Source organism: Oryzias latipes, chromosome 10 (assembly GCF_053564925.1).
Source record: "Oryzias latipes strain Hd-rR chromosome 10, Olatipes_Hd-rR_3.1".
In the NCBI taxonomy this organism is placed as follows: Eukaryota; Metazoa; Chordata; class Actinopteri; order Beloniformes; family Adrianichthyidae; genus Oryzias; species Oryzias latipes.
In genome coordinates, this window is record NC_136246.1 from 30,442,364 (window position 1) to 30,672,933 (window position 230,570).

Below are 230,570 nucleotides of genomic sequence, written 5' to 3' on the forward strand. Positions count from 1 at the left end.
TCAGACGAGCTCTCCGCCTGCACGTCCTCCTCGAGGATGAGGGGAGGAGGAGGAAGAGGAGGACAGAGTGATCTGATCCACGGAACGAACAGAATGTCACTGAACATCACCAAAACAAACCTCCTCTTCCTCAGAGAGGAGAACCGCAGCTTCAGCAAACGATGCCAGAATGTCCTTTCATATGTATATTTATATAAATACATATCCTATATAATGGACTGGATTAGTAAAGATGCTGCATTACTCATGATCTATGTTTGTTCCATATTTGATGCATTGTTTCGGTCCAACATGTACTTTTTACGCTCAGTCGACCTAAACGTTTCATCAGGAAAAGTTCAATTCCATACATCAAAAACATTTTTGAGCCACTAAAACTTTAGAATAAAGAAGAATTTACTTTTTAATCTTTAATTGTCAAACCAAATATTTAATGATTTGCCAAAACACATCAAGAGAGAATAGAAACAGCAACAAAAGGTTAAGTTAAAACTAAAAAGACTCAATTTTTAGCCCAAACACATCCATTTAAAACAAATTTTACACTTAAAAATAAAATAAAATAACATTGTTTTATAAAATTACACGTTTATCCACAGTTTTCCCCCCAAAATACATCCAATCCACCATGTTTAGGAAATCTAAATTAAGAAATAATTGAACTCCTTAGACTCAATAAGGATGACAAATAATTAACACATTTATCGAGGATAAAGCAATTAAAGGCAAATTAAACATCACCATTCTCTGCTTTAAACTAAGTTTAGACACTAAACAGGAAAAAATTCACAATGAGATGTACTTTCTTTTAAATATGAGTGAGGAAAAAGGGAAGAAATGGTGAATTTTTCACCTGTTTTTGGCAAAATCTCAACATTTGACCAAAATAAACACCTGAAGGCAGATCACATTTCATCCAGACCTTCAGCTGAACTACAGAGAAAGAAGAAAGTTCAAACCAGGAAAAACAGCAGAGGAAGAAGTTTACAAATATACCAACACATTAAAGATCGACCTCATAATGAAACGTTGTGTCTTATAGATAGATCGGACTCAAACGTCTGACACAATTCACAGAAATTGATCATGACCAGAACAACAGCATCGTGATCAAAGCTCGCCTTCATCAGATTAGGATTGGAAGATGAAAGGCGACCTCGTGGTTGCAGACGTGCCACGTTGAGGCTGTCAGGTGACTCCTGCAGGTCAGACCTGTTCCTCCGCGGCTCCACAACAGCATGTCGGAACGGTAACATGATCAGGTTTGTCTGAGAGCCAAAAGCAGGTGACCCAGGACAAAAATGCGTATGTTTCACTGCATCTCTCTGGTTGAACAGACTGACTGATGGATCCGTGTTGGACAGCCTGATGCTCTCATCTGGACATTTTCCTGGATTGAAGCGTCTGCTGAAGGCCGTCAGGTGTCATGCATGTACACGTCCTTTCAAATTGCTTTACATAAAAAAAAAAGATTAACTATAAGTAAATAAAACAGTAAAACCATGAAAGAAAATTTACGGTCAGTTAAATCCTTTCAGCCGTCACACACGAAGAGCCGTTTTTGGTCTGGACCAGTGACTGTATATGAGACCTGGACTGAGTGAGAGTGACGTCACCCACACAAAGCAAATCTCCAATCAAATGAAGTCGATTCAGTCGCCATTTTTTCCCCCCACAATATAGACGCCGCCATGTTAGAGCCAGACGACATCAGTGAGCAGCGATTGGTCCAAGTCAAAGTTTCTATGGCAACTACTCTCACCAATCAGAAGTGAGCTCGTCGGAAATCCAAACCCCCAACTTGAAAGCATGAGAGACCGCATGCTTTTATTGAGGCTTCCGATTGGTCAGTTTATGACTTGAATAACTTGCAGGAAAAAAAGAGGATTATCAAGAACATGTAAAAGAAAAAAGGTAGCAGAGTAAGAATGGATATTCTGACAAATAGAATGACCGAGTAAGAGCGTTTTACTTCTCTATAGAAGTCTATTGGATTTTGGCCTCTTAATGCCAGCCAGTACTTCCTGTTTGGAATACCTGGAGGGAGGGGTCACTCAGTCCAGTTCTCAAATACACATCGGGTCAGAGTGAAGGTTTGTCTATCATCACCAAGGTGACTTTTTCTGGTTTGAGCTGCATGAAGCTGAGGAGATGCTCCTCCATGTTTGTGCCTCTGGCCATCAGCAGGTCTGTTCCTGAGCTTCAGTCTGAGCTGCTTCACGTGGACCTGGTGCTAAAAACGTGGACAGACTTAATCACAAACAGCACAGACATGCTTTGTTTTTTTTATAGAAATGAAAGTCTAATCCGTGAGCGACAGGAAGGCCGTGCACAGACCTGAAGGCCGGTCTGATGTGGTCTCACTTCCTGCTTTCAGTCAGGTGTTCTGGAGGATCGGCAGCTGCTTTACAGCACCTTTACTGAATGTTCCAGTCATCTAATCTGGTGGAGATGTGCAGGCGAATAATCTCTCTGGGTTTAACAGAATCCCAGCAACCAGATTAACAGCTTGAAACTGAATCATCTGCATCAACAGAAATAAAACAAAATAACATTAAAAAAAAGAAACTTGCAAAAATATTCCACCTTTTCCAAGAATTCAAAACTACAGAATCACTTCACACTGTGATTCCCCTCTAGCTTCTGTGAAATCACACATCCTGCTTGGTGGCAACCAGCAGCTCGTCTGTGATTGGCTGTCGGCTGTGACGTCACAGTCAGGAGATTTCTCAGGTGAGTGACTCAGGTGTCTCCTGAGCAGTTCAGGATCCGCTTATACACAATGGCGTTAGGACAAACATGTATTTGTGGGACCTGTGTTCTACTCAACTATTATTATCATAAATCCTTAATATCAACAATAATGTTCCAAACTTCTGGACCAGAGATTTGGAACTCCAGAACTTTCAAGGTTTCAATGAAATATAACACATTTTCATGTCTTTTTATCATCTGAAATCAAACATTTAACTGTTTTTTTTTGCTGTTTCTTTTGACATTTTAACAGCTGAGACGGTTTTTGTTCTTCATTCTGTTGCAGAAATGTCCAGAAACACAAACTGTACTGATCTCCTCATGTTGCTTCTAGGTTAGACGTTTAGTTTTGATTTTGAATCCCCGACGGTCCCTGAACATCTCAGGGTTTTCCCTCATGAAGCTGAAGGATGGTACGGAAGAGAACACCACACTTCTCTCTGTACAAGTCACAAACTCCACAGATTGTAGAACCATAATACTTCCTCCTCCGTGCCTGACAAAGAAACGCATTTTTATTTTTAGACAAACACATCTTTTTTTATTTAGTTTAGAGAAACCTTGACTATATCAAAAGTTGAACTCCATCAAATTCATCCCAGATGGAAAAAAAACTTTAAGTTAAATAAAATCAAAGGTAAAAAAGAAAAAGGTATTAAAGGAGTTCATCAGTCATGGAGCGGCTCCTGATAACATAATTAACCGTGACGCATCTCTGAGTATGAAGCAATACTTAGGAGGGGAAAAGATATTCCCCTGAAATTCCTGCAGGTGTGTTTGTGCCCCAACACTGAGTAAAGCAGGATTCACGCTGAAGCCACAAGCTCCAAGGAAACGCATCAAATCAAATATGAAAGTCCCTGCAGCCACAAAACTGAAAGGAACCTTTCACTGGTACAGTTCCTACGTCCTCGTCTTCCATGAATTTGTTTCTACAGATGATAATCCATCATATTCTTCTTTTTTTTTCATCTACATCCGAGCTTCTTGCAGATTAATGATTGACTTTAAAAAAAAAAAAAAAGCTTTCCAGACAGACAGTCATTTCTATTCAGTTGAGCACACATGACCTGCAGTGAGTCATAACCAGGTATATTTACATCTTCTACTCAGACGCGTTACTTTGGTTTCAAGTTTGTGACACAACAAAAAAAAAAAAAAAAGTTACTTAACCTAAACGATATATTTAAAATGTAATACAAACAGTTATGGTAAAAAGATGACAGAAATGTATTTGTTATAAGTGTTATAGATGAGTAAAAGGTGTACAGCATCCATTAAAAAAACATGACTGATCAAAACAACAGAGATGGAATTTTCCACCAACTGAAGCAGTTTAACATCAGAACAGCATCAAAGACAGTTTTGTAATAAGTGCCTTATTATTATGAACCATTGATTTATGTCTCTATATACACATGTATATGCAAATATAATTTAAAATGATTAAATGAGGAAATTCTGACTTTTCAGAGTTGAAAAAAATACCAGAAAACTGGAGGAGTCTAAATACAAATATCAATGTCTTTAAACTCTAAACCCTCAAATCTTAAAATGAATCCCGTCACGCTATGTGTCACTAATTATACAATTTAATCCAGGACTCCAATTAATTTAGTATCATCTTGAATGGATAAAACACTGAGGAATATTTTCTATATATTGCCATGAAGGGGTTTTGACAATTAATACAAAAAGATGCCAGAATATCTCAGAACAAACAAAAAGTCGCAATAATAAAAGTCAAATTTCTGAAAAACTGTTTTGAATTTAAGAGCTAAAGATAGGATTTTGAAGAATAAAGTTTAGAAATATTTTTGAAATCTGGACACAAAGTATAAAGTTTGGGATTAGAGTCAGAATTTTAAGTTTAAAGGTATAAATCTATTTAATAAAAGGTTTTGAGATTAAAGTTCAAATTCTAGGAAAACTATAAATATAAAAAGAGAGAGAATCTATAGTCATTGAAGGCCTGACAATTTGGGAAAAAACAAAAACAAATTTAGGTTTAAAATGATGCTGAATATATTACATGGAGAATTACCACTGTTTTAAAATTATTTGTGTAAATTATAATTTAATAGTCTATTACTGCTTTTTCATTTTAAAACAACCTACATTTTCATGTTAAAGTTGTCCGTTTATTGATTTCCTTTGTATTAAGAGCTGTTTTCCACAGAATCTGATCATACGTGACAAAACTCTTGTCCTGCAATTTGCCGGAGCGTTGCGTGATCCACAAAACAGGAAGTTTCTGGATTCCACTGGCCACGCCCCCACAGCTGACGCAACGTGCCGGTATAAAGAGCCGTCCGCCGCGGCGCTGCGGCCACTCTGCTCGCTCGCTACATGGAGGAATCACGGACAGCGTACGCGGAGGAGACGCCGGAGAGAAACAAACCGGATTCAGGATGGTCTATAGCGCCGCTCTGCCTTTGGGGAACGCAGTGCCCGTTCTGTCAGAAGAAGTCATGATCGGGAAATATTTCCCCCAGCTCGCCTCCCCTGGCCAAAGGTTAAACCCGAGCCGGCGGGGGAGCGTCGAGAGCTGCGACGAGCGAGACACCACCACCCCCGGTAAGTTTCTGGGTTGGCTTACCCCCCCCTATAGAAACTTAACCTCAAGTGTGTGTGGATGAAGTGAGTGAACTGCTGCTCTCATGTTTTAAAATGAATTTAAATTGTATCAGTTACATTTAAACGAAATAAATACGGATCTATTTAATTTGGCGGATTAAGAAAGAGAAGCCTGATGCAACTAGTTGAGGGTTTGGATCAGCTGATTCCCAGCAGACCTGAAGTCACGTGATTTAACACGTGATACATGTCATAATGGAACAAAAGCATCCTGGAACATCTCCATTTTAACCACTTTTTTTTCTTTTCCTTTACAGTTCCTAACCTGGAAGACGGCCTTGAGGACGAGCTGCGTCTTGTCCACCACGACGTGACCCGGCAGATGGAGCGCTGCTTGACTGAGGCCAAAGCCTCCGTCCTCAACTGTCAGGTTCTGCTTCTACCTCGTCACATGATCCCCAGAGTGACCAACGACGTGCTGCGGAGCTCCGTCGACGAGCCCTGCGGGCTCCGGGGGGCCTCCATCCAGCTCTACGTGGAAGGCAAAGACGGCCTGAAGTCGGCGGGGAGCATCTTCCCGGATCCCTCTGTCACCCCAACCTTCGAGCTGTCAGTGGTCTTCAGATTGGACAAAGGCGACGGCTGGCCGCCGCTCAGGCACTTCTTTGACTCCAAGGTGCTGAAGCTGAGGCCGGAGTACAGACTGGTGAAGAGGAAGCTGTACTCGTCTGCCAGTCCTGTAGTTCATGACTTCAGCTAGTGTAGGCGGGACGCTACACGTCTGACCTCTGTCATCCACTGGAGTTTCTGTTCTGAACCCTTTTTGTACTTAGTCTCTGACTTTGAGCAGGTCCTCAAACATTTTCAAAGGCTGCAAAACTTGTTCCAGTATTGAGCAGGTCTCCTTAAAGAAGCACTTTGTTTTTTTAATTTATTGAAATGTTGAAATAAAAGTGACGTCTTCATAACGCCGTGTTGAGTCGTGTTCTTTTGGAGTTTGCATTAGAAAAAGATGTGCAGTATTCTGTAAGATCAGATTTTATTTAACAAAATGTACATGTGGAGTTCTCCAAACAGGTGTGAGGGTAACAAACGGTCGACTATTGCTAACATGTTTCCTAAGCTCCACAACTGAGGGAAAAGATCTCCAAGTCTTTCACTGGAGAAATGGTCGGCTGGCGTTTTCAAAGCCTCGTTCTTTCGAATTTAAACTGTCAGCTTTCCTTTGATCCAGACCATACTTCCTCTTTTCTCCAGAGACTTTTGGAACAGGTGGTGCTGGATCTGTCCCGAAGGTTTAAAGAAAAACTGCATCCACCTGCGCCTGAATCCAGGTGCAGCCAGACCGCACCCAGGTCTGCTGAAAACATCCTACAACAAAGACACTATTTCTTCATTTTGAGGTCTGCCTCCATGGCGCTTCGGCGCCCCCTGGTGCCTCCATCCTGCAAGCAGAGGGAGAGCATTGACAGTGAGAACCCGGAGCAGGTTCCTCGTGAGATCGCCGAGAAAACTGAACGAAGGGCGTTCTTCCAAAAATGAGAGAAGCAAGAGAAAAAGATGATCAAAAGAAATTTAGAACATGCAGCGGGAAGAGAGGAAAACCTTCAGCGGGTCATGAAGAACTGAAAGGCAACAGAAAGTGAGGAGGATGAAGGTCACTGCTGCTGTTGGAGCAACGCAGGACTGAAAGTTGATGAGGGACGAAACAGACGTTCATGAGAGACGGACCGCTCTGTGGAAACATGTTCCTACAATTCCTGAGTTCTGGACCGGCTGAGACGATAAAAAAGGAAAAAAAATCTTCCAACTTTAGTTCAATTATTTTCCCTTGAGGATCCGTCCACCCTGATGCAAATGGTGTTAACGTGTTTTTGTGGATGATATCAATAAAATTAAGCTGAGAATTGCATTTCTGCATATTTCTTTAATCAAATCGTAAATCGGTAAAAAAAAGATGCTTAGACATTTAAACGATTAGATCCGTGTACGTTTTCCTCGCCTGAGCTGGCATCCGGCTCCTAACTGTACGGCTGGACAGCTGCAAAATAGCGCCCGCTGGCGGGGTTTGTTTACACCAACGATCCCACCCACAACTCAGAGAGGAATTTCTGATAAAGTCCTGCCGCTCTGCAGAAACTACTTCCTAGAAAACCACACATTTAAAAAAAAAAATGTTGACTCAAAACGACACAATCCTAATTTAAAAAAAATCAAAAGATGACTTTAAAAATCCCAGATGTTCTGGGAGGTTCTAGAAAAGTCCGGGGCCGTGTGAGCGGTGTGGGTTAAAAAAATTTGGGGGGCCCAGTTCTGGTGAGATCTGAGGGAGAACCTGCATACTTACAAAGAGAGAAAGAAGGAAAGCAGGAGAGGCCATTGGGACACTGTCCTGTAGGAGGACAAAGACGGGAGAAGAGAAGAAACACAGGAGCGTGTAAACAAAGGCCAGCTTCACGTCAGGTTAGAGGTCAAACAAAGAAAGAACAGGAGCGGAGGGAGGGGGCACGCCGCCGCGGAGACGGACTCAAACAGACCCATCTGTGGGGACGCATGACAACATCCTTTCAAAATAAGAGGCTTTCAACAGACAACATTTCAAGCTTTTTTAGTTTTGTGAACATTTACAGAAACTCGCGCTTCATTTTAGCTGTAAAAAAAAACAAAAAAGAGAAAAAATGACAAATCAGATTCATAAACTCATTCCTTTAAATGATCAGTTTTACAGTCATTAGTAAAAGTTGTTGCAATTGCTTTAGATTAAAAAACAAGTTATGAATATTAACCGTATTTTGTTTAATTTAGCATCTTTGTAGTTTTATTATTGATTCAAAGACATCAAGAACATGTTTTTTATTAGTCTGTGATTTTGATGCCTGTTACCAATTGAGCTGGGATTAAAAATATGAATAGTATATTCTTAAAAATCATTTGTAAATCAATCTTTACCTAAAAGTTGAAATATTGATTCATCCATGGTATGGAATTGGTATTACTTATTGAGACATTTTCAGGTTAAAACTGTTTTCAGTTAGTTTTTAAATGTAATTATTCATCATTATATTAATTAGAAATCTACCTTTGTTTAGTTTAAATGACTAGTTATGTGAGAAATATAACCAAAACAAAAAAGCAACAATATTTGATCAGAACACAAAACATTTTTGGTGATGTCAGCTTATGATCTGCTGCAAGGACTTTAAAAACTTTCAAAAAACCTGTGGGACACAATCAGACAAAAAAACGGGCAGACAAAGAAACAGGCAGGCAGACGAAAAACAGGCAGGCAGACAAAAAAACGGGCAGTCAGACAAAAAGACAGGCAGGCAGACAAAAAACAGGCAGGCAGACGAAAAACAGGCAGGCAGACAAAAAAACGGGCAGTCAGACAAAAAGACAGGCAGGCAGACAAAAAAACGGGCAAACAAAGAAACAGGCAGGCAGACGAAAAACAGGCAGGCAGACGAAAAACGGGCAGGCAGACAAAAAAACGGGCAGGCAGACGAAAAACAGGCAGGCAGACAAAGAAACAGGCATGCAGACAAAAAGACGGGCATGCAGACAAAAAACAGGCAGGCAGACAAAAAGACAGGCAGGCAGACAGAGAAACAGGCAGACAAAGAAGCAGGTAGACGGGTGGGAAAGTTGCTCCGTTAGCACACAGAGACACTTTAGCAAACCGATGAGCAGGGAGGCGAACACCTCCCCACGATGCCTCTGACAGCACACAGACGGCACGACGTCCTGTTTACATAACATTGTAAACGTGTCTGAGTGTCACCGAGTTTTTCACTACAGGTACAACAAACACCATCAGCTGCAAGCGGCCCGCAGGCTGACAGAGCAGGTTTCTGCTTACCGAGCTTTGATCCAGTTCACAACACACAGGCAGACACGTGTTTGTGATCAGGTCAACTAAACAATTACAAACCATTCAAAGAAACATAAAAGCATAAAGCTGTTTAATTTATCCAACTCAATAAGGTCTGATAGCTTAAAACAATGTGTTTAAATAAAGACTCGTGTTGGTTCCACTTTCTTATGAAAGGAAAACCCCACAGTGACCACTAAAATAAAAATAAACTGACAACATTAAACAATAAATACATGAAACCAGGAAAAATCAGAGATTTCTTCTGAACTGATGGTCAACAGAATCCCATTAAAAAACAGATTCATCCAACAGTTCTGTGGAAAAACCAAGGTCCTTGTGGTAAGTATCTTTAAAACCCAAATCAGTAGGTCGTCTTAGAGGATAAAGAACCTTTTAATGGGTATTGAGTTGCGCTGCTTAGGTGCTACACTGTTCAGGGATCCAGTCTGGATTTTAGTGCGAAAAATAAATAATCCCAAAGAGGTGACGATCTACAGGATGAAGCTTTAGGGAGCAAACATGGCGGTAAACTGAGCGTTCATCGGTCAAAGCAGAACTACGTCATCAAGATCATTGGTAGAATTATTCAGATTGGCTCAAACGTGAGACTTTTACATGTAAACAATCTGCGGTTACGCCTAGAGACAAAGACCAGGGAAACCTCGGAGCTGTATGTTCTGCTGAAGCCGGAGTCAGGCCTCACATGGAACCGTCTCCACTCACCTTCTCGGCCGGCTCTCCGGGTTTTCGGTTTCCCTCCCTGCCGCGGAGGCTCTTGGCGGAGATGGCGCTCTCCGACGTTTGCATGATGAGCTGCGTGGCCAGGAACTGCTGGACGTGCTCCAGGACATCGCGCTGCATCTCCAGCGCCATGTGGTACACGTCGTGGTCCGAGGAGTTGTACATGATGGCGTTTTGAAACATGAGCATGATGTCGCGCTGGAACTCGGCCGTGGTCCGGATCACCCCGGACTCGATGTTCTTCTTTATGGCCGACAGGTCCATCGGTCTGGAACATCAAGGACGTCAAACTGTAGCGTTTGTTTGGTTTTTTGATGTGCGGCTCTCTTTCATCCTTTTGAGTGACGGCTTCAAAGCCGCGACGGCGTTGGCTCACCTGTGCACAATGCTGTGATAACCTGGGGCGATGTCATCAGACACAGGCTGTAGGAAGACGCTGGCATACCTGAGAGACACAAAACCCCTTATTTCACATCAATCTGCACCTGTCCCTTCAAACCGAAGGTTCTTTCCAGAGCTGCATCCTCCCCCCTTCCACCACAAAGCAAAGCAAAAATAAAAATCCACCTGTGATTGGCTGCAGCTCTCCACACCAGCATGATGGCCTTCTTCCAGATCTTCTGCGCCTGCACGGCCTCCTGGTCCTCTCCACACGTGGATCTGAAGCCGAACAGACTTAGCATTTGGATCAAAGTAACGGAAATCTGATGCTACCAAGAGACTCCAGGCTACCAACACAACTCCTCGTCTCTGCTTTTATCAGAGGAGAACAAGCACATCCACGTGTGGACACCTACAGCTGGGAGGACGAGGCGGGGCTGCTGGCCAGAGAATCGGCGGTGTAGCGCTGAGAGGGCGGCCCATAGCCGTCCTCGCTCTCGCTGGCTGCGGGCTCCACCTCAGACAGGTACGGACCCTCCCCTTCTCCGCAGTCTTCCTTCATCTCCATCTCTTCCTCCGGGTCTCCCTCACTCCCTGCGTCCTCCTCCTCCTTGACTTCCTGAATTTAGCAGCAAAAAGTAGAAAAAAAAACATCATTTCATTTTTTTTCTCTTCTGTTTTTGGATCCAATTGTTACCGTGTTGATTATGAACGTTACCTTAGACTCTTTCCCCGACACACAGCTGTCCTCAGAGTCTACAGAAAGTTGAGATAAAAAGTTTTGGGGAAAATATTTACTCTGTGAGACATTTCTTTTTTTTTTCCTGCCTCAAAATGTGGATCAGAAATCAAAAAAGACACAAAAAAACAGATCCAAGACAGGTGGACTATTGAGAATAAAGGAAAAAAAAGAGGATTATCAAGCGCATGTTTAAAAAGGTATCAGAGGAAGAAAGGTTCATCAGACAAATATAGTGACTGAGTAACAGCTGTTTATTTCTTTATAGAAGTCTATGGGATTTTGGCGTCTTGGAACCAGCGGGTACTTCCTGTATAAAACGCCAGGGGGGGGGTCCCTCTGTCCAGTTCTCATGTTTAGGCAATATCCGAATTCCCTCCCTAATACCTACTAAAACACTAAATAGTGCGGGACTATGCAGAGCCCTGGATTTTTTTACTGCGTAGTTATGACGTCATCGATTTCTGGAAGTGAAATGTAATTGATATGAGCGTTTTGTGACAATTATTTATGAGTCCACGGTGTTCTGAAGATGAAAATGTTGATGTTTTCTTTTAAAAAAACATTTAAATACATTTTTTCACAAAAATTGTTCAAACACAATGCATTGTGGTCTATATTGGCCAATCCAGTGAGCATCGATGCCCACTGGTTCTTCATAGAGACTCCTGGGAAATTCATTGGTTGGACATTAAACCTAAAGACAGTTCAGATAAATGAAGTCTCTGCTTCCTTTTTTTTTATAAAAGGTGTTGATCTGTTACCAAATAAAAAAAAAGTCATTTAAAAATTCCTAGAAGACTAATCTAACGTGAAACAAGCTGTTCTTCTGCGGTTTGTCTGTCAGCCTGAGAAGCAGAACTCACGGGAGTGAAAATCATTACACTCAACTTGAAAGCAGCGCTAGGAAGTCAACAGTGAGAAGGTGGACACCTCATAAAGGCTGTGACGATAACCACATCACCGCGGTGATGAAAAATCCCACACCGTCACAGCTCTACACCTCAAACCAAGATCTTTCTGCTTTTCACTGTCACCAAACATCTTCTAGAACACCCGCCAAAAGCTCTGCTTACCGACAGACGACACCTGGCTTAAACGTGGCGAAAACAGGCCGACGGAATTGACGCCACTTTTTTAGAGCTGGAAGTAAATGGTTTTCTATGGATGACGTCACAATCGCCCAGTCCAGTTCTCTGTGCCAGACTTTAGTGACATCATTCCCTGCCACGACTAAGACGGAGACTTCAAATACTATTTGTTGGATCATGTGACCACATCTTCTGTTCACATTGGACGTCCAGCAGAAGACATGAGGTGGATAAAAGATGAAATGAATTCTGAGGTTCTGCCGGTTCCAGAAACATGGAGGGATTTCTACTGGAACCGGGTCACTTGGGTTAGCGCTCTGTTTTGAAACGATTAGGATCATAAGCCGCAAAACGTAATTTTGGTGTCGTTAAAACATAAAAACACAGAATAAAGCCTAAAAAAGGATTCATTTTGACATCTGTCTTGTGTCTGCGTGCGTGTGATCAAATGTGCTTCCTTTACCTAAACAGGGTGGGTTGGGTTCAGGCTGGCTCCAGTCCTCTCCATCACTCTTCACCGCTGCCTCCGTGGCCTCTTTCACCGCCGCGGCTTCCTCTGTGACCTCACTTCCTGCAGCTCCGCCGTCAGAGACGACGGCCACTCCAGTGACCTCCGACCCCTCGCCGTTTCCCGTGAACGGTTCCTCTTTTTTTACGTCGGGCTGACCGTGCGTCTCCTCCCCCCCAGGGGAGGGGGCCGTCATGGAGACCGGGTCCTGGGGCTCCTGCGCGGAGACGGCGTCCTGGACTGCGAGCTGGGGTTCAGAGGGCTTCAGTTCTTGGGTCTCCCAGGGCCCGGGGAGGGAGTGACCCTCCGAAACAGCTTCTTCACAGAGCGAAAGAGCGGCTTCTACAGCCGCTGCATCTAAAGCCTCCACAGAGTCGTCCACCTGAGAGACACAGAAGACTTAGCAGATATCTGCCCAAGCCACGCTGGATTCATTAATAACATAAGAACCCTCAAACTTTGTGGTCATTTTTGGGGTCAAAAGAGAAAACCTGAGGGAGACGGTTTCGTACCTTCTCCTCTATGATTGCGATGATGTCTCCAACAGTCTCCAGGTCCAGCTCATCCCCCATGTAGGACACGGCTACAAGGTCTTCTTCCACCAACCCCGTCTCCTCGGTCAGATCCTCCTTCCCTGCAGCGTCGGCTTCTCCTTCTGCAAACATTTTACAAGTCTGAAATAATTTCTTTATTGGTGACAAACCAGAGATAAATATATTAGATTGAATAGAAACTAAAGACTTTTTTTATTCATAATCCTCCCTCGCTTATGTCAGGAGTTACGATCTAAAGATAAGTCCGTCACGTTGCCTTTAATGTTTCTGGAAATAATTTCTTTTCCTTTATATTTGAAGCACCATTCAGGCTCCAGAACCGTTTAAAAGTACTGGAGAAGCTACATTTAGCAATGTTTAAAATAAACAGAACTTTATTTCCTTCGTCATATTTTTAGAAACTTGTTGGTTAGGAAACATTCATTCTTTTTTTTTTTCTTACACTGACAAATCAGACAATGTTGACTGTTCCCTTTCTATATTTTAAGTTACCAAAATAAAAGCACCATCAACTTGCTTGGGTGAAAACAATTTGTATATCAGATGCAGTTGCAGTGATTCACATCGTCATCAGTGAATGAAATTTACCATTTTATTACAATGAAAGATGGATTCATTTTTAGGCAGACTTTTTTTCGAAGCCATACTCTTAAAAACAAAAACAAAAGTGTTCCGGTTCAATATTGCAATATGTATCGTATCGCTGGAGGCGGATATTGTATCGTTAAAAAGTGATACTGCATCGCCAGACTCTTGCCAATACACTCCAGTAAAATCTATGAACACCAGGAGATCTTTGTTTTCATTTTATAACATTGGACTTATTTTTATACAAACTTTTGAACTTTGAGAGTTTAAATGAAAGAAAATGATAAAAATGTTCCTGTCTGAAGTGTATAAAGTGTGTAGTGAGGAGTCTTACAGCCTTAAAATGTCTATAACTGTTGAGAGAAGTTACATGAAAACTACTGCTGGACTGGAAAACAACGGTAGACGTTTCAGTCTGATCAAGCAGAGCGAGTGGAGCCGTCACCGATGCTCACCTGTGAGGACCTGATGACCTGGAGCTAGGGCGGGGCTTGCTGTGGCCGCCTGCACGCCGTTGGCTAAACTTCCAGTGGAGTCTCCTTCTGCCACCTGACAAGGAAACACCATTAGAATCGTTTAAAAAAAAAAGAAAAAAATCAGCCTCTTTGAAATCCTGGAGTTTCTCACCAGGCGGGGGCTGGCGGAGATCAGGTTTCCCTTTTTCAGCAGCTCTGATAACAGAGGTGAAGGCGGCGGGGTGGCTTTCTGGGTCAGGAGTCTTTTCTGTGGAGAGTCATCGACGAGAGCAGCAAGGCCTCCGTCTTTGGGCCCAGACCCTGGGGGGTCCGCTGCTGGCAGGAAAACCCCGATACCCTGAGCCTGTCGAAGGAAATGGTGAGGTCAGAAGATTGGAGTCCATCTTCATCGAACACCGTCATCCTCATACTGACACAAAAACAGTTTTGACTAAAAAAATAATCTATGTTTCCTTCAGCAACAGGGGGCGGAGTTGTTCTGGTCGGCCCCCTCTCTCCCCTTTTCGCTTAATCTGGAAGGAAAATAAAAGGGTGTATTTACAACGGAGCGGGTGTTGGTGTCATCGGAGGGGATGCCTCCCGTCTCCATGGACGGTGTGGACAGCGAAGAATCACTCTGAGAGTCCATAGCTGAGGGGCTGGCCCCCAGCGGAGAGCGGACAGTGACACTGGGCAGACGTTTGGGGGTGTTTTTAACTGCCTGACGGGCTGCAAAAAAAACAAAAAACAAGGACACCTGATTAGAGGACGGAGGAATTGATTTGAAAAACACAAAAACTGGGGTTTTACTATTCAGTGGATTCGTCTCATGAACTGCAGGCGTGAAAAAGGTTTTTATAGAGAAAATTAATGCCCGACAAGGTGTCCATTATCAGAAATTAATGGACGAGATCTTAAAAAAATCCAGAAAAAAAAACCTACCTTGATAAGCCATTTCTGTGGCTTTCCTCTTCTGCTCAGCTTCCTCTTCATCCTGTTTCTTCTTTCTGGTAAATAAATAAGCATGTTTTATCTGATAAAGAAGAGAAAACTGTTCTGTCCTCACTGTAGACGACCAAATGTGGTCCTTTGCATCCTAAATATAAAGAGAAAACTTGGCCGACTTTGTGTCTGTGTACATCCTCAGGTTGTGCTTTCACTGCTTCAAAGCTAACTGGACTTAATGCCGTTTTTTGAGCAGCTTTCTTGATTCTGATGAGATTAGTCACTAAATTGACCTGCTCATTTCTGTGACTGGAAATACTCATGAGTTTGTTATATAAGTGGTCAAGGAACACTTGTAAAAGTGTTCTGAGCGTGTTTGTGTGCACATTTTATTTTGTTAACTTCATCAGACTTTTTCAGGAGGAAGAAACCATCAGATGAAGTTTAATCCACATGTTAACACCTGTTATTCTCAGTTTAGTCTGAAAATATAATCATCTCATGCCTAGGGCTGTGACGATAACCGTATCACCGCACCTTTTTTTTAAGAAGTTCTGCATACTATAATAAAATATAATATGAACTATAATAAACACATTCATCTTTGCTGCTAATTGAATTTTTCTGCTAGTCCTGTGTTCAGACTTCACGGGTTTCTGGGGGAAACCTTTTATCACTCTTCTCCTTCACTCCCCGCACCCGCCTGCGCTGCGCGCGGCTGTCACTGCCTCTACGCTGCACGCGCTCCCTCTTCTCACACACACTCTTGTGCGGTTTCAGAAGCACACATTCATCCTCATTCTACAATAGAAGTTTCTTTCTTGCGAGGAGATACGACAAATTTATTGCGTTCTAATTATTAATTTCCATTGTATTCATTTCCATTACAAGCTGCGTTCTTTTTGTGTTGGGGGGGATTATTACTGTTCTCCTTCACTCTGTAACACCAAACATGAACGTGCACTGTTAGATTTCCATGAATATCACTACATGTTTTGTCTGTGAACTATTTTGTGCAGCGCAAAGTTACGTGTCTGTATAAATAAAGGCGGAGCCTCCTGCCCCGCCTTCTTCATGGGTGTCAGGCTTCATGGCTACCGGAAAGGTGACAAAGTGTCTGCAGTCTGTTTATTACTGGGCAATATATAATATTCTATGAAGGCGTCTGTACCAGAGAGCACGGGTGAAATTGTGTGCAGCTAGAAAGCGGTCCGCTGCAGAAGAATCAACACGCACCCCCAACATACGTGTGTGCTCCTTCCTCCTAGTCCTACACACGACGCAGCGCGCTCACACACACATAGTCAATCTACAACACCTATATAGTTAGTTCATTTGTTAGATAGGTAGTAGTTAGTTGTTACTGTTATTTGTTAATAAGGAATACTACATTATAATTGTATTTATTTCTGATGCGGCCGCCGGGGGATTTTGTGTTTTGTTTTTGTTTTTTTTGGCTGCGGTTAACCGCGACACCGCGGCCCCTGCTGGTTTACCACTGCGGTGATCAAAAATCCCACACCGTCACAGCTCTTCTCACAACATAAAGGAGGTGGTTTTGTCTGAACTGAGTTTTCTTGTAAATATAAGCTTCCTCTCAGGTTCAGGTATTAACCTACATGCAGACTTACAGCGTGATGTCCGACCACAGCTCCTTCAGCTGGGAGTCCATGTGACCTGCATGTATCAGCTCCATTTCTTTCTTCAGTTTCCTGTGAAGTCATGAAAAAAACAACAAACAAACAAAATCATTTGGAGTTAAACATAATTATTTTTACCAAACATCTCCTTTTGAAAAATGAAATTACATTTTGCACAGAAAGAGTTTTTTTTTCATTTCAGAGATGTTTGATTCTTTAACAAACTTATTCAAGATCGTTGGAAAAAAAAACAAAAGACAGATTTCACAGTTAAATAATAAAAAAAAAGAAACAATAAAAGTTTTCATTTTAATGTCTGTTTTTATACGTTTTACTCAAACGTTTTAATGTATGTTGTTGTTAGTTTTTGGTAGCTAGAACGTATGGGGTCAACAATTATGACAATTTGTATAAATAAAGGACTTTTCCCCAAATTCTTGGCTTAGTGTGTGACTAATTAGTACAAATGACAATTTTTGACTTTTTTTAATCCCACAAAAATATTCTCAGAAGTTCATTTTTTGCTCAGCATCTAATCAGAGTCTGACAAATTTCACAGATTTACCTTATAAATATAATAATAAAACTGTCTAATAAACTGTTAAAGTGATTAATCTCTAATTATATCACTCGACTTGTTCCAAAAATTGATTTGTGATTTTTTGTAATGAATAATAATTTGCACATATTTTTAACTTTTGATACTTGACCTGCATAAGCTATGATGATGTCTGAAATAGTCTTATGTCTATTTTTTCTGATCGAGTGTTATTTCTAATCATAGTCAGGATTTTTCTAATGAAAATAATCTGCACTTATTTTAGATAACTGATCTGCATGTGCTCTGTTGAGTTCTAAAATAGAGTTATGTCCATTTTTATATAATTATTAAGTAATTCATCTTTGTCATGTGATTTATTGATACTGAAGGATTCTTAATTCTGTCTGATAGAAGTTAATAACCGGAAAATGATAAATCATGTAAGGAAAATGGTACAGTAGAAACTTCCTTCCACTCCCTTTCAAGCAATCATTGATTTAATGTCTAATGATCCTAAGTTTGATACGTCTTTGTATGAATGTATAACTGCTGATTGTATCATTTTGTGCATTATGTAAGGGTTAATGGCTGACGAATTGTGCGTTTATATTACTTTTTAACGCACGCCGTGGAAGCCTGAACCGCATCGGACGGTTGCTTCTGCGAAGTGCGTTAAAAAGTAATAAACGCAATCTTCGAAGGCCATTAACCCGCTTATACCATGGTCAGTTACAAAAGCAATAAATACTAACCAGGTTTTAGTCCTCCATTCATGCTTTTTTTTTTTTCGATTTGGATCGCTTTTCTCACAAAAAGCGGACTATATGTTACGTGATGCGGCGCATCGCAGCACCACCGCTGCAGTCAAGATTCGGCGATATATATATGCTGATCGCCCCGATGAGTTGAATAAAGCATCTGTTCAGAGAGAAAGTTCATCTCTTACCGCTTGATTTTGTCCAGATGATGAAGCAAAAGGTTGTTTTAAAGAAGCCGGCGCAGTGATACAAAACATTTAAGCTAGGTGACCGGAACTTCTTTTTTCACCGTGCGGTTATCAGGTTTTAATGCACACCCAGCAACCAATCAGAATCGAGTATTCAACCGGACCATGGTATAATCTTGCTTTGATTGCTTAAAATAAACAATTTAAAATCAAATTACATTATAAAAAAACCACTGGAGTTGACCAATCAGAGTAATCTGAGGGATGGCTGCTGTCCCCAAAGCAACAGTGTCAGCAGGAAAAGCATCCAGGAGGCTTTTTAGCAGGACTTCATATAAATCAGGACATATTTTGTCAATTTTGCCCCAAAGTTTCAATCAGAGAAAATGAAATCTGCCTTCAATGGGACTGAATAGATAATTGTTGATAAGTTCTCACTGTGCACATGTACCTGTACTGCTCCTGTGTGTCTCGCAGTAGTTTTTTCAGCTCTTCTATCCTCTCTGTAGTTAGCCTACGAACGATGACGTCTTCAATGGTCTCCACCACCTCACCCTTCTCTCCACGCTTCCGCCTGGAAAAGGATAACATAAATGTTTACAATGAACACCGTGGTGTTCCACACGTCTGGAAAAGTCCGTTGGGGTGTGAGGTTCTGGATATAAATGTGTTTTCAAACTGACTTTGGTGCTTCTGTGGCTTCAAGCAGTTCCGAATACTGTGAGGCACAGTGCTGATGAGTGGAGAAGAAAAGGATTTTAATCTTTAGCAGACAAAAAAATAAATTTGAGATAGAGACTGTAAATAGAGAGCAACAAACTTGTGAAACAGATGTGAACTAATTTAGAAACATCTGGATTGGTTTGGTGGTTCTCACCTTTTGAGAAAACCAATCAGGTGGACGCCCAGATTCTGCAAAAGGCTTGATGGCTCTGCTTACAGATACCCTAAAGACAAAAACAAAGAAACATCAAGAAAAAAACAACAACTGTATGTTAAAAATAAGATTTATCCAAAAGTGTGTTGTAGTTTTGGTAAAAGCATTATTTCCAATCACATATGTATGCAGAAACATGTAAAATATGACGATCAAAAAAATGATTTAACCGCTCCAAAGTTGCTTAATGTTGAATTGGTGACACCACTAAGACATTTGCAAAGACTGCTTTGCAAACACCAAACTAATGTCATCGACTCTTATGAAGTGAGTGTGTTAGATAATTGAAATTTGAGTTTACACAAAAAATAAAAATAAAACCCCTCCTGGCAATTTGAAATCTTTTTCTATTTAATAAATAGGAAATGCAATTTTGCTTTTGGGAAGACCCCCACGCATCAACAACTGCTTGGTTCCTCCTGGATGCTGGAAATTCTGTACATTCTCCGCTCTGCTGTACATCCCAAGTGTGCCCGTTTCTGTCAAACTCTTCCCCATTCAAAAATTAATAAACAGCCCTTCAAAAGGATAGTAGATGTATTGCCATGAAACATTGTTGGTGCGAATAGATATTGTGTCACAAACTTGCTGAACCAAGTGCTGTTGAGCTTTAGAGAACATTTACACACATAGCCTTTGCAAAAGTTACCAGTTTTGGTCTCCGCTCCTCATAACCGACGATGCCAGACACAGCTTCTCTCTAACCGACCATGGTTCTGTCGGTCCGACAGTCAGCATCTTGTGTTCTATGTGAGAAAAGGCATAAAAAACACAAAACTTTTGTTCCTCCTCCTAACATAAACAATAACAGTAAGCTCACACACTTGATCTGGGCAATCCAATGAATTACACATTTTAGTCACATGCCTACTTAAGTGGGCAAAAAAAATATTTATTTACGAATAAAAACGGAAAGTTTTCATAGCAAATGCATTAATGGATTTTTAGAATTATTCTTTTTATATTTAGACTAGTAGGTTTTCCTTGCGGTGTGAATTGCTAACGTTAGCATTGTGTTAGCTTGTTTCGTTGTAAAACTGTCTATTTAAGAATACAAACAATGCATTTTGCTTCGGAAATGTATGATAATATTTAGTAGAATTTGTAAACACAAAATAATTTAAAAATACATTGCAAATAACTACCTTGTTAAAAGCAAAATTTACAAAAGCTTTTACTGTTATTGCTATTTATGTTAGCCTCGGTGTTTTCATAGGGGGACAAATTCGCGAGACACACACTTTTTACCAACACAGAAACGCTTTTTAGGCCAAAAAGAAAATGTTTTCTGTCTTTATTTTTTTAAAGAAAATAGAATATAAAGATTTTAAATAATTGCATGTTTTAAATACATTATAAAATGCAAATAAAAGCTAAGGTTTACTCACTGCCGATACCGCTCGCCATAGTTTTTGTGACTGGCCACCGGACCGATTTCAATGGTGCACAGGGCACGGTACACGCCCACAAACGGCACGGACAGAGCGGAACTAAAGTTAATAGATTCTTTTGTATTAAATGTTAATGTTAATATTTGAACTTTATTACTATATAAAAGATCGATTTCATAAAAAAAAATCTGATTTCCATTCATCATTCTACAAAAATTATAATACTATATTGTAAAACAACTAAACAGTATTATCAGGTCTTAACACCTGCAAAAGTTTTCCTGGACCTTTAAATGGTCCTAAAAGTCTAGATGAATAGCTAAAAAATCACGGTGAAGACTTTTGTCTTAACAAATGTCCATTAGATAGTCAACACTTTTCACAAGGAGGGGAAGCCCCAATATCCCTGCTAAACAAGCTGGAAGTTCAAAGAATGCTTACAGAAAATTAAGCGAATGATGAAAGAGGGATGCCGTGCGACAGACTGGATCAGCTGAACTGCAGGCTTTCTGCTGCCTTCATGTAGGTCCACAGCTCTGCCAAAGTTACCAGTTTGTAAAAACAAACACTCACCAGGAACATCCAGCCTCCTCCTTTCTTAACATCCCTTCCACTATCAACATGTGAGCTCAAATACTTTCCCTTCTCTAGTCTAACCTCATTCACTATGGGGCCACATCAGAACTCAAAGGTCCAGATGAGAAGTTTTTTTCTTTTTATTATTTTATCTAATACATCAATGTGAATTCTTACAATAACACCCACGTTTCATGTCTTGCAGTGTGACTGACTGCACAGCTCATTGTTTTCATTCACACAGGTCAATAAAATCATCACAAACAGGCTGCAATCATCGGAAAACAGCAGTTTGCAGTCTTCACTGTGATTATGTGACCGGTACTGTTAGACCGAGACCGTTAGACCATTCCAAAAGGTAAAACAAACCTTTGCAGGGGTTTGGAGTTACTGATTAAATAAGCCCAAAGAGCCTCCAATACTCAACTTTTTTCCACAGTATTCAAATTTTTAAAGAATTTTACCAATTCTTCTATTCCATCTCCTCCAAGTCATAAAATTTGCCGTTTAGAGAAATAAACACTTTAATCTTTGTGTCTTTTTTTCCCTCCAAATGATCAACTTCCTGTTGGTTTTCAAATTAAAAGGCCTCTGTATTCGTTCCATGCAACAGCTGGAGGGAGCAGTCTGCATAGACGAGCTCTGGATGCTGCAGGCTTCATTCAATGACAGCGTTTTGGCCATGATCAACACCAAAATAAAGTTTAGGTAGATGACTGTCAAAACACATCAGTCTGAGGGGCTTATAAACCAGGATCATGCAAACGTAAGCCTTTATTAGTTTTGTGATTATTTATGTTCACATTTTTTTTCCATTTTCAGGTGACATGAACCCAAAAGAAGCAAAAATAAACAAACAGACTCAGTCATTTAAATATTGGCAGTCTTTATTTCCACAAGACTAAGAAATGATGTTTAATATACATTTTTTTCTTACAATTTAACATCTATCTTGTGTGTTTTTTGATAACATTTAGGAGATACTCTGACATGTAAAAATCTGGTGTACTGTTAAGGCCTCTTTTAGAGACATCTAAACCCGGCTGCTCTGTATTTACACTTCTTTCACTCCTTTTCAGTCATTCGTTTCTTCAGAGCGAGTCCTTTTCTGTTCTCGAGGGGCCAAAGGCAAAGCTTCCAACACCTGCCGAACCTAACCTAACTTTTAAGTCACATGACCGTCCAGCAGCTCCTGCCAGCCGGGTTCGCTCGCCGCCCCGGGGCCTGCAAGCGCCGACATTCAACCATCGCCACCCAAAACCAATAAACCTAACATCCCCCCCTTCACCCACCCCAGCTCTGAGATTGCTTCTTCGGAGCTCCAACACACGTGCACAAGCCCATGCAGAAATGTTTACGGGTTACAAAAACAGAGTTCCCGTCTGAAGTGGAAGCGCTGCTTTTCGTTTAAGGCTTCAGGGCTTTTAATGCATAGATGTTTTCTTCAAATCCTTCAAACTCTGAACCTTAATAAAAACGGGAGGTGTCTTTAAAACCTAACGGCGCTCGCTTCAAACCAAAGAGGTTTGATTCGAGTTTACACTTGAACAGGATTTCTTTTCCTCATGTGAGCGTCTAATAAATTACTCAGAGAGCCAAGTGTTCCTTTTCCAGCTGTACGCATGCTATAGCGCTGTATTTGGGTGGGAAAACATGTTGCAATGACATTCAAATACAGACATAAGTTACTGTACAAAAGCTACAGGAGGCAGCATCGGTTTAGGGTAGAAACGGTCGACTCACAGACCTGATTATCAAACTGGAGGATGCTGAACTTTCAGGGAATCTGTGCAGACTAAATCCTTAAAAAAGCGGGACAAAACACTCAACCGAACGGGAGGAACGCAACTGTGACGGAACCTCAAGATTCCACCTTAAAGGGTGAGAACACATTCCTGCCTGTTTGTACTACTTAGGCTATTTCAGAGGCAAGACAAGGAGGGGAGGGTAAAACTGTGCACTCTGTCCTCTTCCATCCTCTCAGACAAGCAGTACAGTCTGCCTGTAGTACCAAATATATATCTTCATACCAAAAATAGACAAACAATCACATCTCCTCAACATAGAACCCTGTATCAAAATAGACTTTGATCTCTCAAACAAAACACTTTGTTTTTCTCCTCTGGTTTCGTACGTGAAATGCTCTGGACATCCATCTTCTCTCCACAGTCTACGCCGTGCAGTCTGTGCTGAACGCAGCCATTCAGCGGCGGCGAGGGGCGTCTGAGACCCAACGATGACGCCTTCTTCTTCCAGGGGGAGCCACGCATCCAACTATCAGACACCTTCAACTCAGAGTTCGCATCGAATCCAAGAACGAGGTATTGTTTCACTACTGAAGACGTTAAAAGGTTAGGTGGTTGTTACGGTCGTAGCGGGTGCAAGAACCAAAAAGGAAAGATCTTTGGGTCAGACAAAACCTCAGCTCTTCAATTCCACCTTTAAAAAAAGCTAAGACAGCCAAAGCGAACACAGTAGGTGTTACAGATTTGGACTGTTTTTTTTTTTAAAGGTCTACAGGGATTCATCCACTGAAAATGTTGCATCATTGCCTAAAATATCCTCAGGAATATGACGACCAGCACACCCCGTTCCACCAGACATCTTTCCGAACGCGTCATCAAGCGCTGAGCTCTGAAGAAGGCACAAAATGTATCGGGAGATTCAACTGCAAGAATAGGAAGGTCATTTTAGGTCGGAAATGCTGCAAAGTGAAACTAAAGGGAGCTAAATGATCCGATGATTCTTGGGAAGAAAACTGTGCTGCTGTACACCAATGTCCTTAAAAACATACAAATAGTTAATAGTGAAGTTATTGTAATATCAAGACGAATCCCACCCCCCCAAACAGCGGACAGTCTGAGGTCCTGAAGGCAGTCTTTGTTAAAGTCTCTGACAGTTTTCCCCTTCGCTTTTTCTTTTCCTTTTCCAGCGTTCCGTTTTTTCTCTCGCCCGGCTCACTTTTTTATCTCAACCGCGGCGCGAGCAGAGCGGCGATGAGCCCGCAGAGCGCCAGCGTCACACCTGCCCGGATGGGAACCCCAGCGGAATTATTGCTGTGCACCAGATTGACCCGCGGCCCTTTGGGGATGGGCGTGGTGGTGGTGAAGAAGTAAATGTCCGGTTCGCAGGATGCGGAGTCGCAGCCGCTGCCGCTTTCCCCGCTGCTGTCGTCGTCTGCAAACGGAAGAGAACGGCGGCGGATCAGGTAGGAACTTCAAAGATCTTCAAATGGAAGAACTGGCAGGTGCAAAGCTCTCACCTATGCTTTCAATGATCTCGTTGCCGCTGTGTGCCGTTTTTAACCAGATGGTCATTTCCTTCAGAGCTGCGATCTGACTGCGAATCACGGTGTGCGGTTTGGTTATGTCCACCTCCACGTCCGGGTTGGTGCCCTGGTTGGCCAATCCGTTTCCGATGACGTGAAGCTCGTACCTGTGTGAGAGCGAGTCCGCCGTGAACGATCCCCGCCAGGCTCCAAGCCCCGAATGCATGCAGACCCGAGCCGGCCTTACCTGCTCTTTGCTGTACCGTTCCAGCACTCGTCGCCGGGGGCGATCCTCTCATCTGCACACACCGTCTCGGGCAACGTGGACCAGAATTTCTTAGCGTGTTTCAGCTTTTTCTTCACTTCACTCGTCTGCACAGAAAAAAGAAGGAAACTGGTGAGACGGAGCAAAAACAAAAAGAGCAGGGTTAGACCAAAGCAGCAGCAGGTTTTTTCTCCTCACCAGTCGGTCTAAGCTCGTTCCAGCGGCCGTCGTGGGCCGGGCCTCCGGTGTGTAGGGACGGAACCGACCCGTGAAGCCCGTTTCTTTCAGAGAACGTTTGCTGCGGAAGCTCTGGCTCAACTTTGGCGTCCCACATCCTTGGAAAACCTGAGGGAGGTTCAGCAAAAGTTTACCAACTAGTGTGATCTCATCTTGTTCAATTTATCAAACAAAGAAGGGCTGTAATTAGTATCAAAATACTCGAATATCTGCGATCTGTCCCTGAAAATACGAGTTTGAATATTTGCGATGACATCTGCGATTTGCAATCTTCATAAATCTCATGAAGTTCAGTTTAAATACAATTCAGGCAATGTATTTATCGCTACAAAATGCAGAAATATGTTGTATTTTAAGTAGATAAACTTATAACCGTATGCGTTACTGTGGCCGGAAGTGAATAGACCTTCAAAGTAAAGTGTCGGTAACGCATTTCAAAGTAAAGTGATTGAGTTTTTTTTGGTAGAAAAAAAAAAAAAGACTAACGATTATTTTGCTGAAATAAGTTCTGGAAAACAAAAACAAATTTGTTTTATATATATTAAACAGTAATAAATGTATTAGAATAATAAATAGAATAAAAAACACGATGAATATGAATTTAGGAATATTATGAAAATCTCTTGAAAAAGTCAGTTTTTTATAAATAAGATGAAATGATTAGAGTTTTTATTCTTTTCTATTGCATTGTCTTCATTGATTTACTGGAACTGCCGTCTGCTAAAAAACCTGAAGAAACATTTTCAGGATTTTGTCGTTTATGTTTTGTTTCCTGCTGAAGTTAAACAGGAAGTTGACAGAAAAACGTTTAAATGTGACAACTATCATTTCTTTCTTTTACAATCTTTTTTTTTTGGTCGAGTTCTAAATAAAGAAATAAAAAATGGTGATTACTATTCAATTTTCACTCATGTAAAAAGATAAATATAGCAACCATTCAAACATGTAGAAAAAGGAAGAATTTTGATTGGATCCACTGGCTTGAAAAAAAAAAGTCCTTACTTTTTGAGAGACTTGCATGCTGTTCTCCTGCATGTTCATGATGGCCTCAGAAATCTTGACGTCGATGGGATCCATCACTGACTCAAAGTTAAACGGGCCTTCGAGCCTGTCTGCCAGATTCAGCATGGCGTCTGAAAACCCAAGGAGGAGTGTTATTCCCGAAAGCCACCACTAGGTGGAAGAAGCCTCTGCAGATCAGTGAACGGTCAGATGAGAGCCCATCCGATCAGTGTTGGCATGAAACTTGTGTCGGTTGGTGTTTACACAAGTGTTCACTCACTTTGTGGCACACAAAACATGTGGCCCCTCCCTGTCCTTTACAGTTTCATCACTTAAGAAGGAGACTTGTCTCAACACGACTTTCAACAATAAAGTTTTTAAGCTTTAAAGCTTTTAGACCGCCACTAACCAACAACAGTCATCTACTGATTATTAGAGCGTTTAGTTCTATGACTGGTAATTTTATGATAAAAACTGGTGAATTATTTGCCCCAAAGTGGTGAGAGATTAAACAAATAGAAGCCAAACACAACACAAAGCTGCGGTGGTTAAGAGGGCGGGGCGGTGTTCAGCTGAAAGCACCCGGATGCTGGAGGCGCCGCCGTTCGCATCGGCTCACCTAGGAAGTTGTTCCACTCCGTGTCCAAGTCCGCTTGGTTGGCCAGGCAGCCTCGCATCACGTTCAGGCAGTAGTTCTGGCAGGGCTTCAGCGCCACCTGGCCCGAGCAGTACGGACAGTACAGCATCTTGGTGGCGGCTCGCACGCAGCTGGGGGTCGCACTGACCTGGAGGAGGCGGAGAGCGGTTAGATGGTTTGCACCCAAACACTCTCAACATGTGGAGCATGAATCAATGCACAAAAGGTTCAACTAACTTTGTGGCGATATGGCAAAGTCCAATAATCTTGCCTAAAAGGATACAATCTACATTTATACACACCTGACATTTAAAACTATAAAGGAAAACGCTTTTGAACGGAGAAACTTTTTCTTATTTTACTGGCACTTTTTATTTCAAGAAACAATTCAATTTGATTGAATTTGATTTTACAGCCCAATATTTAGTTAGTAATATCTTATTTACAGTCAATGCACGGAGGACACGGATGATGTAGAGGTCAGGTATTTTGAAGGGCTCTACAAACACATCAGTGACCGTGTCTCCACGTCTGTGTGCATGAGATCCTTCACAGACTCTGCTGCAGGAGCTGCGTCTGAATGACGGCCGCTCTCAGCGCTGCTTCCGTCTCTCTGTGACCCAGTTTGACCACTTGCTGTTAGTCCAGGGCAGGCAAGCTCAAATTCACAGCAGTGAAGATAAGTCACGGGCCAAACTCAATATTTATTTTAAAAAAAAAGACCTGCAACTGACATGTAATGTTTGACCGTTCCATATGGAAACAAAGTTTAGTTTTACTTAAAAACACAGAATACCGACGGACCAAATTTTTCAAAGCCGACAACAAAAGAACCAAAAATAATAATGCCATTCAATAAAAATCCCACATTTCAGCTATGAACAGACCATGACTTGCAGTAGAAAAACTGCAGAAGAAACAGATATTCAAGCTCAGTTTGCTACTCTCTGATTTAATCTGCACATTGGTCTAAGCCGGATACCTGGCATCTTTTCTTAAATGCAAGTTCACCAAAGTCTGGGGTCGGGCTCTGAGCCGGGGAAAACCTGGTATTTTAGCAGGCCTGTCTTGAAAGCTCCTGTTGTCAGTCTTTCGTTTAGCTATCTTTGTGGAGGGTGAAATGAATTTGTCTGATGAGACGGGAGCATGGCTGTCAGTGTCAACAGAAAAAGAGCGCTTGCTGGTTTTGACTGTGCGCCAACGTACTAGCAAAGCATTGTGGGATTTGTAGTGTTAGCGGTACAGTGTATACCAGCTCTAATGCACATTTGATATGATCTCGCAAGCCAATTATAATTACAATGCAGGCCAAATTTGGCCCCCGGGCCTGAGTTTGACACATGTCAGAGGGAAAAAATAAATAAAAGGAAAAAAATTAGATTTAGAATTAGAACTTTTGTCTTGATATAAAAAAGAAAAATACAACAAAGTTCAGGAGTAGAACAAATAGCAATGATCATGTTGGTGTTGGACCCCACCCGCTGATCACATCATCAACACATCGCTACCAAAGTCGAGTCCCTGAATGGTTGATGCAACGCATCGTCTTTGTCCAACGTTCAGATATTTAAACTTTGAAAACATTGCGCCTTGACGCCCAAAACGCGCTGCTGCCAGAATACCGCGCATGACGCTCAAAAGGTTTAGCAGGACCTCTGATCACATCTGTTCCTTGACTTTAGGACTGAAGCACCTGATTTATACCTTTTCAGCAACATAATCTTGTTCAGGTCTGTGGTTTTCAACCAATACTGCTGTTACTCTCAGTACTAGATCGATTTTTCAACACTTATCCCTTATCCTTTATGTCTATATCAAACACACAGGTAGTCTGACTGTTCATTTTTAAAAACCAGCTCAGCCTAACAGTGTATTCTATAAGTCAGTGAATCACTCACTGCTCTGGAAATATTCATCACAAAGGAGGGAAAGGAGCTTCTCAGACTTTTCCCAGACAAACCTCGAGTCAGACACTAAAGGGAAGGACGCACACGGAAACCTGTGTCTGAGGCCTTTTCGCTTAAGGACTTACCGTGGAGACTTTATTGAAAACCTCCGGCATGAGCTTCAGGCCGCGCACGAACGTGCGTGCAGCGATGAAGGCTCGCTTCAGTTGGATGCGGAGCTTGCGGGGCACGTCCCCGAAGGGCTGCAGCTCGTCCGTGTTCCGGCTCACGCACTCCATGTAGGCGTCGCTGAACTCGAACTGCACGTTGACCAGCCGGAACATCCGCTCCAGGAGGTCGGCCCAGAAGTCCGTCAGCATGGCGTCCAGGTCCACCTTGGCGCTCCCGTCTATGTAGTACCTTGTCAGGGACGCGAAGAAGTTCCCGAAGAGCTCCGAGTTCTGCTCGTACATCTTTCCGTACGTTCTTAAGAACATGTTGTGCAGCGAGGCCTCTGCGTTTTTCAACAGCTCACGGAAAAAGTCTGCGGAGAGAAGGAAAGAGGATTGCAGTCCAGAGATTTGATGCTCATTTTCCACTCATATTTAGGGCTGTAGCAGTATCCCAATACTGGGATATTTGCAATCTTTTTCAAAAAACAACGTGAAAATATTTAAGTCCAATTTAGTGGAGTTGGGATGTCCCGATCAGAATTTCTTTTAGCCCCAATCCGATTCAGTCATTTTCCTTTTAAATAACTCCAGATATCTGATACTTTTGTAGAACTTTTTTAAAAACCGTTTCTGTTAAAACTGCCTCGATTGTTGTTTGTGTTAAGACAAACCAACAGAGCCGCTTGCTGACAGTTTCAAATGTTTATGAAGAGTTTTTGAGCCAAATCTGTGTCTATTTCACTACATTTACTGAGCTGCTTCTGTGCGCCTCCAAGCTCAAACTGGTGGCGTATTCTGCTGCACAGTCAAATGTTGTCATCCGTTCATAATATGCACTTTTACCAAGATATTTATTCAAAGTAAGTTTGAAACATCAAGCGCAGATCAAAATAATAAAAATAAATATCTGCTCCCTGATCTGGACACATCTGATAGCAATTAAGTCTGAAACGACAGGATCGGTTTCTGACACCCCGTGTGAGAATCGAGGGTTGGATCTGTGAATCGCTGATCCTAATTTGTGAATCGGACCCCCACCTAAAGTGCAGATCCACAGCGTACGCTTTAGTACATTTTTACCACCTTAAAATCCAACTCATGGTGGGTTAGGAGTCCAGAACATGTGAGGGAGGGCGGTTTGAACGGTGGTGCTGCAGCATCTCTGCTCTCCCTGCCCGACTTGTCTCGTCACATCAGTCCGCCTTAAACTGACCACCATCAATGGCATTTTTCTGTTGTCACATCCCATTCGCTCTCCTTTCTCCCTGCTCCTCTTGGACTGTCCTTCAGAAGTATTTTCAATAGGATTAACGAATAATACGACCTCCCTTCCCGCATATGGACCTGCAGCCCCCCCCCCCCTCACTGCTTTCACTTCATCAGTTCCTTCTGAGAACTCTCTTCACTAGAGACAGGGAACAATGACCTACTTCATCCTTAGGAATGTCCATTTCTCCCCCCTTAACACCCCCTCCCACCTCCAATAATCCAGGCCTCTACTCCTGCGGACCCCCCCCCCCCCCCCCCCCAAACCCTGCAACTTTCTTAATCTGAGCAAAATGAGAATTCCTCAGAGTCTCTGAAAATGTTTCACCTTAAGTTTCACATGCACACTGGCATAAACGCACCCCCCCCCCACCTTGGTGACCTGTGTGGGACAACCCCCCCCCCCCCCTCCTCCTCCTCGTCCCGCATGGCTTTCATGGCTTTGAAATGTAAAGTTCCCATGCTCTCGCGGGGGGAGCCGCTAAACGCTTTCTACCACCGGGACGCGCGCACAGCCCCCCACCCCCACCCCGAGTAAGCGCCGTCACTTCCACTTCAGACTGACATGCTGAAAAAAGGAAAAAAAAGAAATTAGGGGGGGGGGGGGGTGAGGGCGTCTCGGGGAGGGTTAAGTTGAGGGCTTTCTTAACTCCAAATCCCCACTGTGTCGCCAAGGATACCGGAAACACCGCGGCCCCTCCATTTGCCTCCCCTGCCGCCGCTGCTGCTGCTGCGGCAGCTAGCCTCCGTCCCCTCCGACACAAACGCGCGCTCGCGCACAACTGGGGGGGAGAAGGGCACCGGGCGCCATGCTTCACTGATGGAGATTAAAAGGAAAGGGTCCACCCCCCACCACCACTGGAATGCTGGAGCTGCCACAAGTTGAAAGTCAGTGAAAGGAGACGGATGAGGTGAAGAGGAGAAGAAATAACGATGAAGGATGACGACAAACTCGCTATCTGCAGTTTTTGGGTTCTAATGCATTTACGGCAAACATAAGGAGTTCGGACACTGTCTGGCAGGCGTGGGGGGGGGTCAGAAGGGAAACTGCGCGTTGAGGTCGTCTGGCCTGGGCTGGAGGGTGTGAAGCATGAGCTGCATTATTGCAGGCATCTTGCATTGCTATTAAAACACAGTTTATGACATGCAGCAGTCTGCCAACAAAACAGGGAAACTCAACGTTCACCTTATGTTTTTCCATTTTAAACGGCGCCCGTCACTCAGCCAGCGGCGTGAGACTATCTGGGTGAAGGGTTACACGGAGGAAGATGAAGTGAAATCTAAAGACGGACCACAGCTCCTGGCCCGGAGCATCTGTGGACCGAGCTGCCTCTGTTTCAATATTTAGAAGAGAGAAGTCTATAGATGAATCTGGGATCCAATCCATCATGGGAACAGAAGGGCTGACCGATCTCCTCCCACTTCCTCCTGCACAGAGCCCCCCCATCCTCCTTGCACCTCCCGACGGCGTCCTTATAAACTCTACTCCTCCCAGTCCCAGCCCAGGCAGTAATTGCATCCTATTTGCACCAATTAGTCCTTGAGCTTCTTTCTTCCTTTTCTTTCGGGATGGGATTCTGTCCCTCCTGCTGTTGTAAATCACCACTTCAGATGGATGTCTCTTGTTATGTGTGTCTGCAGGCAGAGGGGGGGGGGCATAATCCAAGCACTTAATTCCCAGACATAGACTTGCTCTACGGTACGGGGTCACTGCAAGAGGACAGACGGGCTGAGGCCAGGACAAACACACAGTGATGAGACACAGAGAGGGGAGAACTATTTCTGGCCCAGTTCTTAATTAGCCATGACTCGTCGCTCCAGGCGCATGATGATAGCCGGCCTAATCATATACACCGCTTCCTGAGTTTGTTAGTGCGGGAGCGCATGTTGCAGCGTCCGTCTTCGTGTACAGTGGCAGCTGTGTTTATGCATACGGGCAGCCCACTCCCTGCGAGTGCTCAGACGATGTCATCGTCACTGTGCTTATTCCTGTAATAAACAGTGATAAACACTTCCTCTGTCAGTTTCAGCAAACTCTTCTTTTAGACGTTAATTTCAAGATAACTACATAATCCTGAGATATGTGTCAGAAAAAAAACACCTAACTGTTCACAATCAGCAGCAACTTGCATTGCTGAAGAGGAACAGGGATGAAGCAGGAATTATCAAAATCATTTACAATTTGGGTTTGCTTTCACACTGCTCCTCTGAAAGTGAACCCTCCTCAGTTAAAACTGCTTAACTGGTGGAAATGACCCGTTGCTGTCTTCTTTCACAGTACTCCCAGCTAAAAAATGATGTAAGTCAAATGATATACTGATAAATAACGAGCACCTCTGATTTGCTGGCCGTCTGGCCATACCTCCTTTTCAAACTACCTTTAGCTATGCGCTTTTTTTGCTTTCCTTTACATTTTTTAATTCAAACACGTAGTTTCCAAAGTAACAGCTTCTTTAGTTTAGTGTTAATTACTCCCATTTTCAGTTGCTTTTGGTTTACCGTGCAACCAGAAAAACCAATGTGCTTCAAGGTCAAAAGCTCGAAAAGTCAAAATAACTTCTATTTTGCTGTCCTCTGGTTTTATTGCATTAATATACCCAATAGTCCCTATCAGTTTTGTCAGAACTGCCCTCAAGGGTGGATGCATGCTTACTGTGGGTGAAAATTGGTGAACCACTATGAGGCACGCAGGTCATAGACCACTCAGTGAGCCCATAGAGTGAAAAGGTTTGTGCACATTTTTTCTACAGACAGTGGTAATTGACACCGATACAATACGTAAAGGCCCGTACACACCGGGACGAATATTCGCCAGGCGTTATTCGCCAGCGTTTTTCGCCACGTTTTTTGTGTTCACACCAAGGCGATTTTCGCTGACGATGAGCCGAGTGAACATGCAATTTCATTCCCTGACATTAGATAGCGCTTAATGTAAAACCGAAATACTCCTGTACACAAGGTGGCGCTGCGCAACTTTACGCTTCTTAAAGTCGTTTTTCACTCAGAAGAAGAGAGCAAGTATTTACGCGCTTTTCAGAATCATACAAAGAAAACATGAATATTTCAAGCACCAGTTGCTCCAACTGGTGCTTGGTTTGGGGATATTTTAGAATGTCCGTCATTATTTCTTCGCCGCAATGTAGACGCTACTTGGCGTATATCTTCTTCGCTGGTATGTGTGCTCAGAAAGGCAGTTTTGTGTTTGAGCGCCCCCAAGTTGTGTTATACTGTAACTTCAGAAGCTCCAGACACGTGTGCAAAAGCGCCGTTCTCATTGGTTGTATAGTTTTCGACGCGGCGCGTCAAACCAAAAAACCGAACCCGAGGCGTTTTTTAAAAAGTGACGCTTTGACGCGTGGCGTTTTTTCGCGTCGGTGTGCACACTCACATTGGCGCCCTTTGTTTAGTCACGAGGCGTTAAACGTCGGCGAATATCGCAGGCGAAATTCGTCCCGGTGTGTACGGGCCTTTAGGGTAGGTAAGGGTGAAGTAGGTGAGACGTAGATGTGTCAGACGTTTTCGTTTTTTTCAACCTCTCCCCAAATCTTGCGTACTGCGCAAAAAGGACCTATAAGTGCTGTTCATGTGGTAAGTGACATTGCATGCCCCCTACAGGTTTGCCCATTTTTTGCCTGCAGATAGCCCCTATCTAGCCGTAAGGGCAGTTGTGACAATGGCTTCACTAACGACTAGGCTTTGGAGTGAAGGCACAGTACGACAGCGTCACCCCTGTGTCTTAAATATGTGCAACTTAGGCTCAAACAGAATTTTTCCCTTACGGCTACCTATGGCTCCAATTGTAGGGGCATTCTGAGCTGTAGTGGTGTCTGAATTTGTTTTTGTTTTTTAAGGAGGAGCTTTAGGGACTCAGGGGTGCTAACCTTTACCGGTAGAGGTACAGGTACAGGTCTACCTCTGTACGTGAGACTATACCTTAGAGCAGTGTTTTTCAACCTTTTTTGAGCCACGGCACACTTTAACCTTGACAAAAATCCCGCGGCACACCAGCATCCAAAAAAAAAAAAAAAATAAGCAGAAATTCATGGTCTCTATCGATCGACAAGGCCCCCCCCCCCCCCCCCCCCCCCCCCCCCCCCCCGCAATCTCACGTGCATTTTGTGATAATTGTGGCCAAAAAAGCAGGAAGTTGCGGCTGTTTTTTCTAAGAGATGAAATAAAAGTTAAATTAGAAAATTTAGAAACTGTTTGTTTGTCCGTTGAGGTTTCTAGACATTTCCCGCGCACTCCATGTGCGCTGGGACACTGGCCCTTTAAGCAAATGCATCATGGGTGATGTAGTGTGAAAACTGCCGAAAAAGGGCAGAAAGACTCGCATCTGTGAGCTTCATTGTTTTGTTCACGGTCTGACACGGTCTGACACCGGTCTCTGTGGAAAGCTACACCGCTAAAGACGAGCTTTAGCTGGTATTTTTGTTGGAACTGAGAGACTTTATGAGCAGAATTAAGAACAAGGAAGTGAAGACTTTAACTACTTCTGATTGGTCAGACTGCTGACATGTGATTAAGCCTTCAACAATGATTGGCGGAGACAGGTAAAGGGGCGGGACTTTTCCGCAAACCGCTATAGCTGCAGGTAAATACCGTCATTCTTATCAAAATGTCTTTAATAGAATCAAATAAACACAAAGAAAAAGTAATTTTAAGATCTTTTATATTCCTCACTACTCAGTGTTTTATCAGGGCCTGTTTGGATGAACAAAGAGCTGATTTCCTGGAAATGGAAAATGTTTTTAGATCAGTGAATGATTAATGAGGGTAATTTCCCACGGCACACTTGACCATTTCCCACGGCACACTAGTGTGCCGCGGCACACTGGTTGAAAAACACTGCCTTAGAGTGCAGTCTTGATTTAAACAGTACATTTCAATCTGTACCCTTACCACCAATAATAGGCTTTCTTTCAAGTAAGTAGGCCAAAGAATAAGACTAGGATATAGCCTTTGTCTCTTTCCTCTACTTCCCATGTTCGCTCGGTCAGACGGTCCATCTACATTCATACTGTAGTAGATTTCAAAACGATTCACTTGCAGCTTAAACAAAACCCATTAATCTCACGTGGACCAGAATTTCACTAGAGTTCAGAGGAGCTTTCATATATGAAACCCAAAAAAAACGGTGCGTGTTGAGGATTTATGTTAAGAGCCCCTGAATGAAAACATCTTTAAAATCAAAGAAATTAGAATAAATTGGTCTATTCATTTGGTCAATAAGTATAAACACTACTTGGAGCCTTCATTAATTAACAAAGATCATGAACCAATGATTCACCAGATCGCTGTCATCTGAGATCCCATGAAGTGCCTTGACTAATGTGCACAGAGCGTTAAAGAAAATGGAGGACAGAAGTGGACAACATGCTGGAAACATGATGAGAAAAACGACGGCAGGGTTTTGGAAGTGAGGCATGAGATGAGGACAAAGGGCAGTGGGAGAAAAAAAAGAGGAGTGGGACGTCCTGGTCTGCCGCTACATTCCGACACGTCACATTCCTTTTAACATCTGGCTGCAATTCACAAGCTCCTCGTTACAAACCATCCTCACTGACTTTCACGGACACATATGATCTTAAGGTCTCTGAACCCAAAAATGCACAAAAACGCACATATTAGTGCTTCAAACCATCCATACAACTTCCCTCAGTAAACCTAACATTCTGTGTGAAAACCCAGCGTCTCCTTAACTTTCCACTAAGACTCGTCTCAGTCTTATCAAGCTTGTTTTCAGAGCTGCAGCGGGGGTACGGTTGGGTGGCCGAGGGTATTGGAAGCTGCCCTGCTTCCTCTGTGAGTCAGCACTGCTGCACGTTCCCATGCACTCCAGTCTTCAACAAGCAGTAACCTGATACCAATATTTACAGGCGTGGACACATGTGCGCACACACATGGAGGACCAGGAAGTACAGGGAAGACAAAATCTGAAGATGTGTGTGGTCCCGACTGGAAGCATGCACGCCTCTCTGGAGAAACGGGAAGCTTGTTCGGGGGGACTAAGCTGTGTAGGCAAGACTGTGATTCGACTGGGAAATGAAATGCAGGGAGACAGGTGGAGAGACCAACAGACGCAGACAGACTGTCTCTGTTTCGAGCAGAGCACTGGCAGGTGGGAGCGTCCGTCAAAAACTGAGCAACGCAAGAGCAGCAATGGAGAGAGTGGCACAATGTTGTCTGGAAAGTGGCTTTGTGTGTTTGTGCGAGCGTGTTTGCTTACTGTCAAAGTGGTTGTGCCTCTCTTTGAAGATGGTTTGTAGGTTGGTGCTAAGCCTGGACACAGGCGCTTTGATCTCCGTGTGGCTCTGTTGGCTGAGCTTCTCCTCCATCTCCACTGTGCAGCAGGAGAAACCTTGTGGGCACACTTTGAGAGAAGCTCCTGGGAGACAAGAGAGGCAGCACAATCCAGCATCATTTCCTGCTAGACTTTTATAAAAACATTTTAAAGTACATGCAAAAACACTTAATATCTAACAATTTCCTAATGTCTTAAATTATTTATACTTGACTTACAATCTGACCATTGATAAACTAAAAAAAATACGGCTACTAGAAATAATTCAGCCAGTATATCTATCATTTGAAAACTAGAAAATAAACACTTGATTAGCAGTGCTTCCCTCCACTAAATCTAATGCAACTTTTTCTGTTACAAGCACGTTTACTGCCCTGATTTGCAAAACTAAGCTTCATGCAGGCTTAAGGTGGCCACTTTACAAAGCAGAGGCCTTACCATAGTACGGTAGTTAAACATAAACTACTTGGATCACTTTTCAAGTGGAATACAAAAATAATGACTGCAGCCTCTAGCTGACTAATGCAGGTACGCATACACTATCCTTGTCTCTGCAGCCACAGAGGGGCAATTGTCATAGAGAACACCCTCTGTACGATGAAATGCAGAGTAAAAGTCTTTCTGGGCACCATTTTACAGGTTGGAATGATCAACACCTCTGAAATTTCACAATAAGAACACTTTTGGAATACTCTGTATTGGGTGTATGATGGGGGGGTGCTCCTGCTAACATTTCCAAGCTGATAATTATGCATCCAGACACGGCAAAGACATTAAACTAATAGAGCAGTCGGCTTTTACCTGTCTGATAAAACATACACAGTCAACCTTGTCAGATGTGAATCAAACATCCAATTAAAGGTGGGTTGAAGGGAGGACCCAATGCGAAGTCACAGCTGTAATAATGTTTTGTTTAAAACACGGCTGATATAATTTTAGAGAACACAGGGATCCTTTCATAACATCCCAGCACCAACAGTCTGTTTGGTTTTCCTCTCCAGCTTGTGCTCCCCGACTCGTGCACGAACACGTTCCTACTAGAGGTTTTGACACCATTTGGAAGGTTTCCCAGCATCTTTAAAAGACCCGATCACGATCCCAGACTCATTGCTCATTTAATTGCACACCTTGCAGAGACAAAACTGAGTTTGGTCTAGCATAACTGATACCAAATACTTAGTATTTTTTTATTAGAATCAGGATGGGACAGTAGAGGTGAAAATAAGCCTCATCTCCTAAATATGCAAGTCATATGCTGTCATTTTGGTTAAAAATATTCTTAACATATTCTTCTGTTAAGTTTTTTAAAATCTTTTTTGAACATATATTTTAAAAAGAGACATTGGATATTAATAAACATTAAAAACAAACATAGACTAACAGGATAATTTCCATCTACAGTCCCTTGGTAGGTTGATGTAAAAAGGGAACAAAAATTATTTTAAGAGGTAGTAACAACACATAAGAATGTAAAAAAAAAACAAGTATATAATAGTATAAAAAAAGAAATGCAGTATAATCTTAAACCAAATGACATTTTAAAATCAGTGTTTTGTCATTAAATGTTCTAACTTATGGTCATATGTGATTACACATTTGAGATTTCTGAATCCACAGTTTAATTTGTCCTTTAAAGATTACGAAACTTGTACTTTCTCTTATAGTAATGGTTATGGTATTCAAGAAAGTTGAGTCCTGGTAAGATTCAACGTTTTGTGAAAAGGACGTTCTTCTAAATGGGAGCTAACAGTCAACTCTCAACAGTGGCTCGGGTTACTGGAAAAGCCCTCTTGTTTAATCTAGCTTGAGAATGTCGTTTGTTAACTTCTTGATTTCTTTATCGCTGCTCACAATACCAACCACATTAGGATTGATGTTTTTGTGAGTTTTGTCTTAGTGCTCTTCCACACCAGAATAGCCTAGACCAGGGGTGTCAAACTCCAGGCCTCGAGGACCGACCTCCAGCTGGTTTCTCAGAAATCCTGCTTTATCTGCTGTTGATTACCTGGATCAGGTGTGTTTAGCCAATAAGGAGCTTCAATGGCAGGTTGGTTAGAAAATATGTAGGACACCAGCCCTCGAGACCTGGAGCTTGACACATGTGGCCTAGACTCTGTTTAAAAATTGAAATGTGTCAAACCTTTGTCTGGTCCGCTTTCACACTGGAATGGATGAGAGATGACCAAACTGCCAGAAACCATCTAACTGTTTGATTCTGTCCTCTTGACTGTCTCCATTACACCGTCAGTGAACTACACCTGCAGGTGAACCAAGACTCTTGTTTCCAAGAAGTCTGGTTGCTGCTTGGTCTGCTCTAGAGTTCACATAGGCCTTCAAATCTGCTTAAATGAAGTGGGTTCTACCAGCGAATAAAACTTAGACTAGGTAGACTAGGTTTGCCACGATTCACCCTTCCCATGATTTGGTTCAAAATTCAATTGTTGGGTCACGGTTTTGCTTTGGTTCGATATATGATGCGTGTATTACAAAACAACAAAAAACTAAAAATACTTAAGTAACAACGATGAAGAACCTTTCAGTTGGCTTATACTAAGCCTGGTGTAATATTCCACAACACGTGTTAGACACTTGACATAAACGCAAACTTGTGCAGTAGGGTAATGTAATGATTCACCGTCCCTATGATTTGGTTCAATGGTGTAACTTATGGTTCCATTTTAACCCAGGAATTGTGGAATCCCTAATGATGATGCATGTTTGTCAATCTGCAAAAATCAATGTAAATACATTTACAGCAAAGAAGAACTTTTTACTTACCCTAACCTAGAATATTATGTTCGAGTTTGTACATCAGCTATCTAGTGAAGCAAGCCTCTTCTATGATCTGTTCTCATAACAGACAAGTTAAGGTTGTTTTTCCAATTGAATCTATGGGTATGCAGGATTCTAGACTGTGGTAGGTTTAACATTTTTGCCACTAATGGGAAAATAAACCTAGATGCCTCAGACAGACCCTGTCTGTTTTAAAGGAGACATCATTTTAGAAACTTTTTGTAGCTCAACTGCATCACAGTGCAACCAACTGACAACAGGGAAAGATATTTTACGAAGTTCCCAGCATATCCAAAACGTTGAAAGTAAATTCATTTTATTTTAAACTGCAGTGTCAGAACTGACTTAGAGGAATACAATAATATGAACTTGGCATCGGGAGAAGAGGGATGTACCCTGGCGCCATAAAGTGGACCCCTCTGTCTGGGAAAAAGTCCAAAAAAACCTCAAGTCACTCCTCCTCTCTCAATCGTCTCTTCAAACTCATCTCTACTTCCAGCCATTGCCAGTCCTGCCGAACCCCTTCTGTACACATACGTGCACACACAGCCACTCGTGGCCAGGCACAGTTGGCAGCTCCAATGTAAACAAATTCACACATCACATCGTCGCTCCACACATGGCTCTTTGTACGAGCATGACTGGAGGTGTGGAGACTCACGAACATACAAGCTAAACTTTTTAGGTTAAACAGTCAACCACTCTCCTCTCGCTGGGCCTCCTGAAGAGGCCCACAGCACAAGCATACGATCAAAAGGGCTACATGTGGAAAATAACCCCGTTACCAAAGTACACAACACTGAAATGGTCAATATTTCACAGGATTTGTCTGCACAAACGTCATGTTGTTAGCCCAAAGGCTTAAGTCCCTGAAAACTTCAGATTGTCAGCTAATGCATACTTTGTAAAAACATCCTGGCAGCCAATTTCTCAAACCACCGGGAGGAATAAATGTCTGTGCTTGAGCATAACAAGTAAAATATTAACAACAGCTCCTGATGTTTCCACTTCGGCGTCTCAGAGAAAATCTTTCTCGGTTGATGCATCACTCAATTCTTAAGCAGCTGACATCAATAGGCTTGTGTGTTGGCTGAACCGCCTGTGGGTTAAAGAGTCTTTTTTTCTTCTTCTTCTTCTTTTTTTTTTTACAGGCCTCTCAACCCTCCAGTTTCTCAAGTAATTTGAGATGCAATAAGAAAGTGCCACAGCATTGTTTAAGTGTCACTTAGAAGAGGGAAACTGCCATTTATGGTGGTGGAAACAAGAGAGGAGCATCTTGTAAACAAACATGCGAGTGTGTGTCGTGGTATTCATCTGCCCCGCGCTGCAGCTCTGCCCTTCCTTTGTGGAAAGACCACCATCCCCTTTAAAAGGCTCATAAAATAAGTCACTTCCCTTTGACATTGTCCTGCCTCTCAAACTCGGTTCTCAGAGGAAAGATGGTGGTGGTGGTGGTGGAGGGGGTTTAAAACGCCTCACAGACACAAACCAGATTAGACACCTCACCGCCCCTTCTGCCTGCCACCATGTGCCCCTGAACCAGACAGACCTCAAAGCCCCCCATACCTCCGCCTCACCCACCACCACCACCCTGCAGGCTCAACCAGCAAGGTCAGGGGTTAACAGCAACTCCTCTGAGAGAGGTTGTGTCCTCTGACCCCCCTCCAGTCCGACTGCCAGCACATCCACTGCACGGTAATTCGTGCCCCCAGTCAACGCCCCAGCAAAGGTCCCCCGCACACCCAATGCACCGACACATGCAAATGGTATAAACACTCAACAGAAGTGCACTGCAATTTGAAGTCATAAAAGTCTGTCGTGGATTATTTCTGTATCTAAACCCCCCCCGGAAGGAGGCCTAGGGTAGCACATATCACAACCCATTCACCCTCATCTGTCACTAATTGGAGCCTAGTTGTCTGTGACTGTAGCTCAGAGTTTTCACACACTCCTGAACACCAGACAAAAACGTTGAAGATTCAGTCCTAGAGGGACGGAGGCAACTTTAAAACAGGGGACATTGGAACAAATATGTTCCAAAGCCTGAATAAAAAGCTTTGAAAAAAAACCTAAAGGCCTTCACAGCAGCGTCAGGTGTCAATTACCCCACAAAAACAAAGACAGACTATATTAACATATTTTATACACTATAATGCGCAATTAAAAGCCTGACTTTTTATTCAAGAACGACAGTGCACCTTCTAATCCAGAGCATCGTATATATAGATGAATTAATTTATATGGTTGAGTGTGACTTGGCTAACATGTAGCAATGTCGGACTATGTTTTTATTACGTGTTAAAAACAAGGAAGGGAGTTTCCGAAAATACGCCAACGCAGCAAACGTTTATAACGTGGCTAACCGGAAAAATGCCACAAGAACGTGCTAAAAACACAAAAGACGATTGTCATTGGAGTTGGTCTTTAAACTGCATCAAGCTGCATTGGTCTTAGACTCAGAAGTGCTGCTAGTCTTCAGAGCAATCACACAGACTGGTGTAAATTTGCACGCCCTGCAGCCATAACATTCTGGTGCTGCTCCTCTCCTATGTCTAGGATGTAATTATACTAAGGGGTTAAAGAATTTGTGCCATTTGTTAGACAACTCTTACTTTTTTCTTCCCCCAACATCACATCAGGCACACCAAGTCAAGGCACTGATGAAGTTGTTGCTTTTTCTAAATGACGTATTTTCAGACTCTCACAGACGTAGACACATTCAAAGGGTTTCTTTTTGGTTAAGTAAAAAGGCACGAGGTGACGCCACACCTGGAAAGAAAAAATAAAACAAGAAACAGCTGGGTAATTCATTCCCAGAAATCACGCCAATGCCTTTTCTGAGTCTTTCACTTGTTAAATTTTTTCCTGTTAGAGCAAGTTGTCAAATCAACCATGCCCCCCCTCCCCTTTTCACCTGTAATAACTGCACTTGTGGTTTCTATCTGGTATTTGTAAAACTTGGTTCAGACATTACTCACTCAGAGGTACAGTTTATCCAAATAAAAACCAAGAAGAAAAAACAAACTGAATGGAGTTTGTTTAACTTTTAAGCAGTTTGGACTCATGAGTGACTTTCTCATTTAGAAAAATGCAAACAAAACCTCTACAAAGTGTACAGAAATACAGAGCTCCACCAAAAAAGCAGGAGAAATAAAGACTTCACAATGAACACAAAGGAGTTAGAATCAAAATTATGTCAGTTCAGTTCAGTATTTCATTTTTATTCATAAAAAAACAAAAAACAAAAAGCTAGTCTCTTTAAAATAAAGGTGACAAGCAAAACAACCAGGGCAGTATCTGATATACTAGGATATTTGTGATTTGTTCCCGAAAATTTGAGCATGAATATTTGGGATGTCTGAGATTGCTGAATCGCAATCTTCATAATTACAGTAAAGCATAGAAAAGCACATCTCAGGCAATATAATCATTGCTCCAAAATTGCATATTAGTGTTGGAATTTAAGTACTAAAGTAAACAAACCAAATGCGCTACTGTTACTGAAAGTAAAGAAATCTTTAAAGTGAAGTGTCGGTGAAGATTCTCATTTTCAAAATAAAAGTATCAAGTGTTTTTAAAAATGGAAAAAAAGTAACAGATCTTTTGATTTTTATATAGTCCAGGATTTGAAAAATAAATATAATTAACATTTGAGTGCTAGCATGGTGAAGAACATGTCTGTAAAATGTTCATTGCTTTCTTTGTTCATCTGTGTTTGTTTGTTTTCAAGATCTTTGTGTTTTTATTTGTTATATTTAGTGAATCTGCATATCCTGCTCTAAATAAAAGTTCTATTTGATAGTTATTAAAGGAGCCAGTAAATAACTTTTGATAAAATGAGAGTATTTCGAATTTATTTGTTGCTTAACATTGTCTTGGACACTTTTAAAGAACTTGAAGTTAGGATTCATAATTTTTGTTTACAGTAAGTAAAAAGACATGGATAAAGCAACAATTCAATAATAAATATATATATATATTTTTACTCGTCGTTTGATATGGGAATTGTGGGCTACACAGTGGCGCAGTGGCCTCACAGCAAGAAGGTCCCTGGTTCAAGTACTGGCTGGGGGACCTTTCTGTGTGGAGTTTGCATGTTCAGAATAACATGCAAACAAAAACAGCGTGGGTTCTCTCCAGGGTCTCCGACTTCCTCCCACTTTCCAAAAACATGCTTCATAGGTTAATTGGTTAAATCTAAATTGTCCATAGGTGTGAATGGGTGTGTGATTGTGGCCCTGCGACAGATCTGCGAATGTTCCCTGCCTTTGCCCACAAGTGGCCCAGTGACCCCGAAAGCGATAAAACGGCAGAAGATGAATGATATGTGAATTGTTGATCTTGGTTCGTGGATCCAAGTAACTATCCAAAGCTCTAACAACAACAATGACAGCAGCAGGGAAACAGCTCGTCACTCAGTTATAGCATTTGTCACCAGTTCATCACTTTGTTTATTGCCCTAATAGCAGATGGAAACAAGATGTTCTTGAGCCTTCATCAGTCTGAAGAAGTGATGGACTGGAAAAAAGAGCCGGGCAGAGATGTTTTGTTGTGTGAAGTATTCTATTGTTTGATGGTTTTACAGTATTTATCCATGGCGTAATGTAGTATTTGAGTAAACGCCAGTCCAGATTACCATTCCAAATTATCTCAGAGGCTGGAAGCCTTGCATCTAGCTTTATAAACTTAAATTTAAATGTATGAAGTCATAGATATTCTGTTCAGTGGATATATATCTGTGGGTTTAACAACCATTCCTACCACAAATAGCATATTCTTCAAATTAGTATCCTTTCACATTAAACCATTACTCTGTAGGTTTCTCATTGAGCTTGTTAGAGAATTTTCCATATGGAGGGGTACCTGCAGGGGTTGTAAACATTCACAGTCTGTCATTTGATACAACCGCAGACTCATACAGAAACCCATCAAGACTATTATTGCCTTTACCTAAATTTGTCTTGTTTCATCTCTTAGGAGTCAATTTTTTAAGGAACTTCTTGAACCATCAACTTTGTGTTGTAACATGCTTCCCCTGTCCAAGATGAATTTAAACCAATGAGAATGTTAGCCCACATGTGTGTGCTTTATTTGTTACCCTCTGGAGAACATAGGACTGAGCTAAGTTAGAGTCCTACCTTAGAATAAAAGGGGGACAATTTAAGATGTTGCTAAACTTTATTGGAGTCAAAGTTGTTCATGAGAAGAAAATCAGGGTGATTTGATGAAGTTCACAGCGTCTTCAGCATACAATAAAATGCCATTCAGACCAACAGATCAACAATGCTGCATGTGCTGGGGGTAGTACTAAAACTTACTGAAGCACAATAAGCCAATGGTAGAAGAGTCAAGGCTCCAATACTTTTTGTACAGGTAAGTATTGCACTTAGTGGCTATTCAGTGTAACCAGGCTGTGTTTATCCTTTAACACTGGATCTGAAGCTGGCAGCAGGAATTAACATGAATCACCGCAACTCCCTGTTTACGCATTTAACGTAATTCCAATGGATTTTGATGCAAATAAAAGCAGCTTTATGCACAAATATGCCACAATTTACGTTATTGAAGTGCAGAGCTGCTTTTCTCCTCGTCAGAATCTGCTGATTTATTTTTATTTCTTTAAAACTTTACAACCATAAAGTGTTGCATATCAGCACAAACCTGCTTTTCTACAGGGATTACGGTAATTGCATAAATGGTTGAAGAGTTACAGTGATTCAAGACTGTCAACACAGCAGTTAAAGCTCTGTGTGTTAAAAGGAGTAAAAGGAAAAGTCCCTTATTTTTAAAGAAGGTTGTAGTTTTATTTGTGTCTTACACAAAAGAGAAAGAAGAAGAAAAAAAAATCAGAAAAAAAGTAAACGTTTGGAAAAGTCAATTTTTTACACACAAAGTCATTTTTAAACTAATCTCTCTAAAAAATGCATATAGCTTAAAAAACTTTTCTCCTGCAATTAGGACATTTTATGAAACAATGTTACTGTATACTCATAGGGACAAACAAAACACCTGAAATATCTACATGTAATTATTCAAAGATTGAAGAAATTCACACAAATTTTTTTAAATGTATTTTTTTAATAAGCTTCTATTAAAGTGGCAAACATTTTTAATATATGACACTAACCAGGAGGCTTTTTAATCCATATTGAGCTAAATATATGTTCTGATAAATATCTTCGCCAGAACAGATTTAGGAACATTAATTAAACACATCATTTTAATTAACAAAAAATAGAATGGATTACTGTATAAGAAATAGTACTGAAGAGTCCTGTTGAACAGAATTGGACATTTAAAAAGAATTGCATCCACTTTCGTAAGTGTTTTACAGGAAAATCCTCTAAAGATGATTTATAAACCCCATTATATCTGCTCTGAATTTGCTCTTTCTATGCCGTCAGTATGGATACAATTCATCACAGTTGGGTAAACTACTGCATTAGAAAATATTCAGCGTTAAAACTGAAGAATGCATTAAAAATGTCATTTTAAAAATACCTGCATACCACCTCCATCTACACTAAATCTATCTCCAGCTACACTTTTTACAAGTCCCTGTAAAAGTTGACCGACATAAATCTGATTCCATTACACACAGACAGCTGACCACCTGTAATGACATACACGACAGGCATTTGTTATGAAACCTTAGCAGCTTGGTTTGTCACTCTGCATGCAGTCAGCTGAAAGGCAGCAGCGATACTTCATGAGATCTGGCACAGTCACCCCAACTTTAGTTAAGTCAAATTCAAGCTAAAAAACAATGAGAAATCGCACGGACCATCGGTAAAAGCTATTAAAAATGTGATGGATCTATAAAACAAAAGAACTCCTTATGGCGAGAGATTTATTTCAGCTAGAACAATGCTCATAATCCCTTTATGGAGCAGAAAGTTTTAACTCCAAGCTGCCATAAAGCTAAAGATAATATATGCATATGATGACATTTTCCAAAAAACAACAAAGAATTAAAATTTTGTTCCACATTGCAGCTGTTAAAACACATTATGTCCTTGTAAAATGGCATGAAGAGACAGAGAGCACGCCTGCAGACAGCAGAACAAAGCAACTGAAATGTGTAAATACAGACCTCTTTTTTTTTAACTACACAAAAGCGCTGCAAAGTTAAAAGTGCAAAGTGCCGCATTAAAAAGTTTAGCTGTACTTCATTTTCCACAACATGTGAACTCCATTGGAAACAGCAGTTAATTTAGCAAACAATACACCCTGGGATCCATAAATCTGAGCCCTGTGCCACCACAGTCCACCTCTGATTACTAAACCAGTTAGGGCCTCAGGCCAATTAAAACTCTCCATTTGTGAAATTCCAAAACGCCGTCATCCATGAACATTTACCCAGGAGCCTCTGGGGAGATTCCACAACACTGCCCTGGCCTCTCGCTCCGTCTGTTTCCCCACTCCTGTCCCTGACCAGCATCTCCGGCTTTGTCTCCACATAATAGCTCCCTGCCAACACTACTTCCCAGGTCACTGCATTGTCAGGGTTTTTAACTCGCTTCTGCACTTCCACACACTGAAATGTCAAAAACCAAATTCCAATCTCTGCGTAATGGTTACTCATTAGATACACCTGCTAAACAACCGGTTTGTGCTCTTATGCAGCCTAAAGAGATTTCAAATCTTCACTTTTCTGCGGTTCAGACAAATTAGTACATGTAGGGCAGTACAAAACTTTTACAGTCCTCCAAACGGTAAGGCCGCTAGAAAAAGTGGAAATATTGTAAAATTCCATTCGGTTCAGATTTAATTACATGTTTATTCGAACAAACTGCTTGAAAAACTTTGCACAGTAACAACATTCACTCTGTGGATATTTTTCCCTCATTTTAAAACCCTCATTTTCAGATGGACCAGATTCGCTCCTTTGGTCATTCAGGAGCGTTTTGAGACTTGAAACTGCGTATACAAACTATAGACCGATAACCCAGTGTAGCAAAATACAAAAGTTAACAAGAGCGGTAAAGTCTGATTGGTGTCAAGACATATAGATGAACTAGAACAACAAAAAAGAAAGATTAGCTTGAGTTCAGTAAAGACGTTAACATGGTTTTGGGGAAATTGTGTGAGGAAAGTGGTTGATTTCCTGCGCCTGTCACAGCAACACTTCACAAAAAAAAAGCTGTAAATTGTTATACTTCCTTTTTGGTTAATCAACTGAGTAGGACCCAACTTGTCACAGATCTGCCACCATTCTCACATCTTTCTTCTTTAAAGTTGTGAACAGTGTGAAGTTGTTGGTTTCAGGGCAGGTTTTACCTTGATGCTGGTGTCTGTGTGTGCATTAGAGAACAAAAAACTGTCATATTTTTCATATATATATCTTCAGGGATGAGCAAAGATTTTGCAAACAGAAAGAACAAGTTACAGCACAGCATCATCAGGAAAAAAAAAAGACACACAAAAGGCCTTGCTGGCTGGTCCCCCGACAGCAGCTCCCCCTCCATCTTTTCACTGACTCATAACACACAAATGAAAACAGACTTTAAATGAGGAGATAAAAAACACTCTTTACATAAAGGCCATAAGCTCCTCCGTGGTACTCGGCAAACATGCTGTGCTGCTGGTGAAATGGACTACTGTTGAGCACAAATAGGTGCTTTACGGGCTCCTCAAGAGCCACGCACAAGAAAATAAAAACACCTGCTTGAGGTCTGGGCATTTTGCAGTCTTCCTTACATATTTTAGGAACTCTATGAATTTTTGACAAATAATTTCCTGACTTTAAGAGGGCTTAACCTGCTAAAAGTGTGCGATACCACATAAAAACCTTCAAACCACGCCGTAGGACAGACAGCTCTTTGACGATGTTTATCGACGACATCCAAAGGCTGTTGAAGTCTACCAGATGTTGAAGCAGGACAAGGCCTGGCAAAGCCACCCCAGGCAGAATGAGGTCAGAAACATGATCGGATTTCTACAAGCTTTAAGCTACAAAAGGGCAACAAGGACTCCAATCTACCTGTTGGGCCTTACGAAACTGGACACCCGCAGAGGTGGTGGGAAGAGATCCACTCATCGCCGGTTGTCAAAGGGACTAGAAAGTCTAAACCTTACGCTACAATGGTTTACTGGGCCTCAGTCTCTGATGACATGTATTCAGTGTACAAAAAATATAAATCAGTAAAAATAAATCCGCTTGCCATTCCAACAATTCAAAACATCCCGGTCCTGCGTTTCCTCAGAACTTATTTTACTGCTTACAAAAAAAACCAAGCTGATCTAATAGTTTGCAGCTTTGGGGCCATCTCTGAACAAAACATTCAATCCTTTCATGTGCTTTTTTCTGCCCACTGGCCCTTAGCCAGCAGGCTGTCTTATGTTTCTTCATTGGCATTTTGAAAATTCAAGTTTGGATTACCTGTTTTTAACATTTGACATCAAATTCCCAAAGCTATACAAAGCGGCCAAGGCATATTTCACTACGCTATTTTGAAAGACGGCTGACGTTTTGATTTCAAACAATTCAAGTGAAAATAAATCCAAGAGCGAGCGGCTTACAGAGGGATCTTGAAAATGTTATGAAACTTATAAAGCTGAGAGTGGCTGGCTAGCTAGCAGAAGTATATATGTTTGCCTTGGGAGTAATTAGCAGAGACTGCAGCTCCACTGGCCTGAACCCAGCACTGAGGTTCCAGCCCAAACACCCAGGCGAGCCCCTGGCTTCACTCGATCACTGATCTCCCCAACTACACAGCCTCCGATGTGTCACACCTATCCTAATGATGATCTTAACCATGAACATCCAGCCTCATCTGAGAGCATTACACCTACATCATAACCACACAAACCAACTGGAGGCGAAGTTGTGAAATGACTTCAGTGGGTTCGAGGATCATTGTCAAGCAAGGGAGTTCACACTCCACCCCTGCAGCCTGGGATCAGAGCCAACATCTCTTCGCCACGCTCCTCACAGCTGGCTTACTGACACCAGTATCAAGGTAATCCACACAAAGCAGACCAGCAGTTCAGATTCAGGAGGATAAAGAAGGATGCTCGGGTGTGAGTGGAGGCACTGATCCATTTGAACTTAAGGAGTCTAACTAGACACAAACACCTTTAAGCCTTGGTCACATACACCCATATGGGGGTGTAAAGGGGATGCCCTATATGGGTGCTGTAGATTTTTTGTGTTGTCTGGACCCGTGGGGGGTCGTAGAGAGAAGTGGCTGTCCCTTGAGAGGAACATAGGCGTGTCTTGCACTTAAGGCTTGAAAATGGATTGTCGTGCATGTGGTAAGTTTAAGAATAATGTGTGTAAGAATAATGTAAGCTGCAAACACCTATGACATACGGGTGATACTGTTGTACTTTGCCCTTATGCAACATTTTAATCAGTATCCAGGTGCTTGTAGTGGGTCCTCACTGACTGCACAAATGCTCCATGGATGAGGTGAGCACGTGATAAGCAAGTGCCTTTAGGACATCTGTAGGATGTCCACACAAACTATTCAAATTCCTCATTTCTCACAGTCTAGCTGTCCGAAAGGAGCCCATACTTATGTGAACAGAAGTAACCGGCTTCTTGCACACTGTAGAGGATTTAAGTTGTTTTTGTGTGTGTCTCATCCAACTAACCATTACTTACACTTGCATGTTGTACAAGCGTTTGCTACGACCTGTTGCCTGCAGAAAGCCTGAAGATAAAAATGTACATGGACATTTTTTGTTACACGGGCTCATCAAATGGTCTACAGCCTTTTTTTGTGCCCACCTGTGTGCCCAGTATGGGTTTGCCCATTTTTTGCCTGCAGTCAGCCCGTATTCCCCCGCAAGGGCAGTTGTGACTAGGGCCTCAAAGACTTTCTTCAGCAGGTTTGGTCCTCAAGGCAGCATCGCCTGAACTTGCAAAACTCATAACGTTGCCCTTCCTCTAAAGCACGTGTCAAAGTCAAGGCCCATGGGCCACACCCGGCCCACAGTGTAATTATATCGGACCTGCAAGATCATTTCATATTATTGTCATTAGCAGCCCGGCAAAATTTAACACAACTACAGATCCCATAATGCAGTGCTTTAGCTGCCCTCCGTTAGCCCTCACAATGCCGAAAAGAAAAGGTTGTTTCTGAAAACAGTCTTTAAAAACCGATTGGAGGCAGAATGAATGATGTGGAAAGTCCACACTTTGTACTTTGCCTTCACACTGCAGGACTGCACAGTTTATTCCCTCCATTCCTGCAGAATTGCCCCAGCTCTGTCTACATGCAACTCCAACTTTGTGCATGTTTGGTCGCACATTTCTGTGTGATGTAGATTCTTCTTATAAGTGCTGAAGACCAATTAAACAGCAGACAGGTGTCGTTTCACTGATGAGCACCTGCACTCCATCCTGAGAATCTCCACAACACAGGAACTCACAACAAACACAAACCAACAAGTGTCCAGCTCTGATAAAGTGACACAAGAGCAAAGAAAACAGCATTTGATTTATTATTGCTGAAAAGCATACATTGCATTCATATTTCCCGGTTTTGTTTGTTATATTATGCAGCATATTCCTATTTTGAATTAGTCTAATAACAGGATATATTTTAATGGAGTGTTAAATATATATAGTTATTTAAGGTTTAAATTGATTTATTCCAGAATAATTTTGTCTATTGTTATGGTTTATCCTGTTCGGCCTGCGACCTTCGGGCACTTTTGGATTTTGGCCCCCTAAGCAACTGAATTTGACACCTCTGCTATAAAGTGATAAAAAATATACTCTGTTAAACTTTTAAAAGCTTCTTACTGGTGCTAATCCAAATTAAATAGAGATGGAAGCTCACTAGAGACTTTGTTGTTTTTGCTGGAAGATCATCACAAGGATTTCTAAAAACAGAAAACTGCCAAGCCTTAAAAAGCAAAGGTTGAATAGATGAAGCAGTAAATCACTTGCTGATGAAGAGAACTAACAGAAGAAAACTTCTCGATGGTGAGTGAAGGAAATAAACAGAAACCGATACATACGGTTCAAAGCGTTAAGAACATTTCATGTAGACAAAGAGCTTTTTTTTAAGTTTCTCCTGTCAGATAAAAAGTACAGAAGAAACCACACAGCCTGATGAGGATTCCTAAAAGTTTGCCTCAGCAAAGACTATGGCTACAAGAAGGAGTCGAGTCCGGCTGTGGACTCGATGCCAAACATGCTCTTCGGGTTCACCTTTTCTCAATCTTTTTATTCACTGACATTTGTTCTCTCAAGGGGTCTGCAAAACCTGCAAGCATCAGTTCTCCACACAGTAACTTATGCTCCAGTCTAGCCTACACCATCGCTGGCTGGCCTGACCCACTTTTTCCCCTGCAGATTCGGCTTGACCTCACAACAAAACCTTTTTCCTGTCAGTCAGATCCTCTCTTTCTCTGCATGCCTCAGTCAGTCCTTCAGCCCTCTCTTTGTTGCCGTGTGTTCCCAGCTCCAGGACTCCTGTGTGCAGGTCTTGGTGGTCCAGTGAGGAATGTGATGAGGAGGGGTGGAGGCAGGCAAGCCCAGAAAAAGGGGGTGCTCAATTGTTCCCACACAGAGCATCCACCCCCCACTGATCTGTCGCTCACTTGTCTTTTTTTTTTTTCAAAGGAGGAGGGAGGGCAAAGAAACGGGTGTAAAGTGATGGGATAACGGACATTCAGCCGACACACACACACACCGCCATTGAATTGATGCTACACTCAGAGCGAACTGAATGAGCATAAAAGAGAAACTTAACATTCCACCGTTGCTGAGAAGCATTTCTCAAATCCTAAACGAGGTAAGGGGATGGCAAAATAATTTCCAAGAAGGAACAACCCGGTTGGTTTTGATGTCATGTGTCTACCATGCCCTGTTTACAGTCTTATTTCCTTAAATGCTGCGATAAGCAGGTTTGTTCTGGAGCAACGATAAAGCTGCAGCAGCAGCTGGCAGAGATGTAACAACTGCTCCTAATCTTGGAGCTGCCGCTCGGTGATAAAGGAAAACTGATAAGAGCAAGCAGGCATGTGTGAACACCCCCCCCCACCCCCCAGCCTTCCACCATTGACCTGTTGAAGCCACCCGATGCATTGGTTCATGAGGTGAAAACAATAAATACACGATTTAAGAACTTTTCAAAATGGGTTTGTACTACTAGATTTATCAAAGAGTCAACATAAAATACCTGTATCTAAGAGGTCGCACCTCCTTTAAAATATGAAATGAATCAAATAGAAACAACAGGACTGAACAAAGTCTTATTTGTGAGAAACTGAGAGACTTCATAAAACTTTAGAACAATTGCAAAGACTAGGGCTGTGGATCGTTACTTAAGTGGTAATCCAATTCCATTCCTAATTCAAGATCAATAATTGACAGAATAAACCACAATTCTTACTATTAAATATATTATGCTAGAATCGTTGATATAAGCATGTCTTTTTATTGGATGTATCAAAATTAAAATACAGTGGCCCCTTGCTGTATTGCAGTTCATCTTTCTTGCGTTTCTCAGATTTTTTGGGTGAAATATTGCACCTTTTTTTAAACAGCGCATTGTGTCTGCATCCTGTTTCGCTGTGTAGACCACCGCCAATCACCGTCTTCCGGCCGTCTCTCCAGTACAGAATGCGTTTAGCTTTCCAAATTCACAAAAATCTTCTATTGCGATCAGAACGTTGGTTTCAGTTTTATAAAAACGAACTTATTTTTCCAAAGCAAAAGTGTACTCCTTTTATGTAACATTAGTACTATCAGAATCAACTCTAGTGAGATATTATCCCACTTTAGCTAAATGGAGAACTGCTAATAGGAATACAATATTGCTGATGTGAGCAAACATAAGGTTAATCTCTGGAACCAAAACAATAACATATATACCTAATTATACTATGGTCATCTGAAACCAGTTCATGGTGAAGTTCTGCTCACAGCTAACAGTTCTGAACCTCCCAATTTCATTTCATTTAAAAGATGATTTTGTGTATTAAAATAACTTTTATGTGCAGGATTTGACTGCAAAAACACAACAGGACTACTGTAGTGGGTAAGACATGCCAACATGGAAGGGCATGTTAAAAAAATTGACTCAATTAAGAAAAATGTGAATATTTGCAGGGTAATTTAAAAAAAAGCATATACAACAAATGACTACAAAAGCAATAAACTCATTACAGGACACAAAAGCTGCTATTTAATGTCAATACTTCTGTTTCTACCAACGCTGGAATGGTAAATTAACAAAATCATTATTCCGTTCTTGGAAACAGTGGATAAACAAAAAGAAAGCATGCCAGAGAATTGAAGAATTGTTTCATGGCAAAGGATGAAAAGATTCCGTTTTTGCCTCAGAAATGTTGCCAGTGATTACTGCTCATTTCTTGGCTTTGCTGCTTTTAATATATCATGGTCACACGCCCTTTCTCCTGAGATTAATCATGAATACTTGTGTAACACATTTCCCAAAGAAAAGGCCAGTTTTGACTTGACGCACGTGTGGTGACCCACACTGAACGTCTAATGAATTCTGATCAATACACAGACACTATATTTATCCAACCAATTAGACGCCTCTCCAAGCATTTCTATGCATATAACTTAAAACTTCAGAATCAAAACATGAACAGATCTTCCAGGGATTATTTAGTTAAGTTAAATCTCCAGATATCTGGAGCGTGATCAGTTGATTTATGAAAACATACACCTTTGCGGCCCTTAAGAGGCTGTTTACTGAGAACAGTTACTCTGAATTGCTTTCTCATAAACAGTGATAGTGCTAATTAGCTACTGATAAAAAATAAGACAAATTTACATTTGTGTAAAGATAGCAGAAAAATACAACACCAAGGAAACTAACTTCCCGTTTTTGTTTTTCATATATGAGAATGACTTATGAACTTTTCACCGCACAGCTGCAACGATTGTTCTAACAGTTGACACTAATAATAATTTGCTGACAGTATTTTAGTGATAACATGTCGTCATATAAACTTTCCTAATCCCATTCGTGTTATTACTGGCACGAGTGCTGCAGGAGTTGAAATACTATAGAATTTTTTCTAATTGTAGTAAGGCTAAAAACCAGCAAAACAGACATTAAAAAAATTAAATTAAATTAAAGTACAAGGACAATTAAAGAGTAATTATATATATATATATATAACTCTTCAATTGTAATATATGTATGTATGTATGTATGTATGTATGTATGTATGTATGTATGTATGTGTGTGTGTGTTTGTATATATATATATATATATATATATACACACACACACACACACACATATACACATTGGACCATAAATATTTGGACAGAGACACATTCTTTCTAATTTTGTTTCTGTACATTACCACAATAATTTTAAAATAAAACACCTCAGATGCCATTGAAGTGCAGACTTTCAGCTTTTATTCCATGGGTTGAACAAAATGATTGCATACAAATGTGAAAAACTAAAGCATTTTTTAAACACGATCCCTTCATTTCATGGACTCGTAAGTAATTGGACAAATAAAATAACTGAAAACAAAATGGTCATTACTTATATTTGGTTGAAAACCCTTTGTTGGCAATGACAGCCTGAAGTCTTGAACTCATGGACATCACCAGATGCTGGGTTTTCTCCTTCTGAATGCTCTGCCAGGCCTTTACTGCAGCGGCTTTCAGTTGCTGTTTGTTTGTGGGCCTTTCTGTCGGAAGTTTAGTCTTCAACAAGTGAAATGCTGCTCAACTGAGTTAAGATCAGGTGACTGAATTGGCCATTATATTCCTTAATAATAATAATATTCCAATTCTTTGCTCTAATAAACTCCGGAGTTGCTTTGGCGGTGTGTTTCGGGTCGTTGTCCATCTGTATTATGAAACGCCGCCCAATCAGTTTAGCTGCATTCATCGGGATCTGCGCAGACAGTCTGTCTCTGAACACCTCAGAATTCATTAGGCTGCTTCTGTCCTGTGTCACGTCATCAATAAACACTAGTGTCCCAGTACCACTAGCAGCCATGCACACCCAGACCATCACACTGCCTCCACCGTGTTTTACTGATGATGTAGTGTGCTTTGGATCAGGAGCTTCTCCACACCTTCTCCATACTTTTCTCTTGCCATCATTCTGGTAGAGGTTGATTTTGGTTTCATCTGTCCAACGAATGTTTTTCCAGCTTTTTTAGATGCTTTTAAGCAAAGTCCAATCTAGCCTTCCTATTCTTGTGGCTTATGAGTGGCTTCCATCTTTACCGTCTGTCTCTACTTTCATGCAGTCTTCTTTTTATGGTAGACTTGGATATTGATACGCCTACCTCCTGGAGAGTGTTGTTCACTTGGTTGGCTGTTGTGAACGTGTTCCTCTTCGCCATGGAAATGATTCTACCATCATCCACCACTGTTGTCATCCGTCGACGTCCAGGTTTTTTTGCATAGCTGAGTTCACCAGTGCTTTCTTTTCTTTCTCAGGATGTACCACTGTTGATTTTGCCACTCCTAACACTGTAGCAATTTCTGGCATGTTTATTTCTGTTTTCTCAGCTTAATGATAGCTCCTTTGACCGCATGTTGTCTGTTCACAGCAAAATCTTCAAAATGCAAGCACGGGTCCTCTAATCAACTCCAGGCCTTTTATCTGCTTCACTCACAATGACATAACAAGGGAATTGCCCACACATGCCCATGCAATAGCATGGAAGTCAATTGTCCAATTACTTACGAGTCCTTAAAATGAAGAGATTGTTTCAAAATGCTTTAGTTTTTCACATTTTTATGCAATCATTTGGTTCAACCCATGGAATAAAAGCTGAAAGTCTGCACTTCAATGGCATCTGAGGTGTTTTATTTTAAATTCACTGTGGTAATGTACAGAAAAAAAATTAGAAAGAATGTGTCTCTGTCCAAATATTTATGGTCCTGACTGTGTCTGTAAATATATAATATAAGATTATTAAATCTGATGTTTTAGCTCACTTGAATGAATTAATAGGTTCATAATTTAAAAAATTAACTCAAAACCTCCAACAAAACATTAAAAAAAAATCATCTCAAAATGCCCAAACTAAAAGAAATTTCCATATTTAATAGGAATTCGGGTACAGAACACTAAAAATAAACTGTTGCTGTTACATTCATTAGGTTATCCAAAAAATGAATGAAAAAGGACTAAAAAGATAGGTTTTGCTGCTCCAACTGTTCTTTGAATCATCCCTGTTTAACAAAAAAAAAAGGCCAAAGCTGAAACAAATGCTGCCATAATAAAAGTGGCTAAATAACTACTCTTAAAAATACTTGGAAAAAGCATTAAAAAAAAAACACAAAATAATAGTTGCAGCCTTGGTTTACACACCCAAAGTCTTTTGTATTTACAAATAAGATGTGGAACAAAATGTGTTTCCAATAAAAAATATATGCATTATTGGAAAGGGAGGTCTGAATTTTAAGACAACTGACCTTAAAAGATAAAGAAAAGAAAAAAAGACACTTGGCAGATGGTAAAGCAGTTAATTATTGCAGGAGTCAAAACACGAGTGAACTGTTCAGAGAGCACGCCACACAAATATTGATCTTTGGAGCATAAAAACTTGCAGAGCATGACACCCTGCTCTTATCAATACAATGTCACCGAAGGAGCACAATCTGCCGTTTCTCGGGCCGTCATGATGCTGGGAATGCTGCCACTGATTAAGAGGGAAAGATCCCTCGCGCTGTGAGACTGCAGAATATCTCCAGCCCTATTTGGAGGCCAAAGTGCTGAGGTCATGCACGCCTCAAGTTGCAGTTATAATGCGCTGGTATGATTATGAACAGGGGGGGCTGTTCCACGCGCTGAAGGGAGGGAAACCGACACCCTTCTCTTTGATCTTCGATTGTCCGATTCCTGGAGCATGACATCGAGCCTGATTGCCAGAGTAAACCAGAGCCCATTTTACTTTCATTCTTCCTCTTAAGCGTGGCGTTCAAAGCCGCTCAGAGCAATAAATTCTGACCAGTCTGGTAAGAATTTATTGCTTCGCTTTCGGGCAGCTCCTAAAAAAGCTGGCACTTATTACAGATTTGCCGGCAGATACACTTAACATTCATCACAGCACCAAATACAACTGCTTGGAGAAGCACAAGGTATTAGTAGGGAGAATCAGGACAGGAAAGCCACCATTTACATTCTTTGCAATTACCAGAATTATTTGTGTGTCATCATTGAGAGATGTTAGTGTCATTTCTTCTCCCATTTATGTGAAGTATTTAACCACAGGACCCAAACAAATCATTCTCCACCAGACAAGAATCTTGGAAGCAATGTGCCGAACCACTTCCATGAAAGTGGTAAATGACTTATGCCATGGGATCAGGGGAGGAATTCTCCAGAAGAGCTTGCCGTTCCCGCCGATGTGTATCATTGCATCTATGTTCAAGTCATCAGGGTTTCCATTTTCCCCTTTTACTGCAATAAAACATCTTTATTGAATCTCAAGTCTGGCTTCACATGAGCCAGTGAGTAATCTCAATGGCAACAAACACACTTGTCTCCACACTGCCAACAACAATACAAGTTGTTTATGGTTATGAAACCTCGTTTTGGAATCCAATGGTTTTAATTTGGTTTTAAATGAACACTTAAAAGGAAGGTAGACATCTCCTCTTCCACATTTCAGTGTTTTGATTTATCACATTTAAATTTGATTTATTTTTATGCGTGGGGCATGAAAATCCCTTTCTATTATACATGTTTACATGAAAAGCGATATAAAAAAAGAGGAAATGGTTAATTTTGACATATCCTGCCAACAGCACGACACGTAAAAGCTCAGAAGTTGAGTCAAACTTGAAATCATTTCTCCCGGCAGCACAAAATATTTCAAGAATGTGAGGCTTTTGTTAGTGGGGACCCCCCCCAAACACTCATTAATGACAGTAGGCCAGGTTTTTATCCCTCTTTCAATGGATCAATTATCTCAGTATCTGCCCTACGACTACCAATGACAAAAACCTGCTCACTGGGGCAGCGCATGCCCAAATATGAAGTCTGCTGTAAGAAAAAGAAAGGTAAGGAAGTAAATATTATAGAGAGTGGTGCTTTGATGAGATTAGGCATGGCAAAAAGTCTTTTCAACTGGAACTTCAAGTTATTTTGTTGAGTTCAACTGATATATGGAGAAAAGGGCCTAAAGCTAGAAGCATGTGAATCTTTTTTTTTTTGGCACTATGCTTCTTTTATGCTTTGAAAATATTGAAGCAAGTTTTTGTCATGTCTGGGTTGAACCTATGAACCTCTATGTTCAATTTTGTTTTATGAAAAAAAAGATTTAAAAAAAAAAAGAGGGTTTAAATATGCAGGGCACTAAAGAATACAAAGACCCCTCCTGCTGCCACCCTCAAGCATTTACTGTAAGAGCCCCCCCCCCTTCCACACCATTATTTGCCTTTATCTGATTATTGGCTTCATCGATTTGCTCTCTCCCCCTTGTAATTACCCCATCATCCTTTTATGTGCTTTACCCCCAGTGAGACATGTGACTCATCACACAAACATACACTAGCTGCACACAAAAAAGCTAAGGAAATGTAGATGCTTTGAATTTTTACCAAATGACTGCACTTCAAAGCCACAGGAGTCTCTCCTGAGGAAGCTTGAAAATAAACAGGGGCCTGGGGACACGAGGCTGCGTGTTGATTATACCTCCTTATTGTTATGAATTACTGACAAGTATTTCCTAAATGAAGCCTTTGTTTACTCTTTGGGGCAGTGAAGTGTTGGCAGCAGTGCATATGGAAAGGCAGAAAAATGCATCCCCCCGTATGCTCTAATCCTGTTTACAGTAAAGTTTTCGTGCTGTTTCTGTCAATTTTAAAGGACCTTCAAAGGTAATATTATGGTAAGTGTCAATTTCTGGTGATATTATTACATGTCATTATTTTAAATAAATAAAATAATCAGTTTTAGGTCTGAAAGCCCTTTAGCCCCAAAAGAATAAAAAATATATAATCTTAAAATGTTTTTTGAAAAACAGTATTGGGCTTCTCTTTAACCACTTTGTTACCTCTGGAGGGTTGTTAATTACTCCCACTTTGACACCTTTGTGCTCTTTGAGGGTTAAATGTATATTAATATGTTCATTTAAAAAATGTTAAAAATATGTTTTACCGTATTCATGCTTAGCTTAAAATGTTTTTTTAAAAACTAACATTAGAACTTCTTATTAACCACTTTGTGACCCCTGGGGGGCGTTGTTAACCCCCCCCCCCCCCCCCCCTCCTGAAACCAAAGTGCTCTTAAAGGGTTAAATAGAAATTTAAAAAAAACTTTAATGTTTTATTTTTTCCTTTTATCCCTATTTGTGTTCCATTGCTAGCTTACAATGTTTTTAAGCTAGTATTAGAACTTTTTGTTAAACGCTTTATGCCCCCTGGGGGGTGGGGGGGTATTTCCCCCATTTGACCCCCCCAAGTGCTCTTTAAGGGTTAAAATTCACATTAAAAAAAGTATGTGTAAAAGTTTAATGGTTTTGTTTGCTTGCTTGCTTGCGTTTGTGCTAATATTTCCAGCTACAGACTTTTAAAAACTAGCATTGGGCTTCTCGTTGAACACTTGTGATCCCTGGAAGGGGATTGTTTCCCCCCTATTTTAGCCCAATTTTGCTTTTTATTGATTAAGTAGACTTTTTTTGTTAATAGAGTTTAAAAGTTTTTTTTTTATTTTTTTTATTCAAACTAAACACTGCTAACTTAAAAGGCCTTTTTCTTTTTTAAACTAGCATTTGAACTTTTCATTAACCACTTCGTGACCTCTGGAGGGGTGCTAATTTCCTCCACTTTGAACCCAAAGTGCTCTTCAAGTGTTAAATTGGTATTTCAAAAAGTAAAACTAAAAAAGTTTATTTGTTTTATTTAATTATTTAGCTTCGTGCTAACCTTGCTAGCTTAATTTTTTTTAAAACTAGCAGTGGAACTCCTTGCTAATCACTTTAATTATCTCTGGGGGGGTCAATTCCCTTTCACTTCGAGCCCAATATGCTTTTTATTAATTACATTTTGAAAAATTACATTTAAAACTTTGGTTTAGTTTTTATTCAAGCCAACATTGCTAGCTTAAGGTGTTTTTCTTCAAATTTAAACTAGCATGATGATAAATTTAAGTTAACCACTTCGTGACCCCGGATGGGTGTTAATTCTTCCACTTTGAACCCAAAGTAGTATTTGACATTTAAAAATGTACAATAAACATAAAAAAAGTTCAAGCGTTTTGTTTTTTATTTATTTATTTTGTCATTTGTGCTAACATAGTTAGCTTAAAATGTTGGTAAACTAGCATTAACTGCTGGTTAACCACTTCGTGACCCCTGGAGGGTGTTAATTCCCCCCACTTTGAGCCTAACATGCGTCTTAAGGATTAAAAATGGCCATTAAAAAGTAAAACTTGACTCACCGGAGATTCCTTTGTTGGGAACGTCGTTAATGTTGAAGCCTTTGGAGCTGAAAGCGGCACGAACTTCGTTACAGTTTTTCGACTTCTGCTCCGCGGTGCCCGAAACGCACAGCACGGCCAGCGGGCAAACGACACACAGCACCAACAGCGACTTCATTTCAGTGTGTGTGGTGGAAACAAATGGATCAAAACACAAAAAAGAAAAACAATTGGAAAGAGATTTGTGGTTGTTGGGCTGAGTATCCTGGTCTCCAACGTTGGGTTTCTTCAGAGACGCACAGATTTCTGACTTCAAGTCTTCACAGCAGCTCCGAGGCCAGCTCACCAAAAAAAAAAAAAAAAAAAAAAAAAAAACTCCGAGAAAAAAAACAGTCCGTTCACAACAAGTCGAGTACCAGACTCGACAGACAAAAGTTAGTTACTAAATGCGGGTACCTCTAAAGAAAATGAAAAAATAAACTTTTCTTCCTCCTCCTTCTTAAACTTCTCCTGGCGTCAATCTCAGTCACTCCACTGTTTCACGGTTCCGACGGGAGCAAAATCCACGAAGGAGAGTGGAGCTGCCGGAATGAACTTTACTTTGTTTTTGTGTGTCAAACTTCAGGACGCCGATGTTTTGTTTTATGTTTTTTTTTTTTTTTTCTTCCCTGCTGGCCTCGCTGAGATCCAGATGCGAGCAAAAGTCCAGATGGACACCCAGCCAGGAGTGACTGCGAGTTCCGGGGACAAAAGACCTGGAGATCAGGAACACCAGGCGTGGAGCGGATAGGAAGAACGTGGATCTCCTGCGTCCTGGCGCCGAAAATCAGGACTGGAGCTCAGAGGGTGGAGCTCCACGCGGAAAATGCGTGATCACTGTCCCGCACTGGGAGGAGGAGGAGGAGGAGGAGGAACATCTGAAAGTCCTCTTCATTGCAGACCAATGTCTGACCCGAGTCTAGCACGATTTCCTTATCTGCTTTTTATTGACAGAGTGGAGATAAGTCCAGATAAGACTCCTGAGACACAAACAGACTTTTCTCACGTTTCTTTGAAAATTCCTACTTAGAATAACTAAAGCAATTACTTAACCTAATTAGGATTTATTCAACTAATTACCCTCTGATTAAATCATTAAATTTGAAAAGAAAAATCTTTACGTTTTTAATGTCCAAAGAAGACAAAATTTAAAGCTGATCCCCCCTTAGCAAATAGTAGACCCACTCCAATAAAAAAAATGTGCTTTGAGTGTTTTTACATTGTTCTTGTGGTATTTCTCTCACCATTAATCACTTATATCAATACAATTAGGATTAAAATTGTGTTTCTGAGTATTTCTTTATTCATCTCATGGTGAATTAGAAGCAGTTTGACAAAAAAATTAATGTAGAAAAAGTTTTTGGTTGTTGCAAACAAACTACATTCTTCCGCCTGCAGACGACCACGTCCACCTCCCAGTTGGCATCTGGCTTCAATCTGGATAGCTCCAAGATTTGCTCGCCACTTATGTTGCACCTTCAATGTTGGGTTGGAGGTGTGAGGGGCTGTAAGCTAGCAGGAAGACAGTGTAAATACAGGAATGACGGGAAAGGAGCGCACACTTAGAGGCCCACCCAAAACTCATAGAGGAATTTCTAACAAACTCCTGCTGCACTGCAGAAACTATGTCATTAAAAATAGATCAAAAGATGATTTAGGTGGGTATTTAAATGTACTACAAGTATAGCTATGCTAAAAGTGAGGCAGTATACTTGAAGTTTATTTCTAACATACTATCTATATATTGTAAACTCAAAATATTCAAATTTAGTCTGAAGAAATACTCAGTCAGGATACATCTTGCACTATCCATACATGGTATACTTACCTATACTAAAGTATACTTAATAAAATAAAATTCAAGTGTACTACATTTTGCTAAAGGTTGAGCTTTTGCTCTTTAATATTGTAGTATTTTCACTCATAATTTAAACTCTTGCTTGGTTATCAATTTTCAATTTGATCATGCAACAATTGTAAGGATTCTGTGGTTTCGTTTGCTTTTGTTGTTCTTGGTCATGTTTTTGGTTTTTGTCCATCTCTCCAGTTCAATTTAATCATGGTTAGTGATTAATCAAGTTAGTTTACGCAAAATCCATTGCGTTTAAAGTTGTCGTGGTTTTCGGGGTCCATAAATGAAATAAAATAAAAAGATTTATCCAGCATTTTAAAAAGGCATCTTCCAATTTAGAATCTGAAGTCTTGTAAAGTCTTCTCAATGGACGGAAACAGACCAACAGCCTGGACTGGGACTCACAGACCCGTTCACACTGTTAGTTACAGGCACGCCACGCAACGAACCACCCGTTGAGGATTTTTTCCAGTAAATTCAAGAAGCAGCTTGTGGAAAAATCAAGCCTCATACTAAGCTTGGTGATGTTTCATGGACAAAAGCTCTGTTTGTGCAGGAAAAGTTTTGAAAAAGATCATGTGGACTATATCTAGACTAAGTCTAGACTTGTTTTTTACCCCATTGGCCTCTCTGAGACTAAGTTTAGACTTGACTTAGTCTTTTAACACTTTTACACAGACAGCAACATAACACGCACTTTGAACAATTGTAACCCTTTGACCTTTTATGCAATTAACAGAATCCCAAAAATGTGGCTTTGCTCATATGACTAACCGAGAATCAGCCGGTTTCCGTTGATTTCAAAGTGTTGGGTATCAGCTCTAGGCTGCTTTTCTCTGCTTCAGAGTCTGCTAAACGGAGATTCATTTGAACTTCTGTGTTAAGTTGGGGACGTTTCTTAAAAGACTTGTTTCTTGTTCCTGCAAAAAACAAACTGCATCCACTGCAGCCTACTGTAAACAACTTTTGGAGATGAGAAATGACTTTGCTGTCCTTCACAGCCAAGAACACTTCTTACACATCTTTTTAAGTCCTGGTAAAGCCTGACATTGCAGCACAGCAGCCGTAAGTACTACAGTCAATACGTAGCATTCACCCTTCGGCTGCTGTGCTGGACAGAGTGAGAGTGATGTCACACATAAACAACGGCTTACTTCCATGCCAACCGGGAAAAAAAAGAAATCCAGTCATTAGTTCTTTGCTACAAGGATGCAGCCATGTTGGAACCAGAGATTAAGCAGTGATTGGTTCAAATAAATCAACGTTTCTATCAGGAGTGAGCTTGTTGGAAGGCCACACCCCTACCGCTTGGAAGAAAACCTGTCAGTCCAACATTTTGAACCTTGGACGTGAGGGCAAGCAGACGCCACATACTTTTATTGAAGCATCTGATTGGTCAGTTTATGACTTTTTTAGTTTATAAAAAAAGCAATAACATGTTAAAAGACGGTAGTAGATCAAGAACGTTTATTCTGACAAATAAAATGACAGAGTAAAAGATGTTTGTTGCTCTATAGAAGTCTATGGGATTTTGGTTTCTTGGAGCCAACGGGTACTTCCTGTTTGGAACATGAAGGGGCGGGATGGTGGTGTCAATCAGTCCGGTTCTCACATACAGTCAATGATGCTAAGACAACAAAATGAGCGTGTCCCTGGACCTTGCTGCTGAAAGCCTTACAAAAAACATTGATTGATTGGTGTGGACAATAACACCAAGATGTTTTAAATATGAACACTTTCTGCTCAGAAATCCTGATGGTTCTTCAAAATCAACAATCTATTGAGTCACCATAAGCTGTCACCCAAATTCAGTCGCTGAAGGTTCATGATTTGACACAGTTTGGATTCCTTCATTTAAAAGTCTTTTTACCCGTGTCTGCCCTTGTGGGGTGCTTGTGTGTGTCCGTTAGCCTGGAGGTGGGCGAGTGTGTGTGGGGGTGTGGGGTGTGGGGGTAGAACTTGGTAAAATGACATTCCTCCCTTTGTGTCCGCATTCCTGAGGTAGCTCCATTCATTACGTGAGTGCCGCCGCCATCGCCGCCGCCGCCGCCGCTGCTGTAGCAGCAGGGGAAGCCAGAGGTTGCTGAGGAGCAGGAGGTGGATGCTGGAGCAGCGCGCATGGGAGAGCGTGGGCCTGGAGCTGCTCTCAATGGGCCAACAAAGGGAGAGAAAATGGTCTAGCGCCATGGTAATTAGATGTGAATGAGTTCTGAATGACATGACATGTTTTGGGCTCTCCCCCCCTTGTGGCACGGGAATTTCAACTCCAGCTTGGTTAAAAAAAATTGGACTGGACTGGAGAAGCCATTCAGACTCAAGCACCTGAATTACATGGTTATTTTAATACATATGGACTGCTTGACGACCCTTCCATATCCCATGGGGCAACATTTTTGAGTGACAATAAAAACACATATTCATAAGGGAGCAAAAAGGCAGATAAAAAAATGCAGGTTTATGGAGTCAGCGGTTCTAAATGCTCCTGCTGACTAACACCAAATTGACCTTTCCCTCTCATAATGTGGGCTTTTCTACCATTGCTTGAGTATTACCCTAAGAAAACATGCAAGCCCTGCATTTCAATGGGCCTGTTTGCCTGTTCTCCAGCACCGCATTTGCATTCAGAGTGTTATCTGCCTCCCTGGCTGCAGCCAGGGTTTGCTCATCTCCCTATAATCTGTCTTCCTTTCCATCTTTAAAGTTGGAGTCCGGCTTAAGAGAGAAAAGCACAGCTGGATGATGTTTTTATCTGGATCTGCTAAGCAGAGGGCGTTTGGGTGTGAAAAGTTGCAGCAGAGCACCGGGGGTACAGACGCAGGGGTTTGAAGCGTGTCCGCAGCGACAGGCATGCTGTGTGTGGAGCTGCGAGCAATTGACCCCGTTAAAGAAAACATACAGGCTTTCAAAAACGGAGACGAAACGCAAACAATTAGGACTAACGAGGCTTGGTTTATGAGCAGGGTGTGGAGGAGCGTCTGCCGCCCGTGAATCGAGATGAGAAACTTATCAGGCAAGAAGCAGAACGGAGAACTTGTGAGAACAGAAGTTCATCATCTGAGAGAAACACACACATCCATGCATGATTCTCTCTGATCCAAAGACAAGGCAGCCCAGAAAAGCATAAATTACACGATTCGTGAAGGACTTTGAAGTGGATTAGAGGGTGAAAGGAATGTAAAGTAACACATTTACTTGCATCGGTGTGCATCCCCTTCATGGTAACACTGCACCGTTTTCTCTTTTTCCCGCAAACTCCTAAAAACATCCACCGTTTGAGACACTGACCTTTGTTTTAATGCGGTGTAACCTCAGATAACGAGTTCGTTCAGAGAAGAACACTTGTGAAAAACCAGCATAACAAAAGCCAACTTTCTGCCACTTAATCCAGACAGCCTGACTCCCATTTTTCTCTCTGGGAGGGGTTGCTGGTATTGTTTCAGTTCAAACTAATCAGAAGAGACTGACTCTTGCTTCAATAGAAGGATTTTGAAGCAGTTCCTGGCTGCACTTGTTCTGTTATTTTTTTAATCACGTTGATTACTTGCATTACTGCTGTTATAACATTGATATTGATCGGCAGCTGTTTTCAACTTCACTCTGCAAAATGAAATCTCAAAAAAAGTTGTTTTTTTTAAAAAGTCCTATTTTAGAAAAAGTCTTAATAAGACAGCTTTTCAACAGGAAAGCAATCTTAGTTTAAGAAAATATGTCTTAGTTATTAGAATTGTTTACTTAAAATAAGAATTCTCGGATTTATTTTCTTTTGCTCATTTAAAGACAAATCTGTTGAATTTTAAAAATGTTTGGTTAATTTCAAGGAGGCCTGTTCTTGGCTTGAATAATCTCAAAAAATGACCTCCTTGTTTATAGCTTTGACCTACTTTCACAATGCACTCATGAGAGGGGACCAAATTGACAAGAAAATCCAGCAGTTATCTCATTTGAGACACGAAACAAACAGGAAGACGAAAACAAAAGTCAAAGAAGGACTAGCGGCTAGAGCTGCTAGCTTCCCGTCCTCAGACTGTTAGGCTCACTTATGAAACGTTTTATAGAGTCTTTACAGAGTCCGCACTTCTTTGGATTCATGCTGAGAGCAGTTTTTAGATATAAATTGCTGGCTCTCTGGAATTTGGGGGAACTTTCACATATATTAAATGGAGAGAACTTAACAAGGAACCACAGGTCAGAGTAAAAACGTACTAAAGTCTAACAGAAGGCCTGGAACTGACACCAAGACACTTCTGCATGTGAGACAATAGAGGTACAATACCTGTCTCTGTATTGTCTCCCATACAGAAAGGCACCATAGGGCGACCTTTCTGCTTACCTTTTGGCATTCTGTCTAAGATGAAGTCTTTGTTGCACCTTCAGTTCAAAAGAAAAGCCTACATTTTCCCCTCTTCCCCTGGGTGTCCTCCTCCTGGGCGGGGATGGCTGGCCCCTGCCTTGCTCTCTCCTGGACCAACCGTGGGCCGGGTGGGCGGCTGCCTGGAGTGCGGGGCAGGTCTCCCCTGGGGGGTCCTGGCTCGTACCTGGGGTTGGGGTGGGAGGATGCTCAGAAGTCTTGGGTGGTGGTGAGGTGCTCGTCTGGGGCTGTGGGCGCTCTTCTGGGGCAGGGTCCCGCGTTGGGCCCTCCCGGTGCGGTGGGGGGGCTGCTTTCTTGGTTGGGCTGGAGCTTGAACTCTCTGTCCCCCCCATGCCTCCCTGCTCTCTGTCTCTGGGGGCCCCCGTGGCGGTCCTGCTGGCCCTGGCCTGGGTGGCGGATGTGATCGCCCAGGGGGGCGGTTGTTCTCTATCTGCTGCCGTGCGGGTGTTGGGGGGGTTCTGTCTGCCGCTGCTGCTGCAGTGGGGGTCTTGGTGTGGGGATGGCTGGGGACTCTCCCTCCTTCTTTTCACATTCCATCATCCCTTTTAGAAGAACATAAACACTCACTTGAGCACAGGTGTTAGCTCACCTTTGCACTAATAGTTTGCAGGATTGAATGAAATATTTCACACTAGTTGGTTTGAATGCATAAGTATGCGTTTGTGAACATTATCTGCATTGTGTACATGTTGACATGTGAACACTTTTGGAGCCAACAGGTGTGTTTGTGGCATTTGGGTGTGTGTGTGGACAGGCCCCGCCCTTATAGACTTGTATTACATCTGAACTTCACTGTAATGATTAAAACCATCCAGCAACTTGTTGCTTTATGCTGCTTCATGGTTTTTACCCCCCCTCCCTTTCTATAATCACCCTCCCATCCCCCCCTCTTTAATGTCCATCCTTCCCTCCTTTCCTTTTCCGTCCGGTCCAATACAAGAGATTTTCAAATATGATTAAAATGAATAAAATTTGGCCTCGATTATAAAAGGGGTTTATTCAGACATACCTCTGGTTTGTCAGTAGATTCATAACCCCTGTTGTTAAAGTAAAATATGTCCAACACAAGAGGCCTTCAGCTCTCATCTGTCTGCCCAGCTGTTGGACAGGACAAGTTAAAAAAGACAAAATAAAAAAAAAGAAAAGCCTAAATTTTACAATGAAACTAAACATTATTACAATCTGGTGTCTGAACCCTCTTTTTCTCTGATGATAGGTCTGATATATAAGACAACCATGTTCAGAATGAACTTTTCTCAACTTAATACGTATTGAAAAATATATTTTTGGGAAAAATAGCCGTTTGATTTTTTAATGACTGTCAAATCTTGGGGTGTGGACCAGCCTGTCTGAGCAAGTTCCTACATCTGTCAGGCTTGTTTTTCTTTCTTTTTGCCTGGCTTTGGAAAAGGCCCGAGCTCTGCAAGATCATATTCAGCCTAGATGGCTATGACAGCTGAGATGAGAAAAAAGAAAAGGCTTCAAATCAGCCCAATACATGATCTGTTCATACATACACATTGTCTGTCAGAGGAAACATCTCACATTTTGGGAGAAAAATCAACAAGTAGAAGTAGCAGGAGGCCATAAAAACAGCCTCTGCTTGTCCTTACATGCAGACAAACATTACAGTTTAATATATTTACAGCAAAAACAAAACCACATTTTCCCACCTCAGCGCCACCATTGGTGGAGTCGGGTGGGAAATTCAGCATAATTTAAGGTCTAAATGATTAGACGTCAGTCCTCCAAGACAGATTAAGACACGCAGCGAGGTTTCTTTCACTGGAAAGGGTCTGAGGTGACGAATTTTCCTTTTGAAACCAGTTTTTCTCTGTTTGCTTTTGTGTTGAGTCACGCACTGTTACTTTCAACACCAAAGTTTCAAAACAACTTTGATTTATTTACCCATTGTTCTCCTTTCCCTAAAGTCGCTATCTGGGATTCATAAATATTTGTATCAGAGCAATGACAGGCGCGGAGCAACACAGCAAAGGTTTAGGTTTGCTGCCAACAGCTGAACAATGTGATCAGCTGACACAAACACACACAGAGTCAGGATGAAGCAGATCAAGCTTCAACTCCATTTATGCTTCTGGATTCCCGTCAAAGTACACAACAAATGGAATTTTAAATCCACCAATGATAGCTGGTCGTATTTTACTAAATCCATTTTCTTAATGACCCACTTCAATCACCTTTTGATCTTTTTTTAAAAGCGTTTTCAATTATCATTTACTCATGTCCTTTTTTGCCAAAAACGAAAACAACTCTAGTCTTCAAGGACATGGTTTCTGCAGAGCAGCAGGAGTTTGAAGCCCCTCACAACCCCAAAGTAACATCGGCGGTGCAACAACAATGGCGAACAATATTGGAGCTATCCAGCCGTGGAGTTTTGAGACAGCTTGGATAAGGAAAACCAAGACGTACACGGATCCAGTTGTCTATCAGTGGATGCATTGGAATGGAGCTGAGCGGGTAACTTGTAGCTTGACGTTGTAATTCTATGTCACAGCTGCAAGCTTTTTCAAACGGTATTTTTTGTCTGATGCGCAGTGTTTAGAAAAAATAGTCAGAAAGGCATTTTTAAGTTTAACTTTCTTTGCATATGTCCTCTGTCGTGAGAAAAAATGCCACTAGAACACGTTAAAAACACCAAATATCCAATCACATTTGTCATAAGAGTGGGTCTAAAGATTCTCTGAAAGAATGGCTAAAATACAGCACAGGAAGTTGGAAATGTGTAGGAGGACATAAAAACTACAGATCTCATAACTGTAACCCTTTTGAGAAAATAGATGTCAGGGAAGGGAATGAGATCCTCATCTTAAAGGATTCAACTCAGACGCACATGCTGGCTTTTTGTGTTTTACTGCTGGATGATGCACATGCCAGCTGGAGCCTCGCGGTATGAGGTGACATAATGGACGTTGACATAAATAAAACATGGGGATTGCAGAGCCTGTAAGAGAAACGGGGAAGACAAAAGGAAGGCCTGTTTTATGAATGCTCAGTTTTTTACTCTGCCTTGGTTTGTGAGCCTGTTTTTCTCACCAATCAGATCCGAGAAGCAGGTTCCTGACTTCCGAACTGAAGCTTGTTCAGCAACTAAAGCTCGGTGCTGTTCATCCAGTCACCACCAGGGGCTTTCCACTTCATTCTCTTTAGAAAAAATCAAAGTATAAAACAAAATAGCAACCCCAACCCTCTTTTTAACCCAACTTTTACATCAATTAAACAGTTTTAAGGTTACTTTTTAACTGCTCCGTTTTTAATTTCGGCCTCTTCTGCAGCATGCTCATGATGAGAACACACAATTTTCCCGTTTCTGTAAAAAAACAAAACGTTTTTTTTAAACCGCAAGAAACGTTTGAAGATGTTTTTCATTCATGTTTTCAAAGACTTCATAAAAAAAAAGACATACATAAATGATTGAAAAAAGAAAGTGCATGTAATAAATCTTTAATTCGCTGCTCCTGATTATGCCCTCAATAAATGGAAATATTCCAGGAGCGTTTTTTATTCAATTCAATTCAGTTTTATTTGTATAGCCCCAAAATCACAACAACAGTTGTCTCGATGGGATTTTATCTTCACATCCATCCTTTCATGTATCCTTTTGTGCTTTTCTATAGAATAATTATTAAATGGCTGTTTTATTCAACACATATTTCTGGATTTAAAAAAATAAAATAAATAAGTTGATAAAATTAAGGGTTACAGCTCAAAATGGAATGGCATAAGTGAAGTGGGGGGGGGGGGGGGGGTGTTAGCTGCCCCCAGAAAGCAATTTGCCCCCCCAATTTTTAAGTCAATCTTAGTATCATTCTTGACAAAGATTAAGAAATCATTAATAAAAGATTCTTTAAGCATGGCAAAAATTACAAAAGCAACATTTTTAAATGCTTTTTTAAATTGATCAGATGTACAGTTTTTTTTTAACTTATTCATTCTTTAAAGCTTTTTGAACTTTGTGTGAAAATCAACCATAAAAACTGACATGAAATAAAATGGATTGAATGTATGCAACGGAAGAAGGTAAGCTAGATGAAAATGTAAGTAAAACTGTTTTTTAATGTAGTTCAGATAGTATGGTGTTTTTAAAATGAAACACACAAAAACCCATTCGTTTTTTGGTGTCGGGATTTCTGATTCTCAACATGAACACTCTGTGACAAAATTCTGAAAGCAACCCACCTAGTTTTCTCTAAATCTGACGCATCAGACAGGCATTTTAAATAATATCCACACATGCTCCAAAGTAAACAACAAACGAGCTGGACTTTACTTTTACAAAAACCAAGTTTAATAAAAAAAAAAAAAAAATGTGGTTCAACTAGGACATTTAGACTCTTCAATCCAAGCTCAGATTTGAAAAATGTACGAGTCCAACGCAAACTAACATGACAAAGTTTATTTACGAATGCTTTATACATATTTATACTTTGTGTAACTGAATGGTTTATGAGTAGGGGTAAATGGAAAGCTAGAAATATGCATTTACTCATCACAGTAGTTTGTCAGTAGTTCAATTCACATGATAATTGCAAATACATTTTGTAAACGTGGCACCAACACAGAAAAAAATGTACATTTGAACGTTTGTCGTGTTGATGGTCGGCTTTTAAACATCTTAAAGACCCACTCTGATTATCTTTTGATCTATTTGAAAAGTCTTCCCAGTGTTCTTTTAATCATGCCGATTTCTAAAGCCAAAATCTACAAACCTGTGTTGTTTTCTTGGAAATAGATTCTGCAGAGCGGCAGGAGTTCATAGAAATTTGCCCTCATTTCTAATCATCCACCTGTTCACCGCTAGCTTACAGCCCCTCACAACCCCAATCTGACATTAGCAATGCCACAAAAAAGGGGAGCAATATTGGAGCCGGACAGATTTGAGCTCGAATGAGGAAAACAAAGACGTTCACGGATCTAATCTCCTACAAGTGGATGCATCGGCATGGAGCGGAGCAGGGAGCTTGTGGCTTGTTACTCCTAAAAGCTTTTTCAAACTGCATTTTCATTTTTGCTCCTGAATCACCACGATTTGAATAAAGAAATACACATGTCCTCCATCATGAGAAAAATGCCACGAAAACATGTTAAAAACACCCAAACCCTAATTTTTTTATTTTAAAATCAGAGTGGATCTTTAAGATATCAGGAATTCAGTCTCACATAAAGCGTCATGATCGAAGCTCTCACTAAAACTTTGCAGGTTTCACGCTGGTGGCCATCATTTACTGTCATGGGGGAAAGGGCCACATCTGCCTCGTCCTGCTTGCTCCTGCAGGGCCATAACTCAGTGTGGACGTAAAACACATCACCACGTGGAAGGCCCATCTCTAGATAGCTAAAAAAAAGAGGATCTGTTTTAAAGAGGAAGTCAGCAGGTGAGACAAGAAGACACAGTTAATTGAATTATTTACAAATTGAAACTCTTCGATCGAGACAGTTTTCATCCGCTAAATCTGAATCAAACGAGTTCTGTTTGAGACAAATCAGGAGAAACTAAATGCTTTCGTACGTCTTCTGATGAGCCACTCAGCTTCATACCAGGAGTTTTCCACATAGTTTGTGTCGTGGAAGGAGCTGTCGGATGGGTCAGTGGTGAGAAATCAGAAGCAGAGCCACCGTCACAAAGTGAACAGAGACCAGGCAGCTCCTCTGGAGCGAAGCCGCCGGCGAGGAGACGCCTCCGACTCCGCCGGTTGCAAGTCGAGGGGTCAACAGCTGCTCCTGGAAGGCAAAGTCGTCCATGGCCAGGTTATCTGAAAGGTCTGCGAGGAAGCCAGACAGAGCGGGAGATGACGTAGACGGATGGAAGACGGGGAGGCGAAGGAATGAAAAATATGAGAGGAGAGGAGGGGGAGAAAAGACGGATACAATTAGAACAAACATTCGGACAAAAGCTGAAAAACACATGTCTTGTTTTTGCCTGACATCTTCCACAGCTGTGCAAACAAGGCGAGATCAGGAAGACGGCAGAACCACTCTTATAACCAGATGCTGGCTTGTTATTGTTTTTACACTGAAATGCAGACACATATTTTACTCAGGGAGAGTGCTGATATGTGAATTTGTATGGAAAGTTGCACCAAAAATAAAAATAAAAACCACCTAGGCGGCATGAAGTCATGTCTCCAAATCCACAGCAACCCAAATCTCTGACTTCTGTTTGCCGTCTGGGTCTGGTTGGACAAGAAGGGGAGAGTTTGTTTTTTATGACATTCCACACAAGCTTTCACTGCTACCCTTTTGTGAAAGTGATGTTGCCAGTGTTTTGATAAAACTTGGGGAAAACCGCAAAAAACTTTGTCTTTTTTGGGGGGATTCTTGTGAATCCAAGGGATGTTTTATTCACTACAGAGAGGTTGTTCAAGAGTTATTGATAGATGGTGTTCAAAGCCAGAATGTTTGGAGATCTTCTGGCTTCACAAACTATGTAAACTATGATTCTGAGAGCTGAAATGTAACTAATCGCTTACATTGTAATATTGTTTAGACTTTTGCAAAAAACGGACATTCCAAAACTAAGAAATCTTATGTTTCTGTCTCTAAATGTACCTTCAATGAAAACAGAGGCACTTAACAGGAGGAGGTTATCACTACTTGAAAGTTATGACAAGCTTGCTAGCTAGTTTTGATATTGGCTAAATAGTTTTACAGACACATCAGAATACTTTTATTTAGAGTTTTAGATTAGTATTAAAACTTTTTTTTTTAAAATAATTGTTTTCTGCGTCTTTCCACTTTGCTGTGTTCACACCAAATGAAGTCGCTGCTGGACGCTTGTCCAAACACGGGTTTATGAACGCGATGCTCCAGATGCGTGTGGGAGGAGCTACTGTTGGGAGATCATTTTGAACATCTGTAATGGCGTCTCCATGTCTGGGTTCAGGACGTCATTCAGAGACTCTCCCGGTGCGGTGAGCTTCACCGTCTGCTGCAGGAGCTGCGTCTGAATGACGGCCGCTCTCAGCGGGACCTCCGTCTCTCTGTGACCCAGTTTGACGACCCGTTGTCCCCTTTCAGTCAGAGGAAGGAAAAAATAAACACAAGAATACAATTTGAATAAAACGCTGCTTTTTCATTTATTCTTGTCTTAATGAAAATAGGTGTGAATGTGAGAGTGAATGGCTGTGTGTTTGTGGACATTCTACCCTGCGACAGACTGGCGACCTGTCCAGGTTGTCCCCTGCCTCGCCCACAGGTGGCCGGGATAGGCTCCAGCAGCCCCGTGACCCCGAAAGGGACAAACGGTTAAGAAAATGACTGAATGAATGATGAATGAATTAATGAAAATAAGAGTTCAGGAGGAGAATGATCAGATTCCCTTCTATGTTTTGGACTCCACCCACTGATGACATCATCAACACGTCATGAGCTGATTGGTTGGAGTGATGCATCCTTTTTCTTTTCCATGCCCAGATTGCGCTGCAACGCCTTAAACGCACTGCTGGCAAGCCGGCGGGCCGCGCCTGACGCTCATATCCCCCCTTTGCATTGCTGGAAGTGGGAGGGTTTTTCTTAGACCCGACATTTTCCAAAAATATTGTTTGATAAACTTGAACAGTTATTGGCTCTTAATTATCTTTTTACATGTGCTGGTTTTGAAAAGCAGTATTTATGTTTTTGAGTATGAGCAGGAGAAAAGCAGTTAGCCCACCAAAGTAAATATTTTCTCTGCTTATTCAACTCAGTAGAATTACAAATAATCTTTATTAATTACTAAAGCAAGATCATACTATATCACACAAAGCAGAACAATGGAAGCTGGGAAATTACATTTTTAAAGCTAAGCTTTTTATAGAGAACTATAAACTTAAAAGGCTTCCAAGTCCCCCTTTAAGCCCTAGCTTTGCTGGTATTTTCACTTCTGCATTTTTTGCATCTATAAATACAGTTGCAAGGTGCAAGTCTTGTTGTGGAACCGTAATATGGGGACTGAATGACAAAAAAAAACCCTTACAGATGCTTTCCAAGCATCATATTGGTTGTCACCAACCATCATGAAATAGACAGTGGAGCAGAAGATGTCACCAAGCTTTAATGTTTAACGTAAGCAGGATATGGAAGTTATTCGACGCGACGGACGTAATATAACACCAATCAAAATCTGTGCCCATAAATAATTCAAGATTTCTGTAAAAAAATCAAAAACGTTGACCTTTTTCTGTTTGCAGATCTTTTGTAAAGATCACACTGCTAATCTGGCATCCCTGCATCAGGCCCTGGTTTTAAGGGCTTGAGCGGAGATAATTAGGCTTGTGGGATGCTTGTGTGCAAGCACTCAGTGAAAATAGAATTTAGGCTTTTATTTTGATGCATTTAAGCAAAGCCAGTATTACATTTGTTCAACAGGGGGGGTTCAATGATCCAAGTATGGAGAATCAAAAGGTTAAGGTTTTGTTCAGTAATGATCCGGCCGAAAGTGAACTGTTGTGGTCTTTTTTTCTTTTCCCGTCTCACTTCCTTCCTTTCCATCTGTTCTGTTTGCTGCAGAGACTTAATAGTCATCCGCCAGTCTGCTCTTAATTACTGCTTTCTCACCCTTCTTCTTCCAAAGCTGTTCCCACACGGATCTCCAGCAGAATTTCTCCCAGAAGTTTCAGTGTAAAACATACTTTGACAGTTAAATAAGCCGGGAGGAGATCTGCAGTGGAGCATCACGGCATGAGGAAGCCAAATATGAGCTGTGGAATCCCTGGACGAGTCAGATGCAGAGTAAACGCAATAGTTGGTGACCTTCTGAGAGACCTCCCTCTACACAATCTAAACAGTCTACACGGATACTTCTGTGCCCTCACACGCAAAACACACAGCCTTACATCTGACCTCCTAAAAATAACAGCTTGTTCCTGATTCGATTTGGAGCCTCATTTTTTCTGTGTAGTGTACTGGGACAGATAGAGTGGGAGCAAAAGGGCTGATCTGATACTACGACAGAGAAAAAAAAAAAAAATCTCTGATGAGCCTGACCTAAAACATGGAGAATGAGGCCCTTGCAGCATGTCTATTACCCTCAGGCCCACATGCTGCCAGGCACACTCTTAAAAAGAAGAATGAGGCAAATAAATGAAGCTCCAAAGCTCAACGGCATCACCCTATGAATTTCTTTACAGTTACGACATTGTTTGAACTCCAGCCAGCGGACAATTACCTTTTTTTTCCCCTCCTCCCGCGTGCTCGCGGCGATTGGGCAGAGACACTCTCCGGGGCTCTGAAAGAGCGATTTGTCACTGTTGACAGCGGCACACTGTACTGCTGAGCCAATTAAGCTCAAGGTGCAACTCGATATAGCTTTTATGCCTGCTGTGGATAAGAGGCAGGGCGCTGGAAAGGGGGTTTTGGAGGGGAAGCGTCCCATGTGTGCTTGATGGATTGATTGGGACGGGTGCAGAGTTCTGCACGAAGCAGAAAAAGATAGAAACCCTAAAAAAGGGAGGCCGTCTAGAGTTCTAGGACATTGTTTCTGCAGAGCGGAAGAAGGCCTGCACTCATTTCCCATCATGCATCTGTTTACGCTCTAGCTTACAGCCCCTCACAACCCAATGCTAACATTACCGCAGCAACAAATATGATGAGCAATGTCGGAGCCGTCCAGTTGTGATCCAGATTCCAGCTCAGACGAGGAAAACAAAGACGTTCGTGGATCTGTCTGTCTGCGGGTGGATCATCAGAATGGTGCGGAGCAGGGAGCTTGTGGCCTGCTGATTGTAGTTAAGATAAACAGCTAAAACAATTTTTTTTCTTTGTCAGATCCTGATTAACAACAATTTGAACAAAGAAATACTTAAAAATGTAATTTAGAGCTTAATTTTCTTCACATATGTCCTCCATCATTAGAAAAATACCACAAGAACATGTTAAAAAACACCCAAAACATGATTTTCTTTCGAGATGGTCTTTAGAAGTTGATACGTTTATGTTATATAAGCAAAAAAAAAAAAGAAATTGGCAATGGGATAAGAAACAGTCTCTTACTAAGAATTCTTACTTTAAGAAAGAAACTTCTAGTCCCAAAGGCCTGTTTTCTTAAACTAAGGTTATTTTCCTGTTGAAAAACTCTCTTGATAAGGTTTGTCTTGCAAGAGAGAGAGAAAAAAACAATTTTTTTTCTAGAATCAAGGGTCTTTTTACTTTCTTTTTGCAGCATTCTATTAGATGTAAAAACAACCTGACGGGTACAGAATACTATGTAAATTAAGAAGACCCCCCCCCCCAAACACACACACACGCACACACTCCTACGCCCGGCTGGAACTAATAATATCCTGGCATGTTTAAGGATGAGCACCTGTGCCTGCGCGTGTGGAACACAGTACAGACGGATGAGACGCAAACGCAGACAGAAGTAATCCAGGTTCTCCTTTTACTTTCAGAGCCTTTAATGGACGGGTGAAGACAGTGGACAGACAGGGACAATTAGGCAAATAAATGGAGAACTCCTGGCTATGAAAACGGACTACGGCACTGACTGTGATTAATGGGACAGCAACGGGCCCAGCAGGACAGACAGAACCTTCCTCCTCCTCCTCCTCCTCCTCCTGCTGCTGCTGGTCATTCATTTAACGGACTCATTTTAAGACTCAGCAAAGGATGCCACCTCTCCAGAGTGACCTTGCAGGCCTTGCTGCTCTAACGGGTTTGAGTTACGACCCAGGAGAAGGGCGGACAATCTGACCATTGAGTCGTCACACTAAAACGCTCAGGTCAATGAACGAGCAGACACGGGAACCAGCATGGCAGCACTCCAACCTTACGTTCATGCATTCTTTAATGGAGCACACCAAACCAGACATTTGTAGTTCTCAAAGCGGAGAAAAGGATGTTTGTTTGGATCATCTCGACAGGTCAAACGGGGGGCTGTTTTGGTCTGTCTGCACTGCGAGGGACAGAGGGGAGGAGGAACCAGACGGCATCTCTGCTTTGAGAAATGCTCTCCGCCTGAGGCTTGACCTTTTTTTTTTTTTTTTACTGCGTCCAGTTGTCTCAACAAGTACACAAAGTACTGAGAAACTCACACGCTGCATGACATGGAGGGAAAATATTCTCAAAATCTAAAGTTACAAGTATTAGAGAGACATTCTGAAGAGTGCAATTTCTCAGCGCCCCCCCCCCCCCCCCCCCCTTCCCATCTCCTAAATGTGATCCACTGTTCCATTTATTTGGAATGAAAAAAAAAGAAAAAAAAAACATACAGATATCTTCTCTGCATAACATAATGTTTGTGTCCGAATTGCGTCCCTACTCACTATACAGTGTGTTCGCCATTTTGTATTCCTGTCCGAACCAACAATTCAAAAATCCAGTGCCCTAGAAATTTCCCAGTGTGCATCGATGCTCATGAGATCAGAATATAGACCACAATACATTGCGTCTGAACAATTTAGCAAAAAGAAAATGTTTAAATGTATTTTTTTTTTAGTAAACCATCAGCGTTTTTATTCCCATAAGACAGTGAACTCATAAATAATCATCCCAAAACGCTCATATCAATTAGATTTTAACTTTGTGAATTTGATGACGTCATGTTGGCCGTTTAAAAAAAAAAAGTAGTGAGAATGGTGTTCAAAAGGCTTCAGGGCACTGCATAGTGCTGCACTATGTCGTCTTTTAGTGGTTAGGGGTTAGGGTGGGAATTTGGACACAACCCCTGTTTTCCAGGTTGAAGATCCAACATGCATCAGTAGCCAGTCCACGGCTACTGACGGCTTTAGCGAGTGCGCGTCCTTTATTCAGTACACGTGTGCTGCACAAAGTCCGTTTTTCCTCAGATAAGTCAGTGGAATGTTGAGTCTCCAAACACAGGTGCTTCCCATGAAACGGGAGAGATGGTTTGAATTTCTGCTGCATTGGCAGACTGTGGGCAGAACATCAGTAAGCTGGTCGTATCTGATTTTAGGCTTTTGAGATTCAGCATCTTAACAGATATTACGGTGCGTGAGATAAAGCAAACGCCCTGTCACGCGTTTCATGTCGGCAGTGCCTAAATTGATCTGGGACATATGAATCATTTAATGTAAAGAACAAAGCGCTGAGGGCGGGGGCGGTTGAGGGGAGTCCTTTGATTAGGAGCCATCTTTACAGCTGTGAAAAACATGCGAGTGAGGATCTGTAATGAAAGAACAACGACAACACAAATAGAAATGAATGAATGATTATCAAGTTTGACTTAAAAAAAAACATCCCTCTAAACCTGAATCCCTTTTTTGGGTCAAAGGGATATCCCAGCCACTGTTGGGCGAGGGCGGGGTACCCCATGGATGGTTCTCCATCTCCAGTCAATTAGGGATGATTAAAACCACATGAATATCATTTTGATATATCATTTTGTTTTAATGTTTGCACTTTTAAACTTTCTTTTAGGCTGAAACTGCAAGTTCACCAAAGTCATGCACTTTGTTTTTATTTAACAAATCCTAGACAAATGCCAAATGAAAAACGCATAAGTATGTGTGTAGATTTATACTTCTCTATATTTATTTAAGAAATATGAGAAGGTAGTAATTGTTTGCTAATTTGTGGTCATGTTCTGTTTTGAATTGTCCCTCAGTCACACCAGTTTCAGGTTCATCATGATTCACAGCTGTCTCCATTTCAGTTAATTACCCTGTTTAAGTGTCTGGATATCAGCATTTCTGTTCTGTTCGGTTCTGTTTGTCACCAGTTTGGTTTCTCTATAGTCATGTTTGAGTTTGTTCATTTGATGTTTAAGTTTCTGCCACCAAACCAGGTCTCCTGCACATTGGGTCCTACAACACCACCAGGACCTGGCAACTTTTCTGTTTTACAACTTACATTTTATTTCCTATGCTTTTGATTACCTCGTTGTACAAGAATGTTTTTCTTTTATATGGAAAAAGATTAAAATCAAATTAAAAAAATCAAGCTAAAAAGCATTCAAATATGGAGCCCGTGTCCTGACATTAAGATATAAAAATATATCTTGTTCCCACAGATTAATATCTTGTTCCCACAGATTATTATCTCGTTCGCACGAAATACTATTCCGTTCCCACAAGATACTATTCCGTTCCCACAAGATACTATTGCGTTCCCTCAAAATACTATTCCGTTCCCTCGAAAATGATTAACTCGTGCGAACGCAATAATTATGTCGTTCGAACGCAATAATTAATCCGTTCGAATGCAATAATTATTGATGTCATAAGTCATTCACGCGGATATGCTCTCTGTACGCCGGCAAAAGCCGCTTTCAGCGGTAACTTCCGTGTCTCTGTGACCCATATTCGTTCAAAAAGGAACATGAAAAACAAAAATGATCACTTTATTACCGTCTCAATGAACATAAGAAAAATATCAAAAGATTTATGATAACTAGGCTGTTTTGTCATACGATAGCTCCTGCTAGGCTACTACTAATAATCAGGACTTGTCTTTTATTAACTTTAAATCTATGACGTAAATTAATAACAGGATCAATGATCGGCTAGTCAGTTAGCATGTAGCCTAATAGCCTTCGAATGTAAAGCAACTGACTGCTAAAGTTAATAAAAGACAAGTCCTGAATATTATTATTCCTATTCGACCCTAAACTACAATATCAGCTGTCTGTCTGTCAACCGACCAGCCAGTTGCCCAAATGCCGGCATACATCAAAGAGCTCTGCGGCGGCGCTAGTAGTAGCCTAGCAGGAGCTATCGTATGACAAAGCAGCCTAGTTATCATAAATCTTTTGATATTTTTCTTATATTCATTGAGACAGTAATAAAGTGATCATTTTTGTTTTTCATGTTCCTTTTTGAATGAATATGGGTCACAGAGACACGGAAGTTACCGCTGAAAGCGGCTTTTGCCGGCGTACAGAGAGCATATCCGCGTGAATGACTTATGAAGTGAATAATTATTGCGTTCGAACGGATTAATTATTGCGTTCGAACGGATTAATTATTGCGTTCGCACGTGTTAATCATTTTCGAGGGAACGGAATAGTATTTTGAGGGAACGCAATAGTATCTTGTGGGAACGGAATAGTAACTTGTGGGAACGGAATAGTATTTCGTGCGAACGAGATAATAATCTGTGGGAACAAGATATTAATCTGTGGGAACAAGATATATTTTTATATCTTAATGTCAGGACACGGGCTCCGTATTCAAAGACTTATTAACATGTTATTGTGGCGTTTTTCTCACGACATATAAAGAAACTTTAAAGTAAATAACATTTCTGAGTATTTCTTCATTTAAATTGTTAAAAATAAGCTGCAGGCGGAGAAATGCTGTTGGAAAGAATTTGTAGTTGTGACGTAAATGCTACAACGGCAAGCCACAAGCTCCCTGCTCCGCTCCATTCTGATGCATCCACTTGTAGACGACTGGATCCGTGTACGTCTTTGTTTTTCTCATCTGTGCTGGAATCTGGATCTAAACTGTACGGCTGGATAGCGGTTACATTGCTCGCCATTTTTCATGCACCAGTAATGTTTGGTTGGGGGTGTGAGGGGCTGTGAGCTAGCAGGAGAGAACGTGTAAACACATGGATGATGGGGAAGGGGGAGTGATTACTGCTCACCAACAGTCCCTCCAATTTCTAATCAACTCCTGCCGCTCTGCAGAAACTAATAAAAACGACAGGTTTTTAGATATTGGCTAAAAATGGCATATTGATCATTAAATGACCTCTAGGAACGCTTTGAAAATAGATTAAAAGATGATTGGTGAGCGTATTTCACTGTTCTGGCAAAGTTCAACCCTATGTTAAAGACAAAATGGACCCTAATTTGGTCGCTTCACAATAAACCAGGACACATCCTCAGCACTATAACTGATATAATCTGTACCTTTTAAAACATTTTATGGTTCAATATCAAAAAATATTTTAACTTTGTCTCTAAATTAGCATGCTAAGCTTAGTCACGTACAAAAATGTCCCTATTTTCTGGAATTGTGCTTTATAATACACGACTGTTTGCCTTGGTTAAACTATTCAAATATCTTCTGCTCAACAAAACCCAGAAGACATGTTTGAGCTTTTTTTTCTTTTTTTAAATCAACAGTAAAATGCCTGTGTGTGATTCAAGCTGGAGAACTGCTCACGGTTTTTCCAGGAGGTCGACTGATAAACAGCAATGACTAGCTCGCTGGTGAAGTTGCGCCGTTGGGATTGTCGTGCAGAAATGTTTATTGACGGAACGGGGTGAGATGTCTCTATCCGAGGGCTGGAGGGCATGTGAGCGTCTGCCTCCACGCCCACAGGCTGACCACAGGGGCACTCTGAGAGGCTGGGAATGTTGAGCCAAGACAAACGGGACGCCCAGAGGAGGCCCTGCCCTGGCCTTTGCAACAGCGCCGTTCTCTGAGCTGCACTGGCCTCCTAACTTCCAAACACTCACTGTTATTCTAGGCTGAGGGGACCCTCCCACACAAGGGGGGCAAAAAGCAAGACAGTGAGGCCACAGAGGGCTTTAGATATAAAGAAATAATTGAGTTAGGCTTTTTTTAATGAATCCGAAAGGACAAAAAAATGTTTAGAAAATAGGGAAAACATTACTTGTTAGCCAAAATCTGACATTCTGGCTCATAATGCAGCCCATCACAGTGCAATAAATGCAGGTCGAGACCCATTTATTAACCGACCATTAAAGGGAGCTGTTCTCAGCGGTTGAGCGAAAAGCATGTTGGACTCATTGGCCTCTGCCTGCACCGCCTAAATTACATTTACTTCAATGTATTTATAGACTCTATTTCCAGCAAACAGATAATGTGATCATAGAAAGGAGGAGAAGAGGCCGCTGGAAGAATGACACCCAGAGCAAAACCAGCTCGTTCGCTGTAAATTCCTCCCCAAAGCAAAGCAGTGAAGCTGGAAAAAGTGTGCGAAAGAAGTTAAAAAAGAAAAAAAAAAACAAATCCCACATACAAAGAGTTGATTCTACGCTGAGGGGAAGGAGCTTGTTCAGGGTGGGCAGCTCTGCACAGAGACGGCCTCTCAGCGAGCTCAGGGGTCAGCGCCGAACAGGGGTCAGAGGTTGGCAGAGAGTGCCGCTTAAAGACCCACTGCGGTCATCTTTGGAGCTATTTTTTTACAGCATTCCCAGTTGTCTTTTAATAATGCAGTTTTTAGCCGAAACCTAGAAAAAAAACTGTCACTTTCTAGGAGTTTCTGCAGAACGGCGGTAGTTCATTAAAAATTCATCTCTGAGTTGTGCCGCTAAGCAACCCCACCCCACTTCCTGTCACCCATTTGTCTCCACTCACTATAGCTTACAGCCCCGCCCCTCACACGTCAACCTAACATGCCCGGCGAGCAATATTGGCGCCGTACATTTTTAAGCCAGATGCCAGCAAAGACATGGATGGATTTATTTATCTACAAGTTAATGCATCAGAAAGAAGCGGAGCAGGAAGCTTTTTATTTAACCTCTGCTCCGGATTCCCACATTTGAATAAAGAAATACTCAGAAATGCAATATTGAGCGTCATTTTCTTTTTATATTAGTAATAAAATGCCACATGCCTTCCTCATCCAAAGAACTTTCACAAACTCTGTTTAAAAAAAGCTCTAAAAAGGTTTCTTCTTAATAATTGTACTTCAACATTTGGCATGTCTCTTTTAGTAAGTATGTAAATGCATGAATTGAATATGTATTGATTTTACTTCATGGTATTGTTTAATAGGAGCTTATGGACTTATTATGGGGGTTGCCCCTTGTGGGTTTTTGGCAACCATCCATCACATCCAGCACTGTTGGATATTCTGTTTTAATTTACTTATTTTTTTGACAAGTGAAAAAAGAAAAAAAACAACACAATTTTCTTTGGAGTGATTATTTAAGTTCCTGAGAAGAGTGGACAGCGTTGGTCCTTATCAGAACTGGAGACATTCTTCAGATGCTGCACTTATCTCCTGTGGGCGAACCGCCCAACATAAGTGTTTCCATTCTCTCTCTGCTTCTGAAACTATCCCGGCTTTGAAGATATCTCGAGGTGGCAGGCTAAAACGCAGCTCTAACCGTGAACAGGAACATTTTCCCACACAGAGGGAAAAGTGAGACCGAAGCCGCATGTGACAATTTGGCTGCTCTGACAGTGCGCAGCGCGCTCCTGGCGTGTTGTTTTACTATCTCTGTGAGCCCTTTTTGTGGTCAGCCTGCGGTTTCCTCCAGCAGCTTGTAGTCTACTGACAGCACAGCTCCCGCGACGTTTCAGATCCGATTCATAATGTGTTGAAAACCAGAGAGAGAAAACAAAATTCAAGACAGAGGGAGAATTTAAGATGCAGGTGAGAGCAGAGGGTTAACATGCAAAATGCTCACACCCCCCCCAACCAAAGCTTTAAAACATTCCCACAAAATGGCTTCTGTGTGTGTCACCGTGGCAGTGAGCGGTTCTTGAGAATGGTCCCGCTGTGTGCAGAGTGTTTGTGGACTGCGGCGGGGCTGATGGACACGACCCAGGAACGGGCCTGGAATCAATTTAATGCGTCCAAAAAAGTGCCTGTGGATGTAAATAAAGCTCTTGAGCAAACAAACGCTTTTCCAAGAGGCGCACTCAGAAACACGGAAAAATGCGCGGGCTTACAAAACCAGCCGAATGCTGGTGGGCCCCTCGTGCAGACCATGAGAACTCAGTCAGCTCAGTGCGCTTGTATCCCTTGAAATGAAATGAAAAAAAAAAACCTGGCCTCTTCTTCCTGCCTTCTGGCTGATCTTAAGGGTCTTATCCCTGCACTGGTTTGAGAACGCTCCAGATTAGGGGACCATTAAGTGCCAACAAAAGGATAACTTTATCCCCCAGTTCCCTCTTTCCCATCTTCCACTGTGGACACTCAGGCCCAGAGCCGGGGACACACAGGGCCTGGCAGCATTCCTCAGTGAGAATGAGACTGATTTAATTTTTTTTAATGAAAACATCACCAGACTAGTAACAGAAAAAGGGTAAAATGATCTAAGTAAAATTGTTCATTAATTACCTCCAAAATTAAATTTTCATTTTGAATAAAGACATTAGCTGCAAAGAAAAGTTTTATGCTCCCAATAATTTTTCTGTTACTTATGTGGTCATTTTTGTCAACAAAACCGTCCATCCATTTTCTTCTAGTCATTGGGGTCGCAGGGGCAGCAGTCTAACCAAAGATGTCCAGACTCTTCAACGCCACTTCCTCCAGTTCCACCGGGGGAATCCAAAGGTGTTACCAGCCCAGTGGAGTTGTCCAGGTGGGAAATGCCTGAGACACCTTCCCAGGGAGGCGTCCAGGAGGCATCCGAGCAACATACCCAAGGCACCTCATCTGGCTCCTCTAGGTGTGGAGGAACAGAGGCTCTACTCCGGGTGATTGAGCTCATCAGACTGTCTCTGAGGAAGCCACCCTGCAGAGGAAGTTTCATCCGCTTGTTGGCTCTAATTTTTTCAGTAACGGTCCTCGTTGGCACCGCACAAATCCAACTGTCAATCTTACGCTCTGATCTTCCCCCATAATACCCACCTGGGAGCACTTCACCCACACTGAGAAGACAGACTACCTTTATTTGGCCTCAGCACTGAATCTCATTCCACCCTCAAACCATCCCAATGCATGCTGGAGGTCTTGGCTCGATGAAGCCAATAGGACAACATCATCTGCAAAGAGCAGAGAGGTACTCATGTGGTCCCGAAACCAGAACCACTCCAGCCCCTGACTAGAAATTCTGTCCATAAAGGTTATGAACACAAGTTCATAAGTTCACTAGTTTGTTGCAGGGCCACACACTTAAGTACACACACTCACGTGCGGACCTAGGGACCCATTAGAGACACCACGACACACGTTTTTTGGCTTGGGGGAGGAAACTGGAGTCCCAGAGGACCCAGCAAGCTACAGATGGAACGCACAGCAGGCAGTTGAGTTGGTCTTTCCAGCATTCAGCTGGTGAAATTTGTAAGTGCGTCTGGTGAACTGCCCAGTCATGTTAGGATGTAAGACCATGACATGTTAAGTTATTTTTAGGATTCTCAAAATCTTTGCTTTGGAGTTCTGCAGAGCCATTTTTTGACAGTGTTAGCAGTTTTTACAGAAATGCAGCTTTAAACGTTTTTATTTTTGGGGTCTGCTTCACTGAAGACAGCTTTCTGACCAAATGTCAGTAAACAGCTGCGTTTGCCACAAAGCTGCCTCTTAAATCAGAGTTTCAGTGGCCAGGAGTCTGCTGAAAAACTGCTGTTTGCCTGTGTGGTGTCTGCATCTGTGACCAACAGTGTAAGAATCCGTCTGTTCAGAATATTTCATTCTTTGCTCGACTTTGCACATCATGGTAATGCCGTTTTCGGTCTTGAAAACTGCAGAAGAGTCAGACTCAGATCCTCTCTTCCACACCAACACCTGCCATCCTTTCTTACACGGCTGCATCGTCTACTCCTGACTCACCTTAACCTGTGGCACGTAGACCCTATATCTGGCGAGCACATGTCAGGTGTTTTTCATCAGCAGAGATATTCATGAGCGCAACAGGTCCGTGAAACGACTCAGAGCTGAAGCAGAGGGTGGATTTGCCGCGTGTCCGCCGCTATCAGCAGTGTTTGGATTATAGGTGCTTTGATGAAGACATGTGGCAAACACAAGCCTGTAAGATGGGAGCCGTTTGATTCACCTATCAGGTGCGCAGGGTCAGGGGTGACACCTGCGTTTAATTAACATAGCAGGTTCTCATACTGGCTGCATGTATGGCTGTTAATCTGAGCCACATTCAAAGTAAAGAATGTTTAGGTTTCCCAGTGTATCAACCTTTGGAGTTATCAAAGGTGTTTTTGTCTCTTTCTGTTCTATCCAGACAGTCTTTCATCACCTTCCTCTTTTCTTTTGCTTCTTTGTTCCAGCCCAAAAAATCTGGAGTGGAACTGAAAGGTGAGCCCAGCCCAGCTTCTCATCAAAAGGCGCATGTTTCACATTACAAGAATATTTCCACTTTGGATTTTGCTAACCCCAAGAGACGATAAAATGCTCAGGAGGTCCAAGAAGAAGCTTTTCTTTAGGGTGCTCACAGTGACTGAATGTCTAAGCTCAGGAACACAACAAGAGGTCTGTTCTCCCGGCTCCTGCTGAGCACTACAGCGAAGGCCCATTGAGCTCCAGGAGAAAGAAGAGAACCTTTGGGTGGACATCAGCAGAGAACACCGGGGATTAGCTGTTAAAGCCAAACTTCTGTTTTGTAAACCAAATGTTGACAAATATATCAATTTGTCGGAAACTGACATAAACTTGCAGTTTTTTTGCACAAATATTCTCGCCACAATAAGAGCATCTCTTTGAATTCTATGCTGAAGCTTGATGGAAAAAACAAAGAAACAGTCAGTTTCTTTTTCTTACCTCCATTGGAGGCTCAAGGTCATGTGAAACGGTTCAATTTTACAAAAATAAATACTCAAAGTCTGATTTAGAATAATCTTTTCACTTTGTGTTGCTACATTCCCATCTTTGATTTACGAAGAATACGATAAGACCAGAAGGAACAGGAAAACAGTAAAGTTAACCAAAGCTGTATATGTACTCAAACAATAAAATCAAAGAACTGTTGGTGTAATTTACGTACTAGGAATGTGTGGTAGAACCGAACCAGACTTGGTACGAGCCGTCATGCCCTAACAGCTAAAGTAAGAGAGAAAAACATTAGCTTGATGGATATTTAGTTCTAAAACAACCCATGACTACTGTTGGGCTTATTTACACCACCTTTCTGAAATGGGTTTGGTGTTTAGCCAAAATGACAACTGCCATCAAGACAAAGCCATCTATCTGCCTCCAAAAAACCCCCAACATAAACCCATGACATCCCGTTCCAGGCAGGTGTAAAAATGAAACTAAATGAGTCATGTTTGTTCAATATATGACCATGAGGTGGTTTGTTACACAACTATCCATCCATCCATTCATCCATCCATCCATCCATCTACCCACCCATCCATCCATCCATCCATCTACCCACCCATCCATCCATCCATCCATCCATCCATCCATCCATCCACCCACCTATCCATCCATCCATCCATCCACCTATCCATCCATCCATCCATCCATCCATCCATCCATCCACCCACCCATCCACCCACCCACCCATCCATCCATCCATCCATCCATCCACCTATCCACCCATCCATCCACCCATCCATCCATCCATCCACCCATCCATCCAGCCACCTATCCATCCATCCATCCATCCATCCATCCATCCATCTACCCACCCATCCATCCATCCACCCATCCATCCATCCAGCCACCTATCCACCCATCCATCCATCCATCCACCCACCCATCCATCCATCCATCCACCCACCCGTCCATCCATCCATCCATCCATCCACCTATCCATCCATCCATCCATCCATCCACCCACCCATCCATCCTCCCGCCCATCCACCCTCCCGTCCATCCACCGACCCACCCGTCCATCCATCCATCCATCCATCCATCCATCCATCCATCCATCCACCTATCCATCCATCCATCCATCCACCCACCCATCCATCCTCCCGCCCATCCACCCTCCCGTCCATCCACCGACCCACCCATCCATCCATCCATCCATCCATTTTACTCTTTTGGGGTCACAAGGTTGCTGGTGCCTATCCCAGCTATTGTTTGGTGAAGGTGGAATTCACCCTGAACAGGTCTGGACTAAAAAAAAAAATCCCTATTATTGCACTCTAGTAGAACATGTTTTTTTGACCATTGAATCCTCAGCTAAAAAAGAGCCTTACTATATATGGGTTTATACTGCCTGGTCACTAAATTTAAGTAAGTCCAGGGTAAAAACAGATCAGTTAGATTGTTCATGACAACTGGACTGAGTGAGTGTGACGTCATCACTTCTGGCTCCAATCATATGGAGACAACCATGTTTTTGAGATATGGACACCGCCATGTTGGACGACATCAGCGAGCAGGGATTGGACTCGCTCGATCTTAGTCAACGTTTCTATGGCAACCACTCTCGCCAATCAGTAGTGACCTTGGTGGAAGCCCACACCCCCACCACTTCAAAGCAAGCTTCATGAATTGAATGTCGGACGCACGACCACATCATTTTATAGAGGCATCCGATTGTTTTTTTAACTTGAAGTACAGAAGAAAATAATCATGAAAAATAATTAAGATTAGCAAGAACCTGTTGAAAAAAAAGTTAGCAGAGCAAGAATGGTTATTCTGACAAATAGAATGACCAATAAATGTATATTTCTCAATAGAAGTCTATGGGATTTTAATTTTTTGGAGGCAGTGGGTACTTCCTGTTTGTAACGCCAGGGGGGAGGAGTCACATGACAACAACAGCAAACTCTTTTACAGTGGGAACAGTGTTGCCAGATTGGGCGGTTTTCCGCCCAATTGGGCGGTTTTGGTTCTAAATTTGCGGGTAAAAATGGCTTTGGGCGGGTATGCATATTTTGGGCGGTTTTAGGGTCGGTTCGGCGGGTTTTTCCCCTCATGAATATATAATAATGGACTACGTTAGGCTGTGTGCCTGTTGGAGTCTTATGTACTGAAGCTCCGTGTACGCACCAGGCAGAGACGATAATGGGCTCTGTCACTAGAACCTGTTGGGGGTGTGCAACGCCCCTCCTCTTAGAAAATTGTGTTCTTTAAAGGATGATACCATGGTCGCGTGTGGGCGGAGCTTAAGTTATGGTCTGATCGCTGCATGGAGCGATGTCTGTTTACATCAATGCATGGTAGACACAGAGAATGTGGAGAGATCAGGTTTATTATTTTGAAGAGTTCTATTTGGTAATCATGTTTCCATGTTTGAGTTCATAAAATCATCCCAGAGAAAGTCTCTGCTTCAACTTCTGCAGTGAAAGCTGCATCTAAATCTGACGCCGTGTTTCCATCTCTCTGACAGAGTCTGAAGCCAAAGCCCCTCCCCCGCCTCTCTACCTGTTCACCTGTTCACATCCTCTGCAGCTGAGAGTTGTTTTCCCCTGCGCTCCTCAGTGTGTCCTACACAGAGAGCGCAAAATACGGTCATCATAGCAGCAGGTTGACACGATAGTCGGGGCGCTCCAGCGCAGCACAAAGATGAAAACGCCGCACGCAGGTTATAGCGGGGATAGAGCGGGTTAAGAAAATTAATGGAAGAAGGCGGTCCACTGAAGAAATATTCAATACTTTACTCATTTTATTTATATATATATAGATATATATCTATATCTATATATATCTATATCTATATATATCTATATATATATATATATTGATATATATCTATATCGATCTCTCTCTCTCTCTCTCTCTCTCTCTCTCTCTCTCTCTCTCTCTCTCTCTCTCTCTCTCTCTCTCTCTCTCTCTCTCTCTCTCTCTCTCTCTCTCTCTCTCTCTCTCTCTCTCTCTCTCTCTCTCTCTCTCTCTCTCTCTCTCTCTCTCTCTCTAGATAGATAGATAGATAGATATATATCTATATCTATATATATACATATATCTATATATTTATTTATGTGTATATATATATATATATATGATACACACATATATATGATACACCCCCCCCCCACCCACCCCCCCACCCCCCGTTGGGCGGTTTTGGCTGAGTCTGGCGGTTTTCAGATGACTTTTGGGCTGGAAAACTGTGACTCTATCTGGCAACACTGAGTGGGAACGATGCTGCCTCCACTTGACTAATGGAAGAAAAAAATAGTGTGATGAAAATGTGGATTCATTTCAAATTGTATTAATTTTTCTGATGCAACAAGTGCATTGACGATATGAAAGATCTGCAGCCCTGATTTTGGAAAGACAATAGTGAATTTAAAAGGAGTGAAATGCACACGTGTGTAATTCAAGATGCGCCCATATTTTCCAGCTAACCTTAGCTGACTCATGCTAATGTTAGCTAATGAGACAGCTGACTTGATGAGTGATTGCTAAGGCTTACTTGAAACTGAGCAGCGGGCGACAAGACATTTAATCACCTGACCATCATCTGTATTTCTGTGTGTTTTTCTATTTTAAATCTGCATTGCACGGCTCACGATGGGATTAATTTAAGACAGGATGAAGGTGGTCTGGAAAGAGTTTCCAGCTAAAAGCTAACACTTCTTTCTTTAAACAAATTGATCCATTAATCTAGAGATGATGTAACTGGCATCGTCTCTCAGGCGTTCATTGCTTGGCTGTAGTCTGGGTGTTGAGAAGGGGGGGTCCTTGTCCTGGAATAGCTCTGCTGGCCTGGAATCCTTGGAAGAATGTGTAACACGGAGTTTGATTGGCCCGGACGGGAAGACGTGTGTGTCTGGGTGTGCTGTGGGGGAGTGGTATTAGTTATCAGCGGGTTCTGGAATCTGAGCGCACAGTGGGTGAGGAGGGATCAATCGTTACTCCCGTTTGGGAACATCCTCTGTGTTGTCAGCAGGTTGACAGCCAGACTGCGCAGAGGTCTCGGCTCTGTGCTGGCCCTGTCCGCACCTTGTTGCGAAATTCTGTCACCTTTTCCAGCTTGGGTGTGCGCCTGCGCCGCATCATCGATCCGCTCCGAGCTCCGTGAAACCGGATCTCCCCTCGTTTATCTCGGAGGAGCCCAGCACAGACAGGCAGACCATTAGGCCTCATGCTCTGCAGGGCGACCTTTGCACCCAGGCTCTCTGTTTGACCAAAAGGGGGCCGAGCAGAGGTGCTAGGTCAGCGCTTTGCTGGGTCCTCACAGGCTATCAGCAGCTATCTGTATTTGCCAATAAGCAAGAGCCCCTCAAGGTCTGCAAACAGGAGGAAAACGCCTGGTGGACAGGCGTGCACATGCACACTGAAAGAACACATTGGAGCTGACTGCAGATGATTCGACAGAGGGTAAGAAAGGGCATCAGACTCTCACGACTCAGCCTGCTAGAAGAAACAGCCCTGCTTGATTTCTGTGTGAACCCTGAATTCCTGCTCACGCTCCCTACCTGGCAAACCCAAATCCCCACCACAGCATCGGCAACCGGACTACTCCCAGTGCTCTGTTTGCTCAGCTGCGCCGGCTTTCTCTCGGCACGACCAACCCTCTTGTTCCTGCGGCATGGATGTTTTCTCCCTCCTCTTCTGTTTGGTTTCTTTGCTTCCAACCGTTTGTAGCTTTTTTTTGATCTGCGTTTGGCCTTTGAAGGCCCGTCTGACGTGTTGTATGAGTGACGCCAGGAGAGGTCACAAGGTTGAGGTGAGAGTCTACCTGCAGAGGTGTCACTGTGGAGTTACGGCGCACAAAAATCATGAAAGTCCCACTCCGATCATACTTTGATCTATTTTCAAAGCGTTCCCGGCAGGCTTTTATTTAGGATTATGCAGATTTTGGCATGAATAAAAAAAAATCTGTGTCGTTTTCTAGGACATAGTTTCTTCGGAGCAGCAGTAGTTCACTAGAAATTCACCTCTGACTTGTGGCCGTGGATTAAGTCCGCCCCTTCCCATCATCCGTCAGAGCTACAAGCTTTTCCAAACAGCGTTCTTTCGTCTGCTCCTAAATCACAACAACCTGAATGAAGAAATACTCAGGGAGACAATTTTAGGCTAAATTTTCTTCATACATGTTCTCCAACATGACAAAAAGACTCGAGAACATGATAAAAAATCCACAATTTCTATCGGAGTGGGTCTTTAAAGAACATGGAATTAACTACCTTTTTAGATGAAAAAACAGATAACTAAAAAAAACACTATTACTGATTAAAATATAATGTTTTATTATTTGTTTCTATCTTTTTTTTAAATTGTCATTGTAATATTTATTATGCTTTTGCATCAAGTTATTTGATGGTGCTATTTGGTTTTCAGGGCCACCGTAGTTGGGGATGTGAGCATGTAAACAGAGAGCTCAGTTCTGGGTGCCGGGAAGGGGAGGCGGGGTTGCTCTGGTCCAACAGTCACTCACAATTTCTAATGAACTCCTGCTGCTCTGGAGAAACTATGTCCTAGAAAACAACACATAATGTTTGATTTCGGCTAAAAAAAACAGCATCATCATAATTAAAAGACCTCTGGAAACACTTTGGAAAAGATGATTCGAGTGCGACTGTAAAGAAACGATGTTGTTCTTTGCTCACATCCTGTCTTTTCAGTGTGATATTTCTAATTCTCCGCACACAAGACCAAATGTATTCATTCACTTAGCAGCAGTCGAGTCAATGGCTCTAATTAGGTTATCAGGCTGAAAAGGTAAACAAAGTCAGAGAGCTTTTCTCAGCCACACTTAGAAATCCAATTCAAGGTAATTGGACTTTATCGGTGCTTAAGTTAATTTTGAGATTAAATGTTAAGAGGAGCCTGTTGGTCTAACCTGCAAAAATGCGTAACCTCTTGCGCCTGAGTGGCGGGCCCAGCCCCGACACCCCCACGCACTCGTCTTCATCGTCACAGTCTCCGCTCTGGAAGCCCTCCTCGTCCTCGACGCCCCAGCCGTCCGCTCCACCTCCACGTGACTGGGCTCGCCAGCGTTTCTCCGACACTGCCACCATCTGAAGCAGCTGTTGGGTAAACAGGAAGTGGTTAGCAGTGACTGGTTAAGCGGGGCAGGCTGCTGTCGGCCCGTCTGCTGTTCTTTCGCCTGGGACTTGAGTGTAATTTTCAAGGAACGACGAGAATTCCAGATAGAAACTCAGCAAAAATCCAACAGCGATGCTTGACTGAAGCTTCCAGGCCGGGAAGCAGTTTGGTTTTTGGTGCCAGTCTTGGTATTTTTTGCTCCAAACATGATCCATTCACAGCGCTGCGGCTTTCGCCCATGTAATTTACTGGTAGAAAAAGAAACTGTTGGGTAAGCAGACCGGTGCAGTTGTGTTGTTTCTGGCAAACATGATTGTCCTGAGAGGTTGACTCGGGGCAAAAACACCACATTACATGCTTGGCTTGTGTTTTGTTGCCCTGGAAAAAAAAGATCCTGGAATCTAAAATTAAAAAAGCTACAAGAAAAGCTGGGAAAACTAGCATTTGTGATATCTCTGGTGTCTATTTGATCACAGATGAAACCAGACAGAAAACACATTACCTCATAAAGGAAGGATTTTTACACTTTTCACCAATTTTCGCTCACAAAATACAATATTGGTTCGTCAAATCCGATAAATCTGTATTATTTTGAAGCAGTTTCTTAAAGCTTTAAAGCACGAATTCCTAATGCCAGTAATAAAAACTCGGTTTTCGGTTTAAATTAAGTCAAAAAAGTTCATTTGAGAGTGGGAATTGGAAAATATTAAATAAAATCAAAATTGTGAACTTATAATTTCAAATTTAATTTATTTAATAGTTTAATAGTTTAGCCTTAGTCTTTTGTAAATGCATTTGAGAAACAAAAAAGCTGAATTAAAAAATAAAATAAAAATCAACCCAACTTTTCCTCAGTTTGTTAAAGCTGCTGCTTAACATTGTTTTCTATAATGAAAACCTTATAATGTATGGTGCATCATAAACAGAAGTGTTTATTGGATACTGTGGCAAACTAATAATTAATTTTTAAAAAGCTAAAAAAAAACGGCAACGAGAACATTTCCTTCCTCGTTATAGAGAAATGACATACCTAGTATTAAAAGCGGGCTTTTATTTTGTTATTTTTGAACATGGCCACATTTGTAAGACCCTGTCCTGTAACCATGGATGGAAAGCAAAGCTCGGTGACAACACATAGCAACTCTCTGACCATCTTTCTGGCTCCACAACTCTGCAGATGATTAAGCGCTCTGCCAGAGCAACAGATGTGCTGCACTCCTGCCCTGCAAGCATCATTTCATCCCACCGCGCTGCCTCCTGCTTGTTTGTTTTTATTGATTTCCTTCCTATCTGCATACGTCAGCACGCATTTTTGGGTTGTCGCCTTTGGGAGAAAATTGAGTGCATGTGGGCTTTTTTTCCTTTTTCTGTTTTCCCTCTCAGGCAAGCTGCAACGTTTGTCTGGGCTCTAACTGTGTGCGCGAGAGACCATCCAGAGATAAAGACCGAATAACTCCAGTCGAACATTAGAAAAACGACTCGTTCTGTTTACCCGCAGAGTCAAGTCAGTCTTGGTTTAACCTGTTTTAGAGGTTTAGAGCTGGAACGCACATCGGTTTGCTCAAAAACCCAGATCAAACATTGACAGCGACATCCATCCATCCATCCATCCATCCATCCATCCATCCATCCATCCATCCATCCATCCATCCATCCATCCATCTTTGGAACCCACTGAATTCCTTTCAAGGTCATAGGGTTGCTGAGCAACTCAGCTACTGCTGTGTGAAGGCGCGATACATCCAGTCTGTTGCAGGGCCACACAACTATACATGCATATCTAGGGGCAATTCAGAATCACCTATTGACCTATGAAACGTGTTTTTAAACCATGGGAGAAAAACCAGAGAGAACCCACGCTTACACAGGAAGAACTTGCACACAGATTGGGATTTGAACCAGGGCCTTCGTAATAGGCCGCCTGGTGATGACGTCAACCTTTTTTAAAGACCCCCTCTCGAATCTTCTTGTGATCCACTGTAAAAGCGTTCCAAGAATTTTTTTTTTTTAAATTGTGATTATGCATTTGTAGCCAAAATCAACAGACCTGTGTCATTTTCTAGGACATAGTTTCTGCAGAGCAGCAGCAGCTTATTAGAACCTCCCCCCCCTTCTACAATCACCCTTCTATCCCCCCTCTCTAACATCCCTCTCTCTTCTTCCCTTCTTTCCTTTTCCGTCCGGTCCAACACAAAAGATTTTCAAACACGATCAAAGTGAATAAAGTTTGGCCTCAATTACAAAAGGGGTTTATTCAGACATACCTCTGGTTTGTCTGAATATTAATAACCCCTGTTGTTAAAGTAAAATATGTCCAACACAAGAGGCCCTCAGCTTTCATCTGTTTGCCCGGATGTTGGACAGGACAAGTTAAAAAAAAAAATAGAAATTTGCCTCTAAATTGAGGGCAGGAACATTGGATGCCCATTGCGGATCAGAGCGGAGCAGGAAGCTTGTAGCCCGCCCACAAATACCTTTATATTTTTTTTTCAAACAGCATTCTTTCGTCTGCTCCTGATTCACAACGCTTTAAATAAAAGAATACCCAGAAACACAATTTTGAGCTTGATTTTCTTCTTTTTGTCCTAAATCATCAGAAAAATGCCCCAAGAACATGTTAAAAAAATGCATTTTCATCGGGGTGAGTCTTTAGGTCCTCGTCATTTAAGCTAATCAGGACAAACTCCTGGATGAAGTCCACAGGAACTTGTTCACTCGTGTTTTTTTCTGAAAAAGCAAACTTTCTGCTGGAACTGAAGACCCCAATTGTCACACGAATGTGATCCAGAACTCTTCCAGAGATAAACAGGACTTGAATAAACCAAACCGCTGCGTTAAATGCTAAAAAGTTTTTATACGCATCTGCAAGATTATCCCAAAGATTAACAGAGGTCTTGAAATTCCTTCTCATGGTTTGTTTCTTGGCAACCCATTTGGAGTTTGGTTTGAGAGGGGAGGGGGCGGTGTGCGTGTGTGTGTGTTTTTTTTTTGGGGGGGGGGGGGGGCTACTTCACAAACCTTGTTAAAATGTTGGAGGGAAAGATTTGTCCCAGGATATTTTAGAACAAAACCAAAGGAGTGAGGGTAAAACCACTAACAACGACTGCAATGCCTCTCTTTTAGGAGTTCAGTGTGTGCACAACTGGCTGTTGGGACTAAGTGTTGCCTTAAGCTAAATCTTAACAACATTTATGAGAACTGAGAGGCTGTAAATCATGTGAAACATTCAATGGTTTTTAAACATGAGTCAGCAAAGCTCCAGCTCCGTAAGTCGAAACACAGCTAGTTTTTTATTTTTATTTTTTATTCTTACCACTAGGTTTGGAGGTTGTCATCATGAAAACATTCTTTGATTCGGTAAGTTAAGGTCAAATGCAGTTAACGCATCAAATTTTGTGCACCCCGCCTGTTTTGATGCATAGATGTGAAATGATTGTGGATATAAAAAGAGGTTCGGGAGCAGCACAAACACTAATGAAACAGAGATCTTGAAAAGTTGACACTATGAAGATTTTTCTCAAAGTTGAGATATTTAAAATCTGGAAATGATGTGAAACACCCTGTATGGCAAGCAAAAAGGACCATAAAACACCGGGATAAAACACTGCAGTGATTGTAGTAAAAACCGTTAAACCACAGTATTTAAGTTTGATTTGAAATGACCAGCCTTCCATCCTTTATCGTTGGGGTTACGTTTTATAAATGTCAGTAGGTAAATTCCACAAAGGAGGATTACAAGTGTTTTAATGCTGCAAACTCCTCACTTCACTCTTTATGGACCTTTTTCAGACATTTTCACTCTTTTCTCTCTTGTTTACACTCTCTCGGTCTTGGACCGTTCATTAAAGTTTTAATCCACGTCACATCCGCCTTATTTTTCTATTAGAGCCTCAAAATAAATATGATAGTCCCGCCAATCACATCACCCAGAAAGGTTACCCCCAAGGGTACCCCCAAGTGACAACCACCCCTGCCCCCCCCCCCAACACTGCTCGCTAACCGAGCCAGTGCGCAGAATTGCAAACCGTGCAGTTGTAAAATGCGGGCTCGCTCGGTTATCTTTGCGCTCGTTCAATTAATGGCAGCCATGAAACGCCATAAATGATGTCTGGGTCCAATCTTGTCTGCAGCCAGGCCCCCCTAAGTCTTTATAGTGATTAGATGTATTTTGATCCTTTTTGTTTGCCATAGTAATCTAATCAGAACATTGATTTGATTTTAAAAATAGATGTATGAATGTATTTGGTGTAAACACAGAACAGCCATTTTAAGCTGTTTAGGTCATTTTACAAACAAGTTGTAAGCTTGTCTTTGTTCTCAATAAATATTGAAAAATAAATATAAACATGAATTCTTTAAAGAAATGAACCTAAAGAAGATTTTTGCCACAGTTTGCTTTCGGGATTGTTGCTGGTGAAGCTACAGAGCTCATCACTCCGTTGAATTATGGGATTGGAGCGAGAAAAGGATACTATCAATTAGAAATCCTGTTTCTTGCTTTATTTATCCTTAACAAACAACTTCCTGCTGCATCCCCACTACGCTATCCTGCTCACGTTCGGTAATCAGTTAGTAAATTAATATGTTCACAATGTCTCTCTGATGTTAAGCGGATTTAAGACTAAATTTAATGCTAAGAGAAGCTAAAATAAAAGTAAAATCAGGAGGCATTTATAGATGGGCATTGCATTAAATGGAAATAGATTCAATTAACTCTCGGGCGCCCCCAGTGGCTGTTTTGTGAACTACACAGCCTTCAGTGTAAAAGCTGCAGGATTGAGCCTTAAATTGTGCATAAAAAAATTAAGCATATCTGCCAAACTATCAAAAAATATTGTTGGAGAAATTTAAAAAAAAATAACAATTTGCTGACTACACAGGGAGCAGAAAGCTGGACAAACCCCAGCATCTGAGAATTTACCAATGGGAGTAGAGTATGAACAGCACATTTCCATTATACATGCAAGCACATGTATACAGAATTAAAAAACAAAACAAAAAAAGAAGCTTTTCTACATCAGAAGAAAAACCGAGTGTCCAGATGAGCCGTGCCCTTTCTCCACATGGTGGTGGGGGTGATGTGGCCTCTGTCCATTGGCTGTCTGCCTCTGCTACAGCTGTGGTTGAAGGGCAGATTGCGATCGTTGTTTGTTTCAAGAGTGACGCTGCGTTTTTGGCACAGCTGAGCAACCGAGTGATCCAAGAGCCACAACTTTTACCACAAGAGGGAGAAACCTCAAGCAGCTCTGAACACCCTCTGCAATTAGGAAAAAAGCAAAACGGAGGGTCGACTGGACACAAAAAAGAATACTTCTTTTTTATTTTGCTTTTTTTTTTTTGGACGGAGAGACACTTCTGCAAATTCCGCTGTCATTCTCCCCCGCTCTGCCTTTCCAGGGCTTGGCAGCGGGCCGGCACAGATGGTCGGACACACAGAGTGCAAACTGTGCGACTGCAGTCGTCCCGCAGGCCGCAGGGTTTACCTCCCTTTAACACAAAAGCACAAGTAACACCGAGGTCTAAACATGTGGCAGACTGCTCAGCACAGTCCGGCCCAGACAGAGACACAGAAACCGCAGGTCTGTCTGTCGCTGCCTCCCCTACATGACACAAGCGTCCCACAGGGTTCAACACAACAGCTGCAGCCGAGGCTCAGAGCCACCGATGACCTGCGCTCACTACTGATCAGCTGTGGGGTCTGTACACGAGACTCTGATCTCGCTTTTTATGAGAAAACAGGTTAAAGCCGAAAATAGCGCTTTTAAACATGTTCTTGTGACATATTCTGATGATGGAGGACATAAATAAAGAAACATAAGCCCAAAATTCAATTTCTGAGGATAATTACTTTATTCTAATTGTTTGAAAAAGAGTTTACTCGTGATGCAGATAGCACACAGGCTCCCTGCTCCGCTCCATTCTGATGCATCCACTTGCAAATTAACCGATCAAAACCACAATTTTAAAGAAAAGCAGAAGAAAAAGTAAAAAAAACAACAGTTTATTTTATAAATTAAAGCCAAATGTTAGAAACCTAAAAAAAAAAAACTCAAATTGAATGAGATAAAAATGAAACGTTTTGGAAAACCAAACTAAATTCCAGAAATATTTGAAAACACAACAAGAACAGTAAAACCGCAGAGGCAGGTGCTATGGGACATCCCTGAGTGGATGATGAGGCTTGTTCATCGTTTCAACCAATGATACTGTGATACTCAAATACTCCGTCCTCATCCTAAAAAGTTTATTATGCAGACATTGAAGACGTGTTTGAAAAAAATCAAACGTAAAAAATCAGATGTCATCATCCAATCAGCAAAGTCCTAAAGTACTTTTTCTTCTTTTGCTTCGGTTTTCAACATTTTATAGAATTGATTTCTGGAAATTACTTCTGTTTTCCGAAAAGTTTCATTTTTATTTCGTTTCAACTTTGTTTTGATTTCTAAAAAATGTAATGTTATTTTACTATTTTTCGTTTTGAGTTGTCGTTGTGAACATTTATACGATTTTTGCTTCAATTCTTTACTTGGTGGGCTTTTCACTTCGGGGTCACCGTAATTGGATTGTGATGGGCTGTAAGCTAGTGGGAGAGCGTGTAAACAGAGTTCCCAGCAACGGGAAAAGTGGGTGGGCTTTTCTCTGTGGTCCCGCCCACAACTAGGAAAGGAGTTTCTGTTGAACAACTAAATGCTCTGCAGGAACTATGTCCTAAAGAACAACACGGATGACTAAATGTTGACCAAAAACATAATTAAAGAACCACTTGGAACGCTTTTAAAAGGGTTTAAAAGATGATCTGGCTGGAAGAAAGTCTCGGGTCCTTCCCTCCCTACGCAGGACTTGTCTGAACAAGTCCTGCATGACTCGGCACCGACGGAATCTGCTGCTCTGAATGTTTCCATCAGTGCCTCCACTCTCATTGTTTCCAAATCTAATCTGCCAAACCCCAGCTCCCAAACAGACAGCTCACCATGAGCTCGTCACAAAACAACGGTTTCGCCATCAGATGTGGATTGTTTGCCTCAGATGAAGGTTTAGAAAAAAATGCCCACAGCCATCATCTTCAGAGAACAGTGACAAAGAGCCGCCTTGTTTTGGAGCCTGTGAAGGACGCCACTTTACTCCCTTTGGAGCCTCTTTCAGAGGAGATCCTGCTGGACCTTCAGTTACACGACTCCCATCTCATGTTGGTTTGATTTCATTTGGAGAAGATAAACACACTTAAATGAATCTCTGTCTAAACAAAATGATTTACTCTAGAGTGCAGCTGTGAATAAACTTGGCAACCCACTGGAACTTTCCATGTTCGCTGATTTCAGCGAGCAGGCAACACAAATCCGGCCCAGAACGTGGAAGATTAATGCTAAACCTTCAAAATTGCTGAAATTGTCTTTCAAATATGGGTGTAAATGTATGATGTTTGAGATCGGAGCAGGAAATATAAACTGAGGTTGAAGTATTTATTACGTGGAGACTTCTGAACGACCCTAATGAAACGCTGAAATGCATCTTTGTAGAGAAGCAAACATTTTCAGGCTCATTTTTTTTTTTTTGTACAGTTTAGCTAACGGGAACAAGCCTATAAAATCATTGACTCCATGCTCCCTGGATTGGACTCAGAAGAAAACATTCAGGTTCTAAGGAATGAGACTGCAGCAGGAGTGAATAAAGGAATGAATAAGTACTGGATCTGGATCACTCTGGGAAATAATCAGAACCTAAACACATTCACTGGACCGCTTATCTCTGACATCATCCATAGACTTAGGAACATTACTTAAAAAAAAATAATTCAGTTTACTCACTACGTAATCCAAAAGGTAACTGAGTAATTAATGAATTAATCTTAAATAAAAGTGTCTAGCTGTCAGAAAAAGTAACTATTTTATAAAGGAAACGTTGCCGTTTGTCAAAATTGTGATTTTTAGGGTCAGTTTTATCAAGTCAAATGCGTATAATAGACATGTATGTGTAGAAAACCTTCTGACTCAGCTGGATGGCTCAGTTGGTTAGGTGGCACATGGGATGTCAGGGTTTGATGCCCAGAGGGGTGTGATGACCTTCATCCAGTGTGGGTCTTTGGGCAAGACCCTTCTCGCAACTGCCTAACTATATAGCCACAAGGTGGGCCCCAAGTCTGGGTCTCCCTGTGCCCGTCCCCAGCCTGGATAAAAACACACAGGGAGGTGTCAGGAAGGGCATCCAGCGTAAAACCACCAGTGTGACTCAGTGGAAGCCGATTCGCTGTAGCGACCCCGAAGGGACATGCCGAAAGGTGAATAACATCATAAAACCATATCTACAGAGCAAAAGGTGCTTCCAGCCCTTCAGCTGTTATCTTGGTGGAGAGGAAAGGATCATAAAGTGAGCTTAACAGGTGGCCAATATCCAAAAATCCTAAAATGTGCATCCTAAAATTGCTAAAATTCGTCTTTGAAAAGTAAGCATGGAATGCATAAGCAGTACTTAAACTACTTCAACATCAGCGAGGCAAATGCAGCTGAGCACTGTGGCAACGAGCAAATCCTCTTTACTCTGCTGTTTCGGGGTGTCCACCGGCTGCACCCACATTCACTCGCTGGGTCCAGATGACCTTGGTGTTGATAAACACAAGAAAGCGAGCCGTGAAAAGTATTTGTCTGGAAAAAAAATCCTTAACCCTGTCATTCGTGGAACCAAAACAGAGCCTGGTTGGAATTTTCAGAGACGCTGCAGACTGTTTCCTGTGCTGACAGTTCATGACTTGGTCTCAGTGATTTTTGATGACTTCCCCTTTTTATGCTTTTATTTACATTTAAGCCTTGAGTTTCTATTGTGGGAGTTAAGATAAATTGGGTTCAAGAATATCTAAAGAAAAAAGGGAGAGAAACTGTGCCCCTCCGAACACGAGCAACGCCCCTCCCAGCTAAACTCCTCTGGAGTTTAACTCTATTACCAAATAAATCAAACTCAAACAACCTGAAACAACTGAAAAAAGTAAACAACTTGAACTTCCAAGTATTTCTTCACAACAAAAGAAAACAATTAAACAACATTTAATTCTGCCGTCCAAATGAAATAAATCAAACTTAAAGTCTTGGACAACTGGTCTGGTAAACATCTGCACTTATTTTCTTCAAAAGTAAACAGTCAAACACTATAAAATGTTCCTGCAGTAACTGTAGCTAAATAAATACAACAAACTCTCACAGTCCGAGACACTTTTCTTACTACTAGTAGTATTTTTCTCTCCATTTTTCCTTGGGTTACTCTGAACTTGCCATCTGTTTGATGTTTTGTGTGATGCAGGTTTGTGTGATGCAGGATTGGCCGCCATGAAACATGATAGCGCCTGAGCTAATCATGATCGCTAGTAATGCTGTTAACCCGCCCAGTTTTCCCTTGCAGTTGAAAGACAATCCATGGCAGCTGGTGGAGCGCTTCGTTTTTACCTTTTATTGAATCAGGTCATAGTAACGCATTCCGCTTAACATTCAGTGATAGCGTTGTGACAACATAAACACTAATTATTTAGATTATTTCATTAAGCTGCGTTCACACCAGTACGTTCAAGCGACCACTTCCAATTTAAAGTCTATGTAAACGAGCGTATATGGATGTTTCAGGTTCCGTGCTTAAAAATCTTGAGTTCACGCGTCGCCAAGCAGACTTTTGAGTCTGTTTTCAGGCTCTACGCACAATATGTGTATGCATTACGCATTTAAAATGAAACCAGTTGAACTTTGACCAATCAGGGACTTGGTAGTGACGTATGACTGGTGTCCTTTTTCGAACACGGAAGTGCCAACCGTTTGAACATTGATTATGAAGGAGGGGTTTGTGCTCAGCCGGACTTATAAGGCATCAAGTCTTTCGTCAAAAGAAAAAGCCTGGAACAAGATTGGCGAGATTTGCAGCACTTTGACAATTCACACCAATTCCAGTGTTAACATCACATGCGTGTTCTAATATGCACGTTTAAGAACGTTAAGAACTCGCTTCACATGCCCGGTGTAAACATAGCAATAGGAAAAAAAACATGCATTTGAGTTACTTCAAACACTGGGATTCTAAAGGTGAAAATGAAAAACCCATCTTGAGTGAAGCTTACTCCACCTAAGACTGTTACTTAAAATAAAAATCTTCCTCCTAGGTGTCGTGAATAAAAATCCAAAGCGGTAATTGTAAAACACATTTTCGAGTCTGCACATAACTTCGTTTTAGGCCTCATTCAGTTTTTACGGACCTCGCCTGTGGAACAGCCTCCCAGGTCTGACTCTTTTGATAGGATCTGGGGGGTCCTGTGGCAGCGTTCTCCGTGAACTTGGATGGGGGGGTCACTGATGTGGACATGTCCCCAAAATATCGTTTCCCCACTCAGGAGGAAGCCAGGTGTCTACATTCCATTATTTTATCACTTTTTTTTTGGTGTGTGTCTGTCTGTTTGTTTGTTTTGTTTTTTTTTTTTTGTTTTTTTTTTTTTTGGGGGGGGGGGGGGGTTGTCGGCACTGTTTGACTTGTCATCTTGTTTTTAAATTTTATTGAATTTTATGCACAGCACTTTGAGTGAAATTTGTTGTTGTAAAAGTGCTATATAAATAAAGGTTGATTTGATTTTTAAACATGAAAGGTAAGCGAATTTCTCCCATTTTTAAATCAGCCTCAAGTGGTCAGTTGAGGAACTGCAACATTTCAAGGATGACTTCAAATTTGGAAAAAAAAAGTGAAGGTTTGCTAAGACACTTTATCACGTTTTTTTTACTCCTGTTGCACCACAGAAACAGCAGCAGTAGCTGCATCAGGCATGGACCGCTCTCAAAAGTGTAGTGTGAAAGCAAAGCAACCCACTTAAGGACATTCTCTTTTTCTCCAGCCAATCGAAGGACATTGCACCGCTGACTGCTGGAGCCTATCCCAGCCCCTCGTGGATGAAGGCAGGGGACATCCTGGACAGGTCGCCAGTTTATTGCAGGGCCACAAATCACACCCCCGTGCACACTCATATTCACATCTAGGGACAATTTAGAGTGACCGATTATGAAGCATGTTTTTGAGCGGTGGGAGGAAGCCCACGCCAGAGAAAATCCACGCATGCACGGGGAGAACATGCAAACTCCACACAGAAAGGTCCCCCTTTGGTGTTCTGGTTCAGGTCCTCCAGTCGGGCCTTCTTGCTGTGATGGAAAGAGCGCTAACCACTGCGCCACCATGCAGCCCCCAAAAAGTTGTTTCAAATTTGAAATGGATCTTTGTGCACTTTTCATTTCTGCCACCGTCTAAACCAAAAGTTTCTAAGTTCTGCTCAGATCAAGGTTTTTCTAGTTGGTTAACAATGTGGATGCAAATTCGCCCGTACACAAATAAATTCATGGAAAAGCTTGGACAACCAGCTGATCTGCAGGCTGTACAGCCCCCTTGTGGCAGCCTTTAGCTTTGGTGACAATACCTAGACAAGGGAAGCTAAGTGATCTAATGCAGAGCATCAAGAAACTGTGTCTCTGCTAGAGATTACCAAGCTCTGGTTTGTTTACAACACCATCGGGTCTGATCGGATGTTTTCTGATAAGACAACCGATCTTGTCTCCAGAACTTAGTTGTCAAAAAACATGGTAAACTAGTTAGGAAGTCGTGTTGCAGGAGGTGGTGGTGCATTGCGTTTGTTTTTATTGGATAACCTGCAAAAGCAAAAGCGTTCATGCTTTTTGATATAAGTGCTTGGCTCACCACGCTAAACACGTATGGCTTTTTAGCACAGAATGGGTTTTTTTCTGGAAGACTGAAGGAAATGGACTTTTCTTACATCTCATCCCAACCCGTCTTGCGAGCGGCTCTCTTCATACCACATCGGCAGATGTTCCCGCTCGGAGCTGGGAGCCGGGAGAAAAGAGGCATGTGGCTGGAAATGATGGAGGCTCATCAGACGGAGGAGCGACAGGGGGAACTTTCCACCCAGTGAGTCATGGAGAGCTCCTCAGTGGGCAGAGTGTGGGTCAGCGCAGCCTCTCCTCCACCCGTTACTCCACCTTTGTTTGATCCAAAGGCCAAGCGGACGAAGAGGAGCAGCGCCATCTTTTTTTCTCCCCCCCTCTTCTTTCTATCAGGTCAAATATGTCACGCTACGGGAGCCTGGGCTCAGACAGTTCAGGCAGACAAGATTCATTTCCTGACTTTCATTCCAGTTTGAATGAAAAGGCAAAACGAGCAGCTGCTTCTGCATTAAAACTGGGCGTGTGTCCCCCTCCACCTTCCTGTATGAGCCACAAGTCTATTTCCAGACTTCTCTGGCAGGATCCTATAAGATGGCAAAGAGCATGTAAGTTCTGTATGTAATTAATAAAGGCCAATGAAGCCTCTATGATTTACAAAAAGGTCGTCGTCCTCTTCCTGGAAAACAAACAGCCATGTATTTGAGTTCAGATCAAGGGTTAACTTGCATAATTTATCTGGTATGACAGCAATTTCCAATCTTTTTTTTTTTTTTTTTTGAGGCTAACCAAATGAAAATCTCGTCTTATGTTTGTGAATGTGGCTGATTGTCTGCTCGGGGTCTAATGGTTTAAGAAGTTCCCTTCCTGCTCAAGTCTCTGGTTGCTAAATCAGATTAGGTCCCTCAAACAATCCCTTTTTGTCTGCTGCTCGTCTGCTTTACACGTTATTGCTGTGGTTTCCAGAGCCACGTGCTGCAGAGAAACGCTCCATCTCGCCATCAGCAGACAGCCACCACGTGTCCCGTGATCACACCTAGCTCAGCTGGGTATGAGGGCAACGCTGGGTGGAGCCGCTCTGTGTTTGCGCAGGTTCAGCGGGGCCTTCGGCAGGAACCGGCGGCTACGCTGACGGCTGAGGATGCTGTGAAGGAGGGAGCCCAAAGACAGGAGAGACAGGCCTGTCTCAATTTACCAAAACACAAAGCGGGAGGGTGACAGGACGGAGAGGCTGGGAACATGTGCGGGAATAATACAAGGTGGGAAGCTCCTGTGCTGTGACAGCTCTGAAGAGCCAAACAAAAGGCAGAGCGAGAACAGAGGAGGTTCATGACCCTCGCGGGGAGACCCTCTCTTGACCTAGCAGAGGCAGGAAACAGGAAGCACGACCCCTTGACCTTTACAGGGGAGGGATCTTGTAATGTAGCAACATGATAACAAGCCCGGGATGTGGCGCTCAAACCAGAGCTTCAGCAGCAGAGAGCTAAAACAAGACTCGCTGGGACTTCTGGGGGAGTGAAGAAAGTTCCTGGCTTGTGCTGCAGAGTTTTTATTAAGCCGGCCGGAGGAGGTGGTGGGGTGGTGTGGGAGCAAGTGGGGGGAGTGGGCAGCAATGGAACAGCCCAGCTCGGCCCTCAGGATGGATGGTTGAGGGGAAACTGATGGTGGAGGAGTGGAGGGCAGAGTGATGGTTGGGGCTCATTAGCAAGCAGACTAAACGCGGGGGAAAGGGCCCTTCAACTGAGACACCCCCCCCCCCCCCTTCCCGCCCCCCAAGCCAAGAGGGGAGAAAGCAATGGATGAAGAAGTTGAACTTCCAAAGTCAAAGTAGCGTGACTCTCCACCGCTCCTCCAATCCTGAAGCTATCCTCAAGTCATGAGTTTTTTGGGAGGAGATAATGTTGCTCCAGCAGGAGTACCAGCGTGCCCTTGAGCCTTTCAGAGGTTTACACCGGGTGTCACACTTCATTACAGCGCTCTCGCGGCTCATTCCGGCTCGCAGATGCAGCGAAGCAGCTCCTCCACCCCGCCAGCTTCCAGAGCAGCCATACTTCACACATCAAAACGAGGAGGGCGAGAGGACAAGGCCTGCGGAGGGGGGATATTAAGCACCACTTGAAACCCCCCCTAGTAAATAACATCAAACACAGATGAGGCTCTTTGACTGAAGCAACCCTAATGACTGGGTTAGCAAGTTGAAGTTTACAAAACACAGCAGGTCTGCTCTGGCACCCAGTGGGACCAGTAGCCCATCCTGGAGGAAACGGCCCAAACATACAGCGGCTCCTTCGTGTTTCTGAGGACACGTGTATTTAATCCACCCGCGTTTGATTGAACGCTTTTTTTTAAAGGACATTTATGCGCCCATTTATCACTGCTGTATATGAGCTGCAGGATGAATCTGCTGCAGTATTCCTGCGTGTTCAAAAGATTGATTACTACAAAAAAAATTATTAAAAAAACCTGCAGCACCTCCAGTGAGCTAGATCTACATTTAGGAGTGTGTGTGTGTTTTCTGTGCACGCAGGAGGTGTGGGGCGCACGAGAGCAGCCCGGCTCGCAGGAAGTGAGACTGCGTGATGGAATTTGTGGCGCTTGGGATCTGGTTTATTTTCCAGCCCCGGATTCCTGTCCTACCTGCAGGATTTTCCCAGGTTCTGGCTTCAATTAGTCTGGGAAGCTGTGAGGAGAAAGAAGACTTGGGGGGATGAGGGGGGGGGCTGTAGGGTGTAGGTGAGGAAGGGAAGGGCGACCGACAGTGCTGGAGTCTGTCACACACAACTCAGCACAGCTGGGGAGATGGAGGGAGAGGCGTCAAACATGCAGAGAAAAACACGCCTCGCCTCCAGGAGACGTTTGTTTTTCCTAAAGTGACCGACCGAATTCATCAAAAATTCCCAACAAATATCCATGTGGCATTCCCCGCATAGCATTCCGAAGGCTGACATAAATTCAGGAGGAGACCATTGGAGTGAACCCAAACGGTCAGACCCTTCAAATTCATCTGAAACGCTCTAATCACTCGGCCAATCACATAATTGCGCTGTTTTGCCACCAGATCTACCCTCTCCTGCCAAGATTCGTCGCTCCGAGGAGAAACCCAATACCCTGGGAAGTTAAGCAGATGTTCAGGAAAACAAACTAATCCCATCAGAAAAAGAAGAAGACATCTTGAAAATAGTGAGCTCTGATTCCAGCTGATGGACAGGACCACGAGGCCTGGAACGATGCAGAGTCACGGTCATCCTTATCGGCTTTAACATTTTACGTACACAAATCACGACACACACACAGACGGGACCTCACACGGGAATTTTGTTACACAAATTCCTGCGGCCGTGTGGGCAAAAACACTGAGCTGCACACAGGCATCAGCGGCTCCTCGCCGTCCAGGACTGTTTGGAGATTTGAAAAGCTCGCTGCTTCTGCCTCTCCATGTGCTTGGCTGAGGCACAGCCATGACATCAGCCTGATCCAGGCGTGAGAAAACGTTGTCGAACACGCAGAGGCGACGGGCTTTTGAGCTGTTTTCCTCTGCAGCGGCGTCTGATGATCAGCTCTAAAAATGTGAGAACTGACGTTTCAGGAGGTCCTCAACAGGTTCAGGAAGATAAAATTACGTCAACATTAAAGCGAGTTTAGTCCAGATTTCTGGAGTTTGAGGCATAAAAGTGGGTCAGGAAATCTAGAAGTCTTTTTCATTGGGGGGCAAAAGGGGCTTTCAGGAGCTGAATTTGAGCGACCCAAGTCCTCATCTTACAGCTGAGAGCATATAAAGGCAGATAATCCCATTCAGCCGTGAGCCTGCTGCTCAAAACAACCACAAAACATGAACGAGGCAAAAACAGGGCGGAGCAAAGCCGTTATCCTGGGGCCGAGGCCTCGACCTCCCATCAGGTGATGAATTGGCTGGTTTGCTTTTAGCTACGCTTCATCCAGAGGTGGTCCTTCAGCTGGGAGGCGGGAGGAGTCCTCGTAAAGCTGCTTTAACTAAACAACATGACTTTCCCCGCTGCCCTCGGAGGATGTTTACAATAATGCAAGCTGTGAGCAGACAGGACCACGCGGACAGTCAATAAACACCTCGCAGGATTAGGCAGCGCGGCTCGCCGCTCTGGTGACAAATCAAAAAGATAAAGAAGCCCTAAGTGAGCCTTGGAATCGATTCGACTCGTCTGTAAGCCACATTTCCTCATAAAAGGGCATTTTCCTTTGTTAAAGTTTGACATTGAACCGCAGGTTAAAATTCAGATCCAGGAGTCCTTAAAGGACTTAAACAGAAAGAATTCCACTAAGAATTTATGTATTTGAAATATTTTTGTGTGTGTGTGTGTTTGACAGGTTCTTCCCTTCCTGTATTTGTGTGCAGATTGGAGCCCAAATTGTGCGGAGCAGCTGATTGGCTGAGGATGTCCAGCTCGGGTTTAAATGCTGCCACCTCATCTGTTGGACCCAATATACAGCACAGACCAAAAGTTTGGACACACCTTCTCATGCAAATGAATGAGAAGGTGTGTCCAAACCTTTAGTTACTAAAAAGATACTTTTATTTAGAGATTTAGCCAAAAAAAAAATTTGGACTCTAATTTCAATGGTTTTTCCTCCAACATGGGAATTTTGTATTCCTAAACTTCAAATATATATTTATGTAAGTCTACTTAAATTGCTTTTCACATGCATTCACATTATGTTTCCACATAAACTGAGTTGGTTTAGGAATTGCGGTACAGAAATGCAAAGTCATTTCGACTTGATCTAAACAGCAACAACTGAATTTGTTGAATGCAAACAGCAACTGAAATGGACACGTTCACGTCTTCGGTTTACTTCAACTGTATGTTAATTGGATTTATTGCAGTGCTGTTGCACGAGACTGAAAGGTGTTGACTGTTTCTAAAAAGACTTATCTGATTTCTGCGCCAATAATAGAGCGCAGCTAAAAGCTTTACTGCACATGAAATATGCACTCAAGTGCGGTCATTCTTTTTGCCAGATGTTAATCCGCCCAATAGGAGTTAGGACCTGCAGGGAGGTTGGAGTTGAGGCCGAATGGAGCTGCAGTGTCATCAGATATGAGACTAAAATCACCCACGGGAGCCGCCAAACTGCAGAAATATCAGGCTTTCGTGCAAACGCCATCAGAACCCCACAAACGGCCGCGGTTGTGTTGTGTCATTGGGAGCAGTGGGAGCCAATTACAAACCAGAATTAGGTTACCGAGAACATCTGATTGGAAGGAGTTCATGCTTCTAAAAGGGATTGCCTGAATGTCTGGGACACAATGAGCTCGGTCATTTCACCAAACTGCATTTTCTTGCTCATCAAAAAGCCAATCAGGGAACCTGATCCGCACCGTAAACAACGCAGACGGCAGCCGCTCTGCCTGCAATCCCACGGATGCAGAGGTTTGTGGCTTTAATGCAGCAAGTTTGGAACGTTATTGAATCAGACAATGACTCAGGGAGTGTGCGTATGTGTGTCCTTTTGTGGACCGAGGAAAATATCAGGTTAGGTCTTGATTTCTGTGAATATTTCTGGCATTTTATTTACCGTCAACAATCTTGTCAAAATGTATCAAAATAAGAAAATGAAAAGTTTTTTTGGTGGAGTGCACTTTTAGATAAAAAATAGTTAAAATAGTTTGGCTGAATACTCAAACTGGAGGTAAGTTTGTAACAAGAAGCAACCCTTAGACTTCTAGACTGAAGCAGGTTAAAAATCAGATGGAAATAGAGCAGGGTGCAATTCACAAAGTGTCCACTAGTAGGCCTATTAACTCTTAACACTGGAGCTCCAGAGTAGACACTTCTCAAATTATCATAACTCTTAGACTGTTTATGCAATTAACGCAATTCTAATAAATACTGAAGCTGAAAAAAGCAACTTTGCGCTGATCCGCAACACTTTGATGTAGTAAAATTTTAGTGCAATCAACGTAATCCCAACAGATTCTGAGGCTGAAGCTACTGCTAAGTTAATTGTTGCATATCAGCGCAAAGCTACTTTTCTCATCTTCAGATTCCGTTGAAATGATGTTGATCACATAAATGGTCAAAGAGTTACGGTAGTTCCAAAACCGAGTGTTTTGTTGGTGCTGCCAGCGACAGCTATGGTATTGACGGATTAAATAAGCGAGCCCACATTCACTTTAATTTAAATAGTGGTTTGACAGCAACGGAAATAAAAAATTATTTTCAAAGCTCTTTCTTGTCTGTGGTTGGATTCACCTTCCTGAATCCTTTAACCTCGGCACCTTAGCTCCAGTCTTGACAATCTTTCGACTCTTCAACCATTTACGCAATTAACCAAAGTCCATCAGATACTAAAGCGGTGAAAAAGCAGCTTTGCGCTGATATGCAACACTTTAGTGTAGTGAAGTGCAAATTAGCTGATCTTGTTATGAGTGACGTGTTGCTTAGCGTGCAAAGTCGATTTGAAAAACTGCTTTTCTCTGCGACAGAATCAGCCGATTCACGTTGATCGCATGAATGGAAGAAGAGTTACAGTATGTCAAAGAATGTGTTATTTAGGCGTCATCCAAGACATCTCAGGTGTTGAAAGGTTAAATTGCATATGGGGGGGAAATAGTTTTTTTTAAGTAATTCACATAATTTCTTAATTCCATGACAAGAATTTGTTAAAACCTGACCAAATAAACCATAGCTGAAGACACGCTTCTTCTTTTTTTTGGATTTAGTTCGCTTTTTCAATCCAAACTTACTCTTGTCCTTGGAGTTTGTGCATGCCCAGTTGCTTGTAAATTCAAAGAGGCTGAATTAAAGGTTTTTTCTAAATATTGAAAGTTTGAGCAAAAAAAAAAGTTAAAAAAAGAATGTTTAGGACTTCAGGCGTTTAATCTGCATAAAAACCTTCAGGGCCGCAGCTTGAACTTTTGTGTTCGGGGCCTTTTGAAGACAGCAGGGGGCATCTAACTCTTATGCATGAGGTGACGCAGCAAAGGTAAATGAGAAAAGGAGGGTGTCTCAACCTGCTGCTCTCTGGATGTTCCCCCCGAGGGGAGAAACATGGCTGTCAGAGGCCGACTGGAGGAAGGTCCACCAATAGCCCAGGTTGTTGTGTTTGTGTGCGTGTTGGGCATTGACTGCATATGAAAACTGGACTGAGTGACCCCTCCTCCTCACATTACAAACAGGAAGTACCCGCTGGCTCCAACAAGCCAAAAACCCACAGACTCCTTTATTTTAACACGTTCACGACGATGAAGACGACTATTTTTCATATTCCTTTAGTTATGAACTGGCCAATCAGATGCCTCAATTACAGTGGGTGGTGCCTGTTGGCCCTCACATCCAACATTCGAAATGTTTGACAGATTTTGTGCAGGCCGTTTGGAAGGCCACACCCCTACCACTTTGAAAGCGATCTGCGCGAAAGCCGTTTTCCATTGGGTGACGTGACAAGTCGCTCCACCCAGTTCTCCTATGCAGTCAGTGGTGTTTGGGTGGGGGAGTGAGGGTGGTCAGCAGCCGAGGTACATCAGGGGAAGCATCTTTGGAGATTCCTGGTTTCCATGGCAACAAAAGTTGGACAATAAATAAACACATAAATAAAGTTCTGAAATGTCGAAGGGGACCACAAACTGTTCAAACATCACCTTAGATGCAGGTGAGAAAAAGATGGAGCGCAGCACATTTCTATTTCTCAGAGGGGATGGGCCGGAGGCATTTATGTGAACCAAAGGGGCAGAATTGACAGGGAGGCAAATCCCAACACCCCTGGTGAGGTGACGGGTGACACACAAGTGTACAATACAGGCCATTCAAAGGTCTCAGTGAAGAAAAAAAAAAGAGGATTTTCCAGGCTGACGGAGAACCTGCAGACGCTGCAGCTCACCTGGTTGATGTGTTTGAGTTTGTCAATGATCTGGCTGATGATCGGCTCCAGGGGCTTGTTGCTTTTGGCCTCTGAGCTGGGGTGAAGGCGCTTCAGACCAGGACCAGAAAACCTGAGAGGAGAGAATTTGGATTTGAAACACTTCCTTCATAAAGCATCTGCTGCTCCATCAGTCCAAACGCATCATTTATCACCATCTAGTGTTGGAAAAAGTGAACAACAGCTCAAGGCCAAAAAATTTTTTTGTGATTAGACATTTAAAAATGAGGTGTAGAACAAAACATGTGGGGCATATTTCAGCTTTTCCACAATATAATTGTGTCTATAAATACAGATACATCCAGTCATTTACCCAGGAGGAGAAAGCATCGGCAAACTGGTGGTTGGTGATTCATTTCAAGCATATTAACCTTTCAAATAGGAACTTCTTCATCATGTCTGTTAATGAGGCTTCATTAGCAGAGCTGTGTTTGTGTCCCGCTGTGGCTTGGAGGGTATATTCAGGCACAAGCAGCCCACCGAGCGGCGATCATAAGTCTTGGTGCGGGGTTCGGAGAAAGCAGCTCTGCTGACACTTGTTTGTGTTATCAGTAGGGGGAGGAGCTGCTGTGTCTGGGAGGCAGATTCTTCGGCGCTCTTTCATGTTTGCGGATTCCTGCAGGTGGAAACAAATGCTTCCCAGCAGAACCACTGCAACCGCTGCAAGTATGAGGCTGTGTAGGGAGGCTGAGGCGGCACTTACCAAGCCTGAGCTATGCAAAGTTCAGAGAGCAAGATGAAAATGGAAACACAACTTTTTTAACACAAAGAACAATAAAAAATATGTGACTGTATGACAGCAAAAGTGTTAAACATGAGACACTTAAAAAAAAAAACCACTGATAAAACACTGATGGTGGCTCCACTGGCGCCAACCTATAACCACCAGGAGCGATGTGGGGTCATTGTCTTGCCCAAGGACACTTCGGCACATGGGCAGACAAGGTGGGAACCACACTAGTGATCTTCTGATCAGAGGTTGACTGCTGCACCCCATGCACCATGGCCGTAAGAAAAACGACTCAAAAGAAACACATAGATGTCATTTAAAAGGACAAAAGTGTAACCAGCACAACAGGACAAAAGGAAATACCAAGAAAAACGACACAGAGAAAGCAGAAAACTGAATATTTTCAAAAGACAATAGACAGCATTAAAAAACAACAAATCATCGAACTACAAGAAATGCTTTAAGTATTTAAAAAAAAAAAAAAAACCCTTTCATTGATAAACACACGTTTTCAAGAACACACTACCAACTCAGTGGCCTAGTGGGGGAGTGTCTGCCCTGAGGCTGCAAGAGCAAGGTGATCAAATGTCAAAATGACACCCAATGCCTCCCTGCATTGAGGAGTTAGACTGGGGGGTTAAACTATGGTGGTCCTGAAAAGACAAAAAACAAATAAGAAGAAGGCTCTTCTTTTCTAATTAAATCAAGAAGATTTTAGGGATGGAAAAATAAATATACCAACTGCACAGTATGTAGGATATAAAGGGAAAGAGGTGAACTTTATTTTTTCCCAAGCTGTGGAAAAATGTCCCATTTATACTTTTTATGGCGGGCCTGAAGTCCAAATCCCACCAACAAATCATTCTGCGCAAAAAAACACTTTAAAGATCCCAATGACAATGAAACAAGGCAAAATTGAATAAATAAACATTTGATGTCTGTGTATTTTCCAATGCATCATTAAATTTTGCATACTAATAAAAATTGTATAATAAGTACAGAGCATGTCCAGCGTCACAAGAAGAACAGGCCGACAGCCGGATCGAAAATGCAGCAGGTTTATTATATCAGCTAAATGTCCACAAAGCTAAATCAGGGTCAGACAGGTAGGAGTCAATAACAGGCATAAGATTATAATACTTATAGACAATACTTGGCACTGAGTGAAGCTCAGTGCAGTGCTTAAGTATGCTGTGGTTGATGAATTAATGAGTCAGGTGTGCTGCATCCAGGAAGTTTGCACTGGGGTTGCTGGGAACTGTAGTGCAGAAAGAAGTCTGGAGGCAGTTCCTGCTGGTGACCAGAGGGGGAGACAGAACTCTGACTTCTAACATTCAGTATCACTTCATGCCAAATAGCTTTTGGTTAAAATGATGAGCAAACGTCACATCCATTCTGCAATGTCCCACAGTACATACTTTCTCCGGTTTCCATAAAAAAAAAAAAAAGATTTTTGAAAACAAAAATAATTTCCAGTAATTTCTGCAAGTAATTTCTTCTTATGACTCTTTTTTTTTTAACATTACATTTTGATTTCTGAAAATGATTTTCCAAAACATTTCCTTTTGATTTAGTTCATTCTTTTTTGGAATTACGCTTTGGTTTCTGAAATCTAATGTTTTTTCTTATTACTTGAAAATCGCTGTGACCTTTAAAGTGTTTTTGCGTTGAATACATTTGTGATTTGCACTTCAGGCCCACCGTATTGAACCGCCAAATGGTTACTGAGCACAGCTTTGTCTGCGGCTCACTGCTTCGCCAAAAGGAAGGGTCAGTAATTTTTATTCAACCAGATGTTTTAACAGAACTTTTACATTGAAAAAGAAAAAACAGCAAAAGTTTTTGTCCTGGAAACAAAACCGTCAACACAACAACAAAAATAAGCACATTTCAAAACACACAAAAACTCTCTTCCTTAACATTTCTTTTGAGTTAAATATTTTTGGGTCTCATTTAAGTTTTTAAACTGTCCTGTTGTCCTGGCAGATTGAACCTCTGTGTCATCACGACCCCCCATCTGGGTTGTGACCGGCGCTGAGCTTGTTGGAAATGTCATGGTGATCTGAATGATGGAAAGATGAAGGAGCAGCAGGTTGGAAAGAGAGGAGAGGGCCTTAATGAAATCCATGCATGTGTGTGCGTGGGTGTGTGTATGTGTGTGTGTGAAGCAGCCGGCTAACACCTCTCAGCAGATATCTCCACTCATCAGTCTTTTCTTCTTCACAAAGTCGGACGTTTCATTAAACTCCAATTACATTTCCCCAGTTATTTATCCTTCTTATTAGCTATGATCTCATCCTCTCTCAGCTCCTAATTATCACATTAATAATGGAGAGATGTGTGATCAATTAGGGGGAGGAAGAAGAGGAAATGTGGGTCAAGGAGGGTGGATTTGGGGAAGGGAGATCGAATGAGATTACAGTTCCGAGGCAGGTTAGTGTTTCACAAGACAAACGCTCATTTTACCACAAGATGGCCTTGCAAGTATTGGAGCTTTTCCCTGCTGATAGCATCAGTTTGCTATTTAACCTTGTCCGTGTTATTGTTCGGCGCTGGTCAAGCAAATGAGAATGGTAAACTCTTGTGATAGCCTAATCTAATCAAACACCAATTAGCATGCCGTTAGGTCCAGTCAGATAGAGAGTTCTGCCTCCCCCAACCAGAATAAACAATGAAGACGGAGAGATGGAGCCCGGTTAATGGAGTCTGGAGTCATGGGCCAGCTATGCAGCCTGTGTGACGCATGTGTGCTGCTCAACTATTGTCTAACTGTGAGTATCCACACACACATCTGAGCTTTCCATATCCATTCTGGGACCTTTAAGGTCCAAATCTGAGCAGACAAGAAAATATGCAGTAAAACAAGACAAAAATAGGGACAAAAATAAAGATAAATCATTCTGTGTAACCTTGCAGTTAATAAATAAAAAAAAATCTGCTAATCTGCTGCCATGATACCTTGAAATGTATATGTATGTGATTACTTTTTAATCATCGGTTCTGAAGACAAGAGAGAGATGATTTTACCACATCTTCATAATTTTAAACCTTCTCAATGTGTGAGAAACTTGGGCGTACTTTTTGACTCTGAGCTAAATTTTATCCCACACATTAAAAATGTCGTTAAGACAGGATTTTATCATCTTAAAAACATTGCCAGAGTCCGCCCGTTCCTCCCTCTTGCCAGCACAGAGGTGCTGATGCATGCTTCTATTTTCAGTCATTTAGATTATTGTATTGCCCTGCTCTCTGGTCTACCCAAAAAGTCTATTTTAAATCTACAATTATTGCAGAACTCAGCGGCACGAGTTCTGACAAGGACCAGAGGGCGGGAATACATTACACCGGTTTTTAAATCGCTGCACTGGCTCCCTGTGCGTTTCAGGATTGATTTTAAAATTATTTCAATGGTTTATAAATGTTTATAATGGTTTATAAATGGGCATTCTTATTTAAATGCTGTTCTTATAAACTATGAGCCCTCGGGGACCCTGAGGTCCTCCGGTGCTGGCCTCTTAGTTGTTCCTAAGGTGAGGACCAAAACTTATGGTGAGGCTTCGTTCTGCCATTATGGTCCTCGCCTGTGGATTGGCCTGCCGGAGAACCTCAGGGCCGCAGAGACTGTAGAAGTTTTTAAGAAGAGGCTCAAGACCCACCTGTTTAATTTAGCTTTTAGTTGATTTTAACTGCTAATTTACCGGTAATTGCAACTCCACATCTGCCAACCAGAACATTTCCAACCTTTGGTGCTTTCTCAGTTTGCATCTTAAGTCATAGTCACAGGCATCCGTACGGGAGTTGACCCGTTAAGTGGGGGGGGGTCCGGGTTTGTGGAGGGTCGAGAGGACCTGCATGTTAAGTACAGTGCAGGTGCAGTTCCGTCAAGCCTGTTACAACCACCTCAAGGAATGTCATGAAACGCAACGTACTAATGTCGTGGGTGTGGTAAATGTATTGCGAAGCGTTTGAATAACGCAAGTTCTGATAAATGGGTGATGCTGTCGTACGGTGCCCTTATGCCCCCTTTTGGGGTCATGGGGTTGCTGGAGCCTATCCCAGCTACTGTTGGGCATCAGCAGGGTTCACCTTGAACAGGTTACCAGTATGTTGCAGGACTAGGGACAACTTAGAATCAGCTGGCCCTTCTTGTTTTATAATAATCTTTTGTCTTTTTTCGTGCTGCAAGTCCTCGATTGTTTTTACTGAACGTCATTTCTCCAAAAAAAAAACGAGTATTTTTAAGCTTTATTGAAGCGGAAGAGGGGAAATGTTTTTGTGTAGTTTCTTGTCGAGTGTGTTGCCATTGGGGATCAACGATCAGTTATGAATACAACTCAGAGTTGTTGACGTGTTTACTCTGGATCTGATCTGGTTCATCACAGCCCCCAGACTTTGCCGTCATTGGATCCGGTTTGGGGATTGGCGTGTTTGAGCTCATCGCCGCTTCTGCCTCGCAGTCAACAACGTGATGCCGCTCCTCTGATCTCTCTTCCAGGTGAGATGGCAAACACGCAAATCTCCTCATTTAGCTCCAAAGATCAGCGATCACGTATCAGGGACATCACCCCTCCAGAGCTCTCCCCCCTACACTCCTCACAAATTTATCAGCGTGAGACAATATGCTGAGCGGGTGAAAGGTTTGGCTGTGGAGAAGGACTTATCCAGGAAGATAACGGGAGACGATTTCGCTTGTGAATGTCCTCCCAGATGACACCAAGAATTGCTCGCCGCGAGATGTTGTAATCTCTCCATCATTTTGTCGTCTCTCCCGCCTCACTGCATCCTCCTGTCGCTCTGTTTGGTCCAGCTTGTAATCATCCCCTCAGGACAGCTTTGCCCTCTTGCCAGCTTCGCGTCTCCTTCTCAGATTAGGTCTTTTTTCTGTGACAAACTCTTTTTTTTAATCTCTTTGAGAAAAGTTTGATAAATCAATTGAAAATAAAAACTTTTCTTTAAATACCACAGGAATGAAAATATGGATTTAACAGCATCAAAAAAGTCCTCTTATGAGAAAACATTAATGAAAGATAGAATTTAAGTACACGAAAAAAATATCAAGGCTGTTCTTGAAAGGAAAAATTAATATATGCACCGACTGCACAATTTGTATAATTTACAGGCAAAGAGGTGAGATTTAGTTTTTTATTTGCTGTGGATCAACGTCCCATTTAAGCGTTTTTTTACAGTGGCCCTGAAGTCCAAATCACTCCAACAAATCAATCAATGCAAAAACATATTAAGGATCACAACGACGCTTAAAAAGGCAAAACAAATAATAATAAAAAAAAACATTTCATTTTAGAAATTGATTCTGAAGAAAATGAAACGAAATAAAAAAGAAACATTTAGGAAAACAAGAATCAAAATGTGATCTTTACTATGTTTTTGCATTCAGTGATTTGTTGGTGTGATTTGCACTTCAGGGCCGCCGTACTTTGTGGATTTTTCGATGTGACCCTCTTCTAGAAATCAGGATGGTTGGAATCAAAAGGACCACGTTTACCTGTCTGTCATTTCCTGCCCGTTCCAGCAGAGGGAGTGGTTTGCTGACGGGGGCTCTCGGCTGCATAACGCCTCCCCCAGACCGCTGTAGAAGGTGCTGAAGCCTTTCAGGCTGCTCATGAACTCCCTGAACGACAAAGAATACAACTTTTGTGTGACAATAAGCAGAAAAAAGCGAGAACTCAGCATCATATCAGCAAAAGAGAGATGATTAGATCCCCCTTTGAGGAGGGAAGATTAAAAGAGGCTGGAATAAATTGTGTTTCTGTTCCTAATTGACAATAATCCAACCATTGTGCTGCCAGTAGCACACCAGCCAGTAGCCCTGCTGGGAAATTATGACTTTGCTCATTAGGCCTCAAGAGGAGAAAGGATGAACCAGGAGGGGATCGGTGCACATTGTCAGGGGCAATATTCTGCCCCTGCAGTTCCCTGGAGATGAAGCCAGCGCCGCGCTGCTGATTTCCTCACCTGCGGAGGCCCGCCAAAGTCTCGTCAGAGTCTGAGGGCTGAGCGCCGCGGGCTGCTGTGGCGGCGGGGGGCTGATGAAGAGGAGGAGGGGGTTCGACGGAGCGCGCTGCCCTTTGAGGAGCGTTTCCACAAATCCCACTCACCTGCAGAGAGGAAAGAAGGACGCTCAATTACCACCTCCCATACAACATAGAGTCGAAGTCCCCTCAAAAAGCAAAAAAAAAAAAAAAAAATACAGTGACTCTGCACACCCTCATCCGTTCAGGTATTTGTTTTTGGATGAATGAAAGCTGGGGGGGGGGGGGGGGGGGGTAGCATAGCAAACACGCCATTGTATCTTCTGCCAGCTTTGTTCAACCAAAACAGTCCAGAAGCATCAGAGTGAGGCCTGTCCTGGTAAAAAAAAAAGCCACACAATCCCAGATGAGGAGTCCCGCTCTGCCTCTCAGAGATAATGTACCTGGCACATCCTTTCCAGGTGGCATAAAAATGCAAATGCGCGTTAATGTTTAGCTTCAGCTCTAACGATTTGTCTAATGTCCCTCGGGGAAGCTGGCCGAGGCTAAAATCTGTCATGTAACGTTAACAGCTAAATGTGGCCAGACCCTGTTTAAGCGAAAACGCCGGCATGACTGAGTATGGATGGGACCCGATGGAGCGGCACCAAACGTCTTCATCCACGGCACCAACACCCGAAAACAAATCAATCCTTCCCTTCATCCATCACTTGAGCAGAATGCACTCGAGCCCATTATTGTAGTGCACTCCTGCATCGGATATGTTGCGGGGACACACACACACACACACACACAATCGCTGACACACACAAATGCTGATCGGATGTAAAACAGAATCATCAAGGTTAATCGATATGGCGTCTTCATGCAGGGGGAAATGCAGCACAGGCTCCAAACACGCTAAAGGTCGGCACTTTTACCCTGCAAAGCCTAAAGACCAGCCTGCTGGTGTTAAAACAAAGTTATCGTCGTTAACCCTTTAAAACCGGAGATGTCACTGTGTTTTTAGGGTTTTATGAAGTCCCACTCCAGGTGGATGATGGGAAGGGGGCGGGCTTACTCCGCGTCAACGTTCCTGCCTACAACTCTGCAAATTTCTGTGGAACCCTGCCGCTCTGCAGAAACGACGTCCTAAAGAAACAACACCGATATTTATTTATTTTGCCTAAAAACAGCATAATAACAATTTGACATACCTTTACGGTAGATCAAAAGAAGATCTGAGTGGGTCTTTCATTGCATAAATGGTTGAGGACAATTATTGAGCGTCCTTCGGTTGTTGGACGACCTGCTCTACCGCCTGAGCTTAACTGCTGCGAGTTACAATAATTGAAAGAATGTCGTTGAGCTAAAACCATGATGTGTTCTGCTAACTTTACCTGACAACTATTCTTACCAGTGATGTTGAGCCTGAGCTTTAGTACCCTAAAGGCTGTAAATTTGCAGTTAGCACAACTGTTTAACCTTAAACCAGCATAAAACTTGATCTCAGACGTTGGTTTGTGTCTATAAAGTGGTGAATTCCAGCTGTTTGTGTGAAAAACACCTCACTACAAACTCTTTTCTCTGTCTGAGCCACCACATTGTTGATTCACCTCTTCCTCCCGTGATACTTTGGTCTCCATGCGCCTAAAGCGAGTGTCAGAGCTCCCGCAGGCTATGATGAATGTGATCGGAGCTGCTTCCGCGTTTATGTTTGTGCATTCCCAGGAAGCCGTGGGGAAGCTGCGGCACCGGGGACGAGTGTGATTCCTGCCGGTGCGTTCCAGCCCCACCAACTGTTCCCGGATTTTCTTAAGGACGGGGCTCATTAGCAGGTTATTGGCTTCACCCAGGGCTGGGCGAACATCAGTAAGAGGAGAGGCTGCAGACAAAGCCTGCAGCAGCGCAAGGGCTTGAAAGCAGGTACACACAGTTTTATCTGCTGCGAGCAGCCTGCCTCGCAGAGACAGAGGGAACTGCTGAAGGCCAGAAACATGCAGGCTTCATTTGATACCCTCCAAGCATGAAGGTAAACCTCAGACAAATCAATGGAAATGCATACGGTTCCTGCACAGATGGAACATTTGACATAAACTTTGATAAGGTACGTTTTCCTTAAATAAGGGAGCAGTTTCCGACAGAAGGATGATACAATCTCTCATGGGTTGGCAGGAAGCTTCAAACAGCTGTAAACCAACATATATTGTGTGTATATATATATATATATATATATATATATATATATATATATATATATATATATATATATATACAGATTCTCGTCACTTATCCTGTAGAGAAGATCACATGCAGTATTCACAGTCTGAATGTAAGAGAAATTCCAACTAACAGAAGATCAGTGGTAGATTTTCAGATCTTCTGTCTGCTTTGGAAATCTAAAGATTTGTGGAAGTTTGATATGCCAAAGGTTCTCTGGTTTCACATGCAGGTATAACCATGAATACATAGGCTGGTGTGGTAATGATTAATTGAACAAAGTTTTTGTTACGTAACAGGGAAGTCAACCTTAATACTGTTGGATTTAGTATAAACCACACGTGCTATTTGGAAAAATGTAAAAGTTTTGAATCTTTTTATCCAAAAACAATCAAAAATACCTATTTTCCACCAACGGTTTTCTGTTTTGGCTCAGAGATACTGCATGTTCTCATGGAAAAACCCAATATGACCTGATGCGACAATCAGGTAATAGTAAGCACTCAGAAGGTCCCTCTGGTCTGAACTGCTAAAATAACAATTTACCTGCTTTTGTCTGATGGAGTCATCTTTTAAAAATATGGATGCAGGTCAAAACAGTAAAAAGCCTTGATTTGATTGTTAGTCAGTTCAAATGTTTTATGTTTTCAAAGCTACAAGATTTAGTAGAAAAGGAGTAAAGTTTAACCCTCAAGCGTCAGGACAAAAATGCAGAATTCGTGCTTTTCAGTGTGTTTCAAGCTGCATGAAAGTCAGCGGTAAAACTAGGTCACTTCAAGGCTTTGTTCCCAAACTAAAAAATAAAAAAACTGTCCTCAAGCAAAACTATTATTATAAATACAACCCAATGTTAAATAGGTCTGCACAATAAATCGCAAATTTATCGTTATTGCGATATCAAGCTGTGGAATACCCATACCGCAAAAGTCGTCGAAAATTGCGATACATGGTTACCTTAAATTAGTTAAAATAATCTTTTGGTAGCTTGAAGTATTTAACGAATCAAATAAATCAACTATGCATTTGACTTTTTATAATTTATATAAATCCACCAATCATTTATAATGATTGGTGGATTTGGAGTATTTGGAGTACAATTTAAGGTATGTTGACTCTTATTTAATTTAAACTGTTGTATGTTTTTGGTTGTTCTGCTATTTGTTCATGTATTGCAATGATATCGTCATCTCAATATTGATCACTAATATCACGATTTTTCCTCATATCGTGTCGCCCTACTTTAAAACATGTTGAAAACAGTTTTACTCAGAGATTCTTGTGAGGGGGAGTGATAATAAGTTAGTTTGCTTTGCTGTCACTCCATGCAGATCAAACCTCCCAGAAGAACCCTGACGTTTCGACAGTCGCCCAGTTTGAGGGAAATATTTCCCAAAACCAGCTTTAATCAAGAATTGGTCAAAGAAGGAAAACCAGCTAATCGTATTGGTAATTCAACTATCCTACGGTGATGATCAACGTCGATTTCATCACAACACCACGTCAACTGAGAAGACACTTTCTAATCTTCTATTGCCTCACATTCCTTCTCTTTTCTCCTTGTAGGGTGTTTTTTCTCTCTCCTTGTATTGAAACTTAGATTTACTTTTAACGGTTTGGAGCGCCGGTTGGTCCACTTCATCTTTCTGCTGCTTCACTTAGACGTGCATTGTCATTTCAACCCCCTGTCACCGGCGGCATCTAAATGATCACGCTCTGTGGCAAACCGTCACTCTTTGACTGTCCACGCGATCGATGTGAATTGGCTGATTCTGACGAGGAGAAAAGTGGCTTTGCACTGTTACGCAATCCTTTAGGTAACGGGTTGGAGCTAGGGTTGGCATGACAACACAAAGCCACTTTTCTTCGCGCAGATGTAAAGTGTTTCATATCAGCACAAGACTGCCTTTTTCCTCCACTTCAGATTCCATTTGAATGATTTAAAAATGCAGAAACACTTGAAGAGTTACAGTAGTTGAAAGAACAATGCAGCTAAAGCTGCGGTGTTAAAAGGTTAAAGTTCACCTGTTTAGACCACACCAGAGCCCAGGTGTGTTTAGCTGCAACGCATGATTTTGTTCTCTTTTTCCACCTGTGCTTCTCACAATCCGACACTCTCATCAGCAAAATATTAATAATCAAGCCACAGAAATCTTTGAGGAAAATGCAAATCTACCAAAAACTGAAACTTTATCGATTTGTATAGCGCCTTTCAGTTCGACTGAAAACACATAGCGCTTTACATAAAAGCAAATAAAATAGCCATAAAGTTTGAAACTTATTTAAAACAGAAAACACAGGATCATCACACAAAATTGGCACCCCTCCCTCACCACATTCCTCTCTCTAGCCACCTAGTTCCCCCCATACAACCCTAAACAGAAATGAAGAACTGCAGCTTAAAGAAAAAGTCTGGCTTGGTTCTGCTGTGAGGAAACGCTGTAGTGGGGATCGATTTATTCCAAGGCCCCGCCCGACCACGAGGGTCATTGCCACAGCACCCGCCCAACACAGCAGCTCAGGGTCTACAGCTATTAGATCACAGAGCTGGACCCCAGTCGGCCCAATGAGAACGAGCACCGCAGCAACAGCACCCCCTACAGGCGAAGCTGGTAGTGCCCCAGAAAAATGGATCCCCAATCAACACAACATGGGCTAAGACAAGATCCAACAATGACAGCTACTAACAACACAGACACATTAACATCACCCTAGAAAAATACTTAGAAAACCCTGAGATACTTAGAATCCATATAAAAAAACGATTCGTATGTGTTCTCTTTTAACATCCCATCAGTCAGTTTGAGGTCTTTACTTTAACCAGATCACTGCACCTCAATGTCTCCTTAGCAATTCTGTAGAATTGGATGAGCTTCAGCTCTTCTACCCAACGCACTACTGTGCACAGAAGCATGAGTGATGTGGAATTTCATCGTAAGGCATTCTATGGCCTTTAAACAAGCCCAGACCATCACACTTCCATCCCCATGCATGATGGTAAACATTTACAGTTGTTTGCTGTGATTCGTCTCTTCAAGATGAGTGTTTTGAATCATCTGGTATTTTTTTTTGCACTAAACATAGTCTTTCAGTAGTCTTCACTTTCGCTGGGTATTCCGTGATCAGTTCCATTATCCTCAGAGACGTGAAATCCACTAAACCCCTTCAATTAGAAGTGTTTGTACCGTCCTGACTAACTGAGGCCTGTAGAATCTGAGATGTAGTGCTGAGTTTTAGGATTTCTCTTCGATCTAATATAGCTTGTAAACAATCTTACTAACGATAAAATGTGGCAACTCGCATAAGTTATCCAGACAAGTAAAATTTTTAAATAAGAAGATCATTTAGAAGCTAAGTTAGAGGCACACACTGGTTGCTAATCCTCTTATGGCAGTAAAATGACTGACACTCTTTGTGTCTTTGTTAAGAGATATATATATATATATATATATATATATAAAAATTTCTTTTTTTTTTTGGTGTGTGTGTGTGTGTAATGTAGTGTGACAGTGTATTATATTATGTGATGCAGTAAATCTTGCTTCCACCTAATTTAATGTTGGTTATTTTCTGCTTCTCTTTATTTTTTCTGTTTCTTTTTGCTGGACTGTAATTTTCCGTTGCACTTTTTTGTTACCTGAAAAAGTGTTCACTTACTGAGTCAAGATGTTCTTGCTATGTTGACATGTCACTTCTGGTGTGCATGCACGCACCTTTTACACAACACACGCCAACCTGACGACGCTTCCTTTTTTAAGGTGGGCAGATGGGCACCAGCATTACGACTTGAGAGCCGTCCAACAAATGTTTTCTATTTTTTCAGCTGCTGTACTTTAGTCCAAGAAAGAAATTAGGTTAAATCATCATAACTTGATTGAAAATATTCTTGAAAATGTTTTAATTTAAAAAAAAGTTACTTTGCAGCTGGATGGCTCCGTTGGTTAAGTGCAGGACTGGCACATTGGAAACAATGGGTATGTCCAAATTCCCACCCTAACCCCTATATAGTGCACTATATAGTGCGTTTGCCATTTTGTACTACTGTTTGAATCCACAATTCCAAAGTCCAGTGCACTGGAAACTTCCCAGAAGTCTCTGCAAAAAACCAGTGTGCATTGATGCTCACTAGATCGGCGAATATAGACCACAATGCATTGCGTAGGAACAATTTTTTTCCAAAAAAGTGTATTTAAATGTATTTTTTTGATAAACCATCAAAGTTTTTATCTTCAGAAGACAGTGGACTCATAAATAATCGTCGCAAAACGCTCATAGCAGTTAGATTTTAACTTTGTGAAATCGTTGACGTCATATCCGGCGTTTAAAAAAGAAAAAGAAAATGGAGAGTATGGCGCTTTTGAAATTCAGGGCACTAGATAGTGCACTATATTGCTTTTTAGTAGTTAGGGGTTGGGGTGGGAATTTGGACAGAGCGAAGGTTTTATTTGGAAATTTCACAAAATTCCATGCAAAAAGGCTAAAGTGGATAAATGCTTATTATATTGCACCACAATGCATTGTGTTTGAATGATATGTCCTTTTAAAAAAAATGTATGTAAATTGGTTTTTCAGAAATCATCACTTTTTTATCATCAGAACGGCAGATTTATAAAATATTCTTTATAAAATGTTTATTTGTATTGGAATTTATATTTCAACAAATGGGTAGCATCGTGTCTGCCGTTTAAAAAAAAAATTGCAAAAACTAATGAGGACGTTGTTCAAATCCAGGGCACTAGATAGTCCTGCACCACTCTATAGTGCAGAGACGGGAAACTCCAGACCTCAACGGCTGCATTCCTTCATGTTTTCCAACATACCCTGCTCTGGCATATTCTCATTGGCTGGACACACCTGAACCACGTAATCAGTCATAAGTACGGCGTGGATATCTGGAAATGAGACCTGGAGTTGCCCATCACTGGAACTGTTAGGGAGTATGGTTGGAATTCAGAGATGGCCCTTTCCTTCCCCTTTATATAAACTCAATGAGAGTATATTACGTTAGAAAAAAAACACATAAAGGGTATTAAAAATACACTTAGTAAAAAAGTTCAAAGTTAGCTGAACTACTTTTCCTGCATAGCCTTAGGTAGCTCTCATTGAACCCTGGGGGTACATGACTAAAACTTGCTGAGGCCCAATTAAAATATGAGTCAGTGACGTGAAAAAGTTTTTATAATGAATGCATTAAAAATGGTTTAAAAATAATGTGAGAACTTGACAGTAATTTTAGTCAAATCAGGGCTGCACTACATTTAGGAAAGGCTTTGAACTTAACCCTGAAAAACCCACAGTGTCAAATTTGACCATTTTTTTTTTCATTCATTTTTTCATGGTTTTTCATTTTTATTTATTTATTTATTTATTTATTTATTTATTTATTTATTTATTTATTTATTTATTTATTTATTTATTTATTTATTTATTTATTTATTTATTTATTTATTGTTTAATAGTAAAATAAAATTCAAATTAACTTTAAAAGCCCAGGAGAAATTTGTTCTTGGGTTCTCCTTGGGTTCTACATAAATAGCAAACTCTGAAATACAACCAGCAAAATAACTGTAAAAAACATGGACCGTAGTGAAACAAAACAAATATAAATGGGAAGTAGCTTTGGAAAACGAATAAGAAGAACAAAACTTGAATATAACTTTTTAAGTTGTTTCTGGGATGTATCAGCGGATCATAATCATCACATGCATAGAGGTGACATTTATTTTGTTTACATGTAAACATTTTTGACTCGTCAAAAGACGCTCATCACAATCATAATCGACATGGTAAATCAAAATCCCTGTTTGCATTTCCTCACATCTCGTTAAATAATTATTTTAAAAAATATGTTCATCTTCCTTTGTGGATTTGTTTAAATTTCATAAACTTCAAAGATATTTTATGGCCCTTTTAAAATCAATCGATATCTTTATGGTTGTTGGCTTGTTTTTTTTTTTTTGCTGGGTTTATAATGTCTATCATGTTTCGGTTGAGTTTTATTATAAATTAAATAAATAAAAGCATATTGATTTTTGTGGTCATGTTGCTTCGAAAGAAAAGATCTGAATGTGATTTGATCCGCCTGAGGTGTTTTACTACATTAAGACGGCTAATGAACGCATGCTTTGTCTAGGAATCTCACAAAGCCATTTGCTTTTGGATATTTGATATTACATTTATTGGACATCTCTGCCATTCGTCTCAAATAGGCAGTGTTTTCAGCCCCGGAGGGTCACAGGGTGATGAATGTCTCCTCTGCTGTCATTCCTTTGCTTTGAGCTCACTTTTACATTCACCTCATCTATTCTACTCTTCCTTTTCTTTGTCACTCTTCTCCCTTTTTCCCTCCTCAGAAACGGGTAAAAATAGAACTTCATAAATCATGCATCTTTTCTAGCAGCAGCAAGCAAGACAAAAGGAAAGGGAAAGAAATAAATGTGATGAAAGAGTGGGAGAGGGATGTTCAGGATGACAAACGGAGGTGCATGACATCAGACTCCAGGAGAGGAATGGAAAGTTGACAGGGGGAATAGATTGGAGCAGCAGGGCTCTTGGCTGCCCTCGCCGCCTCTTTTAGCATTGGATGATTCACTCCAGAGCTCGATTGGATGGAGAAAGTGAATGGGAACATGGCGGTAAGCGAGCCAGCGGACGAGGAGTGGTCATCGTGCCAGCAGAGTTACAAGTTTTAAGTCCTCAGAGAGGCGAGGAGATGTCTCTCTCTCACACCTCAAGGACACTTTTTCTCCAAGAGTCAATCCATCTGCCACCTTAAGTGGAACAGGTCGCATTCCCACTGGAGAGGAGGTCAAAAGAAAGATGGCAGCTACTGGGAAAACACCAGGAATTACTTGGAACAACAAAGCAAGATCAGGCCCAGATAAGACTTTTCCTCCAGTTAAATAAACTAGGATTGATTTTAGTACAATACATTTTACAACTCCAAGTATTTATTATTAATTTCTATGCAGTATTTTCAGTTTGTAGGCCTTTGCGTATCAATCACTAACTTCAAATCTCGTAAATTTACGAGATTTAAAGTTGTAAATTAACAGGGGGAAAAACAGTAAATATACGACTTTAAATACACAAGTTTTTTCTCGTAAATCTACAACTTTAAATCTCGCAGTTTTACTTTTTTTGTCTTTTGGTGTCCCTAAAAATCTGTTGTTCTTTATCCAAATCGTTGTGATTCAGCAGAAGAGGGAAAAATACTGTTGGATAAAATCTGTAGTAGTGATGTAGATGCTACAGTGAAAGAACCACTTCCTGCTCTGCTCCATTCTGATGAATCCACTAGATGTAAGTCTTTATGGTATCTGGCTCTAAACTGTACGGCTTGATAGAGCAAAGGAAGTCTCATTTAAACAAAGGATAGCTGTGGCTGGCTGTTGATGAAACTTGAACAACACTCGAACACATCTAAGCTTGATTATGATCTCTTGTCATAATTTGGTGTGGTGGAAACAAACCTGCAGGGCAGGTGCACACCTTACAGGTGTCACACATTGTGGCTTGTTGTATTTGATGTAAAACAAACATGGAGCTTTAAAGCATAACTCTGGAGGAAGCTGCAAGTCTTTGTGTAACTGGGTCCACCTACGTGAGCAAACTCCAGCTAAAATGATGAATGATAATAATAATAATAATGGGTTCGATTTATCTGCGCTTTTCCAGACGCTCAAAGCACTTACAATGTGACTTGATCATTTGGTGATGGTAACTACTGATGTAGCCGAAGCTGGGTTCACAGTGCACGCTTACTGACCACCAACGGGACATTCATGCATTCATACCCCAGTGGAGCAACCAGTGGAGGGTGAAGTGTCTTGACCAAGGACACGATGACGGTTGAGTGGAGGGAGCAAGAATCGTATCACTGATCATTGGACGACCTGCTCAACCGCCTGAGCCACTGCCGCCCATGATCTTGACTAAAGATCAAACCAGAGATCAAGCAACCAAAAAGACCCATGAAAGGCGTGTCCTTCTTCCAACAGCCATATTAGTTATTTATTTAAAAAATATATATATAAATATATATATTTGTTTAAAAAAGGACAATGTTCATCTGTCATTTTTGTCAAATTTAATTTGGGTATTAAATGAAAATTGTCATTAAAGCCAGTCCTTTAATCTCCTCTCCAATGTCCTATCTCAAAAGAAGGTTCACCTGAAGTCAGGTCTCAGTTAACATCTTTAATCAATTGGAACAAAACTTTCAATCTGATTTGGCTCACTATGTCCTAGTAAGCGAGCAGGAGAGTGTAAACAAAGATTTGGGCCTTGGGTCATACTTAGGTCTAACATGCAAATACTTAACTTGAGACCTCAGATACTTGAGACTCTTATTTTTTTAGCTTCAGGACATGACTGTCAGATCAAAAAAATAAGAGCTCTTTTTGCAAAGCTTGTGAAATCACCAACTGCCTGTTTTTTGGTTTTAAACTATTTTAATGAGGATTTGTGTCCATTCATTGAAACTACCTGTATATGTCGTAAGACTTGACAATTAGCTTAGAACACTTTTAGTGTTTTTGGGCATGCTTAGGTTAAAATGTACCGTAAAAAAATGCTTAAAAAAAACCCACACAGCTCAATGGCAAACAAGTATCAGAGGACACAAAGGAAACAAAATGAAAAGACGAGCTAAAGTACAAAGGAAAGGTGGCATGGGAAAGGGACACAGGCAAGGTGACAAACAAAGGAAGCCACAGAGCCTGCGCTATATATATATGAACACACACACATGTATATACACACACAAGGTGAGGAGACACGGTGGATTCACAACAAAACAATCAATCACAGGAGCAGCCACAGAAGGAAAAGCAGATATCCCATATGGCTGAAATCCTTCAAAGTACAACATGAAACAGGACTGACTAAACCCAAAGAACTGCAAGACAAACGTGGATGAACCAGATCTAATTCAAAAACAGAATGAGAAAATGACAGGTTGGCTTAACTTTACTTTAAAAATTAAACTCCACCTGCAGTTTCTGTAAAGAACAACAACAAATCAGTTGCAAAGTGGAGAAAGATGTGAGTGGATGAAGGAGGATGAGGAGCTTTTCTTGTTGCTGAAGATCAGGACCGGTGAAGGACAACGCACTGAACAGCCTGGCTTGAATCAAAGTGTGTACCGGATTTTCTGGCCATAATGCTTTCCTTAATGTCCTTTAATTTTCTCAAAAATTGACCCTAAAATCGGGTGCATGTAATGTGTGAATTCTGGTTGTGTTTACTGATCTGGAACCCATTCGTGGTGCGTCACAGCACTCAGAAATCTGCAAAATGTTTTAGCACATCTTTAGTAGACTAAGAAACTTTTAAACTTCTTGATGGATTGTTGGACCATTACAGGAGCCTGGCGAGGTAATAGTAGGGAACAATGAAAATAAGATTAACTACTAAAGTGAAAGTATTTGAAACAGAAAAATCAGAGTATTTTTACTCGGATTATTAAATCCTGATATTTTAATTACACGGCATGAGTATTGTAAATTTACATGTCAAAGGGCCTATATTTTGCTTTTCCTGAGCATTTTAAAGTAAACTATATCCATTTACATGATAATATTTTATACATGGCACACTAAATATTGTTTTTTTAAATGAAATATTATGGTTGCCGTATGGAGTGGGCCCCCCCTCTTTCGGTTTTATTTGCACCTTAGACATGTAGGGCCCTTGGTAGGGGGGGGGGGGGGGGGGGTGCTTGGACATCACTGCCAGCAAGCAGCAGATGTCCTCCCAGCACCCTACCTGCCAATTTTAACCGCACCTTAGACATTTAGGGCCCCTTGGTGGGGAGGGTGAGGGGACGTCACTGTGAGTAATCAGGAGATGTCCCCTCAGTGCCCTACCCGCCAATTTTAACTGCACCCCCCTTAGTACACACACCCCTGCCCCCTCAAAATATACATTCCAACATAAACACACACACATGCACACACAGACCCTCTCAAACACACATACACGCACACACATTTGCAAGGAAGGTGGGACCTAGGACCATCTGTCCCCAACCCCTTCCCTGGTGGGGGGTACGGGGTCCTTGGCGACGGCGGCCGTGTCCCCTGGGTGCCGGTTTCCTGGGCCCGGCGGTGCTCTCTCTGCGCGGGGGGGGGGGGGGGGGTGTCACATTACACCTGAGCCGGGGGTGTCCGTGTCCCTGGGGGATGGGTTCGGGTCCTTGCCCCAGGGTGCTGGGCCCCGCAAAGTCTCCAACTGTGGCCGAGCCTGGTTGGGCCAAGTTAACAACCCTTTCTCCCCGGGGCGCTCCCCTCCTGGGCGGGGGCGGCGGGCTGCCTGCGGCCTGCCTGCCTTGCTCCTCCCTGGACCAACCGTGGGCCGGGTGGGTGGCTGCCTGGAGTGTGGGGCGGGTCTCCCTTGGGGGGTCCTGGCTCATACCTGGGGTAGGGGCGGGGGGATGCCCGGAACTCCTGGGGGGTGGTGGGCTGCTCGTCTGGGGCTGTGGACGCCCTTCTCGGGTGGGGCCCTGCGTTGGGCTCTCCCGGCGCGGCGGGGGGCTGCCCTCCTGGTTGGGCTGGGGCGGCGCTCCCTTTCCCTCCGTGCCTCCCTGCTCTCTGGCTCTGGGGGCCTCGCGGCGGTCCTGCTGGCCCTGGCCTGGGTGGCGGGCTGGGTCGCCCGGGGGGCGGTTGTTCCCTGCCTGCTGTCGTGTGGCGTTGGGGGAATTCCGGCTGCCGCTGCTGATGCGGCGGGGGTGTGGGGATGGCTGGGCACTCTCCTTCCTTCTTTTCACATTCCCCCGTCCATTTTAATAATAATAATAATAATAATAATGGATTGGATTTATCTGCGCTTTTCAAGACACCCAAAGCGCTTACATTATGTCCATTATTCATTCACTCCTCATTCATACTTGGTGATGGTAAGCTACTGATGTAGCCACAGCTGCCCTGGGGCAGACTGACAGAGGCGTGGCTGCCATTTCGCGCCTACGGCCCCTCTGACCATCACCGGGATCATTCATACACATCCACACACCAGTGGAGCCACACTGGAGGCAAGGAGGGTGAAGTGTCTTGCCCAAGGACACAACGACATTTTGGCTGGTGGGAGCGGGGATCGAACCGCCAACCCTTCGATCATTGGACGACCCGCTCAACCACCTGAGCCACTGTCGCCTCTTTTAGAAGAACATAAACACTCAGCTGAGCACAGGTGTTAGCTCACCTTTGCACTAACAGTTTGCATGATTGAATGAATGAAATATTTCACATTAGTTGGTTTAAAGGCATAAGTGTGCGTGTGTGAACAATATCTTTGTTGACATGTGGACATTTTTGCAGCTAGCAGGTGTGTTGATAACATTTGAGTGTGTGTGTGGACAGGCCCCGCCCTTTTTGTACTACATTTGAACCCTACCGTAATGATAAACAACCAGTAAATTTGTTGCTTTATGCAGCTTCATGGTCTTATCCCCCCTCCCCTCCTACTATCACCCTCCTAACCCCCCCCCCTCTCTAACATCCCTCTCTCTTCTTCCCTTCTTTCCTTTTCCGTCCGGTCCAACACCAAAGATTTTCAAACATGATTGAAATTAATAAAATTTGGCCTCAATATTAAGGGGTTTATTCAGTCATGCCTTTGGTTTGTCTGAAGATTCATAACCCCTCTTGTTAAAGTAAAATATGTCCAACACAAGAGGCCGTCAGCTCTCATCTGCCTGCCCAGCTGTTGGACAGGACAAGTTAAAAAAAATAAATAAACGAAATATTAGTTATTTCTGTAGTTCATTTTCTAATCCAGTGTCAGAAAACGAATCAAACTGGAAGTTTTTTAAATGAGATTTGATCAGAGTGACACTAAATTCATGAGATCCTGACAGCCTGGTGCAACTCCACCACTAAAAAAAAGAAAAACACACCAGGAGAAACACATGTACATGATATGTCTTTAAACTTAAACAGAAAATGAAGATTAAAAAGCCAAGAATAATCAGTTTTAATCAGTTGAGAGCTAAAGAAGAAAAAAACATTTAAATGTCAAAGTGTGGCTGAATATGCCAAATTTACATGATTTTATCTGCATAAAGGTTTTGTAATAATTGCATCACTGAATAAAAGAAGGGAATATCAAACGATCAGATAATGACTCACACAGTTACGAAAGTTTGTCACAGTAAATGTTAACATAACACAATATGGCAGAGGACTTGATCAATCAAATAACAGGATTTATTCTGGATTAGATCTGATTTGACAGCAGTTTAGAGGTACAACTAGTTTGGATTTTCTGAGCATTTAATTTCAGATTGTTGAAAAAATTCGGTAAATTGAACCTCATACTGACTGTGGAATTTGTTTTTCTGTTTATTTACAGAGGGGCAGCTCTGCTCTATTTTATACTATACAACACTATACAATACTATTCCCTGTGTGGATCAGCACATGGAAAATATCCACTATGTTTTATCAGAATCTAAAAGCTGCTAGCAAGAGTTTACACCAGAATAATATCACAAAAAGGCAGATATTAAATAATTTGCATACACTAAAGGTGTTTTATACATTCAACATGTATTATTATACACATTTTGTGATGGATCTTACATTTTTTCCACAGTATAGTAAGAATTTCCTCACCTTCCTCTAGTAAATCATGACAGTTATTACAGGTGAGACGTAAAGTTGCACCATTTAAAATAAAACTCTCTAAAATAATTAATAGATCATATAACGTTTCTCTTCAGAGCTTTTTTTTCTTAAAGTAAAGGGATTTCCCTACTGGGCATGAGAGGAAATAAATATGCAAAGAGTATAACAATTTTTTTTAACTTGATTTAAGTACAAAACATTTACAACACAGATGCAGCTCTTCATGGCTTTCAAATTGAAACCTCACAATAAAATGCATTTAAAACTGTAAAAAGGCCAACTTATAAGGGAGTGAGTATTAATCTTGAAAATGAAAGTATGAAAGTATAGGTTTTAGTTGAAAAGAGTTTGCACCCTAAAAATCTGTCTTTAGAGAACACGTATGTGTTTGCAGAAAACAGTTGTGTGTCAACACATGAACAGTTGTGCGGCCGTCAGAAAATCCTGAGCTAGCACATTCAAACTGTCCAGTCACTTCAACTGGGACTGTATGGTTTATTAGGATACTTTTTGTTGGATTTTTAATGATCCCTAACCACTTAAAATTTTGAGAAACAACTAAGCACATCAGCGCCCCCTTTGGTGAACATTGGAGCTGCCATTTCATATTAAAAAGCCTCTGTTTGCAGCAGGGGTGTGTTTTTTTCCTGTCTTTTCTTATTTTCATATGAAATAAACCATTCTGTAGCAGACGTAGAACACATCAAAAAAGCACTTTACATTGCCTTACTACTAGAAAACTATAACTGCCTCATCTAGAAAGTCTTCTATGAGAGAAAATGGCTCAGCGACTTGGCAACACGAGTTCAAGCAGCCACTTCCAATGAAAACGCTTCAACCAATCAGGGACTCTGATTTAGAAGTGACCTATAAATGGCGTCATTTTTAATCCACAGAGGTGCCAACGATTGGAATACTGATCATGAAAGAGAAATTAATAATTGCAGTTTGTGTCTGGCTGGAATTTTATGACACTAAGTCTTTCATATTTCAGAATAGAGCTGTGAAAGGAAAAGATTTGTAAAGATTTGAGATTTCACAACAAGCCTTTTTCAACTGTCGGTGGCAGACATGCGCTAGGAAACAGTAGAAAAAGAAGAAGAGGAAGCCCCTCCCTTCTTGTCCAGTGTGAACACCATGGGATAAACGAACGTTCAAGAACCCAGGTTTAGCGCGTTCTTGTGTGCACGTCATGCTCCTGGTGCGATCGCAGTTTAAGAGTTGGACAAACTGAGTTCTTGTGACCCACAGGGATGCAAGGGCCCATTTTAAGCACATTTTACACCTGAAACAAGGAAAAAAAAAAGTACAAAATCAAAAAAGAGGGATGCCTGTCAGTGGCTGGAGCCCACCTAACAAGACTGATTCAATGATAAAGGGCGATGCCTTCATTTGAGCAATTTAATCTTAAATATAAAATGAATGGATGGGTGAAACTTATGAAAAAGAATCAACCTCACAATAGTCATCTTGGATATTAAAGTAAACAGACCAAAATGTTTTAGAAATAGAATGATTTTTTGTATTTTTGTTCTGAAATTTACATCGGAGTATAACCAGTATAACCAGTGGTTATGACTGACTTCCCTATTATTACTTCTATTTTTAAACCAGCGTCCACTGGAAGTAGATTTAGGCTTAACCTTCATTTTGAGGTCAACTTGTTTCCTTCCAAAAAAAAGGAGATGTAAAATTCTGCTGAAAACAGCATTGATAAATGTAAATATTCAATTTCATGTTCTTATTTCAAAGGGTCTAGTTTTCTTTTCTTTTCTTTTTATAAGTTTGTACTGAGTTCCTAATATACCTAACAGGATGTAACAAAATACTCTCAAAATATGCCCTAACTCTTGGCCTCTTCGGAGACCACTTACAGCACAAATACATTAGAAAATAAAAAAGGAAAAGGTGCAATTCAAGCCAAACTTGGGCGGCGAGTTGCAGAAGTAGCACAGGGAAGCATCAAAATCGATGATTAATCCCACAGTTTGCTCAGGCGGCTGCTGTGCTACATTTCCGCAGGGAAAGAGATCAGGTGTTGTCTAATTTTGGTTGATCCCTCATGACTCAGTGAGGCAAAAATGATCCTTTAGAGAAATGCCTTCAATGACGGCGCTGTGGAGGAGTGTCTGTGAAAGATTACATTCAAACCCGCTCACACGCTCGCGACCTTTCCGTTGAGCGGAACAATGTGCCGCCGCAGCAGCTTTAATCCCATGTACTGGAACCTGACGGTGGCAGAAGCACAATGTAAAGGGCTGCAGATAGTTCCACACAGGGCCTGTTTATTTTTAAATAAGGATCCGTTACGTACTTCTGCAGAGGAGTGAGACGGAGAGAGCTCTTCCCTTCCCTTTGCCAAGTCTGCATCTCACAGAGGCAGCCACTCCCCTCCTGCAGAAGAGTAAGCGAGGTCAACCTGCGTCTAAATAAATGATGGCTTCTGAGTGGAAACCTGGTCACTGCGGGGATTCAGGGTGTGAGAGTGAAAAGTTCAGCAGATCTACAGGAGCAGGAGCACATCCAGATTTGTAGCTGTGGCAGAAAAAAAAAAAAAAAACACACCTTCATATTTCATGAGCACTTTTCTCCGACTTCACATGTGGGCCAGGAGCAAACCTGACGGTTTTATTGCAGCACACATAACGGGTCACCGCTGCTGAGGAGCAGGAGAGCAGCTTTAACAAGACACGCTGGGACTTGGGGGGGTGGGGGGGTCTGTCTGACTGAACAAAGCAGGAAATAAAAAATGAAATCACATAATGGCTTTTCTTTCTTGTTTGCCTGATGGCTACTTTGGCATGAAGCACGGCGTCAGAGTGGAAATCTGTCATTCTAAACCGCCGCACTTTTAGGCTCACGTCTCTCATTGCCTCTGGTCTGATTGAGTGACAGGAGCTGCTGAGCTGGAGTTTGACATCAGAGCAGATCTTTATTTCAGTTTTTCCATCTATTATAAGCTGAATCCAAGCAGACTTTACACCTTCTTTTACCATCTGTTGCAACTTTAAAGACCCACTTCGATGAAAATGGTGTTTTTTTTTAGCATTTTTTCTGATGATGGAGAACATGTATTAAGAAAATTAAGCTTCAAAATGCAATTCTTCATTTAAATCGTTGTAAACCGGGAGCAGACGAAAAGATGAAAGAAAAACTGCATATTTGTGACGTCGAAAATACGCTGGGCGGGGCAAAGCTCCCTGCTCCGCTCCATTCTGATACATCCACTTGCAGACAAATAGATCCATGAATGTCTTTGTTTTCCTCGTCTGAGCTAGAATCTGGATCAAAACTGTATGGTAAATTAACTTAAAACAATAATTGATCTCATCCACCTCCATGAATTTAAATGACTTATCGCGTTAGTTGGTTTGTGTATATTTGCATATTTAACTGTGTCATTGCAAAATTGTGTTTTTCACGTTTTGTGCATGTCTACTGGAAACACAGGTAATGTGCCATCTTCTCTTCTCCTGCACCTGAGCTTGTGCATGCTGGACAGCGTCCATCAGGGAGCTTGCATGTGCGTTTTTGGGCTGTTGTGACATCACAATCGCTCATAAATTCAAAGCGAGCGTCTTTGCCACAGCTTGATTGGCAGCGCTTTAAAAGGACAAATACTCTGAAATTATTATACTTGTTTTCTTACATAAGAAAAATGTCACATGTCAAAAACTCAAAAACAGGAAGACGCCAGTCTTCCAGTTGCCAGAGACGCTGAGGCAAGAAGATTGTTCATAACGCACAAAAAAACAAATACATTCTTATCAGCGAACAAAGTCCTTGTGCTTATTTGTGAGCAAATATTTCTCTCTATATCTACATGCCCAGGCTGTGTCCCACCAAGGTGGGGTAGCCTAGACAGGGCATCCATTCTTACCTCCCTCCTTCTCTTCCCCAAACCGTCCTCCTTCAGTGTTTGCGTGTGTGTGACTGGTCTAAGGTCTGGTCTAAGCCACACCACACTGCACCAGGGTCAGCTGCACAGCCCAGTGTGGGCACCTCCACAGCAGGGCCTCAGCCAAGGCTGGTTTCCCCTTGCCGCTTCATCCCAAGACCAGACCTCTACCACAGCCATCCATTCATCCATACACGAGCTCTCTCCACCCATCCCTGTCCTGAGCAGCCTCTCTCCGCTGCACCACAGTCATCCCTCTTGCATTTAGCGCTCTTTTTACAACCTCCGTCCATCCCATTCGCGGTCTTCCTCTCATTCTCACTCCACTCACATCAGATTCGTATACCTTTTTCACCAAACGCTCCCTTTCCATTCTTTTAACATGTCCAAACCATCCCAGTGCCTTTTGCTCTGCTCTATAAGCCAACTCTCGCATCACACCAGTTCTCTCTCGGATTACTTTATTTCTCACACGATGAGCAAATATATATATATATATATATATATATAAAACAACAACAACAAATAATTCTAAGGTTTCCAAAAAGCTTCCAGTTTAAAGTTAATAAAAGGTCAACAAAAAGAGGTACCAGGACCTGAACCACCATCTCAATACACAAACCATCACAGAAACAAAAAACCTGCAGGTGAACATGTTCTCTTAATTTGACTCTCATCCTGATCGTGTGACATTGCCATGGGATTTTTTTTTGCTCATACCCTTCAATAAATAGAAACATTTATGGTTCAACATGCTTAAAATCAGTTTGTGTTCATACATTTTCTGTATACATAGTTTTAGCTTTTTTCTTTAAAAATGAGAATGTCTTGCTTTTACAGCGCATTGCTTTTGAAAACAGCTGTGATCGTGGATGTCAGAAGTCAGATCTCTGTCTCTCCCCTCTGGTCACCAGCAGGAATCATCTCCAGAGTTCAAACCACACTACATCTCCCAGCAACCCCAGCGCACACTTCCTGAATGCCGCACACCTGACTCCCATTCACCCAACCAATATCCCAGTTACACTTAAGCACTGCACTGAGCCTCACTCAGTGCAAAGTATTATTTGTGCCACTCTGCCTTCTTTACCGAGCGTTATATCCAGGCCTGATCTTCTGCTTTCCTGACCCTGACCTGTATGTGACTGTTTGCCTGCCCCGACTCTCGCCTGGTCTTCTATTTCGCCTTTGATGCTCCCTACAGCCGTCATCGAGATAGTATTGAGCGCCAACCTCCTTGCTGATTCAGCTGTTGGAGGAACTCCTCTGATCTACAAGTGTCGGCCCCATCAAGGCACAACACCTACCCCCCCCCCCCCCCCCCACACACACACACACACACACACATGACACTCACGAAAACAAATAGCACACGCCACCATCCTGCCATGCAGAAAAAAGTACAGATGTCCAACCAGTCTGCTACACCAACTACTTAACACTTCGTTCTCGCAGGAAACCCGCAGGATTTACGCTGTCAGATGTCAAGATTCACAATAAAACAGAACTTCTGCCTCAGGCTAATTTTAGCTCAAAATACATCTTTGAGTTCTGCGTAATTTTGTGACTTTAACAAGGATTTCAGATGATAGAACAACACATCAATCTGCTGGGAGGACTGTAGAAAAATGAGACACCTCTTTGTAAATGACAGAAAATCTTTTAGCCTGTAGCTGAGTTAAATCCTGCAAATGATTATTAGTGCTACCATAAACAATACGTAAATAAATATAGCATAAGAATAAAGTAATTCAATTATGGAATAAAAAACGTTTTATTCTTTTATTTTAAAAGGAAGACATTTTTGAAAATAAAGTTGTCCATTTACAAAAAAGTATATTTAAGAGAATCTTGAGCTGTGTGATGTTTGTCTGCAATATAAATTAAAGAGGAAATGTTTGATTGCTTTTTGTTTGGACATATTATAAGATAAATGTAACACTTTTATTCAGAAAAAGCACGTTTCTTTTTTTTTTTTTTTCATTTTTCATTTCTTTTTTTTAATGTAAAATTGTAACTTGCTGATGCAAATTTACAGCTTTATTTCTGTAAATTTGTTCAAAATAGCTGAATTTTTTTTGTGTTGTACAACTTTGAACCATCCATCCATCTTCAGTCTATGCAAAGATGCCCAGACTTCCCTCTCCCCGGCTGCTTCCTCCAGCTCTTCTAGGGGGAATTCTGTTACATCGCCCGTATTGGCATCACCGGGGCCCCACTCTGGAGCCAGGTCTGGGATTGGGGCTTGCAGGCAAGTGCCTGGTGATCGGGGGTCCCTCGGCCGCCCATCCCCAGTCATGGAACTTGTATTGTACTTTTTCCTCAACTTTTTATTAACTTAATTTTCGTAACATTTTACTTTTTTCTTATCATGTTACGACTTTCTTCTCATATATTTGTTTACTTTTCTTCTTTTATGGTGGCCGTGTAGTATACTCCTACAATTTAGGCTTTATCCTAGTGTTGGGCCTTAATGAGAGCAGAGGTGGAGATGAAAAATGCTTAAAAAATAAGACAGGACGACTCAGCTTTCATGTGGAAACAGAATAAAACAAAGTAGATATAAGTAAAAAGCCCCATTGAAGTTTAATGATCCATTCTTCATTTCTGCGTAGTTATAACCTCATCCGCACAAAGTTTTCTGCTAATGTCATTTTTTGAGTTTCATTATCCCAAATGGTTCTTTTTAAGTCAAAGTAGGAGATTTTCAATGTTTTTTTTCTTGTTAAATCTAGCTTTTAAGTATCATCAAATCAGTTCCTTTTTCTTGCAAAATTCATCCTCAGATTTAAAAATCCCTTCAGCTAAATGTTTTTAAAACTAAAGACTTGATCTCTTTAGCTCTAAAAAATGATGAGTGTCACAGAAGCAGAAGATTTAAGCACAAAAATAACAGCTTATCACCAGGCGCTGTGGGAAAATTGCACATAAAAGAAAGAGTGAAAGCAGAAACAGCTGTGGATTCCCTCGTATGCTTTACAGTTTGGAGCCATTTACAGTGTGACAGCTTACTAATGTGTGTTGGTGTTCGAGGCTCACCAGGGTGCTGAGGTGGCTGCGCGTGCTCACAGCGTGCTTGAGAGCCAGTTTAATCATGGAAGGCAGCCGAAGCACCACCGCCTCCATGTCCTGCTCTCCTCTCATGCCCCCAGCCAGCTTCCCCAGCCCCTCAATGTATCTCCTCCAATGGGGCTGCACCTCCGCCGCTCCCCCGAGGCAGCTCTGCATCACGGCCTGACAGAAGCCCCTGCAGGGGGGCGGGCCGAGCACGCCCTGGCAGTGCGGGCAGTACCACAGCCTGAGCAGGGCCCGGCTGCAGTCTCTGCTGGGTCGCAGATGGTGCGTGGTGTTGACTACCTCGATGCCAAGGTTCAGCGCCTGCAGAAAGACTCGCGTGGCCAGGAGGGAGCGAGACAAGCGTGTCATTATCAATTTAGGATAAGGGCCAAAAGCTCCCGAGTCCTTCCAGGCTCCCCGCAGACACTCCTCCTTCACAGAGGCCACGTTTCCCCCGAGGAGGCGGTGGTGCGTGAGGGGAAACAGTTTGCCGAGGAAAACGGTGACCATGTTGTCCACCGTGGAGTCTGAGCCGAGGGTGTAGAGGGACATGTCCCGGAAGAGCTGCACGACCGAGCCCTGGGCTCCACTCCCCAAACCCGGGAACTCCGACTTCAGCATGGCCAAGGTGGAGTTGCGGCCATGACGCAGCACCAGGTCAAAGGCTTCTAAAACGAGAGCAAAAGAGGAGCACAAGAGTCAATGAAGCCGTTTGAAAGCATCCCACTGAATGATTTATCCCCAGTAAACACAGAAGCCGTGCCAGACTGTGAGAAAAACAAGGATCGGTGGAGCTGGAGAACACGAAACCCCCAAATAGATGCTACTCCCTCCAAACAACAAATCCGCGATCAAAGGGAGAAAAGGCTGCCCACGCACAACCTCTTTTTCTCTTTACCCAGTTTTCCTGATCGGCTGTGTTCTCTTATGGGAGTTCTTAACCATGAACACGCACACACTTACACAGACCCCTTATATAATAGATAACAACTTGATTCATAAGCGCAACAAAGCATCTGCAGCAGATGAAAAGGGAAACACCGTGTTTTTCTCTTCCATACAAGAACCCGGCTGTCGAAAAAACAAGTTAACAAAATCGTTGAAAGACCACACCGTCGTCACTACGGCTGTCAAGAGAGCATGGATGAAAGGGGGGAACAAAGCAATCAGGCAAAAGACTTTTTCAACAAGGTGGTAGGAGGTTGGATTTAAGGCTCCATCACTGAACTTAGCAGGGGAGCCGAGGCTCGGCGAAATGAAGCTTTGGAAAAGAGAGTGGCTGCAGACGCCAAAATCCCATCCATGCCACCACAAGACCACTTAATCACTTTGCTTGGAGTTAGAGCCACTACTGCTCTTTGAGGACAGAAAAGTAGGGGGGCGGCAGCTCAGTATTTCATTTTTCTCTTTTGATTTTCCGCGGACAGTTTTATATCTTCCTCTGTCATGGTTTTCGGGGTCAAGTGAGGCTTGTCGGCGATCATGGAGCGGCGTTTTCTGTAACCCTCATGCAACCCTCATCGATTTTTACACTACAGTACATTATAAACATGTGACCTGAGCGGGTTTGACACACTTAAAGGTTTTCTTTCACTTATATTTATGAACAGTGAAATCTCTCGGGTGTTAGGGCTACCATAACAATAAAATAAATGTACTAGAATATAGACGTAAAGTTATGGGGGGAGAAAAAGTCATATTTTTACAAGAAAAAAGCTGTAGAATTATGTGTAAAAAAGTCAAAATTTTACAAGGATAAAGTTGTAATTTCATAAATTATAATTTGAGAATTTACAATATTAAAGTACTATATTTATATAAATAAATAAAAGGCTAACAGAGCTGTTTTCAAGAGTTTGGGACTTTGTAGGACCACAGAGAAACTAAAACAGCATTTTTGCTGTTATGAATGCTCAGAAAGTAGTGGTGGAAGTGTGATGGTCTGGGGAAGCTTTGCATTTTGGCATCCTGGACATTTTCTCCTTTTGTAATTGTTAGAATCGTGTCAACGTCTGTGTCACCTCCACCAGAAAACCCTGAAAGATAAAGTTTGACCTTCAGAGGCCGTGACCTTGAGGGAAACTCCCAGAGGTTCTGCATTAATGAGCAAAAACTCACCTGGATTCATCTCAAAACAGAATATTATAGCTTGGGTTAAATCTTGACTTTAATGTTCTAAAGATCCTATGAGGTTGAAGAGGTTGCTGGTAATCCTCACAAAAACCCCTCAAATGTAAACAAATGAATAAAAAACGCAAAGAGAACCAGAACAAAACTCATCCACTGCCTCATAAAATACGCAGTCACTTTCAGTTTTTGTTTTTATTGCTTGTTATTGGATGAAATAAACACTTAGGAAACATCTTTGTTTTTATCTAAGCCATTTTCAGTGACAAAGAATTGAAAAATGAGTAAATGGGAACGACACTTAGACAATAAAAGAATGGAAGTTTTGTTAATAGCATTGAAAGCTGCAGCTCTTTCAGAGACTTTCATTCATTATTACCAAAACATCAGGACAGAAAATTGCTCAATACCACAGATCCTCCGTGATCCTGCAGACAAAATGGGACTTTTGGCTTCAGTATAAATAGAACTGCATCATTTGCTGCATTTAATGTTGGCTCTCGGATTTCTTTTGCCGTTGTTTCTGTGGTCCAGGGATGTCATTTCAACACATGATAGAATCAGTCAGTTCTTTAGGAAATGGGTAAACCGAACTTTCACCTGTAAAATGAACCTTTTGCTGTCTTTCCAAGTTTGTTTTTGACCTTTTCTGGTCAAACCTGAACATCTCAATGTTAACAAAATTTTAAAAAAATAATAGAGAAAAAATATTTATTTATCACAGGGTAACAGGGACCCTGCTAACCTAGCAGTCAGGTGAAGGTGGGGTCCACCCTGAACAGGTCACCAATATAATATTTAGTTATTTTAAAATTATTTGATTGCATCTTTATCCCATGAAAAAATGGAAACACTGTTTGTGTAGATCCAACAAAGGTTTGTAAGTATCTGCACTTTACCCGTTTGTGTCAACCTGTCTCGGGGCTTGATCACACCTGGAAAAATCAATACCAAACTGTGCTAGAAGAATTTTTATCCGGTCCGACCAGCATTTAGTCCGAAACAGTTTAGGTTTGAGCTCTGATAAAAATCTTTGTCATGCCTCAAACACCAGGTTGAAGTTCAGTCTTTGTGAAGTTTTATTGTCTACGAATATATATCTAAAAAAAAAAAAGTCTTGGGAAGCTATTTAGGATCATGTTGGTTAAAAAAAAAAGTATACCAGTATTCACAATCTAAAACACATTTAATTTTTTATTATTTTATTTATAAGCACCATAAATATTGCTACAGAAAAAAAACAACGGATTCTCTGTATCTGGCCCGCTTGTGGAAGCTGGCCACGGTACAGTTCACGTCAACGTGCCGGGGCACAGAACAGACTAATCTGTCAATAAACTCTACTTCAAGGCCAAAACTACTAAGGTATCTCAGCTTTAATTAAAGCGCATCATGCATATCATACGAACGTTTTATGTTTTCTTATAGGGAGTAAGTTCAGAGTGCTCAGGTTTAGCACCAGCAGGTATCTGGATGAATGTATTTTTTAAAGGTTGTGATTACTCTGTAGTTAGCAGATGTGTCCTTAGAGGCAGCTTGTCCATGGAAGACTCGTTTGAGCAAACTCATGAATTACCTTAGTGTGAGGCAGAAGGACACAGCGCTGCAATGCCGCATGCACGCTCAGCAGAACAGTTGCAGGGAAAGGAAAAGCATCAGAGGAAGCGAGTGTGAGGAAAAGTTTGGGAGCAGCAGCACACATCTGCTTCTTCAAGTCCTGCTGCGTCTGGAAGTGCTTCCCTCTGCGGCCAGATGGCAAGATCAACAGCTGAAAGGCCCACACACATGAAGAATGAATAACCCATTGTAATACAGTTTTTCATTTCTGGAAAGAAGTGAAAAACACTCAGATTAGCAGGGACAAAAACTGCCGCCTCTCCTCTCCTCCTGCATCAAACTCTGCTGCTTTCTGTTGTATCTCTTGCGCCACAAAGAGGAGAGGAGAGCCACTGTGAAATGGTAAGAGACTAGAGGGCTCTCTTCATAAATGAAATACAGTGGCTCTGAGGAGCTTGGGTCAGGATAAAAAAAACCATTGTGAGCCCATTTCCTGCACACGCTGCTCATTCTCCCTCATCACTGGAAGCCTGGCTGGGATCAGGTATCCTTTAATGGAGGCGAAAGGGGTTTGCATGTCAGCGACCCGTGACTTGGAGGATGCAACGGCACGATGCACATTAGCAGAGCAGAAAGCCACAGAATTGGATCGGTCTCAAAATTAGCAGTGGCTCGCATGAAGTCACTGTCACAGATTGATGCAAAGAGATGGTCGCTGGAAACCGGCTTCCTGTGAGATCGAAAGGTTTTTTTACCCGACAGATCGGCTGAAGGAAATGTCCCCGTTTACCTCTCCTGCACCAGCCAGATAATGTTTACTCCTAGGATTTGGCTCCTCTCAGCTTCCACTTCTTATCAGATCTTCCACATCAACCAACAAATGAAAGGTACTCACAACATGATGATCATTTCGTATGCCCACTAAAGCTGCGAGTGCTTTGATGGAAATATCTTTTTTCTCCACACATCACGTCATAAATCATGCCCTCTAATTACTCACCCACAAAGCTAATACTTTTGTGCCACAACCAGGTCAGTTATTTCTGACATTCCAACAGCTTTGAGTGCCTGCAGCTCTGCCACAAACAGGCAGTCAAACCCTCTATGTCTGCTCCGTCAAATTAACATATTTGTTGCTAAAGAGGCTAACTCAGCGGCGCACGCGACGCTCATTTGATGCCATTAGGTTGACACGTTGCCTCATCCATCAGACAGCCGTACACCCATCAACCCCCAAAAAGAGGACAGGAGAACATCTATAAATGACTCGTCGGCAAGACTCATCCTTTTTGGCTGATGGAGTTTCACCTCTTGCTGACACTGGGGAGGATGGAGGAAAACATCTGGACTCCGAAGCTGGGCCGAGAAGACTGGCAAGATGGCTCACTTTTGAGAGATAATCAGTGTAGATTTTCTTTTTTAATTGGCTTTTTCCAGCTCCAGAGTCTTATCAATAGATATATATCCCAGCAGCTTTATTATTTAATGAGCCAGCCAATAACAGGAGGATTAAGGGCTCTCATGTTTTGCAGGCCTCTTTTTTCTGATGTGAAGTTTGCCCTTTCTTCTAGAGGGGTGGAAACGAAGCGATGGAGCTTCTGGTAAAGCCTTTATGCAATCAGGCCAGGAGGCCAAATGGACAGCGGGGCAGAAAGAAGCTCTCATTAGGTTACTCCATCTGCTAGAGAGCCCGTCTTCACACACATGCAACTGCAAGGATTTACACCGTCAAGTGACAACGCACAGCGGCAACCAGGTGGCGACAGCGTGGGCCAACATTTGGCAAACTGCGGTGGCAGAAGAAGGTGTGAGCCAGGTAGAGGAACCAAACATCACACACTCCCTGGAGCTGATCCTTCCTTTCATTAGTTCTTCTGTCATGATGAGAGAATTTCTGGAAGGAGTGACTTCATGGCAGAATAAACTAAGAAGCAAAGAGACAATGAAGCCTTTGGAACTAAAGCGTGTTTAGTTTTTATTTAAAATCTAAGTGTTCAGACCTGTTTGTTAAAAGATGACATTTTTTAGGCTGAATAATGGTGGGTGGATGGAGTTTTAAAACACCTTTAATGACAAGTCACCATTACACAAAGAAATTATTCACATCACAACAGAAAGAAAAAACAAGGCAAAGGAAACAAATTAAAAACGTCAGCAGTAAAGAGTCACCATTAACAGAACACAAAAGATTTTGTACAGCCCATGTATTAACAAATACATTAAGTGTGTGTGTGAGCTTGTATAAACTAAACTCGACCCAACCTAGCCACCAAAAGTCTCACTTAAGGACCTCGTCTGACCCAACTCTCCATATCCGATTTTCTTCGTCATTCACAGCCTCCCCTGAAAGAAAATTCAACAAAACATGGCCTCCAAATATTTGGCCCATAAATAAAACAAATAAACAAACAGAAACTGTTCCCCCATCCCCTGAAAGAAGGAACTAAGAAGGGAAAAAAAAGTTCCGTCAGACGTCGGCAGAGCAAAAAAAGATGTTCCACTGTTTCAGTAAATGAACAAAGGCAAGGCAAGTTTATTTGTATAGCACAATTTGTACAGAGCGTTATTCAAAGTGCTTCACAAAACAGGAAAATGCATTAGAATCACAATACATAACAGTGTAACGATTAAAAACATACATAAGCATCATAAAATGTACTTTAAAAGAAAGGAAAAAAAGAAAATGGAAAAGAATCTAATCTAATCGAATCGAACCCACTGCAGACAGTTGCATAAACGAGTATCTCCAGGTCTGGCTTTGACACTGTTTTTGATTTTGGCAATGTTTTATAGATGGTAAAATGCTGCTGATGTTACTGACTTGATATGACCTTGAAAGTTCAGGTCAGAGTCCATGATTACCCCTAGGTTTCTGACTTGATTTTAAGGCTTTAGAGACAGAGAGTGAAGGTTACTGCTGACACTTTCTCTTTGTTTCTGTGGACCAAAGACTTCAGTCTTGTCTGAGTTTAGCTGGAGAAAGTTGTTTTGCATCCAAGCACTGACCTGTTGGATGCAATAACTGAGTGAATCCACTGCCCCATATTCACCTGCTGTCAGTGACACATAGATCTGAGTACCATCTGCATAGTTGTGATAAGATATTTTATTACTGCAAATTAACTGACCTAGTGGCAGCATGTAGAGGTTGAACAAAAGGGGTCACAGGATTGATCCCTGGGGCACACCACAGTTCAAAGCCATGCAGTCTGAGACACATCTCCCAATTTTAACAAAATATTTCTTGTCTTCGAGATAGGACTTGAACCAACTTAGGGCAGATCCAGAAATTCCAACCCAGTCTTGGAGTCTGTGTAAAAGGATCCCATGATCAACAGTGTCAAAATTTTGTCATCAAATTTGCTCTTCTTCAGGAGAGGTAAGCGACAAAATGGACACCCATCCCCCATGCCAGGGTTAAGGTGCACCAGATATCTGTTTGCGGCTACGATCCCATGCACAACCCTCCACTGGAGGTCGTCCTTTCTCCCCAGGAGCTTTGTACAGGGATCTCCAACAGCCCAGCTTGCAGGAGGAGACAACACCATCATGCTATGCCAAAGTGTCGAGGCGACCAAATTAACAAGAACTCTATCCCCTGAAGGAAAGCTGAGGTAGCCGGTATTTCCATTTAGACAGTCTGAAACACACTCCCAAATGTATTCATTAAAACTTAATCCCATCCATTCCCCAAACAAGATTCCCAGGCAAAAAAGGCAACTTGGAGCCCACCCAACATCCCAATAGTAGAGCTGTGCTCTTACACCAGTTGGCTGAAGAAGTTTTCTGGAACAGATCCAGAATATCACAAAGAGAATCAACGTCTCCCTGATGCCGTACAAAAACTGTAACATCATCTGCATATGCGGACACCACAATATGGCTTGCGGGACAACTCTGGCAGCATCAACCCTGTGAGCAGAGTACGTAGCCTATGCAGGAAGGGTTCAATGGCAAGAGTCTAAAGTGGTCCAGAAAGGGGACATCCCTTTCTGATAGGGAGAGATAGCGACAGTGATAGTGCACAGACATTGACGTGGAAGACAAATTCTTCTGTTCTGGCTTAGGTAGGAGGCCATTTTTTGTGTAAATATGAGACACATATTCATAGCAATGCTTAATATCTAACAACGCTTAAAATCTTTTCACCATAATATGGTTTCTCGATTCACAACAATTTGAACAAAGAAATACTCATGAATGCAATTTTGAACTGAATTTTCTTTACATATGTCCTCTGTCATTAGAAAAAGGCCACAAGAACACATTAAAAAGACCAACAACATGATTTTCACCCATGTGGTTCTTTAAAGCCTCTGCCAGATCAGCCTTCTAGACATAAAGTCGGAACATCTGGAACCAGAATGGTGATGACCACAGCACGGAAAATCTAGCCTGAACATGGCCCAGTACAAACCATTTGGGCACATGACCCCCGGTCCAGCCTATGCAGTCTACTATCGACCACACAGCCTTTGTGTGAATGTTTACATCAGGATTTCTTTGCAGATGGTCAAACGCAAGTGAAACAGAAAATGAACCAAATTTCATAAAGACCTTCAGGAAACCGTTGGTCTTAAACAGCTTCAAACAATCTATTCACCGCGTATACGTCCACCAACACAAATCCATGAAAAAACATTGAAAAGTAGATCTGCTTGTGTAACGCTACTTTGTGGTAACTTGGTACCTTCGTCTGTCTTTCCACATAAGCAGCAACATGTCTGTGCCACACTGTCGGGTCACCCGTGTGCAGCTATCTGGTGTCTGAATACCTCAGTATATTGTCTTTTTAATCTCATCACCACCATGGTTTGGCATGCGGTCCAAGCCCCCAGTCTGCATGTGCTCCGTTTTCTGCCAATTCTGTCTGCCAGACGTCCCCGTGCTCCGCATGCCCGCTAAGCTCTCATCAAACCATGCAAAATTAAGGATGACAAGAATTTTCAGCTTGACCGTTTCCGACTGGTCCGTAATATTTATCGTTTTTGAAAATTGTCTCGATTCTGCAGAGAAGCTTGTGTTGATTGTGCACAGAATGAGTGAAAGTTTGGATTTTTTTCCTTCAAGTTAAACAACCAGACATATAGTGATTTATACTGTTTCTAGTTTTATTCTAGACAATGTAAAATAAAACATGATGAGAGGCATGTCTGTCCTGTTGTTAGGTTTTTTTGTAAAAAAGGTATTTCACAAATATATTTTACCAGTTTTGCAGAAATGTTTCAAGAATGCTGCTGAAAATGACGGTTGCAAGCTCATTTATCTTTTGAATAACATTATCCCATGATTCTGCTGTAGAAGTAGAAATTCAAACAGATTTATTGTTTTCACAGGTAATTTAGAAATCTGCTAAAATGTAAGAAAAAGAAAAGAAAAAAGAAATTTGCAAAAATATAAACAACAATTTGAGTGCAATCAGTGTATTTGCAGCCGAAGGGGTCATTTTATATTTTTAATCCTGATGGCTAGTTTTGTTTAATTTCAGTCGTAGTAAACCATTAGCAGTTTTATATTTTATCGGAGACTAATAGCTAGTTCGGTTCCTTCATTAAGCCTTTTTTTGTTTTCTCAATAAAGTCAAAAATTTCAATTTTTTAGAGATATTCTCTTTATGAAAGACAAAAAATAAAAATAAAATAAGCTAAGCTAAAAATAAAAATCACAATAAATAGCAATAACAGGATTTTACTGCTGGTGCATCGGTACCATTGATTCTATTTGAGAACTGGACTGAGTGACCCCCCCCGCCTTCCAAACAGGAAGTACCCGCTGGCTACAATAAACCAAAATCCCGTAGACTTGTATAGAGAAACAAACAGCTGTTAGTCATTCTATTTGTCTCGGATCTATGTTTTTGCTGGGGGTTTTTAACCAAATTTTTTCCATGATATTTTTTAGTAGGGGTGTGGACTTCCAACAAGCTTTCTCCTGATTGGTGATAGTGGGTGCCGTAGAAACGTTGACCCGGGCCAATCACTGCTCACCAATGTAATGTGGCTCCAAAATGGCAGCGTCCATATTGCCCAATAAAAAATAATAATAAACGGCGACTTCATTTCATTGAAGCTGGAAGTAAACAATTTTCTATGAGCGATGTCATGCTGTTAATGATCCAAACAAATAAGGTTTTTATACCAAAATAAATGAAACGCATCGTTAAATTATAACGATTGGCTCAAAATTCCAGAAGTTTTAAACCCTGAAGACCAAACTCGAGCTCAGCCTGGCAGTTTTCTCCTTGTTGCCATTGACTGCATTGATCTCTGAAGCTGTGCTCCCCGTCGAGGTCAAAGGTGAGCGGTTTCTCTGCCACGAGCAGGTGAACAGCCGCAGTCAGAGGACGCGGCACACAGCAGAATAGAGGACACAGTGAGGTGTAAAGGATGAAGGGCAGAAAAAATACACAACAGCAGAGGCGGAGGAAGAAAAGGAGGAGGAGGGGGTTGGAAAATGGTGCCAGGTCTCGTAGAGGGAAACATTCAGCGAGGCGGACTTTGAAGCTGCATTCAAAGGCAGCTGGAGTCAAGCAGTGCCAGAGCCATGAGATACATCGAACACTCCTCGCCAAAACTCTGCCGCACCTACGAGCGACCCGACACCTCGGCTGCCAGGCAGACGAAATACTCATCTTCAGACTCGCTTAGAAAAAAAAAAAAAAAGAACGGTTGTTCCGGTAATAGACTTACTGCCACTGCACAGATGGACACAGCAAGGCAGGACACACAAACACACCCACAGCTCCTGCTGCTCTCCAGGGTTATGACTTAAGGTTGTGGGGGGAAAAAAAGATTCAGCAGCCCATCCAGAATATGAGAGAGAGGTCACGTCGAACACAGCTTGAGTGCTCGATTCCAGACGAAGCTTCCAAGTCCTAATAAGTCCGTTTGCATCTCTGCGCAGATCTGAACGGTTCGAGACGAATCAAAGCACGCTGCATCCTACTCTGACCTTTTCTAAAACATTTGATATTTCCGCGTTAAAACTCCAGATTTTCAGATGAAAGGGCATGGGAGGAAGTGAACTTGAAAAAAGCTGCAGGGGCGTTGGGCGTTAAAGTTTTTATAAACAGATGGGCTCACAGCGTGACAGAAGATGCAACGAGAAGCACCAGAGACGGAGAGATGGTGTGAAAAACAGCAAGGGACAGACGGCTGCTTCGACTGTAAAACCGTTAAAGATAAAAAAATTAAAAAAACATTCTGGTTCGGTTTTGGAACATCTTTGAAACAGATCTTTAGATCTTCATCAACGAATATAAAACAAAAAGCTATTTTTAATCAATCATTAATTACCAAACTGCCAAACTAGATCTTCGTGATGATATGAGACGTTCAGGTGTGTGTGAGTGTTTTTGTAATCGACTGCTCGAGGCCCTGAGGGCTGCAGGACATCAATGACAGCTTCACCACTGAGCTGCAGAGTGAAGCTTGATTCATCTCCTCACAGCTTCAAACTGGGACTCAGAAGGATGCAACGTTTTGATGCTCGCAGGTGAGCATCCCAGTCCCGTTTCCCCTCGACAACAGCTTCGTGAAATGAATTCTGACTTTGCTGTTTGGTGGAAAGTTCGGAGTTAGTTTGGCAGTTGGCGTCAACTCAAATCACTCGACTAATCGAACGTTTGATTTGTTTCTACGGTTTCAAACGAAAGCCTCCCACTGCTGAGCGCTCAAACTTTAGATCAAACTTTTATGAGAGAGCAGGTAACCTGAGGGAGGAACGACACTGCAGATTTGATGTAAAACATGAAAACGAAGGCTTTTCACCTGCAGCTGTTAAAAAAAAAAAGAAGAAGCAGTTGGATGGGGTGGAAAGGAGCGAGCTTGGCTTTTACTTGCAGGCAGAATGCAACCTTAGCAGGTCCTGAAAGAAATCGTTTGGCTCCGCATTTCGCTGCACAGCTTCTAGGAGCAGTTGTCGCCGAGGAGGAGGGTAGCGGGGCTTCAAAACGCCCGGTCAGGAGGGCAGTGAGGTCAGGCGGGTGAGAAGGAAAAGGATTGCATGGAAATGATCAAAAATAACTGGAGGCTACAAAAAAGATGGAGCAGATTGATTCGTGCTGACTTAACAAGTGCTGGAAAGATCGATTTGCAGCAAAACTCAGAAACGTTGAAACGGAGAAGGGAGAAAATCAAGTTAACAGTGAAAGAAAGGATTTAAATGTTGAGAAATAAAGCATCAAGCAGGGAGTGTAATCATTGACTTTACACGAGAACTGGACTGAGTAACATTCCAAACACGAAGTACCCGCTGGCTCCAGGAAGCCAAAATCCCGTAGACTTCTATAAAGACAAACAATTGGTACTCAGTCATTCTATAATAAGCATTCTTGCTCTGCTACCTTTTTCAAAATCCTCTTGATGATCCTCATTTACTCACTCAGACCAATCACTGCTTACTGATAATATCTGCCTCCAACGTAGCGGCGTCCATATTTAGAAAGAATGGCGACTGAGCCAGAAGTAAGTTTTTTTGTATGGGTGACGTCACACTCACTCGGTCCAGTTCTCATTTACAGTCAATGGTGTGAAGCAGAGACAGCTGTAAGGTCTGATGATGACAGATAACGCCTTTATTTAAATGAAAGCTGAAGGAATCAGGCATCTCAAATAGAGAGAGGGTGACAGGAAAGAAGCTGAAAAAGCCTCATTTAAAATTCACAAAATCGTTTCAATCTTATTAGTCTTCAAAGGGACAAGTTCAGCGCCCGTCCTGTCGACTTTAGACAGAGTTATCATTCTATTTGCGTGTTTGTGAGCGCATGCATGAAAGCAGCTGACAACAAGCTGGCCTGTTCCTGCCATGTTTTGAATTGAACAGAACTCTCTGCTTACATCTTCAAACCCTTTCAAGTAAAAAAGGAGAAGTCTATTTTTTTTTCTGCTTTCAGTCAGTGTGAAAACATGCATGACATTTGAAAAAGTCTTCAGCGTTTCAAAATTCTTCTGCAGCTCCAGAATAAAAATGTTTTTTAAAAAAACAGTAAAGGAACGTCAGCACTGGCGAGCAACAAGAAAGAAAATTCTTTAACTAAAGTGAGAAGTGATCGTGTTTTATTTTAAGTGGCAACATCTCTGGAGGAAACTGCTTAGCTGACATGAAGTGGAGGGTTTGTGTTTATTCTGATGGAAGTGTAATACAAACCAAACAGCAAGTTGTTGTTATTTAGGCACATCCTTTAGTCAAACATCCCACACAGGCAGATCAAGAGCAAGGAGCCAGCTAAATGAAAGAAAAACCCAATCAAAGAACTTAGAATTGACTAAATGAATGAAAAAAAAAAAATCAATCTTTAAATGTATTTTCATTGCATTTTTTATCAAATTTCTGTCATAACTTCTTATTTTTCACCCTATAAGTGTATTTTTCTTTTTAATGATGCATAAAATATCAGTTATTACTAATTTAAGACATAAAGCTGCATGTTTTAAGCAGCTATCCTTGAATAACATCTATTTAAGAGCGGCTTTCCAGGCTTCAAGCTCTGTTTTTTTTTAATAAAAACCGCAGCAAACTGAACTAAAGCAGCTCAATAAAGAGAGTAAAAGCACTAAAGACTATACTCCGCTTCTTATTATTAGCACAAACTTGGCAGCAGTCGCCACTGGCAAGCTGTCCGACATGATGTAACAGAGTCATTATTTTCAATTACTGTTTTACAACGCTGCAGTAAAATATTGATATGGCACCCTCCGCTGTAAGTGGGTTTAACAACACCTCGGGTCTCTCCTCCTACAGATGCACCAGATGGTCCAGAGATCTGAGACTGAAACAGTCTTTTTAAACAAGAAGTACAAATTCTGTTCTGGGTTTAGGCATTTTTATGGATTTAGTTTGCCATTTGGTCATAAAGCCTCCTCGTCTTAAACTAGAAATATCGGAAAAACATTATGTAAGGGTTAATTGCAGATGAAGTACTTTGCGGGAGCAACCCTCCGACGCGGTTCAGGCTTCCACGGCGTGCGTTAAAAAGTCATAATGCACACTTTGAAGGCCATTAACCCGCTAATACCATGGTCACTTACAAAAGCAATAAATATTAACCAGTTTTTAGTCCTTAATTCTTGTTTTTTTTCCGATTTGGATCAATTTTCTCACAAAAAGCGGACAATTTGTTATGTGGTGCGGCTCAACAAAAAGCATTTAAGCTAGGTGACCGGAACTTCTTTTTTCACCGTGCGCTTATCCTGTGGTATATCACTTTTTAACGCACACCCAGCAGCCAATCAGAATCGAGTATTCACCTGGACCATGGTATAAGAGACTAATGATGAACACGAGATGTCGCTATCGAACTGTTATTGCGTTAAACGGCAGAAATTTGGGAAATTGACACAGTCAGTTTTTTATTTGGGGTGATCTTTACTATTGTCTTAATTCTTGAGGAAATAAATATCAAACTAATAAAAAAAGGGTTTATTTTTATCCATTATTAGTAATATTAAAAGAAACATTCACTAAAATTAAGACTAAATAAGAAAAGCACTCATGTAAATAACAATAACCATAACTTACATGTGATTTGGTGATTTTTCTTTTTCCTTTGGAAAAGAAACATTTAAAGCAGCTGGATAGACATTTAAAACCAAATTGTGACCAATCTGCAGTCAAACAAAAACACATTCAGTCTGAAATACAGAGCCGACAGTAGAAAGAGGAGGTAAAAAAAAAAGTAATAACATAGAGGTCTCCTTGAACAGGGAGGTTGCAGACATTTTGAAACTCTGGTAATCAGTTGAAAATCAGAGAGCAGCAATAAAACGGAGGTTTGTCTCCAAATGTACCTTTGGATTGATAAAGTCCAAATGGGTTTTAGCTGTTCATGTCGAGATGTTCTGTTCCTTCTCCTTGTTTGACAGAATCTAACATGTTCTCACCTTTGCTGACATGGTAACCAGAGACGGTGATGTCAGTGCTAACATGGTTTAAATATCTAAACATGACACGGCATTCTCAGGGCTTCCATTATGGTCTGGGATGAAAATAGCATTGCTGCTGAAACAAAACACAAAAGAGTGGTTGTTTCTATACAGTGGACGAAGAGATTACTAGTTCTTTTAAAGGAGATGCTTCATTCATGCTGCAGGTGAGGAACTGGATGCAAAGCAAAAGAAAAATCATGAAGATCCAAAGAATGAAGAAGACCAAACGTAAGCAGGTGAACAAGCACGATCACAGAAAGAACCACATCAACCAAGGTGGGTTTGTGCTGGAAGAGGGACTAACAAATGGAAAAAAAAAACAGAAATGTACAGAACAAAGTTTAGAGTTATTGAAATAATATCCATTTTGGCAATGTTTGGTTTTGGATTGAAAGGTGACAATCCCTGATATTATTGAAACAAACTGAAAGTTAATACAAATGTCTGAGGTAGAGCAACCAGACAAACCAAACTAGAACAAAAAGAAAAAAATTAACAAAGTAAAAAAAAGTATGTCCACGGGGGGGACAGACAAACCGAAAGCAGCCGTGTGTCATTAAGGAAACAGCCAAGACAAGAGCAGAGCAAAGCTGCAGATCAGGATGAAAGCGGCGAGGACGACCCACAGGATGAAAGGTAGAAGTGGACCAAAGGGAGTGAAGGATGTCAGCACCGTGCATGACCAACAGAGGCTAGAGCCGCATAAAATGTCAGCCTGACAAAGAGCAAGGCATAGAAAGTTACAAATCATCTCCTCAGTCAAGATGGCGAAGTGATCAAGTAAAGGTGGGATCCACTATTCTGCTTCGTTTTTTCTCTTTCTTGACATGTTTTGGACCAAACCATTCGCTGATCAGTTAATGCTGGAGCCGCTGGATTTCAGGTGGTTTGGTCTGCTTCAGTCTTTGCTTTGATTACCAGAGTAAAAAGCAGAAGAGACTATAATACTCGACTCACATTCAGCTTCTGAAACACAGCGCTACAGAAAAATCCAGTGCGTCCGCCTTTATGGCCCCAATGATTGATGGAACCACGCCCCCTTCAGATCACCCAATGACGCAAAACAAAAACAAAAAATCTTTAAATCTGGATTATCTAAACCCGTCTTGTTGTTCTGATGTTTGCCAACATTAGTACAAGCTCGACTTTACAGCGCCCTCTGCTGGAGACCGTGAATCGTAAAGATCTTAGATAACCCTTGTGCTGTCTTGTGGGGTCATCTGGACCCCACAAGACAGTGCGCTGAACCTATTTTCTTCAATGATTTATGATCGTCACTGGTGTCCATGGATAATATGAAATCCTCTTCACCTTTATCCACCTTTGTCATGGTAGAAAGAACACGTCAATGTAAGGGCGGGGTCATCTGGACCCCACAAGATAGCACAAGGGATAAGTCTCTTCGAGTATGTACAGTGACTAAAACGTGTTTATGACAGGCAATTTTCAAAGTTAAAAAAGTGAAATCATTTATTTTCTAATCAATCTAGGAATCAATATCTTGAATAGATGGGATATATCTACGTCTTTTTGGTTTTTTGTCTTTTTATCTTGTTTTTATTGCTGAAATTGCTTAAAATAAGCCTACAAATTAATGTAAGAGAGCGCTCTGTATATCCATGAAACAATGTTTTTTAAGCAGTAGTCCAGCATATCGACAATCAAAGTAATAATTGCGTGAACTGTTCCTGCAGGTTCATAAAAGCCTCGATGTTCAGCATCTTCTTTCTGCAGAAACTTTCTCCCCCCGTCAAGCAGAATTCCTCATCACCACCGCTGACTCTGCTCCTGCACTCAATGCAGTTGCCATGTTTATGAGGAGAAAATGCGATGAAATTAAGTGATCCAACCGTTTCTGGGTTTCAACTTGTGGAGTTATAAATAGGGGAAGGTATCGCATTTTCTGAAGGGGGGGGGGAGAGAAAAAAAACACTTGAAACGTCTTTGTTGTTTCTGTTCGAGGGAAGATGAAAGACATACACCTACACAGCCTGGATATTTGGAGCCCCCCCACCAGAAAAAGAAATTGAAAAAAAATCCAAAATCCTCTCCTCCTCTTCTTCACTGTTTCCTCATCCTCCTCTCTTATCCTTAAAGCAAAGCAGGACCCCCCCCTCGTTTGTGACTTCCTTATGTCAGCAGGACGCACAATTTCCCCAAAATTTCCCAGCAACCTGGCAACCCGATGCGAGGTTGGATCAAAAGCCGGCGTGCGGGCAGGCCTTCTGCCGCTCCATCCTTTGTTTCCTTTAATTAAGCTGCCCTATCTGTAGCTACAAGCCCCCCTCCCCATCCTCCTACTGTAGCTTGCCCCCCCTCCCTGACCCTTTCTTGTCCCTCTTATTCTGGTCTTCATCCATCTGCAGTGAAAAAGACATCTTCAGCAGGATAAAAAAGAACACAGCCATGCTTTATTTTAAGGCAACAATGAGGAAAGAGCCCGCACCAATAACGGAAGGTGATTAATCTCCAGGTAAAGTTTTGTCTTCCCACCTTTGCTATTACTGTACTCCCTCAGCTTCACTGTACCCCCCCCCCCACCCCCGAGATTCACATCAGCAGCCCAGACATCACAATCTGAACCTCAGGAACCGGCGAAACAGCAACTATTTTAATTTTTCATCAGGGTTGAGGTCAGTGTGTTTGTGTGTGTGTGTGTGTGTGTGTGGGTGTGTGTGTGTGTGTGTGTGGTCACCGGCTTTTTACGCTCCCATTCTCTCGCCACCTTTCTCACCTTCATTTCTACCTTTTTTTTTTCTCCTTTCTTTTTGACTCTCACTCTCGCGCCCACACACCCCATCCCCAGCGTCCCTCTCTTCCCAAAGTCAAGGTGATGAATTGGCGAGCGCTGCCACCTCGGTGCCCACCAGCAAGAGGCGGAGGCCTCGCTAACGCGGCTCAGACGCTCTCGGGGATCACGGGCGGCGAGGAGAGTAATTAATCCAGCAGGATGGAGGGCAGGGCTGCAGGACATTCTGGGTAAATGTGTGTCTTTGGAAACTCAACGGCAAGTTTGCTTGTGTGAAACGCGGGGTGATGCGTTTTTGGCGCACAAGGTCACAAGGCCTCTGTGAGTGTGTGTCTCTGTGAGTGTGTGTGTTTGCGTGACAGTGTGGGTGATGAGTTTCTTATATAAACACCACTTGGGAGCAGGCAGGAGCAGCCAGAGGCGACACATGCAAGCCCGTCCTTGAACTGAGGGGTCATGAACACACACAGAAATCTAGCATCATGTTTCCGAAAAAAGGGGCGTGAGCGATGATTCCAGCTCCTTTGTCTGAGTAAATTCATTGTCTGCGTGGTTACTCTGAATAATCACTTAACTCTAATTGTCTGAGGATGGCAGGGAGTACTTAAGCCTCCAAATTAAATTGCGTTCACCTTGATGGAGGGTTTCCCCGGCAACTCCGAGGTAGGACATGTCGGAGCTGCGTGTATAAACAGGTGTGGTCTCCATCAAGAAGAATGCTAATTGGGCCAATCTATTACCCTCTCTGACATGCTTAATGTTTCGGGGAATGACCGATTAGGGCGGCCAGGGAGCCGTGCGAGGGAGCCGAGCTGCTTTCCTCTGGTCCATGACGTCTAACCAGAGGCTACGACTCCACGCATCATTAGTCTCCGGCCCAGCTAGCATACCAATCACATGTCCCTGTAGCTTCATGAGATAACAGAGGAGGAAACATGGCTGCAACTCTGTTTCTTTTTGTTACATTAATGGAAAAGAGCAGCCAAATTACAGCACAAACGAAGCAGAAAAAAAAAATGACAAAGAACAGGAAAAGACAGTAACTGTCATAAACAAATGGAGGTTGGGTGCGTAAGAGGAGGAGAGGGAACAGCTCCTCCTTCACAAAGATAGTTGTCAGCTGCTTTTAGGTGATGGAGCAAACTCTGCACAGATAAGATTTTCTACATGATTGTGTTTTTACATGAATCAAGGCAGCATCCAAGATTCGTAACTCTGTCAACATGTTAGGAGCATTCGTGACCCCAACCTGTGTTGAGGAGGAGCGCCGGTGGTGTGGAAAACGTCCCCTCTCTCCTCCAGGTCCCAGAGAAATCATTTTCAGCTGCCTCAGAGGACTGCAGACTGGTTTCTCCCACAACTTTGTGATGAAGGTGTTTCAGAAGCTGCTACTGACCCAGTTCAGCCAGCAGCTGCAGAAGTGTTTACTTCAACACAGCTCATAAACACCTGAATGTAAAGGTGGAAGCATCTCCTCGTGTGGAGATGGAGACTCTCGACTCAAGTCACCCATGTAGACATTAGAAACTTGTTTCTAAACTTGTTTCTACTCCCCATCCTCTCTTAATCAATTTTATGACACAAGATCAGAAAAAATGTTGAGATGTTTAGATGCGTCGCTGATTATACTCCATTGAGATCTGACAGTGGTTTTGAGTGTGCACTCAAAACGAAATGACGAAACAAAACAAAACGAAACGAAATGATCCAGCCTCACGGATTCTGTGTGAGCCGACTTCAGAAGAATGTGGCTGGATGAAAGCAGCCAAAAACCCAGGGAGATGAGCACAACTTCCTTTGTGATTCAGAGCTACAAAAGTAAGGGGTCAGAGTTTATTTTTACCTCCGTTCTGCTCAGGTGAAACACCTGTGACCTTCAGTGAGACTCATGGTTGTTCCACCTGCAAAAGTCCTCGAGCGACTGCAGCATTGAGTGAGAAAAGAAATCAACAGCCTGCTAATGAGTGCAGGAAGACTTAAAGAGATGCTGGCTAGATTCAGGTGGAGGAGAACGCCTCACATCCATGGCCAGTGAGCCGAAATGGTCAAGAAAGATCTCCGCAAACCGGAACAGATGACGTGCACAGGAAAAGGAGGAGCCAATGTCAATCCTTAAGAAAATCTGACCCAGATTAGACTATTCCTCTGCTGCGGCGGGCAGAGGAGGCAGCCCAGGAGTCCACAGGAGGTTAGAGGTGATCATGCAGAATGCAAATCTATTCAAAATTGTTTGTACGACTGAAAATCTGTTTATCTTGTTCACTGCAAACATTATGACACATTCTTTTCAAGTTATGCTGCTTTATTATATAAATCAGGCAGCCTTATGCATGAGATGTCAGTCATGAACCTATTAGGGGAAAAAAGAAAAACATTATAATAAATTGATACTGAAGAAAAAGTTAGGAACTTTGCATGAATGAATCATTTTCAACTTTAAACGAATGAACAAAAATAAAACAATCGGTAGGTAAATATGGTCTGAATAATCTTCAAATGATAAACATGAGTAAAAGTTGCTTGAACAGGTACTAATGAACAGAAGATGAGACAATGATCAGTAGGAACCACACCTTCCCTCTGACTGCTGCTCTCTTCTTCCTTCAAGTCCGTCTCTGAACTATTCTCTGATTAAGCGTAGTTTTCTTTAAACATGTCTGCAATGGCTAGAAAAATGCCACAAGAACACGTTAAAATACCAAAAACACCATTTTCATCTGAATGGGTTAGCTACGCCTTTTCTCCACAACCGTCCCACTTTGATGTGCATCCTTCGCTCCTCTCCTCCCTTTACTCTGAACTCACCCCCCCCCCCCCCGCCCCTTTTCAGCCTTTTAATGTCATCAACATTAAAGCTCTTTCCTGGAATGATAAATGTTTTATAAGGACCCCCCCCCTCTCCCACCCTCCCTGTTTTTGTTGTGGCGGAGGAGGAAGAGTTTGTTTCTCCGAGTCCCTCTTCACTTCATTTCCATATCTGTCACTCAGCATCCCCCCCTTCCACTCTGACCTCTGCACCTCTCCTCTTTTTCTTCAGCCTCTTCCCTCGTCATCGTCTCGCAGGAAACCAGCGATCGCTTCAGTGAAGTCAGGTTCTCTCCAAAAGTGGAGAAACCGATAGAGGAGGTGAGCTTTTGCCTTTCCAACGGCACAATGCAGCGCTTCCACACTCGCTCAGGCAGACGAGTGTCTTTGATCACATGTTCAAGCTCTTTTAAAGAAAGTGGTGGAGTCAGTGGGAGGGGGGGGCTGCTGCTGGTTTCTCTTTAAAGAGACTTAACTCGTCCGCTGCTCGGTTGAATCGTTGGTTCGCCCTCAGGCCTGTAGATGATTGTGTTTCTTGCGCTTTAATAGCTGTCAGTCCTCTTGGGATCGGCCATGTGTTCTCAGTTTCTCACCCCCCCCCCGGGCGCCCCGGCTGATTGATCCGCCCCCTTGAAAAAGAAATTAAAAATGGGTCAGCTTGTAGGGGCGTGAGTGTGACACACCGGTTTGTACGCATGCAGAGCAGCTGAGTCAAGTTGGTTGATGGGAAAACGATGAAGAAGAAGAAGAAAAAGAAGAAGAAGTGAGGGTTTAAGGTGGTCCACACTGGTTTTCGGGGTTTAAAAGCAGTAGAGTTTGCAGAGACTTTGAGGAGAAACACCAGCTGAATGACATTTTTTTTTATTAAAAATCAGATTTTTATGCGTCTTCCCAGAATCCAAACATAATTGAAGCTCTGGCTTTCTGTTTTAAAGGTTCTTACTGAAATGCTAAAGTGTTTGAGATTCTTCTCCCTTTATAACATTACGCTAGTCATGGCTGCTGTGATTAATCATTTGTATTTATTATTGGATATAATACAACTTTTTACATAAATATTTATTGGTTATTTTAACTTTTAGACATTAACAAACACAACTGATAACTGTGTAAACTTTCACCGTTTTCACTAAAGCAGAAATGTGCAAATATTACGTTAAAAAGGGTCAAAAATGTCTGTTTCAAAACATAATATATTGATTAAACTCAGAAAACAGAATAAATAAATATTTAACCCATACTCCTAATAGAAAAATTATAATAAAAAAGAAAAAGCCTCGTCAGGATTTTCAAAATAAAGGTTTAAAAGTACAAACATTCACAATTGAAGACCCATCAGAAGTTTTGGTTAATAGCCTTAATCACTTGTTTAGCTGGATTCAACAGGGACATGTCAAAAGGCCACACACCCTTTTTGGTACAATCTTTGCATTTAATTAAAAAAAAAATTGTTATAAATGACTAATGTTGCCGTCATTGTAAAAAACAAACATTTTTGAAACTGAGCTGTCAGTAGGAGGCGATAATAAAAAATAAAAACAGGATGTACATGGATCTAGTCGTCTAAAAGTGGATGAATCCTAATGGAGCAGAGCAGGGAGCTTATCGCCCGCCCATTGTATTTTCTACTTAACATCTTCTCACACCAGCTGCTAGACAAAAATCCTGAAAAATGTCTTCTTTGTCAACCCTTACTGTCAATTTGCCCAGAAGAACAGAATAAACATGACCTGATAATCTTCTCAGACATTCAGACACCCCTATAGGAGACACCCGCTTATTTTTTGTGCATGATGATAAAAAGCGTGTTACTTGCTCAGCTGCAACGGTGAAGAGGGTAAATCAGTGTTCTGCCTCTCCGCTTTGCCTCCTCTATCAAGAAAGGTTAACCCCAATGTTTTGACACAATGACAATTTCAAAAAAAGCATTTCTGGGTTTGTAGAAATTGCTTGGAAAAGGTCTTTTTTTGGGATTATACCATAACTGTGCCCGGCTTTCAAATCCATCAGAGCATGGGTGGATGCATTCAGAGCGAAGACTTGGACTGGGACCCTGACCCTGACCCCAACGAGCACCCTCAAGGTCCAGAGACTGCAGGTCGAGCCCTTTCATCCAACATCAGAACCTAACCTCCTGAACGAATGGGCACCAAAAAATAAAAAATAAAAAACCCACCGCAAAACCTGGAAGAAAGCTTTCCAGGAAAGGTGGAGGCTGTTATCGCTGAAAAGAGGGGTCAGCTCCAAATTTAAAGTCCATGAATTTGAATGCAGTTCCACCAGAGCCACTGCCGGTATAATGTTCAGGCAGAAAATATCACAGACACAAAAATAGATTTGTACAATTTTACCTTTGGGGGGAAAAAAAAGAAAAACAAGCAACAGCATTGTTTATTTAGCTAAATGTGGATTTGCTAGTATGATTCCGTCAGAACAAAGGTTGAACTTTCTACCAGATTGTTTTCCAGCTGAGTATTTTCCCTGATGCTTCTAAAAACACCAGCAGTTTCTACGCAGCAAAAACCTACAGAGCATCAAACATAAAAAACCAAGAAACACAGAGAAACTCTGTCAGCTTAAAAGCTCTGTCTCAGATCCCCACATTGTGCGACAATGGGACCCTGCTGACTTGTCAGTGGTGAATAAATGCACCTCAAAAAAAACAATTCATACATGACGGAACCCGGCTTAATGCAGAGAGTAAGTCTCTTAGAGAGAGCTGTCAGAATAATTGACACTTCATGAAGTGAGAACAGTCGTATTTGATCAGACAGCCTCAAAGGTTAGCAGTGATTAATTAATGATTGCTGTCAGTGCCACATTCCTGCCCAATACATCATTTCTAAAGTACATAATAGAAGAAAAGGAGGCAGGACAAAGGTAGCAAATTACCCACATGGAGTTCCATCACAACCAGGAAGGTTGAGGCCTTGAAAAGATGAACACATGTTCAAACATCTGCTCGCGTTCTGCAGAAAAACCACCACAAGGCTGCCAGAGGGATAGAAAGAGCGTGCCAGGATTCAGCACAGAGGACAGAGGCACATCTCAGGTGCTGCATTCAATGGAAAGTACTCATACTTTAAAAAAAGCTAAATTCAAGTATAAAATGATTTTTAATCACCCCTTTTCTCTATGGAAAAAAAAAATCATTTAATTAAAACCTTTTCTGCAAACAGAAAAAAAAACTGGCGATTAAACATGTTTGTAAATGCAATGGGACTAAAGAGGTTTGTAATTAAAATATTTGAATTTTTTGAGATCTGTACAAGCAGATAAAAGTGAATGACCACAAATGTAAAACTGATGCATAAAGAACTGCAGAATGCTTTCCCTCCAGGCCTTAAAATCATCTGCTACCTTTAGAAAAAATCCCAACTGCAAGTGAACTCTGGTGCACTTTTAGCAACAATGAAGACAAGACTGTTTAGCAAACCACAGAGAGTCAGTCAGTCCGACCGATCAGAAACTATAAGGCAAAAAATGTGTGAAATTTTGAGGGCCTATAAAATTAAATCAAAATGTAAAAGCTTTACTTTTCGGGGGGTGGGGGGTTTATATATCAGGCAAAACGGACCCAATGTTACTAGTTACCTGTGGAGTATGGCTTTAAGACCATTGACACAAACGAGAGGGAAGTACACACCACAAAATACAAACCAAGTCTTTGGAGGTTACTCACAAACATACAATTGGATTATTTTTCTGTTGGTTGTGTCCTTCCAGTGAGCTTTGGCATAAAGTGCAGCTCCACCCTCATCCTCTAATTCGGACCTGGTGTGAGGAAACTGTGGTGTAGGAGCTTTAATGTAGGAGACCAGAAGTCAAACATATATTAGCCAAACCTGAATGTGAGAAATATTTAAGGCAGCCTCAAAAAGAGAGACCAAACAGATGACCTGACAACGAGGAACGCAATAAAACAGACACTTAAATACACAGAGGTAATTAACTGAAATGAAGACAGCAGTGGATTATTAACCTGACAACAAAAACAAAGCGGCATGAAGAAAACCAAAAGACATAACTGACAAAACCAAATCCCCGCTGGGAAGTAGCAACATTGGGTGAATCCCTCTTTTAGGTCAGTGTGGTTTGTTTTTCTGTTGAGTAAATTTGATTTCTGTCTTAACTTGTGCTTCCTGTTAAGCATCTTTATGTTACGTTCAGTTGAGCCTTTTCATTGGCCCAACAATGCAATTTTGTACCGTTTAATAATTGAACTGTTTTGGTTAAACAAATGAGCCACATTTTATCACACTTTTTTTTTAAAGGACTCGTTCCTAACCACCTGGTCAGTCACACACCTGCTATGCAAATGGTAAATGGCGTATACTTGTATAGCATTTTTCCATCTTCCTCAAAGCCCAAAGCGCTTTGGTTACAGCCCCATGCACCCATTCACACACACATTCACAAACTCATGGCAGCTCAGCTGCCGAACACTGGTGCCAGCCTTCCACCAAAGGCAAGGTGGGGCTCAGTGTCGTGCCCTAGGACACTTCCGACACATGGTGGGAATCAAACCTGCAATCTTCCAATCAGGGGTCGGCCGCCCGAGTGGAAAGAGCCTCATCCTGACCTGGCAAAAACATGAAAAAACATTTAAAATAATGATAGATTGGATTTATCTGAGCTTTTCCAGACGCCCAAAGTGCGCCCTGGGGCAGACTGACAGAGTCGTGGCTGCCAGAACGCGCTTACAGCCCCTCTGACCATCACCGGGACATTCAAATGCATTTACACACCAGTGGAGCCACACTGAAGAGTCTTGCCCAAGGACACAACTTACCAAATATCAAATACTACACAGGTCCCCCTCAGTGAAATACAGTATTCAGTACAGACATCTACAGTATATCTAATAACTTGACACCCAAACGTATTTTTTCCTCACATTGCTGTATTATGTTGTATGCATTTTGGATCTGCCCTGGTCATTTATGGTCTGGTCCTGTGTTCAAAACAGCAGAAACAAACCGCCACAGCGAGGCGGCTCACAAAGTAGGGTACACGTTTTAAGAACCTCTTCAAATGCGGCTTTGGGAGTTTGGAAAAATGTTCAGAATTGCTCAAAAGGAAGCTGTTGTTTTGACAGACGGAATATGACACTGTGTGAAGATGAAGAATCTGTCATCTACATTACAAACGGAGTGTTGCCTCGAGGGTCTTTAAAGTTCACTGCAGCTCTGTTTTCGGAGCCTCAGTGCCAATAAAGAAGGAAAAAGTTTCCCATCTTTCCTGCTGTCAAGACTGGCTTTAAAAACAAAAATCAAGAATTTGAATTTAATCAAGTTACCTAAACAAAGGTTTGTGCATTGAGCTTTTGCCTCATTGTGACGTTCAAGGTCCAAAGAGTAAACACTAAAGTGTAAAAGACCATAGAGGTAAAACTACTTAAACCCAGGTGTGGTATTAAATGAAGTACCAAGCAAATTTGACAGGAAGAAGCAAATGGCGCAGTTCGTGAAAAGACCTCTAGAGGCTGGTCTCCTTAAAGAACTATCTCTCAATGTTAAAAAGTCTGGTGTTATACAAAAAAAATTACTTCCCTACCATGACAAAGGTGGAGAGGATTTCATGTAATCCATGGATACCAGTGAAGATCAAAAATCATTAAAGAAAAAAGGTCCAGCGTACTGTCTTGTGGGGTCCAGATGACCCCATTCCCAGCCTAGTGTCTATGTTTTAAAAAACTGATTAATTTTGGTTTTGGGTTAACAATAATCTCATTTTACTTAGTTTCACTCCATCTGCCATTAAAGCAGATTGAGGTGAGTCTGAATTGCTTCCCTACCCCTCTTGCTCCTCACTATTGCCCCCATTGTTGGGGCATTTGAAGCTGTAGTGGTGTCCATAAGAGTATAGAGTTTTTGCATGACTTTTTAAAGTTATAAAACTAATGTCGTGTGTTTTCTGAGCGCTGGCAGCTACGTGCTAATTTACATGACCAGTGATAGATGACGTAAATAACAATTTTTCCATATCCCTCCACTTGGAGGGATATATATAGGGGTTGGGAGAAGCTGTAGGGGTGGGAAAGAATCCGGATTCCACCTGAGAGTGCTATAGGTGATACCCATTGAGTAAAAACAAACCACAGATCATGTGATTCTTTAGAGTCTCCACCCATCAAAGTGGGACTCTTACGGTGGTCCTGAAGTGCAAATCATGACACATCGCTTGAGGCAAAACCATTCTAAAGGTCACTACAGTCGAAAAAGTGAAAAAAATAAAAACATTTCATTGGAAATTAAAACAAAATTCTAGAAACCAAAGCACAATTACAAAAAATGAAAATCAAAGTTTTCTGAAAACCAAAGTAATTTCTTGAAATCAAAATGAAATGTAAAAAAATATATATATAATAAACAGAAAAAGCTAGGTACTATAGGACAGCGCTGATTTGTTTTTTCAAATTTGTCGTCACTGTCTGCATACTAACAAAGGTTTTATGATTAGTACAGAGCATATCCAGTATCACTTCATCCCAATTAACGTTCAGTTGAAATAATACCCAAACAATCAGCGATCTCCCATAGAATTGACCTTTACTGGTTCCCTTAACCCATGTGCTATCTTGCGGGGCCCAGATGACCCCACCTTTACATTGACGTGTTCTCCCTACCATGACAAAGGTGGATAAAGGTGAATAGGATTTCATGTAATCCATGGACACCAGTGAAGATCAAAAATCATTGAAGAAAAAAGGTTCAGCGCTTGTGCTGTCTTGTGGGGTCCAGATGACCCCACTCCCAACGTTGGAGGCACGTTAATGTTGGGAGTGGGGTCATCTGGACCCCACAAGACAGCACAAGGGATAAACAAGGAAAAATATTTTAGAATTTTTCCCCCCCCAGAAATCAAAGCAAAATGTTAAAATATGAAAACAAAAACAAAGAAACCGGAAAGGGAGGTACACAACATCCTGGCATTATTACACTTTAGATTTTTGAAAATACAAAGAGCAGGTGACAGGATTTTAAAGAGTCAAGTTTGAATATTCCCTATGGATTTACTTGTAAATAAAATCCTTTTCGTTATCAAGTTGAACTAACATGAGGTGAAGGAGAATGCAGTTTTCATAAGAGGTGCATGCAGACATTTAGACACGTTGAAAGGAACATGAAAACATAAAGACTAAAATCTGCAAATAGAAGTTTGCAACCAAAACTTTCAATGAACTTTCCAAAAAAAAACAAAAAAGAAAAAACTCTGAAATACTCAAATTTGAAACCGTTTTGAAGTAGCACAGTGTGAACCAGATGAGTTACATCCATCTGAGCATATTTCATGAAAATTTCCACCTGAGAAGGACATTACAGAAGTCTCTCCTGCTCTGATCACATATTCACAGAGCAGGCAGACTTTAGAGAAGCCTCCACTGCCTGCGGGCCCTGCACCCCAAGAGCCCAAGTTCAGGTCTCACTTGGGGGGCAGCCCGTCACATTTCTGCTTGTGTTAAGTAGCTCAGGCAGGCCCCGGATCAAAGACACGCACGTAAGCACCGCCTCACAGATATTCACAGTTCTGCTGTTGCGCAGGTCCGCTGCAGTAGGCGCTCTGCCTGTCAGACAGTCTGTGCTGAGCCAGGCAGTCCGACTCCAGGGAGGAGCTTTTGCTCACGGGTGAACCGGGCTGCCGGGTTCAAGCCTTCAGTGGAGCCTGATCTCCTCGTGACATGGCCCTGCCACTCTGAAACCAAATCTGTGCAGGCTCCAGTTAAAGACCGCCTTCAAAAACACCTCATGTTTTATTTAGAGCCATAACTGAGAAACAAAACAGTCGCTTTTTAGGACGAGTTCATATCCTCCAAGGGAAGAGAGCAGGAATCAAACGTCTCCGACGATGAAAGAGAGTCGACACATTCAAAGTGAATCAGGATCTCATCAAACACCTGGGCTGTCACGCCGCTTTCAGAGCATATGCTGCAATTCGTTCCAGCCATGTGGAGCAAAAAATGTAAAATACGTCCTTCACAGGTCAGCCTCCACTCAGGAAGCTACAACAACAACATTCAATCAGATTCTATTCAGGTTCCTAATGTGAAAAGTAAAACTTCTGATCTCCTCTGAGTGAACAATGAAACATAAGTATATTGGCAGCAAAATTCCCTAACAAGGTCAATGACATGAAAGGGTGTTATTAAACCAAGGGTATGATCCCTTCTTCAGCTTTACTTCCAGAATTCAACTTAACATCCTAAAGAGAACTGAAATTCATGTTTTTGTTACTTAAAGCAGTGGCGTTGGGGGCCAGAGAGAAAAAAAACACAAACAACATCTTTTCCGCTTTATGTATAATCTGCTTCTGATTGAACTTGAATTTTAGTAAATTGGATTCTCCCAACCACATCCAACTTATTCTTTGACGCATGTCATGTCACTGGGTCTCGTGTTGAAAATACATCTGCTATTTTCTTAAGCTCCATGCACACCAGGCATGTGTGGCGCATTCAAGGACGCGCTGAACGTGGGTTTTTATGCAAGCTTTTGGCACGTGGTGTTCACACATGTCTGTCCCTACCCAATGGTACAGCATGGCCTGACGGTCGGAAGAGGCTTGGTGCGAAATGTCAAAATCTTGCCCCAGGCTTCTTCTTTCACATCAGCTCTATTCCGACATATGAAAGACTTGGTTCGGTCTGGGTACCAACTGCAATATTAATTTCTCCCTCGGGATCGATTTTCAAACGGGTGGCACTTCCGTCTTTTGAAAAGGACTCTAGCTATCCCTCCCTACCTAATCCGAGTCCCTGATTGATGAAAGTTCAACTGGTTTAACTTTTGATGCGCGTTTTGTCTCCCGATAACAGACTTAAAACCTTGCTTGAATACATGAGTTTTGAACGCTGAAGCCTGAAACATGCACTGATGTGCGTTTACATAGACTTTTCATTGAAAATGGTTGCTCAAAAATGCGTCTCTGAAACCAGTGTGAACGTAGCATAAAAGCAACTGCGCCAACTGCTAAATTCAAACCCCCCAGTTAGCAGAATGTATTGGGAAAGTTTCTTGTGCTGAAAGGATCCAGTGAGGAAACAGGACAACAGCCTTTGACCTCCATGAAAAAAGAAATCTGCATTTCACAGACAAAAACCAAGAATCTTTACTTCAAATTTGTTTTTTTTGTAACCGTTGTACCAGCAGACCATAATAATAATGCAGGATTTTCAGCAACTGGCTGTCTAATGTTACGGAGATGCTGCCAATGAAGTTGCTCAAATGGCGGATTCTCATTTATGATCATATTTAGAAAATAACAGTGTTAGTGACTGTATTTACCCATTGAACCTCAGTTGTCAGACAAGGCTGATTTTTTTTAGATTCCACTTTCACAGTTATCTAGTGTACAAATAAAAGTTTAAAGCAGATATTCTACAGAGGATGAAGATAGGCTTTACCCTCAAAAGATTAGCGAAATTGGTGGAAAAATAAAAAAATCAGATGCTCGCTTCAGCCTCATGTAGGCCATTCCGTGAAAATATTGTCTGACATTAAACCTGTCAGTTGCCTGAAAAAATGTCGGGACCACTAGCTTAAAGCATCAACGGCTGATGACAAAGGATGTTGTTGGGTTTCTCATGTTCCATCAGCGTTGTTCAATCGTTAAGCATTTTTACCACATTCCTAAAACTAATTAAAAATCCTAAAATCTTGCAGCAAAATCGTGCTGCAAGACTTTAGGATTTTTTCACAAATAAAAAAAAACTACCCTATCAGTTCAAGGACTCACGGGTTTATTCATCGCCTTGTGTTGGTATTTTCTAGCGTGTTTGATCAGAAGCAATCTGCCACACACAGCACACATCCAAAGCCTTCAGTATACTAAATTGAAGAAATGCGGGACAAAAATGTAGTCTCTTGAAGGTTAGCTATCTCTCTATGACAAAAGGCGAGTCAGGAGTGAGTTGCAGGACTTCTCTGCGAGGTCTCATCAGGTTTCATTAAGTAGATGTGGGTCGATAATTCACCCCGAACACCTCTGACAGTCCAGAGAGACGACGAGGCAGCTGACAGAAATCCATACTTATCCGCCCACGAGAGCCCAAAATAAACACTATTCTGATATGTTTGTTTTACACGCTGCCAATGAATCTGTTTTTACGGACACACAAAGCTTCAACCTGGACAAGAAGAGAAGAGACTTAGTTTTTTCAGTCAAAACTTTAATTACCACATATAGTCATGTGAGGATTGTGCATGGGCTGCAGTGGTTAGCAAAATGATGCTTCATAGGTTAATTGGTGATTGTCCCTAGGTGTGTTCAGGTGTGACTGGTAATCTGAACAATGTGTATCCCACCATCACGAGACAATAGATGAGTTGGCTCTGGCAGCTCCATGACCCCAAAAGGGATTCAGCAGAATTTGAGGATGGATGGATTGTGCACTTTAGTTTGCGTTTTTCTGGGAAATGTATTGGTTTCGGTAAAATCCCTTTGGTTTACACCCACACCCGCTAGCTTACAGCTCCTCGCAACCCCAACCTAACATTACCGATTGGGGCAACATAAATGGTGAGCAAATCATGAGCTACCCCGCCGAACAGTTTTGATCCAGATTTCCATAAAAAATAAAGACGTAGTTGTCTATGCATCAGAATAGAGAGGAGCAGGGAGCTTGTGGCCTGCTGTTGTAGCTTCCAGGCCACACCTAGAAGCTTTCTCCAACGGCATTTTTGGTGTTTTTCTCCTGATTCACAACGATATGACTAAAATAAAATTCTCAGAAATGCAACTTTGAGCATAATTGTCATGAAATATGTCCTCCATCATGAGAAATCCATATTCCAGGCTTCCGCGTTCAAAATTCTTCATCAAGAACATGTTAAAAACACAGAAAAATAGGATTTTTATTGGAATGGGTCTTTAACAGCCCTCAGCATTGAATTAGTGTCTGGTTTTCGGTTGATTCTTGTCGGATTATCTAACAGGCGTGGCACTAAACTGAAATAACAGGGAGCAGGACAACTGACCAAAGCAGGAAGACTATCGTTGAACACAGATCAGTTCAAATCCTAATATCAGAATGTAGAACACAGAATTAAATCAAAACAAATCCTGACAATCAATTCATTTTGAAATAGGTAAAATGGTATTACTAATCCACAGTAAATTAGTGAAGAAAAAACTGTTTACATCTGTTGCAGCTACACCAACCGTCTGTGAGTTGGCATCGTGACGCAGCGCTTTGTTTTCCTGCCGTATCACGCAGCCATGAAAACTAATCCCTGCCTTTTTGGTCAATAACAATATATTATAGTCTATTAAAGGTATAAGTTTACGTTTCAAGGTTAAAATGAGAAAATATGTTGGATTATTCCACAAGTGGTGCCATTAAGGCAGGCAGTTATTTCTGTCCACATCAACACTGATGCTTCAGTTTAAAATTCTTAAATGCTAATGTACAAATCAGAAACTCTATTTTTATTAGTTTCTTTGCTCTGCAGGTAGTTTTCTCACAGGATTCAAACTACTATTGGATTTCTGTGGGGAAAAAAGAAGCAATTTTGTCTTTAATGCGCAACAAAGCATCAACTTTGTTTTATCGAAGCTTAATGGTCTTCAGAATATCAAACAGCTTTTCTACTTTAGATTTTGTGTTGGATAGATTTTGATGTGATCAAAATATTTTCCGTAACCCTTTTGAGGCCGGAGCTTTGGCTGCAGTGCTTATACTCCTTTGACTCTTCATCATCATCAACGTAATTCCAGGAGCTTGGCGCTGTTATACAACACTTTACAGGCGTGAAGTGATTACTCAATCAACGTAAATCAGCCGAGTCTGTCGTTATGCACTATACTTTAGGAATTTATGGCATATCAGAACACACGGGAAGCCGCTTTTTCCGTGTTCGAATCAGCTGATTCACGTTGATAGAGTGACGGTCAAAGAGTTACAGTATGTCAAGGCTTTTGTTATATAGGTGTCACCTGCCACATCTCTGGTATGAAAGGGTGAATTTTTCCCTTAAAAGTCAAAAGTATAAAACTGTAAAAAAAAAATTGAACGACAACTTCAGACTCACGAGGGCGGTTTGTGAAAGTCAAGGTTGGAATGCTCTGATTTCTATGATACTGTAAGAGTCTCTCATAAAATGTGGTGAGGAAGACTTTTGTTCTTGTTCTCATAGCTATCACAGAGAGAACAGGGTAAAAGAAAAGGTCCTTGCAGGGTAAGAACCTGATTTCTTTTTCTGGATTCAGTAGCTCACATACCAAAGAATTGTGGGCACCCCTGGTGTAAAATAAATCACATAGGAGGTCCAAATGGATGTCCTTTTCCTTGTAAGTTTTTAAAATAAGGAGCAATCTTATTGTGGCAGATGGAGTACCACTGTGTGCTCCAGCGTCTCACCTGCAGAGGGCTTATAACAGTAGCCTCTCTCTGGCAGTGTGAGAGCTAGCATCAACCCGCTGTTTTTGGGTTGGACTGGCCGAGCGCAGCCTCAGGCTCTCCAGCGCCACAGCTGTTTAAGCCGAGTCCACCCTCAAACGGCACTCAGCACAGTGATTACTTTGCTGATTGGAGCCTCAGAAGCTGATCAGCACGGTATGGTGAGCCCGGCTGTCTCCGTTTACGCCACTCGAGGGACTCCTGTTGGTTTTCCTCCATAAGCTGCATGCATACCACCATTTTGTGTCGTGTTTTAGGGGTCTGTGTTTTTGCCGCCACTTTGCTTGACGCTATGGTTTGCACCACTGCTTAGGCGTCACCCTCTTGCAGCCGCTGTGGTGCAGCTGGCCGCCGTTTGGACTTATAAGCCACCCGGTCGCACACTGGAACTGTGTGAAGATTGTGTGCAGGCTCTGCCATAACCAATCTTTAGTGGTTTTAGCGTTTGTGTGTCTTTTAAAGATTTTATTTTTGCATGTTTGCCCGTTACTTGTCTCAGCTTCCGGTGTCTGACAGGCCAGCATCCACTTCAGTTTTTAGTTTTACGGTGGCACAGCTTGGCAGCAAGTAAGAAAAAACCATGATGCTACATTTTCAAAATATTTTACATTCTTAAAAAAAAGAAAAGTTCAGTTATCTGGACCATAAACGTTTGCATTGCACATTTGTGTCTGTTTGGGAATTAAAAAGGAGGCATTAAAAGATTTCCCCCTCCGACGTTTAGTGGCATCATTATTGAACCAGCGCATTGTGGTATTTCAGTAATTGCATATTCCAGCCGTCCACACGCCGTTTTTCTGTTCACGGCTGGAAATCTTTTATCTTTTTTCCAACTGAAAAATCTCATCAGACCGAGTCAAGGTTACCCACGTCACCATGGGGCGAGTCAAGTGGCGCCGAACAGAATCAGATGGAGCCTCTCTTTTGATGAACTGATGGGTTTTATCGCCGTACTGTAGTTTTAGATAAATGTGACTGGAATGTAGTTAGTTAGGCGACTTCAAAGAGACGCTTTGAAATGGGGCCATGGAAATGCCAAAGCGCTGGTGGAGTGTGCGTCTGTCCTTTAAAGTCGACTCCTGGCTTCCTGGCAGCGTGTTAATGATGAAGACATGAAATATTTAAGTGAGTGGAGTTGCTCAGCATCTGTCGGCCTCACCCTTTCGCTCCGCCGGATGTCTGTCCGTTTGCTCGCCATCACCTCGCCCCTTGTGCTCTTTTTTTATATACATCTGCAGTGTCCGAGCAGACAGCTGGCTTTATCTGCATGTGTAGTTATTTTCATTGGCTTTTATCCAGAACAGTCTCTTCCCGCCACCTGTTGGCCTCTGGCTCCTGTCTTAGGTGCTGGTAATTAGGCCCACAGCCGCATGGAGAGCAAGGAGACGAGCTCATTGACTCATATCCCTGCAGAGGAGGAAGAAACTTCTCCTCTTTAGCCTTTTCTACATGCAATCCAGCCTGCTTTCCTGTGGGCGGCCGTGCAGAGCGAGCGCAGTGTCGCAGCGGTTAAAAGAGAGCCACAGGCGAAGAGACAGCCGCCATCCGTCAGACTACAGCTCAGTGTCGTATATTTCATTTCTCTGTGTTCCTCGCTCCAACGTCTCACAGAGAGCCTCAAAGCAGCTGCGTCTCTGCTGTCAATTCGAACCGCGTACTCCCTCAAATGACACTGTCAGGCAAAGTCCTCCCCGCTGCGAAAACGGCAGCAGCAGCCACCGATTATGTGTTATTCACAAGGAAATGTGTTCATTCAATTTGCTTCTCTTATTTATTTTTTTTAACACTTTTCAATTCTGCACAAAGAAGCTCAAAGAACACCCCCCCCCCCAGAGGAAATGGTCAACAGGAGAGATTCCTTCACAGAATATTGGCACAAAGAAACTAAAATAGTAAAAAAGTAATTTCCGAACACGCTTTGTCTTGTCCTTTCATGTCAGTACATTCCCAAGGCCTTCTTTTTTATTTTTTTATTTTCTTTGCTGCTTTCTGCCAGATGAACTGAGGAAACACAAAGTGTGATTTGGAAAGGGAAAAAAAAGGCTTTGGTCTCGGTGGTCAACAACATAAAGCTCCTCTCCTTTGGGCCCCTTTGTTTGGAGGAATTCAGTGGATCCATTTGATCTGCAAAAACATATCTACAGAAACACAGAAACTTCCAAGAGTTTCTGGTTAATTAAGTAACAGATCTGTTGTTTTGATCTGTTAATTATTGTTCCTGTGTTCATTTATTTTTAATGCAGACCTGCAGGCTAATCATGCAAAAGCAGAATTACACCTTGTTATACTAATCTGTTTAGGTGTTGTGAATTAGGCAGCTTTGGACTGCCTGCAGAGCTTCTTAAATTGGATGATAAAAACCTGCAGTTTTAGACCTGATTACTTCTGACTTTTGGTGGGGAAAAAAACTTTAAATTCACATTTTTGACTGGTTAATGAACCATCTGATTAGAGTAGACCAGGTGTCCTCAAGACTTTACAAACCTGGTAAAATAACAATTTTAAATTCATCTTAGTATTGTGTTTTTGAGCTTTATCTCTGTGTTTATCTATGATAAGCACGGAGCTGATCTCCTAGCAACAGTAAATGGTTTTAAGACCAATCAGGTGAAATTGAATAATTTCCCACAGCACACCTGACCATCTCTCACTAGTGTACCGTGGCACACTGGTTGAAAAATCACTGATCTGGAGTATGTGCCTTAAATTCATACAATCACTGTTTTTCTCTGAAATCACAACAGAAATTTTCCACAAACCCTCTCAGCACCAGATCCATCTCCTTTCCTTTCTACGGCTGCTGCAGACCACACACACACACACACAAACAAACCCCCACCCCACTTGATCATTAGCAGGGTGCACTTGTCTAATTTTTACCCTCTTAACCTAACGAGGGCATTTGTATTCCTGCTGGCGCGCTGCAACAGGATCCAGCCACCAGCGCACCCGTGGGTCTTGTCAGCAGTTTGCCCTGAAATGTCGTGGTTAAACCCAACACCTCTCGTGGGGGTTTCATCAGGCTTTGGACGTTTCCAGCTGCACACACACGTTGGGCCATCTCTGCACACTGCCCTCCTGAAAAATGCATGATGGGAGTGCTGCCACTTCCTCGCCAGATGGAGGTCAGAGTCAGTCTTATTTCTTCTCACCTGAGTTGGGGAGATTTTTTTTTTTTTTAATGCTCTAATGATGATCTGTTTCGGTATAAAAATACTCCCACTTAGAGAGTGTTCATGATTTCCTCTGCTGAATTTGAGGGGCATAAGTCTTTGTAAATGCTTCTTTCTTTTTACAATAAATGTATTCACGCTTACCGAGGCTCTGTAACGATTTTGTCAACACTCAATTGCTTTTATGGTTGAATCCAGTGAACGTGGAGATAAAATTGAATCTGTAATTATTGATATGAGACTTTAGGTGCTTTCATGATATATTCTTGTGGATCAAGTTACCTGTAAAGCTCACAACAACAAAAATTAGGGCTACAGAAACATCAAATGTCATGAAATTCAGATATTTTTTTAAACCCTTTGATAAAAGGGTTTCAACTGCACTGCGCTGTTGTTTGTTCTTTAACAGTTGCTTTTGTCTGTGTATTTTTACTTAGTTATTTTTGTTTACATTTAATTTACTTTGTCATAGGGTATCTATAATGTTGCTTTATAATGTTACTTATCTATAATCTTGTTCTGAAGGTCACTTTATCCTGTGGGTATGCCAATTCTTTTGCTGTTTGTATTTCTGAATGTCTTTTTTTGCTGCTGAAGATAAGAGAATTTCCCCATTGTGGGATGAATAAAGTTTTTCATTCATTCATTCATTCATCTTCTTGACCGTTTTTCCCTTTCGGGGTCACGGGGTTGCCGGAGCCTATCCCGGCCACTTGGGCGTAGGCAAGGGATGCCCTGGACAGGTCGCCAGTCTGTCGCAGGGTAGAATATCCTCAATCACACGTCCATTCACTCTCACACTCACACCTATGGACAATTTAGAGTTGCCAATCAACCTATGTAGCATGTTTTTGGACAGTGGGAGGAAGCCGGAGATCCCGGAGAAAACCCACGCATGCACGGGGAGAACATGCAAACTCCACACAGAAAGGTCCCCCATTGATGATCTGGTTCAGGTCCCCCAGCCGGGACTTGAACCAAGGGCCTTCTTGCTGTGAGGCAAGAGCGCTAACCACTGCGCCACCGTGTCGCCCATGAATGAATGAATGAATAAAGTTTATCTAATCTAAATCCACAAAATCAATATATTTTCTTGTGAGATGTATGGCAACAATGAGTTGATAAAATTGGTGATTTAGTAGGTTTTTGCCAAGAAAAAAAAAGTTAGTTTTAGATGCAAAAATATTGTTCTCTGGGGGAAAAAAGCCTAGACGGTGGGTAACACTGTCACAAATTATATCCACACATTTTTAAGGTGTGACTGTATTATAAAGAATTATCAACTAATTTCGGTTTCTTTCAATACAGCAAGTCTTCTTCCTCTTTCGGCTTTTCCCATCAGGGGTCGCCACAGCGAACAAGTCGCATGGTAAACTTGGCAATGTTTTACGCCGGATGCCCTTCCTGACGCAACCTTCTCAAACCCGGCTTGGAACCGGCACAGAGGTGGAGAAGGGAATAGGGAGCAACACGGAGTCGAACCCTGGTTTCACGAACGGAAGGCGCCACAAACCAGCACGAGCTAAAATGAATAAAAGTAAAATGAATAAAAGATCAGTTCTTCCCACCATAATGTTTTAAAAATTTTCAAAACTTTTCTCAGATTTCATCCATTTCATGGATTCAGCCTTTCTAAAATAAGCAGCGCTTACATACTGCCCCTAGTGGAATGGTGATGAACTGCAGGACAGAAACATGGATTAAGTTAATTGGGTTTTCAAGAAAAGTTTGGATTATGCTAAAGAGATACATCTCATATAATGTGCACATGTATAATATGATACGATTGTTTTTTACATGCTTAAATTGGGTGAAAAACATGTAGACAACCAGCTAATTTTAATGTCCTTTGACAATGGCAAACCTTTTTTTTGTTCCATGGTCTGCTTCAAAAAGCATGATGTTTCAATCCAATCCGTTTTTGTTTGTTTTTTGTTCAACTTTTGGTACATCCCATCAGGGGTGGCCAAAGCATGTCAACTTTCACTGAAAGGGTTAACTACCCCTGACCCTTTTTGCTTGCTGTTACTTATTGCTTATTATCTCCAAATAAAAAGTCCTAGTAAAAGATGACTTGAGATGTTGCATCTCAGTTGCAAGTTACTATTCAGTTTTGGTAACAAGAAGACCAAAGATTTCCAACATCAAGCAAAACTTTATAGAGGAAAGGGAAACGGTGCCACAAAAGACATGAAGAAAAACCTGCAGCAGCTCAGGCCCTTCAACCTCTTTTTTTTAAGTTATTGCAAAGTATTACACACAAATATGGACAAACAGGCCTTTTACTGCATGTTTCTGAGGGTTAAACAGGTTCGGGAAGCCGCTTTTCCTCAAACGGAACGACAGCAGGAGGTTGACACCAGGGAAAGACTCTGCTGTTTCAGGGGAGCTCTCTGCTAACACCTGTGACAAATCCTGCTCCTCTGGGTGGTGCAGAGCCTCCAGATAACAGGAGGAGGAAAAAAGGAGACAAGCAAAAAAAGAAAAGTTGACCTGAAAGTCTAAATCCCTTCCATTCTGTTTATTCATGCCTTTGTCTCCGGGCTGAAACCTCCCCAACGACAAGCCTTTATTCAAAAGATCCACAGACAAGAGACGGATATGAGGATCGATAAACGCTTGACCTTTTATGATACCTATCTCTTACATGTATAGAAAAGAAAGAGCCACATGGCAGCAGCTTTTCACAGAGGCTGAAAACAGGAGGAACCCTCAGCCAGCCTTAAAAGATAAGCACAAAAAAAGCTTCATTTTTCTTAGGCGAGACAACAGAAGATATTTCCCACCAATGATTTTTAAATTGATATATTTTGATTCCAAATCAAACAAACCTATATAATGTCTATGAGGTGGGAGGGATTTACAGCATGTTCATGCAAAATGAGAATGATTCACATCAGAGTCTCTGAAAGTTCGATTATGGGTCTGAAATCAGCTAAATAGTCCCACAAAGTCACAAAGTGGGTAACGTTAACGATGCTTCCAGTTGGCATTGAACTCATTGACTGTATACAAGAACTGGACCGAGCGAGTGTGACGTCACGTATGGTTTACTTCTGGCTACAACCAAATGAAGTCAATACAGCTGCCAAAGCGATATGGATGTTGGAGCCCTACACATCATCAGTGAGCAGTGATTGGTCCAAGTTGGTCTGAGTCAATGTTTCTATGGCAACCACCCTCGCCAATCAGGAGTGAGCGTGTTGAAAGTGCCAACCCGTACCAGTCGAGGGCCAGCAGGCACCACTACTTTTGATTGGTCAATGTATAACGTAAAATAACTTGCAATACAGACAAATTATCTTGATAAAAAGTAAAATGTTAAATAGCAAAGCTAGAATGGTTATTTTGACAAATATAACAACTGGCTAGTAGCTGTTTATTTCTCACTAGAAGTCTATGGGATTTTGGCTTCTTGGAGCCAGCAGGTACTTCCTGTTTGGAATGCCAGAAGGGAGGAGTCACTCATTGACTGCAAACGTCCTTGACAGCAGTTATTTTAAATATAAAATACATCTTCTAAACAGTCCAAACTAAGCGTTAAGCATGCTTGCTGAAGATGAAACCAAATGACTGTTACAGTAATTTACAGTAACAGTTACAGTTTACAGTGACAGTAAGTTACCTCTAGCTACAAACGACTCCAGCTAATGGTGATGCTATATACTTATATAGCGCTTTTCTACCTACAAGGCCCAAAGCGCTTTACAATCACACACACATTCACACACTGGAGGTGGCTCCGCTGCCAAACACAGTCGCCTGCCTACCACCAGAGGCAAGGTGGGGTTCAGTGTCTTGCCCAAGGGCACTTCAACTCATGGGCGTGCAAGGCAGTAATCGAACCTGCAGATCTTACGATCATGGGTCGACCGCCCTACCGCTACACCATGGCCGCCCAGCAAGACTCCAGCTGCAGTAGATTCCAGCTGCAGCAGACTCCAGCTGCAGTAGACTCCAGCTGCAGTAGACTCCAGCTACAGCAGACTCCAGCTGCAGCAGACTCCAGCTGCAGCAGACTCCAGCTGCAGCAGACTCCAGCTGCAGTAGACTCCAGCTGCAGTAGACTCCAGCTACAGCAGACTCCAGCTGCAGTAGACTCCAGCTGCAGCAGACTCCAGCTGCAGCAGACTCCAGCTGCAGCAGACTCCAGCTGCAGCAGACTCCAGCTGCAGTAGACTCCAGCTACAGTAGACTCCAGCTACAGTAGACTCCAGCTGCAGTAGACTCCAGCTGCAGTAGACTCCAGCTGCAGCAGACTCCAGCTGCAGCAGACTCCAGCTGCAGCAGACTCCAGCTGCAGTAGACTCCAGCTGCAGCAGACTCCAGCTGCAGCAGACTCCAGCTGCAGTAGACTCCAGCTGCAGTAGACTCCAGCTACAGCAGACTCCAGCTGCAGTAGACTCCAGCTGCAGCAGACTCCAGCTGCAGTAGACTCCAGCTGCAGCAGACTCCAGCTGCAGCAGACTCCAGCTGCAGTAGACTCCAGCTGCAGTAGACTCCAGCTGCAGTAGACTCCAGCTGCAGCAGACTCCAGCTGCAGTAGACTCCAGCTGCAGTAGACTCCAGCTGCAGTAGACTCCAGCTGCAGTAGACTCCAGCTGCAGTAGACTCCAGCTGCAGTAGACTCCAGCTACAGCAGACTCCAGCTGCAGCAGACTCCAGCTGCAGCAGACTCCAGCTGCAGTAGACTCCAGCTGCAGTAGACTCCAGCTACAGTAGACTCCAGCTGCAGTAGACTCCAGCTGCAGCAGACTCCAGCTGCAGTAGACTCCAGCTGCAGTAGACTCCAGCTGCAGTAGACTCCAGCTGCAGTAGACTCCAGCTTTTAGATGTGCTTTTTTAGATGTGAACACATATGAAAACAACTGCAGACATGAAAAAATGAATAATTATTTTCAACAATAGCCTTCAGTTTTCTTTGATGTTTCTGTCCGATCGAGATTTACAAACTCTAATTAATGAGTTGACTTGCAGCTCAAAGAAGCTGAGTTTACTCTTTTCTTAGAAAGTTCCAATTAGTGAGATTGCCATAATTTCAGTCACAGTGTGTACTCAGTTCTTTGTCAACAACCATTACTCTGGCAAGTCTAGTAAGTAAAAAAAAAAAACAGAAATTAAATCAAAATATCCCTTCACCTAAAAATATTTGGGTTAATATAAAAAAACTGTTTTCTTGTGATTCTTTAAGCAAAGACTCCCAGACTTCCCCCTTCCTGGCCACTTCCTCCAGCTCCTCTGAAGCAACCATGAGGTGTTCCTGCCACCCGAGAGACCTAGTCTGTTCAGGTCTTCCTGGGGTCTCTGCCCATGTGGGACCTGTATGGAACACCTCCCAAGAGGCTCATCCAAGGAGGCATCCAGAGCCTCCTCAACTGGCTCCTCTCGATGTAGAGGAGCAGCGGCTCTACTCCAAAACAACTATATGTTTTACATATAAATGAGACGTTGAGCAGCCATCAGGTAAAACGAAGAGGAGCACATGGATTAAAAAAGGGTGTGGTCACGGACAGCTGCAAGTCTGCAGCCGTATTTTGTTTCTGGAAACCAAATGAAACGGGCGTATCATCACAGAAGGGAGTGATTAAAGCTTCATGAACTCCTGAACTCTGTCTGACTTGAGAGCAGTGATGTGCAGCACATTGGAGCGGCGAGGCTGACCGGGCTAAGCCCCTTTCTATCTTTGGACTGAAGTGGACAAACGGGCCTTTGAGTCGGATCACTCGGCAACCAGATGTGACACAAAAACAAAACAGAGTCATGACCCATCAGGATAAATCCTCATTGAAAGGAGTTGATCGTGCACAGGGTTTCAGATGATAAAAAATGATAGCCACTGAGGAGGCTGAGAGGTGTGGAGTATAGAAATGTTCTGGGTGGGCGAAGGTCAGGGTGGAGCAGCCATGAGTCCTGTAGAGCTGGGGAAATGACATGAGGAGTGAGGGACGGGGTGACCCTTTCAGCTCCTCTGCGGCGAGCTCTTCGGGGGGGCCCTGGAGCATGTTGGGTTAAGTAAACGGCTGCAGAGACGAGAGCCCCTCAAATATTAATGGGTGTCGATCCCCTCCGCCCGCCGTGCTCCAGCTCCCTGAAGTGGAGCTCGGCGTTGAAGCTGCATCAAACCTGACAGGGGAGGGGAGCAGCCAGCGCAGGGAACCCTCAAATTGACACTCAACCCCCCTGGTGGCTCATTATCATCAGTGCAGGAAAACATTTCAGACAAATGAAAATGTACCAAACTGAAACCCCTCCCTGCACTCCTCATCTGTCTGTGCCATCGCACAAAGATGGATTGTAAATGAAAGGGTGCTCAATCTTACTGGATCGATGCTAACAAGTTCTAAGTTAGCTGTGGCGCGGTCTCGCCTGTCTGGATTTACCTCCCACTCATCCGTCTCAGGAGGAGACGAACAGCAAACTGACCACTTAATGCTCCAAGAAGTCCAGCTAATGAGCTGCAATTAACTGCTTTTTCAGGCTTTGTTCCAGATATACTAAAAAGCGTACGTCGCTGATGAGGGGGCTGGTAAATGAATGAGATCCTGCGCCCCTCTACCCTCTTTGATCGACCCACCACTCGCCAACACCCACCCCATCACCTCTCCTCTGACAGGGAGAGCAAGGGATTTGGCCGAGGAGCAGTAATGGAGCTTGTCGGAAAAGCACCGAGCTTCACACCACTTAGCCTTCTCTTCCAGGCAGCGCGGGGCCTCGGAAGAGTTTCCCACTGATGAGGCTCCGCTGGGATTCGGCGAGGCCTCCATACCCACCCAAACATTTCTCCTCACATCAGTCACGCCGGGCGAGCAGGGAAGCGAAAGGCGTCTGCCTCCATCCACCTCCCCATCTGTCTATCATTAGGCTGTTCGGTCCTGATGTTCCTTGGAGCTCCTGCGCCTCCTCACACACCAAGAGTGGTGCTTCCTCACTGACTCCAGGGGTTGACCTGCTTCCTGTTGTCTACAGCAATCCCTATCCTTGAGGGTGGATGCCCTGTACGTTTTTCCGATGCATCCCCTGCAACAACTACTGCAGATTACATGCATCAGGTGGCAGCTAACAGGAGCTGGTGAAAACCGAAGGGATGATGGAAAATGAAAGCAGACAAGTCAGAAGCAAATTTTCTGAGGAACTACGGCCAGAAACTATGTCTTAGAAAACGACCACAGGCAACATTTATATTTTACATCAGATCAAAAGATGATTTGGAGTGGGACCTTAAGGTTATGTTCCTTTTTAATAAACAAACAAAAAAACTAAAGTTTATAATCACATATGCTGATGACTTGATTCTAATTACAGACTTAGTTCTAATTTATAACAATGTTGGACTCCTAATGAAGAATCCCACACTGCATTGCGGAATCCTAAGCAGTTATTTATTTCATGCATGAATATTTCTAAGGCTGAAAAGCCTTAGTTTCTACTAAAACTGCCCTCTTCGTCCATGTACTTTTCTGTAATATTGGGCTAAGAAGCATTTGGATTTTTGTAAATTTGCTGATTTTTGGTATCAAAAAAACAGCAGGTTTTGATTTTCTGCAGTGGTCAGTGATCTGCACCTGACCCCCGCACTGAAAAGTGTGCAGCGATTTAGATATTGTGCTGACTGCAAATTTTAGTAAAACTTTTTTTTAAACCTAGAACTTTTACAGTCCAGTGTAATACAAATAAGATATGAAACTGTTTTCAGAAAGCAGAACCACAGGTTTGGAGGTAATTTGAACAGGTATGCCTGCTGAGACGTCATCTGCGTGTAAAAAAAAAAATCTTAGTTGGGTCTGACGAACTAGGGTGCTGCTTTTCTTACTGAAAATCTCTTTGGTCCAGAAATAACAGTAACTCAAGAACAAATAGGAAGTCATCAGCGTTCAAACTTTAATGTGTTTGTGGATTATTTCTCTTACTGTTCTTTTTTGGAATGCTAAAGCAACTTTTTGACTTCCTCTAGGCTGTCAGAGGGTTCTTTCCTTTGACGAAGAGCTGCTTTTTGATGAAAATCTAGTGATTTTTCTTGGTTTAGCAAGTTAATTTGATTTGATTAAGCTGAAAAAAATGGTTAGCATCTTTTGTGTTTAGCTTGCTTACACAATGAGAAAGTTGCGTTATTCAATAAAGACACGAGGCAAAAACTATTTATAGGTAATGATTTCATGAGCTAAATTAACATTCCCAAACGAAAGAAAGAATTTATAAATATCTTCAAAATGTGATATGATGCTGTATGAATGAAGTGGCAGCACTGACATTGTTGGTCTATAGTTTTATCTTTACTTTTTTTGTTCCTTATTTAAAATCTGCCTTCCGTGTTGTTTCATCATTTAACCGAACCATTTATTTGACCATTTAAATCACTAAAGTTTGATAAATACATAAAAAAATATTGATAGATGCTTAAAAGAAGAATAAACGTGTATCATTGATTTATATAAGTTGATCCCTTAAAAGTGTAAGACTCAAAACATTCCTGTTTAGCTTTGTATAAAACTGAAGGATCCTCATCGTCACCTTTTAATTTTCATTTCTCTTTCATTTCTTTTAAAGTAAATTTAATAATGATCAGGTGTGTTTTTTATCTTAGCACTGTTATCTATTGTGATTTTAATGCATTTTCCTGTTTTGTGAAGCACTTCAAATACGAATTATGCTTTACAAATAAACTTGCCTTGCCTTAAACCTGAGGATCAACCCTTGTGCCATGATTTGGTCATTACGGCTGAGTACATGTTGCATAAGCTTTTAAATATTTAGTGGGTGAGATGTAAAAAGGCAGCTCTCTGAACTGTACAGTAATGCTTGTGGGCAGGCCGGTGAGGTCAAGTGAATGGAGCTGGAGGTGGAGCTAGAATTCATTAAAACACATCAATGGGTGGCTTCTCATCACTCCATCCCTCCCATAACTAGTCTATTGAAAGAACCGATCATACAAAGATGCAAAATGAATCATGTTCACGGGTTTTAGACATGTGATCCATCCTGCATTTCATCACAGCAAAAGACGCCTTTCATCAACGCAGAACCCTTGAGCATCAATGCTGGAGCAGGTCTGCTGTGGCAAAAAAACGCTGAATGTTGCACACAAAGACGGAAACTGACAGACACGTTGAGGTCATGCAGAGGTCGAATTTTGCAGAGCACGGCTCAAAAACTTCCAGACTTAAAAAGGGGGTTCATTTGAAAAGGCAACTTTTGGAGCCTCAACCTCAAGGTTTTCCGCTGTGCCAAATCTCCTACTTCTTTCTTTTTTTTAAAAAACATCAGACTTGATATCGGAGAAAATAATAAATCAACTATTACTTTTTTAACTTTAGTTATGGTTTTTAAAGAACAAAATGATTTGGGATTTGGAAGGAAATGCTGCTCCAGGGACTTGCCAATCAAACCTTTGATGAACTCATCATTTGTAAGCATACAGACCTCAGTGAAGACGGTTTGCTCTAAAATCAGAGATCCTTACTGTGCCCACACAGGTGAGTTTGACTCAAAGTTTGGCTCATTTAGCTGAGAGTAATCGTTCGCTTTTGTGCTAAATCAAGTGTACTAAGTCAAGGCCATCATTGACTATATATGAGAACTGGACTGAGTGATCCCTCCCCCTGGCGTTCCAAAAAGGAAGTACCCGCTGGTTCCAAGAAGTCAAAATCCCATAGCCTCCTATTCAGAAAAAAACAGCTATTTAGTCAGAATTATTTGTCAGAATAATCATTCTAGCTCTTTTTTTTAACATGTTCTTGCAAATCTTCATTCTTTTTTATAACATTAATTCTTCATCGCACATTATTCAAGATATAAACTGGACAACCAGAAGCCTCAGTAAAAGTATACGGTCTTGCGCTGAATGTTTGAAACGTTTGATAGTTTTCATGCAGCCGTTCTCAAGTAGTAGAGGTGTGGACTTCTAACAAGCTCACTCCTGATTAGCGAGAGGGATTGCCATAGAAAACACTGCTTACTGACAACGCCTAGCTCCAACACGGCGGCGTCCTTTCCTGAAAAATGGTGACTGAATTGACTTACTACTTTCACACTGCAGGGCTTAATGCTCAATTCCGATTTTTTGAAAAAATTCAATTTGCAAGGCCGTTCACATTTCCAATTAAATGCGAACTTTTGTGATCTCCTGTGTGACCGTGAAATTACCCAGAATTGACCCGCATGCGCAGAAGAGTACTCAACGGTGAACGACGTCACTCGTTGTTTGTGGAAGTAGCTAACGTTAACAATGGATGTCAACAACAGTGTTGTCAACAGCGGAGTTCTTTTTGTATTATTACATTTATTTTCATAAAGGAGCCAGCACAATTACAATCTTCTCATTTTAAGAAGGCATTGGAGCCAGGATCGTCTGTACCCACTGTTGTGGAATGGGGATGTGTTTGTGCTGGGGCTGCGTGCATGTGTGTAAGAAAGAGGAGAAGAGCGTGTGCAGCGCAGGACGGAGTGAGGGGGGCGCGGAAGTGTGTTGGGGGCGCGCATTCATGTTGTGTCTTGTGGAGGAAAGAGAACGGTAATAAATCAGAATCAGAATCAGAGATACTTTATTGATCCCACACGTGGGAAATTTGTTTGTCACCATAGCAACTGACAGCAGAGGGGGAAAAAGACTTAGAATTAAGTTAAAAAAAAAAAACAAGAACAAGAAAATGTAGCATAAATACAGACATCAAGGTATTATAATTTAAAAAGCTATTTACAGAACAGTGCAAGTAGAAAGATGTGCAAAAGAAATGTGCAAAATAGAAAACAACTAAATAAATAGGTAATAAAAGATGTGCAAAGGTTATCTTTTGCATTGTGTGTTGTTCCTCTTCTTCCACTTTCGGCTTCTCCCATCAGGGGTCGCCACAGCGAACAAGTCGCATGGTAGATTTGGCAATGTTTTACGCCGGATGCCCTTCCTGACGCAACCTTCTCAAGCTGGGCTTGGAACCGGCAGAGGTAGAGAAGGGAACAGGGAGCAGCCCGGAGTCGAACCCGGGTTTCACGGACGGAAGGCGCCGCAAACCAGCACGAGCTAAACCGGCTCCCCTTTTTCCACCTGTTGTTGTACAGGGTTATTGCATTGGGTATGAATGACTTTTGGTACCGGGCAGTTTTGGAGCGGAGCTGTCTGAGCCTCCTAGAGAAGCAGCTCTGCTGTTTGTTTATAAGAGGGTGGAGTAGCTAAAAGAAGGTTTCCCCCAGAATAAATGCTATTGACTCTTTATTTACCCGTTCTGGAGAATTTAAGGGTCCGAACGGGGAAGTGAACCCCAAAGGAAGATCCGCCTTCTGTCCCCCGCGCTTCTGACCACGGTCGGAAAGGGAAAAAAAAGTCATCGCGGGAAAGGTTCAACACCACGCTCGGCCATTTCGCTGGAAATGTTTTCAAAAACCGCCCGGTTGAGACAAGAGCCTTCCCTTCCACTGATTGGTCTCAGCAGCATCGTCCGCCATGGTTGATGTTTATGTTGTCGTTCCCGCCTACTGCAACGCAGAATTATGACATTTGTAGCGTATCGATGACGTACGGGTCGGATACATGTGGCCTGGCCGTTCAGACGGAGGTCGCATTTCAAAAGATTGGATATGTATCGGATTCAGGACCACATACCCAAGTGGCCTGGGTCGCTGGTTTGAAGAGATCGGATCTGTGTCGTTCAGACTGTCATGAAAAGATCAGATAAGGGTCACATAGGGGCAAAAAAATATATATTGGAATTGGGTTGTTTCAGCCTGCAGTGTGAACGTAGCCTTAGTTGGAGCTGGAAGTAAACCATTTTCTTATTGGTGACGTACACTCCTGGTCTACTTCTCACATACAGTCAATGACTACAACCCTCTTTGGGCATGTCCAACTGGGCAAACCCAGGAAACCCTGGAGAGGTTATATTTTTCGGTTGCCATGGGAACACCTTAGTATCCTCTCAGAAAAACATGGAAAGGCAAGCAAAAAAGTCTTTGCTGAGATTCCTGCACTCACAACCCTGAACTCTGGAAAAGCATGAAGGGATGGATGGATGGACGGATGGATGGACGGACGGACGAACAGACGGAAGTCCATAACAGCGCAACTTCCACCACTTTCCCCGTTAAAAAAGGGATAAGAGGTTAAAGAAAAAAGAGACAAAAACCCTGACTTACTTAAACTTAACGAAAACACATTTTCATTTTACAGATTCAAATTTCAAATTAATTTATTTCTATAGCACCATTCATTCAAAAACAAAACAAAAACAGCTCAAGGTGCTGTACATAAAAACAAACATGAACGCTGAAAACACCAATCCCCATTCATGCAATAAATTAATAAAATAAGCCCCGCACAATAAAATACACAAAAACAAACACAAGTAAAAGAGAAATGACTAAAGTACAAAGCTAAAGAAGAGAGAACCCAGAAAGCGCCGTCTGCCCTGTCCTCCTGTTGGCCGAGGTGTCAGCATAGACACAAACACCCCAGCTAAGGCTGAGAAAACACTATTCTAACTTGGCTAAAAGACATGAAACAAATACATATGGCTTCACAGGCTTTCCCCCGCTAATTGAACAAATCAGTTGTATGAAAATATAAAATCAGCTATAAAACCCAATAGCTGATTGCTAAACTAAAATAAACAGACTAAACTAAACTGGGCATCCATAACCCCTCAGACCCCCCATCTCTAGCCAGAATCTAATCCTTTTTGTCATCCTGCTTGATAAACAACATGCAAGTTGGTGTCGTTTGCATGATTTACAATTCTAAAATAATACTATATTGTTTTATTATGTATTATACAGATTTTATTGTAATCACACAATTTATAGAAACAGACCTTAACGAATTTAATGCACCTTAAAACATGTTTTTAAAAGGCCAAAATCAAACACAAAATTAGTAGCTATAAAACTGAATGATATTAAAAGCAACAGTGGCTCCTTTTTTGCTTATTCCAAATAACAAAAGGACATTTATGAACTAAAAAATGTCTGGCTCCTGCTCTTTCATCTGACAGCACTACTCAGAAAACATTAGGGTAACTCAAAGAGCAGAACTGAAATTCATTTTAAGAGTCCATTTCAAAACCAGAGCTGTGCAAAGGAAAATAAATCCTGAAGAGATTAATTGATGTTGCAAAGGAAGTGTGGTCCTCAAGCTGCAGAAGTATACTTTTTTACTTTGTTTACCTTCATATTAAATTAGTATAGAAAAATATACAGACATTGTGAGTAAACTGGGCCTCAGAAACAAGTCAAAAATTCTTATTTCGGTCAGACAACTCATGAAAATTTTTTTCCATATTTCTTTTAGTTTGACATAAGTCTCCGTTCAGATACATAAAACAAAGATCTCCGTAGAAAACTTTGGGTATTAAACTACCCCTAACGGAGCTCACAGGTGGAAGCCGGGGAGGAGGGTGGGGTAGTGAACGCAGAGCTCGCGGAAATGGCAGAAGAGGGATGGGACCGCACACCTGGAACTTAAGTAGGACGCTAAACAGGTGAGTTGATTAGACTGAACCGCCCACGGGGAGGAGTAACCAGGTAAACGCTCTGCTGAGCTGCCTGCCTGAAATACTCCCAGGGTCGTTTTTCTTTTTTTTCTTTTTTCAATAGCAATAAAAATCTCTCAGTGGGGTAAAAAATAATTGCTTTACCAAGAATTCTTATTTTCAGAGAAGTTTTCTTAAACTAAGGTTATGCCCTATATATGCACTATATAGTGCGTTTGCCATGTTGTAGTGCTGTCCGAATCTACAATTCTCTGAAAAGTCTCTGCGAAAAACCAGTGTGCATCGATGCTCACCAGCGGATATAGACCACAATGCATTGCGTCTGAACAATTCTTGCGAGAAAAAATGCATTTAAATGTATTTTTTTTAAATAAACCAATGTTTTTATCTCCAGAAGACAGTGGATTCATAAATATTCATCGTTAAACACTCATATCCATTATATTTTAACTTTGTGAAATCGGTGATGTCATGTTTACCGTTTAAAAAAAAAAAAAAAAAAAAAAAAAAAAAGGAGGAGCAATTGTGGTGTCCATATTGCTTTTAAAATCCAGGACACTAAATAGTCCTGCTCTATAGTTTTTTAGGGAGCAGGGTGGGAATTCGGACACAGCCTAAGATTATTTCTCGCGAAGGGGGGTCTAAGGGCAGGGATGCCAGTATAGCTTAGTCAGTTTGTTAGTTCATTTTAGTATTTTTCTATTGAACTCTTTGTATTCGTGATCTTTTTGATTTCATGTTTTACTTCAAAGCCCATCGAGACGACTGTTGTTGTGATTTTGGGCTATACAAATAAAATTGAATTGAATTGAATTGAATTTCATTATTGAAAAACTTTATTGATAAGATTTATTTTTGCAAGACAGACATTTATTTGAAACAAGGATCTTTTTACTTACAAAGAGCTAATCTTCCTCTTATTTAAAAAAAAAATTACAGGACTTTTAAACTTTCCACATGACTGGATGATGGATTTCTCTGTGAAGACATTATTCAAGAAAGAGTCTGTATTTGTAGAAATATGAAGATGCTTTGGGATAATAGGCAATAGGAGTCAGAAAAGTAGCTTTCATTTGCATTGATTTTTGCAAACGGGGCAGCTCTGTTGGAGCGCAGCGTTGATGAGAGGCAGAACTGTGTCACAGGAGAGCCGAAGCAGAAACTCCCGGGATGTCGGAGGAGCTGGTCGGCTGTTCTAAGGCGGCACATTAGCGCGGTAAACTAAGTGTACATGTCAGTGTGCTGCGTTAACTCTCCTCATAAAACAAAAGCTCCTTTTCTCAGCTGGAGCTAGGAGGAGCTGTCAGTCCCTTCAGCTCTGTTTGATGACAGCATTTCAAATAACACTTTGATCCTCGCTCCACACTGTTTGTTTTTCCTCCATGATGAAATTTAGCTGGAGAGGCGTGCAACAGGGCACATCATTAAAACGTGGATCAAACACACGGAGCCCGGTTCATCCCTCGAAACCACTCACAAGTGGTTTCTTTGTGAGGTCTGTTTAAGTAACACGACGGGGAAAGGTGGCGTTGGGGAACGCAAAGGCGCCATTTCCACGCTAATGAGACACAGCCGCGTTGACACTTAAGCAAAGTGGAAACCCGGGAGAATGACTGAATCATGTGGAAGATGTGAATGTTTGTCTAAGCCAACAAGTTCCTGCTTTGGAGTAAAAAAAAAAAGTAAATAAAACTTACTACTAGGTTCAATCAGCTGAGATACAAAAACAAAAGCTGGTTCTGAACAAAAAAACCTTTTTACTCCTTTTCTTTTCTTTTATTTAAATTCAGAAAACCCTCAATAGGTTCTCCAACGTTAATATAAACATAGGCTGATGCTTCTTAGTCTCAATAGAGAAATGAGGCTTTGTAAAGAAATAAAGAAATAAAAAGTAATGGTGGCAATTAATGAAATGAATTGCCCAAAGAGCAGTTCTGAAAGAGCCAGCTCATTTCTATCTGCGGTGATAATTCCCCGTCTTGAAGACTCCCAGAGTCGCAGCAGAAACATTATGCAAATGTCCGCCCCATGGGGCGCGCGCTCGCTGACACAGTATCAGCAAAGAGACAGCTGCCACGTTTCTGGGCTTAAGTGTGGCAGAATCAAAAGACCGAGGCGCGATAAAAAGGTACGGTGAGGCGAAGGAGACAACGGGAGCACTTTAAACAGGATTCCAGCCCTGTTGGGAGACGGGATGCTGAGGCGTCCCGCCGAGCAGGACCGCCTGGCAGCCGACGCAAAGCCTGCAGGGATAAGATGGACCGTTTGGGAATCCAAACAAAGAGAAACAAAGCTGGTAGGATGAAACTAAAGTTGGTCTTGGTTAATAAAAAAGGTGTTCAGGGGATAAAGTGCGATCGTTTCAACAGCTCTCACGCAACGGAGCACAACACACACCTGGCCCACGATGCCAAGAGTATTTTAAGCTCAAGTTCCTGGACGAGTACTGCAAGCCCCACATTTTTCAGAGAGGAGCGGCAAAAAGAAACAATTTCTTTGTGTTCTCAATGAAACAAGAGCTGTTCCGGTTCATGATGAATGGAGCTTAAACTGTAGCACAGGAAAAGTTACAACAACTTTATGAAAAAAAAAACAATTCTTCACTTTAGAAATACAAATTAAAAATGGGCCTGTTTGTTGTAAACAGCATGCCTGAGCCTTTTTCCAGGTAGAAAGACAGATAACATTGACAGATAAATGCTGAAAGAAAGCAACCGTTTTATTTTCCCTTCCTGTCCTCCAAGCCTCAAGAGTTTCTTTTGGATCTCGCCAGGATTTTCTAAAGACTCACATCCCTTGACATAAAGCTGAAACAAGAATTACATAAGAATAAGCTCTGACTTCTTTAGCCATAATGGAAAAGGCAGATCTTTGTTTATCCTCACCATTCTGGTCTCCATGGTTACCATTCTGCTCTACTCTACATCATGAAGCTTTTTCTGATCTGTATGGCATCTGTTTTCTGAAAAGTGATGGACAATTTCCTGTGAACTCTGTCCAGAAACAGGTTTAACTCTCTCAAGTCCTGCTCAAAAGTCACTCAGAGAAACAGGCAAAAACTTTTAGGCGAGTGTGAAAAAAATGCTGCAAACACAAAAGGCATTCAGAAATAACAATGTTGATTGTTTTATATTTAAATTAAAAACACAAAAGTTAGAGAATAAAAGAAAATTTTTAATCAATTCAATATTTGGTGTTAATGCCTTTTGACTTTCAAACCAGCATTAATTCTTTTAGAAACATTTATACAAAATCAGGGATTTTTTCGGATTATATTCAAGTGTTGATCGACCATATTAATAAATTGGAGCTATCCAGTCGTACTATTAATTAATGTGACTATTAATGTCACAGGTAGGTTGAACCCAGTCATAAAGAGAAACAGAAACTGCTGATTGGAGGCTCAAACTGGGTAAAGGCTTGGTCACAACTGCCCTTACGGGGGTATCCGGGCTGTCAGCAGGTGAAAGGTGGGCACATTTGAACGAGACATGCAGGGCATTTTAAGATCGTAGACCACTCGATTAGCATTAGGGGAAAACATTCATACACGTAAGGGGGAAAAGTAGGTGAGACGGGTTTTCATTCTTTCAACCCCCCAAATCCTTTGGACGGCACAAAGAGCCCGTTAGTGCTCTTTATACCACCCGCACCACCTAAACAATTATAGTTTAGTTTGTGTTGGCATACCGCAAACGTCTTACAGGTACTTTCGCATCACGTGCACACCCCTGCGGGCAGCATTTGCGTGCATTAGTAAGAAGCCAGTACTTGCACTTTAGTAACTGGAATGCTGCCGTAGGACTGTAGGTCAGCATCACCCGTCACGTCATTGGGAACCTCCAAACTCAAAGATGGTGTGATGTCACAAGAGCAAGGTCTGTATCAGGAAGGTCTCTGCCAGACAAAGGTTTCAAAGCAGACAGGTGTTTCCAGATGGTCAAAGTATTTTGAAGAAGAACAAAGAAATGTTGAGGATTGTAAACACAGTTGTTGACTAAGAGCAATAAAAGATATGTCAAGTTTATTAACCTTTGAAATCTGTGGATATCCATCAGTGCCATTAGGTCAGGACTGCCAGAATCCATTGAAAGCCAATTACACCCATATACTGTCTGGAGAACTCTGGTCTAAAGTGTCCTAAAGTTGAAGCCCAAAAAGATAAAAAGAAAAACTCTTAGTTAGCTATTAGTAGTTTAATTTTTTTATTTTTTTGTTTACTTTTTTTTCCGCGAAAGAAAAGTATTTTTTTGGTGCCCTTTTCCGACTTTGAGCCCCTGTCCCTCTAAAATCCTGTGCACGTTCCTGTCAGTGAAAAAAAGGCAACAGAAAACTAAAGTAAAGTCATATCCTCACTGTTTCAGTCACGTTTTTATGAAAGCAACTTTAAATGTCATAAATTAAGTATGTTTGGGGGATTTGTAGACATTTTTCATTTTATCTGTAAAACCACTGGATATCCAACAAAACGGAAGTATCTACATTCCCTGAAGTATCAACCAGATCTTTGTTGTAGTCCAGAAGTGGACTACAACAAATAAATCCGTTTTAACATCAAAAGACACGAGCGCAGCAGGTCTGCAGGCCTCCTCGGGAGTTCCGCTGCAGGGTCTGTTGCACCACGAGTGGCGTGGAGGATTTACTTTATCAACATGGACAACCTTCCTGAATGCATGACCACTAAACTGCTGGAAAAGTAAAGAGTGGAAACACAAGATAAAATCCAGCTGTTTGCTACCTTTGTGAGATCTGTTTTCAGTGCACTAAGACTCCAATCTATCAACCCGAAACGATGTTTTTGATGCAGTTTTACTTCAGACTGGAAGCTGCCCCTCTGGACTTTGATCGTCAGCATGCATACAGCCTTTAAGTTATTTTCTATAACTTCTAAAGTCAAACCAGTCCAGCTTTGATGTGAGAAAACTTTAACCAGCATGAAACCCTCATTTGATGATTAGCGTGCTTCAAACTGGTTTATGTTGGGATGACAAAGGTTCTCAGAAGAGCTACATGTTCACCTGGAGATAGCTGATGTATATTTTGAAATTTACATATGAAAAAAATGATATTCTGAAAAAAAAATTAAAAGCAGAACCTATTTTCAATGTTTGAATCTAATCCATGACGTGACCTTTGTTATAGATGACACTCGTTCAAGGAAATCCACCCAAAATGCTGTCTTTGAAGGTTAACAGAGAATGGTCAGAAAAAGAGAAAATATTCAATGAGCAGCAGTTCTGTGGGCAGAAATGCCTTGTTGATGTCAGAGGAGAATGACCAGACTGGTTCCAGCTGATAGAAAGACAACAGGAACTCAAAGAAGCACTGGTTCCAACAGAGGTCTGCAGAAAAGCATCTCTGAACACACAACTGCAGCTACAGCAGCAGAAGACCACACAGGGTACCACACCTGTCAGCTAAGAACAGGAAACTGATTCTACAAGTCTCACAGACTCACCAAAACTGGACAATAGAAGATTGGAAAAATGTTGTCTTGTCTGATGAGTCTCCATTTCTGCTGCCACAGTCGGATGGTATAGGGTCAGAATTTGGCGTCAGCAACATGAAAGCATGGATCCATCCTGCCTTGTACCAACAGTTCAGGCTGGTGGAGGTGGTAAAATGGTGTGGGGGGTTTTTTCTTGGCACATTTGAGCCCCTCAGTACCAATGGAGCATGGTTCCAATGCCACAGCCTACCTATTTGACCACAGTGTACCCATCTACTGATGGCTACTTCCAGCAGGATAAGACGCCATGTCAGTGATCTCAGACTGGCTTCTTGAACACGACAATGAGTTCACTGGACTCAAACGGCCTCCACAGTCACCAGATCTCAACCCAACAGACCACCTTTGGGATGTGGTGGAACGGGAGATTGGCATCATGGATGTGCATCCGACAAACCTGCAGCAACTGCGTGATGCTGTCATGTCAATATGGAGCAAAATCTCTGAGGAATGTTTCCAGTACCTTGATTAATCTATGCCACCAAGGATTAAGGCAGTTCTGAAGGCAAAAGGGTGTCCAATCCGGGACTAGCAAAGAGTACCTTAATGAGTGAATCTATCCATCTATTGACCAAAAAAAAGAGGAAAATAAATGAAAAAATAATAATTGTATAAGCAGGTGCATGTTTTTTGCAGTGTTACATTTATTTGTACTCTATAGAAGACAACTGAAGAAGCTTCTTTTTTAGTATTTGGAGAAATCAAACCATCTCTGCTGCTGTTTAGACATCTGGACACCTGACCTGGACTAAAACCATAAGTGGACTAGAACCTTCTTCACTGGGCCTGACCGCCTCTCACTGGACATCCCACTGTTTGGCGGCAGGCTCAAGTTCATAATAGGAGGCAAAGATCGAGCAGTGATGGGGCAGAAGAAGATCGATGGTTCCTACAGAGATGTGAGTTTTTGTGATGCTGTTTTTTTCACATCCAGAGTATTAAATATTCTCTCTTTGTATAAGAACAGGGTTTATAATGAAGAGCCATCAGGGGAGGATCTAAAGAAATCACAATCAAGACTTTAATTCAGATATAAAATCCAACACAGTTCCCCTAAAGAAAAATAATTACTTCCACCATTTCTATTCAGGGCAGCGGTTCTTTCAGGCGTGCCTTTTCATCAGTTCGTCTGTTTAAAGTCATATTCTGTATGCTTCACACTGAATCGCTTTCCAACATCATCTTCTGAAGAAGAACAAGGTTTCATGGACTCGTGTTTGAGGTTCCTCCCTGACACAGATGCCGAAATTATAACTCGCTGCAGCAAAACACACTTTAGATCTCAATTCAGCGAGAAGCTGCATCCAAACATCTATTTTGTATTTGCCTCTGGTGATATGAGAGCATCTTTATAAACATCGAGATGGATACTGGAGGAAAATGAAAAGAGGGCAGCGTCACTGCCCCAGATTTGGTTGCTTTTGGTTCTGTGGGCCTACAGCTGATGTTTCTTCTTCATGGTTTCATAAGGACTCAGTCCTGAAAAAGACCCAGAAAAAAGTGATAGTCTTTATTTATGGGCGCAGAAGAAGCTTCAGAAGACAGACCGGCAGCATGCCGCTCTGAGTTACGCTGCTTTCTTACGCACCAATTTAAACAGCCTCCACAGAGCTTTAAAGACCCACACTTTTTTGGTGTTTTTAATGTGTTCTTGTGGCATTTTCCTCAAGAAAATTGCAATTTTTGTAATATTTCTTTATTCATTGAGAATCAGGAGCAGACGAAAAGTTTTAAGCAGTGACACACAATACAGACCAAAGGTTTGGACAAATGTATGGGAAGGTGTGTCCAAACTTGGTGCTGACGTCGGCGGGCCACAAGCTGACATCTGCCTCAAAACTGTACATAATATTTGCTCGCCATATTGAAAATAATGTTAAGGTTAGAGGTGTGGGGGGCTGTAAGCTACCAAGAGAGAGAGTGGGAAGGGATGATGGAAAATCAGCACAGGCTCACTCCGCACCAACAGTCCCACCCACAAATCTGGGGCAAACTTCTGATAAACTCCTGCCGCTCTGCAGAAACTATGTCCAAGGACACAGCACAGGTTGTTTTGGTTTTTAAGGCTAAAAAACACAAAATCGTGATTAAAAGACCACTGGGAACGCTTTTACAGTAGATCAAAAGATGATGAAGTCTGTGATTAAAAAAAGAAAAGAAAATCTCACTACTATATAACTAACAAGTGGTATATTTTGAGGGAAAACTAAATCCTACATTGATAGAAGACGATGTGGCTGGTATCTCTCATCACGGCTGGCAAACGACGCTCCAAAGAACCCTTCGGACTCAGCTAAACTGCCTCTCACACGTTATTAGATTAGCCCGGGGGCAACAAGTGAACAGCTTCAGACATGTCTCAGCAGGAAAACATCCAGCAGTCTTTACACTTATTGGATTATCGGAAGACAAAACAACTCGGAAAAAGATGAGCGGAGGATCGGAGCAGCGGTCTGCTCGGGTTGAATGCCTGGAGCACTTAGGGCTGATGGGACGGCTAACAGGGGAGCAGGAGCCGGGGAGGGAATGCAGAGAAGTTGGGGTTTGATTAGTAACCGCTGGGTGGAGGGGCAGCTCAGGCTCGCCAAGCTCAGGACCGTCCACTTCCTGCCACCTCTCATTTGGGCTGCTGCCATAACAAACGTCCATTCAGCATTATCCCAGACAAATGAGGGCAAACTCCTCCCAAGGTCAACCACAGCCACGGGGGGGCTACCATTCTAATTCCTTATACACTTACAGTAATTAAAACCCAACTAAGGAGGGGCAGGAGAAGCCGATGGAATTTTTAAGATTGCTAATGAGATGCTAATTTGCCGGCCCTCCAGGACAGAGGAACCAGGAAGTCAAGGACACAAAGAAAATGAGGAGTTTGTGAAATTGTGACGTGTCTTTGCAGGTGCTGCCCGACTCACCACAAATCATTTGACAGAAGAACCATTTCACGTTGCTTCTAGAGTTCAGAGTAAAGTGGAGAAAGCTCCCCTGCTATGCAGCAATGAGTCAATCCCCCTCACAGATAGCTCTCATGCTGCCTGTAAGTAGTCCAAAACAGACCTGCTGTGCTTTCATTGGACTCACCAATGAAGTCATTCCAGGAGCACTGTCCCACTTTTCCTGCAGATATCTCACAGACTGATATCTGAGCAGACACACACTCCCACACAGCTTTCCTCCCCACAAATTTCACTCTGCAAGCAATCGGGCCAATCCTGTCCGATCATGTTTATTAATTGGGTTCACTCTTTTCACTCGATTCCCTTCAGGGTGTGAGTCCTCCAGAGCGCCGAGCTGCAGTGAGGCTGAGCAGACAGATGTGTGGTCTTGCTCTCCCTAGCAGCGTTGCAGTCAGCACAGGTCCGTTTTACCTCAGCTGCATACAACGCAGATCCCCGCTCTGCTGATCAGCTGCACTGCCTCCATGTTTGCACAATACTTCCTGGTTTTTTTAAAGTCATTTTAATGCATTTCACATTACCAAGAGCTTATTTCTAAACTGCTTAGGATGGAACAGCACAGCAGAAGCAACAAAGCTGGAAAAAAAGTCCCGTAAAATAACAACCAGAGCTGTCAATCAATTAAAACAGCCAGAAGACAGTTTTGGACCAGTTCCTTCATCATCCGGTTGTTAAAGGAGGGTTCTAACGTGGGGGAAATGAACGAAGGGTTGATTCGATACGAAGTAAACACTGCAAAAGCTGACTTTTAAGAAAAGATGAAGACTTGTTTTAAGAAGAATTTGTGTTATTTTCTATCTAACAAGAAAACTAATCTTACCGAGAAAGTTTTTCAATAGCAAAACATTCTTAGTTTTAGAAAACAGGTCTTTGTGACTGGAATTTTCTTTCTTAAAATAAGTTTTCTTGGTAAGACCATTTCATTTCTTAACCAAATTTTTTGGCTAATTTTAAGAAAATCTGCCTGTAAGGTAAACAATTTTGACTTATTTCTATAAGGGCCCCAAGAGGACTTGACTGCAGGCATCGACGTCGAGAACATGAACTCCCCCCATAACGACAAAAAAAAACATCTTTAGTTTTTCTACAACTCTACAACTCACTTCTACAACTCCGCTTCTGGCCAATGATGTCAGGCATCATCAGCCAGGTCTCTTTTAAGCCAGCCTGTTTTGGCAGTGAAACATTGTAAAGTCACAGAGGTTGACCTGTACAGACGCTGTGGGTTTTTGGGTGGTTTAGGTCGTAGAGAGGAGCGGCTGCATCTCAAAGGGAGTGCAGGTGTGTCTTTGGTTCCCTTGTGGCTCATACGGCCACCTCAAGGGGTTGTTATAAAAATAGAACGACCCACTGCATCAGTACCAACGTACAAAGTATTAGTACTGCTAACGGGAGTTCCACACAGTTATGACATATGAGTGATGCTTTTGTGCAGCGCTCTTACGCTGCACTCTTGTCATTAGTTAGGTGCGTGCACTTTGATAAGGCTTTGATCTTTTAGCATCATGCTCCCTGAGACCCACCCTCCTAAACTTAATGCCACCATATCAGCACCAGAAACCCTCTGACCTTGCTAGGTTCCACAGCCTCCCACATCAGCCGGTTTCTCCAACATGCCAGCAGCTGTGTAGATTTAATCATCTGCCTCTCGCGGGTCTCCTCCATCCTTGGGTACGAGCACCTCTCTCATGGATTCATGTTCTGCTTCAATCTAGGAAAGTGACCCAGTTCTGCTGAAGTGTGGAAACTTCAAATGTTTTCAGAGGCCAAAGCAAGGCTGACGGTGGGGGGGGGGGAAGCATGATGTTTCCACCCCCATGCTTTACAGCAGGTATGGTGTTCTTTGGGTGCAACTCAGCATTCTTCCTCCTCCAAACACGACGAGTAGTTACCAAAAAGATCCATTTTGGTTTCATCTGTCCATAGGAGCCCCAGATCAAAGGAGATCCTCAGTGGTTGTGTATGTCTTTCATGCTCACATACTGATATCGGAGCAGACACACACACTCCCACACAGCTTTCCTCCCCACAAATGTCACTCCGCAAGCAATCGGACCAAATACTTTTCTAGCATAGACCGTGTATGTGTAGTGTAGGAAGTAATAGATTACTTTTTTGCTAAGGGCATGCTAGAAATCTGATCATATTTGCATGTATGCTAAACAGTTGTGACAGTCTCTGTCAGACGTAGTTTTATAGTCATTTCTCCTCTAATTTCCAGGCAGTTGAAGAAGCTTCTGCAAAGAAGCGATTCCCCGGAGACCGATACGGCTTTTGAGTCTCCATGCTAACAGCAGTAACTTTGTCTGAGTGTTTTCTGCTTCTAATTCCATTCATCTTTAAATGCTCAAGTATAGCAGTAAGTCTGCACCTTCATTCCAGCTGTTTGAGTCAAAGCAGTCATTAAACCTGATTTTCGCTCCTCCACGACAGCGTGGCCTAGTTTCTGGTTTCAAGGTGTGCAAAGGTTTTAAAAACGTTGTGATTTCAAAGCTACAGACATTTCCTGGAATCTTTATGACTCAAGAAACATAGAGAGAGCTGCAGTTGCTCTGAACTAAAGTGGGAATTAAAGTCTTGTCAGATGTGCTTCTGTGGTAAAACTGCCTGGAAAGAAATTCCATCAGGTATAATTTCACTTGGATGATAAAAATACGACCCCTCGCTCTTTGCTCAGATAAAAGTAGCAACATTCTCACTGCAAGAACACAAATAAAAATGTATTTTGTCAAGTTTCAAGGTTAAACGTCTTATTACACTTAATATGAGACAACTTTTTAGGAAGGCAGAACTGTGTCCTAGAAAACCACACAGGCTTTTGTTTTATTTTGGCAAAAAATACCAAGATCACTGGGAACGCTTTTACAATAGATTTACAATAGTTTGAAAGTAAACATACATTTACATAATTTCTAGGACTTTTTTAAATGTTATTCTAAAATTACTTTAAAGGAATGAGAAAGATTTGACGGTTATAGTACTTAAAATAAAGATCTATTCAGGGGGAAGTGTATACCAAATTTAGAGATGCATACATTTTTTGTTTTGGGTGTTTATTTTAAGAAAATATGTCCAATTATTAGAGCAATAGACTTAAGTAAGAGTGCTAATAGCCAATTTCAAGATTTAAGTTTGTCTAAAGACATTTTATTTTAAGAAAGACAAACTCTAATAGTTCCATTGGTAGATAGACAAGGAAAATACATTTCATATAGCATTTTACTACATAGTTGCTTAAAGTTGTACTATGATGGGTTTTTTTAATAATATTTTGCACTGTAGATCTAAGATCCAAGCATATTTTTGTCCAAACATGTATTTATTTGTACAGAAAAAGTGCGAATGTGTGTTTGTTTGCCAAGTTGACTTAATTTAATGTTCCATTATTAAACTGGATTTTTCCCTCCTTTCCGCTGAAAGATGAAGTTTAGCCCCATGACAAATATTTGTGTGTGGAAAGAGTCAAATAAATAAAACTCTTTTACAGAGACATGAGTCCTTAAATGATGTCTGTTTTTCAAATCTGTCCTATAAATTGGATCAATAGGTGATCAAATGGTTAGTTCAAGTGGTCAGAAAAGTACCCGATGAACAGAAGAGCATTTTAATTTATCTGCTCTGGTTATTCTCGTCTCTATGAGACCACTAGTGGTTGCCCATGGACTTGTGTGTCTCGATGACCCGGATATCACATTGAAGGGTAGAGGCCAGACTGAAAGCAGCCCACTGGCCCTGGGGGTTTGGCACAGGGCTAACCACATAGTCAAAGAAAACTAAGATGGTTACGGAAACGACAAGAGGCTTGTATGAATGACAGTGGTGGAAGCCAGACCTTGGACGCCACTGACGGGAAGATGGCATAAAAACAGCACCACACTGGAAGCCAGATGGAAAAAGAAAAAGAGGACGGCCGAAGATCACCTGCCGCCAATCGGCAGACGCTGAGCTAAAAGAAGTTGGAAACACCTGGGGAACCATCTGCACCTACAGCCATCAGAAATGAGAGACTTTGTTGCTGCCCTAAGCGACTCTAGGCGTAAAAGGGCAGTACGGAGGAGCTCTGGTTATTAGCTTGATTAAAACTTTAAAAAAACAGGAAGCAGCAGTTATGAGTTCCCTCATAAAAACCAGCTGATAAAAGTCCTGTTCATTCTCATATACTTATAGGCTTTTATGGCTTATTGGATTTGAACAAATTCCAATCTCGCTGCGCGCATACTTTGTCTATTTACATGTCAAGATGTGCACATGCAAACACTTCCAACACGAAAAGCCGTTTCAGCACACGGAGAAAGATGCTTTTATAATGTCTCTATTGACTAGTGTTAAAGTTTTATGTGTTGAATGAAACGCAATCATCCGCCTGATGGAGCTGGCTGCTGGTAATCTGTAAAAGAAACCATCTCAGCCCAGAGCATTGATGTCAATCGGCAAATGAGATGAGCGCGAGAGCCAAGCGTCATTAGAAATTCCTAAAGCGCTGCATACTGTATTTCCGAGTATTGATCTTGAAGAAACCTGCCTGTCATAGGAGTGCTTTAGAGACCAAGGTAGACAGTGCCATAACTTCTCAATTGTTTTTGAGGAGCTGACTTCAAAAGGCACAGAAAAGAAAAAAGCAGAGCGGGACAGGTGGAAGGAGAGGGGGATGCGGCGAGAGCAAACAGAGATGGGAGATAGAGGAATGTAGAGGGGAAGCCCTTTGATCTCTGGCAAAAGTGAGCACTGCAAAAAAAAATAAAAAAAGAGAGAAGATTGCAAACATGGCATGCACTCAATTCCCACTAGAAGTGCAAACTAAAGAGGAAGAGACAGAAGGATGGAGAAGAAAAAGCTGAGCAAATTGGGAAAGACAGGACAGGGTCACAGCAAAAGAGATAGAGGGAGAAAGGAAAGATGAAAATGAAGCAGAAGGATAAAGATAAGACCGGGATGTTAAAAGGGTTTCAGACCAGGGGCTGTTTGGGGAATTCTCTCAAGCCCTGTGCTAAAGCAATTAGTAGTGAACCCCTTCAAGGAAAGTGAAGCCAAACCACAGCAGCACAGGCCAACACAGTGTGTAAAAACCAAGCCGAGCAAACCCCACGCTCCCCATTAAAGCTCCAGTTTTAATTGGCGTGTCAGGATGCTGCGGCGGCGGCGGGTTCCCACACGAGAGGGCCCAGAGAGCGTTCGCGGCCGACCGGAAGGGGAACGCTCCAAGACAGTAAACAGTACCGCCCTGCCACTCCGACAGGCCTCCTCTCATCACAAGCTCAACTTCAAATACAAAATTCATATTTAATAACCACTGTGGCTAAATCACCTGCAGCTTAAAAACAAAAGTCGCGATGTCGAACAACAGTTGAGACAGCGAATAAATCTGAAGGTTTCTCTTCACCGTCCACTTTCGGTAACTTCTGTTGATAAATTTCAGCAAAAGTGGTCAAAATGCTTTCAAACATCTCCTCATAGAAGGTGATTTTCTGACTTTTGTCTCATTAAAGCTTAATCAGTACAGCTATAAAGATGTTGGTATTTGGGTTCAATTGATCAGGATTAGGTGAGTGATTTACAGTGGAACGAAAATCTATTCAGGATCTTTATTTCCTCTCTTGATCTCCGACTCTTAGATCTTGATTTTACCATAAAAACTTTTTAGAAAAGACCAGAGGTTGACACGCTGGAATGAAGCTTTAGAGACTTGAGTCACACCTAAATCTCACATGCAAACTTGAGATTTGACTTAAGACTGAAACCTCGTAGCTTCGACTCAACTCGACTCGAGATTTGACTTGAGATTCTACCTACCTACAAGACTTGAGATTTGACTTTAGACTCTAACTCGTGGACTTGAGACTTGACCGAAACGCCAAAGAGTTGATCAGAACGATTTTAGGTTTGTCTTGAGACTGAAACCTCAAGGACTAAGGTTTCAACTCATCTCGACTCGACCTGAAAGATTTGAAATTTAACTTGGGACTTGAGATTCTACCTATAAGACTTGAGACTGAAATCTAAAGTACTTAAGCTTCAACTCAACTCAAATTGACTCGACCTGAAAGATTTGACCTTAAGGACCTGAGATTCTACCTACAAGACTTGAGATTTGACTTTAGACTCTGCCTCCTGGACTTAAGACCTGATCGAAAAAGTTCAAGATTTGACCTGAAAGACTTGGGATTTTACTTGAGACTGAAACTTCAAGGACTAGAGCTTCGACTCGACTCAACCTGGAAGATTTGAAATATGACTCGAGACTTGACTTTAAGGACTTGAGATTCTACATAGACCTGAGATTTGACTTGAGACTGAAACCTCAAGTATTTAAGCTTCAACTCAACACAACTCGACTCGACCTGAAAGACTTGAGATTTGACTCGAGACTGAGCTTCAAGGAGTTGAGACTCAACGTTGGACTTAATTGCGAGCAGAGACTTGACTTCAACCGTGAGGCCAATGATTTGTTTAAAATGTTTGTCTTTTTTTATCATTATGTTTTAGGTGCAGATCATCACTGTCACGTCTCAAATAAAAGCTCTGTGTTTAATGTTTTTGCAACAGGAATACAGATTACTGCCTATTTTTGTGTCCTCACAAGTTGTGTAAAATTAGTTTATTAATAATTTAGAAATAAAAAAATTAAATTTGGGACTGGACTTTGAAATTGAGTTAAAATATGCAACTTTTAGGCATTTCTTGTTATTTACAAAGAACAACTAATTTTGTCTGAAGTCTACACAAAAGGAAAAGTAAAATCATTAACCTAAGCTTCAATAATTGTGGTTGGTATGATCTAATTTGTAACCAACAGCCTATATTAAATTGGTCCATGGATTTGATGAATCGATATCGTTTCTTCTTAGTCCAGATCCACACAAACCGTGAGCAGCCATGCACTGAAACTTAATTTCTATCGAAATCTGAAAATAATTATGTTGTAAACGTGAGATATCGTTGTCAAACACTCAATATGTCATTAAAAACTCTGATCAACATTCAGTTACTCCAAACTGCAGCTTTACAATCAGCCGGTAATAAAACGACAAAAATCCTTTTATAGCCTGTAAGCAATTTAGAAGAACTGCAAAGAAACACAAAGTTTAGAAGTCTGAGAACTATTCCTGCAAGTCTGGAGATAAGTGTTGACAGGCTAACAAACACAAACTGCTTGTTGTGGTCCTTGGAGAAATTACTGGAGATCCACATAACTTTGTGGTTGGAGGGGGAACGCCCACACAGGAAACTCAAGGACCCACCATGTCAGTAGATGCTTAATGGTTGAATTTGTGCAGAAGTGTGGCGATGCCGGGTTAAACCAGTATAACGGCATGTGCTCACACGATGGAACACAGGTTCAACACTGGCTACGGTCATCTTCCTCCTTCGTGTTGTCATGTTATGTGAATATTTGTGAGGGCCAATGCAAACGACCTATTTCATAGAAATGTCATAATTTTCATTTCTACACATAGAATAGTAAAAACAGACCATGCACCATTCTCTCCCGCTTAGATGGGCATGGTTAGCATGTCTTGTCTTGATTTTTTTTTTTAAAAACTCCATGGAAACAGCCGGTCTCTTGACATTATCAGGCAGGGATAGATCATTTGTATTTCACCAAGGAAATAAAACCAATTCCCAAGTCTCCCTTGCTGTAAACTTTCATTTTTTAGTTACAGTCAACATTTTTGGAAATGAGCTAGAAAGTGTCAAACAAGAGTTTTGCCACAGGTCTTAAATGGCTGATTTAGCCGATCACAATCGAGAAATTGTATTTTAAAAGGTGCTGGAGGGCGCATTTTATTGGTTTTGTGGCAGGAGCCTGCGAGTCGGTGGACATTTTACGGGCTGGACTTTGGACATGCCTGGCATTGTCCGATTTGATAAACAACTTGCCTCGGACGGATCAATCTGGTTGGATATAAGGAATATAAATCGATGCAGCTAATTAATCGTTACACCCCTACTAAATCGGCTCTCGAACAAAATACTAGACATGAAATCAAACCGTATTTCCCAAAAAAGGGCTTTTCAAGTTTTGAGCAGCTCAAAGTGCTTTGCAGCTAAAAACCAACTAAAAAAAAGTGAAACTTAAAAATCAACCGTCCCACTCCCTCCCCTCTGTCGACATATACACCCCATGACCCCACACACAAAAACCCGACTGTACTTTTAAAAGAAACTTATGGCTCTGCTGGGAGGAAACAGTTTATTGGGAATCCCTTTCTACCAGGAGTCAGCTCAGCCACAGAGCCCACCCAGATCACAACACCAACAGGGTCTAGAAATAAAATATACAAATTAAATAATAAGATACTTCTTTAAAAAACAAAGAAAACTAAATGAGATCATCCAATGTGTCGCTATGGAAAAAAAAGTCATCAGCATTTCAAAACAACCATATTACTTAAGCAATTTGTGACATTTAATCCCATTCTAAAAAAGAGCTGTTTTAAAGTTTTTGTATTCTATGTTTCACAACGAATACTTTTTTTAAATAAAAATATGTGTACCTTAAAATATAAAAAAATTATTAACTTTTTTCTATACTTCATACCCAATTCTTTTTTTCCCTATTTTGATTATATTTCTAAGAGAAATTAATGTGAAGTAAAACATTAATTCTGGCAGACAATAATTAACGATGGAAGAGGGCGCGAGGTGAAATGTTTAAGGAATCCTGTTTTACATCCAAGCACCCAGTTTCAAAAACAGCAGAGTTTATTACAAACGTGAAACATTTGTAAGAAAACAAAAAAATTCCACTTGAATTTATTCTACTGTGAATGGGCAGTAGATAGAAAATTACTGACATGTTTTTTTGTTTTTTTAAGATTTTAACATAAGACTACAAGGGCATCTAGTAGAGGACTTTATCATTGTGGCTTATAGTATCCATGTTCACTTTAGTGTTAAACAGGAAAAAAATAGAAATAACTCTTAAATTTGGAATTCAGCTTAAGGAAACAGTGTTTTGATGGTCATGTTTTTGTTTTGTTTTTTATTTTCTGTGGCAGCAGCCTCCTTCATTTTGCCTACAACCAAAAACTGCAAGGCTTCAGGATCTTTCATTTTATATATTTCCACCAAATTTGGTCCGACTGCACGGTACTGTTCTGTCTTTCTGGTTCTGATTCGTCCTCCATCATGCAGGTCCCTCTGCTGCTGCAGGCCAGCGTTTTCCTCCAACTGCGCAGTGGCCAAACCTCAGGAGGGGCGTCTCTTCCTGGAACAATAACTCTTTCAGACAGCCACACTACATTTGAAGTCACTCGGAGCAGCAGCTGAGTGTCCGTGAAGATTCTCACTCAGTTAGATCCTGTTATTCAGGAAAAACTGGTCTTTGAAAGTTGGATCTAAAAGACAGAGAGTAGCCAAGAGCCAAAAACATACATGAAAGTGGCGCCCAGGTCCTGCTGCGAGTTTGAAGCTTCAACCGTAGCGATCTGGCAGCATCACATTTCAAGGGGCATGGTGAAAATTCTGACGTGATGTTTCCAGAGTTCAACTATCTGAACTTTTGTATAGTATTTACGTCACATCAACCATTGAACATGTGATCAGCAGTGGAGTCCAAAACCAACATGAAGGAGGAGAATCTGATCGTTTTTCCTCCAGAACTTCACCTTATTTGTAAAAACTTCCTCTCATTTTATTCTTGTTTTTATTTTTTCCCCTCATCAGACTAATTAGTTTATATATTATTTTACTTGTTTTGCACATTTAAAACACAGCAATAAAACGCTTAAAAGATAATTAAAGGCAGTAAGGGGAGAGGACTGCTGAAAAGCTTAATTAACGTAACTCAAAAATAAAAAATATACATATATATAAAGCAGTTATAAGTCACAAGTATTGAAATAAGTTTGACCAAAAACAAAAAAACATTCCAATTCGTTAATATTCGAGTAATAAAGTGATGTTTGTGTAAAAAGCACAAGATCCCTAAAAATAAGAAATATCACAGTGAGTAATTTCAATTGACAAAAGACATATTAACAGAGGTTATATGCCTTTTAAGGCATCTTTGGGAACACTTTAAAGAAACAGGTATTTGTGACTTGGAAAATGTTTTGACACAGAGACAACAAGTTGTCAAACTGGGTCAACAAAGAGACGGAAGAGAACCTCACCGTCCTGGGACCGTATGGGAGAGTCTCTCATGAACTTTTGTAGAGCTCTGCAAAATAAATAAACCTGATCTCTCAACATCATCCAAGTCTTGACTGATATATTCAGATGTACAGTCAATGCTTCCATATAGTGATGAGGCTAAACTTTTGACGGTTGCTCAAGCAGCGAATTCGCCGTGCGAATCACATTCGGTGTGAACGCAGCATAAGATCTTCTCCCGGTGAAATGAACCCAGTGACCTACAGCACCAAAGGTCTCCTTCCATGTTCATCTCCCACATATTCCCACCGTAGAAGCCACGGGAATGATGAGGACAAAGTTGGATCAAGACCCAGTCCTGCCTGAAAGAACAAAGCTGAAACCAGACAATGATCTGCTGAGATTTCCAATTTCAGGGCAAATGCAGATCACAGCAACCCCGCAGCGGCCAATATGCGAAATGTTGGTGCAGAAAACAGACGTCCTTTCATGGAATTGCACCTGCACACTGGTTCAGATATGTGGACGGGTCAACATAATTATTCCAGGGAAGGGAAGAATCCACTCGTCACATCGGTGGACAGATGTTAAGAAAACACCAGACAATTGTAAACCCTTATGAAGCTGGTCTGGACAAATCTAGGAATGCCAGAACTTGAACACAATCTTCTCTCGCGGGGGTTACGTTCTGAAAGTAACCCCCAAAACCACACAATATAGCAAGGGTACAGGAAACCACACTCATGACGGACTCCCACTTAGCATTAGCAAGAATCGTTTAGAACATTGCAGCACCAGACAGAAATCCAACCTACAAACCAACAAAGAGAAGAGCCACACCCTCTGAAACTGCACTTCTCCCAACTCCCTTCGTCCCAAGAAAAGGAGAACTCAGCTAGCACAGGACAGAAGAGGAGTGTCGCTACGTTCACACTGCCCTTGGCATCCATTGGAATGGACATATAGATGGCTGGAATTCTATGACACCAAGTCTTTTATTTATCAAAATGAAAGAAGAAGAAGCCTGCAGCAAGATTCATGATATTTGCTGCCGTTTCAACATTCCACACCAAGCCCCTTTCAGCTGTTGATACAGTACCGGGCAGCAGCAGTCCAGTTAGATCACCGTATGCTAAACGCGCGTTCTTTAACGCCCAGTGAGACCGCAGCACAACAAGCAAGCCACACCTAGTAACAGGAGTCAAGCCAACCATTCAGATTAACATTAATTTGTTGAAATTTTCACTCATTGCATTTACTTATTCCACTTTTTTTGGAACACCTCTTTAGAATATCAGCATATATTAAGAAGTTGCTCAGACGAGCAGCAAAACGTCTTCCAGATCAGCCTTTAACGTCCAGTTGCCCTACAGAACAGATTCCTGTGAGTGTCTGTGTGCGAACAACGCACAACGGTCAACAGACTCTGCCTCTTTGAAGGAGTGCCCACGGGGAAGACACTGAAACGGCCGCTCACCTTGGAAGATGGCAGCGTTCTGGATGATGAGGCGTTTGAGCTGCGAGCTGACAGCCTGCAGGCCGGACTCCATGTTGCTGCGTGCAGCCACCTGATAGCGGTCCTCCATCTTCTTGGAGCAGCAGGTCGGGCCTTTGGTTTGGCAGATCTGCAGATCGGCACCTGGCAGGAAACCAGCAGAGTCAGAATGGGACTCTGGATGAGGGGAAGGAGCTGTTGTTACAGCTTCAAAAATACACATCCACAAAAGATTTAACATCAATCCCTGCAAGCCAAAAAAGAAAAAAAAAGCCGGAAAGGTCATCCACCATGGATTCTTCTTTTTTTTCAATTTATAGCTGTGAAATTCAAGAAGTGCTGCAGTCCAAAATAAATTACTGCGCAGAAATAAGTCGTTTTAAAGCAAGTTCAAACATCACACAGGCTCTCCGCAGGGATCAATTTGGTCAACAGGAACTTATTCCACCTCTCAAGAAAATATTTTTTCCCTCTGAAGGTTCAAAAATATCTTCTTTTTTTTTTCTCTAAGCACAAGAATTAAAGCTGGGAGCACAGCAGCACACAAACAAACTGAGGGTTTCAATGTGTGTGGCGTCAAAGAAACTTTAGTGAGCCCGGCTCGCAAATTTGGACCACCAGAGCTCTTATTAAAGATGCTGATTTAAAGCCGGAAATATAAAAAGAAAAATAAACAGATCATGAATAAATATCAAAAATAACCCCCGAAGAAATTAATCCCTGGTAAAAACAAGATAAAACAGTGAAAACTCTCCTGGTGATGACTTTTATAAACCAATAAAAACCATGTAAATTATGTAAAATAACCCATGTGTGTACATAAAGGCCTGTTCACACCGGGACGAATTTCGCCGGCGATTTTCGCCGACGTTTAACGCCTCGTGACTAAACAAAGGGCACCAACGAGAGTGTGCACACCGACGCGAAAAAACGCCAGGCGTTAAAGCGTCAAAAAAAAAAACCGCCTCGGGTTCGTTTTTTTTTTCGACGCGTCGCGTCGAAATCTACTCGACCAATGAGAACGGCGCTTTTGCTCACGTGTCTGGAGCTTCTGAAGTTACAGTAAAACACAACTTGGGGGCGCTCAAACACAAAACTGCCTTGCTGAGCACATATACCAACGAAGAAGATAGACGCCAAGTAGCGTCTACACTGCCGCGAAGCAATAATGACGGACATTCTAAAATATCCCCGAACCAAGCACCAATTGGACCTACTGGTGCTTGAAATATTCATGTTTTCTTTGTTTGATTCTGACAAGCGCGTAAATACTTGCTCTCTTCTTCTGAGTGAAAAGCGACTTTAAGAAGCGTAAAGTTGCGCAGCGCCACCTTGTGTACAGGAGTATTTCTGTTTTACATTAAGCGCCATCTAATGTCAGGGAATGAAATTGCATGTTCACTCCACTCATCGTCAGCGAAAATCGCCTGGGTGTGAACACAAAAAACGTGGCGAAAAACGCTGGCGAATAACGCCTGGCGAATATTCGTCCCGGTGTGTACGGGCCTTAAGAGTAAATATACGGCTGTTGGCTCATAGCCCGAAACGGTTTCTCTTCTCCTTTTTAGTCTTAGGGTCTTTTTTTGAGCTAATCAGAATTTAAGTTTTGCACTATTAAGTAGGGCCTTTTTCTATTCCCCTCCATCTACAAAAGAAATAAAAATAAAATAAACAAGTAAACAAACATTATGCAAACTTTTTGTTAAACCGTTTTCAACTTTTCGCACAATAGAACTGCTGCGGATTTGACTGCAGAGGTGGCCTCAACTTTCCCAAACGTTGTTTTTTCTGTGCTCCAAAGGACACCTTGTTGTTATTTCCTGGTGTGCTTTTATTCAGATGTGGTTGCAGAAATGCGTGAGGAATTTTTTTTTTTTTTTTTAAAACATTGAAGATAAGGAATCCCTGCTTTTGCACAACAATCAGCCTCCAACAGAAGAAATTCTGTGTCAGTATGTGATGCATGCATTTTTAACACACAAGCTGTAAATTTCTCCCTTTGTGGGCCAAGTCTCTCTTCTAAAATGATGCACGCACAGACATAAATAGGCCACAAGCATCCGATTGTGAAAACACACAAAGAGGAGCTCCTGTGAAAAGCCCCGCATTCGGTGCTTCCCCCTCCCCGTCTCCGGGAGATCAGTGCACGCGGCGGTGGAGATGTTTGCAGGAACCGTTTGCAGGTTCTGCTCCAGAGAGGCATCCGTGACAAGGGTCTGATTGATGGCGTGGTAAACAAAACGTCAGGGGAAGTCTGCCAGCCTTTGCTCGAGGTGTCACGGATAAAGAGATGGAAGCAGGGAGATTCACTTGGACGGGAGGGTGGGAGAAAATCCCAAAAAGTTGATGGGCTTTGTCGAGGGGTTTCTCTTAACGACAAAAGTGAGCCGGCTCTTTTGCAGCGAGGCTTTGTTTTCCTGAGATCTTCAAACAATGGAGAGCTCAGACTACAGCAGAGCGACTGTCTCGATAATGAATCACAGAGGAATCAAACTCCTGACGCCCATCACGGTTCAAGGTGTACCGTCTAACGAGGCAATAAAACTGTCACGCGGCGCCTTTGTATGCATACCGACAGGCTTGATATCTCGGATCAATACTGACAAAAGACTCCTGACAGATAAGATCAAGTTAATTTCAGCCTGAAGGTGAAATGATTAAAGTTTCAATGGACGCTGCAAGGATTACCCATAAAAAAAACAGACAGATTTGTGTTTTGCAGATGATAAATGTGTTTCATTAGAAGCTCCACAACAGGGAGGAGTAAGGAGATTCCCAGCTTAGATTCCAAAAATCAAAAAAAAAAAAAAATCACGCCATGTAAAGTCTTTGTTGTGATTGACGGATTGCCCAGGAATGAGCTTCCTCCTCCCTCCCCTCTTTCCACTTTACAATTAGCTTTATTTGTCGTTGAAGACCCAATTCAATGGAAAAATCATGTTTTTTAACAGGTTCTTGGGGCGTTTTTCTAATGATCGAGGACATAAATTAAGAATATTAAGTTTAAAACCGCATTTTGGAGTATTTCTTTCTTCAAGTAGTTGTGAATCTGGAGCACAATAAAAAATGCAGTTTGAAAAATGTCGTATTTGTTACGTAAATGGAAGAAAAAAAAGACACTGACCGAGCCTGCTCCTCTCCATTACATGGGGAGGGAAAAGGGGGGCGGGGTTGCTCTGCACCAACACTCCTACCCACAACTGAAGTGAATTTCGAATGAACTCCTTCCGCTCTGCAGAAACTATGTCCTAAAGTACAACACAGGTTTTGGGCTAAAAACAGCATAATTATAATTAAAAGATCACTGGAAATGCTTTAACCATAGTTTAAAAGAAGATCCGGGTTTTTAACTTTTTTCTGTAGCAACGTTAATGTCCATCTTTTTAGTACAATAGGTTTACATATATATTTTTTATTATATTACACAATAATTCCATAATGAACCTGAAATTGTCCAAAAAAACTCAAATTTAGTAATTTACTTTTTACAGTTTAAACAGTTTGTTTTATAGCGAAAGATTAAGCATGTATTACTCCAGAAACACATCAAAGACGAGGTCAAAACAATACAAAAAATATCCACAAAAAAAAGAGAAAAACAAGTAAAGATCGACCAAAGTAAAGTTCCAAGTATTTTTTTTTCAAATCATGCGTCATAAATGTTGCTTTGTTTGTTTAAAACCAACATTTTGACACTTTCTTTAAAGCTACACGTTAAGATTTGAATGCAAACGATGCTAGTGGGGGTTGAGGGGCATTCATGCATCATTGCACTTCAAACAATTTGATACTTGCAAAGATTGAAAACCTTATTTTGACCAAGTTTTCAGTTGTCTCCGCTCAATTTGAGCTTTTCTGATAAATCAGCACAGCTGAGAGTTTTTGTCTTATTAAGAGCTAGAATCTAGAAATATGGACATTATTAATAAAAATGAGTCAAATATCTATTGTGCGACACTCTTGACACGGTAAAAACTTGAATTAAGACTCTAAAAGCTGATATTGCTCTGAATTTTATTTTAAGGATGTTATTTTATAGTTCAATAAATGTGGACTGCAGTTCATTGCCATTATTTTGGAAACAAAAATGAAGACGGGCCAACTTGGATGGGTTTCTCATTTTGCCCGCCTTTTGTTGTCAAATGAGTCATTTCCACATTTTACACTAGTTTTATGTCACTAAAATCAAAACGAACCACAATTACTACACAGAAACTCAAAAAATACAAACCATTTGGTTAGAGCTAGTTAGAAAATACTTTTTATTGGGCTGTGGAACATTCAGTTGGAAGTAATTCTATCTAACAGTTAGCTTTTAGTTTTATTTTCCCCCTTTTTGTGCAGAACTCCTTGTTTCAACACGTCTTGTTTAGTAAAAATGACCTGATGCAAGAACAGATAATTTTTCAACTTTTCTTCTTCAGATTAGTGCGCTTTTCCTCTTTTGACGTTTTTTAAGTTCCCTTGGCTTCGCGCCTTCTACCCTCTCCAAATCCCTCTCATCCGTTCACAGTTTTTGCTGTGAGCTTGTTTCACTTCAACCACCTTGAGCTTAATAGCTCCCGGGCACAGACAGCAGCATCGTATCAGCCGGTTATTGGTTAGTTTGTCACTTCATTGTGGCCTCACGGCCCATTCTCCCATAGAAAATGAAGAAGGACAAGGTGCAAAGCCGGCAGCTGTTTGCATGTAAATGTCCCCGGTGTCACCTTTGAATTCCAACACCCTTTCGATCAATACTCAGCCTCACATGCAGAGCAGTTATGAATCTCAGAGGTTACCCATCGACTTTGGCTTCTGCTCCCCTGCAGGAGAAGCAGGAGCCCCTTTTATCGCATCTTTAACAAGCTCGGAGACTCCGAGTCCTGGGAATGGGGGGCAGCCACAATAACACCATGTGTCCAAGTTTCCCCGACACCAATTAGAAAGCCATCGCTATGCAGGTTTAATGATGGAGACCATGGGGGAAGAAAAACAAGTCGTATTAAGATATAGAATATGCTAAAAGCTGTTCATTACTAGCGTAAATTATGCACGAGCTACCCGTGTTTGGGTGGAAGCATGCTGGAATTCATGAGTACCTCTGCAGGGCAAAACAATCCAGTGTCACTTTGTAGAAACAATAAGCGAAAACACAGACTAAGCCTTTTACAGGCAGGCAAAGGGATAATAATATCATTAGCTACTGGGGAATTTTATTGTTTTAAGTATTTTTGGAGCTTTCATTCTCTGCTCCACTTTTAGCCGTTTGATGAAGCAACAATTGGAAAGCTGTAAGCCTGAATGTGAAAACAGGTTTTTTTTATTTTTCTGAAACGCACAAAAACAAAGCAGCAGTAAACAGCTGCTTTCTCCCATCAAAAGAGGAGCCGGATGAGAACAACTCCAATCTGCTTTAAGCTTAAAGTCTCCAGATCGAACTTCAACTCTGTGTCCGGACTCCTTCCAGCAGCAGCGTGTTCATACGTTTAAACCACATTTCAAAATAAAAGCGACCACGCACACTAATAAGCACACACTGTCTGCACACACCAGCACAAACACATTCAATATTTCATACAGCAGGAAACCCGACATGCTTTCCAACGCAAACATGTTCATCAATTTTGATTGACAGCTTGTTATTTAAATCCGCAGTTCAATCCAAATACGCCGGAAATAGATTCCTGTCACAATAAGAGTCTGAAAAGTCAGAGGTGGGACAAGCACTTTGATCGCAGAGTTTTGCCGAGTTCACCCACCTTTTAATGATGAACCACAATGATCATGCAGAACTGGAGCCTCAAATGAATGAAACAACCAATTCCAACCCGAATAATAGAAGATGGACTAATTTACAGTTTGGTTACTTTATTTTTGGTGCAAAATCTGACTGACTGAACAAAAGAGAATCAATGGAAAAGTGGCTCTTTAAGCTGAAAAGATGGTGTTTTGCACTTCTCCCAGCAAGAATGTCCTGGTACGAATCCCGGCTGTGCGGCTGGCGAACCGTCTTCGTCCAACAGTAGAGAAAGACTCCAGCATCCCAGAGAACCCGAAAGGGATTCAGCAGGTTTGGGAGAAGGATGGATGGGTGGAGGAAACCCGCCTCCAGCGGCCTTTTACTGCATCGCTTGCGTCAAACTCACGATTAGAGGACGGCGGTGTGGTTCAACATCGGTTCAACCCTTTCCACTTCAATTCCCAGCATTCTTTGCGCCACATCAAGATCCAGAGGTGCAACAAAAACGATACGTAAAAGATGTGAATTTCCGCCCTCAAGCAGACGGTTCTGAAGCTATAAAACAAAAGAAATACCCTTTCCTAGAAGCAAAAGCTCATTTGAAATGAACCAAAACTTTATAAAATGTTTATTATCCCACTTTTAGACACACAATTCTAACTATTGTGTTGAACACAGACAAATTAAGATATTTTTACAACTTCATTTGGTGGGCTTGATATCGTCTAGTTCAGGGATCTGCAACCCGAGGCTCCAGAACCACATGCTGCTCTTTTACTTCTCCATTGTGGCTCCTTGGATTTAAGAAAAAATTCTGACAATTTGAACAAACAATGTAGTTCTGGATTTCAGTTATTTGGGTTTTGTCATTTATGTTTGCATTTTTTAAAATGTCAGATGGATGAGGAAAAATGATGGCTAAAAGGGTTTAATCACCTGTGAGAGGGATTAGGTCTTAAGGCCTGTTCACACCGGGACGAATTTCGCCGGCGATTTTCGCCGACGTTTAACGCCTCGTGACTAAACAAAGGGCACCAATGTGAGTGTGCACACCTACGCGAAAAAACGCCACGCGACAAAGCGTCAAAAAAAAAAAAATGCCTCGGGTTCGTTTTTTTTTTTCGACGCGTCGCGTCGAAATCTATTTGACCAATGAGAATGGCGCTTTTGCACACGTATCTGGAGCTTCTGAAGTTACAGTAAAACACAACTTGGGGGCGCTCAAACACAAAACTGCCTTGCTGAGCACACATACCAGCGAAGAAGATAGACGCCAAGTAGCGTCTACACTGCCGCAAAGAAATAATGACGGACATTCTTAAATATCCCCTTACCAAGTACCAGTTGGAGCTACTGATGCTTGAAATATTCATGTTTTCTTTGTATTATTCTGACAAGCGCGTAAATACTTGCTCTCTTCTTCTGAGTGAAAAGCGACTTTAAGAAGCGTAAAGTTGCGCAGCGCCACCTTGTGTACAGGAGTATTTCTGTTTTACATTAAGCGCCATCTAATGTCAGGGAATGAAATTGCATGTTCGCTCGGCTCATCGTCAGCGAAAATCGCCTGGGTGTGAACACAAAAAACGTGGCGAAAAACGCTGGCGAATAACGCCTGGCGAATATTCGTCCCGGTGTGTACGGGCCTTTAGAATAATATTATCTTATTGCAATTATATGAATAGATTGAAAAAGAACAGATTCTGCAACAATTTTGTCGTGTTTTTAATTGATAGCAGAAGAAGAAACCAAAGTGATCATGACAGAAAACACCCGTTCTGACTGAAAAGGAATTTCCATCTCCTGCTGTCAAAAATACAAAGTTAGAGTTTCTGAATGTTTACAGTTTAACTTTCAACACGTCTTTAAAGGACGTATGTTTTGTACGTAGAGCCCGGAAAGGGTCTCAAAAATGTGCGTAGCAAAGCGTGAACGAGAGAGTCTTGAACATGAAAGCCTTAAACCGGCTTTTACGTACACTTTTCATTGGAAGTGGTCGCTTGGACGGCTTGCATTGCCGAGGGCGGTTTGAGTGTAGCTTTACAGTCAGTGGATAAGAGGAAAGCTGCAGTTTTTAACGTCACCTCAGAACGTCCAAAAGAAGTGAATCCAAATGATGAAACTCCCTCCGCAGCATCTCTGAACCCTCTCCTTCCCCTGACAAAAAACGTTTCCACAAATCGAATATTTTTTCACTGATCAGTGATTCCTGTAAGGCAAGTGACACCACTAGTGTGCCGTGGGAAATTACACATTCACTGACCAAACAACATTTTCCATCTCCAGGATATCAGCTCTGTGTTCATCCAAACAGGCCCTGATAAAACGCTGAGTAGTTGTGAATATGAAAGATCATAAAATACTTTTTTCTTTGTGTTTATTTGATTCTATTAAAGACTCTTTGATAAGAATGACGGTACCGCAATTTAGCCATAGCTTCAGACGTTGTTGGAAAAGTCCCGCCCCTTTTACTGTCTCCACCGATCATCACAACTCAAATTTACATATTTATCTAACTAAATGTCATAGTACTCCAATTCAGTTAACTGTTTTTCCATATTAATTAATTGTACTTCTTTAACTCTCATATGTCTAAGTTTGAGCCTGCAGATATTCTCATTTTATGATAATAAAATGATTAAAACAATGTGAATTTGCAGCATGAAATCATGTGCCATTTCTTTGACTTTAAGAATGTATTGTGCTGTAGGGCTGCTATATAAACTCATCATCCTCCTCTTCCTCCCTCTTACTCATGGTGCAGAAGAATAAAACATAACAGGACAAATAACTAGACAAAACACAGTAAAACAGCTAAAAAACATAACATATTTGGTCAAAAATCCACACTTAAACCCAAATCTGTCCAGACAGGCAAAGGGAATGGTATCCCACAATCCCTTGCGGTGCCGATCTAACAGCAGCACCAAAGTTACACCTACTTAATTGAATTAATTTAAATAAAAAGTAAAATAAATGTCTGACAACTACGTGTTATTTTTAAGCTGACTTAACTAAAAAGAATTGATTCATCTTAACTGAAGCAAATAATTAAGCAAATTAAGCAAATAATTAAGCTCCAGACCAGGTTATGTTCAGAGCATGAGTTGCTATGGCAACTTGACATACCCTGAAACATACCTCCATTTCTGGAACCGAAAGCTGAGGTTATCAACTTCCTTAACCCTTAAACTTACCGTGGTAACTAGCATAACCTGCTTTCTGGAATACCCCCCTGAATCCGTCATCAGCTCACATATGGTTGTTTGTGTTTATAAAAACAGGACATAAAGGAGGAAGGAAGGAGGGGAAGGAGAGTCATTTCGAGCAGCTCTGGGTTGGGATTTCCTGCTGAAATCTGTGGCATCTGTCAACTCGGCCTCCAGCAAACTCCTACCACTCTCCCCTTCAGAGACGCTCCTCCCCTCGCATCTGAGGACTGTCAGAGACCCACCACTGTCCAGGGCTATTTATTCTGCACTGTTCATCCTCCTCTATTTATTTATTTATTTTGCACCGTGCCACGATTGGAGGGAACTGCCTCCATCTCACCTCCAACCACTCCAAACCCCCACAGCAAGTCACAACAAAGGCATGCGTGGTAGCTACTCCCACAGCTGCTGTGGATCGTGTTTCTGCAGATCTCATCTGTGATGTCGGCTCGCTGCACGCTGCACGCTGCTCACCTCTTTCTGTTCTCACTGATGCAAGGAGAGAAACTTTTGGCGCTTGCATGCGGCATTATTAGAATTCGGTTCTGGCTTCCAGCGGACTTCTTCCTGAATCAGCCACCTCTCCCACACGATGCTCCGCACTGATCCGAGCTAACCATTCTCCGTGTGATTTCATCAATCTTTCATCTGCTGGAGGCCTCTGCAGAGAACTCATCACGCAGCACAAATCCCTCAGTTCCCTGTTTACATGACAAATTCACCAAGCGCAAAGTTGAAAACACTTCAGAGCAAAGATGTGGCACTAAATGCACCTTCAGGTAGCCTAAAAATGTCAAGGAAACCAACCTTAAGAAAAAAATCGTAAAACAAACTGTCCATGCAGCTAGTAATTTTAATAAACGATGAAGGTTCTCATTCTCCTTGGATAGTCATCGCAACTGGACCTAAAATCTCCTCCCATGAAAGGTTTCACCGCTCATCCATCAGTCTGATGGAGAGAATTTTAAATCCAGGTGCTTTGATTCAAATTCAAGACCACAAAATGTGATCAAAATGAGAACAACGCTGTCAGTACAAGGTGGCCCATCTTAATAAAACCTCAAAAGAATCTATAACTTATGGTAAGGAAACAAATCTAGACTGCCTGAAATAGGAAAAGAGCACCAACCTTGAGAAGATCACCAAAAAGGAGTAAAATGATCTGTCTATGCAGTAAATCATTTTTTTATTGAACAAATAAGTAATCAGTAATCAGTGGAATTCTGAAACCGTTAGAATATATCTTCAATTTATCATTCCAAACAGGTTCATTTCCTAATCAAATGAAAATTGCAAAAGTTATACCATTGTACAAAACCGGGAACAAGCATCACTTCACAAACTATAGGCCAGTTTCTATGTTACCGCAGTTATCAAAGATTTTGGAAAAAATGTTCATAACCCGATTAAACTCTTTCATCGAAAAGCACAAGATACTGGACGAAGGACAGTATGGGTTCAGGTCAAATCGATCAACATCACTGGCCCTGATGAATGTAATAGAAAATATAACAAATGCTATTGATAATAAAAAACATGTAATCGGGGTATTTATTGACTTAAAAAAAGCTTTCGACACAATTAACCACTGTATATTAATTCATAAATTGGATCGGTATGGTATTAGGGGGTTAGTGCTAGACTGGAACAGAAGCTATTTGAGCAACAGAAAGCAGTTTGTAAAGGTTGAACGTGCTTGTTCCCAATGTTTGGACATTGTTTGTGGTGTCCCTCAGGGGTCGGTTCTGGGACCAATATTGTTTATTTTATATAAAAATGATTTATTTCAGGTTTCTAACAAATTACGGCTAGTTCTATTTGCTGATGATACTAATGTGTTTTGTGATGGGGATGATCTGCAGCAACTCATTGAAATTGTTAAGAAGGAGATGGAAAACTGAAGCTGTGGTTTGATGTAAATAAGCTTTCACTAAATTTAAGTAAAACAAAAATGATGTTATTTGGTCACCATAAGGGTAACAATATTAACATTGACATGCACATAAATGGGGTGAAACTTGAAAGAATTTATGAAAATAAATTTCTTGGGGTCATAATTGATGACAAACTTACCTGGAAAGCACATATTAGCTACATACAAGCTAAACTATCCAGAAGTATTTCTGTCTTAAATAAAGCTAAACTGGTTCTGGACCACAAATCACTCCACATGTTATACTGTACATTAGTTTTACCATATTTTTCTTATTGTGTAGAGGTTTGGGGGAACAACTATAAAACAACGTTACATTCACTTTCAATACTTCAGAAGAGAGCAATACGAATCATACACAAAGTCAGTTACCTTGAGCACACAAATATATTATTCATAGAATCAAAATTACTCAAATTTTACGATCTAGTAGAGTATTGTACCGCTCAAATAATATTCAAGGCCAAAAACAACTTATTACCCACAAATATCCAAAGGTTATTTATTACAAAAGAGGAAAAATACAATTTTAGGGAAAAAGATACATTTGTCATACATAAAGCACGTACAAATAAAAAGAGATTCTGTGTTTCAATTTGTGGAGTGAAGTTGTGGAACAGTACCAGTAAATGCTTGAAACAATGTCCAAACATAAAAGAATTTAAATATAGATACAGGAAGATGATCATGGATAAATATGTGCAAATACAAAAAAATACAGAATGTCAGCATTTATAAATCTGCATACTTTGACAATACGTTTTGTTATTCATTTGTATGTTGTTTGGAAATGAAAATTACATGTATATATGTACATATACACTTGGGTAGGGCACTGGACTCTGATGGTGGGAAAGTAAGGGCTTAGGGTAAAGGGGGGTGAGAGTTTATAAGATTTTTCTTCTTCTCACTCCCTTTTGGACTGGTGTTTATATCATTTTGTTTTGTTTTGTTTTGTACAATTTACTTGTCTTTTTCTTGTTTTTGTAAGTTTTGTCTCGTTCTTGTCTTATTCTGTTATTTTACATTTGTTTCACTAGTCCAAAATAAAAAAGACTACTACTACTACTACTACTACTACAAATCAAATCTTATAGTAAGGTATCAAAATCTAGAAATCCTCAAAAAGGAGAAAAATAAACTAAAAGCTAACTGTTGGATAGAATTACTTAAAATTGAATGTTCTAAAGCCCAAAAAGAAGGATTTTATGCTAGTTTAAAGCAAATTGGTTGTATTTTTTGAAATTATATGCACATAATTGCAGCTCGTTTTGATTACAGTGACAAAAAACTAGTGTAAAAAGAGGAAATGGCTCATTTTAGAACAAAATGTAAAAGAAGGAATGTGAAGGAAACCATTATAGTAACAGTTGGCCCATCTGAAGAAATCCTCATAAAATCTAAACCTTATTCTTAGAATGTAAATCTAAATCTTGGTTCCCAAACTGATGTTATTACATATCTTATATTCTTAAATCAAGAAGTTTGAGTTTATTTGGGTCTTAAATTAGTTTTGTCTTAAGCAAAAAGATTTGGCACATTTTAATCTCATTATCTTAGTTCTTAATGAGGCAAAACAAAACATCTCAACTGTGCTGATTTTGAGAAAAGCTTGAAAAGTTGTAGAGCAAAGATGACTTCAAACATCAGAAAGCCCGGTCAAACGTCTAAAAACAAGGTTTGAAATATTTGCAAGTGCCCAATAGTTAGCAGTGACATGGATATTCCTGATGAGAATATATGAAAAATGTCTGCAATTTTTAGTCTTTTAAGGAATCAGGAGTGCTGGGACTTTAAGAAATGTGATTGTTGTTTTGATAAAAGCAATCAGAGAAAAGCAGAAACAGAAGAGAGTCGGGATGCACAGATCTGTCAGGATACTGACAGATCTGTGAAATAAGAGCACGATGCACTGCAAAAACCTAAACTTAAAGTAAAAAGACGTTTGTTTCAAGATATATTGTCGTATTTTCCATCTTGCGTAATCTCAAGAAAGTTTTTTCAAGAGCAAAATAATCCTAGTTTGAGAAAAGATTATTTTCTTGAATTCAAAATCTTTGGTTGGAGCATTTCTCTGATGCCTTTGGCAGATTTCTTATCTTATTCAAAGAAAATCTGCCAATAAGGTAAAAGTTTTTGACCCATTTGCAAGCAGTCTGTTTTTGCAGTGAACTCAAAAAACTCAAACATGATCAAAACAGTCTATTTTATGGAAACAATTAGAACATTTAGCAAAACATGTTTCCACTTAATGACTAAAGAAAGGAAGTAAAAGTCAGAATTATCCCTCAAGGTCATTTTTCACATCCAACTCCACATGTTTTATGTCTAAAAACATTTCAATTTTTTCATTCTGGAATCAAATGATATTTACAGCTTTTGTTCTTCCTTCATTTCAAGCCAGAATGATCCATTCCCAGCACTTTTTGGGTGTAAATAGGACTAAAAATCAAAACACTCTAAAATTTTCTGTGCCAACTAGAGATACATAAAGAGGCTTCCTTTAGGTCTTTCTTTTCAAGCAGAGCACAAAGGCAACACAATCTCTGGGATGATTCTCTGTGGGAGAAAATAAAGTCAAAAAATTGATTTTTTTTTTTCTTTTCTTTTCCCTTTAATTTTTCTGCTTCTGACAGTTCAGTACTTTGTCTCTGCAAGTATTTGCGCAGTGACATGCAATGATTTCATCTCTACCTGCAAACTGTGGGTTTCCAGCTCAGACAGCATTACCTACCATCCCATTCAGCTTCAGGGGAGCTCAATATTTCAATGCTTCACCAATTTTTTTTTGACTAGAAGATAAAATGTTTGAGGGTTCAGATGGAAGGGGTTGTGATTGGAGGAGGACGAGTCTGTACCTTAAGGAAAAGCAGAAAACAAACACTCTTTAAAGAGCATCTCACTGTCTGCCTCCCGCTGTTTGAATTAAAGCCTTTAATGATTTGTTCCACTCTGTCATGTAAACTCAACATCATCTCAGGAACAGGTTTTATGGATCATTTTCAGATGGATTTTTCCTAACCTGGAGCGCTTCCTGATGCTGACAAGACACTGAAAGACTGAATTAACATTTGCAGCTGCATGTTTTTGGAATCAGAGAGCAACAGGCTCCTCTGACACAGAGTGGACTGACTCAAAAATCCCCCTAAAAAAATGCATTAATCTGAAATGATTTGAGGCAAGTCCTTGCTGAGATCTCTTTGTTGGATCAGAATTCAGATCACACCTCTGATTTACATTCTGAGAGGTGTTGCTGAGGCAAAGCTGCAGAGAAACCGGTCTGAACATGACTATTAATCACCGCCTGAAGGAGCATAACCTTAAAAGTTTGCAGGACGCACCAGACGAGCGCTTTGCAGGGAGAGGTTTACATCTGTCCTCCAATCGAAGTCAGAACTGAAGGAGACGTGTTTCATGTTGGAATCAATACCAAACCCCATTGATTCCTGTAAACTACAACATGAAGATGTTTTTGAGGGGATGCGCATCTTCTTCTTCCTTAAAAAGGGAATTCTGAAACTAAAGGAAAGCACTGCAAGGTGGAGAAAGGGGGATGAGAGTTACCTGACACTGGGGTTTCGGGGACCCATTTGGAGCCGGGGTGCAGGGAGTGGAAGACCGCGCGCACCTCCTGGCAGTTTGGCACCTGTCCGCCGGGGAGCGGAAAAAGCTGGAGGAGGAGGGCGCACAGGAGAAGCGCTCCGCGCGCTGACGAGCAAACCATGGCAGGACGAGGGCGCGCAAACACACGGGGAACTTCAGCGCATCAAAAGTTACAGGGGGAAGACACTGCGTCTGCGCTGGCGAGAAGAAGCCGCAGCTCCCGGCTCCGCGCGGGTCAGCATCTCTCCCTGCGCAGCTCCAAGTGTCTCATTACGCACGCCGCCGGCTGCAACTTATGACTCCTCCACTTACGCTGCACCGAATCAGCTCTCTGCGCTGATGGATGGGGCCCCGGATGCTCGTGCGCGCTCACGGGAAGCGCGCGCCTCTCATTGAGCCACAGACTGAGCGCGCAGAGACATCTCAGCCCCCGTGTAAACTGCTGATGTGGGCTGCGACAGCGGCCACGAGTGCGCGGCTGGACGGATGCGCTGCGCGGGGCTGCTGTCATTTGAGATGAATTGCACTGCGTGTAGAAAGCTGCAGCGAAGGTGCGAAACACGCATAATTTACATCACACATGCGAACGCAATTATTGTTCCTGCAGGAAATGCATGAAGCAGGGGAGTGTTGGGACAGTAGAACAGCAGCGGGACAGGAGTTCCGCCGGATTCACACAATGCTTTATTCCAGGGTGTAATGTCACAGATTTACAGGAGTATGAAGCTTTTCCTGCAAATCTCTGCATTTCAAACACAATTAAACTGTTTTACATCCAGAACCATCAACGCTCAGATGGCGCCCTCTACTGTTCTCTTGGGGAACAGACGAGAAAACACAATATAATAATATTACAATATATAGGGACACAGCGGGTTTAGAAAATAGATGGATTGATTATTTGCATTTCATTGAGGGAAATAAGTCTTTGATCCCCGTAGTAACCACAAAAGAGTTCCGGTTCACATAAACCAGTTCAACTCCTAATCAACCTGAACTGAAGACACCTGTTTGGACTAATCACCTGTATAAACAACACCTGTCCACAGAATCAGTCCATCAGACTCCAAACTCTCCACCATGGGAAAGACGAAAGGGCTTCCTTTTGGTCTGGGGCTCCAAACCAAATCTCACCAGGTGGGGTTTCCATGATCACGACAACACAGAGAAATAAAAACAACTTGCCAGGAGTTAGTTGATGATCTCTAAGCAGCTGGAACCACAGAGAAAACCATCAGGAATACTTTACGGTGTAACATCTTGCCGTGCTCACAAAGCCCCCCTGCTTAATAAGTCATGTGAGCAGACCCGCCTGAAGTCTACCAATAAACACCTTCATGATTTAGAGAGTGTTTGGGAGAAAGGGGCGGTGGTCAGATGGGGTCATGGTATCAACTCAACCCGTCGTGTTTGGAGGAAGAGAAAAGCTGCCTGTGGACCCCAAGAACACCACCGGTCAACCACAGAGGTGGAAACATTATGCTTTGGGGTGTTTTTCTGCACGGGGCTACTTCACCGTGTGGATGGGAGGATGGGCGGAGCCATGTAGCATCAAATCCTGAGTAAGAACCTCCTTCCCTCCATCAGGAGGCTTAAAACAGGTCACGAATGGATCTTCCAACAGGATCAAAACAGCCAACCAAGGAACGGCTGGAGAAGCAGCATATTAAGGTCATGGAGCGGCCCAGCCCGTCTCTGGACCTCAATCCTATAGAAAACCTACGGAGAGAGCTGAAGCTCAGAGTTACCAAGCAACAGCCATCAAATCGTAAGGATTTGGATGTAATTTAAAAAGAAGAGTGGATCAAAATTCCTCCTGATATGTGCAGAAAGCTGCTCATCTACTACAAGAAGCATCTGTGCTGTGCTTCCTCTGTGCTGTTAAAATGGGCTTTGCCACAAAGTACTACTACAAATACGTGTTTTCCTCAATGACATGCAAATAAAGGTGTATCAATTCTTTAAAGTGGAGGCTGTCAGTTTCTTCTTACGTGGGCAAACCAACAAAATCAACAAGAGATCAAATATTTCCTTTATTGTAGACCACAGATGCTTCTTTCCATCTGTTGTACTCAACTTTTGAAGAATTTACCTTTCCTTTGTGCAGGTACAGGATTTTTTGTTTGTTTTTATGCCTTGAAAATGTGCACGACACCAGAAGTACCTTTTGGTAAGTTCAAAAAACAAAGGAAGGGCTCGCTTTCTGTCCCTGCTGCGTCAGACGTTTCTTCCTCAAAGTTCACAGCAGGGCGGGACAAAAACCAACCCGGTGAGCCTCGGGTACAGCGGGCTTTGCATGGATTTGCACAGCAAACACCGAACGCAGCTGAAGGCAAACCAACAAAACTCACCATAAACCCGGCTCAGGGTCGACTCCGAGGCGGGACGAGGACTCCAGGGAGGTGACCTGCAAAGCATGAAGTGCGCAAACTGCAGTAGCTCTGTGTTTACTATCTGCACTGTGAGCACTTTTGAACTGCCAGGTCCAGAACATGTTCAGCTCCAGGAGGCCGGGATGGAACGGGTCGCTCTATAGCTGAGCTGCATGATGGCATCGATCATACGAGTAAGTGTCAAAGCCTTCATAATCCAACAAAGCAAACAAGAAATCAGAGAAACATTCAAATCCTCGGCTTTTGAATTTGCTGAGGATTCCCGAAACAAAAGGACAAACCCTCCAGCTAAAAGGAGCAACTAGGGCAGTAGATCCTGAACTTCTTCACTAGCTACACTAGGTGCACCTTAGCTGGAAGGCAGCGCAACAGGCGGGACAGGCTGCAGGACTGCTTTGTTCTCCAGAAACCCCAACAGCATCTGAAACAAAAAGATGCAACTGCTGAGCTCCGCTGCATAAAACGTGAAAATAAAGTCAATGAAAAAATGAGAAAAGAACTTATTTTAACCCTTGTGCTATCTTAGATGACCCCCCCCCCCTTACATTGACATGTTCTCCCTACCATGACAAAGGTGGATAAAGGTGGAAAGATTTCATGTAATCCATGGACACCAGTGAAGATCACAAATCATTGAAGAAAAAAGGTTCAGAGCACTGTCTAGTGGGTCTAGATGACCCAACTCCCAATGTTAAAGTGCCTAGGATAGCACAAGGGTTAACAGAAAAGTATCACAATTACACAAAACAACCTCAGATTTACGACAGAGTGTTCGGGCCACCATGAAAACAAAAATAAAAAAATGCGAGAATAAAGTGGTAAAATTCTAAGAAAAGTCAGATATGTACTATAATGCATTTGGACCTCTGCAAGCATTGGTTGTTTTTGTTGTTGTTTCTAGTTTCCTTAGTAAACAGACTGTTGCCTCATAAATGTGAGACTTTCATCTTGTAAATTTTTAATTTATAGTTTTCATTATTGTAAAAAAAAAAAAAAGACTTTGCTTATAATTCTAAAAATGTATTCTTGGAAAAACTTTTTTCTCAAAAGGTTTTTTACTTATTTCTCTTCGATTTTTGACTTTATTCTTGTAAAATTATGACTTTTTCCCTCATAATTGTATGACTTTATTTTTGTAAATGTATTTGTTTTATCCTCCATTGTAAATGTTAGCAACACACATAAATCCTCCCAAACACTTTCAATATTTTCCTTTTAAAAAAAACCTTTTAATGCAACATTTCTGGTCTTTAAAATACTTTCAATTCCTTTAACTGCACTGTAACTTTCTGTAATTCTCTTTAGACGAATTCAGTCTAAAAAATACTCTGTTAAGTTCACGAATTCCTCATTTTTTGAACACTTTAATGCTCTAAAAGGTCCAGAAAAAAACATCAGGATGTGAACTCACATTACTGATGTTGAATGCAGAGTTATGACAAGTTTATTAGCTCGAATCTTCTCCCACAGACAATATAAAGGTTTTTAAAACAATTGAACACAGATGAGCTCACAGAAATGAAATAAGGTTTAAGATTTTTTTACCCATAATTCACCACAAAAACCTGGATTCATTGCTTCATTGTTAATTCCACAACTCGTGATGCCAGGACTGAACGCAAAAAGATGATGAGTTTTACAAACGTGAGTGAACTATCCAATAGTTGTAATAAAGTGAGACTAACTTTTATTACTCGAGTAGAAGTTTAAATAAAGGGGAAAAAAAGAAAAAGACAAGTGGACTACAGAAAACAATTAGAAATGTTTTTTCAGTCCTAAGTGTTAAATCAAGAAAACAAAAAGAATTAAAAGTATCGGCTGAAGGTTTGAAAGGTTTACTGATGGATAAAATAACATTTCTACAAAAGTAAATATTCAAGAAATATTACACCAAAATATATATTACTCAAGTAGAAGGAAAAAAGTAGTCAAGTGTAGGGAAAATATGAGAAACTTGTTTTTTTGAAATACATAAAAGGCAGTTTTGGTTGACGTCTTTAAAAGTATTTACTGATATGTAACAAAATGTATAAAGAACAGCAGATATTAGACTTTTGCTGGTTTCCAATTTGCAAAATAAACTTCTGCTTTTCTTTATAGAAGATGTCAAAAAATCTCTATTATTTCCAGCTAATATTAGCTTTAAATATATTTGCTTAACAAAGAACAATTATTATTATTATTATAACAAGTTTACTGTCTGACTAATTTTTGAAAGAGGCTGCAGCAATTTGTGTTGATTTTGTTTCACAGTCAAAGTGGAAAAACATCAGACGACAAATCTAAACAAATTTTTTAATAATATCCTTTTTTTAATATCTACTGACAGAATTTTAAAAAATGATTTGAAAAGTCAAATCATCAAATCAATTTGGTATTCTCTTTGAAAATGCCAATAAAACAAAATCATTTCATGCTTTGTTAAATGAAAAAATACATTTTTGTTAGTGTTTAATGTGAGAATGTAATAAACATGCTACAGTTATTTCCCTATTTAAAGGAAAAATGCTTTTTAGAAACTTAAGAAAAGGATTTTGAATTAAAAAAAGAAATATTTCATAAAATCTTGTAAACTAAATTAAAATTAAGATTATTAATTGAAATGTTTTTAGTCTTTTGGTAGTAAAACTAATTCCTTAGATTAAATGGAATAAAACTAAAATAAATCCCAGATTCAGTTTGGCTGTTTAGACCTGCCCCCCTCCCCCCATTTATTAGGAGTACATATTTTTTATATAAAAAGTAACTTTTTAAGAGGTGGTTCAGTGTAACTCTTTACTCGAAGTCTGGGCGTTTCTCGTGACATTTGCGACTTTTGGGGAAAATTTCCACGAGCTTGAGAGGGCGGAGTTTAAACTTATGAGCGCCATTTAAAAAAAAAGAACATTATCTTTAAATAAATGTTTGAAACAGATCATATTTTGGGCTTGAATTGGGTTTGTAACGTAGCTGAAGTGATCCGAGGTCCTTAATAATTCAAATGAATGGATTTTTTGTTGATTGAGGCCCATTTTTTCCTCCCAACAATCTGGTGCTGACGCCTGGCGCAGACTCCGTGCGCTTTGGATCCACTGGAGATCCTGGAGCTGCTCCTCCAAATGAGTGAAAACCCGAGTGAAACTGTAAGCAAGCTGCACCGTGAAGCATTCATTCACACAAATGTGTGTTCGGAGTAAAGAAAAGTTAATGAAAGCGGCGGTGAGCTCACCTCACTGTGCGCTCTGCTCCCCATCAGGACTCCTCTGCAGATGGAAAG

General features: G+C 41.7%; 4 protein-coding genes and 1 non-coding gene across 12 annotated transcripts; 1 reads left to right on the top strand and 4 right to left on the bottom strand.

Moving 5' to 3' along the window:
- Positions 1-5,072: 5,072 nt before the first annotated feature.
- si:ch211-39i2.2 (DNA damage-inducible transcript 4-like protein-like) lies at positions 5,073-6,299 on the top strand. Its single transcript, XM_004073571.5, has 2 exons — positions 5,073-5,331; positions 5,649-6,299. Exons 1-2 carry the CDS (start codon positions 5,166-5,168, stop codon positions 6,089-6,091), a joined length of 609 nt encoding a protein of 202 aa, XP_004073619.1. The 5' UTR covers positions 5,073-5,165; the 3' UTR covers positions 6,092-6,299.
- A 54-nt stretch (positions 6,300-6,353) lies between these two features.
- On the bottom strand, positions 6,354-21,138 carry brd8b (bromodomain containing 8b). Of its 7 annotated transcripts, none has more exons than XM_078954373.1 (19): positions 21,104-21,138; positions 19,921-20,017; positions 19,212-19,281; positions 19,018-19,067; positions 18,786-18,908; positions 16,839-16,919; positions 15,205-15,269; positions 14,825-14,991; positions 14,435-14,626; positions 14,263-14,356; positions 13,178-13,320; positions 12,621-13,047; positions 11,046-11,083; positions 10,744-10,946; positions 10,514-10,606; positions 10,323-10,391; positions 9,929-10,214; positions 7,679-7,723; positions 6,354-6,776 (listed from the first exon to the last, which is right to left on the bottom strand). In XM_078954373.1, exons 2-19 carry the CDS (start codon positions 20,007-20,009, stop codon positions 6,717-6,719), a joined length of 2,295 nt encoding a protein of 764 aa, XP_078810499.1. In that variant the 5' UTR covers positions 20,010-20,017; positions 21,104-21,138; the 3' UTR covers positions 6,354-6,716. The 7 variants fall into 7 exon arrangements, with proteins under 7 accessions (XP_078810499.1, XP_004073689.1, XP_078810498.1 ...); XM_004073641.4 differs by lacking the exon at positions 21,104-21,138 and adding an exon at positions 20,660-20,797; XM_078954372.1 differs by lacking the exon at positions 21,104-21,138 and adding an exon at positions 20,417-20,444.
- A 969-nt stretch (positions 21,139-22,107) lies between these two features.
- gpc4 (glypican 4) lies at positions 22,108-61,360 on the bottom strand. The gene is made up of 9 exons (XM_004073642.4): positions 60,433-61,360; positions 36,202-36,360; positions 28,680-29,077; positions 26,630-26,795; positions 26,011-26,141; positions 24,970-25,116; positions 24,754-24,878; positions 24,501-24,673; positions 22,108-24,415 (listed from the first exon to the last, which is right to left on the bottom strand). The coding sequence occupies exons 1-9, from the start codon at positions 60,587-60,589 to the stop codon at positions 24,204-24,206; spliced, it is 1,668 nt and encodes a 555-aa protein (XP_004073690.1). The 5' UTR covers positions 60,590-61,360; the 3' UTR covers positions 22,108-24,203.
- A 9,594-nt stretch (positions 61,361-70,954) lies between these two features.
- gpc3 (glypican 3) lies at positions 70,955-225,368 on the bottom strand. Of its 2 annotated transcripts, XM_078954379.1 has the most exons (9): positions 224,883-225,368; positions 210,437-210,598; positions 141,173-141,858; positions 119,397-119,539; positions 118,927-119,052; positions 112,655-112,766; positions 92,911-93,097; positions 72,228-72,451; positions 71,886-72,024 (listed from the first exon to the last, which is right to left on the bottom strand). In XM_078954379.1, the coding sequence occupies exons 1-8, from the start codon at positions 225,040-225,042 to the stop codon at positions 72,276-72,278; spliced, it is 1,752 nt and encodes a 583-aa protein (XP_078810505.1). In that variant the 5' UTR covers positions 225,043-225,368; the 3' UTR covers positions 71,886-72,024; positions 72,228-72,275. The 2 variants fall into 2 exon arrangements, with proteins under 2 accessions (XP_078810504.1, XP_078810505.1); XM_078954378.1 differs by having other exon boundaries at positions 70,955-72,451.
- A 1,819-nt stretch (positions 225,369-227,187) lies between these two features.
- mir19b-2 (microRNA mir-19b-2) lies at positions 227,188-227,290 on the bottom strand. Its single transcript, NR_107140.1, has one exon. It is a non-coding gene; the product is annotated as a microRNA mir-19b-2 (primary transcript).
- Between the last annotated feature and the right edge of the window lie 3,280 nt (positions 227,291-230,570).

Coding starts and splice junctions, on each gene's coding strand:
- brd8b (XM_004073641.4), bottom strand. Junction 16,920..18,785: donor GACACACAGGAGCAGTACAG/GTACATGTGCAC, acceptor ATGACTTCACAG/GAAACTGAAGAAAGAAATGG. Junction 14,627..14,824: donor ACACCAACACCCGCTCCGTT/GTAAATACACCC, acceptor TTCCTTCGACAG/GCTCAGGGTATCGGGGTTTT.
- gpc4 (XM_004073642.4), bottom strand. CDS start 60,589: ATGAAGTCGCTGTTGGTGCTGTGTGTCGTTTGCCCGCTGGCCGTGCTG. Junction 36,361..60,432: donor TCCCAACAAAGGAATCTCCG/GTGAGTCAAGTT, acceptor CTTGTCTCCCAG/GAGCTTCTCTCAAAGTGTGC. Junction 26,796..28,679: donor TTTTCAATAAAGTCTCCACG/GTAAGTCCTTAA, acceptor CGCCTCCTCCAG/GTCAGTGCGACCCCCAGCTG.
- gpc3 (XM_078954378.1), bottom strand. CDS start 225,042: ATGGTTTGCTCGTCAGCGCGCGGAGCGCTTCTCCTGTGCGCCCTCCTC. Junction 119,053..119,396: donor ACTTTGGCGGGCCTCCGCAG/GTGAGGAAATCA, acceptor TTTGTCGTTCAG/GGAGTTCATGAGCAGCCTGA. Junction 72,452..92,910: donor GAGGTTACGCATTTTTGCAG/GTTAGACCAACA, acceptor GCTTCCTCGCAG/ACCTTTCAGATAACCTGGCC.
- si:ch211-39i2.2 (XM_004073571.5), top strand. CDS start 5,166: ATGGTCTATAGCGCCGCTCTGCCTTTGGGGAACGCAGTGCCCGTTCTG. Junction 5,332..5,648: donor GCGAGACACCACCACCCCCG/GTAAGTTTCTGG, acceptor TTTCCTTTACAG/TTCCTAACCTGGAAGACGGC.